This window comes from Oreochromis niloticus, linkage group LG4, assembly GCF_001858045.2.
Source record: "Oreochromis niloticus isolate F11D_XX linkage group LG4, O_niloticus_UMD_NMBU, whole genome shotgun sequence".
Classification (NCBI taxonomy): domain Eukaryota; kingdom Metazoa; phylum Chordata; class Actinopteri; order Cichliformes; family Cichlidae; genus Oreochromis; species Oreochromis niloticus.
The window spans coordinates 295,599-548,479 of record NC_031969.2 but is presented as its reverse complement, the minus strand read 5'-3'; the positions used below and the strand labels follow the sequence as shown (position 1 = coordinate 548,479).

Genomic DNA, 252,881 nt, shown 5'->3' with positions numbered 1-252,881 from the left:
AACGGGCCTGTGTAAAAGCGAGATGTCCTGGTCAGAATGATGTATCTCATTTATTTCTTTCATATAAACATATGCGCGAACACCTGCAGGCTTGGCACACCCACAAGTTATTAAAAGTGCTGGGAAATCTTAGTTTTGACTCATAGCACCCACCTTGGGTGCTTGGGTGTTAAGGGAGTGACCTCTGTTAGCAGCATAATATTCACTTTTATAAGGCAAAAAGTATTTGGAAATACTTTGAGGAACATAAGAGTTGTTGATGTTTACTTCATATTCTCCAGATCTCTGGCCAAGTGTCTGTAGGATGTGCAGGTTTGATCACTGGAGGCCCCAGCTGCTACAGGTTGTTTCAGTGACCTTAGTATTGGGGTCACGGCAAATCAGAGCCAGTTTCAGACAGCTGGATCTCTCTGTTCACTGCCTTTTCCTGCAGTGTATGTATCTGAAAATACAACCTGTCCTGTGTGCATGACTGGCTTTGTAGCTCTGGGTGGGGTGTGGCAGCTAGGACGGCTCTGGCTGAACCAGTCGGACTTGACACTGTGCTCCTCTGTGTAAATGCTGTGTTGTGTTTGTGCAACAGTGACAGTGTGACTGCAGGAATTCACATACAGAGTAAAGGCATTTCATGACAACATTCACTCTGTAGTTTTCACTTTGACTTTTTAATTCAACTCACTTTATTTATCACACTTTACAACCTCCATAAATAAAAACCTATAAACCATGGAGGTTTATAGGTTTTTATTTATGGACTGCAAAACCCTGATTCTTTTTTTCAGTCTGTTTGCTGCTGAGCTCAGGATCGCCGTCCTGTTGATGACGTAGGTTGGTCCAAGCTTTGGCTGTGGGACAGAATACTTTGGCATCATGGTCCACTCAGTTGCTGCTAGGTCTCCCAGGTCCTGTGGCTGCACCTCCTCCATCGTGGTGACAGGTGGTATTGGGTGTTTGATTATCTCCAATGTGGCACTGTGCATTAGAGACTAACAATTCCCCTTTGGTGTGGTCTGTTCAGAGCACATTGTTGCCAAAGTTTTGTGGTTTGTACATAGCAAAGATGATCCTGCTGCCATTTTTCAGAGAGAAGAGGGTTTTTCCTGGAAGCCAGCTGAAGCTAATATTATATTGCGCTACAATAAAGTTCTGGGAGTTAAAAGTGAAAGATTACAATAACTGAAAAGCTGAAAAAAGCTGAAGCAGCACTTTTCTTGGCCCCTAATAATAATACTCCTTAATAATGGAGCACCATGTGGGAGGTGTGCTCAGGTGTAGAGCAGGTGGGTCGATCCCTGTCTGCTCCAGTCTCCATGCCAAGTAACCGTGGGCAAGGTGCTAACCCCACGTTGCTCCCCGATGCATCCATCGTGGTATGAGTGTGTGTGAACGTGAGATAGGAAGCACTGGCATAGATGAAAGTGTTTGTGTGAATGAGGCATGTTGTGTAAAGTGCTTTGAGTGCTCAGAGTAGAAAAGTGATCGATAAGAGTCAGTACAATGTTGTCTTGCAGTAACTCGCCTCTAACTCGTATTATTTTACCTGGGATTATGGACAGTCTGAACACGGCCTTGTGAAGATCAGCTGAATGTAGTCCTGGCCTGTGTTAACACTGTCACTTTAGTCTTTTCCTATTTTGAAGCTTTGTAAGGAATCAAGACGAGTCATTCATCTCCTGTGCTGGAAATAAAAGCTGTTATCAGTAAAAATGAGTATGTGGTCCTAAACAAGTGTGTGTGTGTGTGTGTGTCCCTTTCATAAAAACAGCCAAATGTTTCTTGATGTAGCAAATAACCCACAGGTGTCAAAAATGACCCGACACACCTCCTCTCTCTCTCCCTCCAGCATCATTAACATCCCAGGGTCGAAGCCTGCGTGGACCAACCAAGCCAGGGATCATCACCTGTCTCCACCATCATTCCCACAACTGAACATCCTTAAAACAAAAGAACTCATAATAGACCCCACCCTCATAATCCGGTCCCACACCACCACACTCACAAACAGCTTCTTCCCCCCCACAGCCCACCGCTGCCCACCCATGAGTCTGAGCCATGGCCTCAGTAACCCTTATCATTCAGGCCACTCACACATGGACTCCTCAGACCAAGTCCTTTCAACCTGTTCTTCTACTGTGTGCCTTTCTCTTGTTTTGTATATAATCCTCATGTTTTGTACATACTCCTCGTGTTTTGTATATATTCCTCCTGCCTGTTATTTATTCCTGCTGTCTTACTATTTATAGTTTATCCCTGTACTGTGTAGTGGAGCACCCACAATTTCCTTGTACAGGTATAGTGACAATAAAGGGCTATTCTATACTATTCTCACAGCCTTTCTTTCTCTTTTCACATCACCTCCACTCATGTCACAGATGAAAGTAATCATAAAGTTACTAATCAGGTTCCATCCAGTATTTTCACAGGGCTAACACAGAGAGACCCGCCACCCTCGCTCCATAAATGACCCGACAATCGTCAAGTGCAAAGGCAGAGCCTTCATGCTACGAGGCAGTACTGCTAACACTGGGCCATTACATGTTTTCATTTGCTAGATGCAAAGTTATCATTTAAACCTTGCCTGGATTATTTATTTCTGCGTGTTCCATTGTCTTCCTTGCACTGTAGTTCCTTTTCAGTCGCTCAGTGCCAGGCGGATTACATATGTAACAAAAATGTATGACCTCATTCATGGCCATGGGTGTAATTTCATAATCATGTCACAGTCCGGCACTTTTTGTCGGTGGTTTTGATACTGAGGCGTGAACATTTTTAGTCCAGCAGATATTGCCCCACCCCTGGGTGGAGCCTGGACCACATTTCAGTCAGACCACCTGCACCTCACCATCCTCAGCAGCAGCCAGTACGTAAGGACTCAGTTTTGACCAGACTGTCCTCTCTGTGTTACTCCTGTGAGCCCAACTCACTGGCTCCCCACCCTCTGACAACTTCCTTTACACCTGCAGAAGGACTAACTAACTACTAACTAACCCGTCTGACACAAAGATGATCAAACACTGGTTTCATTGTGAACAGACATCCACCCTGTCACCACAGCATTCCTCTGCTGACAGGGTGAGAGTTAGTGACACTGACACTGAAACACGAACAGCATGTCAAGCTCTTCCTGCAACTATCCCTCTAGTGCAGAAGCACTCTGACAGCTGGGTGGGTCTCATTAATTTGTCCATTTCAAGCAACCTTCTGAGCATGTTTTATTGTAAACCAAGAAATAAGATGAACGACCCACACTTGGCTTTATTTCAGATGCTCCAATAAGGGTTTAATGAATAAAAACTTATCTTTGTAACACTTTCAGCAGCACATCACGCTTGCATAGCTTCTCTCAGAGTCTTCAGATGAAGACCAGCAGTTTTTAGGTTTCAGTCGTAGAGGGTTCCAAGTTGAAGATGGCAAATTTGACAAGAAGCATACTTATTTTGACCTTTTTCCTTCCTGTGTGTGAATTTAACCCCCAGTGTGAGACTGAAAAAGCTGAGTTCTACTGGGACTGCAGAGGTTTGCTAGATTTGCCATCATGTGAGTTCCTGTTCTTCCATAAAATGAGCCTTAGTTTAAAGGATGCTTTGACTGAAGGAGGCTCAAATTCTCAAAGATTCAAATCAATTTTATTTATGTAGCTCTAAATCACACCAATATTCACCTCAAGGTGCCTCATTGTAAGGTTAACCCTACAATACAGAGAAAGCACCAACAAGAGCAAGCACTTTGGCGACAGTGGGAAGGAAAAACTCCCTTTTAACAGGAAGAAACCTCCGGCAGAACCAGGCTCAGGGAGGGGGCGGGGCCATCTGCTGCGACCGGTCGGGCATGAAGGGAGGACAACAGGACTAGGACATGCTGTGGTGTTTAGGACATCTTGATAATTACAAATTACAGTAGTGCAGCCTCGAAGTAAATGAACTAGTTTTTTTGAGCTCACCGTGAGAGGATATTCCTCATTAGAGACATCGCACAAACATATTTGCCTAGTACACACATTGAAGGACATATGCTTGTCGACTCCAAGACACAGATTAAGAGTCGCACTGTAAAATAAGACTTTGGGAGTATGAATTGGATTCACAGTATCTTCAATCTTCCCTTCAGTTATTTAATTTTTCATTATTTTTTGCTCGCTTTATTTTGTTTCTTTTTTTTTTGTAACTTTCAGCTCATTTCAGTTTGATTTTATTCTTCCGGAAATGTTCAGTGTGTTTTGTTAAAGTTTCATTTAAAAAAACGCTTACAGTGTTAGTTTTCATGACTTTCATGACAGATTTCCTAGATGGAAAGTTTCCATTTTCACCACCATCCTCCAGTTCAGGGCTGAGTGTGAAGCAGCAGGAATGAGAATCAGTATGTCCAAGGCTACAGTCCTGCGTCTGTCATATCTCAAAGACCTCATAGTACCATATTATCTAAAACAGAGCCCTTCTCTCTCAGACTGCTGGTTTATTTGTGGTTCCTAGACACGGCAGAGCCTTCAGCTGTTAGTCCAGTCTCCTGTGGAACCAGTCTGTCCAGTTCATTTAAGGTTTTTTCTTTATCAGAATGTGAACTTCAGCATGTTTTTTTGCATATCTGTCAAACTGGCATGTTTTGGATCATCGTTGCACAAAGACAACCCAAATTAATGATGTCCTTCATTCAGGGACAGAAGCTATTTTCCACACCTCCTGTCCTGTGTGCAAAAAAGAATTCCTCCTATTTGTTAAATCATGAATTGTGTGTAATCAACCACATTTTTTGGAAAGCTGAGTTCAGTCACACCTAGGCCTGATTCCTGCCAGACCTGTTGAATCATGAAATCACTTAAATAGAACCTAAAAGGCTAAAAGATGTCTAAAAGCAGCACATCGTGCCACAATCTGAAGAAAAGCTGAGAAACAAAGTCACTGACATCTGTAAGCGTGGAAAGAATTACAAAGCCTCTTGTAAGGCTTTAAGACTCCAGGAAACCACAGGAGAGCCGTTATCCACACATGAAGAAAACTTGGAACAGTGGTGGACCCCTTCAGGGAAGTCTGAACTAACACAATGACTCCAAGAGTCCATCAATGATTCATCCAAGAGCTCATAAAAGAGCCCAAGAGTTCTGTAATAGTAATAGAGGCAAAGCTTTCAATTAACCACTCACTCTACCCTTCACCTGTGTTCATGAGCTCCTATAAAAGGAAATGAGATACACACGACTTAAATGATTTTCCTCGATGGGGTTTCTGGACTCAGTGTGAGGCTGAGGGTGAGTAGAGCTGCTGGTAACCCAGTGTTTCCAGGTTTATAGTATTGTTTAGTTTGCTTGTTCATCCTGGTTTCATCATTTGTATTTCTGGGTGTGAGTTCTCGTTCACTTTAGTCTGTTCTCATTTGTGCCTGCGTGGTCCATCGTGTATGTTTGGTCTCCGTGATCATTCCCCCGTGCTCCATGTTTCTCAGTTACTCTGGTCTCTTGCTGATGTCATGGCACACAGCAGCAGGTCTCCCCAGCCTTGGGAAGTGAAGTAAAAATGTAAATGTTCTCCAGGGTTTGAAACATAAATGATAGAGTAACAGTTCTGAAGTTGGGATGAAGTTAGCTTGCCTGTATAAGCACTGACACATGATGCATTGTGTTGTTATCAGCTGTGTTTTGTTAAGAAGCATCTGTGCAGCATTACACACCTTATTTCTGAGGTCTTGTCCTTTATTTCTGTCGTGGTTTGATTATGTTCACTGTACGTCCTTGAAAATGTCCTGTAGCTTTTCAGGTACTGCTAATGTATCCAAAGAGTTGCAGGATTCCAGCAGGGTGTAATCCTGACGCGGTATTCCATGACTGGAATGTCTGTCTAAGCTGCTGAACTGGGACAGCGGCATTGTGATCATATGCACAGGCATGAGTCAGGAGAGACGTATGACTGAGCACTGGGGAAACACTAAACTTCAGGGTGAGCTTAGCCCGCATGTATTTGCTTTGTTGCTAAAGGCTAGGTGAGGTAGGAGACAACACCCCCATGCCAGCAGGTTTTCAGCTACTTCAGGTTCCTGACTACTGAATCACCTGATTATCTGACCTTTGACCTTTGTGAGGAAGGAGAGAATAAAAAAGCTTCTTCTCTCATGTTCTACAGAACAGTCCACACAGTGTCCTCCATCCATCCTGACTTTCTGCTGCCACCTCAGGCAGGTGACAGATGTTTGTACAGTTCCTCATCTCAGGCCGGCTGGGAGATGCAGAGCAGTCTGCTGAGGACGAGAAGCTAGTTATTCAATCTTTACCACTTATTGAGAGAGCAGAAGTAAAAACTGAAGCTTTTTAAAATCTGTTTTAAAATATGGAGTCTCATTAAAAGTAATAGAAATGGCACATAAACACTGAAAGCACAAAGTAAATATACCAGCCGCCTGAGGGTCTCTGTTTCTGTCGCCAGCCTTCATTCGAGCTGCCCACAGGTCTCTGTTGCTGTCGTCGGCCACGCTGCCGGCTCCCAGAGCTGCTCGGCCTGTGCTGCCTCCTACGCCGCTGGCTTCAGACCCTGAGTCTTGTCCTGTGGCCGGGTACAGCTCCAGAACTGTTGCTCCTTGTTTCAGTTTGACCACAGAGTGTCATGATCCTGGGTTGTGACCCAGTGTTTTTGAGTTAGTGGACTTTCTAGTTTTGTTTATCATGAATTCTACAGTTGGTTAGTGTTTGTACGGTTTCTTGTAGTCGTTCCATTGGCATATTTAGTCTTTTTCTGTTATACACAGACATACAGTGGGATGCAAAAGTTTGGGCAACCTTGTTAATAGTCATTATTTTCCTGTATAAATCGTTGGTTGTTACAATAAAACATGTCAGTTAAATATATCATATAGGAGACACACACAGTGATATTTGAGAAGTGAAATGAAGTTTATTGGATTTACAGAAAGTGTGCAATAATTGTTTAAACAAAATCAGGCAGGTGCATAAATTTGGGCACTGTTGTCATTTTATTGATTCCAAAACCTTTAGAACTAATTATTGGAACTCAAATTGGCTTGGTAGGCTCAGTGACCCCTGACCTACATACACAGGTGAATCCAATAATGAGAAAGAGTATTTAAGGGGGTCAATTGTAAGTTTCCCTCCTCTTTTAATTTCCTCTGAAGAGTAGCAACATGGGGTCTCAAATCAACTCTCAAATGAGCTGAAGACAAAGATTGTTCACCATCATGGTTTAGGGGAAGGATACAGAAAGCTGTCTCAGAGATTTAAGCTGTCTGTTTCCACAGTTAGGAACATATTGAGAATATGGAAGACCACAGGCTCAGTTCAAGTTAAGGCTCGAAGTGGCAGACCAAGAAAAATCTTGGATAGACAGAAGCGACGAATGGTGAGAACAGTCAGAGTCAACCCACAGACCAGCACCAAAGACCTACAACATCATCTTGCAGTAGATGGAGTCACTGTGCATTGTTCAACCATTCGGCGCACTTTACACAAGGAGATGCTGTATGCGAGAGTGATGCAGAGGAAGCCTTTGCTCTGCCCACAGCACAAACAGAGCTGCTTGAGGTTTGCTAAAGCACATTTGGATAAGCCAGCTTCATTCTGGAATAAGGTGCTGTGGACTGATGAAACTAAAATTGAGTTATTTGGGCATAACAAGGGGCGTTATGCATGCAGGAAAAGAACACAGCGTTCCAAGAAAAACACCTGCTACCTACAGTAAAATATGGTGGTGGTTCCATCACGCTGTGGGGCTATGTGGCCAGTGCAGGGACTGGGAATCTCGTCAAAGTTGAGGGACACATGGATTCCACTCAGTATCAGCAGATTCTGGAGACCAATGTCCAGGAATCAGTGACAAAGCTGAAGCTGCCCCAGGGCTGGATCTTTCAACAAGACAACGACCCGAAACACTGCTCAAAATCCACGAAGGCATTCATGCAGAGGAACAAGTACAATGTTCTGGAACGGCCATCTCAGTCCCCAGACCTGAATATTAGTGAAAATCTGTGGTGTGAGTTAGAGAGAGCTGTCCATGCTCGGAGGCCATCAAACCTGAATGAAGTAGAGATGTTTTGTAAAGAGGAGTGGTCCAAAATACCTTCAACCACAATCCAGACTCTCATTGGAAGCTACAGGAAGCATTTAGAGGCTGTAATTTCTGCAAAAGGCGGATCTACTAAATATTGATTTCAATTCTTTTTTTGTGGTGCCCAAATTTATGCACCTGCCTGATTTTGTTTAAACAATTATTGCACACTTTCTGTAAATCCAATAAACTTCATTTCACTTCTCAAATATCACTGTGTGTGTCTCCTATATGATATATTTAACTGACATGTTTTATTGTAACAACCAACAATTTATACAGGAAAATAATGACTATTAACAAGGTTGCCCAAACTTTTGCATCCCACTGTACATCCTCCCTCAGTGCTCCCCGTCCACTTGTGTCTAGTGTCCTGTGTGTCCCTGTGAAGTCAGTCTCATGTTAATTTGAGACTGCCTCTCATGTTAATTTGACACCTCGACCGCCCGGGAACTTATGCCAGGATCCTGTTTGTGGACTTTAGTTCGGCTTTTAACACCATCGTGCCTGAACTTCTCTCTTCCAAACTCTCCCAGCTCAGCGTGTCTCCAGCTACCTGTCAGTGGATCACCAGCTTCCTGACAGACAGAAAGCAACAAGTGAGGCTGGGGGAGATCACCTCTGAAACTCGGACCCTCAGTATTGGTGCCCCTCAAGGATGTGTCCTCTCACCACTACTGTTCTCCCTCTACACTAATGACTGCACCTCCAAGAACTCGGCTGTTAAACTCCTAAAGTTTGCAGATGACACCACTGTCATTGGCCTCATTCAGGATGGTGATGAGTCTGCATACCGGCAGGAAGTTGAGCGGCTGGTACTCTGGTGCAGTCAGCACAATCTGGAGCTGAACACTCTTAAAACTGTAGAGATGACAGTGGACTTCAGGAGACATCCCCCAACTCTGCCCCCCTCATCATGTCAGACAGCCCTGTGTCGACTGTGAAGATCTTCAAGTTGCTGGGTACCACCATCTCCCAGGACCTGAAGTGGGAGACCAACATCAACTCCATCCTCAAAAAGACCCAGCAGAGGATGTACTTCCTGAGACAACTGGGGAAGTACAGTCTTCCACAGGAGCTGCTGACCCAGTTCTACACTGCAGTCATTGAGTCTGTCCTGTGCTCCTCCATCACAGTCTGGTATGGTGCAGCCACTAAACAGGACAGGAGCAGACTGCAGCGGACTGTACGGGCAGCAGAAAGGATCATCGGCGCCCCCCTGCCCTCCATCCAGGATCTGTACCTCTCAAGAACCAGGAAACGGGCAGGGAAAATCATCACAGACCCCTCACACCCTGGACACAGACTTTTTGATCTGCTGCCCTCTGGCAGATGGTACAGAAGCCTGCAGACCAGGACCACCCGACACAGGAACAGTTTCTTTCCCCTCGCCATCTCCCTTCTAAACAGTTGAACTGTCACACTGCTCCCACTGCCAGACTGCAACTGCACCTTATGTACATTTTGTAGTATTCATTCCACTTCATTTCATTTCTGTATTTTATGTACATAAGTTTAGTTATTTATAGTTGGTTTACACAGCTTTGTGTATGTATGTGTATGCATGTGTAATGTATATATAGACGTGTGTGTGTGTGTGTGTGTGTGTGTGTTTTACATTGCTGTGCTTGATAGCCACCATCTACCGGAACCAAATTCCTTGTATTTGTCTGCACATATACTTGGCCAATAAACACGATTCTGATTCTGATTCTGATTTGTTTCCTCAGTCATGTCTCTGTTTATTCCCTCTCTGTCTCGTGTTTGTTTTTCCTTATTTTCGTGTCTCCCTCTGTCGTTCTCTTCCTGTCCCTCAACCTCTCTCATCCCTCACTCTTGCTACTGTATATTACTGTACACTATTCTTATTGTATATATTGTATATCTTATATCTATTTCATGTGTTCCTCTGTCTCTCCTGCTGCTTTGAGCATGTACATGACAAAAGAATTTCCCTCGGGATAAATAAAGTTGTTCTTATTCTTATTATTCTTATTCTTGCTCTCTGTCTCTTGGCTTGGTCTGCCGAGTGTGCTTTTGTCTTCCCATGTAAAGTTGTGTGTCTGAGTCTCAGTGTCCTGTGTGCATCATGCTCAGTTTTGTGTCTGCTGTCTCATGTGTTAGATTATGTCCAGCCGTGTTCCCCTGGTGTTTCCTCTCTGCCCTGATTTCCTGTGTGTATATACTGTCCGCATTTCCTTCTGTGCCTTGTTATATTCTCTCTAAGTTCTGTTCGGTCTGTTTATTCAGTGCTTCTTGTTTTTGTCTGCAACTTTAGTTCTATAATATTCTGGAAGTTTAGCAACAAAGCTGCAGTGAGTTCAGCCCTGCATCTGTGTTTGTATTTTGGGTCCTATCCTGCTGCCTCACACAGCATAACCTGACACAGAGGATTCTAACACATACGTTTTGCATATATAAAGACATTTGGTTCAGTTCTGCTGACTATAGTGAGGAAAAAGAGGACAGTTAGTGTCCATGTACAGGAATAAATACAATTACATTTCTGTGACTAGTTTAAGTCATGAGCTCAAACTATGCTGCTACATAAAACTGAATGCTCTTCACCACTGCTGTAACAGACAGACGGGGACCAACAGAGGCCTGAGCATGACAAACCAAGATGACAAAGCATACATGGTTAACTCAAGTGAGATTTGAGGAAAAAGCAGAAACCTGATCCGCTGAATGATAAAACAGTTTATACTGCAGGCATGAGGAGGGAAAACATCCATGCCTTTGTCAGGCCCACATTCCCCAGAGAGGTGTGACACTTTCAGGTGTGTACGGCTGTCACATTCAGGAGGGTGGTGCTCTGCTGGAATGACAGGTATGTCACCCACAGAGTTTCAAATGCGTGGGTGAAGCCAGGTGTGGTGCCATGCAGTGGTGAGGTGTCTGAGGTGTCCTTTTAAAGAAGTGTAGACTGTGGTTTTATCATTTTGATAGTTTTTAATGGCTGTTTTATAAATTATTTGTTGTATATTTTATTGCTTATTTGCTTTTTTCATTATGACATCAGTGCTTTGCTGCGGTTGTCAAATAAATCAGTGGCAGTCAGAGGTAGATGGCTATCATGACGGAGCCAGCAGGTATAGGTAGGCATGGGCCCAACCCTGCATCTTTATCGAACATGAGTCCCGCTGTCTTCCTGTGGACCACCACATGGGTCCAGATAATTTCCTAATAAAGTTGGACTCACCACTTGTGTTACTGCAAATGAATGAATTCATTCCTAAAACAACTGAATAAACCACTGAATAAACCAGCGGATGTCGGTGAACCTGTGTCTTCTGGGAGCACCCTGGGGTCTAGGGTCCAGGCACCTGGATATTTCACCTGGGTGGACTTCCACCCTGCATGGATAACCAGGAGATTTTTTGAGTCAGGAACCTGTAAATTGAGGGTGTGGGTGTTTTTTTCAAACATACGTCACAACTCAGGTGTGGCAAATACAGACTGACTTTATTATGTGATAGAGACTGAGAACACAGTACAGTAGAAAAATGGTGATCAATTTGGAAAGTTTGGTAAATTTGTAGTACTCAGCAAGTAAAAGGCAAATGTTTTCTCTGTACTGATATCGATATTTCCACCACTGTCAAGGGGTTAGTTAGAAAAAACCCACAGTGACATTTGTTGTGGATATCAGTAAGTAAATAACCGAGTATAGGAACTGTCTGCCTGATGATTATGGTGTTACATTACTAACAGCAAAACAACTACACAGGTTTGGTTTCACATAATAATGATAAAGCAGAACATTTGAAAACAATCACAGTGTTTGCCTTCATGTAACACCTGCTTTGGCAGCTTTTCAATCTGAGCCCTGTAAATCCAGTAGAAGCTGGTCTTTCAGGACCTCTTATGGTCATTGTATTTTCTGTACTGAATGGTGCAGTTGTCGTGGTTCTGGATCATTTTGAGCCAATATTTTGAGTTTTGTGCCTTTTTTGTATTATGTTTTAATGTATATAATTATATATCTTAGGATTCAGTTAGTTCTGTGTTTGAGTTCGGTTTCCCTGTTTAGTTCTTGTCTGTTTAGCTTTTTGTTGTCTATGTCGTGTCCCCTGTGCTTAAGCTTCCCTTGTCCTTTGTGTTTCTTAGTCATGTCTTTGTCTCCTGTGTCCCCTCGACCCCTCTGTCAACCTCATGTTGTCACAGTCTACGTCTCACTGAGTTTCCTGTTTTATTTTGACAGTCTCATGTTCCATGTTCAGTGTGTTTAGTTCTGCTTCCCCGTGGCGTCATGTTGATTTGTGTCAGGTGTGTTCCCCATGTGTTTCCACTGCCCTTGTTTCCCTTCTGTGTATTTAAGTCCTCTGTCTCCCAATGTCAGGTTGTCTGTTTCCCATGACTTATGTTCCAGGAGTCTGCGTGTCTCAGGTCCAGGTTTCACAATCACATTCAAGGTGTTATCATATTTAATTTTAGTTTACCCACTTTAGGGTTTTGTTTAGTTCTGCCTTTGTACTTTGTTTTGTATTTTTTCTACCAGCATTGTTAGATTCCATCTCACCTCCACACAGTCTGCATCCACAGACCGTGACAGCACTACCAAAGTACCATCTACCTATCAAGTGTTATAAGAATAAGAAACCGGATTATGTATGTATACATATATATATATACATATATATATATATACATATACATATATATATAAAATTTTTAATTCAATAAGCACAAATCAGAGCTGGATATAAAAAGCAAACAAAAAACACTCGAAGGAGGAATGCTGCATGGGCTGGGTGAGATTTAGAGAAGAAGAAACTAAAGATGTTGCAATGGGAACACAAAAGCTGTAACACAAATGAGTTTTTAGACCAGCCGAGCATACACCAGTTAAGCAAACTTTTTATTAAATCATATGAGGAGTTACAAATGCATCAAAAATGAAATAAAAGTGCAAAAAGTAGGACCTCACCCTGGCCCGATACTCAAAGAGATGAAACCACACCCATCTGAAATTTCCCCTTGTGGGATTAATAAAGGTATATCAATCAATCTGAATTACAGAATGGGACACAGACAGAGAAACTCTGTGACACTTTCTGCTGCAGTACATGTCTTTGACACACACACACACAGGAGAGTGATGGGCGTGTGCAGCTACAGCTCATCAGGGACAGGAGTGTGCCACTTTTCAGGTTTAAGCAAACATGCTCACTTACACATCTATTCTTATTGTCACAGACACACTGAAGCACTTCAAAACTCTGCTCCACCCTTTGCTGCTTCGCATTATTTAAATAGTCTGATGGAAACCAGATGACTCCACCCTGCACTTAAAAATGTGGTCCTCTCTATAAACATTCCTCCTGACTCCATTAGTGTAATTATCAGCATCAGGTTAGCACATCAGACAACACAGCAACACAACTACAAATATGATGTTCACTGTGCTGAGAGTGTGACATCACCTCCCCTTGTGGTCTAGAGAAGGGACATTTACACATTAGCAAGGAAGCAAGTACAAGTACTAGACAGCCAGCCCTAGCGAGTCACCTCTCCGGTTATTCCTGCTCACACCGGTCACTTCCTCAGGCTTCAGCATGCACTGCTGACTGAGGTCTGAATCAAAGACTGTAGAAGGGAAGCAAGACCTGCAGTGCTTGCCTACTGAAATCTAAAGAGAGATATGGTAAATGGACTGGTTCTTATATTGCACTTTTCTACTCTACTGAGTGATACAACTATTTTTTTCTATATTTCTATATTTTTTCTAAATAGTCCAGTAAAAGTCGAAGTACTGATTCGACTTCTTTACTCGAGTGAAAGTGAAAAGTACTCTGAAATGTACTCAAAGTAAGAAAGTAAAACGTAAAAGTTCTCAGAAAAATAAACACTTAAGAAAAGTACAGATATCTTAAAATTTTACTGTACAATAACAAAGTATTTGTACTTCATCAGTTCCCACCTCTACACTTGCCCAAGGATACTTTGGCAGGCCAACTGAAGCAGCCAAGGATTGAACTGCCAACCTCCTGAGTTGCAGATGGCCTGCTTACCTCTCGAACTAAAGCTACCGCAGCTATCATTTTAAACATACAACAGTGAAAGTCTCTTTCCTTTCACCTCAAAGCTACACACCTATTTGCATCCATCTTTACTTTACTGCCATCTTGTGGCTGCAAGCAGTGCTTAAAAGTAAAGCTGCGTCTTTGTGAAGCTTATCAAGCTGAGTTTTGTTTGTAATCCTCTGGTCTCTGCCAGGAGGCTGATGTGAGACCACTGTGCACTGCATGACAAGCTGGCACTGGCTCTGTTTTCACAGCTCTGAGATCAGTTATTATCTGTGCTTTGTGTGGAAACAGGACTAGCATTAGTAAAGAAACAAGCTTCACTGTAGCCAAAGGTTACTTACTAGCCTTGGCCATCATGTGTGATGTAGAGGAGTGACAGTGCAGTGTAAAAACTTTGCAATTATTTGTTTAGTACATTAACAAAGAAAGCCTTGATGATGGGGAGGAGCACTCCTGCCATGTCTGTTGAATCAAACAGACAAAGGTGAGCAGGGAAGCCTGTAGCAGCACTTTCAGATTAGCATCTATCACAAATCACTCGGCTGACTGAATGTAAGCCACTGCCTTTAACCAGGGTTTTTGCTAATATACCACCTTCATTTTGAATTAATATTTTGAATCATCCACCTTCTTACAGTTAACCATGTCACACAGTGCTCAGCTTTATTTTGTTAATGTATCTCAATATGCTTTAAAAAAATGAAGAAAGAGGCCATTTGTGTCTGTGCTCCGCTTTCTGTCAGACTCACCACATACCAGCTCCCAGTCTGCTCTCAGTCAAAACACAAGTCTATATAGAATTTCTCATATTTCTTCACATTCTGTTGATAATGGCAGCTGTGTGTTTTTTTAACTGACTCTAAGAACCTCATGTAACTTTTAATAAGACAGTGTAATGAAGGAAACAGTTTGCTTACTTCTGCAAAAGTTGATTCTGTTCAGCGTTTTGTGGTAGTTGCAAGTGAGAGTAATTCTTCAGATTAGCAGTAGGTGGACCTCAGCTTCTGAATTTCAATTAAAGTCAAAAACACAAAAATCACAGGAGAGGAGCAAAGTTCTATGCCAGCTGTTTTATTGAACAGTGCAGCTCAGCAAAACAGAAGGAAAAGCAAAGCTCCCCCAGGGTGTTCGCTGTAAGCGCATGCAGATTGGGACCTACCCCAACGGACAGACAGCAGGAAAAAAGCCCAGAGGGCTTTCGCAGGTCCCCTTTTAAAGGTACCAGTAGTCCCACCTCCTGCTGCTGAGTAACTTTCCCACACACCCAAAAACAGCAGGTGCAGGGTCAAGTACGGGCCAGGGTTCGGCCAGGGCTCTGGCTGAGGGCCAGCCCAAAGGGGCACCCTTAGGTTAACCCTTTGCTTTGCCTTCTGACAATAGGTCACAACATGGTCAAAGGTCACACATTAGTACAGCAAATAGCATAGTTTTTGATAAACATGTGAATAATACTTGACCTAACTACATCAAATATATGGGTTAAATGCATTATAAACACTCCAGTGTAGGTTTATAGTATGTGTGTGTACATGACAGTGATTTCATTATGTTGTTTTCAGTATCTCTGTTACCATGTTAATACTTTTAAGAGATATGTTTCATGAATGTGCTGCTTGAAAAACGTTTATTGTGTGTGTGTGTGAGAAACACCCCGTGCCTAAAACTCTACGTGAAAGTTACCGTATATATGTTCAGTGCAGATAGACATATAGTGCATATAGTTATACAGGTATACATGTCATACAAAAATCCACCACAGTTTTCAGAGGGAGAAACGTTTCATCATCATCATCAGGTGACTTCTTCAGTCTCAGCTGACTGCAGGTTTCCTCAACCTTATAAACAGGACATTTGCATAATGACTGAAACCAGCCCAGTGAAGGAACAATGGGCTGGGAGGTCAGTTCCTTGGATCATTAATATGCAAATGCTCATGACCATTGATCAACAACCACTGATCAATGGCCATGAGTACCATTCACAGAGAGTTGGGGAATGGCTGCAATCACAGCATTGTAAGATGGTGACAGATGTACCCTTAGGCCCCCTCCTCGATTCAGAGATGGTCTTTCCCTTTTCACGTAAATGGCCTCCTTGACTCGGCGCTCAAACCAGCGTTCCTCCCTGTCCAGGATGTGTACATCCTCATCGTTGAAAGAGTGTCCACTGGCCTGTAGGTGTAAATAGACTGCGGAGTCCTGGCCTGATGAGGTGGCTCTCCTGTGTTGTGCCATCCGCTTCGCCAGAGGTTGTTTGGTTTCCCCGATGTATAAAATTGGGGAAACCTGCAGTCAGCTGAGACTGAAGAAGTCACTTGGATGAGTGACGAAACGTTTCTCCCACTGAAAACGTCCAGATAAGTCCAGATAAACAGAATCAACCTTTGGAGATTTACTTACCTGGATGATTGAGAATGCATCAAGACAGTTTGCTTACTTGCATTTCAGCCACTGTCCTATTGCTGTAAATCCTTTAGGTGTCACAACAACAGATCATCTGCCACAATCTCAGCCTATCCCAGCATCCTCCTCTATCACACCAGCCCTCTGAATGTCCTCCTTCTCTACATCCATGAGTCTTATCTGAGGTTTTCCTCTCTTCCTCCCACCTAGCAGCTCCATCTTCATCATCCTATGTCTGATATATCCCCTCTCCCTCCTCTGCACACATCCAAACAATCTCAGCCTCGCCATTCTAACTTTGCCTTTAAACATCTCAACCTGAGCTGTCCCTCTGATGGACTCATTTCTAATCCTATCTATCATGCTCACTCCTGCCTCTTACCTTCCCTTTCCTTCTTGCTGCTATCCTTCAGTCACAAATCACCCTGGATACCCATCTCCACCGACTCCACCCTGCCTGCATTCCCTTATTCACGTCTCTTGTGCACTGTCTGTTGCTTTGGTTTATGTCAGGCTTTTAAACTTATCCAAATTATTCACTACCTGTGCTCTTTGCTGGTACATCTGTCTCCCTCTCATGTATTCTGTCATGCTTCTACTGGCCTACGTTTCTCTTTCCCCATTTCCTCATGCAGCACCACAGTTCCTCCTTCGGTGAGATTTTAACTAGTTTTACTCACTGTTTAGAAGGGGTAAAGAAATCTGAGCTGGCAGCAATCACTTCAGAGTGTCGGGTCAGAACACTTGCAAATGTTCAGATGTGAGAAGAACAAACAGGCAGAGTCCAGGAATAAAGTTCTCATTCTTTGTATTGTTTGTGTGTGTGTGTGTGTGTGTGTGTGTGTGGTTACTACAAACAAAGCATAATGATACAAATCAATTAGAAATCAAATTACATAATAAACATAAAGATACAACTGAGGTGTACTCAAGCACAGTGTATAACTAAATAAACTGACATTATACTTCAGACTGGTTACATAAACTTAAAGTCAGACATTATGCATTAACACACCGCGTACAACTATGCACTGAAGGCAACTTTACATTGGTTTATCATCTGTTACACAGAGCACAGAATCAACAACACGATAACAATGAATCTCTCTGCTAGAAGCTAATTAGCAAACAAATCTGTTATGCTAGCGAACTGCCACTTGTACATAACGTCACTTGAACAGAAGCAGAAACTGCTGGTAAGTCATCAAATACACTCATGTCTGAACACCAACATAACTGAGTGAAGTAAAACATTAACTTACGGTCTTATGAACGCACACACTGTCCGTTGTTCGGCTGCCGTTTGTCTGTGAACTAAAGCTGCGGACATGCACACCCATGGTGCATTCAGGGGGCATAGGGAATCCCATACACAAACCTAACCCTTTTGTACAGCCGCTCCCAAATTTGGTGTACAAATTTGACCTTGATGGAATGTCCTCTGCACCTAAGCAGAATCCTGGGGTAGAACAGGTAACCTGATGAGCTGTGCCACTGGGCGAGTGTAAGTTCGGTCCTTTACTTGAACGACTGCAGCTCTGACACGATTATCAGCCCCTGGTAAGATAGTTTTCACGGTTCCTATTTGCCAGAGCGCTCGTGGGGTCTGCTGATCAACAATGAGAACCACAGATCCAACTGCAATGTTGTCTGTTTCCTTGTGCCATTTCTGCCGTGGTTGCAAGGTGGGCATAAAATGCCGTACGAAGTGCTTCCAGAATTGGTCAGCCAGGACTTGAGTGTGTCTCCACCTCTTACGACTGAGCAGCTCAGATTCTGGATAGAACACTTGGGGTAGAGAGCAATCTGGCCGCCCCATCAACAAAGAGTAGGGCGTGATGGGATCTGGGTCTGCGATGTCTGAAGAAACATAACCCAAAGGCCTGGAGTTGAGTATACTCTCCACCTCAAGCAGGACAGTCCTCAGCACTTCCTCTGACACTATCTGCGCTCCCAAAGTGGTGCGCAGAGCAGTTTTCACAGATCGCACCTCTCTCTCCCAAGACCCACCAAAGTGTGGAGCACTAGGGGGATTGAAACAGAATCGGATCTGTTCTGCCGCCAGTTGCTGTCTAAGATCTGGCGTGAGGGCAGTGAATGCTTCTTGTAGTTCCCTACTTGCACCTCGAAAGTTGGTACCCTGGTCTGAAAGGAGTTCAAACGGCTTCCCTCTACGGGCTATGAACCGTCTGAGTGACATCAAGAAGGAGTCAACATCCATGTTTACCAGCAAATCCAGGTGAACTGCTCGAGTAGTAAGACACTTGAAAAGGATGCCCCACCTCTTTTCTGTGCGCCGATCCACTTTAATGAGCATAGGGCCGAAGCAGTCCATTCCAGTCGAATAGAAAGCAGGTCGGAAGAGCCTCAAACTTGAGGGCAGCAAATCTCCCATTTTCGGGACTTCTGGTTGACCTCTCCACTTCTTGCATTCGGGACAGTAATGCTGATGTCTTCTGACTGCTTCTCTCCCCCTTAAGATCCAGTATTTCACGCGCAACTCAGCGAAAACACGTTCAGCTCCCAGGTGGTTGAGCTTATTGTCACATCGCTGGATTAGAAGCTTCGTAACTGGGTGAGCGGGCTCTAGAAGTACAGGGTGTAGTACCTCAGGGCTCAGGCCTTCGCATCTGTGGAGTCGACCTCCAACTCTAATCAAGTCAGAAATCTTGTCATACTCAGGAGCGAGGGTAATTAGCCTGCTACTGGATGGAATCAGCTTCTCTGATTTAAGTAATGTGAATTCTCTCGGGAAGCTCTCCACCTGAGAATGTCTAAGTAGGGCCAGCTCTGCCCTTCGAAAGTCATCAGCACCGGGGTGACTGGTGTCCGTAGCCACCCCGTGCATCAATTGAGCAGTGGCTTTCAGAAGTTCCTCATATGTGCTGAACTGTTTGACGTCAGGTATCGCTGGACTAGCGGATCCAGTAAGCAGACCACAGAACACTGGCTTCTTCAGCTCCTCCACTTCCTCCTTAGCTTCTCCCACTGGTGCTTGTGTCCAAAGGCTGGGTGGCAGCTGAAGAAATGGTGGCCCCCAGCTCCAGCGATTCTCACCAGCAAGCTGAGCCACAGTTTTCCCTCTCGTGATATCGTCTGCTGGATTGGTTCCTGAGTCAACATACCGCCAAGATGCTGCAGCAGAGAGTTCTTGTACCTCTGCAACTCTGGTTCCCACAAAGACTTTATATCTGCATGAATCTGAATGGAGCCAGTTAAGCACTGTAGTCAAGTCTGTCCAGAGCACCACATCTTGGATGTCAAGGGTCAGTTCTTTCTTCAGAACAGAAGCCAGCTGTGCTCCTGTAAGGGCTCCACACAACTCTAGCCTTGGAATTGAGAGTTGTTTCTTGGGTGCAACTCTCGACCAAGCCACCTGGACCTTTCCTCCCTCTTGGTCGGTGCGTAGATATGCCACAGACCCATAGGCACGCTCAGAGGCATCACAGAACACGTGAAGGCTTCGCTGGCTCTTACTACAATCCGAGTGTGGGTCAGTGTAGCATCTCGGCAGTGTTATCTGTGAGAGCTGGCCAAGTTCACTTTCCCACAAACGCCAGGCATGGAGCAGATTCTCAGGTAAGTGAGGATCATCCCATCCTCTTTTCTTGTCCCAGAGGTGTTGCACGATGACCTTTGCCCTGGTTTTATATGGAATAAGAAACCCGAGAGGATCATACTGCTGGGCGAGCAGCCGATAAATGTTGCGCATTGTTGGCTCTGAACTGACGCTCTGCTGATGCTTGTACCGGAGTGCATCAGTCTTACGGCGTGTTCACACCGAACGCGATAGACGCGAGCGAAAATGCCCCAAACGCCCCTAATTTGACGCGTGCACATTCGCACCTCGACGCGTGTCCAAGAAAAATCCATCGCGCCTCAAAATTGCATATTTTGACGCGCGTGAACCGGAAATGTGGGAGGAATGTGGGAGGAAGTTGTGCCAGACGGTATCTTTGCTAGATGGCAGCTGTCGAGCTAGCGCTTGAAGAGAGAGTCTCCCTTCTCTATTTCCTGTGGAGAGCAGAGCAGCGGCATTAAGGACGTCCCCGCCGTACCTGGGTCCGGTCCTCCAGAGGCGTGAGCAGTTTGGTGAGTTTCACCACTTGCTCCAGGAGCTGCGCCTGGATGACGGCCGGTTTCAGCGATATCACCGTCTTTCACTCGCCCAGTTTGAGGACCTGCTGTCCCGCGTCGGTCCCAGAATCGCCCGCCTAGACACCAGCTACAGGCGCTCAATCCCACCTGCAGAGCGCCTGTCCATCTGCCTGAGGTTAGTAAAAGTGTTTAATACGGTAGTCCTTTATTGATACCTGTGCTAATATATGCTAAACCATCCGTTTATACACTGCTAACATAGATGTGGTATGCTAACAGTGAATGCCGTCGGTGTTTACTGATAGCAAACTGTGGTACGGAGATGACTGTTTATAATATTTCTAGTGATACTCGACAGTTCTCATCAAGTCCCGATTTAATTCAATTTATGCTGTTATCAGTGTTTGCATTGATAGCATGGCTGTGGTGTCTATCAATGTATGCTCTCGGTGTTTGCTGATATCAAACTGTGGTATGAGGACCACTGTGGGTAATCTTTGTAGTGATACACACTCCTTTTTTTTTTCTTTAGACCTGGTTTAATTCTGGTATAGTTGAATATTTGTATATAATCCCCGCAGCTGTCAGACTCTATAACAGGGGTCAGCAGCCTTTCTTTAAACTGAGAGCTAGATAAAATTGTGAACAGTTTGGTTCATCTTTAGTTATTTGGTTCTATCTAGCATATTCTATCTTGATAAGTCTTATCACAGGTTAATTTTTCAAAAATATTAACAATGATTTAAGCAAGGAAAGGGCTACATGTCAACATACAACTCTTTATTTCTATTAATGTCTTACTTCATTCCTACCTGATTGACATGTCTAGGAATTATGAGTGATTGGCTCACTGTAGGGGTAAAAGTTGTTACCAATCAAATTATGATATTGGAAAGTTAAAACAAAACACAACTGACTGTTTTATATTATATCTAATATATGTTATGTAATTATCCTTATAATTACATAATGTTTTATGTAAGATTTATGTTTTGTAATTTAAATCTGACATCACAAAAGTATTTTGGAATTTGAATAATGTATTTTGTAACTGCAGTACACATAATACTAATTTTGAACAATTTTGTCCAGGTCCCTTGCCACCGGGGACTCCTTCAGGACCATCGCGTTCAGTTTCAGAGTCGGTGTGTCCACGGTGTGCCAGATCACCCCCCAGGTAGCGACGGCCATCTGGGACTGTCTAGTGGACGACTTCATGGCTGTGCCTTCACCTGGAGACTGGTGGTCCATCACAGAGGGATTCCAGGAGCGCTGGAACTTCCCTCTCTGCTGTGGAGCTCTGGATGGGAAGCACGTCCAGACAAAGGCACCCCATATATCATATAGGAGACACACACATTGATATACACTAAATATTTATTCCATTTCTTTTTTTGTGGTGCCCAAATTTATGCACCTGCTTGATTTTGTTTAAACAATTATTGCACACTTTTTGTAAATCCAGTAAACTTCTTTTCACTTCTCAAATATCACTGTGTGTGTCTCCTGTATGATATATTTAACTGACATTTTTTATTGTAACAACCAACAATTTATACAGGAAAATACTGGCTATTAACAAGGTTGCCCAAACTTTTGCATCCCACTGTATTAGTATATTCTGTCATTAGTATAATATGAAATAAATTCTACATGTGTCAAGTCGTGTGCCAACATTTGCTGTGTTGTAGAACTGAGACATTAGTCATTATAAAAATTTATTTGAAATAATATTAAAATTCTCAAACAGAAAAACATTAAACATAAATATATAAAATATAAGTATTTACAGAGAGACAGGAATAAAAAGGACCCAGCTGCTCTCCAGAGCAGGAACAAGGCTGAGGAGGAAATGTTCCATTGGAGACTGGCGTGGCCTCTTCAGGAACTCCAGGATGGCCAGCTCCACCGCCGATGGACCGTCCTGGGACCAGTCCCTCATCTGCCTCGGAGCTGTCCTCCTCTCTGGGCCTGTAAAACAGCACAAAACACAAAGAAATGAGAAGGCTGCTACTAGATTTTAATTTCAACATTGAAAAAAACAACAAAAAAACAACAACAGGATATGTCTGTGAAGGTTCTCACTCATCCAGGTCATCGTAGTCAAAGGAGTTTGCAAAGAAAAGCGTCTGGACTTCTTTAAGTTTAAGTTTCTTTAAGTAACAACAGGATATAATCAGATTGGTTGTAGATATTTAGTAAAGGTGATCACAAGGGAATCCCACTGAGTAAAAAGCTATCAGTGCGTGCTGTACATCTGATGCTACAATTACATACCTGTGGGTGCAGCAGCAGGAGCTCAGGGACTGGGGAGCAAGGAGAAGCAACAGGGGATGCTCTGCTGCAGAATCAGTTGGTTCTATCAAGACAATATTAAATGTTAACAGGTTGAATACAATAATCATAGAGAAAGTATATACAGTGGTCCCTCATTTATTGCAGCAGGGGTTGTCAGAATAACGAGCCCCTCGCCACGCACTCTATACACTTTTTTCCCCACACACATGAACATTAGTCACAGTTCTCACAAGCTGATTCTCAAAGTGCAAACCTTTGTAGATTGCAAAACGTAAAAGTATTATGCCGTGTTTTGTCTTCATCTGCCTGCCACTTTTGTGCGCCTTTTTCCCCTCGCGGTGCAGGTGTCTATTTCTGAATGAGGGTCATAGTTATGGGTGTTTTTGTGCTGTTTTATCTATTGGATGTGATGGTTATCAAAACAAAACATGATAAATTTGACAAGCGCAGGAGACACAGCACGGAGGAGGCTGCAGAATGCAATGCTGTGCAAAAAAAAAAAAATCAGTGAAAAAGCGAGGCAGTGACGGATGAGCGGGACCACTGTGTGCTGTTTATTAATAAACAAAATATATTCCTATATGACAACATGCATAAAAGCAGAACGGTATTTGTACATCAGTGGGAAAATAGCGGTGGCTTGCTAGCTTTTGTGCGGCTTCCTCAGGTCAGTGAAAAAGGTAAAAAGAGAAATGAATGAACTCACCAGGTTGCCCGATCTCTTCACATTTCTTCCTCCAAGCTCGGTCCTTTATATTCCTGTCTCGGTACACAAAGCAGCTGGTGTCGTACAGCTCCGGGTTGTTTGCTACGGCGTTGATTAGCCTTCCCTCCATTGAAGAATGAAGGGCTTTGGCTGGCTCTGCCCCTTTGACCTAGGTCACAGCCACGTCACCAGGCTCCTGATAGGTTGGCGCGGTGCGATTTGACGCTGGAGTTCAGATTTTTCCAACTCGAGCGGTAGAGGCGAAACACGCGTATGCACAAAATGCAACACAAAAACTCACGCGCGTGGTTTTTTTCGCGAGTCAAACGCGCCAGACGCGGTACACTGACGTGCGTTTCACGGGTTTTGGCGTTTTCGCGACGCGAATATATGGTTCCGAATTTTCACCGGACGCGCAGTCGCGTGTCATCGCGCTCTTTCCATTGACTTTACATGTAAACCTGACGCTCGGGCCGCCTCTATCGCGTTCGGTGTGAACACACCGTTACAGTGCCATACAAGCGCTAGAGTGCGCTCTTGAGGATCGGCTGACTCCTGGGAGAGCCAGAGAACGCTACCCTCTGACTGGGACTCAACTGGTAGGTGGCTGATGACCGTGTGGACATTGCTAGCCCATTGTCATAGTTCAAATCCACCCTCCAAGAGGAGAGACTGCAGGTGATCCACCAACTTCTTGGCTTGGCCTTCTGATGGGAGGCTCTGCAAACAGTTGTCAACATAGAAATTACGTTCTATGGACAGACGAGCATCAGTTTGTGCCACTGCTCTCTCTCTCTGTGATTATGAGGACACGTGCCTGCACGCTTGTGCTTAACGAGGGACGGATTTATGTTTTCTTCTCCAGACCTTTTTTTTTGTTTGCAACGCTTGGGTTGTATGAATGCTGGGCGTTGTTGTTGAGCCGCAGCCGTTCAGCCGGGCTTTTATATGGTTGTTGAAGAAGGCGTATTAAAGAACCACCGTGGATTACCAATACCAGCGTGGGTGTGTGTTCTTCCGACTAGCCTGCTAGGTGTTTTGCCGCCTCCTCTCAACCACGCAACACAACCCAACGTTACAACATGGTGTTGAAGTGCAAAGGTAGCGCAGCACGGACTGCATGTAGTCCCAAAGGGAAGCACCTGCCATCGGTAGATGGTGGGTTTTTCGTCTACCTCCATGTCTCGCCACAGGAAACAGAGAAAGCGTTTGTCCTCATCTAGCAGACGGACCTGATGGAACATCCCCTTTATGTCACTGCTGAAGGCGACTGGGTGTTCCCTGAACCTGAGAAGGACTCCCAACAGGCTAGCTCCCAGTGTAGGCCCTGGAAGAAGGCAGTCGTTCAGGCTCTGACCCTTGTAGGTGAAGGAACAGTTGAACACTATCCTGTCCTTCCCGTTGTGGTGCACCATGTGATGGGGGATAAACCACGAACAGTTACTCACTGCAGCCTCTTCTGGTGCAACAGCTGTGACGAAGCCAGCCTGCAGCAGTTTCTGGATTTCCCGAGAGTTTGCAGCCGCCTTCTGTGGTTCTCTGGCAAGTCGTTTCTCTGTACCACGAAGCTGGGCCAAAACTGCCTCTGGTGTAGCATGAAGAGGGGGAAGATTCTTCTTCCACAGTAGTGGGGTGGCGTAGCGGTTTACTCCATCAATTGTTACTCGAATTGTCCGTTCTTCAAGTCTCTGAATGGCTTCAGCGTCTTGTCGGGACCTGGTAATGAGCCGCTCACTCCGGTATGGCAAGATATCCATCTTCCAGAGTCTCTCAACATGGCTGAAGAGCTCAGCTTCTGATGAGGCCCCAGAGGTGAAGAGACACTGCTGTGGGGTTAGCTGCTGACATAGGAATCTTGATGGACCCTGTAAAGTCCATCCAAGTCGGGTGTGCACAGCTGCTGGTCCACCTGGAGGGCCTAGATGTACTGGCTCCACAGGAGTGAGAAGATGTGGATTATCCGACCCAATAAGCAGAAGGGGCTGTACTTCCTTTATGTCTGGCAGTGGCAGGTGCTTAAGGTGACGGTACCGCTCCTGTAATGCTCTTATTGGGTAACTATGGCGTGCTAGGCCAAGTTCCTTTGCTGTGAAGGCTCGGTGGATCTGGAAGAACTTGTTAGGCTGTGAGGCAGGAGAAATGGAGAATGACACAGCGGCACCATGGATGGTACAGCTATCTTGACGGACAGTGCGGAGTGCTAGGTCTTCAGCTTCCCCATGCAGCCCCAAGCGATCAGCTGCTTCATGCAGAAGTATGGTACGCTCTGAACCATCATCCAGTATAGCATAGGTTTCAACCATCTTGGTACTGCTCCTAATGATGACACGACTTAGCTTGAGTAGCACCTGACTGCTATTGGTTTGCCGGTCTACGTACAGTGTCTCAGAGGTGGAACTTACTAAGCATGTGCTTTCCTCTGGTGCACTGGTAGAATCAGAGGCTGTAGCATCTGGGCTGGTATTGACATCATGAAGAACTTCAAGATGTCGCCTCCCACATGGTTTACACTTGGCTTTGAGGTTACACTTAGCTGCTTGATGATCACGGGCGCATCGCCAGCACCTCTTATTCACCTTGATCCACTCTGTCTTCTGCTCCTTCAACAAGAGTTTGAAGTTACTGCACTGATTCAGGTAATGCTGCACCGTATTACAGAATGGGCAGTACTTCTTGGGCCTTTCTTGTGTCGTTGACATGTCACCTTCCGTCTTTCTCCTGGGCTCACTACCATGGAGAATGGTGGTAGCCTTCTGAAACTTATGCTCAGGACGTCTCTCCTTTTGTGAAACTTGCCTCTCCCTGTCGGAGTGGTCACAGTATTGGTCTCCAGTTACCTGGACACGCACCTCATACTCGAGCCATTCAGCCAGATCAAGCAGTGTTGGTATAGGAGTGTTGAGGGGATTGACAAATCTCTGGAAATTTGCTCTTAGGTCATATGTAGCTTAGCTAAGAGGCGAGATACATGTGAGCCACACCTCAACTCTGTCCGACCCTGTTCTCCCAACTGGTGTAACATGCCCACTAGCGCACGGACTTGGAGTGCAAAAGACTTGAAGGCTCTGATGTCACCACTCCTAATGTTGGGTCCATCCATCAGTTTGGTAATCCTTTTTAAGGCCAGATGTTGAGGTTGCCCATACATTTCTGTAAGTGCTCTCATGGTGTCAGCAAATGGGAATGGACTGTTACTGTATGAGTCAGCTACAAGTAGTGCATCTTCACACTTAAGGTGATCTGTCAAGATCTGGAACTTGAAGTGTTCAGGAGCATCAAGTGGAAGTATGTTATCTAGAGCTAACTTTAATCTTGCAAACTCACGTGGGTCCTCATGCACAAAGTCGGGGATCATTGGTTGAGGTCCACGATAAGTCTCTATTGGTTGGGCTCTGCTGAGAGAGAGCGGTGTCTGAGGGCACCCACCTGGTTGCAGACGATCGGGTGGACACTGTCGGCGGTCATCTGGGTAGTTACCACAGCGCCTGTACGGATGACTCGAATCCTGATACCCATATCCATAAGGAGAACGATAATGACTGTCAGGGCAGCTTGGGTGACCAGGGGTAGGATACCTGTCATCTTGTCTGTAGAATGGATCATCTTCATAGCAGGCCCCTAGCCTTGGCAATCTAGGAGAAGTGGCAGGCTGACTGTAGTTCCTGTGGCGACGAGCATACACCTCATCAACCCTTCTTTGGCCTGCATAATACAGTGACCGTCCCCTTGCTACTGAAGCTTGACGTGAAGGGGGCCTCTCACCTGGTGTCATTGGTGGAAGAAAATCTTGAGATTCAGGGCATGAGTCGACTGAAGGTGATGGTGACTGTGCGCTGCACTCCCTGTCAAGATCTGCTTCATTTAGACTGTGAGTGAGCTCCTCAATCAGGCCCTGCTGGCTGTCCTTTGGATGTTGAGACTCATCCCCAAATGGCACCTGTGGAGCACTTTCAGGCTGATGTGGGCTCTTCTGCCCTCTGATTGGCACCAGCTTACTAGTGGGGGCAGGTGTGGTTGATGTCACATCCTCACAAAGTCCAGACCGTGATGTGGCATGCTGTGGAGCTAGTACAGGTGAGCTAGAGATCAGTTCTGTCAGGCGTTGCACATCTAGTCGGAGCTGATTGTGTTCCTCTTTCATATGATGAATATATTGGAGAATTTCAGGATGAGTAGAATGCTTGCCCTGATCATCATGTGAGAGTCGGTTCTTAGCGAAGTCGTCCACTTCATAATTCTGGAGGTATGATGGCAGCTTGCTATGTCTGTGTGGGCGGTCAGACTCTCTGTATGGATATCGGTCTTCCATCCTGAACATATAAGGCTGAAGCAGTTGCTCTCATCCGGCTCGAAGGACCACATGTTTAGAAGGGGTAAAGAAATCTGAGCTGGCAGCAATCACTTCAGAGTGTCGGGTCAGAACACTTGCAAATGTTCAGATGTGAGAAGAACAAACAGGCAGAGTCCAGGAATAAAGTTGTCATTCTTTGTATTGTGTGTGTGTGTGTGGTTTCTGCAGACAAAGCATAATGATACAAATCAATTAGAAATCAAATTACATAATAAACATAAAGATACAACTGAGGTGTACTCAAGCACAGTGTATAACTAAATAAACTGACATTATACTTCAGACTGGTTACATAAACTTAAAGTCAGACATTATGCATTAACACACCGCGTACAACTATGCACTGAAGGCAACTTTACATTGGTTTATCATCTGTTACACAGAGCACAGAATCAACAACACGATAACAATGAATCTCTCTGCTAGAAGCTAATTAGCGAACAAATCTGTTATGCTAGCGAACTGCCACTTGTACATAACGTCACTTGAACAGAAGCAGAAACTGCTGGTAAGTCATCAAATACACTCATGGCTGAACACCAACATAACTGAGTGAAGTAAAACATTAACTTACGGTCTTATGAACGCACACACTGTCCGTTGTTCGGCTGCCGTTTGTCTGTGAACTAAAGCTGCGGACATGCACACCCATGGTGCATTCAGGGGGCATAGGGAATCCCATACACAAACCTAACCCTTTTGTACACTCACTGAAACACAGAGGTGATGCAGGGGGAGCTAGACTGGAGAGGTGAGTGAGTCTGGTGTCTTACTCGGCAGGTGAGCTCCTAGAGTGCTGAGCAAGTGAAATGATTCCAACCTTCTTTTTCCAGAGATCCACAAGAGACGGATGCAGGAGGACAGTCAGGTGAAAGTGGTGAATGGTGTGAACCTGAGAGGTGAAGCATGCAGCAACAAAACCAGAGCCCTGCCAGCATTCAGAGGATCTTGAGCTGCAGGTGAGTGAAATAATGGTAGGACGAGGTAACTAAAAGCACAAAGAAAATGAGGTAAGTACGAGACTTTAACGAGGAGCATGAACCAATGAGGCCTTTTACTAGTGATGTTACGTCTGACACTGAAGCCCGGAGGCCTGTGTAGAGTAAAGGGGTCCATACGTATTGTTCTTCCAGATCGGAGATGCAATTCCACTCACTCCGTCTGTCCTTTTGCATTTCTTGTCCTTGACACAATGCCTCATCATCTCTGTTCTCTTCATCAGTCCATTGAAGTCTGCTCCAATCACCACTGACCACTCCCCCTTAGAATATACAGGCTTGTGGCCCCTCCATGGCTGGGAATATCAGAAAAACACTTGGAATGAGCCTGGAACACACAGCGCAACACAACAAGGAACACATCCAAACAGAGGCTTTTAAGATACAGCATGACCTAAACAGGGAAATGAGACAAAAGCATTAATTGGGGAGCACTGAGGGAACAGAATAAAAATGCAACTCATACGAATAGGAAACTACATACAAAACTCAAACAATAAACTAGAGAACTTCTAGGAAAGTATAAAAATGCAAAGAATACAAACAACCTCATATATAAAAATTTTTTATATCCCCACAGCGCCAAATAACAACAGTCGCTTCAAGGCGCCTTATATTGTAAGGCAGATCCTACAATAATACATACAGAGAAAAACCCAACAATCATATGACCCCCTATGAGCAAGCATTTTGGCGACAGTGGGAAGGAAAAGCTCCCTTTTAACAGGAAGAAACCTCCGACAGAACCAGGCTCAGGGAGGGGCGGGGCCATCTGCTGTGATTGGTTGGGGTGAGAGAAGGAAGACAGGATAAAGACATGCTGTGGAAGAGAGACAGAGATTAATAACAGGTATGATTCAGTGCAGAGAGGTCTATTAACACATAGTGAGTGAAGAAGAAACACCCAGTGCATCATGGGAATCCCCCAGCAGCCTACACCTATTGCAGCATAACTAAAGAAGGATTCACGGTCACCTGCTCCAACCCTAACTACATGCTTTAGCAAAAAGGAAAGTTTTAAGCCTAATCTTAAAAGTAGAAAAGAGCTGAGGAGAGCGCCAGGCCCCGCCAAGCAGAAGCCGGGAGTGAGCCAGTACACACCCAAACACCCAGCCCTGGACACCGAGAACCATCAATGCACCAACGGGTAAGGGCATCAGCCAGTGGCAGAGAGTGGGTTCTGATTATTTAAGACCTTGTATGTGAGGAGCCGGATTTTGAATTCTGGATTTAACAGGAAGCCAATGAAGGGAAGCCAAAACAGGAGAAATCTGCTCTCTCTTTCTAGTCCCTGTCAGGACTCTCGCTGTAGCATTTTGGATCAGCTGAAGGCTTTTCAGCGAGTTTTTAGGACATCCTGATAATAAAGAATTACAGTAGTCCAGCCTGGAAGTAATAAATGCATGAACTAGTTTTTCAGCATCACTCTGAGACAGGATATTTCTAATTTTAGAGATGTTGCGCAAATGGAAGAAAGCAGTCTTACATATTTGTTTAATATGTGCGTTGAAGGACATGTCCTGGTCAAAAATGACTCCAAGGTTCCTCACAGTGTTACTGGAGGCCAAGGTAATGCCATCCAGAGTAAGAATCTGCTTAGATACCATATTTCTAAGATTTTCAGGGCCGAGTACAATAACCTCAGTTTGATCTGAATTAAGAAGCAGAAAGTTAGCGGCCATCCAGGTCTTTATGTCTCTAAGACACAGGTGTCGAAGTGCAGGCCTCGAGGGCCGGTGTCCTGCAGGTTTTAGATGTGTCCTTGATCCAGCACAGCTGATTCAAATGGCTAAATAACCTCCTCAATGTCTTGAAGTTCTCCAAAGGCCTGGTAATGAACTAATTATTTGATTCAGGTGTGTTGACCCAGGGTGAGATCTAAAACCTGCAGGACACCTGCCCTTGAGGCCTGGAGTTCGACAACCCCTGCTCTAAGACATTCCTGCAGTTTAACTAATTGGTGTGTGTTATCTGGCCTCATGAATAGACAGAGTTGGGTGTCATCAGCATAGCAGTGAAAATTTATGCTATGTCTTCTGATGATACTGCCTAAGGGAAGCATGTAGTGTAAATAGAATTGGTCCTAGCACTGAACCCTGTGGAACTCCAAAAAAGAAATATATCAATTTGCACCCCATATTTCTTTCAGTCCAAACTAAAAAGGAGCATGTTAACAGCTTCCTGTTTACAGACATGACTGCAAGAGACACATCAAGAAAATATCAAGGTGCCTTCTCAGGAAATACAAACTAGATATAGATATTTGTGTGTGTGTGTGTGTGTGTGTGTGTGAGAGAGAGAGAGAGAGGAAGAGAGCCCTAAAGCCCAACTAGCATGGGTAAATCCCTGCAGACAGGAAACTGCTGCTCTGTCAGTTCACAGCATTAAGCCATGCAGAGCCATTAGTGCTCACAGTCACAGTGTGTGTCCAAACCAGCAGCACACACACACACACACACACACACACACACACACATATCTCATGATGCATTCTCATCAATAGAAACTTCACTTGGCATTACTTGCATGAACTGAGCTGTGTTTCTGTTACCAAATACTCACACATTACTAATTACAACACAAAAAACAATCTGGTTAATTTTCCAAGATAACAAAATGTAAAAACAGAACAACAACAAATGCAGCTGGAGTCTTAATGCAAAAGACCAAGCAAGCAGATGAGCGCTATCAGTGGTTCTACCCTCAGTCCCCCTGCAGTCTAAAGGCCTACAGACCTACTCACCAACCAGCCATCAAACACAGGGTCACCAAACAAAGCAGCATCAACAATGAGGCACTCACTTTATAATGCATGCTGGGAGTAACTTGCTCTCACATGTTCAATCCTCATCAATACTGAGTTTCTGTGTCTTACTATTAATTTGTAAAATAAATGAGCTTTGTTAAATAAATTTGTAAAATTCATTTTGTAAGACTAGCTCAAGTTTTATTTGATGTTGCAGCTGATTGCACGAGGGCAGACCTGCAAATCTCTCTGCTCTTTTTCCAACTTTGGGGACAGACAGAAGGAAGAAATCTTGGAACCAAAGACAAAACGTCCCACACTTTTTAAAGAGGTATAAGCCAGCAGGTAGAATGGGAGCAGAGCAGGAGCAGCCTTATAATAACAAAGTACCAGTGATCAACTCTATGATATGACAAAGCAGACCATCCATACATCTTTTAATGGTAAATGGACTGAATGTAGTACTTTTCTACTCTGCAGGAGAACTCAAAGTGCTTTACACAACAAGCCTCACTCATACAAGCTTTTTTTGTATGCTCAAGTACTTTTAATCAAACAGTCACACTCCACTAGCTGCATCGGAGAGCAACTAGTGGAGCATGCATTGCCATGCAGAGTGAAGCATGCCAGGAATCGACCCTCCAACCTTCTGATTAGTAGATGACCTGCTCTACCTCCTCAACTACAGCCACCCCACCCTTCAAAGAATTTGTGCCTAAATATTAATCAGTCTCAAAGCCCTGAGCTGCAGTGATACATGACAGGCTCGGAGGTTTGGATTACACAGTGGAGAACATCTTCAGTGCAGTTAAGTGTAAATCACACAGATGCTCAAACAAAGATGAAAAACTTCATCCTTAATTTTCTGCACTGAGAGCTGCACGCTGATGCAGTCTCTCTGGGATTTTACTCACCATGGTGCTTGTTGCTTTTTGGACCCTTCATCAATGTTTCCTGTTTCTCACAATGTCTTATACTGCACTGGACATGTCTCCTGTTCTCACCTCGTACGAGTCTTTAACAAAGTAATGAAAATAATGCTGTCATTTGAACACTGTTTGCTCCAGGTCAGAGAGTTTGCTTCTAATTTACAGTAAATTCTCTGTAAAAATAACAACTTTGGAACAGTTATTAGGATAGTATGCAAATATAAAAATGGACAGTAGACACAAATATTTGATGGGCTGTCAGTTTAAGAGAGAAAATGACAGTAAAAGAAGAATTTAGAAAGATGTTGCAACTAACTGCACTTTGTGCCACAGGAACAAGAGGTAACCCAAAGTTACCTCTAAATCTGCACTGTCATGGTGGCGCTGTCACTTGGTGTTCGCTCGCTCTGCGGTAGAGTATCTCTTCCTGTTCCTGCTCAAACACAGTGGTGTTTCTGAGTAGCTTATCTGCTTAGCAATTTAATTAAAAACTTTTAAATACATTCTTTTTTTCATAGTGTAATCTTCACATGCTTCATTTGAAGCACACTTTCTGTGTACTCACTACCTAATTTATAGCCAAAGTATTCACTCACTGTGTCTCTACTGTTTCGCTAGCTTAGCTTAGCTCGTAGCCGACTCGTTAGCACCATGGCTACTTCACCTGTCCCTCCTGCACTTTCCTGCTCATTGTGTCAGATATTTAGTTACTCCTCGGCCTCCTTTAGCAGTAATGATACCTGTAACAAATGTAGCATATTTGCAGCTCTGGAGGCCAGGATTACTGAATTGGAGACTCGGCTTCGCACCCTTCATTCACCCGTAGCTAGCCAGGCCCATGTAGCTGGTGCAGCTGAAGATAGCGTAGGCCCTGCTAGCTGTTCCCCGGCAGACCACAAGCAGCTGGGGAAAGAGGGCGGCTGGGTGACGGTGAGGAGGAAGCATAGTCCTAAACAGAAGCCCCAGGTACACCACCAACCTGTTCATGTGTCTAACCGTTTTTCCCCACTCGGCGACACACCCGCCGGGGGTCAAACTCTGGTAATTGGCGATTCTGTTCTCAGACATGTGAAGCTAGAGACACCGGCAACCATAGTCAATTGTCTTCCAGGGGCCAGAGCAGGCGACATTGAAGGAAATTTAAAACTGCTGGCTAAGGGTAAACGTAAATACAGTAAGATCATAATTCACGTCGGCAGTAATGACACCCGGTTACGCCAATCGGAGGTCACTAAAATCAATATTGAATCGGTGTGTAACTTTGCCAAAACAATGTGGGACTCAGTAGTTTTCTCTGGTCCCCTCCCCAATCAGACCAGGAGTGACATGTTTAGCCGCATGTTCTCCTTAAATTGCTGGCTGTCTGAGTGGTGTCCCAGAAACGATGTGGGCTTCATAGATAATTGGCAAACCTTCTGGAGGAAACCTGGTCTTGTTAGGAGAGACGGCATCCATCCCACTTTGGATGGAGCAGCTCTCATTTCTAGAAATATGGACCAATTTATTAAACCCCCCAAAATATGACTATCCAGAGTTGGGACCAGGAAGCAGAGTTGCAGTCTTACACGCCTCTCTGCAGCTTCTCTCCTCCTGCTACCCCCCCAAAAACCCATCTCCACTGAGACTGTGTCAGCTCCCAAACAGACAAAAAACAAACTAAAAACCAGCAACAAACAACTTAAACATAAAAAATCACAAAGAAAGAACAATACAGTATCCACATCTGAACCAAAGAGTAAAACAGTGAAATGTGGATTATTAAATATTAGGTCTCTCTCCTCCAAGTCTCTGTTAGTACATGACTTAATAATTGATCAACAAATCGATTTACTCTGCCTTACAGAAACCTGGTTGCAGCCGGTTGAGTATGTTAGTTTAAATGAATCAACACCCCCGAGTCATTCTAACTACCAGAAACCTCGAAGCACAGGCCGAGGGGGCGGTGTGGCAGCAATTTTTCACACCAGCCTATTAATCAACCAAAGACCAAGACAGACTTTTAATTCATTTGAAAGCCTGATGCTTAGCCTCGTCCACCCCAGCTGTAAAACTCAGAAACCAGTCTTACTTGTTATCATCTATCGTCCACCTGGGCCTTACACAGAGTTTCTCTCTGATTTCTCAGACTTTTTATCTGATTTAGTGCTCAGCTCAGATAAAATAATTATTGTGGGTGATTTTAACATCCATGTAGATGCTAAAAATGACAGCCTCAACATGGCATTTAATCTGTTATTAGACTCAATTGGCTTCTCTCAAAATGTAAAAGAACCCACCCACCACTTTAATCACACTCTAGATCTTGTTTTAACATATGGCATAGAAACTGAACATTTAACAGTGTTTCCTGAAAACCCTCTGCTGTCTGATCATTTCCTGATAACATTTACATTTACAATAATTGATTACACAGCAGTGGAGAGTGGACTTTATCATAGTAGATGTCTTTCTGAAAGTGCTGTAACTAAGTTTAAGAATATAATCCACCCACTGTTATCATCTTCAATGCCCTGTACCAACATAGAGCAGAGCAGCTATCTGAACGCTACTCCAACAGAGGTCGATTATCTTGTTAATAATTTTACCTCCTCACTACGTACGACTCTGGATACTGTAGCTCCTGTGAAAACTAAGGCCTCAAATCAGAAGTACCTGACTCCGTGGTATAATTCTCAAACACGTAGCCTAAAGCAGATAACTCGTAAGCTGGAGAGGAAATGGCGTGTCACAAATTTAGAGGATCATCATTTAGCCTGGAGAAATAGTTTGCTGCTTTATAAGAAAGCCCTCCGCAAAGCCAGAACATCTTACTATTCGTCACTGATTGAAGAAAATAAGAACAACCCCAGGTTTCTCTTCAGCACTGTAGCCAGGCTGACAAACAGTCAGAGCTCTACTGAGCCAACAATCCCTTTAACGTTAACTAGTAATGACTTCATGAACTTCTTCACAAATAAAATTTTTATCATTAGAGAAAAAATTACCAATAATCATCCCACAGATGTAATATTATCTACAGCTACTTTTAGTACCATTGATGTTAAGTTAGACTCTTTTTCTCCAATTGATCTTTCTGAGTTAACTTCAATAATTACTTCCTCCAAACCATCAACGTGTCTTTTAGACCCCATTCCTACAAAACTGCTCAAAGAAGTCCTGCCATTAATTAATGCTTCGATCTTAAATATGATCAACCTATCTCTAATAATCAGCTATGTACCACAGGCCTTCAAGCTGGCTGTAGTTAAACCTTTACTTAAAAAGCATCTCTAGACCCAGCTGTCTTAGCTAATTATAGGCCAATCTCCAACCTTCCTTTCATATCAAACATCCTTGAAAGAGTAGTTGTCAAACAGCTAACAGATCATCTGCAGAGGAATGGCTTATTTGAAGAGTTTCAGTCAGGTTTCAGAGCTCATCACAGCACAGAAACAGCTTTAGTGAAGGTTACAAATGATCTTCTTATGGCCTCTGACAGTGGACTCATCTCTGTGCTTGTCCTGCTAGACCTTAGTGCAGCGTTTAGTGATGGTAAATTTGATTCTTTTTACTGAATCGAGTTTTAATGAGTCACTCACCAAAGTGAATCGGGTTTTTTGAGTCATTTGAGTCACTGAGTCAGTTGACCAGAGAGTGCAAAAAATGTACATTTTCACTCAAACTTAATTTGTTTCTCTTTTCATGTATATCCTACTGCTAAGATGAGTGATTCTAAAAGAAAACAACTATTTTATAGAGCAAAAAAGAGCAAACAAATTTCTAAAGGGAACATTTATTTTGTTTATTTTTATTTTATTAGTATTTTCCTTAAATGTGTCAAATATATATTTTCTCATCTAAATGTCCACTGAGCTGTGAGCCAGGGGGCGGTAATGCGCCTTAACATTGGTGGCCAACCAAGAAGAAGAAGAAGCTGTGAGCCAGGAGGGAGGGGGTGAGTGAGTCCTGAGTGATTGTTCGCTCTATGATTCAGCACAGGAGGGAGGGGGTGAGTAGCTCAAATATGGTGTTAGCATGTTAGCAGAGCGATGCTACTGTGAACCGAGGAGCTATTGTCTTGATGTGAGCTTCTACTCAGGGTTTTTTCTTCCAGTTGTCCTGATTCGAGATATTGAGAACCAAACCAAAATACCAGAGGCCCAGAAGGATGCAATCAAACAGATGAGTTTATTGAACACACGCGTGAGAAGAAGCACACAGCATCACATCTGCGGGGTTCTTCACCCAAAATACACAGAGAAAGGTTTTTATAACGTCGGGGTTTGACGCCCCCTCTTGCGTTCTATAACATATTTTTGTATTTCTAAGAACATCATTTGCATTTTGTACAGACAATAATCAATTTTTAGAACTAAATGCAGACACAGAAGTTCCTCTTTCTAGCATCTTCTTTCCAAATACGGCGATGACTTTGGGCCCTCCAGGTCCCCGTGGACGTGACATCCTCTCTGATACATCTTCAGTCATCTGTTACTAAGCAAACTCCTATGTAACAGGTTACAACAAGAAGCTGAATGCGTTCAGGCCTCTGCTCAGGCCTGTTCCTAGATTATATGTATTATATGTGTTTTGTAAGCGTGTATGCTGTTTTAACCTTAATGTAATGTGTGTATACAATGTGTGTATACGGCTGCTCCTGTAATACAAATGTCAACATATGATCATGACAACACCTGTAACACAAGTTTCAACGCAATGCCAACAGCTTCAACAAATGCTTTGATGAAATGATGATTAATGCAATGATAATGATGATGGTTATGAATAGTAGCAGCAAAATATTTCCCTCATCTTGACACAGTTCAGAGCAGAAATGTTTTTGTTAAGATACTGGATGTTGTGTTTTTCTCCACAATTTTAATTATAATCTAGATATATAACAGCAACAGGGATGAGTCAGTGAGTCAGTTGGGCTTGTGAATCATGATTCACGAGTCAGTAAAGTGATTCTCGAGTATTGAACGATTCGTTCGTGATTCGCGCATCACTAGCTGCGTTCGATACTGTTGACCATAATATCCTATTAGAGCGATTAGAACATGCTGTAGGTATTACAGGTACTGTGCTGCAGTGGTTTGTATCATATCTATCTAATAGACTCCAATTTGTGCATGTAAATGGAGAGTCCTCTTCACCCACTAAGGTCAATTATGGAGTTCCACAGGGTTCAGTGCTAGGACCAATGCTGTTTACATTATACATGCTTCCCTTAGGCAGCATCATAAGAAGACATAGCATAAAATTTCACTGCTATGCAGATGACACGCAGCTCTATCTGTCCATGAAGCCAGGTATCACAGACCAATTAGTTAAACTGCAGGAATGTCTTAAAGACATAAAGACCTGGATGGCCGCTAACTTTCTGCTTTTTACTTTAGATAAAACTGAGGTAGGGCTGCTCGATTATGGCAAAAATGATAATCACGATTATTTTCACTGAAATTGAGATCTCGATTATTTGACGATATTTATTTAACAATAACAATGTATTGAATAATGGCTTTAAAGATTGTCAAAAAATAATATAAAATAGTGTTTGCAATATAAAAAATAAATGAAAAATGTAAACATCTATGTTTAGTGAACTTCAAAATACTGCACAATATTTGATCCACGTCTGACTCCGTGAACCCATAATGTTTCCACCAATGTTCCCTCTAATTTTTCATGTGTCTGAGCGAACACACAAACTCCCTGAGCGATCCCTTGGACCACTGTGAGCGAGAGTTGTGCCATACGCTTGTGAAGTGGCTGTTTGGTCTCTCCAATGTAGAGGTCTGGGCATCTACATTGGAGAGACCAAACAGCCACTTCACAAGCGTATGGCACAACATAGAAGAGCCACCTCCACAGGACAAGACTCAGCAGTCCACCTGCATCTTAAGGATAAAGGTCACTCTTTCGAGGATGCCAATGTTCACATTTTGGACAGAGAGGACAGATGGTTTGAAAGAGGAGTGAAAGAGGCCATCTATGTCCACTGTGAGCGACCATCTTTGAACAGAGGCGGTGGTTTACGACACCAACTGTCTGCCATCTATAATCCAGTTTTGAGTTCCCTCCCCAGACGCCTTAACGCCCACTCACATCCTGGGCCATCTGACCTCAGGAATTCACATGACAAGGTGGGGCCAGGTTTCACAATGAGCTCACCCGAAACCCTGGCTGATTAGGTCCCACACCCACTTTCACACCTTGGCGCATGTGATTAGAGGATCACCAGGGGGTCCTTTGTCCCTCCTTGGGGGGGATACTCCCACTGGGTTAAATCTGGGACTCTCGGCCATTTGACCTTAGAACTGAAGAAGCTTCTCGGATGAGAGGTGAAACGTCTTCAAGCAACTCAAAGAAGTCCAGACGCTTTTCTTTCCAAACTCCTTTGACTTTCTTTCTTTTCTTTTTTTTCATAAAGCTCTGACTTGTATTATGAGTCTGTGGTCTGGGAGAGTCCTGTAACTCTCTGTCTGCAAAATACAGTAAATAATGACCAATGTTGGGCAATTAATTATATAGTTACTTCTTCAAAAAAGTAACTCAGTTTGGCAAACAACAAAGTGTTTTGCAGCTGTTTACCTAAAAATGCAGCCAAGGTGTTTTTAAATAAACATTTCAAACTATTTACAGAACAATCAGCTGTTCTGCATCAAATCTGATGCCACACAAATTATTTGTGCCACTCCAAAAATAATTTCTGTCCACTATGAGATAAAGGAGAACAACAGCCTGATACCTGCAGGCCTGACAACAGGAGATGTATCACTGCTGTAACACCTGTAACACTCAGCAGCCGCCTCATTGTTCTGACACACACAACAAAACTATTGACTACACTACACACTAACTACACACTAACTACACACTAACTACACACTAACTACACAAGATTTGCACTAAACGTCTCAAATCTCTCACATCTCAGAACACCGCCGTCACTCCTAAAACTTCCCCCCGTTTCTTAACAACTAGATGCCACGTTGCCATATCATTTTTTGATTGGTCGACACGGTACTTTTTTTGACCAATAGGGAAGGCTGGGGGGTTTTTTGGTTTTGTTTTTGCTCACAGGCTTTCGAGCGTTTTCCTTATAAAACGCCGTTTTTACCGTTTCTTCCCGCAGTAAATATAAACAACGATAGTATTCAGGAAGAAAACCAAACATTGCAGATATTTTTATCATAACTCTGGTTTTACGTGGCCGATCAACACAATTTAAAAACTGGTATAAAGTCCACACTTTTTCCGTCAACTGTTCCGTCTGTCCTGCTCACATCTCCAATGGTTGGACACGTTGTCATTAACGTGGCTTCACTGCACATCAGCCACGCCGCTTTGCTAGCTAAAACACCGGTGTCGGCACATAAGGACGCTGTCATAGCCTGTCAACGATGTTGACTGGCTGCGTATATACGAATGTGAATCGCATTATTGGCTGGACTATAGGATAAGGTGGCATCGTTCTAATCCCATACAGGAGCAGCCAGTCACTTACTGACTAACACTGCAAAACAGAATTGTTAAAGTATTAATTTTAATTTCAATTCAGGTTAGATTTTTTTTGTGCGCAACGCAGATTTTCTGTGCGCAGAGACCGTGCCAGCAGTGCGCAATTGCGCACGTGCGCAGCTTAGAGGGAACATTGGTTTCCACACCACTGAAGTCGTTTTACCTCTTTTCAACCAACGGCATTCTTTCTTCAGCAGCCATTATCCTCTCCTCTCCAAATAACTTCTGCTTAGCTTTCCAAGCTTCCCTCGGGTCCTCTTAATTGTTGTGACGTGTGTTCGAAACGCAGAGAGGTGCGCTCGATTTGCCACACAGAGCAGCGCGAGAGTAAAGCACGAGGGAGGTGCTAATAATTGGCTCAGTCATTTTTAATGATCGTTGAAAACCCAGATCGTAATCAAGATTAAAATTTGATTAATTGAGCAGCCTTAAACTGAGGTTATTGTACTCGGCCCTGAAAATCTTAGAAATATGGTATCTAAGCAGATTCTTACTCTGGATGGCATTACCTTGGCCTCCAGTAACACTGTGAGAAACCTTGGAGTCATTTTTGACCAGGACATGTCCTTCAACGCACATATTAAACAAATATGTAAGACTGCTTTCTTCCATTTGCGCAACATCTCTAAAATTAGAAATATCCTGTCTCAGAGTGATGCTGAAAAACTAGTTCATGCATTTATTACTTCCAGGCTGGACTACTGTAATTCATTATTATCAGGATGTCCTAAAAACTCACTGAAAAGCCTTCAGCTGATCCAAAATGCTGCAGCAAGAGTCCTGACAGGGACTAGAAAGAGAGAGCAGATTTCTCCTGTTTTGGCTTCCCTTCATTGGCTTCCTGTTAAATCCAGAATTCAAAATCCTGCTCCTCACATACAAGGTCTTAAATAATCAGGCCCCATCTTATCTTAATGACCTTGTAGTACCATATCACCCTATTAGAAACTGCAAAAACTAGGGTGGCACTTGGAGTGGCAAGTGCCACCCTAGTTTTGCATATGACAGTGTTGTTTATTAAAATAAGATAGCATTAACAGTTTGAGCATAGTTACAGTCAACAGTGAATATAAATGCTAAAACTGAATATACTGCATAGTGTTCCCCCCCTCCACCATTAACAAGCCCATAGCAGGACCGGCTTTTTTCTTGTTTTCAGTAGCAAGCGATGCTTATCATTATTCTAGTGGACACTCAATACTATAGACAGCTGCTGGGGCGGGGGTTTGAAAACGATGTGCCGGGAGTCCGCTGTTGAGTTTTGGACGAAATGCATTCTGGGATATATAGCTGTCCCAAGTCCACACCGATGCATGCTCGATAAAACGGGCGGATCGAGAACACATCCGGGACTTTTTCGCATTCTCGGCGTGATGCGTACTTCGAATTGGAACAGTACTTGGTCTCAGACTGATGACGTATCACGAGTACACGAGAACGCAAGTACGCACAAGTACGCATATTGATAAACGCCCCATGGGAATTTCGGATTTTACACAGGTGGTTGGATGTTACACTCTGGAAATGGAAGGAAGGTGAGTGTTATTAACCCTCTGTGGTCCATGGACACGCTGCACCTCCAAATCACATGACTATTTTAAGCTGACACAGCAACAAGCTGCAGCCACGCTGAGTTTCTATTTCAGCCCACTTTGAAAGTTCGGACTTCAAAGTATTTAAATTTTAATTACAGGCCAGTAACATGGTTTGACAGAAACAAGTTATCACTAAATTTGAAAAAAACTACATTTATGTTATTTGGAATTTGTAAAAAAGATGCCGGAGCAAAATTGTTAATAAATAATGTTGAAGTAGAGCAAGTTTCTCATACAAAATTTCTGGGTGTGATAATAGATAACAAAATGTGCTGGAAACCTCACATAAAGCATATACAAGCTAAACTGTCAAGAAGCATCTCTGTACTGAGTAAAGCTAAACATTTTTTGCCTTCCAAATCACTCCGGGTACTTTACTGTTCACTTATATCGCCATATTTGGAATACTGTGTGGAAATCTGGGGAAATACATACAAAACTTCACTTCAACCATTATGTAAAATTCAGAAAAAAGCAATCAGGATGATTACTAAAGCAGGATTTAGAGACCACACTAACATCATGTTCCTGAAATTAAAAATTCTGAAGTTTATGGATCTTATAAAATATAAAACCGCAAAAATTATGTACAAAGCCAGATACAATACGTTACCAGGAAATGTACAGAGGATGTTTTTTGACAGAGAAGGGGACTATGAATTGAGGGGAAAGTTAAATCTGAAGACTCTTAAAGCATGGACAAAGGTTAAAACCTTTTGTCTTACTATTTGTGGGGTACTGTGGACCTACAGCAATGTTCAGGCATTAGTCAGTTCATAAAGATGTTTCGAAAACTACTTTTGGAAGAATATGAAACTGATAAAGTTGATCACCCATTGTATATATAACTATGCTAAATTGTATCTAAATTATATCTATCACTGTAGCTGTGTTTATACATGTCCTCCTTGTTTATTGTGTGGGGTAAGTGATGATGGGAATTAGGGGTAACAATGAATGGTGGGATTCAATAGAATGTTGAGCATGGGGTAGGGATTAATAAGTATGTTATACTTCTTCCTACTCCATTTCAGACTTAATAATTGTCATTTCATGTAATTTAGACTCTGTTTTATTTTGTTTTCTTTTTTTTGTTGTATCTGAGCACATACGTGTGTGTATTTACATATATATTCGTATTTGTAAATGCAAGTATGTGTACTTGTGTATATATTGTTTTTTTTCTGTATATGTCTGAAATAAAGATACAATAATAATAATAATAATAATAAATCCAGAGTTATGATAATATATATAAGCCACGCTTTTTTCTAAATACTGTCGTCACGTTTTTGTGTGTGTGTGTTTTAAGCGTTTTCTAAGGACAGCGCGAAAACAGTAAAGAAAGGGAAAAAAGCCACCTGTTTCCTAACGGTGGAAAAATGCACCATGTGGACCAATTAAAAAAAAAAGTCAACACGTGGGATTTGGTTGTTTAGGAAGAGGGGAGAGTTTTGGGAGTGACGGTAACGGCAGCGAGACAGAGCGAGCGAGAGAGAGAGTTTTTAGATGTGGGAGATTTGTGACGTTTGTTGTGTTGTCTTGTGTAGTTGTTCTGTTGTGTAGTCGTTGTTTTGTTTTGTGTGTCAGTGAGGGCACTAATGAATGTCACAAAAGCACATTTGCAATGTAAACACTGTCACTAAGTAGAAAACCAGCGGAGTGATACACCTGCTGCTGTCAGGCCTGCAGGTTTGTCCCTGTGCTGTTCTCCTCTGTCTTTTGTTACTGGCACACATCATTTGTGGGGCATCTTATTGCGACACCTGATTGTTCTCTCATTTTAGTTTTAGTAATATTTTTAAATGGTTGTACAAAATGGAAAAAAAAAACGGCAGGTGTATTGGCTGCATTTATAGATAAATAGTTGTATATGTTTACAAAATGTACAATTTATATTTGCATTTCAAGTTATAAAAATTTCCTCAACATGTCTGTGTTTTTTTTACAGTAAAAAAAATACTACTAGGATTTTAAGTTCTTTATCTGATTTCAGATCAGTAATACTAATGCAGTATGTCAGTGAAAACAACAACTAAATTCAGTTGAGCTGAAAAGAATGATACCAAACAAGGCAAGAGGGAAGAAATAAAATGAAACAATTTGAGGGTGAAATACAAACGTAAACTCAAAAGGAGTCAAAATGTCCGGTTGTATTTCAGACCTCAGAGGGTTAATCCAACAAATCATGAAACATTAGGTGTAAATTTTTGTTCGTGACAGTGCAGATTTCTGACATTTTGTGTAATTTAAGCTGTAACAATGTGATTGTTTTCTAACCAAAAACAGTGAAACTTAAGTTAGACTTGTGTTTGTAGATGAACCGCCCCGTGTTGTGTAGCTTTCTAGGTTTTATACTTATTGGGCTACATGTTTATTTATACAGGCTATACAGTACATAAGATCAAAACTCACATGTTTTATGTAACTAAAGTGTTTAATTATGTGGGCTACAGACAATAATTAAGTTATAGACTATATTTATATGAAAAACGTGTATACTTACTGCATTTGAATCATTTTAACCATATGTAACCACCTGCATATGTGTTTGGGGGGGAAAAAAGGCTTTGATTTTGCCACCCCATTTGATTTCTTTGCCACCCTCATGCCACCCTAAGAAAATTTCTCTAGATCCGCCCCTGTCTGTAAGCAGGAATCCTTCACCCCTAAGGAGGGCTGAAGTTTAATGTCACGGTGTCACGTTTACTCCAGTCACACTGCAGTGGTCAGCTTTGGTCTTAAGAGTCCACAGAAGTTTGGGGGTAGTGGTCCTTTTCCTGAGAGCAGCAGTTTTCTTTGTTCTGTCCTCCCACCGGCATCATTCTGCTCATTTTTCTATTATTAGATACAGCTGATTGGAGCTAGAGACAAGTGGCTGGGCCACTTGTACTTAAGCACATCGAATGCTGCAGCTGCTACTGTAGCTCAGTGAGAATCAATATTTATGTGGAACTAAAGTACTGAAGCTGAACAGAATCTAGAGTTATGCTGAGATGAAGATGTGGTCTTGTGTGGAATGAGACTCCCAGCTGGAGGATGCTGTGAGGACGCTGTGAGGATGCTGCGTGTCTGTCACTGCTGCTGCGGCTCAGTCTTGGCCCGCGCTCTGCTCGTCAGCCTGGTCAGGAAGCAGAAGCTGAAGTGGAACTGCAGCACGTCGCACACTTTGGACCAGAAGTGTCCGGTGAGGCGCTGAAACAGGCGGTACTGAGCCAGGTGGTGATCCAGCAGCTTCAGGAGCACGAAGCCTGCACACGACAGCACGGCCAGCACGAGGTGTCTGCGCGTGCGCACATCTCCGTGCGTCCGCTGCACGCCAACTCCTTTGTACACCGCAAAGAGCACGTGACCTGCGAGCGCCGTGTCGAAGCCGCGTCGGTGTGCCATCGCCAGTCCGTAGCTGAGAACGGAGCCGAGCTCGAGCGCCGCCGCGTGCGACGCGCGCCATTCGGTCCGCCTCTCGATAAAGTCGATCCACACCGGCACCCACGCGAAGATCGGTAAAGTCAGCCACTGGTCGAGAACGGCTGGAGCGCGCCGCAGCATGGCCAGGCGCGTCCACTGTACGGGGCCGTAAAAGACGGCCATGAGGGCGAACACGTGCCTCATGTAGCGGGCGCGCTCCGACTCGCCGTCGTCCCCGCGCCACAGCAGCCAGTACAGACCCACGCACACGTAACCCACATTGACCACGCAGTTACACGGCATCGCCAAGAACGCGGGCAGACCGTCGACCCGCCTCTCCGCGTAGTGCTCGGAACTCAGCTCCACGTCAACGTCCGCGAACATACCGGTGTTCACCAGGCCGGCACACAGCAGGAAGCCCACGGACACGTGCACCACGGCCCGCCTCATCATCGCAGAACCTCCGCTCCAAGACTGGAACCAAAACTGTTTTTCCGCGTTTCAAAATCACGTGGTACAGAAACTGAAGGCTTGGATTGGCTGCCTTGATCTGGGCATGGGGACGGCAACCTCGAAACAGACATTTTAACACTGTCACGAGCTTCAGAAGCGCAGATGTTGCAAAACGCTGTTTCGAAGCGTGGGTCAAAACACCCAGGTTACGTGACCACGGTCAGACTAGGGTTAGCTTCCTGCTTCTTCTAGAGCCAGGCGCAAGGATTCACTGTTTATTATCCAGAGTCATTTGGAGCGGGCCTCATAGTACTGACAGCTTTGGAAAGAAAACGGTACTCTCACTATCAATTTTGATGTGGATTGTGGAGACTAAATAAACATTATATAAATATTTAAACAAGTATATTTAACCCCCAAATATATTCAAATGATTAATGTCATATATCTGAGAGAAAGCGAGACAGACAGAGACTGCTGGGTAATCTCCATTCACTTCTGTTAGCAGAGAGAGAGAGAGCCACACACTGTATTGTTTTTATTACAGCAAGAAATAAAGCCAATATACAAAATTTAAAAAAAAGAAAAAAAAGAGGTAAAGCAGACACCACCTGTAACACCACCTCTCCTTTGAACATCAAATGTTATTTGGTGCTCAAATAACACACACACTGTGCCACCATAAGGAAAATATGCATACTGCGAAAAGCTATAAAAATTCTCATTACACATGAGTTTTTTCCATTTCCTTTTTATTCCCACTGACGCTTCAAAAAACAAAGACACATATAGTCTTTTCATTTAAATATATATGTTTAAACTAATAAAAAATGAAGTCTTATTCCATGCCAGCTTCTAGCTTTGCTTGAAAAACTCCAAGAAAGCTTAAAAGTCAACCAAACACATGCAAAGTTTCACATCTTTGAGCAAAAAACAAAGATGAGTCCAAAAACAGCTGTAAAACTGTGTGGCTATTACAGTAAACCTTTCTCTGCATGCTTTACATTATACTTTGGTTTGTTGTGAACAACACAAATGTTAACAGAGATTCTTCTGAAGCATAGTGAGCAGCACACTGCTGTCTCTAACAGTCTTATCATCTTTCCTTGTTTGCACGACGATTTCTCCAAACACGTGATGATTGACAGAATGAAAGGGTTAAACTATGATGTCATTAAGATTCATTGTGTGTGTTTAGTTTTGATCTTCATGAATCCCAATGTGAGCGAGGGCTGCAGGTATTAACCCGTAATACCTGCAGCCTTAACACAAGTACCGGACTTAAACTTAGGTAAAGATGAATGGACAATAGGATAAAGAGTCCAAGTTTAGTAGCAATAGTTCATGTAAATACTGAGATCTGGAATCATGTGGTCAAACAGGAGCATTGTGACAAAGCTGGGATTGTGTGCTGGTCTCAGGAAAGTTTCAAAGTTTAAGTGGAATAGTGGTATATGCTTCATAGAAACAATAAACTTGGTGATGTAGAACATTTATGAAGATTTTTATTTTCAGTTCTAATTTGCTGCCAGTGTGTTTTAAATAGCAGGAACTGCAACTGCTAGAAGACAGACCAGGCTGATTTATCTTCAGAGAATATTCGGTCAATAAAATGTCTGGATACAAACCAGTTAGAGGGCACATGGAAAATCAGAGATAAACATTTAACTGTTAACCTCAGTACAGCAGTCCAGTTCAGCTTTCACAATTTGGTTTAAACTGGTTTAAACTTCTGCAGGAAGTGTCTGCAGAGTCTACAAGGCTCTGTCTGTGTAAAGTGACCGACACTGTTGTGATTTCTAACATTACTAAAGAAACTGTCATGGTCCTGAGTCTGGTGACTCAGTGTTTATGTTTTTGATTATTAATATTCTTTGTTTCAGTTAGTTTCTCGTCATACTTTGGTGATTTTTAGGTTTTAGGTTTTGTTCTATCCCTCCCGCATGTTCCATGTGTCACATCGAGTCAGTTATGTTCTTTCCTGGTCTCTATGTTCGAGCATCTCCTGTATCTCCCCAGTCAGTCGTGTCTCCATGTCACAGTTTGTTACTATTGTCTCTGTGCTCCATGTTCGCTCCGTCTTCCCTGTCAGCTGTGCCTCCTCGTCTCCGTGGCTGTCTTTTGTTTCCTGTTTTACTTTGATAGTCTCGTGTCCTGTGCTCAGTGTCTTGAGTTTTGCTTCCCCTTTGTGTTTCCCTCCTGTTTCCCATTCCCCCGTTACTCCCTGGTGTATTTAAGCCCCGTGTTTTCTTCTGTCCGTTGTTGCGTCGTATTCCACATGTGTCTCTCTGTGTGCCTTCGTGTTTTCCCGGTGTTTCCTTCATGTTTTAGTTTCTAGTTACAGCTTTTTTTTCCATGAGCCTGTTTTGGAGTTTTGTCTCAGCATAATAAAGCTGCCTTCTAAGTTCATCCCACTGCGTCTCATGAGTCCAGCATTTGGGTCCTTCATCCTGCCTGCCACAGCAAAACATGACAGAAGTGACCTGTTTTGCAAGCATGATTCTGAATAATATAGTAATAATAATAGTATGTACACTGACTGTGTTGTGGTGATGTGTGATTTGTGGCTCAGCTCCAGGGGAGGGGTGGAGCAGTAGGTTCAGATGTGGTGTCAGGAGAGGCTGACACACACAGCTGATTTCTATGGTCTGATCATGCCACCCCCTATTTGCTGGGATGCAGTCGCTAGAAGTCGCCAAAAAATGACATCATTGCCTACTTTGCATATTTGGCGACCCGAAATAGGCACTCTGGCAGAGTTACTTTTTGTGTGTGTGTCTTTTTAAGTAGTTTTAAACCTCGTGATCCACAAAAAGTAACAGTAAAAGAAGAACATTTTTAACCATAACGTTGTTAACAAACTACATTAACAATTAAAATGGACAAACCTCATCAGACAGCTTCAGTCGAAATCGGATGTACAAGATTGAGTTAAGGCTCTGCAAAGACATCCTATTTCTAAGTTTGCAATGATTGGAATGATGTATTTTAGTGCACTGATTTATTTTAGACAAAGAAAAGTATAAATTTACCCACCCTGAGCATGGAGCTAGCTGCTATGCATTGGGTGCAGGTGGTGGTGTATCAACGTCAGCTTGATTGGCTGCAGGACCAGGCTGAGCGTCAGATGACCATGCTGCTGGACCTGGGCGCTCAGTCTGGCTTTTCGCTGGGACTGCTGCCGCTCCCCCAGTCCTGGTGGTGACACTCCACCAGATGGAGGAGAGGAAGGACCCCCCAGGCCTTCCTGGAAGTTTTCAGGCCATTGCAGAGGTGTGCCAGTAGCTCAAGGAGGAGTCGGCTCTATGTTTGCTTTCATTGCTGTCTGAAGAGGCCCAGTTGGTGACTCTCAATTTCCCCACAGCAACAAGGGACAATTTCAAGGATGTGTGCCTATGCCAGGTGGCTCCACCCAAGTGGGTGGAGAATGCCCCTACAGAGGGAGAGGCTCAGCTGCTGGATCATCCTCAAACGTTCATGGAGGGGCTTCCAGGAGGCACAGTGAGGTGGGTCCACTACCACAGACTGACTGACCGACCTAGATGATGTGGCCGAAGACCATTTGTCGGTGCAGCTGAGCGTTGGTGGGGCAGCTACAGGAGGCTCCAGGGCACATCACCACTGCGGTTGCATTGAATAGTAACAGGTAAATGTAAGATGATTGACAGAATGTAAGAGGCGTAAGAGGCGATCCCCTTACGAGAGGCGATCCCCTTACGACGAGGAGTGAGAGGTAAGTGACGGAAGTGACGGACAAGGTAAGCGACTCATGTTGTAACTGACGTCAGACGCCGGAGATTTTGGCGGAAAATTAAAGCAAATGGTAGTTTAGATTTGAATAAATTCCTTTAAGCTTCAGTATTACCAAATACACTTATCAATTGTCTTATAACTAACAATATTTGTCTAAATAATCTCCAACACCCTGGAGAACAACGGGGAGAGTTTAGAGGCTCTCCAAGATTACATCGATCAGTGCTTTCAGGGTCTCGTGATGAAGAAGGCCCAGAGTGCAGCTTCCCCGGCCAAATCTGAGATGCCATCGTCGAAAAGACTTCGCCCGGCAGATTCCCCCGGCACAACATCACCAGCCGGCAAAGATATTGCCGACATACTGGAGTCAATCGACAAGCGATTGTCCAGCTTCGACGCAAGGCTGTCCTTGGTGGAGCTTCTTCACCGGGAATTTAAATGCTTGCGAGAATCCCTGGAGTTCAGCCAGCAGCAGGTGGAAATGCTCGCTGCTGAAAATGCCACGCTAAGGGAGTCGGTGAAATGTCTCACAGAAAATGTTACCCAGTTCAATAGAGAAAATAAAAAAATAAAAGAAACAGTTATTGATCTACAAGCTCGTAGCATGCGCGATAATCTGGTATTTTCTGGTATTCCAGAAGCCGCTGGAGAGGACGTGGAGACCACGGTAAAAAGCTTCATCAAAACCCACCTGAAGCTGCCGGAGGACACGGTGAAGAACATCGTCTTCGATAGGGTGCATCGCCTCGGCCCCATGCGGGCTGCGGCCGGGAGACCACGTCCTATCGTGGCCAAATTCGGCCACTTCAAACAAAAGGAACATGTGAAAAGCCGCGGCAGGGAATTAAAAGGAACGGACTTCAGCGTGAACGACCAGTTCCCCAAAGAGATCCTGGAACGACGCAGGGTCCTCTTCCCAATCCGACGCGGCTTCATCCAGAAGGGCTCCCGCGCTGTCATCGCTGTGGACCGGCTGTACGTGGACGGACAGCTCCACCGCGACCCCGACATCACTCCGTGGCTGTATTAACTTCACACCAGATAAGAATCCGCTACACCCTTTCCCCATCCACTCACACTAACTTGCATTAACATCTGTTTAACTTACCAGTATCAAATCGCATCTTAGGTGTGATATCATAGCAGAATTAACACCATCACTCTCCGTCAATGGTTTGATTGGAATGTTTCCAGGTTTTGTTTTGTTTTTCTTCTCGTTTTTTCTTCTCTCTTTTCCCCCTCTTGTTTTTATGCTGCTCACCCTTGTCCTTGGTTTCTTTCTTTCTTTCACTGCTTCGATCACCTGCTTCCACACTCATCCACAAACATCCTTTATTTCGACACATACGCACAGCACGATCACGCACAGTCATGCGCTCAACGGCAGCACATTTACATCAGTCAGACAGCGCACACAGACCTACAGGATACACACACTTAACCCAAGCATACTCATATTAGTAAATATGCAAACACATAGTCAGATTCAAGGAGCATCTCATCACACATTTTTTTCTCTCTCTCCTTCTCTTTATTTATGAACAAGTGATGCACTCTCTCCACCTGTCTAAGCGACACACACAGCATACACCCCTAGTTATACACAGACATCTATGGGTGCACTAAGATTCGTTACATGGAATGTAAATGGAGCTGGCTCCAGAGAAAAGAGGTTAAAAATATTTAACCAACTCAAAAAACTACAGGCAGATGTTGTCCTTTTACAAGAGACCCACAGACCTCTTAGAGGTTCGAATGAACTTAAAACACCTGAGTTTCCTAATGTGTTCTCAGCTTGATATAATTCTAGACAAAGGGGAGTAGCAATTTTAATCCATAAAAAAATTAATTTCACAGTACTCGATACAGTTATAGATCCAGAGGGCAGATTCTTAATCATTAAACTATCTATACTTGATAAAAAGCTATGTATTGTAAGTGTATATGGTCCAAATGTTGATGATCCCTCATTCTTTCACAGTTTTTTCAGTGCACTCTCTGAACACTTAGATGGCACACTTGTTCTTGGAGGCGACCTCAACCTTGGACTAAATGAAGAAATGGATAGGCTCAACACAGCAGGAACTCAGCGTAATTGGCAGTCCACAAATATAATCAAACAGTATATGAGCGACTTTGGTCTTTGCGATGCATGGCGCTCCCTTCACCCCAACAGTAAGGAATATTCTTTCTTCTCACATGTTCATCACTCCTACTCTCGTCTGGATTATTTTTTGGTCAGCAGCTCACTGCTGAGTGACATCTCAGACACTGAGATTCACCCTATAGCTGTCAGCGATCATGCTCCTATATCTTTAACACTAATGCACAAGAATAATACTACGCCAAGTAAAAACTGGAGATTTAATACATCACTGCTTAAAGATGAAGACTTTATTAAATATTTTAAAAAAGAGTGGACTTCATATTTAGACTATAATGACACTCCCGGAACATCAGCTTCTGTTTTATGGGAAGCAGGGAAAGCTGTGATGAGAGGTGAAATAATTTCTTTCTCATCACATAAAAAGAAAAAAGAAAACAAAAATATTCAGGAATTAGAAAAAACCATCAAATCACTAGAAGAAGCCTACGCGTCCCACCAAGATCAGGAAACACTGAACAAAATACGCAAAACAAAACTAGAATTAAATGAGATAACTAATAAAAAAACAAAATTCTTAGTACAAAGACTACGCTTACAAAATTATGAACATAGTAATAAATCCGGTCAATTTCTAGCAAACCAGCTAAAAATAAATAAAGAAAAAACAACTATATGTGCTGTTCAAGATTCATCTGGGAACACAGTATATGACCCGAAACAAATAAACAACATTTTCAGGGATTTCTATAAAACGTTGTATTCACCACAAATAAACCCATCTAAAAAGGAAATTGATCAGTTTTTAGACAACATAACTCTTCCAAAATTATTAGACTCTCTAGCAACGGCACTGGATTCGCCACTGACATCAGGTGAACTCCAGGAAGCCCTGATAAGTGTGCCCAATAATAAGGCTCCAGGTCCAGACGGCTTTCCTGCAGAATTCTACAAAGAATTCTGGACGATTCTAGCACCAGTTTTTTACAGAACGTTGTTGGAAATCAAAGAAAAGGGCAGACTTCCATCAAATATGAATTCTGCAAACATTAATCTCCTGCTAAAACCAGGCAAAGACCCTGTATATCCCTCAAGCTATCGTCCAATATCTCTTATAAATGTAGACCTCAAAATTATCTGCAAAGCTCTCTCGAAGAGACTAGAGAAAATAACCCCCCTCTTAATTCATCCTGACCAAACTGGTTTCATAAAAGGTAGGCACTCATCAACAAATACACGTAGATTACTTAATTTGATAGACTACTCATACAGTAAAAACCTTGAAACTACTATATTTTCTTTAGATGCAGAAAAAGCGTTTGACAGAGTTAACTGGAAATTTCTATTTGCAACTTTAAACAAATTTGGTTTTGGAACCTCTTTCATTAACTGGTTAAAAATATTATATAATTCCCCAACAGCTTGTGTCAGAACAAATGACCAGACATCCTCCAGCTTCTGTCTCCTGAGGGGCACCAGGCAGGGATGCCCACTCTCCCCTTCACTGTTTGCAATTGTTATCGGGGTGCAGGGGAGGCATCCCCCCCCTCTGTCCCCTTCTGGCTGCCTCTGCCTCAATTTTATCCCACACCTTAGACATTCACATTACTCACACTCTCATTACACATACATATAGGATCTTGGGGGTGGGCACGCCACACAGAATCCAAATTACCATCAGGGTGTACACCTCACCCCTGGCGTCGTTGCCCACCTCTCAATTTTAAATACACGTAGACATTGAGGGCTATCAGGAGGGGCTATGCGCTTACCTGCTGCTCTGGCAGGTAGCTCCATGCCCTCCTGGGTTTTAAATGCACCTTAGAACACACATGCATCAACACTACATATGAGCGGGTGGAGGGAGGTTTGGAGTCTTCACACACCCCCGTTCTCTGCGGCCTGCTGGAGCGGGGGGGCTAGGAGGAGGAGTTGGCCGTCCGACTGGGGTCTGGAATGTGGGGCCTCCCTGCTGCTGCGGAGTCGGGGCGGTCTGCTTCTCCCCACCGCAGGGAAAAGGGCAACACCACCTGGGTCTGGGTGCAGTTTCCCCCTCCAGGGGCAAGGGTACCCAGACCCGGTTCTTAGAGTACGCTTGGGGAGAGTGATTGTGTGTACAGCGTCTCTTTATGTCTGTCTCCACGTTGGGTGAGTGTGGAATAATTGCTTATGAGAGCATGAGGGTGGGAATGGATGTTTGTATCTGTGTGTGCCTGTATGTCTGTGTCTATATGTCAGGTTGGGTATCAGACGCCACCTCTCTGGGGACATCTCAGGCCCTCCAAGGTTTGGAGGCCTATCTCCCCCACCACTTCCCCTGCCGGTGGCGGACGCCCTCAGACATCGGTGCGTTGGTGGTTCTGTGTGTCCGGGGGTGGGCGCCCAGGTACACACTGGCTCACTCCTTGGCGGCTGCTTATCGGGGCCTGGAGCCTGGGGCTCACTCGGGCCACTTCGGAGGCGGGGTGCCCTCGGCCTCTCGGCCCGGAGCTCGGTCACTCAGGCACAGCTGGCTGCCGGCGGAGCTCACGGGCACGTCACTGCAACCCCCCTGGCTTCTGCTCCGCGGCTGCTGAGTGACCCCTCATCTGGGACTCTCCTCAGCTCTTTCTGGGATAGTGGCGCGGCTGCCCCTCTGTTGGTCTTCCTTGGTCTCTTGTGTTCTGGGGGCCTCTGGATGTCTAGAGTTTTGATCTCCTCCATACCTGCTTCATGCCCTGGAGGACGGGGCAGTGGCCCCCCCACACCCTCTAGCAGATCATTACATGAAGGAACCTTTAAAAAAAAAAAACAAGCACGTCCATGCTCACAGGTGTACACACAGGTGATCACACACACAAACTACACCCTTTTTGGCTCCTACCTCAAAGCACACTGTGCGCTGTCGATCTCACGTGCTGCACAATAATGTTTAATATTTAGTATTTACTGTCATATTCCCATATATCATTGTGATGATGTTTATTACTCTCGTTTTCTTCTGCTTGCTTTCTTCTTTCTTTCTCAACAGGTGATCCAGGTGATTGATATATGTATTTTTTGTCTGCTTATTCTGTTGGTTTTTGGTTTTTGCCCTTTTTCCCCGTCCCTCTTCCCCGCTGTTTTTCTTTCCCTCTTTCTTTCTCCCCTTTCCTTCCCCCAGTCAAGTCTGTCCCGTATTCAGCAAATGAAAATAAAATAAACAATAGGTGAATCAAATGGACCATTACGGCAAGGCTGGGATGGTCAATTTGGTAAAGTAAATCCGTTGGGCATCTTTCTTCGCCTTTAGACAATAATTCTGATGGCAAAAGAGCCAAACGGGACAGGTTAAAAAATAAATAAATAAATAAATAAATAAATAAATAAACTCTCTCTGTTTGCTGTTTTTATGCAGGTCTCGGTGGGTACAGGCACTGCACCCTGCTCACCCAGAGCCCCACGAGCATTGGGGCAAGAATGCTGTAGGTGCGGGCGATTAAAGAAACTGAGAGGAAGGTCCAAGCACAGCTAAAAATGAAATTCCTACATTGTGGATCAGAGAGCAAAGCTACACATGTTGGGAAAAATATCACGGGAGAATTTACTCCAGGCCTAGGAATGTCAGTAGCACCTGGGGTGGCTGTAGCTCAGGAAGTAGAGCAGGTCATTAGTGGTTAGTGGTTTGATCCCCAGTCTGCATGCCAAATAGCCAAGTATCCTCTCTGTTGCATCCATCAGAGTATGAATATGTGTGGATGTTAGGAAGCACTGAAAAGCATAGAAGAAAGTTCTGGTGTTAATGGATACATGTGGCATGTGGTATAAAGTGCTTTAGGTGCTTTGGGAGAATAGAAAAACGTGAAATAATCCATTTTAGTGATGGGAATTCCGGCTCTTTTTAGAGAACCGGCTCTTTCGGCTCCCAACCGGCTCTTCAGGTTGTTTTGTTGTTTTAAGTAATTTATTATTAACAATAATATAAAATTATGCACAAAAGGAATTACTAATGTAAAAAAAAAAAGTGGTTTTATTTATATATGTTTATATATAAATATATGCGGTGGCCCCCAGAGGCAAAGCACGAAACACATTTCTAGCATTAACTGAACTTCCAAAACAGAGCTACCTAGATCACTTAAATTACACAAATGAAAGCATATGTGTATTGTTTGTGTATTTATACACAAGCACTCATATATATTCAAATAATTTTAAAAAAATGTTCATTTACCTGTTACTACCACACACCAAATCCGGTCGTTGGTACTTCATGGCTTGTGTAGCCACTAGGTAACAAAAGCTCAACACTGTGCCGAGCATCCTGGAGCACCTCTGCTGTCTTTTGTACGCGCTTCGGACTTCGTACGTGTTTTGGAGTTTATACGTGCTTTGTCTCTATGGGGCCACCGTAAATACACTTTTATTTATTCACTCCACATAAAATGTAATAAATAAAACATATAATACAAAAACCAACTATTCACATTTCAACTTTTAACTATTTAAATTTCCAGCTTTTTCCTTTTAAACAAATTTAAAGTGAAACAACACAAAACACTGCAAACCACAACACAATTAAATATAAATTAAAATATGAAAACAAAAAGAAGATGCACATTCTCTGTCATATAGGCCTGCATGAATAAACTTTCTGAAACCTTTATCATCATCTGAAAATAGTTGTGGATGATTACTATACCTTTCTAATGTGATGTTGTTGTCCCTGGCTCTCTTTCTCTCTCTTTCCCTCCGTCTCTGTTCCTGTGCTACTGCGAGTGTAACTACCGCCCCTCCCCCCTCTGCCCAGCGCAAACCACAAGGCTCGTGTGCGGATTGAAGCGGAAAAAAGTGCGAGAGAGAGGGGAAAAAAAACCCACTTCAAAGGCCTACAGTTTGTATCAATTGTCACACTTCCATTCAACTTGTTCAGAGCCCCACCTACATTTTAGCACCTCATGAACTGTGTGGATATGCTGCTGTCTATCTGGATGACATCATCATCCATAGTGACACCTGGGCAGAGCATGTGCAGCTGGAGGCCATGGTCCTGGAGTCTCTGAGGCAGACGGGGCTCATGGCAAACCCGAAGAAGTGTGCGGTTGGATGCAGGGACGTATAGCGTCAGGGGTGCCACTTTGGATGTGGGCAGGTGGACCCTCATATGAAGAAAACAGCAGCCATTGCATCCGGTCCATCGGCTAAAACCAAAAACTTTGCAGCAGTTATGAGCCCCTTGATTGCCCTCAGCTGAAATGGTGCCCCAGATCTGGTCCAGTGGACAGAGCAGAGCCAGGTGGCATTCGTGCAGGTGAAGAAACTCCCTGTGGGGAACGCCCGGTGATATCTGGCCTTTTAAGTTCAAGGTGGTCCATAGGCCAGGGCTACAGATAGTCATGGCTGATTTCCTGTCCTGCTTGCGGGGGTGGGTAATAGTACCAGGCCTCAAGTACCTGATGGCAAGCCCCAGTTACATCTACTGCTTGACCCAGTGTTCTTGGCATTTGCAGGACTGTGACTTTACTATTATACATAAGGCAGGCATGCACAAAAGGGTGCCAGATGCTCTGTCTCGCAACCGTCTGCCTGCTCCTGAGGGTGCCCCTATGGAAATTCTGCCAGAACACGCTGTTAACTGAAGCATGAGTCTTCCTGCACTATCTCCAATTCTGTTGGTGGACCGAGTGCAGATCAGGCAGCTGCACTTGGATGTCCGGGCACAGGTCAGAGGCTCAGAGACCTGCAGTCGCCCCGTCTGAACTTGGATGACGATCCCTTGCACCTTTGTCCTAAGGCTGAAGCTTTATGCTTCTATGATTCTCCTGGGTAACCTGTGTAGTTACTATCATGACCACCCTACCACCTGTCACCTGGTAATCTCTAAAACCTTAGCCATAATGCAGTCTCACTTCTTCTGATCTAAGATTTCAGTGGATGTCAAGGGCTACGTCATGTCTTGCCAAGTTTGACAACTCATAAAGCCCAGTCACAGTAAGCCAGCGGGTATCCACAGGGTGGATTTACTTCCTCCCCCAGTTTGAGTAATGCCTACTTACTGGTGTTCGTGGACTATCACTAAGAGTGTTGAGGTATTTGCAGTTTGGGAGGTGACAACTCAAGTTAGTTAGTTACTAGTTAGTTAATCCTACAGAGGTTCACCATTCATCAATGAACTGTTTGAGTTTGTTCTCTCCATTCTTGGGTGAACCCAATGCCTCAGTACAGTGTATCATCCACAAACAAATGCGGCCAAAAAAGTGAAAACTAATCTCAAAACAGCCACAGAAGCTCAGGGAGGTCAACTACAGGTTAGCTAAGTTGACATGGGCAAAGACGCGAGAGTCTTCCATGTCGTGAACATTCAGCCCTTCTATTCCTGGGGCTCAGCGCCTTCTTTGGGATGGCAACCTCCAGTCAGTAAGGGCCCGGAGGAGATTGGAGTGGGGGCCCTCAACCCCCGTGGATAATGACAGAGATTTTCACTCCTTTGAGGATGTGCCTGTCTCCGATATTGGTTTCGTAATACTTGGTGTCTGCTCCTTTTTCATATATCTCAGTATGACATATGTGACAATAATCATTAGTGCAGTCTCTGCTCACCAAATAGTAAGTAAGTAAGTAAAGTTTATTAATATAGCACCTTTCACAGACATGTGTCACAAAGTGCTTTACAAGGTAAAAACACAATACAGTCATAAATACATCATAAAAACCCCGGTCTAATTAAAAGCTTTTTGAAATAAAAATGTCTTTAGCTGGTTTTTGAAGGTCTCCACTGAGTCCAAACCCCGTAGAAATAGGGGAAGTGCATTCCACAGTCTGGGTGCAACAGCTTGGAAAGATCGGTCCCCTCGGGTTTTAAAACGAGTGTGGGGGACCACTAAAAGATTTTGGTTTGATGACCTCAGGTTACGAGTGGAGGTATGTGTACGAATCAAATCGGCAATATGGGGAGGGGGGGGGGGGAGAGTTAAAACTAGAATTTTAAAATGGAACCTAAACCTGATTGGTAGCCAGTGCAGCGACTTTAAAACAGGGGTCATATGAGCTCCCTTGTTCCAGTGGGTCAGTAGCCTCACTGCAGAGTTTTGAACAACCTGTAGATGAGCTAGCCCTTTCTTGTTTAGACAAGTAAACAGGCTGTTACAGTAGTCAAGTCTTGTAGAGACAAAAGCATGTATTATCATCTCGAGTTCACTTGTTGAAACTTGGTCTAAACTTGGATCTAAGTTTAGAAATGTTCCTCAAGTGAAAAAAGCAGGTTCTTACTATCTGATTTAAATGTCCCTCCAAAGAAAAAGCTTCATCAAAAATAACACCCAGGTTTCTAAGGTTATGTTTCTGTGAGGAACCTAAGTCACCCATTTGCTGTTTAATATCACTTTGCACTGTCTGGTGCAATAATCAATGTTTCTGTTTTAGCCGGGTTTAGCTGTAAGCAATTATTGTTCAACCATTGTTTAATGTTGGTTAAACAGTCAATCAGATCGGAGAGCTTATGAGCTTCAATTCAATTCAATTCAATTCAATTTTATTTATATAGCGCCAAATCACAACAAAAGTCGCCTCAAGGCGCTTTATATTGTACAGTAGATAGCACAATAATAAATACAGAGAAAAACCCAACAATCATATGACCCCCTATGAGCAAGCACTTTGGCGACAGTGGGAAGGAAAAACTCCCTTTTAACAGGAAGAAACCTCCGGCAGAACCAGGCTCAGGGAGGGGCGGCCATCTGCTGCGACCGGTTGGGGTGAAAGAAGGAAAACAGGATGAAAGACATGCTGTGGAAGAGAGACAGAGATTAATAACAGATATGATTCGATGCAGAGAGGTCTATTAGCACATAGTGAGTGAGAAAGGTGACTGGAAGGGAAAAACTCAATGCATCATGGGAATCCCCGGCAGCCTACGTCTATTGCAGCATAACTAAGGGAGGATTCAGGGTCACCTGGTCCAGCCCTAACTATATGCTTTAGCAAAAAGGAAAGTTTTAAGCCTAATCTTGAAAGTAGAGATAGTGTCTGTCTCCCGAATCCAAACTGGAAGTTGGTTCCACAGAAGAGGGGCCTGAAAACTGAAGGCTCTGCCTCCCATTCTACTTTTAAATACTCTAGGAACAACAAGTAGGCCTGCAGTGCAAGAGCGAAGTGCTCTAATAGGGTGATATGGTACTACAAGGTCATTAAGATAAGATGGGGCCTGATTATTTAAGACCTTGTATGTGAGGAGCAGGATTTTGAAATCAATTCTGGATTTAACAGGAAGCCAATGAAGGGAAGCCAAAACAGGAGAAATATGCTCTCTCTTTCTAGTCCCTGTCAGTACTCTTGCTGCAGCATTTTGGATTAGCTGAAGGCTTCTCAGCGAGTTTTTAGGACTTCCTGATAATAGTGAATTACAGTAGTCCAGCCTGGAAGTAATAAATGCATGAACTAGTTTTTCAGCATCACTCTGAGACAGGATATTTCTAATTTTAGAGATGTTGCGCAAATGGAAGAAAGCAGTCTTACATATTTGTTTAATATGTGCATTGAAGGACATGTCCTGGTCAAAAATGACTCCAAGGTTTCTCACAGTGTTACTGGAGGCCAAGGTAATGCCATCCAGAGTAAGAATCTGCTTAGATACCATATTTCTAAGATTTTCAGGGCCGAGTACAATAACCTCAGTTTTATCTGAATTAAGAAGCAGAAAGTTAGCGGCCATCCAGGTCTTTATGTCTTTAAGACATTCCTGCAGTTTAACTAATTGGTGTGTGTTACCTGGCTTCATGGATAGATAGAGCTGCGTGTCATCTGCATAGCAGTGAAAATTTATGCTATGTCTTCTAATGATGTTGCCTAGGGGAAGCATGTATAATGTAAATAGAATTGGTCCTAGCACTGAACCCTGTGGAACACCATAATTGACCTTAGTGTGTGAAGAGGACTCTTCATTTACATGTACAAACTGGAGTCTATTAGATAGATATGATACAAACCACTGCAGTGCAGTACCTGTAATACCTACAGCATGTTCTAATCGCTCTAATAGGATATTATGGTCAACAGTATCGAACGCAGCACTGAGGTCTAGCAGGACAAGCACAGAGATGAGTCCACTGTCAGAGGCCATAAGAAGATCATTTGTAACCTTCACTAAAGCTGTTTCTGTGCTGTGATGAGCTCTGAAACCTGACTGAAGCTCTTCAAATAAGCCATTCCTCTGCAGATGATCTGTTAGCTGTTTGACAACTACTCTTTCAAGGATTTTTGATATGAAAGGAAGGTTGGAGATTGGCCTATAATTAGCTAAGACAGCTGGGTCTAGAGATGGCTTTTTAAGTAAAGGTTTAACTACAGCCAGCTTGAAGGCCTGTGGTACATAGCCGATTATTAGAGATAGGTTGATCATATTTAAGATCGAAGAATTAATTAATGGCAGGACTTCTTTGAGCAGTTTTGTAGGAATGGGGTCTAAAAGACACGTTGATGGTTTGGAGGAATTAATTATTGAAGTTAACTCAGAAAGATCAATTGGAGAAAAAGAGTCTAACTTAACATCGATGGTACTAAGAGTAGCTGTAGATAATATTACATCTGTGGGATGATTATTGGTAATTTTTTCTCTAATGATAAAAATTTTATTTGTGAAGAAGTTCATGAAGTCATTACTAGTTAACGTTAAAGGGATGGTTGGCTCAGTAGAGCTCTGACTTTTTGTCAGCCTGGCTACAGTGCTGAAGAGAAACCTGGGGTTGTTCTTATTTTCTTCAATCAGTGACGAACAGCAGGCTTAAAAGAATAATATAGCTGAATATCGTCAGCAAAAAGATGATAAGATACTTCAGGAAACTGCTGTATTATCTGGCTTAAAGGAAGAATGTATATTAAAAACAGAATAGGTCCCAGCACAGAGCCCTGAGGAACTCCACACAACAACTCTGTAGATTCCGACATGATCTGGTTTGTAGACACACTAAAACTTCTTTCAGATATATAAGATGAAAACCAGTCTAGAACAGAGCCAGACATCCCAACCAGGTCTCTCAGTCTGTTTATCAGGATGGTATGGTTGACTGTATCAAAGGCTGAGGTAAGGTCTAACAACACTGGACTGTGTATTCTCCGGAGTCTGCTGACATCATAATATCATTAGTGACTTTCAGTAGTGCTGTCTCAGTGGAATGCAATTTACGGAACCCAGATTGAAAACGGTCATGGATGTTATATTTCTCCAAGTATGCCGTAAGGTGGACAGCTACTGCCTTCTCAAGGAGTTTTGACATAAATGGGGGTTTGGAGATAGATGAAAAGCTTAGTGGGGACAATGTCTTGAGGGGGGACAATGAGGGGCTTGAGGATAGCTTCATTTTGTCCACCAGGGCTGCTATTTCATCATATGTTACAGTTGTAAAAGTCGACCAGGAGTACAAAGGGAGTGCCTGACTCGGAGAACAAGAAAGCTTTGGGGAGATTTTAGCATTGATTTCTTTAATCTTGTCAACAAAAAATCAGAGGAGTTTATTACTATCTACTTTAGAGTGTACATCTAAAGGTACCACATCTGGGGATACAATAGCAATGATTTTGTCAAAAAGAAACTTGGGATTTCTCTTGTTTTTTGATATGTGTCTAGAAAAATATTCTGATCTAACAGTTTTCACCGTGTCATTTAAGGAGAGCATGAGATCTCAAAGATGGAGCCTGTACTTCAAGTTTGGTTTTCTTCCATCGTCGTTCCGTTTTGCTGCATATTTTCCTTAAGTTTAAGATAGACTCATTTATCCAAGGGCATGTCTTCTTTTGTAAAGCTGAGCTTGTTTTAATAGGTGCCACTTGATCCAAGATGGATGTGCATTCCCTATTAGAGGACTGAATAAGAGCATTTACATCGTTTCCGGTAAAAAGTAGAGAACTGTCAAACATAATGGAGAACCTCTCAGCAGTAGTCTCAGTTATTATGCATCTATGAGTTTTTAACTTCACAGGCGTTTGTTTAGAGCTAAAATTGAGTTCAACAAAGATACAATTATGATCACTCAGATGTACATCCTCAGCAAACACATTGCCAATGTTGAGGCCCAAGGAAAAGACAAGGTCCAAGGTATGGCCTTTTAAATGGGTTGGACCAGAGACATGTTGGACAAAGTTAAAAGACACAGATATAGATAAAAGTTCAGCTGCAGAGTTAGATGAGGCATCATCAATATGAATGTTAAAATCCCCAAGAATTAAAACTTTCTCCAGCTTGATAATAGAAGATAAGAAGTCCATAAAATCCTTTAAGAACTCAGTAGCAGGGCCAGGAGGGCGATAGACTAAAACACAATTAAAGATGTTCGTAGAGCCCACCTTAATTGTTTGCGACTCAAAAGAAGAATAGTTTTCAGTTTGCATACCTCTGCAAGTGAAACTGTCCTTAAAGACGACAGCAAGTCCTCTACCACGGTGACCTAAACAGGGGACGCCCAAGTAGGAGCAGTCTGCAGGACGCAGTTCATTTAGGTGAATAAACTCGCCATCCCTCTGCCATGTTTCAGTGAGAAACAGAAAATCCAGGTTTTTCCCTGTGAAGAGCTCATTCAGAGAGAAGGATTTGTTTGTGTCACAGCTGGACCAGGACCAAAATGGAGGCCCCAGAGTCCCAAACAAAATGTTCACAAAAGACACAGGGGAGCAGAGTCCAAAACATAGTTCAGGTGGCCGGCCCGGGGCCTGATAGCACAAAAGGCCAGGATGAGACAGTTCAGGAGGCCGGCCGTGAAGAAGGCGGTGGCGGCAACAGAAGTCCGGAGGCCGGCCACGCGGGAGGCAGTGGCGGCGACAACCTCGTTCGGGAGGGTGTCCACGATGGCGATGATGACCAGCCAGCAGCCTAAAAAATGGCCGGTGATGTTGAGGCGCCAGACGCGGACCGGATGGCGGTGTGCCAGCAGCAGTACCAGGCGAGGATGAGGAGAAGGATGAGGCTGAAGCTGCATCTGAGGCTGAAGCTGATGCAGAGGCCAGGCCAGGCGAAGCAGAAGCTGATGCAGAAGTTGATGCAGAGGCCGGGCCAGGCGAGGCAGAGGCTGCTGCGGGCGAGGATGATGGGGCTGCTGCGGTCGAGGATGATGGGGCTCCTGCGGGCGAGGATGATGAGGCTGCTGCAGGCGAGGCAGATGGGGCTGCTGCAGGCGAGGATGATGACCCGGAGGCTGGACCAGACGAGGATGAAGACACGGAGGCTGGACCAGACGAGGATGATGACACGGAGACTGGACCAGACGAGGATGAAGACACGGAGACTGGACCAGACGAGGATGAAGACACGGAGGCTGGACCAGACGTGGATGATGTGGATGCCGAAACTGTAAGCGACGGCATGGAAGCTGCAGGTGGTGGCGCTGCAAGCGACAGCGTGGGAGCCGCAGGTGGTGGTGCTGCGGGCGATGGTGATGGCTGGACGCGCTCCGTGGACCCCCCAGCGGAAGCTGCAGGCGATGGTGATGGCTGGACGGGCTCCGCGGACCCCCAGCGGAAGCTGCAGGCGATGGTGATGGCTGGACGGGCTCCGCGGACCCCCCAGCGGAAGCTGCAGGCGATGGTGATGGCTGGACGGGCGTCGCGGACCCCCCAGCGAAAGCAGGAGGCTGGAGCGGATCGGCGGACCGCACAGCGGAAGCTGCAGGCGATGGTGATGGCTGGACGGGCTCCACGGACCCTCCAGCGGAAGCTGCAGGCGATGGTGATGGCTGGACGGGCTCCGCTGACCCCCAGCGAAAGCAGGAGGCTGGAGCGGATCGTTGGACCCCCCAGCGGAGGCAGGAGGCTGAAGCGGTTCCCCAGACCCCCCAGAGAAAACAGTCACAGAACCAGTTGGCACGGGGGCCTCTGGCACACACTGGGCAAAACCAGGAGGCACGGGGGCCTCTGGTACACATGAAACAAAACCAGCAGGCACGGGGACCTCTGGCACACATGAAACAAAACCAGCAGGCACGTGGGCCTCTGGCACACATGAGGAAAACTGCAGCTGCACAGAGCACTGACCCTGCTCAGGCAGTGACAGCCGGGTGCAGTCCTTAGCTGGCGTCTTGGCCTCCAGGGGTCCAGAGCTAGCTGAGGGTTGTAACCCAGCCTCTGGGGAGGCCGTGGAGCAAGTAACATGCTCAAAACTAGCCAGTACATGAGGAAATATTTCAATATTAATATGTTTGTCTCTCTGCTCAGAGTGAGCACTGGAAAAACAGTCCAAAATGAGCAGCGAAGGCACAGTCTCCACAGGCGGTCGCACAGAAGTCCCCGAATCCGGCTGTGGGGTGACGCGCAGGCGGCGCGATTGTCGCTTCCCCACTGCTGACGGCTCTGACGGGCCGGGCCAAACCTCTGGCGGGTCGGGCTGTAAAACCTCCGGCGGGTGAAGCTGAGGCGGCTGCTTTGGGGTGGTCGTAGTCCGCTGTTGCTGGGTGAAATCCGCTAATTCCCGAGCTTGCACCGCCTTCCGGCTCTTATGCAGATCGACGATTAAATCCGTAAATCCCCTGACCTGGCGGAGATAGGGATTTCCATTCAGGATAGCCTCAATGGCATTCATCCCCACAACCTTCTCCCTTGTGTTAGAGGTGTGGGTTACCCCGTCCAAGAGGTGTAGAACGCGTGTGAGATCGCTCTCCCCTGACAAAACTGCTGGATCCATCTTGTGGTCGTGTCGTACTGTCACGGCTGGGGCAGCAGTCGTGTGGTGGAAAGAATGAGGACCCAAGATGCAGACAGCAGTGGAGATGCGAGTGGAGATTTATTTACAGTGAAAATAACAAAGGTGAGGGCAGAACTGAACATAAACCTAAACTGGGAAAAACTAACAAACAAACCTGAAACACAAGGACAGCGGGAGATACACAGAGATGGCAGATGAGGAAGGGCAGAGAGACGCGGAGAAACACAGTGAATGAACACAGACGACGCGACAAGGAACACAGGCAGACACACACTATAAAAACACAGAGGGACACTGGGAAATCACACACAGGTGGGAGACACAGCTGGACCTGATTAACCTGACGAGACAGGGGAACACTAACACCAGGGACCAACAGAGGGAGCACCAACCCAGAAACCCAGTATCCAAACCCCAAAACACAAACCATCCCAAAACAGCCCACAAATAATAATAATAATAATAATAATAATAATAATAATAATAATAACATCAATAAATACACTAAACACAAAATCACTGAGCCACGGACTCAGGACCATGACAGTTTGCGATGGAGCGGGCGTTCAAGAGCGCAATCCGATTAAAAGCTGGCAGCGCAGGTTTCCCATCAGCTTGTCGGAGTGGAACTGACAGCAAACACCATGTCCGCATGCGTGGTCTCCAGCTGCGCCATGGAATCGGCGGGACCAACCACCAGTTTTGCGCTGCAGGATGTGAGGGTGCAGCGGTGGAGAGGTAATCGGCAAAATCCAGAGCATCAGATGGGCAGGATCCACGCTGTAGTGGCTGCGAGTACGTGTTTCCAACCAAATCCGGAAGGGTAACTGGCAGCAGAAACCAGGGACGCCTCCAGACGAGTCGGGAAATCTCCGATCTGTAGGCTCGTCTGATGTGTACCTGGATGCCAGCCCTACAGCCTCTTTTCCTCGATTTCTTCTTGGAATTGCTTAGGGCACGTTTCGTAGGTAGCAGGAAGTAATCCGGTGAGGTGGAAGAGCGCACAAATGGTGGGGGGAAAGTTTTTCTATAATTGTCCCAATCATCATAAAGACGTTCCATAGACTCTCTGATGTGGAGCAAGGAAGAACGGTCGTAAATCACAGCAGCATAGCTCCATATATTAAACGTTAGGGCTGATATAAAAGCATAAAATACAATACAACGCAGGCAGGTAGAAGTCAAGTCGAGCAAAGGCGCTATCTTCCTGTCACAGTCAGCTGATCGTCAGCTGATCGTCAGCTGAGTTTCTTGTATTGAAGCAGTAGAAATGCAAGAATGACATATGAATGGAGAATGTAGAGCCATGGAGACCTGACTATTGTTATGCCAAACAAAGGCTTAGTGTTCTCCCCATCTGCCCAGCCTCCTAGTTATCTGCTTAACCCTTGTATGGTGTTCGTATTTTTGTTACTCAGCCAGTGTTCATGGGTCTGGTGGACCCACTAGAGTTTTGGCTTTCCAATTAACACTATCAAACAATTTTATGTTAAATTACTCAACAGATGTTTACTTTATCCCAATTACGAGCCATGTGAACAGCAAACATGGTTAATTTTTTCCTTTTACCTTTGTTCAATCACATTTATGAATTAATGTGCTTCTCGTTTTTTGTCAATAAAATATTATAAAAAAAATAAAATCAGTTCTAATCAAGTGTACATATCCTTATACCATATTTTGCAGGTTTTGATGGTATATACTGCCTAAAGGGGCAACGGCCTCTAAATGGCATGGGTCTCACAGACCCGAACACCATACAAGGGTTAACTTCCAGGCTTCACCCAGCTAGGAATGGGTTACAATTGGAATGTTCTCAAAACAACTTCATATCATTCATGAGAGATATGTTTGGCCTATATTTGAGAGGTTATAGGCCAACAAATCAATTATAACAGTTTAAATTCCCGCATTCACTTTTTGACACAACACTGGTGTTTAAGCTTGTACTTGTGTTTGTGGAGGTACTGAAACAGTATTATTTTATGCATAAGTTTGCATGTATAGCATATTTTATTTGACATTACTGTACTTCAGATTATTTATTTATTTTGTATTTGAGAAAATGTTTTATTTAAACAATTACATTTTAAGATGGTGTGTAACTACAATGAAATGGTTTCATTTTTGACAGATGCTGTATGCAGTTAAACTATTAAAACACTGCAATTTCTAAAATGCAAACCACTGAGCAGTTCATTTTGAAAGGCCTGTGTTTTTTCTATTTTGAATATTTATTATCGCTATATATGGGTTTATGTTAGCCAAGGTGTATGGCAGCTTTACGTCATCTGCAATAACTTTACGGCAGTAGGCTGTTTAGCGGTGAGAGTATGTAGCCGTTTTCAGGGTTGTTGTGTTTTGATGGATGAGTGCTCAGTGCACGCTCAATAAAGCAACGTTAAAACAAAAATTAGTGCTCGATCGTTCTACAGTTATTGCTTATTAATAAGTAAAAAGTATTTTTTTACAGTTATTCGAATAATCGGTGGAAAAATTGGTAGAATACTTGATTACTAAAAAAATTGATAGCTTCAGCCCTAATTTCCAGGATATTTTCATTTTCTTTGATATTGTAAAAGAGACACTGCTCTAACTTTAAAACATGAATAAATTATTGAACCAAATAGTATGCTGCATATCTAAACCCACGCAATAATTCAGCTTTATATCCATAACACTTTCTTATGGACTGCCTTTGTTAAGGCTTTCTAAAAGTAATAAAGTTTTCAACGCTCATGTATTATGTGCGTAATTTGACTGCTGTGAGCTGGTCCAGTCAGCTAGCCTACCTACCTACTTTATAGCCTACTTCTCCCGTCAGCGGCGACCCGACAACTTTTCCTAAGCAGCGTCACTGCTGCAGGGGTCGAACCCACTCACAGATGCAGGACAGCAGTCAGACAGACGGGCTGCAGTCAGTCAGCAGGAAAAGCCCCACCTGTCCACACCACTAATGTGAGGGGGTGAGTGCTGACACAGCCCCACAGTCAGCGCACGGACCGCAGGCTCACACTGAGGAGAGCATGTCTCTGCTGAAGGAGCGCGGCAGGGAGCTCGAGCGCTTCGACGGACTGTCGCTCATTTACTGGTACGTGAAGAAGCGCGTGTGCGCCCGGCACGGACTAGAGAGTGTACGCAGAGTACGGTAGGAGACGCGCACGCCTACGCTGCGTTCAATCTCACACTCGAACGAACGCATCATTAAAATGCGAAGACTCGAGCGACAGTTATGTCCTGTGTTCATACAACATTACTGATCGGGCACGTGACTTTAAGGTGAAGCTAAATTTCCAACAGTAAATTCCAGAAAAGTTTGAGGTCAGAGTCACAGACTTGTCAGGGACAGAGGTAAGAAAAGCTGTTGTTTTCAGAATAACATACAATCACGACGGTCCTCTTCATAGATGCTTCTCATTAAATGGAGATTTTTTTCTTGAAATAATCATAAATTACTTTAGAAGCATGATTTGATTCGGTCCTCCAGTCAAGCGTTGGTGGTGTGACCAGGTAGAGCCATAAGAGATGCTTCCTTGAAAAAGTCCCCACATTTTACCCTTCCTCGCATATATTTGTGATTTAATAATCCCAGAGAATAGTCATCTGTTATCTCTTATTAATTTAAGCCTCTCAGAGCATTTCCTGAATAGCTTTAATAAGCAGCTGAAATAAACAGGTAAACAGCCAAAGCAGACACTAACAACATGTACACTGTGTGAAATATGAGAGCATGTATGAGGTGACAGTGACTGTTTGTTTTATTTTCTTTGTCAGATGCAGTGTCATATTGGACTACACTGATACAACATTCCAAATAAAAAGGACCTTTAGCATTTTCCCGAGTTTTCCAAAGGAAAGCAGATAAATATATCTCTCTGGTCCTGTTTGTGGAGGACGTGGTGCAGTTTGGAGAGGAACGGTTCATTTTGTGCTTGTGTTATGTCCCGAGGGAAGGAGTCAGTCAGCTAAATGTAGTTGCTGAGTGGACATTGAAGCTGGATCAGCTGGAACGGTTAAATGCAAGCTGAAGGGAGGTGATAGAACGCTGCTGTGGGCCCCCCACTCTGGATGACACCCATCTTTAGCTAGTTGTTTCTTCAAAACAGAGCCTCCCTCGAGTTTCGCTCATGATTCTCTCCTCTCAGAAGTTGCCTGAGCTCTGGGACTACTTTCTGATTTATGTCTCAGGAGCACTAGAGTTTAACCCAGACAGCGAAGACATAGACTTGGGACTGTTTCCTCTCAGGATGAACCCCACCATTAAGACCAGGTAGGTGACGCTCAGAGGAAGTATTCACAGAAGCAGAGTCATGTGCAGAGAAAACGCGTCTTCACATTGCTCCCACGACAGAGTTCAGTCAGTCTGGGTTGCTTGGAAATTAACTAATGTTAAAAGGAAACAACTGATGATTTAAATCATCATAATAATATAAATCTCCAGGAATATTCTGTGAAAATTAAGTTGTTGTTTTTTTAGATATTACAAGTGTCTGAAAATTGTGTATTTTGGTACAACTGTCACTGAGCAGCTGGTTAGTGCTGAACCTTTTGTCTTCAGCTGGCATCCACACAAAGACGGCAACCTTAAAGTACTTTAGCATGCACTGACACTGCACGTGTAGTTTTGGTGAGCACTGTTTTCATCATTCTTGAAATGGCTATGTAGCTGGTCCTGTGATTCCTGTGATTATGTGACAGTAATCATCAGTGTAGTGTCTCCTTTGTGTGAACAAGTTTCATTTCTCGCACTGAAGCTGTAGAAATGCAAGAAGGACATTGCTGTGACTGACGGCAGCTCTGGCTTTATTTGAAACAAACCTCTCTACCTGCTTGGTTATCACAGACATGAGAGTGCTTATAAGTTGGTTGTGCATGAGTATACATACATTTGGTCAAAGGGTCGACTCTGTTTATGAAGTTATGAAGTAAGAAGAACATCATTTACATCGGTTGTTATCCTTCAGGACTCCAAGACATCAGCAGTCTGCTGTCATTATGGCTGCTGTCTTTGTGACGTAACTGCTGTTACCAGCAGGTTCAGTCATGCAGGCAAAAGTGCTTTTGCCTGCTGGAGTGCTGAAGTGCTTGTGGAGAGTAATCTGATTACCTATCAGCATTGGTGCTTTATTTAAATTCCAATTGTATTCTGTTACTGTTTGAAGCCTCTGTCTTGTTAACAGTAGCACAGCGTAAATCACAATTGCAGCTCCTGGAAACAGAATGTTAAGACAGATGGTACACTGCTGAGCACAAAACTAATATTTGATACTTTTTCTCTTGGCACATAAACCATCCGGCTGGTATTGTTCAGATATCATGATGTCTGCCTCACTGATATAATGCGAGGGGGCTTTTACTTGTAGCTACAGCAGGTTTGTATTGTTATCCTTTTTTTTTCAGGTGACTGAAAACCTTTTTTTCAGTAGTTAAAAAAAAAGTCTTTGAGTCCCATTAAAGTCCCCCAACACAGAACTAGGCAGATGTAGGTGTGATTTTTAAGGTAGTTTCATTTTTAATAGTCTGGTTATTAGAAAAAGCAGCTGAAACTTGTGGAAAGAGGAGATGGACTTAAAAAATCCATGGATGCACTGGAAAATGTACAGTATTTAATTAGGGCATGTTGCATGATGAATCAGATGCAGAGATGAAAAGAGTATTTTGGTGATAACCATGGTGAAAGCACATCCAATATTAGATATTACAAGATAAAAATAAATGTCTCACTGCTTAGTGACAAGTGCATGTCTCTCTCTCTCTCATTTCTTCATTCGTCGTTGTTTGGGGGAACTGTTACATGGGCTGAGCTGTGTCACCAGACAGTATCCATGTATCACAGTTGTGTACTGTGAGTTTAGACCTTAACTTCCAGTTTGGATTCAGAAGACAGGCACCCTCTTTACTTTTAAAACTTTCCTTTTTGATTAAGCATATAGTTAGGGCTGAATCACGTGACCTTGAATCCTCCCTTAGCTACACTGCAATGGGTCTAGGGTTCTGCGGGTTTCCCATGATGCACTGAGTGTATCTTATTCACTCACCTATTTTACTCACTATCTGTTTACACATCTCTCTAACTTTAATAATTAGTTATTATAAATCTCTGGCTCTTTTCCACAGTGTGTCTTTGTCCTGTTCTCCCCTAACCCCCAGTGAGTTGCGGCGGATGGCTGCTCCTCCCTGAGCCTGGCTCTGTCTGAGGTTTCTTGCTGTAATTTCAGAACTGCATTATTTCTTTGATTCAACAAGGTGCTGGAAACATTCTTCAGAGAATTTGGTCCACATTGATAGTTGATGATGATGATCATACATTTGCTGTAGTTCCACTACATGTCAACGCCATGTGAGTACAGTGAACATTGTCATGTTCCAGAAACCAGTTTGAGATGATATGAGCTTTGTAACGTGGTGTGTTATCCTGCTGGAAGCAGCCATCAGAAGATGATACACTGTACCATAAAAGGATGGACACTGTCAGCAGCAACACACAGGTTGGCCTGTGGAATGTAAACAGTTGCTACTACGGGGGACAAAGTGTGCCAAGAAAATGCTTTAAGTATACCATATACCATATTATATTATATACCATATTATACCATATTTGCATCAATGAGCAGATGAATGAGTGTACCTAAAGATAAAATTAGATGAGAAGGTGGAGAATAATTTATCAGCTTATGCTAGCATGCTTGGTTAGCAAGTGTAGTGGTAACATTACACACTTGTGAAACTTCAGGGCATTTCTATCCAGTAAGGGTCCCTAGGCTAGACCCCCCACCCCCACCCCTTCCCGATGCTAAACAAGGGGGAAGGGGGGATGCTGAGTATCGTCGATACCCAGCATCCAGACTGATGGCAAAACAACTAGGAGCTTAGTATTCCAATATTCCCAGAATGATTCACAGCTACTGGCTAAAGAAGCTTTTCCAGTATAAATATTTATTGCACTTATTAACTGCACATCAACTTCATAACAGTTGAGACTGAACATAAAAACAATAAATGAACATAAAAACAATAAATGTCTCACATTTTGTCGTTGCCGCAAAATGTTGTACTGCTTGTACAACACACTCAGACAGAAACTGGTTCACCCGAAAGACAAAACTCCAAAACACAGACTGAACAACGTGGTGTATGCTGTACAGTGCAGCGAGGAATGCCCAGACCTCTACATTGGAGAGACCAAACAGCCATTTCACAAGCGCATGGCACAACATAGAAGAGCCACCTCCACAGGACAAGACTCAGCAGTCCATCTGCATCTTAAGGATAAAGGTCACTCTTTCGAGGATGCCAATGTTCACATTTTGGACAGAGAGGACAGATGGTTTGAAAGAGGAGTGAAAGAGGCCATCTATGTCCACTGTGAGCGACCAACTTTGAACAGAGGCGGTGGTTTACGACACCAACTGTCTGCCATCTATAATCCAGTTTTGAGTTCCCTCCCCAGACGCCTTAACACCCACTCACATCCTGGGCCATCTGACCTCAGGAAGTCACATGACAAGGTGAATTCACAATGAGCTCACCCGAAACCCTGGCTGATTAGGTCCCACACCCGCTTTCACACCTTGGCTCATGTGATTAGAGGATCACCAGGGGGTCCTTTGTCCCTCTTTGGGGGGATACTCCCACTGGGTTTAAATCTGGGACTCTCGGCCATTTGACCTTAGAACTGAAGAAGCTTCTCGGATGAGAGGTGAAACGTCTTCAAGCAACTTAAAGAAGTCCAGACGCTTTTCTTTGCAAACTCCTTTGAGTACTGCTTGTAATTCCGTCTCCACCGTTGCTCGACACTGCGTGTATAGAGCAGGTAGTGCAACATTTGAAAAATAGTTGCGGGACGGCACTGTGTAGCGTTTGTCTAGGGTGTTGATCATTTTCCTAAATCCCTCGTTTTGCACAGTGTTGATGGGAGCCATATCTTTAGCCAGGTGATAAGTGATAGCCTCCGTAATTTCTTTGTGCCTGCGGGAGTTCGACGTGTACAGGGAAGCGCTGTATAAGGTTCCCGTTATTGATGTTTGGGTGGTTGACCGGGACGGATTTTCTCCTGTCACTTTCTTGGCCTTTACAGCTTCGTCATCTCTCACGTGCTCTCCGTCGCTTTTTCTCTGCCAGCTGGCTTCGATATCACGTGGTATAAGGCTCCGCCCTTGTCATTTGTTTAGCAGGAAGAGTGAGCGCTTGTTTTCATGCAGATTATGTTCCGGATCAAAATACGGTACAATCGTCATCTTTTTTTTTTTCTTCTTTTTTTAAAAAAAAATCGTTGTCTTTTGGAAATGAGATCGCACATAAGTATGAATTGAGATCGCGATTTTCTAACGATTAATTGTGCAGCCCTACTAATCAGACAGTCCTGATCCTCAAGGATCCCCAGAAGAGACCGGTCCCATCCAAATACCAGCCAATAACCTGCCTCAGTTCCACATAGAAGCTCCTGTCAGACATCGTAGCAGCTAAGATGAACAGGCACATGGTTCAATACGTGAGCAGGGCACAGAAAGGAATAGGCAGAAAAGAAAAGAAAAGGAAGGGGAGAAACACCAGCTACTGGTATACAGAGCAGTCGCTTGAGACTGTAAGACTAGACTGACCAACCTGTGCATCATCTGGATTGGCTACAAGAAAGCCTGTGACTCAGTGTGCCACACATGGATCCTGGAATGCCTAGAACTGTACAAGACCCTTCATCAGTAGTTCAATGGGAACAACACTGGAGGCCGAATTCTAACCTATAGCACAAGTCACCATCAGGTGTGAGATCTACCAAAAAGGTTTTCTGTGCCAACAAGATCTGGGCTATCAATACTTATGCCCTGCCCGTGATCGGGTACCCTGCTGGGATAAAAAGCTGGCCAAAGAAGGAGATAGAAGCCACTGACATCAAGACAAGGAAGCTCCTTACCCTGCATAGAGGGTTTCACCCCAAATCCATCTGTATGCTAAGCAAAAGGAAGGAGGCAGAGGACTTGTGAGTGTCAGAACCACAGTCCAGGATGAGATAATATATCCATGAGTGCATCAGGAAGATGGCCACAACCGACCGCGTGCTTACTGAATACCTCAGGCAGCAGAAATCCGAAACCTGACAAAGAAGAGGAGCCAGGAGAAGAACCATCATGGAAGGACAGGCACCTGCAGATAGAGGAAGTGGCTGACATCCAGAAATCCTCCCATTGGCTGGAAAAGCTGGACTGAAAGGCACATCTGTGATCCATAGAGGCTGGAGTCTACCACACAAGGCAAGACCCCAGGTGCATTCTAGAGATGTAAAGATGCCCCTGAGACAATTTATAACTGCACATAACAGCAGGGTGCAAGAAGCTAGTAGGCAGGACATACATGGAACCAACACACATAAACCAAGTGGACGGCACAGTATACAGAAACGTGTGCTGAGTGTGGCCTGGAAGTCCCAAGGTCAAAATGGGAGACCCCCCCTAGGGTCGTCAAGAATGACCGAGGTAAGATCCTGTGGGACTTCCAGATACAGACGGACAAACTGGTGATGGCTAACCAACCGGACATGGTAGTGGAGGACAAGCAAAGGAAGATGGGTATAGTGATAGATGTAGCTATACTGAGTGGTAGCAAAATTGGGAAGAAGGAACATGAGAAGCTCGAGAAATACGAAGGGCTCAGAGAAGAACTTGAGAGGATGTGGAGGATGAAGGCAAGAGTAGTCCTAGTGGTAATTGGAGCCCTCAGTACAGTGACCCCCAAGCTGGATGAGTGGCTCTAACAGATCCCAGGAACAACATCCCAGATCTCTGTACAGAAGAAGTCCCAGGAACAGTAAAGATGCTGCGCCGAATCCTCAAGTTCCTAGGCCTCTGGTAGAGGACCCAAGCTTGAAGGATAAAGACTGCCTGCAGGGATGAGAGAGGAAATTTTAAAAATACATAAAAGATAAAAAGTAAGAAAAAACAAGTTACAGAAAGTCTTAAGAAACTATACAAACTATAAGTGCAAAACTGAGTAGTGCAATGTGCATATGACTTGATTGATATAACAGTAAGCGATTTGACAGTGTTCATCAGAGTGACAGTTTAGGAGAAGAAACAGGCTGCTAGTAATAAAGTATGCAATGATACAATTTTGTATTGGTTCTTTGCTAAGTTTTCTGGTTTGTGTGGATACAACATTGGTTCAAGTGTTGAGTTAGGTGATTAGGCTTTGTTAAGTGGTTCAGAAAACACAAAATGGTTAGGTACAAGGACTGAAAAAAAAAAAACAACACAATGTCCAAAGACATGCTGTGGAAGAGAGACAGAGATTAATAACAAGTGTGATTCAATGCAGAGAGGTCTATTAACACATAGTGAGTGAAGAAGAAACACCCAATGCATCATGGGAATCCTCAGCAGCCTGCACCTATTGCAGCATAACTAAGGGAGGATTCAGGGTCACCTGGTCCAGCCCTAACTATATGCTTTAGCAAAAAGGAAAGTTTGAAGCCTAATCTTGAAAGTAGAGATAGTGTCTGTCTCCTGAATCCAAACTGGAAGCTGGTTCCACAGAAGAGGGGCCTGAAAACTGAAGGCTCTGCCTCCCATTCTACTTTTAAATACTCTAGGAACAACGAGTAGGCCTGCAGAGCGAGAGCGAAGTGCTCTAATAGGGTGATATGGCACTACAAGGTCATTAAGATAAGATGGGCCTGATTATTTAAGACCTTGTATGTGAGGAGCAGGATTTTGAATTCTGGATTTAACAGGAAGCCAATGAAGGGAAGCCAAAACAGGAGAAATCTGCTCTCTCTTTCTAGTCCCTGTCAGGACTCTTGCTGCAGCATTTTGGATCAGCTGAAGGCTTTTCAGGGAGTTTTTAGGACATCCTGATAATAATGAATTACAGTAGTCCAGCCTGGAAGTAATAAATGCATGAACTAGTTTTTCAGCATCACTCTGAGACAGGATATTTCTAATTTTAGAGATGTTGCGCAAATGGAAGAAAGCAGTCTTACATATTTGTTTAATATCCTGGTCAAAAATGACTCCAAGGTTCCTCACAGTGTTACTGGAGGCCAAGGTAATGCCATAAGAAAATCATTTGTAACCTTCACTAAAGCTGTTTCTGTGCTGTGCTGAGCTCTGAAACCTGACTGAAACTCTTCAAATAAGCCATTCCTCTGCAGATGATCTGTTAGCTATTTGACAACTACTCTTTCAAGGATGTTTGATATGAAAGGAAGGTTGGAGATTGGCCTATAATTAGCTAAGACAGCTGGGTCTAGAGATGCTTTTTGAGTAAAGGTTTAACTACAGCCACCTTGAAGGCCTGTGGTACATAGCTGATTATTAGAGATAGGTTGATCATATTTAAGATCGAAGCATTAATTAATGGCAGGACTTCTTTGAGCAGTTTTGTAGGAATGGGGTCTAAAAGACACGTTGATGGTTTGGAGGAAGTAATTATTGAAGTTAACTCAGAAAGATCAATTGGAGAAAAAGAGTCTAACTTAACATCAATGGTACTAAAAGTAGCTGTAGATAACATTACATCTGTGAGAACTACAAACAGCTGGAGAACTACTGAAGTTAACTCAGAAAAAATACAAAAAGTCTGGCTTTTTGGAAGGAAAATATAAAGAAGAAAGGGGTGGCGCAAGATATTGAATATAATCTATTAAAAAAGGGGGGGGATAACTCCTTTCTTCAGAAGGAGTTATTTGAACATTAAGTTGTCTCATTTTAGAAAAGCTGTTGGTTAACCTTTTTATACAGTTCTGTGTTGTTTGTTTGACCTGATGTCCTTCACCCTATTTTCACTGTGAGTTTGACCCCAGGCTGTGACAGGTGTGACTGGATGCACTTTGACAGGTTTCGCAACTCATGTCCTGTGGAATTCAGGCCTCTGGTGGCAGCAGACATCACTTTGCTGTGACAAAGGAAAACAACATGCTCTCCTTTAGTCACCTGGCCTTATCATCTTTGTCTGACACACTGGTAAGATGTGTCCTTCATTTACTGTTGTGTCAAGGTCATTATATTGAACACAGCATGGCAGCTCATAACTGTGTTGGAGCTTCAAGTCTGTTTTTGGTGTCATGGAGGTGGCTCTCTTTTTACAGGGGAAATCACCTTGATAACTTAGCTCAGTGGTTCCCAAACTTTTTTTGCCAGGCCGTTGCGGTTTATTTCACACCTCAAACATTTAGTAAACAATTAAGCAAATACAAGTAAACGGAAATAAATTACAGGTAGTAATAAAATACACTACTAACTCTTTTACGCTACGTCCACACCTACACGGGTATTTTTGAAAACGCAGCTGTTTCTATGCGTTTGGGTTTTTCGTCAACACGTAAACGGCGTTGCGATTCACCGAAAACGGAGATTATTTAAAACTCCTTTTTTGCGTTTACGTGTGGACGAGGATTACAGAGTTCGTCACGCAACGTCAAAGGTATGTGCCTCTTTTCACATCACGCTGTGCGCCACGTTATTGTTTACATGAGATGAATTGCAGAATGGCAGATAGAGACAAAATACTGTTACTGTTAATCTGACTATCTGCAGGTTTTACACGCTTACATATACACACGCAGTTACTGTCCCTGCATTTAGAAAGGCAGAGGCGTCACGGTGTGATTATTTTATAGTTGCTTTTTTTTCCTGTGTAATAATATTCAACATTGCTGTCAATACATTTTTCAAAAAATGCCTCTCTGTGCAAAATGGGTTTAAACACATAAACAGCTGTGGGATACTGTTTGTCCGTGATTTGAACCGGGGGAACAAATTACGGCAGGATCAGCCTGATATTATTTGTATCCCGCTGTAACTTTACTGCATAAAGAGCTAACATGTCCAAAATGTCAGGAGTAGTTAGTTATTACAAGAAGTGTTTGTCAACTAAAAATCAAGAATGTGGGATCCTGTTTGTCCGTGATTTGGAAAGCCCAGCGCTGCTCCCGACGCAGGGAAACTAATTCTGCAGGGGAGACCTACCTTGGCACTTGTGCAGGTGAAGCCAAAGGGAAGATATGCTTCACCATATTTTCCTGTCTTTGGCTTGGAAGGAAGTTGGTTTGGAAACATATTTGGCGATGCTTCATCTCCTGCTTTGCGTTTATGTGGGAGCCCCGTCAAAAACCTGTCCACAGTGTCCAAGCGCTCTTTTTTTTTTTTTTTTCTTTTCATACCGCGCCCCCCTGCAATGGCTCTGCGCCCCCCCTAGGGGGCGGGCCCCACACTTTGGGAACCTCTGACTTAGCTGAACACATAACCTGGTAGCCGCAAGTTATGCTCAGAGCTTTGCCTAAAAAGCACTACTTCTTTTATTTACAGTGTGCTTTAAGTGCGACATAGCACCTCTCCTGCATAATTGCCATTTATATATGGAAACTGTTGAGTGGTACCTCCCTAAAAGATAAGACAGATATCTATAAGTGCAGACATGTACACACACTCACACACACACACACGTACACACTAAATATACATATGTACACATATACATACACATATACCTGCACATGTCCATATGCATTGAAGGTGCATTATGCATGAAGTGGTGACCGTGGATAGGTGTCCACAATGTCCAGTGACTTATGACATCGTGATTGAGAGGTTATAGAGTCTAACCCCTGAATGAAGCCTAGCTGTGAAGTTACAGCAGCACAAACTGTAAGTCTAGATTGCTATTGGACTTTGTGCTGCTATGTGCAGCTGCACTGAGTTGTTAAATATTTATTGTATTGCTCTGTCCTCTTGTGATGATTACACGGCCACAGCATTGCTTTCTTTTCTTAACTGCAGTAAGTGTTGCTTTTTATAATAGATTCCCATAACCTGCTCCTTTGATAATGTGTCTGATTGGAGTAGATGGTGCTCAGGTCACTGATTTTGTGAGGAAGAGAAATTAGATGCAAATCAAATGCCCTCTTTTATGTGAGCATACTCAGAGCAGGAAGTAGGAAACCTGGGACGCAAAGGAACTAACATTAGAACAAGACAGAGAGGGGAACACTGAGGTTTGTAGAAACAACAGGGAATCACAATGAAATCAAAGCAGCTATGAAAGTCAAGAAGACTAAAACTCCTAATATAGAACTCAAGAGAAGAATACAAAAATCCAAACTTTAGGCACAAGTATGGGCAGAAATCTGTGCCATCAGAAACTGAATTTGAATAAGTTAAATTTGAATTTGAATTGCTCAGATTGAATCTGAATTGTAACTTGAATAAATGCTTTTGAAAACTGAATTTGAATTAGTCTAATTTGAAATTGAATTTATGGTTTGAAAATGATCATCACTAAATTGAAATTGAATTTTATATATTGAAAATGAATTCATTTGCTTTAAAACTGCATTTTATCCTTTAAAAATTCAGCTCTCGAATAATTTCAGTTTCACTCTCACCATTCAGTTTCAGTTCTACAATTCAGTTTTTTGGAACTTACATCCGGTTCCGGTTCAAGAGTAAACGAGCGCAGATTAATAGAACTACGTTTTACTAGCGGACCAAAAGTGTTACTGACGGGAATCTACAGCGTCTTGAGCTGAATTAAGACTTCAGAAGTCATTCGTCATGTCGAATGACCAGCGGATAAACTCTCAGGTTGGTAATAAATGTATTACATGTATAAGAACAAGCGTCATGTTAACAATTGATAGCCGTACAGTAACTTTGATGCTTATTATAGCTGTTAGCTAAAAACGCTCATTTAGCCTAGTTTGCCCTGGATTCAGCTTTGACAAACAAATATGATCGACTGTTTCTAGTAGAATTCCAAAGTTGTCATCTTGTACCCTGTCAGAGCCCTGTATGCTTGCAGAGACCCCTACAGTAGGGAAACATGCAAAACAGTGTCCAAACCTTTGTATTTGAGCTTTATTTATGTCTTACACAGCATCCCAACTCTTTAGCTAACTTAATAACTTTAGCTAAAGTGAATAGTTAGTCTAATTCATTAGTGGAGCGTTACTGGATCACCTCTTTGAAGTAATATAATATGATATACAACTATCACTGAAACAGCAAACTTTGTAAATAAACAACACTTCTCATTCTCTAAACGTTTGGCCACAGCTGTAGATTACACTATCAGTGCTTGTTCACTCTTGACAATAATTACATTTCTAAATTCTCTTTGTGCATTTACAGGTAAACAATATCTAATATTTTATCTAAATGACTGCTTTGTCTTTGAAAAGGTGAAGAGCCTGAGGCCGGTGACAGTCCAGTTCTACTCCAAGTACATCCTTACAGTGGCTCACAGGACAAGGCTACATTCCTGTCCTGCCAGAAGAGAAGAGAAACTTCAGAGTCTTCATGCAGTTCAACCACACCTGTATGACAGGGGTCTCAAACTCCAGTCCTCGAGGGCCGGTGTCATGCAACTTTTCCATGTGTACCTGGTGCAACACACCTGAATACAATTAGTAGGTCATTAGCAAGAGTATAGAACTTGACTGCATGCTGAGGTGGCAACCCCTAACCCAGGGGTCGGCAACCTGTGGCTCTGGAGCCACATGCGGCTCTTTAGTCCTTATACTGCGGCTCCGCCTGGTTTGGGCAAATAAATTAGAAGTATTTAGCTGAAGTGTATTTTATTTATGTTAGTTCTTTTTAACTCGTAGTTCTAAATTGGAAGATTATTGTGATATTGAAATATAAAAATAAAATTATATTCTATTATTTTTTCATCGCTCAAAAATAAGAGTCACACTCGCGGAAGCCGGTATACCCGCCGAAACGCCGTGCATTTATCGAGACTTTCAACCCCAGGTAGGCCAATTATGGATCTTCGGATCCACATTATGTCAGCAGCTGTTCTCCACCGTGAACTATGTTAAAGACAAACACCGCTCACGCCTGACAGATGACAGCTTACAGTCCTGCGTAAACTGACTTCGTATAGCCCCGATTTGTGGACTCGGTGCGCAGAGGTTCAGGAGCAGAAGTCCCATTGTAAACAAATCACGGCAGACCCGACGATGTTTCCATGAGCATGCTTTTGAGCATCTCTTTATTGAGCACTTTTCACACACGGTTGCTGTACGCATACAGCCGGCTGTAGCTTTTCAGCTCACAGCCCAACATACACCACCAACAACACAAAAGCACAGATAGCGCAAACGTAAAGGCAGCGAGGCGTGATTGCGGGTGTCGCTCAGGTGCGTCCGCCTCCCCTGCAGCGGCGCTGCAAACCACACCCTGCCGCATGCATTAACCAGGTAAAATACATATTTAGGCAGAATTTTGCAAATATCTATTTTTCATTTTTCAGCAGCATAGTGCTTTTTTCCAATTATTTTTTAAGAGTCAGGTCAAGGCTCCAACAGCCCAAAGGCGATATAAGGGTGGCGGCTGACAACAGTTTTTGTTTGCTACATGGATCATTTTAGTTCAGGTGGGTGTCTTTGCTTTTGTTATATTTCTTTAAGAGTTCAAAATGTGTTGATTACATAAATATAATTTAATTTTCTCTGTAGCACTTCATGGATTTCATAAGCAGCACACCTTAGTTGTTCACACAAAGCATAAAGATAAAAAAACAATATATACAGTGTTATCTTCATTTTAGATGTCAAAAAGTATTTGCGGCTCCCAGTGTTTTCTTTTGCGTGGAAACCGGGTCCAAGTGGCTCTTTGGGTGTAAAAGGTTGCAGACCCCTGCCCTAACCCTACCTACTCAAGTAAATTTAAGTAAATATATGTATTTGGAAACATATACTTCTAAAATACTTTTTTTGCACCATGTTCATTCACTCATGAGCTGCTGTAACGTGAATCAAATGGCTGAATTGCCAACTCAGCATGCATTCAAGTTCTATAGTCTTTCTAATGACCTACTAGGTGTGTTGCAACAGGGACACATGGAAAAGTTGCAGGACAGCGGCCCTCGAGGACTGGAGTTTGAGACCCCTGCCGTATGGTGTTCATGCAGTTTTCTACCCCACAGTTACAGCATGTCTGACTGCCTGTTCAGCATATGCAAAAATATATGAGTTTAAGCATGTGATGACAAAGGCCTTCCATTATGGTGTTTGTCATCACATGTCACAGACATCTGGATGATCATTTGGAATAAACTAAAAACTAAAAACTTGTTACTTCATCTTTTATCTTTATTATTATTATTGTTCTTATTTTACATTTTACAAGAGGGATCAATGGCAAGGCGTAGAGATCCAGTATCTTCAGTCTTCAGTGGACACTCCATTTCTGGCACAAAACACCTGTAAAAGATGGTCGATTTAGGAGGTGACCCGACAACTTCAGTCTGTCAAACATAGCAATGGAGCAGTGTGTTTAAAAAAAACAACTAATTAAGCATGCACTCAGTACCCTAAGAATTATTATGATAGTTAAACACAGTGATAGTCACATATCATATCACTTCAAACAGAGGTGATCCAGTAATGCTGCACTAATGAATTAGACTAACTATTCACTTTAGCTAAAGTTATTAAGTTAGCTAAAGAGTTGGGATGCTGTGTAAGACATAAATAAAGCTCAAATACAAAGGTTTGGACACTGTTTTGCATGTTTCCCTACTGTAGGGGTCTCTGCAAGCATACAGGGCTCTGACAGGGTACAAGATGACAACTTTGGAATCCTACTAGAAACAGTCGATCATATTTGTTTGTCAAAGCTGAATCCAGGGCAAACTAGGCTAAATTAGCGTTTTTAGCTAACAGCTACAATAAGCATAAAAGTTACTGTACGGCTATCATTTGTTAACATGACGCTTGTTCTTATACATGTAATACATTTATTACCAACCTGAGAGTTTATCCGCTGGTCATTCGACATGACGAATGACTTCTGAAGTCTTAATTCAGCTCAAGACGCTGTAGATTCCCGTCAGTAACACTTTCGGTCCGCTAGTAAAACGTAGTTCTATTAATCTGCGCTCGTTTACTCTTGAACCGGAACCGGATGTAAGTTCCAAAAAACTGAATTGTAGAACTGAAACTGAATGGTGAGAGTGAAACTGAAATTATTCGAGAGCTGAATTTTTAAAGGATAAAATGCAGTTTTAAAGCAAATGAATTCATTTTCAATATATAAAATTCAATTTCAATTTAGTGATGATCATTTTCAAACCATAAATTCAATTTCAAATTAGACTAATTCAAATTCAGTTTTCAAAAGCATTTATTCAAGTTACAATTCAGATTCAATCTGAGCAATTCAAATTCAAATTTAACTTATTCAAATTCAGTTTCTGATGGCACAGATTTCTGCCCATACACAAGGAACAACGAAAAAACCCAAACTCAAATATCTTAACTAAGAATCCAGAACTCAAGTTAGCTTAACTTTTCTCCATTTAGTGTGATCTGCATTGAGGTTATTATGGTTTTTATTTCTACTTTATTGTGACTTTTTGCTTTCTCTTTAGTTTAGTTTTAGAGCAACACCCATCAATTTCCAGCCTCCATAGTCCAGCAGGTCAGCCTCCCATATCTGTAGTTATGAATCCATGCATTTCATTCATATACAACACACACAGCAGCACATGCAAGCAGCCATACACACTCAAAGCCAGACATCAACCTCTTGTTAGCGTGTCATTCTCTGTGAGTGAAGGCACAACGTAAAATATCATGAAACATTAATAATGACAAACCTGATGAGACATAATCACCCTCACAGAGCTGAACATGATTTTGGGCTTCTTGGAAGCAAAACACACATGGACAATAACTGAAAGCACATCATGTTATGTGAAGGCTGATGTGCAGGCAGGAGTGGGGGTAAGGAGGACCCAATGTGCAGACACTTGGAGGCAAACATTAACTCAAAAAACTCTGCTATATTGCTGGATGGTAGAAAACAGAATGCTAACTGAACTGAGAACATAAACTCAGCAGCAAACCAGCTGACAGGCAAAACACACAGCATGGTAGACGGTAGATCACGACACAGAAAAAGGACAACACAGGGCTTAAATACACAGAGGGAGCAATCAATGAATGAGAGACAGGAGGGAAACACAGCTGGGACAAATCAGGGCTAACGAGACAAGGGAAGCAAAACCAGATACATTAACATGAGACATGGACTTTCAAAGTAAAAACAGGAAACATAACACGGAGACGCGGACTTGACAAGGGGATACAGCTGACAGGGGAGACAGAGCAACTAAGGAACACAGAGACATAAACCATAAGACAGAGAACTTTAACAAAGAAACCAAAAGACTAGAAATGATAAATAATATCAAAATCAAAGTTCAATAATAATGAAAACTTAAAACTCTGGGTCGACGATCCAGGTCTCCTAACACATTATTCCAGGGTGAACTAAGGTCAAGCCCAAAAAATCCAACCAATATTTCAAGGAAAGTGCTGCCTAGCCCTACTTGAAAAATCAAATCATAGGAAGGCAGGAGACTAAAACTCCTAGTCTCCTGCCTCCTAGTCTCCAGTCTCCCACTGTAGTCAGTAACCATCACAGTGGGAGACATCCAAGAAAGGGTCTCCAGTATGAAGAGTTGGACAGCACCAGGCCCCAACATGGTTCATAGCATCTGGGAGTACAAATAAACCAGCTGCTAGTTGATGAGAGACACCAAGAATGGCTAACCGAAGGACCCCCAGAAGGGACCGGTCCCATCCAACTACCGACCAATAATCTCCCTCAGTACCACACAGAAGCTCCTGTCAGGCATCATAGCAGCTAAGATGAACAGGCACATGGTTCAATACATGAGCGGGACACAGACCAGCCGCCTGAGACTGCAACACCAGACTGACCAACCTTTGCACTGCCTGGATTGACTACAAGAAGGCCTATGAGTCAGCGCCCCACACCTCGAGTCTGGAATGCATAAACTGTACAAGATCAACGGGACCCTAAGAGCCTTCATCAGGAACTTAATGGCGGTGTGGCGTACAACACTAGAGGCCAACTTCAAGCCCATAGGTCAAGTCACCATCAAGTGCGGGATCCACCAAGGAGATGCTCTGTCCCCACTGCTGTTCTGCATAGGCTTGAACCCCCTCAGTGAGATCATTGACAAGACCTGCTCTGGATACCGACTACGGAACAGAACAGTTGTCAGCCACCTCCTGTACATGGATGACATCAAGCTGTATGCCAAGAGTGAACGAGACATCGATTCACTGATCCACACTATCAGGATATACAGCAATGACATCAGGATGTCATTCGGGCTGGAGAAGTGTAGTCAGATGGTAACAAAGAGAGGGAAGGTAGTCAGAACTGAGGGGATTGAACTACTAGAAGGCAACATTCAATTTTCAATTCAATTCAATTCAATTTTATTCATATAGCGCCAAATCACAACAAAAGTCACCTCAAGGCGCTTTATATTGTACAGTAGATAGCACAATAATTGCACATTGCAGACATAGAGGACGGCTACAAGTACCTGGGGATTCCACAGGCAAATGGAAACCACGAAGAGGTCGCTAGGAAAGCTGCAACCACTAAATACCTGCAGCGGGTCAGGCTAAGGAGTCAGCTGAACATTAAGACCAGGATCCGGGCTATCAACACCTACGCCCTGCCCGTGATCAGGTACCCTGCCAGGGTAATAAGCTGGCCAAAGGAGGAGATAGAAGCCACTGACATCAAGACAAGGAAGCTCCTTACCATGCATGGAGGGTTTCACCCCAAGTCAAGCATCCTGAGGCTGTACGCTAAGTGGAAGGAAGGAGGCCGGGGACTGGTGAGTGTCAGTACCACAGTCCAGGATGAGACAATGAACATCCACGAGTACATCAGGAAGATGGCCTCAATCGACCGCGTGCTCAGTGAATTCCTCAGGCAGCAGAAACCCAAGAAAGAGGAGGAACCATCATGGAAGGACAGGCCCCTGCACGGTATGTACCACCAGCAGATACAGGAAGTGACTGACATCCAGAAATCCTACTAATGGCTGGACAAAGCTGGACTGTAAGACAGCACAGAGGCACTAATCATGGCAGCACAGGAACAAGCTCTGAGCACAAGATCCATAGAGGCTGGGGTCTATCACACCAGGCAAGATCCCAGGTGCAGGCTGTGTAAAGATGCCCCTGAGACAATCCAGCACATAACTGCAGGGTGTAAGATGCTAGCAGGCAGGGCATACATTGAACGCCATAACCAAGTGGCCGGCGTAGTGTACAGGAACATCTGTGCTGAGCATTAATTACCAAAAAGGGGGGGGGGGTTGCTTTTCCCCGCTCCAAAGCAATGACTGTAGAAAATATGTGTAGTTTGTTTTTTTCGTTTATTAATAGAGTCCACATTATTATCAACAGCTACATTCACCCTGGGGGAAAACTAGTGTGGGAGAACATCAGGACTAAGCTGGGTTTTCTGGGTCCAGAGGTTTAGAGAAACTTTTTCCTTTTATTTCATTACAGCTGTCCAGTGTCAGATGTTTTATTAACCAACTGAGAGAGGCGTCATTTTAGAAACACCAGGAAGACTGAAGCTCATCGCATTGATCAAGCAGGACTCATGATCTTCACCAGCAGCTCCCTCACAGGGAAATCTTCAGCACTCCTCCGTAGGCTCGATCCAGGAGATGGATAAACCCAGCATTTCTTGAACACTGTGATGGAGACCTTTGGTTTGTGTAATGTTATAAATACTCAGATACTCCCCAGAGGCTCCAGACTTTTACATAAAAATATTATATTCAGTCCTGTAGAAAGTTATATATTTAAAAATATATGATCCTCTCTGGTTACTCTGGTATGAATAACTCTGAATCACTTTATGGTAAATAACACATTATGTGTAAAAAAACTGTGAAAAAATTCCTGATGACAAGTTTGTAGTTCAACATACAAGTGACGACCTTTGACCTTCATCAGGTTTTATTTAATTGTGTCAGAGAAAATCAAATGTGCTCTTCATGCAGCTGAGTACATTCAGTTTTTAAAACAGAAGCTCTGCAGGTCTGAGATCAGCAGCTTTGTCAAACAACAAACTGTTAATGCCGATATATAGTGACACAGTTACATGGGTGATTAATCCTTTTGACTTTTAGTCTTTAACTTTATCAATAAAACAGCTGCAGCTTTCACTGACACCATATCATGTTGTACTTTAACCTTTGTACTGTTTTCATCAGTTAATTTTGGAGTTACGACAAAGAGTGAAGATATATGATGATCTGTCTGCTGTCACTGGGTGGTGCTGAGGTCTGAATCTGAGGGTGGCTCCTGTAATCACAAAGAGAGCAGAATCATCTCAAACTGGGAAATATCAAATGTGAAAAAAAGCTGAACCTTCCCTGTCATCACACACTTCAGGATCTGAAGTTCTAACTTTTATATTTTTTCAGTTCTACAGTTCTGCTCTCTGCAATGTTGCATGAAGATCAGGGATGGTACCCCTGGACTGGCAGACTGGGGTGGTGGTCCCCATTTTTAAGAAGGGGCACCGGAGGGTGTTTTTCAACTACAGGGGGATCACACTCCTCAGACTCCCTGGGAAAGTCTATGCCAGAGTGCTGGAAAGGAGAGGCCGTCTGTTAGTCGGAGCTCAGATACAGGAGGAACAATGGTTTTCGTCCTGGTCGTGGAACACTTGACCATCTCTTTATCCTCTCAAGGATACTTGAGGGCGCATAGGAGTTTGCCCATCAAGTCTACGTGTGTTTTTCGGACTTGGAGAAGGCATTCAACCGTGTCCCTCGGGGTGTGCCTTGGGAGGTGCTGCGGGAGTATGGGGTGTCTGGCCCATTGCTACGGGCCATTCGATCATTATACAACTGTTGCAAGAGCTTGGTCCACATATGATGGGCTCCGCCAGGGCTCTGTTCATAATTTTTATGGAAAGAATTTCTAGGCATGGCAAAGTGGTGGAAGCCTTTCACTTAGGTGGTCTCAGAATCTCAACTCTGCTTTCACAGATGATGTGGTTCAGTTGGCTTCATTGGGTGATGGCCTCCAGCTCGCACTGGAACGGTTCGCAGCCGAGTGTGAAGCGGCGGGAATGAGGATCAGCACCTCCAAATCTGAGGCCATGGTTCTCAGACGGATATGGTGGAGTGCCCACTCTGTGTCAGGGACGAGTTCCTGCCCCAAGTGGAAGAGTGTAAGTATCACGGGGTCTTGTTCATGAGTGACGGGAGAAGGGAGCTGGAGATCGACAGATGGATTGGTGCTGTGGCTGCAGTGATGTGGATGCTGTACCGGTCTGTTGTGGTGAAGAGAGGTGAGCGTAAAAGTGAAGCTCTCTATTTACTGGTCGATCTACGTTCCTACCCTCACTGATGGTCACAAGCTGTGGGTAGTGACCGAAAGAACGAGATCACGGATACAAGCGGCGGAAATGAGCTTCCTCTGAAGGGTGGCTGGCCTCTCCCTTAGAGATAGGGTGAGAAGTTCGGCCATCCGGGAGGGGCTCAGAGTAGAGCCGCTGCTCCTCCACATTGAAAGGAGCCAGTTGAGGTGGTTCGGGCATCTGACAAGGATGCCTCCTGGGTACCTCCTGGGTGAGGTGTCCGGGCATGTCGGGAGGTGGCTGGGGAGAGGGAGGTCTGGGCTTCTCTGCTTAGGCTGCTGCCCCCACGACCCGGCCCCAGATAAGCGGAAGAAAATGGATGGGTCTGCGACCCAGTGTTTTGTGGTTGTGGATTAATTTATATTCCTTGATTATTGTTAATAATGGATTGGATTTATATAGCGCTTTTCAAGGCACCCAAAGCGCTTTACAATGCCATTATTCATTCACGCTCACATTCATACGCTGGTGGAGGCAAGCTACTGTTGTAGCCACAGCTGCCCTGGGGCAGACTGACAGAGGCGAGGCTGCCATATCGCGCCATCGGCCCCTCTGGCCAACACCAGTAGGCGGTAGGGTAAAGTGTCTTGCCCAAGGACACAGTTTATTCATGATTTTGAATCTCATTATTGTTTTCTGCTTATGTTATATTCTTGTTCTTACAATTTAGGTTGCTGTTACTTTGTCTTCCCCATGTTCCACGTTGTAACATGGGTTGCACTCAGTGGTTGAGAGGAAGCAGTAGAAACACTTAACAGGACAGTCAAAAAAACTCACGACCACACTGGTACTGGGAATTCCACAGTGCTTGTCCTTTAATGCACACTCTCTCCATCAACCTTACAAGGCCCAGTTGAATGGCTGCTGCTTTCTCATACATGAAGCACAGTGTTCCTACAACCCGTAATGTTGCTGTTAATTAGAGAGGTAAAAGATGTAAGTTCCTTCTCAGTCCATTTGTTCACGTGCAACCTCTGTCAGTTGTGTCTCAATGCCTAGTCTGCGTCTTTGTGCTCGTGTTTCCTGTTTTGCTTTGACAGTCCCTTGTCTCATGTCTAGTAAAACTAGTATCTAGTTTTGCTTCCCCTTGTCCTATTATGTCTGATTAGTCCCAGACTTGTTTCCCTCCTGTTTCCCTTTCCCTTGTTACTCCCTTGTGTATTTAAGCCCTGTGTTTTCCTTTTCTCTTTGTTGTGTTGTACCATCACCACTCCCATGTGCTGTGTGTTTCCTCTGTGTTCCTCATCATCCTCGCACCCAGTTTCTAGCTTCCCAGTTTCTAGTTTCCTAGTGTCTTAGTTCCTCGTCATTAGTTTCTAGTTTTCCGCTTTATAAAATTTTTTTAGTATGTTTTTGCCACAGCGCAATAAAGCTGCCTTTTTGAGTTCATCCTTTCGTGTCTGCGAGTCCTGCATTTGGGTCCTACATCCTGCCTGCCACACAGTGTGACATGACAGCGTTCCTGTCGCATACAAATGACATGACGGGTGGCCACATTGCTGTAATGACCCCACGCACATTAGGTGGTACTTGATGGTAATGGAAAACGAGTCGAGTGAAGTCGTACCACTTCGAGTCGTGTCAAGCTGATCCGAGTTGGTACTAATGGACCTCATAGTACCCTATCACCCTGATAGAGCACTTTGCACTTTCTTCTTCACTCACCTTTTTTTCACTCATTATGTTTTTAAACACTACTCTGCATTTAATCATTGGTTATAGTTAATCTCTGGCTCTATTCCACGGTGTGTCTTTTGTCCTAGCTGCCTCTCCTCTCTCCTAATCAGTCATGGCAGATTGCTGGGCCTCATTGAGTCTGGTTCTGCTGGAGGTTCCTTCCTGTTAAAAGGGAGTTTTTTCTTCCCACCATCACTAACATGCTTGCTCATAGGGGCTCATATGATTGTGTAGGTTTTCTCTGTTTTCTCTTGATCATTGTAGGGTCTTTACCTTACAATATAAAACTCCTTGAGGCAAGTGTGGTTGGGATTTGATTCTATAAAAGTAAAATTGAATTGAATATGTTTCCATATTCTCCTGTTGACTGATGGCTATGTATAATGAAAAACCAGCATGTCTTCTTATTGCTGTTGCGGACACATGTGCATGTGCAGTACAGACATGGTGTACAGGTGTCCCACTTTATGTGGGACTGGAAACATTTTAATCTCTTGTCCCCCTGCCACACATTGAGATAGCGTACCAGATATCACCTAGAACAAGATGGCGCCTGTGTTTGGCTGTGCCGCTGCCTTCGTCCGAGTGTTTGTTTATTTTATATGCTATGCAAGTGTTTTTGTTACAGTTTTTTCTGGTGTCACCTCCCTTCGGATTTATGATCGTCATGCGTTACTAGCGATCAAATCTGCAATGAATAACTTTCAGAGTCAACGAAATGAGGCTGTTTTCCTACCGCCGTTAGAGCACGACGCAGCACCCGGTCTACCTCCACTCTTGCCGGTTAGCTCATTTTTGCTTCAGAGGCCTCGTCGGAGAAAGCGGGGGAAGCGAGCCGGCCTTCACGTCCTGCTCCGTCGTCTCCGGAAAGAGATGGACCTTCGGGGGCTCTATTCCTGGGTTGCTACCGGTGAGATTCGGCTGAAACTTGTCGGAACCGGATCAATCCCCACAACCCACTATGTGTACCACCCAGGCTGTCATCTGAAAGCTTGGAAACCCAAGCCTCACCGCGGCAGGAACCCTGTTTTGCTGCGCCGTTTGGCGCATAGCGCGGACTCTTTCCTTGGAAACTCTACCCCTGTCCTGGTGAGTCGCAGCCTTAAATGGATGTTAATTAATGCCCGCTCAATCGCCAATAAGTCTTATATTTTAAATGACTTGTTCTGCTCTGAGAAGCTTGACTTCATGTTTATCTCTGAGACGTGGCAACGTGAGAATGAAGTCTCACATCTTTTAGAGCTGTGTCCCGCTGACTGCTCATTTCTCTGTGCACCTCGGATATCTGGACGAGGAGGTGGAACAGCTGTAATTTTTAAAAAGACTTTTTTATGCCAGATGATTTCTTCAAGCTGCTACAACTCTTTTGAGATGCTTATGATAAAAATTGGAAGAGAACAGCCCATATACGGCATTTTAATTTATCGTCCACCTGGGTCTGCTGCGTCTTTTTTGTCAGACCTACAAGACCTTTTAACTTCCACCATTAAAATGGGCAAGGTCATCATTGTTGGAGATTTCAACATTCATGTGGATGACTCAACAAACAGTACCACTAAGGAGTTCCTGAGCATTATGGACTCTTTCAACTTTGTTCAGCATGTAGCAGGGCCTACTCATAGGGCTGGGCACACTTTGGACTTGGTCTTCACCTGTGGTGTTTCCCTTGACCACATGAACTTAAATGAAGTTGTTTTTAGCGACCATAAGTCAGTCTTTTTTACTGTATCTGTTAATTCAGAGTCCCATCCTCAAGGTTCTATTAGGCGCAGGCGCTTTATTGACGACTCTACAATTTCTGAGTTTTCCTCTCTTTTTAACTTTAAAAGTTCTTCTAATGAGGTTGAGCTTTTAACTAATTCTTTTAATGAACACTGTCTTGCCATTTTAAATCAGGTTGCTCCTTTCAAAAGCAGTTATTGCTCTCTTAATTCCCGCACACCGTGGTTAAATAATCAGACTCGTGGTCTTCGACGCTCCTATCGAAAAGCAGAGCGCCTGTGGAAGTCCACTGGTCTGACTGTCCATCGTGAGCACTTTAAAGAACTACTTTACCTATATGATGAGTCAGTCAAAGAGGCCAGATCCTCTTACTTCAATAATCTTATAAATCGTCATAAAAATAATTCAAGAATTCTATTTGATACCATCAACAGTATTGTTTCTCCTCCAACCCAGCATGCTCTGCTGCTTTCTGATGAAGATTGTAATACTTTCCTTAATTACTTTGTAAATAAGGTGATGGACTTGAAATCCAAAATTTCCTCAAGTGCCTCCCCTGATGAAGACACCCCTTGCTGTCTTGGATCATTTACCTCCTTTTCTCCAATCACACTAAATGACTTAATTATAGTTTTAGGTAAAATGAAATCCTCTTCATGCTCTGTGGATATATTACCTCACTCTGTCCTGTCTGGGTCTATCGCCAGCATTGGTCCCACTTTACTATCCATCATCAACAGTTCACTGAGGCAAGGCTGTGTTCCATCTTATTTTAAACATGCTGAGGTAACTCCTCTGCTAAAAAAACAGAACCTTGATCCTAGCTCTGCTAGTAATTACCGACCTATTTCAAAATTGCCATTTTTAAGTAAATTACTTGAAAAAATTGTTGAAAATCAGTTCAGGTCTCTATTATGTAAATTACACATCCTTGACCCTTTTCAGTCTGGCTTTCAAAAGCAGCACTCTACAGAGACCGCTCTCCTAAGAGTCTATAATGATCTATTAATGGCATCTGACGCAGGGAATTGTTCTGTGATCATCTTGCTTGATCTTAGTGCAGCCTTTGACACCATTGATCACAAAATCCTACTTAACAGGCTGAAGGTTCTGGCTGGTGTATCTGGCTCTGCCCTAGACTGGTTTTCTTCCTACTTATCAGACAGGACCTTTTCTGTTAGGACTGATAGGTTCACCTCTGACATTGCTGCCCTGACCTGTGGTGTCCCACAGGGTTCAGTTTTAGGTCCATTACTATTTTCTTTTTATATGCTTCCTTTAGCTGGTATCATTCAATCTTTTAGCGACCTGTCTTATCATTTCTATGCTGATGACATTCAGCTCCATATGTCCTTTAAGCCTCATCAGCTGGATAGGCTGTCCACCCTAGTCCAGTGCTTAACCCAGGTTTCTGATTGGCTTTCAAGCAACTATCTTGTTCTAAATACTAACAAAACCGAGACCATGATCATAGCTCCTCCTGAGCTACATTCTAGAATCAGTCAGGTTCTTGCCTCCTTCTGTCCATCTGTCAAGTCAAATATTCGAAATCTCGGAGTAATATTTGACTCTTCTCTGGGCCTCGACTCTCATGTAAAATCTTTGTCTCGTTCCTGTTTCTATCATTTAAGAAACATCTCTAAACTGCGACATATGGTTTCCTCAGCTGAACTGCAAAAACTAATTCATGCATTTGTGTCATCACGCTTAGATTATTGTAATTCCCTGTTTACTAGCTTGGATAAATCATCTCTCTCTCGCCTTCAGGCAATACAAAACGCAGCAGCCAGACTACTAACTCGTTCTACCAAACGTGTTCACATCACTCCCATCTTATATTCTTTACATTGGCTCCCAATAGAGTTTAGAATTCGCTTTAAAATTCTTGTTTTAACATATAGAGCACTAAATGGCCCCAGATTATTTATCCAAGCTTCTTATAAAATACACTGCTGCTCGTCATCTCCGCTCACAGACTCAGAGTCTCTTAGTTGTTCCCCGTACACGACTGAAGACAAAAGGGGACAGAGCCTTTCAGTCTGTTGCACCAAGGCTGTGGAACAGTTTACCACTACAGTTACGTTTGCTTGACTCTGTGGATTGTTTTAAAAAACAGTTAAAAACTTTTCTGTTTAAACAAGCCTTTTGTTGATCTCTTCATATTTTATATTTTTTACATTATTTACATTTGATCTTTTATATTGTGTACATTGTCTATCGATTTTATTGTTTATTTTAATATTTATGTACAGCGCTTTGTGATTGTCTATCTGCGAAAAGCGCTTAATAAATAAAGTTTACTTACTTACTTACTATTTGATGAGCATTAATAACACGTCCTCCACACATAGTTTGGTCTACACGGTGCATTTACTTTTAAACAATATGTGGATGAATATTGCAGAAAGAGTCACTGAGAGCTGTTTGGTGAAATGCCTCAAGGTTCTCTTAGCGCCACGTTGTACGTGTTGTGACAGCGGGCATGCATGCCACTCAACTCAACTCACACCACTCAACTGTACAAACATATACATCAGTAATGGTATCCTTCCACACTTTCATCTTCCAGAAAATGCAGTGCAGCTCCCTTTCTCTAGGGGGCAGCCTTGTAACTGGAAATACTTGAGAAGGATCAACCATCTTTTTAGTTTTCCTTGTCTCTTTCTGTCACTTTCTGTTACATACACTCGTGCTGTCTCTCTCACTCTCAGTCTCTTATACACATACACACACATACACACATGCACATGCCATCATGATAACAAAAGATTTACAAATATGTGTGGAGGAGCACGGGTGCGTATGTCTCGCAGTGATTGGGTCCAGCCTGTTTGATTTCTCAGTGTGGATTGGATAATCTCCTAATCTGATAATGACCCACTGTGGGGATTTAGTGATTAAAGTTCCGAGGCAAATGGTCGTTGCCATGGCAAAAGAAGAAAATAAATCTCTGTGTGATGAAAATGTTTGAATTCTCAAAATGGATTCTCTTTTAATTCACTTTTCTATTGTCAGATGTTTTAGCTTCAGGGCTGAGGGCCAAACTTTTTGGAGGACAAAGTGTTGGATTTCTTTCTTTTTATAGAAGCTCATGTTTTCATTTTCAGTATGTTTGTGATGGTCTCTCTCTAGAGTTCCAGTTTTCTTTACTCAAACACTGTTTCACCTTTGTCTGTTTGCAGTCTGGCTCTTTTCCTTGTGAGTGTTCACAGTGTTTCTGTACAGCTGCATGACAGATGCTCTTCATAGCCTCTTGGTTAACTCCATTATTACAGGCAAATAAAGGCCTCTAAGGCCTCTCCCTGCTCACTTGCACCTCCTTGAAGGACTTCCTCATTAAGCATCCAGAATCAGTTTAACCCCCATGCTTAACAGAGGCTGAAAACTGCGTGCTGAATGCCAGGACCGATTTTCTTTCAGGCCTGGATAAAACTGCTGTGGTCAGGCTAATCTCAGGAGGACATGCACAATTATAACAGTTATCATCATCCTTGATTGCTGCACATAACAAGGGAGACACTTCCAGTTCTTGGAAAAGTTCCTCCAAGAACAACAGGCACTTTTGGACCTCTTGTTTACAGCCTGCAGGAATCTCTTTTAATACTTTAACTCACCAGCAGTTAACAGACAGACTCTTTAATGGAAGAGAAAAGAATGCTGGCATGTCAAAAATGCAAAAATTATGAATCAAAGGTATAAAAGTTTGCTTTAAATTTTTTTTTCAAATAATGTAATGAAAAAAAGCCCAGGATCTCAACATTAAACTCACCAAACAGACAAAAACCATTTGCAGCCTGCTGCTTTTAGTCCAGTGGCTCAAAGCACCCTGAAGTTCTTCAAAGCATCTTTGAAAGATGCTTTGAAGAACTGCTAAGCTGCTCTAGGTATTAGTTTAAAACATGCCGGATTTCATGTGTTATGCAATTCAGCTGCTGATGAAAGTGAACAAGTCACCCAAATTAAAGTCTCATTTAGGTGGATTACCCAAAACATTCCTTTGCCATTTGAGAAATATGCAAAGAAAAAAAAAACCCAAATCAATGAAACATGGATATGAGAGGAAAGGAGATACTGATGAATGTAAGACTTAAACTCCAGAGCAGGCAAGTCAAAGATGGGGACAAAAACCAACTGCATGTTTTTATAGACACAAGCTGCAGTTCCCCTTATCTTCCAAACTGGAGGCAGGGCTGGGGTGCTGTGCTGCACTCCATACGTTGGTGCGTGTTATCGATCAGCGTCAGGACAGCTCAAACTCACCATGGGGGCCATCTTCATGGATGCTTTTAGAAAGTTTACTGTGAAAACATCTGAGTGCTGGGCAGTGGGAGCTCCAGCTGTCCATAGTCTTCCCGCTGTGGGTTCCTAAACACTGGCCTTGTCTAGACACTGGCAGGATTTCTGTCTTGGAATTCTGTTCTGATTTCATGGGTAAGTAGCCATGGAGAGCTTTGATGCTTCTGTTGTTTTTGAGTTTGGGTTCCTATTTGGATTTTATTTTTGTACTATCACCTATCGTCGTTCCCTGTCTCGTATATGTGCTGTGTTTGCTTCTTCGGTGATCATTTCAGGTGTTACTTTCAAGGTTGACTTTTTGTTGTTTCTCATTATGCTTGAACTTTTTGTCATTTTCCTCCTTGATGATTGTTATGATTGTCTAATTACTACTTATGTGTATCTAATGTCTGTAGTTGGGTCCTTGGTCCTTGGTTCCTTGGTTCAGGTTTCCGTTGTTTGTGGTCCTCTCTCGTACTTTGTGTGTTAGTTGGAAGCTTCTCTGTTTCTTTTTGTTTCATTTTAGATTGTGCTTCTTCCAGGTTAAAGCTCTTTACTCATCATGGCCTCATGGCCTGGATTTGGTGCCGCCTCTCGTCTAACTACATGACAATGCAACTTCCTCCGTGTGCTGATGATTAGTCCCATGTAAGGGCTTGGCCATCCATGATTTTTTTCCTCTTCCTTTCAGCGGTACAATGAGCTACAGTAAGTTATCAGGGTTGAGCTGCTGTTGTCTTCCATCATTTATTCTGTCCTGGAGCTATTATTTCAACGACAAAACAACCGTTATTAAGGTGGAATTTAGATTCAAAGGCAACAAATAGAATCCAAAATGCCACGGCTTATGCAAAGCAGCCATGAGTCGGGATAATAGCCATGAACACAGACACTCTGAGCCTAAAGTGACTTTAAATACACAGGAGGTAAGAAGGGAAGTGGAGATACCTGGGGAACTACAGACAGCTAAAGTCAGTCAGCACGATGACAGACAGGAAATAAAACACCAGACAAAGTAAGACAGGAAGCTGAACTGCACACAGGTGAACAGGCTATGTGATATCTTATCTCACTTTAAACAGATATGATGATAAATAGAATTCAAATAACTACTTCTGTCAAGCTTAAAGGTTCCTTGTTACTTCTAGGAGAGATGTGGGGATGTGGGCTTTACATATTTATTCGTGTGCTGCAGCATTACACAACATGATATAGAGACATACATAATAAACTAAAATCTTAATTCTGACCAGTCAAAATCTTCAAGTGTTACAGAAGAACACAAACACAATGGAACCAAAGACATTAGATAATTAATACAAAATAAAATCTCAAAAAACACTCTATCATTTCTTTTCTGTAGACTCACACTGTGTTCATTTGTTGGGAAACGACCGCACAAAGAGACAGAACAGTGTGTGCGTATGTCCTCAGTACTGTCAAATGTAAACAAAGGAGAGCACACATCGCTCACATACTCACTCAGCTGCTCATGCTCCCAGGCAAAAAAGAAATAAAACAAATAATGTGAAAAGCAACAAGAAGTGCAGTGATGTCTCAGCTCATTTATGGCTCAGATGTGCAACTTTACAACTAATGGGATGTTTTAGTGAAGTATGCAGTGTGTTTACACCAGTGTTTCCCAGCCGTTTGGAGCCACGGTCCATATTTCACTTTAGAAAAATCCCACGGCACACCACCAAACAGAAATGTCACCAAAAGCATACTGATAAGTCTTCCACCAGATATAGCAGAACTGGCTCAGTTTGTCCCCAGTTTACCTTTGTTGCTTCCTTCTAACCACTACTCATGCTCGGGCCTTCACCTGGGTCAGAGTTTTCTCCAGGACCAGGTCAGACTGAACACTTTTTCTTTTCAAATATTTATCTGTTGCTATTACACACTGCATCGTCTCACTCACAGCATGACTATTATGTTATTTCTTCCTCGTCTTCTTCTGTTTTACTGCCAGTCAGCAACCCATTTTATTAGAGCAGGTAGTTGTACTGCCCTCTAGTGGTAGAGAATGTCATTGTTCTGCCCGTTACTCACGCCGCTCGCTTAGAGTACCAATCAGGTGGAACCAGATAATGTTCCACAGCACACCTGATCATTTCTCACAGTCAGGGGCAGATCTAGAGAAATTTTCTTAGGGTGGCAAAGAAATCAAATGGGGTGGCAAAATCAAGGCCTTTTTTTTTCAAACACATACGCAGGTGGTTACATATGGTTAAAATAATTCAAATGCAGTAAATATACATGTTTTTCATATAAATATAGTCTATAACTTAATTATTGTCTGTAGCCCACATAATTAAACACTTTAGTTGCATAAAACATGTGAGTTTTGATTTTATCTACAGTACAGCCTATATAATAAATAAATATGTAGCCCAATGAGTATGTAGAAAGCTACACAACATGGGGCGGTTCATTTACAAACACAGGACTAACTTAAGTTTCACACTGTTTTTTTTCACAAAATGTCAGAAATCTGCACTGTCATGAACAAAAATTTAAACCTAATTTTTCATGATTTGTTGGATGAACCCACTGAGGTCTGAAATACAACCGGACATTTTGACTCCTTTTGAGTTTACGTTTGTATTTCACCCTCAAATTGTTTCAATGTATTTTTTCCCCTTGCCTTGTTTGGTATCATTCTTTTCAGCTCAACCTCATGTGTCTGAATTTAGTTGTTTTTTCACTGACATACTGCATTAATATTACTGATCTGAAATCACACAACGTACTTAAATTCCTAGTAGTATTTTTTTTACCGTAACCCCCCCCCCCCCCCCCCCCCCCACACACACATGTTGAGTAAATTATTTTTATAACATGAAATGCAAATATAAATTGTACATTTTCAAAAGTGAAGCACACATTTTGTAAACATATACAACTATTTATCTATAAATGCAGCCAATACACCTGGCAGGGTTTCTTTTGTACAACCATTTAAAAATATTACTAAAACTAAAATGAGAGAACAATCAGGTTTCGCAATAAGATGCCCCACAAATGATGTGTGCCAGTAACAAAAGACAGAGGAGAGCAGCACAGGGAGAAACCTGCAGGCCTGACAGCAGCAGGTGTATCACTCCGCTGGTTTTCTACTTAGTGACAGTGTTTACATTACAAATGTGCTTTTGTGACATTCATTAGTGCCCTCACTGACACACAAAACAAAACAACGACTACACAACACAACACACTAATGATACACTCCACGCTGAACATCACAAATCTCCCACATCTAAAAACTCTCTCTCTCACTCGCTCGCTCTCTCACTCGCTGCCGTTACCCTCACTCCCAAAACTTTCCCCTCTTCCTAAACAACCAAATCCCACGTGACTTTTTTTTTAAAAAATGGTACAATTTCCCATCGATAGGAAAGAGGTGGCTTTTTTCTTTCTTTACTGTTTTCTTGCTGTCCTTAGAAAACGCTTAAAAAAATTAAAAAACACACAAAAAAACCATGACGACAGTATTTAAAGAAAAGCAAGGCTTATGTATATTTTTTATCATAACTCTGGATTTATTGGCCCGCATTTACAGTTTAAAAGCCAATGTATTCCCAGTGCTTGGGAACTGTATGCAGCGTGGACAGCCGAGTTAGTGATGAGGGTCTGTTTGTGTTTTGTGGAAAGTGTCTGGGACTGTGAAGCCTTGCCTGGTGCAGGCTCTAAAGGATGAGATGCTTCACATTTGGAGACAAATCTCAGGTTGGCTACCACTGCAGTCAAGTATTAGCCAAGCTTACATCTGTGCTCCCAAATCCTGTCTCTGGAGTCAGTACAAGACCTCAGGGTTTGGTAAGGGCCTGGAAAGACTCCAGTTTCTTTAATCCCAACAGCTGAAAAACATCACAAACCTTGTCCTGGCTTTAGACAACTCACTGGTTTAATGGTTTTGAACTGTTTTTACTATATCTCTGCTGTCACTGTAATAATGGTATATTTTATTGAACTGAAAAACTGAAAGATTGAACAGTAAGGTTCTTTTTTGTTTTAATAACAATATCTTTAACTAGGTCTTGTAAACCTGAGTGTGTAATCACACGTGAGTCCACGTGATAGTCAGACTGGGCTAGGATCAGTTTTTGAAAAGCTTAAAAGATGAATTTACCAGCACGGACTGAATTCATGAATCCAGCGTGTAGTCGGAACAGAATTCAGAGAGCGTCAGGGTCTATCAGCATCAATAACCACACTGCTGTCCTTTTAAAGAATATGATGTGGATCCACACCAGATTAATCTGCTCGTCAACTGGTTTCATTAAATTTAGCTTGTTTATGTCATTTTGTTCATGGACAGATAGAATCTTTTATTAGTGCATGAGTATCGTTCAATATAACAGCCTAATATAAGCTGACTGGTTTAAATCTTAGTCACCTGAACTGAAATGCACTGAGTATACACTTCTGCATTTTCATTCATTTTGAGTAGTCTCTGAAACTGATCTCTGAGGAAGCCTGGCTAGTCCCCATACTGCAGCAGTAATAAGGATAACTGTGTCTAAGTTACAGACCCGAGTTCATTTTTCAGACTTGCCAGGCTGGCTCTCTCTGGGCTCCTGTTTGCCCCACTGAGCACAGCTATTTACTGTGTCTAAATGAACCCATGCAGGCGATATCTCCGCACAGCCAAGCCTCAAACATGGATGTGAAACTCCAATTCATATCTTGGCTCTTTATCCCATCAGTGACATCCGATTCACAAAAAACAAAAACAGATTTAAAACCTAAAAATCAGAGTGTTAAATAAGACTACAGAGGTCAGTGGGGACATTCAACTAACATAGCAGTTTAGTGCTGGTAATGGTAACATCAGTGATAGGATTTATGCTTCAAACATCATTAATGTGTTATTTATGCTGAACACGCCTGGGTGTCTTTTGTTTATCTGTTGGTATTTTTATCAATTTGTGTTTAGCCTAACATGGCAAAAACGTCTCCCAAAACAATCTATGTTGCACAGACTAAAAGTTTAAATGTACTTTCCAGGAAACATGCAGGTTGTATATCAAAAATACTGAGGAACCAACTGCAGACATGACGGCAGGCTCCAAGAACACAAGAACAAGCTTTTGTTAGAAAGTTAAAGTCCAAAAACACACAGACCGTAGAATAGAAACTGTTCAACAGAGGCAAACAGGACTATACACACAGAGTAAATGCTAATGGTAATTAGATACAGGTGTACACAATCAACACAACCACAGGCAGGAAGTAAAGCTAAATGCAAGAAACAGAAAAAGGAAGTAATGTTAACTAAAGGAAGAAGCTCAGAGACTGATGTAAAGTTAGGAACTAATAAACGTTAGTATGCACAGTAACTAGAACTCAGTGAGTTAAGAAGAAAATGTAAAGAAGCAGGAATGAAAGAGAAAACACGTAAAGATAATTAGGGCAGCTTTAGTGTGAAGTAATAGCAATACACATTTAAAAAGTTTTAACAGATTGAAGCAAAGCAGACTGCAGTCTGTTTCACACACAAAGCAAGAAATAAACCCACTGAGATGTAACAACTCTGTGTGTGTCATACAGTCTGATCTGTGCTTGGAGTATTTGAACAGCCTTCTTGCAGAGGCCTATATTTAGCACGTGCTTGTGCCATATGGATTTGTGTGCATAAGCTTATCATGTCTTCATCAATATCATCTCTCCATATCTGCTTGGCAGCTGCGGTGCATCATGATTGGAAATATGCAGAGTATATGTTAACAACCACAAGCTAACATCCAGGCTTTTGCACCACAGCACAGACATGCTTCAAAGGCTCAAAGTGCCTCTAGGATTTGCCAGGTAGGTTTTCAGCTGTTTTCGTGGCTCAGGCTGAAGCTGCTCACAAATATCTCAGCACCCGGTGCTCCAGGAAACGTTCCTACGAATTTTTCTGTTATTTATCGTTTGTGTCAAAGATTTCTTCTGCTTGGACCTCCTGCAGCCTCAGGCCCGTGTCACTCAGCAACTTTATTTGGGGGCAGCACTTCATAATACAGCTCACAGATAATGGTGTAATTACTGACCAGTCACCATGATTTCTTTATTCGTTTAGGGGGGTAACTTTCAGCAACTAAAATTACCATATGAGAAAGAATGTTTATGTATTTTTGAATTATTAAGTGGCTTTGGACATTGGTAAATGACACTGTAAGGATCTACATGTAATGATAATTTCAGGGAATTTTAGAGGCAAGAACCTTAAAAAATATACTTAGTGTGTTTTTTCTATTCAAACCTCCACTTGTACTGTACCTACCAGTAAGGATATTTTACTGATAGAAAATTACACCTCAAATCTAGAACAGTTACACACCAAATTCAATCAAAAAGAAACCACAGAGTGTATACTGGAACGCTCCCCCATTTATGAATGTAGTGTAATGTAACAGTGAATCCAAACACAGGCAGGTTCAGCAGGTTTCACCTGTGTCATGTTGCTGGGTGGAATCAGTGTGGGATTGCTCGGCTGTATGCACATTTCTTTTGCTTTGATCACTTTGAACAAACAGCTCAGTTACAGTGATCAGTGTTGTATCTTTAAGCGTTGTCGCCTCCATTTGATTGATTGATTTTGTCTTTGCATTAAATTCATTTTAGGGATCACGGATGAGGCTGTCTCTAACCAAAAACCCTTCCTAGCAGCACTGAGCTGAGACAGCACTGTGGTAACTTTTCTTTTTCTTTCTCGCATTTTTGTAACATCAGCTGATCAAAATACAGCCAAAATGAAGAATCGTTGTTTGAGTAGTGAAGATGACAGCACGGAAGGTCTGAATGACAAAAGATGAAGGCAGAGTAATGGATGTCATCTGGGGATTAAATTGCAGTTTCTAAATGGAGAGTAGGGCACTTGTGCATTAATGTGTTTAAAGGCTCGTAAGCCCCTCCCTCTCTTTGGCTCAACAACTTGTTAGCGCAATGGCCAATATCGTCTTAAAAGAAGCTGTGGTTGATACAAATGGAAGTGTGGGTAGAATCTATGGAAAGACTAATGTTCAAGCGTAACGTGGCCAAACACAATTAAACACGTTACCATAAAAGTAGCACAAACATCCACAGAGAGGGGAAAAGCCAGATTCCGTTGAATGGAGCTGTTCCCCGCAACAAAAATAAAGCCGCTGCACGGCCACAGCAAGAGAAAATGACAAGTGGGGAGAGAAATGTGTGAGAAACAAACCACCGAATCATTTCCAGCCTCAGAGGGGGTTTTTTTTTTTCATTTTCCACCGACTTTAGTTATGTAAGAGATTAACCGTGTGGCTGAAGGTGGAGATGTTTGGAGCGCACAGGCTGCTTCGCTGGAATTAGTGCCTGTGCACCGTCATGTGGCTGCTGGCTGAAGGCTGAACGCTGCGACCGAGCCTCCGCCTGTCTCACCGGAGAACCGGGCTCCATGTCAACATGCCAACGTTTTCAGTCATGTACAAAGGAGCTGTGATCATCAGCAGGTAAAAGCGAGCGGTTGTGTGTGCAGGTGGAGGTTAGTCTGTGTGACAGCAGCGGTGGAGTGACACGATGCTGACAGCTGAACTCTGTAAACACGGAGACGCGTTTACTAACCATAGCCCTGTCCCGTGGAAACCAAACACACCGCGTGTCTTCTCGGGCTTTATCTGGTAACCGTGACGCTGACTGTCCGTCTGTAACACAGGCGCATGTTTCTGCTTCGTGTCTCAGGCAGAGCCGTGCTTCATGCTCTTCTCTCAGGCTTATCGATATGTTCTAGTTTTCCGGGTGAGATGATGCAGTGATCTTTCTTGCATGTGCTACAAACGGATGAGCTCCACACCGGAGACCAGGTGCTGTCCCAAGTTTACTGTGAAAAGACTCTATGAGGCACTTTGTCAGCTCTCATGAACATGTTGGGAGCATTAGCGGGTTCCATTGTGGACATTTAATATTGAATCTGTGCTTTTATTGTGTGTGGCTCTTTGATTTTGTCCTTAAATGTTGCTGATTTGTTGATATGTTTTACCAAAGTTGGAACATTTACTGACAGACTTTTGGAAGCTTGTCTCATCGACTTTTTATCCGTTAGGGTGAATGATGCAGTCGGCAGTGTGGAGCTGCTTCAGGGAATTGTGCAGTTATGTTTACAGTATGTTTCTCATGCCACAAGTTATACTTCATCGATGTGTGTCTAACAACACAACCACTGAGGTTTTTGAATGGCACCAAGCTTCAGCGAGTGTATTCGTGACTCCTGTCATGCCCATAGACTGTATGAACCTGGATTCAGGGGTTAGTAGCTGTAGTTGCAAAAAGACTGTAAGTCCTGTAGTGTTACATGGGTAAACGGGCATCTGCTGTCACCTCTGGAAACACACAAGGCATTAACCAATGAGCAGGTGGTTTCATAGCTGGATCCACCCCTCACTGCCATATCCAGGTTGGAAACAAAGCGGTCGGTGATTCACATTGGCCTCATCCATCCGTTATGTTGTCTGTGGTCATGCCCATCAGGTTAACTTTTGCCACTGTATTGGTCTGAATGTGATATAACTCAGTGCACTCAATTTTTTTTTTTTTATGACAATTACTCAGCAAACGGTACCTGTAGACCTGAGGGTTAAACTGGGACTGGGGAAAGGGGGGAACCTTTGTAGCTCTTCAGTGGCAGGAAATGACTGATCAGCTGACCTGTGCTGGTTTTGAGGTTTAATGCTTTTTGTGGATTTTACCAGCTGGATTCTAAAATATATATGGAGATGTTACGTGAACCATCGTGGCTGCTTTCCAACTCCTGGCCAATGTGACCTTTGTACAACCACAATTCCAAAAAAGTTGGGATGTGGTGTAAAAACACATTTTATTCACAATAGAACATAGAGAAAGCATCAAATGTTTAAACTGAAACATTTTACTACAGTCCCGATCAAAAGTTTAAGACCACTTGAAAGTGTTGTTTTCAATAAACTGCATGATCAAAAAATATTTTGCCTCACTCCCATTTCTTCTTGTTGCATGTTGAAGCTCTACTTGGAACCTTGTTAAGATCCAACCATGCAAAATAGGATTTTTTGCCATTTTTCAAGTGGTCTTAAACTTTTGATCAGGACTGTATTTCATGAAAATGGCATCAACATCTTTCAAAAAAATTGGGTCAGGGCAACAAAAACTAAGTAAGTGGTACTGAAAAGAAACAGCTGGAGTAACATTTAGCAGCTAATTAGGTTAACTAGTAAGTAACACAGCTGGGTATGAAAAGAGTGTCGTGGAGAGGCAGAGGCTGATGAAAAAACTGCCAACAAACTGTGGTGCAGTTTCACAATTTTCTTTCGTTTTCTTTTTTTTTGTTTGCGATCTTTGGTCCTTCAAGCAGCATTGCATTAAAAACAGGCACAATTGTGTGGTGGAAATCGATGCATGGGCTCAGAAACACTTCCTGTGTGGGACCACAACTCGCCGTACTGTCCACACATGCAGGTTAAAGTTCCACCCTGCAAAGAAGAAGCCATATGTGAATATGATCAATGATTCTCTGGACCGAAGCTCATTTAAAATGGTCTGTAGCAAAGAGGAAAACCGATCTCTGGTCCGAGGAATACAAATCCAAAATTCTTTTTGGAAAATGTGGATGTAGCATTTTCAGTAGGATAAACGTTTCGTCACTCATTCAAGTGCAGGTTTCCCCAACCTTATAAACAGTATATTTGCATAAAAACTGAAACTAGCACCACTGAACAACGGGCTGTGAGGTCAGTTTCTTGATCATTAATATGCAAATTGTCATGACCATTGATCGAAAACAACCCAATGCAGTAAAATGAATCCAAACCACAAAAATACAAAGAACAACAGTGAATTCAGGTGTTCTAGTGTGAGACTTTCTATATCCATCCTTAACAGATGATGTTAAAATGTCCAGCTCCATGCTGAATGTTGCGTCTTTGTGTTATCAGCCAATGAGCTGGGCTATCAGAATATCATCTAAAGAATTTGAAGCTTGAAGACTGTTATTCTGTACACAGAGCTGCATTCTGCTGCGACATTCATAAAGCCCGGAGTTCAGAGTTTCCTCAGCCTCATTGTTTTTACTGGCAGCAGTGGTGAACCCTCTGCAGCTAAAATGTTGATAGTCCTTTTTTTTTCATTTGGGTGTAGACAGGAAGGGAACTGCAAACTAAAATAAAGTGCTAAAAAGACATCGTTCCAGATACCAAAAATGGTTTGTTCATTTGCAGTATTCTGCATTGTCTTTTGTAGTGTCTAATGAGGGAAGCAAAGGGATGCTTTGCAAGTGTTAGATGAGGATTAGTAATGAAGAAAAAAGGGGAAAGCTGCAGTGTGCAGTCCTCTTGTGCGGCATTATTGCATAAGATGAACAACATGTGTGCCAGCTCTATCTCTCAGAGATTATTGCTCACTGTGTGAGATCTTACCAAGATGCTTTTGAGTTACCCAATGCTGCCGTCTCATTTCTGCTTCCTCTGCTACTGTCACAGCTGTATTTGGTCTTGTCTTCAAACAGCAGTGTGAGGAAAAATACACCTTTGTGTTCATATTTTGAGAAAGATTTTTGACAGTAATGTATATACATAATGTATAGAAGACTCTCATTTGCACAACCAAGTATCTGCAGCACACACTCAAGACACACTCCTTGACTTGTGTGGTGACAAAGTCTCAGGCCTAGTCAGGATAAGCTATCTGAGGTTAAGTTCCCAACACTATAGTGCTCCTATGGATTCTGACTGTGTAGCTGTGCAGCCTGTGAAAGAAAATAGTTGGATTTTGGGTTTTTTTTCCCTATTTCGTCATCTTTTTCTTCCTCACTCTCCTTCCCTTCCCTGCTTCCCGCTTCCTTTTTATCCATTCACCTCTAACAGGACACTAATGGGTCCATACGGAGTCGACCGAGCTGTTCATTCCATGGAGTTTACAGACTGTGAGAATGGCCTAGGTAAGTCTTTTCTTACTTCTGTCCCCACAAGTAACACACCTCAACACTCGACTATTCTCCTTTGTGCTTGCAGAGGTCATATGTGTTGCTGCTTGTAGTTATTGCTCTGGCTCTTTAACTTCAATAAGATGCTCAACTTAAGCTCCTGCAAACCAAAGTTCTTTCATTTTTTCACTTGCACTTGTCTGACTGCTTACACAGCTCAAGTTTATTCAGTGAGGGAGACATTCAAATAGTGATTACTCAAAAAGTAGCTAGTACTCTGTAATGTAACGTAGTTAATAAAAAATGTCCATGAAATGACATTGACTTTAGTGATCCATTAGTTTGTGTACAATGCAAACTTTCCACAAGACATTAAAGGAAAAGAACGATTTTGGAAGTTCCATACATTGCAAACAAAAACTTACCAACACCTAGACCATTTGGACAAGAACAGGAAGACAACCAAACCAAAGACAGGATAAGTGGGTGGAAAGGAACCTCAGTGAACCTGAAAGAATGTGCTAGCCAAAGCCAATTTGGCATTTCTCCACAACAGCTGCAAATAGTGGATCTTTTCACAGTCTTGGAAACAGTGAGGATTAACAAATTAACACAACCTGAATTCCTCCGTCTAACCTCACAGTACAATAAGAGAAGGCCAACACATCCCTGAGTGAAGACCAAAACATCACCATATTACCAACTGACAAGGGGACATGCACTGTTGTTCTAAACTCAACTGATTATTACACCAAGATTCATACACTCCTCAGTGACAACAACCTATGTAGCCTTAACGTGAGACCCCACAAACAACTACAAAAAGAAAGTCACCAACTGTCTACAACAACTCCAAAGGAAAAGACAAGGATTGGCCTCCATACCACCGTTTGTACCCAGGGCATGCTATGGCCTGTACATATGGACTTCCAAAGATCCACAAAGAAGTTGGATCCAGATGAAACCATCGTGTCCTCTAATGTGGTCTCCCTTTTCACTTGTACAACCGAGGCAGTGGAAACTGTCAGTAAACAGCTACAGCAAGACCGCGCCATAGAAAACAGAATCAGCTTCACCCTGCCTTACCACCACATACAACCAGGGTTTCTACATCAAAATATGGATGTGCCATGGGCTCCCCAGTGTCACCCATTGTAGCCAACCTTTATAAGGAGGAAGTGGAAAGTAAAGTTTTTGGTTCTTTCAGAGGAACAGCACCTAAAGACCGGCACAGATGTGGATGACACCTGGGTCAAAATCAAAACCCAAGAAGTAGAAGAATAATAGTTTGCCATTTCTGGACTGTGCTGTGTTGAGGAGAATGGAAACCTCAACACTGAAGTTTAGCAGAAGCCCACACAGACAGGCTAGTACCTACTCTTTGACTCCAAACATCTCGTGGAACACAAACTTGGAGTAATCAGGACCCTGCAACACTGGGCAGAAGAGAAAGGAAAGGAACACACATGTATAGAAAGTTCTTAAAACATGTGGTTATCCCAACAGAACTGTCATCAAATCAGCAAAGATGCACAGGAAAGAAGGTCAGACACTAGCTAGGGAGAAACTGAATGACAAGCAGAACAACATTGTCATCCCTTGTGTAGCAGGTTTATCAGAGGAGAAGCTTCTCCAAGCTTGACATCCACTTCAGACTCGGCCTCGTGAGTAAAGCTTGTGATCTAGAGCTTTCTGCAAGTGTGTCAACATAACCTGAGTTCTGAGAGAAACTGTTCACCTCACAGGACGTAGTGGTCTGACACTTTATACCCAATAGTTGAACAAATACATACAAGCTGAGATGAAGCCATGAATTTACAGAATACAGTTCTTTACACCAAGTCTAAATCATCTACATAGCCTTATTCAATCATCCTCCACTAACCACTGGCGATGGAGCATGATAATGAGTAAATAAAATAATATTACTCTGCGTTTTAAAGGGATTTGCAGAGTAGGTACATATCACTGTGTTTGCCAACCAGGGGAAGTAGGTCAAAGCCATAACCTACTTAACTGAGTGGGGTTAAGAATACAGGAGCTGCTGTTGTTTTTATCCTCCACTTCCACTATCTACTATCCACTATCACTGTGCTGCTGCAACTTGTGCCTAAGCAAGAAAAACAGCTCGTGTCCACGAATGCAACTACTGTCAAGCTGCCAAACATCACAGTGAAGCAAAACTGCTTTATATAGATATATTTATGTCCATATTTATATGTCCACACATATATATTTATGTGGTTGTATAAATCTCCTCAGAACAGAACTGTATTACTCTATTATTGCTGACATGTCCAAGATGATGCCTTACATGATTTGGTGTTTAGTAACTTTTGCAGAAGCTGATGGCATAAAGAACTTGTGCACTGTCAAGGCAACTTGTGATTTGGCAGTATATAAATAAAACTGCATATGTTTAAGTTCTGAACATAAAGTTTACAATTATTCTTGAAATGTTACATTTAAAGAAGTAATAAATATTAAATAACAGAATTCAGAGAGTCAGAGTACATAGGGCAGCTCTGTTTTCTCATTTGACGAATAAAAAAAAAAAAATGCACACAATTTGTGTGCATTTTTTATGCATTTGTAAAATGCATATATGTATGCTATACAATATATATTTGGCTAGGAAAATGAGAAATGGGTCCAGTGATTTACTGAAACCTGCAAAGAGACATGCATCCAGAGAATCTGAAAGTGAATATTTGGTGTGAACACCTTTATTCTTCTTCACAGCCTGAACCGTCAGAGGCAGCTGACTGACTGAGCATGCTGACTCTGTCATTTCTTTAAGTATCCTTCAGGAAAAGTTCTCCAGGCTTCTTGATGGATAATCAAAGCTCTTCTTTGGATGTTCTCTTAAGATAACCCTTAACCCTAAGATAACCCTAAGATAACCCTTCAATAATGTTGAGGTCTGGTCCATAACCATCAGTCATGGACTGGCCACTGTGGATTTTTTTTTCTATCCAGTTATGCTTTTGGCATAACAGTGATTTTAAGGAATTGGTTGTGCTGTATTTATACATATGTGTAAGTGTCATGAAGGTTTTTTGACTTACTGGAAAGCCAAAAAGTCTGAAGAATGAAGATGCGTAAAAGCCAACCTGTGTCTCAATATGTGCACGCAGGTGAGAAGCAAAGCAGCTAATGCCCATCCAACCTGAGCACATGCAGGTGTACACAGTGTTCTGATACATATATTAAAGTCTTAAGGCTTCCTTAGTGTACACATGTAGCTTTCAGCAGGGGGAAGGGCTGCTGTAGCATACATTCGCACATGGAGGACAGCACGTTTGAATCTCTGTGTTAGTGCAGCTGAAAGCTGTACAGCATGAGCCTGTGGGCAGGGGACAGTGTTTGTAGTGAAAATCGTGTCCGTCACAGTTCATTTTGTTGACATGTTGGCAGAATCTGCAGCTTGTGCTTTAAAGAAGACTGTTTTCAAAAATCACTCTCACTACTCAACAGAGACTTTATATTTCACATTCTTGTGTTATCTGGGGGATAAGAAACCATTTTAAGAACCTTTGTAATCACACTGAATAACCCCACATTTTATTTAGATCTGAAAGTATTGGAACATTCAGTTCTTGTGTAAGAAATATGCCCTTGACTCATTATGAACGGGAAGTAATGATTCGGAAAGTAAATGCAAAGCTGAATAAGAACAAGGGGTGTAAGTCTTTCATATTTGCTCCAGCTGCATGTTTTTCTTATCTGATGATAGATGAGGGGAGGAGACTGCTTTGAGGTTTAAAAGAACAAGAAACTGTTTTCCTCAGAGAAGAGTACAAAAGGATGGGAGGAGTGAAACTGTTCCAACAGGCGATAATTAACTTGAGCCCTTCACTCCAGACCCAATTAGTTGTACCACTCTGTGTTGGCTCCAGCAGGCCAGTGGAAGCCTTAAGCTAAAGAAGCCCTGATTTCAGGGTTAACTCTACTGTATTCTCTGTGGAGTGCAGTGATGAAAGATCCACGTGCAGCAGTCAGATGGGCTGTTAGAGCTGTAGAAGCTGTGTGTGTAAAGTGTGCATAAAACGCATGAACTTGGAATAAATCTGTCCACTGACTTTAGTTATAGTTACTGTTGTTTAAATTATTTAAATTATTTAAATTTAATTGGTAGTGCCAAGATTGTTACAATTGTTTTTATTCATTTTCTATCCATATTGGAGTTTTTCTCCTTTGCATAGTAAAGATCGGGTCAGCAAGCAAACAGTAAACTTTCAGCTTTGATTCAACAGGTTAGCTCTGTTGTTGGTTAGCAAGATTACATGAATAACCCTCTGAAGGTCTATTAGAAGCAGTACTTGAATGCAGCACTATGGACAATCCCTACTGCAACCATCACTGAGACTAATCAGCTGATCTGATCAGTATGATTCATGCCTACTGGCTGAAGAAGCTGGCTGCACACAATGAGGCTGCTAATGGATGAAATGCACCCAGAATGGCTAACTGAAGGCCAGACGGTCCTGATCCCTAAGGATCCCCAGAAGCGACTGGTCCCATCCAAATGACAGGGTTCATAGCGTCTGGCAGTACAAATAAACCAGCTGCTAGTCGATGAGAGACACCCAGAATGGCTAACCGAAGGTCCCCCAGAAGGGACTGGTCCCATCCAACTACCAGCCAATAACCTGCCTCAGTACCACATAGAAGCACCTGTCAGGCATCAACACCTATGCCCTGCCCATGATCAGGTACCCTGCTGGGATAATAAGTTGGCCAAAGGAGAAGATAGAAGCCACTGACATCAAGACAAGGAAGCTCCTTACCCGGCATGGAGGGTTTCATCCTAGGTGAAGCATCCTGAGATGCTAAGTGGAAGGAAGAAGGCCGGGGACTAGTAAACGTCAGTACCACAGTCCAGGATGAGACAACGAACATCCACGAGTACATCAGGAAGATGGTCATAGCTGACCGCATGCTCAGTGAATTCCTCAGGCAGCAGAAGGCACAGAGGCACTAGTAGTGGCAGCACAGGAACAAGCTCTGAGCACAAGATCCAAAGAGGCTGTGGTCTATCATACCAGGCAAGACCCAGGTGCAAGCTGTGTAAAGGCAATCCAGCACATAACAGCAGGGTGCAAGATGCCAGCAGGCAGGGCATACATGGATCGCCATAACCAAGTGGCCGGTGTAGTATACAGAAACATCTGTGATGATATGGCCTGGAAGTCTTGAGGTCACATTCCCCTAGGGCAGTCAAGAATGACTAAGCTAAGATCCTGTGGGACTTCTAGATACACATGGACAAACTGGTGATGGCTAACAAACTATACATAGTGGTGGACAACCAGAGGAAGATGGCCGTAGTAATAGATGTAGCTATACCAGCAACATCAGAAAGAAGGAACACAAGAAGTGCAGTCTAGAAGAAGAAGTACCAACGGCTGACAAAAGAACTCGAAAACTTGAGAAGACGTAAAGGTAACAGAAGAATTTGAAGGTAACAGTGTTTCCAGTGGTAACTGGAGCAGTAACTCCCAAGCTAGGCAAGTGGCTCCAGCAGATCCCAGGAACAACATCCAAAATCTCTGTTCAGAAGAGTACAGTCCTAGGAACAGCAAAATACCGAGCAGGACCCTCAAGCTCCCAGGCCCACAGGGGGCATTTCTTCTCTTTGAATTGCTTCTTACTGTGGAAATGGTGTGACACAGTGACATAGTGGTGCAGTGGCATAGCTTAGTGGTTGCAATGCACAGCTTTCAGAGACAGAAAAACAGTCTAAATGCACAGAGTCTGGCTGGTTTTCCTTCAGAAATTCAATTCAGTTTTATTTATATAATGCCTAATCACCAGAGCAGTCACATCAAGAAGCCCGTCAGTCAAATGAACCCCTTTGAGCTGTAAGAAATGTAACCAGGTCATAGTTGGAAGAAATCTGACAACAGTGTGCCAGGAGACATGAACCTCTGTCTGTTGTGCTTGAGCAGTTTTTTGCAGGTATTTTGCAGATGTTGCAGGTTAACCCAGAAAATTAGAGTGTTCACTTTGAGGCATTGTTTCCAGGCAGTGACTCCACTGCCATCTCAAGATGACAGTCATTTTTTACAAGGCACAAAGTGGTTGGAAAGCAAAAGATCATTAAAGAAACAGTGGAAAACCCATTAAAGTACTCTCTCTCTCTCTCTCTCTCTCTCTCTCTCTCTCTCTCTCTCTCTCTCTCTCTCTCTCTCTCTCTCTCTCCCCCCCCCCAACAGGAATTAAAGTGATAGGTGGAGTGAAAGAGCTAACTGGAGAGGAGTTTGGAGTCTACGTCAAACGAATTTTGCCAGGTGGCCTTGCTTCAACTGATGGTAAGACAAGTTTGACTTGAAATCCAGAAACCTTTGGTCAGGGTGTGCTAGAACAGCACAGTCTCCCATTTGAATTTGGACCAGCTACTTTGACCCCCACGCAGAAGACAATAATTCTAGAACAAAGGTAGTAAAAGTTTCTATTTCAGCCTCTGAATTGGGACTATAAGAAAAAGAGAAAATACTTGTGGGACTGTAAATGTTCAGTCATTCTCCAACATCTCTGTTGGAGAATGACTGAACAGTTATAGGTTCTATGTGAAGCAATATTACTAACTGGGTCATTCTTGAATATTTCCCAGAAAGTTCAAAAGAGGTGGAGAGGACTATAAAAGGCCTATAAAAAAGCCACATAACAGAAGGAAAGGAGCTACATGATGCTCTGGTCCGTCAGTACTACTCATGCACTACAGCAGTTATTTGTAGACATTTCCATTCTCTCCACCGATATTTCACAGCAACACCTTGAACATGTCGCCTGGGAGCAAGCATGCAGTCTGCAGCGGTGCTGGTGTTATTTTATGTGTACAAATGCTTTGTTTGTGCGTCTACTACATAATGTCCAAATTTAGTGAGTCCTTGTGCTTAATTTTCCCATTGATGAAGAATGAATGACTCCAAAAGCCAAAGAATAGAAATGAATGTTGACAGTGGTCTGACTGAAGACCTTTGCAGTGAGAACAAGTATTTTTGGAGCACATCTCCTGTGAGTATTAAAACATGAATAATATACAGCACAAGATTGTCTTGGCCTACTTTTTGTGTACCGTACCATGAATGATGGATATAGGGCAAAGAGAGAAGTGTCTGTAAAAACTGTTGTAACTTAAACTGTAGTCAGAAGAGCTGAGTTCACAGTTCACACCCCCACTCATCACTAAGATTTTCATGTCAATTCCAAGTGACTTCACAGTAAAATCTGGAAGATGTTGCTGTTTAAATGGTAAATGGACTGGTTCTTATATAGCGCTTTTGTACTCTCACTGAGCACTCAAAGTGCTTTATACAACTCTACAAAACCTTAAGCTCAGCATCAAAAGGATGGTCTTTAATCCCAGTGGAACTCTACAGTCTTCTTGTTCCCATTTACCCTGCAAGGATATTTGGCATGCAGACTAGGGGGGAGCCAGGGATTGAACCACCAACCTTTGGATCAGTAGTAGTCCTGTTCTACCTCCTGAGCTACAGCCACCCCCCATGGGGGGTAAATTTGAAAGAGAAAATTTGGTGTGAGCACCTTTATTCTTCAGCACAGCCTAAACTCTCTGAGGTAGCTTTCTGTCATTTCTTTCAGCAGTCTTCAATAGTTCCCCAGGCTTCTTGAAGGACATTCAAAGCTCTTCTTTGAATGTTTCTGCCTTTAGTTCTGTTTTTTGTCAAGATGATCCCACACTGCTTCAATAATGTCTGGGCTTTGGGGAGGCCAATCCATGACCAAAACAAAACTTTGAAAGTCCCTCATATAATGGAACAAGGACTCACTCTGAGAGTGAAAACCTCAGCCAAGCACCGCACACTCTGGGCAATATTTCCTTCGTTCCTAAGTGAACAATATTGTATTTTGTTTTCTATGTTCTTTTTAAACATACTCTAAGGAGTTTGTAGTAGAGTAAAAATCAGATAACTCTAACAAAACTGAGGTTTCCTTTGATTACACAAACGTGATATATTAATGGACAATTGGTACTGATTTAGAAATAACTGAACATGAACAACTTGAGCTTATTATATAAGAATAGAATAGAATAATCCTTTAATTGTCCCACAAGGGGAAATTTGGTTGTATCAGCAGCAAAAAAACACACATATACAAAAAGAACAGGACACAGAACAGAAAACAGAGTTTTTACATATTTCCATCATGGACAACAGTTACCAGAGCAGAATACAGTACAGTTGTTAAAATTAGCGTACATATAGTGTGCAAACAGAGCAGGATACTGAAAGATGTTTAAATAGTTAAGAATATTTAGAATAATTAGAAAAGTGCAGATTGTGTGTTGTACCTGTGCATTAAAAAGTAGACATGTAACTTCCAATAAGTTAGTGTATATATAGGCTGAGAAAAAGTAATGTGCAGTTATAACAGTAGAAGTTGTTACAGTGCTGATGTAAACATCTGTGATTGTTGGGAGCAGCTCTGATTGTACAGTCTGACAGCTGCAGGGAGGAAGGACCTGCGGAAACGCTCCTTCATGAATCGAGGATGCAGCAGTCTGTCACTGAAGGAGCTCTGCAGTTCAGCAACATTTCCATGCATGGGGTGGGAGACTCTGTCCATCAGAGATGTTATTTTGGCCAGAGTCCTTCTGTCTCCCACCACCTGCACTGGGTCCAGGGTGCATCCCAGAACAGAGCTGGCCTTCCTGATGAGTTTATCCAACCTCTTCCTCTCAGCTGCTGATAAACTGCTGCTCCAACATACAACACTGTAAAAAATGACAGATGCCACCACAGAGTCATAGAAGGTCTTTAAAAGCGCTCCCTGGACTCCAAATGACCTCAGCCGCCTCAGCAGGTAGAGTCTGCTCTGACCCTTCCTGTAAAGAGCATCAGTGTTGTGGCTCCAGTCCAGTTTATTATTCAGGTGAACACCCAGGTACCTATAAGAGTCCACTATCTCAATGTCCACTCCCTGGATGTTCACTGGTGTCAGTGTGGTGGGTCTGCGTCTCCGGAAGTCCACCACCAACTCCTTGGTTTCCCCGGCGTTGATCAGCAGGTGGTTCTGCTGACACCAGTCAACAAAGTCCAGAGTCCACTGTCTGTACTCTGAGTCGTCCTCACCTGTGATGAGGCCGACTATGGCAGAGTCGTCAGAGAACTTCTGTAGGTGGCAGCGTGGGGAGTTGATGGAGAAGTCTGCAGTGTAGAGGGTGAAGAGGAACGGTGCCAGCACAGTTCCCTGCGGGAACTATATTATACTGCCTTATATTTCAAACTAACCAGGCAGCTCATTCTCTTGACAGTAGTTTCTTTAAACACATATCACATTTTGGGATCAACTGAAAGAAAGAAAAGTCCAAAACGAACCACTGCAGTCCAGCTGATGCCCCCCACCCCCCCTCTGGAGTTTGGACTTTGATGTAATCTGTGTTTAACCTTTCACAGGAAACCTGATGCCAGGGGACCAGATCTTGGAGGTGAATGGAGACAGCCTAGTAGGTGTCACAAGTGAAAGGTAATCTGCTAAAGTTACTGCTCTCATGTTAACAGTAGTGATGAAGACAATCTGTGTAAATGTGTTTGCATGTCTTTCACAGAGCTGTGGATATCTTGAGAGCAGCCTCTGCAACCAATCACATGCGACTTCTTGTAGCCAGAGATGAGGAAGCAAAGTAAGCAGATGTCTGTCTACAGTCCTGTGTGTTAATGTTTCTCTGCAGACTATAAAAATGAGCTTGTATGTGGGAGACTACATTGACTTGCATCCACAGTCGAAATCTATTTTTTGGCCCTAAACAGCAGTGCTGCCCCCTGAATGCTGTTCAAAAAGGAGTACTGTCTTGGTTTACTGTAGGTCCTGCTTTTGAAGAGGGCCCAAAGGTCCATCAAGAATCCGTTTTTATACTGTCAACAATCCCTTGAAAATCCACCTTGTGGACAGGGGTGTCACTAGGGGTGGGTTTAAAAAAATCAATATACCTGATTTTAGTTTGAATAATGCATTCATTAAATCCTGAATCGATTTTTAATTATGTATGTATTTTGCCAGAAATCCAGAAGCTCAGAAAACTATTTCAACAATCACCAAACAGCTAAAACAGCAAATGAGAGCAGGTAAACAAATTCCCCACCAAGATGTAAACACAGAGCGTGGATCCCCCGTTCTGCTCACAGATTCTGATGCTGCAGGTTTCGTTACTCTCCGACCAAAATTGACTGAACCAGCAGCAACAGAAGATCAAACTACGCTTCACGTTTGAAAACCATCGTCATGAATTTTTTATGTGACAGTTTTACAACTGTTTTATCCAGTTGTAAAACTCTCAGCTGTGTCTGTAATCAAACCTCTGTAACTTTGCTCTGCTTCACTTCAGCAGCATCAGGTCATGTTCAGATGCTGATTCATGGTTTTCTTCAGTTTTTGTTCTACTGCAGAATATTTTTAAGGTTATCTGCTGTAAAAACCCAGGACAGGAAAGTCGCCTTCATGTTTTTCTCCCATCCAAGTACTAACCAAGCCCAACGCTGTTTAGCTTCTGAGATCACGGCCATAGCACCCTGAGATCGCCCGATCTCGTCTGATCTCAGCATGCCTTCATGTTTCCTGTGTTTTATCCTCAGTTACTTTGACACAAAGGCATCTACTGTGATGCTCACACCTCTGATGAAGTCTCACAGTGTCAGCTTTATTTTTATACATAGATATAAAATATGGATATGTTCTGATAAATGATCAGAATTATAATATTTCTGACTCTAAACTGAATCGAATCAGGACCTTGTGAGTCAGAATTGAATCAGTTATAGAAATCAGTGATGATACCCAGCCCCACAGCATCTAGATACAAACTCAACCACCGCCAAATGACACCAAATGAATCTGGTAAACTTTAGAGTTTTTTAGATTTACAGATTTTTGTTGGGTGGGTTTATATGTAAAGAAGCTTGTTCTAGACGTCGTCTTAACAACCTGCCAGCGTTGTCTGTTTACTGTGCTTTGTCAGAGTTATGGTTACATTTGAGATACATGTGGTCCAAAAAGGCGTTCATCTTGGGCTCAATGTGGACCAGATCTAATGGACTAAAAACAGTTTTCGATGACGTTGAACTAAAAGAATTGCGGGCACTCCAGTCGCAGCCTGAACAGCAGTATTTTCTTATTGTGTTTGTTTGTTTGTTTGTTCTTGTTTTTGGTTTTGTTTTGTTGGGGGTGAGAAGCAAACTAGCACCAAAAAAAGATGCATCCATTTTCATTCCTTTTGTTCCACACACCAGCTCCACTCAAACAACTCGTGAATAACAAGCTCAAAATGAGTGGAACACATGATGCCTGAACTGTGCTGACAGCACCATACTAGCATTACTCCTGGCTGGTAGTATTAGTGTTGAACCAGCTTTCTAATCTGACTATGGCCAGTCTGAGTGAAAACAAGGTCAGTGCCAGCTGTCAGCATTGGCCTTGTCTTCCCTTCAAATCCACTGCACACAACGTGATCCGTGACAAAGGTAGTAGAGGATTTGCATATTTAAACAGTGAGACTTTAGCACACTAGTGTCAGCCATGAGCTTTACTTAAAAATGCAATATTCTGCGTGTTCAGTGAAGACAGCGTGACAGTCGGGATTTATACCTCGGCTGTTGGAGAAGATACGTGTCAGACTGAAGTCAGTTACATACAGGGTGGATATGTAGAATTACAATGTTGTGTGTAGTTTAAGCGTACCTATTTCTCTGAGGCCTGGCTGTGTCAGCAGTGAGGCTGCCTGAGCCACTCTATCCTCCCTTCTCCATCTCTTTGTGTTCTGCGCAGAGGATGTGACAGCAGAGTCGGGAGGGGGAGAGCTTAACGGAGACGATGCTTTGGATGACATGATGAGCATTGTATGTTAATCTGCACTGTGTGCTTTAACTACCCTGCAGCCCAGAGGAGCTGGCGGGGCAGACAGCAGTGGTGCTGGGGACTGGGAGTGGGGATTATTCGTCTCTATCTTTATATCTGCCTGCACCCCCACCCCAACACAAAGACAAGCCAGAAGGGTCCCAGCATGTGCTGTTTGCTTACCAGCAGCAAATTACAGTTAAAAGAAAAACCCACTTACTGATAAGTTAAGCTTTTTCATCTGCAGCATTGTGCTTTGTGAGAAGCACTCTGCAAACATGTTTGCATGTTTTAGTGAAACAGAACAGACGGCAACACGAGCTAACCCAAAGTTCAGTTCAATTCAATCCATGGCTTTGAAATCACAACAGTCAGCTGAAGGTGACTGAGCCTAAATCTGTCTCTCTCTCTCACACACACACACACACACACACACACACACACACACACACACACGCATACACATGCATGCACACACACGCACACACACACGCACATATGCATGCACACACACACACGCGCACATGCATGCACACACACACACGCGCACATGCATGCACACACACACACACACACATGCATGCACGCACACACACACACACACATGCATGCACACACACACACGCACATGCATGCATGCACACACACACACACACACACATGCATGCACGCACACACCCACGTACGTGCGCACACGCACGCACACACACACACGCACACACGCATGCGCGGATGGTGAATGTTGCTAAACAGGCACAGGCGTGTCATGGTGCTATATCAGACCCTAAATGCCCCAAAAGCTGTTTCTATGGAGGAAAGAGGGAGTCAGCACTGACAGCACATATCTGCTCATCCTTCAGTGTAAAACCTTTAACCCAATCGTCTGTTGCTGCTGATAATAGCAGATGTGAGGTGTGTTTTTATTTTTATTTTTTCTTTCCAAGCTCAGTTTGTGTCTTTATTTTTCCACAGCCAATGTGACTGCTTATCATAATCTGCTTAGAAATGCCAAATTTAAATCAGCGTCCACAGGGACTATCATACTGTGGTGTTGTAAGATCCTTGTTTGTGGCCTGTCTCATGAAACAAGGATTTTCATTTTGAACTGTGAAAAAGCTGCGTCACTGTTTTCATTTATTTTAAATGTTTAAACTGAGAAAATGTTGAAGTTGATGGCAGCAACGTGTGTGAAAAACACTGGAAAAGCTCATGTTTCCCACTGTGTAGCATCCCTGCTTCCATAATCGTCTGTGAGCTAAGGAGAGCAGCTGCTGGACTTTTTTGTCCCGCTCCTGCCTGATAGAGGACTCTCAGCAGTCCCAGCTCTTCTTTTTGTCTTTTTCATTTCATAAAGCTCTAAATGTTCTCAGGTGCTGAAAGGTCTGGACTGCAGGGAGGCCAGTTCAGAAGCAATCCTCTTCTAATATCTGCACTATTCAAATATGAAGGCCTTCATTTTGATTTCAGTTAATTACAATGTTTTTCACACCTAGTTTTAGTTCTTTAGTTTAGTTGTGGTTAACTAATATAACCGTGACGCATCATTAAAGAAATCTTATTCTAAAATTGTTTTATACACAATGATGCTACTGACCTGTTACCACTGCTGTTTCTCTTCAGTTGTCCAGCGTTTCGTGACCCTGACCTAACTTTGTTAAAATGTGTTGTTGCCTTCAAATTTAACATGTGCTCATATTATTCATGAAATATAAAAACTGTACTCAGTGTAAACATTTGATATGTTGATATTTGGATAAAATATGTATTGATGAAGCCTAGAAATAGTCACATTCTGTTTTACATTTACATTTTACACAGTGTCCTGATGTTTTAGGATTTGGGGTAATGAAATGAGCAGACCTTTGTAAACTTACGGTCATCTATAAACTATGTTCCACTTCTAAAATGTATTCATTGATAAAGAAGGGCTGCAAAAAGTACTCAGCAGAATGGTTGCGTGCCATTCATTCCGATGTGTTGTGATTTTCCTGGAGTATATGACTTAAAAGAGCATATATGTACCTGTATCACTTCCCAAAGCAAAGCTGTCCAGATCTACACAAATCATTACAACATCATTGGCTTTAATGTGTAACATGCAGTCATCCTGTCATGTCTCAACATCTGTTTCTCTTGAAAAGGAGGGAATTTGCTGATCTGCTAGAGAAATATGGATCTAATGGCAGCACCGGATCAACACGGAACTCTCCGATCCAGCAAGGTAGGGACGTTTCTGCTTAGCTCTGCTTGGTGATTTCCACTTTCATTTTAATTTCTTCCTAATAAAAAGCTGTTGCTGTATTTACATTAGAACAAAGTGTTTTTGTCATGCACGTGACACAGTACTGCTGTAATAATGTGTTTGCATGTAGAGAAACATGTTTTTGTCTGCTCCTCTGCTTTGGATGAGGAAACATGGTGTAGTCTTTCAGTAGATCAAACTGCCTTCAGGGCTTCCTGACAGAGAAGAAACAGTTTTTTTCTGTTATGTCTCTGTCAGGAAGCTCAGCCATCACGTAACAATAATCAATAGACTGAGAAGTCACTTTCTCATGGACTTTTTTCATTAAGGCCATTTGTTTCCATGGTGTGACAGTAGCCCATAAGAAAGGTTAAGCTTAAAGGTTTACTGTTAGTCAGGCTCCCTAGGAACACTGTCCTCTGTTTGTGCCGGGGGACCGATCCTTGGGGCGGACTGATTTTTACCACAGCATGTTTTGGGGTTTAAAAGCCACAGAGATACATCTTTTAGAGAAAATCAACTGTTGCAATACTCCTGAGACATAGGGGTTCACTAAGGGTTTTTGCATAGACAGCAGTTGTCCTTCTTCCCTCTTTAGGAACCTTCCCAGCTTTGACAAAAGTCCAGCTGGGATAACCACATTTACTCAGGGCCTTCTTGATGTGCTGTTCTTCTGCCTCCCTGGCCGCTGTGTCTGTGGGGATGGTGTTCGCTCTGTGTCGTAGCATCCGTATGTGTAGGTTTCCGGTACACATCAGCTTTTAGATGTCCCCCATTACTGATGGAAATCTCACAGTCTAAGAAGGCTAACCTGCCACTTTTCATATCCTCCTGGTGAATTTGATGTGTTTGTCCACCGACTTAATGTGATCCGTGAAATGTGGAACGTCCTGAGATTTGATTTTCACCCAGGTGTCATCCACATACCTGAAGCAATGACTTGATGGTGTTTGGTGATTGTGGTTTGGGTTAACATGCAGCTTTTCAACAGTGTTGACCGTTTCTTAGGGAGCCTGGCTAGCAGCAAGCCTTGAAGCCTAACTTTTCCCACGGGGCTAGAGTCACAGCATGGAAACAGTGGAAAATGGCCTTAAAGTCCATGACAAAGTGACGTCTCAGTCTATTGATTATGTCATTATTATTTTATTATTATTTGGTAATATTTTCTTGATCAGTTTGTGGTTAAAAAGTATACTTTCAGGTATTCTTCAAACTGTTGTCCACTTTCTAAAGCATAGACCAACATGACCTTTAACATTTAAGATCAAAAATAGAAAACAACCGTTCTATTTTAGTCAGAGTACTCTGCCCATGGGCAGGAAGGAGTAAGTCGACCTTAAAATGCCTTATGACAAGTGCACATTTACCAACATCTGTTTGACTTGGAGAGGAGGCAGCCAGCTGCTGCCGAGCTGTTAAACAGAGCTCCAGCATGTGAGCAGTGCTGCTGATACATCAGGCTTCAGCTCCAGAATAAGGAGAGACGGCACTATAATGTGGTTTGCATTAGAAGACTACGTTAAGAATTGTTAGTATGGATGGTTCACAGGAATATACTGCAAGAGCCTGAAAGTCTCTCTAGAGACACGAGAACAGCGAGAAAAAGACCCTCACTAACAGCAGTGATGAGCTGCTCCATGCTGTTGGCTTTGCTGCTGTAGGCTGCATGGACCACTCCTCGCTTGGTGTAAAAACACTGGTTTATGAAGAGAAATTTGATTGTGATGTGTCTGGTGTGCTAATGTAAACAGTCAGGCCTCGCTGATGCTAAAAAATTGCATTGAGGTCTTTAAGCTAGGGTGCAAGTACAACCCAGAGGAAAAATAACGTTCTAAAAAAGAGAACATTATGTTATATGTGTAGTATGAGACCAGTTTGCTCGTGTTAAACATTTATAGGAATTAAGTGCGACTCAAGTAGAAATAATGTTTTAAAAGGAAAAAATGCCAAATGGGGCCATTTAATGAACTCATACTTTGAGACAACTTTTAATTAGATTAATTAAAAAAGAGCAAACTGGTTAAGAAGTGATCCTGATTTTTGCAGAGAAAATTGTGAGAGTAGAGAGCAGGTGGAAGAGAGCCTTAAGAGGTGGAGGTATGCTCTGGAGACTGGACTAATGAAAGTCTGTACAAGCCAGACAGAAACTGGAGTATGAGACAGAGACGGGTGGAAAGGTCAGCATGAAGGTGCAAAGGTAGTGAGTTTAAATACTGGGATCAAACATCCAAAGCAACAGACAGTGTGGAGTGGGTGGAAGTGAGTTCAGGGGTTTGGGATGGTTTTGGAAACGTGCAGTGGAGGGAGAGTGGATATATTGGACAAAGGATGCTGAAGCTGGAGCTGCTAGGCAGGAGGAAAAGAGGAAGACCTCAGAGACTCATGCATGTAGTGAAGGAGGATATCCAGAGGGCCGGTGCGACAGAGGAGGATGCTGGGATAATGGTGAGATAAGAATAAGAATAAGAACAACTTTATTTATCCCGAGGGAAATTCTTTTGTCATGTACATGCTCAAAGCAGCAGGAGAGACAGAGGAACAGATGAAATAGATATAAGATATACAATATATACAATAAGAATAGTGCACAGTAATATACAGTAGGATTGTGCAAGACATAGTATCGGATAACTCTAACGAAGTAATATACATAACTATATCCTGGTGAATAAATACGTAGGTGGTTTAGCTCACGCCACTCGACAAAGCTGTCCACTACACTCCTGTACTCCTCCTCCTGTCCATCCCTGATACAGCCCACGATGGCAGAGTCATCAGAGAATTTCTGCAGATGGCATGACTGAGACTTGTACCTGAAGTCAGATGTGTAGAGGGTGAAGAGGAAGGGTGATAGGACCGTCCCCTGCGGCGCCCCCGTGCTGCTCAGGATGTTATCTGAGCGGCAGCTCTTCAGTCGGACATGCTGTGGTCGACTTGTTAAATAGTCCGTAATCCAACCTACCAGTGGGGCGTCCACCTGCATTTCCGTGAGCTTATTCCCCAGCAGTGATAGTCTGATCGTGTTAAAAGCACTAGAGAAGTCAAAGAACATGACCCTCACAGTGCTCCCAACAATGTCCAGGTGAGAATAAGCCTGGTCCAGCAGGTAGATGATGGCATCCTCCACACCGATACGAGGTTGATAAGCAAACTGCAGGGGGTCCAGCCAGGGCTCCACCAGCAGACACAGATGTTTCAGGATGAGTTTCTCCAGCGTCTTCATGACATGTGAGGTCAGAGCCACTGGCCTGTAGTCACCGAGGGTCGACGGGTTGATCTTTTTAGGGACAGGAACCAGGCAGGATTGCTTCCAGAGTGATGGGACTCTCTGCATCTCCAGGCTCATGTTGAAGATCCGTTGTAGAACTCCAGACAGCTGGGAAGCACAGCACCTGAGGGCCCTGGGACTGTCACCATCAGGACCAGCAGCTTTGCCGGAGTGGAGTCTGCCCAATTCTTTTTTGATGTCATCTGCTGAGAGGGACAGAGTGAGACAGTCTGAGGGGGCAGGAGAGGGGGGAGGCGAAAGGAGAAGATGGGAAGAGCTGGGTGTGGAGACAGGAGACGCAGGGCAGTCGAACCTATTGAAGTGTAGATTTAGGTTGTTAGCACTTTCGACGTCCCCATCCATCCCAACACCTCTCTTTTGTCTCAGGCCAGTGATGGCCCGCATTCCCTTCCACACATCCCCGGTGTTGTTTTCCTGCAGTCTGTTTTCCAGCCTCCTTCTGTAGGACTCTTTACCCTCTGCAATCTTGGCTTTCAGCTCTTTCTGCACCAGTTTCAGCTGATCTCTGTCACCGTTTCTGAAAGCTCTTTTTTTCTTGTTCAGGGTTGCTTTGATGTCTTTGGTAACCCAGGGCTTATTGTTGGGGAAGCACAGAATGGTTTTTTGGGGACCACAGTGTCCACACAGAAGTTGATGTAGTCTGTAACACAGCCTGTTAGATTGTCAATATTGTCCTGATGAGAATCACAAAGAACATCCCAGTCAGTTGACTTGAAGCATCCCTGCAGAGTCTCTTCCGACTCCCTTGTCCATGTTGTGACCGTTTTTGTGGCTGCAGGTTGTCTCTGAACGGCAGGTCTGTAAAGGGGCTGGAGGTAGACCAGGTTGTGATCAGCCCTGCCCAGACGAGGGAGAGGGCTGGAGGTGTATGACTCAGCAGCATTGGCATAAAACAGGTCCAGTGTTTTATTGTCTCTTGTTTTGCAGTCCACATACTGCTTGAATGTAGGTAGAACAGTGGAGAGGTTCATGTGGTTAAAATCGCCCGTTATAGCCACAAACGCAGAGGGACTACGATTTAGTAGGTCCGCTGTCGCAGAGCTGATGACGTCATACGCCTGCGCCGCGTTGGCATCAGGGGTGATGTAAACAATGACGATAATGGCGAGGGTAAACTCACGCGGTAGATAATATGGTCGAAGACCGACTGCTAACAGTTCGATGTGTTTGTTACACACAGCCATCCTCACCTTAACATGACTGGGGGAACACCAGCGGTTGTTAACATACAAAGCGAGTCCTCCTCCCCTCTTCTTCTCGCTGCTGCCTGGGTCCCTGTCCGCTCTCACACACGTAAATCCGTTTATATCCACCACCTGGTCCGGGATGTTTTTGTGCAGCCATGTCTCCGTGAAACACATAACACTGCATTCTCGGAAAACTTTCTCTGTCCTTGTTAGCGTCGCGATCTCCTCCATCTTATTAACCAGCTATCTGACATTGCCAGTCACCACAGACGGGAGAGCAGGACGAAATCTTTTCCTCCTCAGTCTTCGCATTTTCCCCGTTCTGCAGCCGCGGTAGTTCCTCTTGATCACTGCAGGGATCTCATGCTGAACACCGGCATGGCTATGCTGTCTTAGTCCCAGCAGCTGGTCCCGGCTATAGACAAAGGGGCATCGTGGCGTCGCGGTCATCTCAGTAGTTTTACACGGAGTTTCGTATCCAAACACGGATAAAAACTTCTCGACTACACAAGAAGTATAAACTAAAAAACTGACTAAGTAGACAAAAAGAAATAAATAAGAGGAAAAGAAAGAAAGGGGAAAGTAATTTTCAGCTGCAGAGAGCATGCTAGACAAGCTGCCATCCGAGACGGCGCCGGCGCTGGAAATATGAGATGGAGGCAGATGATCTGCTGTGTGCTAAAGGGAGCAGCTGAAAGGAGTCTGGATTGCTAACTGCCCTTTCCTAAAATAACTGTAATCTGGGGTATTTCTCTCATCTAATTTTTTGTTTGTTTGTTTTTCAAATCCAAAGGAGGTCGCTACCTGGATAGCACATCATCCGGTTCCTCGTCACGCTCCCAGAGTCCTTTGCTGTTGAGCCCAGCAGGCTCTCAGAGCATGTACAACAACAGTGGGCCCATGCTGCGCTCCCTCAGGTAAGAGTTCATATTTAATACAGGCTCATTATCAACCCGACCATCAAGAAAGTGTTGGAGCTAAAAGAATAAGTTCTGGTTGGTTAGGTTGGGATGAACAAAGTGGTTGAAAGTGAACCACTTTTCATTAAGGGAAAATGTCAGCAGGGCTAATGTAATTAATGTCAGAACATCATAATAATGAAACAAGAAAATAAAAAGAAAATCTTATTTGAGTTTTGGGAAGCTGCAGGACTTTTTCCAGATTGTTTAGGCTCCAGTCACACCAGGAAAGCTGTGACTGGAGACAGAAATGGCAAAACTCTTCCACAGATCATGACAGAGCTGCTGCAGGAGGGCAGCCTTGGTTTATGTAGGAATAAACCCAGAATATAACCAGCTGATCTGAGAAGCTCCCACTGCACAGAGACACGTTGCAGATGAATAGCACTTATCTGTGATTATTTGCCAGTCTGTCTGAGACTGATCACAGACAGTGGGCCTCCTATCAGGAGGTGATTAAAACTGGTCATCCTGCCTCTCTGTGGGAGGTTACCATCCATAACTCATGCTCCAATATTGTACCTCTGACTAACATCAGACTGTTCACTTCCTGTTTCAGACCAGTAGGAAACATTGTTTATTTTAACCATTTGTTTATTATTGAAACCAGTGTGGCTAAAACAAAGCTGTACCAGCACATTGTCACATCTTAGAAGGAGTCTAAGAAGAATTTGTAAGTAAAGTTTATTTATTAAGTGCTTTTCATGAACAGGCAGTCACAAAGGTTGTGATGTTAGTTAACAAAATCGACAGTATAGACAATACAAAAGGTTAAATGTAAATAAAAATGTAAAATTAAAAAAAGTGTCCCTTTTCTTCCGTAGTTTGTGTTTTGTCCTTGTGTCTCTATGTTCTTTTTTTTATTGGTATCAGACTTACAGATGAACACCTTCATTCACCTTTTCCCTCTGAACCTCCACCATCGCCCTTCCCTGATTCCCCCACCCAACATCCACACAAACTGTTGCCTACAAACAATTAGACTGTGTTGTACGCTGTTGTGTATATGTAACATAATGTCATATGTAATGGGAGCACTGTGAATTTTGAGTTCCTGTGTATGATGAGTACATATGGTTTTTGACAACAAAGCTTTGACTCTGATGCGTGCAGTGCTCTAACTGCCATGTTGGACACATGTTGTGGTATTCTTTGGATCATGTTCTCCTTTCTGTCCTTTCAAACATTGTGATCAGAGTTCATCCTGGTTTCATCTGTCCAAAGATATTGTTTTTCCATTTCTAGAGTAAAGCCTTGTTTCTGTCAAAGTCTAATCTGGCCTCCAGTTCTGAGTGTAACCTGTGGTTTGCACCTTGTTGTATTTCATTCATTCATCTCTTGATTGTACACTGTTGCCAATGATACATCTAAATCCTTGAACTATGTTAAGCTGTTTTTCTTAACCATGGAACTACTTCTGCCATTATCCACTTTTTAATCCTGCGATCAGCCTTTATTGTGTTATTTGCATCATTTCCCTGTGTTTGTGTCCAAAGGCATATACGTTAGGTTAATGTCATTCTAAATTGGCTATAGGTGTGGACTCAAGCTAAATTAAAAACCCTCCGAGTTGCCAGTAACACTGGACACCACAATTTTAGTCCAGTGTCTTCCACCCAGCTTAGAGAAGCAGGTCCTGTAAATTGAAGTGAACTACAGGCCCCTTTTCCTAACTTCCAAAATTGATTATCCATGTCTTTGTGTTCTTAGTCATCCAGGTGAAGGGGTGATTCAGCTTATTTCAATAGCACGATCCGGCAGTTTAGGCATCACCATTGGAGGAGGCTCCAACAGGCCTGACGGCCCTGCAGTCTTCATCCAGGAAGTCCTGTCAGGAGGAGACTGTCACCGGGTAAGAAAAGAGGACAGCAGCCTCAAATAAACCCTAAAGTGCACATACTTACCGAGAGGCAAAGATGAGCGGTGTGATGAAGTGGAAGACATCCCATCATGGAGCAAAGCCTTTGCTTATTTAAATCCCAGTTTGTGTTACATGTTTGATGGCTGCTGAAGCTAAAGGTCTCATCACCTTTCTGTTTACACAAACTGCAGAACAAGACGTACAAACTACACTTACAGCTAACAAATCTCATGCAGTGAGACTTTGTCATCATCTTTGTCAACATTCAGTTTTACCATGCAAACTCAGAGCTCACTCCTTGATCTCTGAGTGGAAGGCCATGAGATAACTGGATAAAGCATGAGGAGAGAGAAAGAGGAGAAATAAAGCACCGTTTAGTCTCCTTTTCCTCGCTCTTCCTCTCTCCTCATGCTTTATCCATAAGAATAAGAAAGAAGAAATCGAGGCATGCATATGCAGACCTGCACTATGGTATCAGATTAGTGCAAAATACATGCACTATGTATGGTCCCAGATAGTTAGATAGATAGATAGATAGATAGATATTCATTCATATATTCATATTCCTGCCTGGGGCGTCTGTAATTCCTGCCTGGGGCGTCTGTATCCAGTAGGGGTCCTAAGGCTAGACCCCCTATGCTAAAGCGAGCCTACCGCAGACATTAGCGAGACAGATAAATATGAAGGCATGCCGGCTCGGACGTCGCCTGGATCAACAAGGTCCGCGTCAGGTGTTGAGGAACCAGGGCACCCTGACGACAAGTGGGCTACTGGAACAAGAAGGCATCGGTGGGCAAGAGATGAAAACAGGGCGTTGTTGGAATGCTACTACGCAAGTAACCCTGGCGGAAGGGGCTACATGAATAGGATGAGGGACCTATGGATTCTTTGATACCCAACATCCACAATGACGGCGAAACAACTAGTAGCTCAGTGTTCCAACATTCGAAAGAAGGGACTGCTGTCACAGCTAGAGATTGACGAGGTACAACATAAATGCTACGGCAAGGAGGAGTCAGGACGCCAGGTCAGGGGGGAGATATCATCACCCCCACCCGAGATTGGGTACATAGCCCCAAGTGCAATAGGAGAAGGATCGTTGAGTGCGAGAGGAACTGACCTGAAAGATAGGATCATGGCCAAGCTTGAAACCTGGATCCCCCGTAGCCGGTTACCAAGATTACGTGAAGTACCCTCAGAAGGTCTGCTAGATGATGTTAATGCAGCACTACGGACGATACCTACAACCACGATTACCGACACTAACAAGCTGATCTACACTACGGCAGCAGTGATCAGTGAGATGCTTGGCTACAAGTTGAACAGCCACAAGGGGCAGTACCCTCCATGGAGAAGGAAGCTAGAGGGCAAGATCAAAGTAGCACGGAGGGAGGTTAGCCAACTAACGGAGTTGCAGAAAGGTGCGACAAAGAAGGTGCATAAGAAATACAGCAAGCTGTCCATACCTGAGGCCTTGGAAACTGCCAAGAAACGACTCACAGCCTTGGCCAGCCGCTTGAGGAGGTACACCAGAGAGATAGAAGGCAGGAGAATAAACCAGCTGTTCTCCACAGAACCAGCAAAGGTGTACTCTCAGTGGCAAGGGAACAATAAGAGAACAGCACCACCAAGGCTGGAGACGGAGCAATACTGGAAGAGCATATGGGAGAAGGACGCAACCCATAATGGCAATGCTCAGTGGCTAGTGTATCTGAGGGCAGACCATAGCGACCTCCCTGAACAGGGTCCTGTAACCATCACAGTGGCAGATATCCAAGAAAGGGTCTCCAGTATGAAGAGTTGGACAGCACCAGGGCCCGACATGGTTCACGCCTACTGGCTGAAGAAGCTGACTGCACTCCACGAGCGTCTGGCAGGACAAATGAACCAGCTGCTAGTTAACGAGAGACACCCGGAATGGCTAACCGAAGGTCAGACGGTCCTGATCCCCAAGGACCCCAAGAAGGGACCGGTCCCATCCAACTAACAACCAATAACCTGCCTCAGTACTACATGGAAGCTCCTGTCAGGCATCATATCGGCTAAGATGAACAGGCACATGGGTCAATACATGAGCGGGGCACAGAAAGGGATTGGCAAGAATACCAGAGGCGCAAAACACCAGCTACTGGTAGACCGAACAGTCAGCCGAGACTGCAAGACCAGACTGACCAACCTGTGCACTGCCTGGATTGATTACAAGAAGGCCTATGACTCAATGCCCCACAGCTGGATACTGGAATGCCCAGAATTGTACAAGATCAACAGGACCGTAAGAGCCTTCATCAGGAACTCAATGGGGATGTGGCGTAAAACACTAGAGGCCAACTCCAAGCCCATAGCACAAGTCACCATCAAGTGCGGGATCTACCAAGGAGATGCTCTGTCCCCACTGCTGTTCTGCATAGGCCTGAACCCCCTCAGTGAGATCATTAACAAGACTGGCTACGGATACCGACTACGGAACGGAGCAGTTGTCAGCCACCTCCTGTACATGGATGACATCAAGCTGTATGCCAAGAGTGAACGAGACATCGATTCACTGATCCACACTACCAGGCTATACAGCAATGACATCGGGATGTCATTCGGGCTGGAGAAGTGTAGTCAGATGGTAACAAAGAGAGGGAAGGTAGTCAGAACTGAGGGGATTGAACTACCAGAAGGCAACATTGCAGACATAGAGGACAGTTACAAGTACCTGGGGATCCCGCAGGCGAATGGGAACCATGAAGAGGCCGCTAGAAAAGCTGCAACCACCAAGTACCTGCAGAGGGTCAGGCAAGTCCTGAGGAGTCAGCTGAACGGTAAGAACAAGAGCCGGGCTGTCAACACCTACGCCCTGCCCGTGATCAGGTACCCTGCTGGGGTAATAGGCTGGCCAAAGGAGAAGATAGAAGCCACTGACATAAAGACAAGAAAGCTCCTTACCATGCATGGAGGGTTTCACCCCAAGTCCACCACCCTGAGGCTGTATGCTAAGCGGAAGGAAGGGGGCCGGGGACTGGTGAGTGTCAGCACCACAGTCCAGGATGAGACAACGAACATCCAAGAATACATTGGGAAGATGGCCCCAACTGACCGAGTGCTCAGTGAATACCTCAGGCAGCAGAAACCCAAGAAAGAGGAGGGAGACGAGGAACCATCATGGAAGGACAGGCCCCTGCACGGTATGTACCACCGGCAGATAGAGGAGGTGGCTGATATCCAGAAATCCTACCAGTGGCTGGACCAAGCTGGACTGAAAGACAGCACAGAGGCACTAATCATGGCAGCACAAGAACAAGCTCTGAGTACAAGATCCATAGAGGCTGGGGTCTATCACACCAGGCAAGACCCCAGGTGCAGACTGTGTAAAGATGCCCCAGAGACAATCCAGCACATAACAGCAGGGTGCAAGATGCTAGCAGGCAGGGCATACATGGAACGCCATAACCAAGTGGCCGGCATAGTGTACAGGAACATCTGTGCCGAGTAGAACCTGGAAGTCCCGAGGTCAAAATGGGAGATGCCCCCAAGGGTGATGGAGAATGACCGAGCTAAGATCCTGTGGGACTTCCAGATACAGACGGACAAAATGGTGGTGGCTAACCAACCTAGACATAGTGGTGGTAGACAAACAGGAGAAGACGGCTGTAGTGATCGATGTAGCGGTTCCGAATGACAGCAATATCAGGAAGAAGGAACACGAGAAGCTGGAGAAATACCAAGGGCTCAGAGAAGAGCTCAAGAGGATGTGGAGGGTGAAGGTAACGGTGGTCCCCGTGGTAATCGCAGCACTAGGTGCGGTGACTCCCAAGCTAGGCGAGTGGCTCCAGCAGATCCCGGGAACAACATCGGAGATCTCTGTCCAGAAGAGCGCAGTCCTGGGAACAGCTAAGATACTGCGCAGGACCCTCAAGCTCCCAGGCGCCTAGCTTGGGGGTCACTGCTCCTCCATTACCTTCACCCTCCACATCTTCTCAAGCTCTTCTCAGAGCGCTTGGTACTTGTCCAGCTTCTTGTGTTCCTTCGTCCTGATGTTGCTGACTTTCGGTATCCTATGTCTAGGTTGATTAGCCATCACCAGTTTGTCCATCTGTATCTGGAAGTCCCGCAGGATCTTAGCCCCTTGGGGGCGTCTCCCATTTTGACCTTGGGACTTCCAGGCCATACTCGGCACAGAAGTTTGTGTATACTATGCCGGCCACTTGGTTATGGCGTTCCATGTATGCCCTGCCTACTAGCATCTTGCACCCTGCTGTTATGTGCTGGATTGTCTCTGGGGCATCTTTACACAGCCTGCACCTGGGGTCTTGCCTGGTGTGATAGACCCCAGCCTCTATGGATCTTGTGTAAAGATGCCCCTGAGACAATCCAGCACATTAGTCCCTCTGTGCTGTCTTTCAGACCAGCTTGGTCCAGCCACTGGTCGGACTTCTGGATGTCAGAAAATTCTTCTATCTGCCAGTGGTACATACCATACAGGGGCCTGTCCTTCCATGATGGTTCCTCCTCTTTCTTGGGTTTCTGCTGCCTGAGGTATTCACTGAGCACGTCGTCGGTTGGGGCCATCGTCCTGATGTATTCGTGGATGTTTGTTGTCTCATCCTGGACCGTGGTGCTGACACTCACCAGTCCCCGGCCCCCTTCCTTCCCCTTAGCGTACAGCCTCAGGGTGCTGGACTTAGGGTGAAACCCTCCATGCATGGTCAGGAGCCTTCCTGGTCTTGATGTCAGTGGCTTCTATCTTCTCCTTTGGCCAACTTATTATCCCAGCAGGGTACCTGATCACGGGCAGGGCATAGGTGTTGATAGCCCGGCTCTTGTTCTTACCGTTCAGCTGACTCCTCAGGACTTGCCTGACCCTCTGCAGGTACTTGGTGGTTGCAGCTTTCCTCATGCCACTGTTCCCTCCTGCCTGAAAGCCTCCACCATCATTCCCATCCCCAAAACACTGGTAGACAGCCTCAGTGACTACAGACCTTCACTTCTGTAGTCATGAAGTCTTTTGAGCGGATAGTGTCTCAGCCAATCAGAGACTGTACCCCCTCCCTTGACCCCCATCAGTTTGCTTGCTGAGCAAATTGGTCCATAGAGGATGTCGTTCCCATCACCCTTCACAGAGCGCTGAGCCATCTGGAGAACAGCAAGCACTACATGGGGATGGTCTTCGTGGACTACAGCTCAGCATTCAACACCAAAATACCAGACATCCTCACCACCAAACTGATCCAAACTGATATGGAGTTCCACAAGGTTCAGTGCTAGGACCAGTTCTTTTTCTGAATTTCAGGAGCAGGACCATATTTCTTACTCTGGATGGCATTACCTTGGCCTCCAGTAACACTGTGAGGAACCTTGGAGTCATTTTTGACCAGGACATGTCCTTCAATGGACATATTAAACAAATATGTAGAACTGCTTTCTTCCATTTGTGCAACATCTCTAAAATTAGAAATATCCTGTCTCAGATTTGCTTCCAGGCTGGACTACTGTAATTCATTATTATCAGGATGTCCTAAAAACTCCCTGAAAAGCCTTCAGTTCTAAAATGCTGCAGCAAGAGTCCTGACAGGGACTAGAAAGAGAGAGCAGATTTCTCCTGTTTTGGCTTCCCTTCATTGGCTCCCTGTTAAATCCAGAATTCAAAATCCTGCTCCTCACATACAAGGTCTTAAATAATCAGGCCCCATCATATCTTAATGACCTTGTAGTACCATATCGCCCTATTAGAGCACTTCACTCTCACACTGCAGGCTTACTTGTTGTTCCTAGAGTATTTAAAAGTAGAATGGGAGGGAGAGCCTTCAGTTTTCAGGCCCCTCTCCTGTGGAACCAGCTTCCAGTTTGGGAGTTTCGGGAGACAGACACTATCTCTACTTTCAAGATTAGTCTTCAAACTTTCCTTTTTGCTAAAGCATATAGTTAGGGCTGGACCAGGTGACCCTGAATCCTCCCTTAGTTATGCTGCAATAGGTGTAGGCTGCTGGGGGATTCCCATGATGTATTTTTCCTTCTCTCGTCCTTTCTCTCTCATCACCTGTTTATACACCTTCTGCATTTTATCAATAGTTATGATTCATATCTGGCTCTCTCCTCTCCCCTAACTGGTCACCGCCCCCTCCCTGAGCCTGGTTCTGCTGGAGGTTTCTTCCTGTTAAAAGGGAGTTCTTCCTTCACACCGTTGCCAAAGTACTTGCTCATTAGGGGGTCATATGATTGTTGGAATTTTCTTTGATTTGTCTGAATTATTGATCCTGCCTTACAGTGTAAAGCACCTTGAGTCAACTGTTGTTGTGATTTGGTCCTATATAAATAAAATTGAATTGGATTGAACTGAAATACATGTTGCAGTTATGTTCCTGCGGTTGAAAAGAGCTGATAACGACTAGACTTGGATAAGTACTTTGATTCTTAGAAGTGGCCCTGTCAGTTTGCAGGTTTGTACTTTTAAATAAGAAGAAACAGGGTTTGTGTGTTTGTAGCCTCCTGCTCAGTGGGAATAAAACTGTCTCTTTGTTGTGCAGGATGGACGGCTGAGACCGGGAGATCAGCTCATTGCCATTAACAAGGAGTCCTTGATTGGTGTGACACATGAAGAGGCCAAAAGCATGCTCAACAAAGTGAAATTCAGGTGAGTGGTGTTCATGTTAGAAATGAATGTACCAAAGTAAGTCTATTGTGGAACAATGAGCAGGTGCTACAGTATAAGCAGGGTGATTCTAATGTTCCGTGTGTTTTTGGACATTGACATGATATTTTTTTTAAATTTTTACTGTTTTCCAACACATATTAAGTTAGAGTCAGATAATTAATGTGGGCTTAAAGGTCATAGTTTCAGTTTCAAGAGATACCTAACAAAAGTACTGCAGAGACCACTGTTGCGAGTTCAAATATTGAGGATGAGCACAAAAACAACAATGGTCCAGAAGAGTTGGTCAAACAATGATTTTTACTGAACACACGCGTGGGGAGATGAACACTGCACACACCAGCATTGATCTCCGCCCAAGACTACACAAGCAGTTGTTTTATAACATCAGGGTATTAGAACGCCCCCTCATGCGTCAAGAAGGTACAATACAATACATGTTGACGACTTTTGACACATTTAAAAAGAACATTCTCTCCGCCTCGAGGCCAGGTGCTTCCTGTTAATCTTCTAACTCTCACTTATCTCCTGGAACAAACTGCCCCTTATGCAGACATAATTTTGCAGCTACAAGGTTTTGCAAATTATTATTTGAACTCTTACCTAAACATGAGTCTAACTACTGTTTGTGTGTGTGTGTGTGTGTGTGTGTGTGTGTGTGTGTGTGTGTGTGTGTGTGTCTCGACCTCAAACGCACTCTGCCTCACCCCGCCGACAACCTTACAGACAGAGGCCACTCTCATGTGTGTAATAACCTAAATGAAACTATATATGTAATATGTTGAATAAATGTTTTAATCAAATGCCACTACTCAAAGCTTAATAAAAAGGATATAAATGAATAAAAGATAATAATGAATAACGTGGTATATGTGTTTTGTAGGCGTGTAGGCAATCTTTCACAGCCCTAAGTCACTTACACAATAGATTGTCTGGACATAGCACCAAACAAAGCTCACGACCCTCAATTAACTGACTGAGCTTTAACTCTTTAAATAAGCACAAAATGCAAGGTGTGTAGAAAATGATTATGACTGCACCTGTAATAAAGATTAATATGTGATTATGATAACACCTGTAATACAAGTTTTAACGTAAGGCCAACAGCTTCAATAAATGCTTTGATGAAATGATAATTAATGTAATGGTAATGATGATGGTTATGAATAGTAGCAGTAAAATATTTGTCTAAACTCCACACCACTAAAACAGAGCTATTCCTATACACAGGGTTGGACAGCTGACAGATGCAGGCAGGATAGATTTTTCAAAGCTTCCTCATAAAGAAATAAGATCCAAGGTCTGGAACTGACTCCAAGTGTCACACTTGGAGTCAGAAACACAGAGCATAAAGTCAAAAGACATCTCAGTACAATAGAATAGAATAGAATAGAATAGAATGGCCCTTTATTGTCATTGTACATATACAATGAAACAATGGGAAACCAGGCGGACAGTGGGAGTGCATGATTCAGTATTTTGGTAGATTCTGTGCAAAATAACAAAAATTCATTTGTGAGACTGAGATTATAAGAAGGGATGGAAATCCCTCCCTTTTACATGGAAATCCATGTAAAAGGCTTTTTTTTTTTTTTTTGCAAGAGAGGTGGCCTTTTACATCAAGCAGCTAGATAACAACACTGCAGGACATAGACATCACAAACTTCACAAACCAGTGACCAGAATAGCAAGGCCAGATTAGACTTAAGAAAAAGGATGGTGGATACTATCATGAGTATAAGTGTAAAACTTTGTCTGTAAAAGAGATAAAGCAGTGTGATGGCATGGATATGCACTGTCTCCAGTTCATTGGGTTACATGTTGATCATTAAAATCAGTTCAAACTGAGAAAAGCTCATATCACTCTCTTAGGATTAACAGTTTTTCTTGTAACAGTTTAAGCTAATAACTTATAATACTTAAATAAGTAAAGTTTTGCAGAAGTTTACCTTCATACTGTGGAAACATTATCTTCTACAGCATCTTCGATGCCACAGGAGCTAGTCACATGAAATTTCCTGGGTTGGAAAAACCAACCTGATAGAAGCTTAAAGACTGCAACCAAATGATTTTTACACAAACTGCCATAGACCCACCTGTAAATACAGGGTCAAAGCTGATACTACACTTTAAGCCCATGTTAATCAAAGTTGAATGTGTTTTTGTAAACAGGTAAACAAAATGTTCCACATATATGGACCACACGTTGTGTGCCATCACAGGTCACATGCTTATGTCTGTGTTTGTCTCCAGCCAAGATACTGCTGTGGACATAGCCTTCATCCCAGGGAAAGGACTTTTTCCAAGCAGCTCGTCTCTGCACAATGGGGTCCAGCGAGCCTCGGGCAACAGCTACAACTCTGGACGCTTAAAAGTCCACATCCGTTCACCCGAGGTCAGCTCCACCACATACACTGATCCTACAGGTCATTCATAGAAGAAGTGGCCTGTTGTTATTCTCACAGCAAACCAGAAATTGCAGAAGCTGCAGGATTTCCATGTAAAATAAAAATCTGAGTTGTATCTTATGTACCTGTATCAGCACACCGACTGCAGGATAAAAGAGACAAACTGACCGAGCTCTGGGAAACCGAGTTATTGTTGCTATTTATCTTCATTCAGAAACACAAAAAACACCAGGTGTTAAATGTGTCAGCTGGCTGAGTCGATTATGTTGTTTCAAAAATTGAAGGTGAAGACTACATTTATTCTTTGAGCTAAAGTCTCAAATTGTTACTAATGTCATCAAAAAAAATACTAAAAGATCAACCAAATAACTTTGAATAGACCGATGTACTTTGGTATAACTGAGGAATAAACACAGTCCACTAAACACACTGATAAATGAACGGTTACTGACTAAAGAGTAGTCGTACCTTCACAGTATAGCATGTTACATAAGGTGGGTCAACATCAGAGTGATTTTCTGAAGTGAAACTGTAGTCAGTTCAAACTCACTGACATGTAAAATGTAAAAATAGCTGAGTTGAATTAAATAATTTTGATTTTTAAAGGAAGCTGGAAGAATTTCATTTCTTTACTTTCTCATTTATAGAGTTTGGTCTTAAGTTACCACAGAGAACTTAGAGCTGTTGTCTTTAAAGTCAATATAGAGACAGCCAGGGTTACAGCTACCGATTCATCGGGACTGAAGCTAGACCATTGCATCATCTAGCTTCAGTCCCTGTTCTGCTGCTACCAGCTACTAAATCTAATAAGGGAAAGACCATCTCTGAATGGAGGAGGGGGCCTAAGGGTACATCTGTCACCATCCTACAATGCTGTGATTACAGCCATTCCCCAACTCTCTGTGAATGGGACTTTGGACATTGATCAGTGGTTGTTGATCAATGGTCATGAGAATTTGCATAATTATGATTATCATTATTCCTTCATAATTATGAAGGAACTGACCTCCCAGCCCATTGTTTCTTCAGTGGGCTGGTTTCAGTCATTATGCAAATGTACTGTTTATAAGATTGAAACCTGCAGTCAGCTGAGACTGAAGAAGTCACCTGATGAGTGACGAAACGTTTCTCCCACTGAAAATGTCCAGATGAACAGAATCAACTTTTGGGACAGTGTTCTTGTTAATGAATACATTCAAATGACTTTGTTATCATTTTAGCTACAGTAATAAACTCAGTGGTCATCAGTATTGGAATTCTATGTAACTGTTTTCTTTGTGTGTATGGTGTAGATCTGTACAGAGGAGCCAGCCCCACCGTCCTCACCTTCTCCTGACATCTGTCCTCCAGATGTTCATGTTTCAGGTGAGACCTCTGTGTTTGCACTCAGACTGCAGTGCTGCCCCCCCCCCCCCCCCCACACACACCCATATTTTGTTTTCAAACTTCATTGCAGTTTATTTTACACCTCAAACGTTTAGTAAACAATTAAACAAATAAAAGTAAACCGAATAAATTACAGGCCGCAATAAAATAAACTACTAACTCTTTTACGCTACGTCCACACCTACACGGTTATTTTTAAAAACGCAGCTGTTTCTATGCGTTTGGGCCTTTCGCCCACACGTTAACGGCGTTTTGGGTCACTGAAAACAGAGAGTTTTAAAACTCCTGTCAGGTTGGAGATTTTCAAAAACTCTTTGCGTTTACGTGTGGACGAGGAAAACGGAGATTTAGTCACGCAACAAAAAAGGTATGCACCTTTTTTCACATGACGCTGTGCGTCACGTTATTGTTTACATGAGATGAATTTCTACAATGAGACAAAGTACTGTTAATCTGACTGTCTGCAGTTTTTACATGCTTACATACACACACACACAGTTACTGTCCCTCCGTTTAGAAAAGCAGAGGCGTCACGGTGTCATTATTTTACATGTAGTTGTTTTTTTTCCTGTGTAATAATATTCAACATTGCTATCAATACATTTAAAAAAAAAAGCCTCTCTGTGCAAAATGCACGCCCCCCACTTTGGGAACCTCTGGTATATTCTATATGAATAAGAGCTCCGTTGTTCAACAGAAACTCTGGAAATAAAAAACTCTGCTACACTGAAAACAAATGTTTGGCTAATGTTTAGTAAAAACTGCAGGAACAAGGAAAAAATGCACAGTGTGAAAAAGTATCGAGAGGACAGAAAAACAGATAAATGTCATCAGGAAGCTGTTACCATGGGTTACACACATACTGTAATGTAAGGGGGCACTGGAGGCCATGCATGCACACTGAGCACAAGCCAGCACCAACACTATGAGGGTTTTTTCTTTGTCATTGATTTGACTCATATGCACAGTGGGTCAGTGGTTAGTACTGCTAGGTCACAGCGGGGGGTTCCTGATTCTATTCAGTTCAGTTTTATCTGTACAAAGACCTGCGTCCTTACAACATTGTGGAAAACGAGGGCTTTTCTTACATGATCAAGACGCTGGAACCCAGGTTTTTTTCGCAGACACAGCCGTACCCAATCTCTACATAGACATGAAGCGGAAAGTTGAGGAAAGTTTGAGCACAGCAGAAAGGGTTGCTTTAACTTGCGACGCATGGACCTCGCGGGCTGTGGATTCATATGTGACTACAGGGAGTGCAGAATTATTAGGCAAGTTGTATTTTTGAGGAATAATTTTATTATTGAACAACAACCATGTTCTCAATGAACCCAAAAAACTCATTAATATCAAAGCTGAATGTTTTTGGAAGTAGTTTTTAGTTTTAGCTATTTTAGGGGGATATCTGTGTGTGCAGGTGACTATTACTGTGCATAATTATTAGGCAACTTAACAAAAAACAAATATATACCCATTTCATTATTTATTTTTACCAGTGAAACCAATATAACATCTCCACATTCACAAATATACATTTCTGACATTCAAAAACAAAACCAAAGCAAATCAGCGACCAATATAGCCACCTTTCTTTGCAAGGACACTCAAAAGCCTGCCATCCATGGATTCTGTCAGTGTTTTGATCTGTTCACCATCAACATTGCGTGCAGCAGCAACCACAGCCTCCCAGACACTGTTCAGAGAGGTGCACTGTTTTCCCTCCTTGTAAATCTCACATTTGATGATGGACCACAGGTTCTCAATGGGGTTCAGATCAGGTGAACAAGGAGGCCATGTCATTAGTTTTTCTCTTGTTCAGTGGTGGTCGTCTTTCAGCCTTTCTTACCTTGGCCATGTCTCTGAGTATTGCACACCTTGTGCTTTTGGGCACTCCAGTGATGTTGCAGCTCTGAAATATGGCCAAACTGGTGGCAAGTGGCATCTTGGCAGCTGCACGCTTGACTTTTCTCAGTTCATGGGCAGTTATTTTGCGCCTTGGTTTTTCCACACGCTTCTTGCAACCCTGTTGACTATTTTGAATGAAACGCTTGATTGTTCGATGATCACGCTTCAGAAGCTTTGCAATTTTAAGACTGCTGCATCCCTCTGCAAGATATCTCACTATTTTTGACTTTTCTGAGCCTGTCAAGTCCTTCTTTTGACCCATTTTGCCAAAGGAAAGGAAGTTGCCTAATAATTATGCACACCTGATATAGGGTGTTGATGTCATTAGACCACACCCCTTCTCATTACAGAGATGCACATCACCTAATATGCTTAATTGGTAGTAGGCTTTCGAGCCTATACAGCTTGGAGTAAGACAACATGCATGAAGAGGATGATGTGGACAAAATACTCATTTGCCTAATAATTCTGCACTCCCTGTATAGCACCAAATCAAATCATCAAAGAGTCGCCTCAAACTGCTTTAATACAGAGAAAACCCCAACAAGAGGAAGCACTTTGGTGACAGCGAGAAGGACAAACTTGATTTTAAAAGGAAAAAACCTTCAGCTGACCAGGCTCAGGGAGGGGGGGGCATGTGGCTGTGAGGATGATGACAGGACAAAGACACGCTGTGGAAGAGAGCCAGAAATTAACATCAACTAATGATTCAGTAGACAGTTTGTGAAAATGGTGACTGAAGAAGAAACACTCAGTGCAGCAGTCTACACCTATTAACTAAGGGAGGATTCAGGGTCACCTGGTCCAGCCCTAACTATATGCTTTAGCAAAAAGGAAAGTTTTAAGCCTAATCTTGAAAGTAGAGATAGTGTCTGTCTCCTGAATCCAAACTGGAAGCTGGTTCCACAGAAGAGGGGCCTGAAAACTGAAGGCTCTGCCTCCCATTCTACTTTTAAGTACTCTAGGAACAACAAGTATCATTATTATTAGTGCACTTCACAGTCACCACAGTTCAGCTGAACATCTGTCTCAGTGCTGAAGTAAAGTCAGAGAAGTGGAGACTCGATCTCAGATCAGTGAGGCTGTTCTGATGCATGCGGTGGCTCAGCATGTCACATAGAAACGTTTAAATAACACAAATAAGAGCATTCTTTAAGGCAGTGGACTTATTCACAGTTCATATTCATTTCAACATATTTTTGGCTCACATTATGTCTGCCATACAGCACGAGTGTTTGTAAAGCACACATCATGACTTACGTTTGCTGTTATCATCTTTATTTTTGGTGCAACAAACACCCCTCAGTAGAACAGCAGCAGCAAAAGGAGACTGAAAATGATCTGAAGCAGTCCAGTTGTCGTCATACTGAAGGACAGCTTCAGACCCGCAGCTGTAGTGTCACAGCGCTGCCCGTGGCTCTCGGCTGAAAGCCACTGGACAGCCTTTCCCAATCCAATTGGCTGGGATTACCCAGCCAAGGTTATTTCCTAGGTACTCTAATCATTTCACTCCCTGCCAGCCTCTAAGCCAGTTGCTAGCTGTGACAGATGTCAGCACTTTGTAGGGAGGTGAGCACACACACACAGAGATTTTTTATATTACAAAATATAATATTCCAGAATTATGATCCAGGTTAAACATGATACACTGTGACAACATTTCAGATAAATACTCCTCTTAGTTAATCTACAAAAATGACTCCACACTATGAAGGCAATGTTTGGACCTTGTCTGTGCATCTCAAAAAACCTGAATGACTTTCACATATTTCATATTTATTACGTATAAAGTGAAATATTACAAGCCAAGAGTTTGTATGATTATGGCTTATTTCTCATTAAAATCAGATTTTCAGTAGATCTATCTCAAATTCTTATTTAGATGATCCAATATATGCTCATTTTTTTTAGATTTTTCACTAAACTGATCGATCGTAACATGTGCACATGAGTGAGTTTAAAGTCAGAAGAGCAGAGCAGCCATACAAATCTGGGACAGAAAAACGCATCAAATTAATATGGGACAATGGCTGTCTGCTCCCTCCCCTCTCGTCTACATAATCATCCACTTTTCTTCAGTTCCTCTCTTTTTAATCATCTGCTTTTCCCTGTACCACCACACACAATCACAAAGACCTGCTTTAAACCAGCAATCCACCGACATCAGGGTGTCTATTCAACTCTGATATGACAGATTATACGATGATATTTCTCCTGCTGTTCCTCACTCCTGAGACCTTAATTACACTCTCAGTTTTCTGTTAAGAGGCCAGTCTTTCCTTGTTCAATGTACTGCATATCTGTGTATATATACACAGTCTGCTAAAGAAAGGATTAATTAATACAACTCAAACTTCTGGTTTCTTTCTTTCTATTTAACCAAAGTCAGTCCTGATTTTCTTTTCTTCATTTGCTTTCTCCAGGTTCGACCAGCCAGAGATCCCCGACAGGAGCGAAACCTAAGATAACCCTGGACCCTTACATTCGCCTCAAATCAGACAAATTAGACTTGGTGAGTGCTGACCCGCTCAGGCAGGCTTCTTTACACCTATGCTACCTGATACACAGTTAAGTCAAAACATTATGGGCACAGATTATGTGAGAGCGATGACACATGCCGAAGCATATATGGTTGAAAGGTGTATTTTGTTGGAGAAGTCAGAACCTGGGTCGAGGTTTGTGGGTGATCCTGGTCGACAGTGTTGAATACCTACCAGCAGGTATGTGAGAAACAAACTAGGAAGTGATGTCAGCTTCCTGGAAAATTACCTTACAGGTCTGATACAGGGCTGAGATGCTTAGCTTTGCATGCAGGATGTGGTGGACCCAGGTCGTTTTGGTCATGTAAGTGATCGGCTGTTAGAGATGCACTCTGTCGTTTTATGTGGCCTGCCACTTGTGCCTGAGTTGCCATCTATTCCAATTGTTCCCCTTTGTGTAATACCACTAACAGCTGATTGTGGGATATTTAGTAGTGAGGAAATGATTGCAGAAAGCATCCTATCATGGAAGCACACTGGGATTCACTGAGCTCCTGAGAGTGACCCATGATTGTACACACCTATGGCCATGGAAGTGATTGGAACACCTGGATTAGAGATGGACCGATCCGATATTACGTATCGGTATCGGTCCAATACTGACGTAAATTACTGGATCGGATATCGGAGGGAAATAAAAAATGTAATCTGATCCATTAAATATCAAAAAAGCACCTCAAAAAACTTGCAACACGGCGTAACTCGGCTCATAACCGTAGCACGTTGGAGCAGTATGCGTCACGTGATAGAGCGGCTGTGTGTATTTGTAGCCTCGCTACCAAACCAGCATTTCATCTCTGAGGAAGTTATATCCCAGAGAGAAGTAAAGCAAGTGTGTAAGTTCATCTCTGAATGTTTGTAAAGCGTTCCCATGTTAAGCTTAACAACCAACATATGGAGCGACTGCCTCTTCTTGCTGCTACTTCAATCATGAAACTGATCAATGATCAGCTGATCGGCTTTTCTGTGGCGAGTCCGTCTCTCTTCTTTGTTTTTGGCCCACTTTGCACCAGAAAGAGGAAACCAGCGGCGGAACAACAGCAGCACGTTTAAGCTTGATAAGCTGTTGTTAGAATGTATTTAATATTACTTTCTACACCAGGATCCTTTTCTACGCAGCTGACGGCTGGTAACTGTGCAGGGGCGGATCTAGCAAAGTGCAGCCAGGGGGCCCGATAGGGCATGAACAGGGAAAAGGGGGCACAAAGACATACTTTTCTTTCTTATTCTCATTTAAAATGTCTAGCTTTTAATAAATAATTATCTGAATCTTACACCCAAAGTTTTAATCTGATGTAAAATGTATAGAAGTCCATTACTGTATATAGTAACTGTTAAGTCTAATATACCCTAGTACAGCGGTCCCCAACCCCCGGGCCTCGGACCGGTACCGGTCCGTGAGTCTTTTGGTACCGGGCCGCGAGAGTTGAGGCTCAGGTGTGAAATGTGTGGTTTTCAGGGTTTTTATCGGTTTTCAGCGTTATTCTGTTATCGTTTTTATTGTTAACTCGGTTTTCCTGGGTCTTTTCACGTGTGTTATGAATAAATCTTTTTTTTGGTACCGGTACTAGTTTTATTTTGTTGTATTTATCCGCGACACCTTAAAGGCCGGTCCGTGAAAATATTGTCGGGCATAAACCGGTCCGTGGCGCAAAAAAGGTTGGGGACCGCTGCCCTAGTAAGCTATAGTACTTTTTCCTTTGGGAAGGTACCATCTGTGCAGTCTGCAATTCTGTTGAAGAAAGATGTTGAATCTATTTAATTATTCTTGAAAAATAATTTATTTCTGTGCATTTTTTTTCACCCTGCATCAAATTAAAGTTGATTACGTCGATTAAGCATCATGAGGTGGAGGGTGGGGGGTGGTTCCCTTTTTTTTTTTTTTTTTTTTTTTTTTTTTTTTTTTTTTTGCTGGGAGTTTGCAACCCTATGAGTTAGGTTGTTTAATATTTCTGCTGAGTACTCTTTAAAATACCAGAATAGGGAGGATGGAGCAGGTTTAAGTTTATTAGATTGATCAGTGTTGCTGAACTATGAAATATTTTGGGTGCAGTGTATTTTTTACATACAGGTATAACAGAATAGCTTTAGTGTTGTTGTTTTTTTTTTAACTTGAGTATGAACTTATACAAAAAGCAGCAAGATATGAAAAAAAACGGTTTTATTGATTAAAAAACACTATATCGGATTCATATCGGTATCGGCAGATATCCAAATTTATGATATCGGTATCGGACATAAAAAAGTGGTATCGTGCCATCTCTAACCTGGATAATGGATGATTTGGATGTGTTAGTGTATACTAATGTCCCCCACTTGTCCCCTGGGTGCTCTTTCTCCTTCATGCTCGGGCCCTCTACCAAAGGCCTGAGTCTGAGTATCTTTGCCATTCCTGGACCTGCGCTCCTCTCTGCAGAGATGTCGTTCCTGGGATCTGCTGGAGCCACTCGCTTAGTTTAAGAGTCACTGCTCCAAGTGCTCCGATTACCACAGGGACCGCTGTTTACCACGGCCTCACCTTCCACATCTTCTGTAGTTCCTCTCTCAGTGAACTTCTAGTGTTCCTGATTTTGGTATTGCTCAGTATCGCTCCCTACCACTCTGCACCTTTCTGTATGTTATTTTGCCTTTTCACTGCTTCTTCCTGCAGCGCACTCATCACTTAGAAACTAATAGAAACTGGCCTGAACCCAGATTTTACTTCGGATTGGACCCACAGTATCCCAGTACTCCCAGCCAATCATCTTTATTCATCCAATTACTAATCTCCCTCTTACAGGCCTGCCGTGCCTTCTCCATTGCATGTGGTTTATTTTCACCCTGTCAGCAGACTCTGTCCCTTCAGCTCTACGTCTCTCTGATGCCAGTTTCTATTTTGCTCTTTGTACAGTTGTTACTGTTATTTAGCTTTGATTTTAATGTTGCCAACATTTTGCTTGGGCATGTTGATCCAGGGGTTAGAGACATAATGAGTTTAAATATGGGCAACATTCTCTCGTGTTGTTGGCTCCACTGCAAAGGAAAAAGAACAGGGAGAAATGTCAAAGTACAAAAAACAAAGGAATTACACACCTGCGTATGCGTTGAACAGAGCACAGTGTCTGCTTTATGACTACAGTGAATTTGCTAATTAAAGAACTCTATAAGAGATTTATGAAAAACACATTACTCAAAGTGTGTGTAGGCAGTTTTGTACTGTCTTCTACTGCATCCTGTCTCTGGTACTCCAGCTCAGGTGTATCAGTATGTCTCATAGACAAGCTTCCTCTTTGCACATGCTTTGTGAAGTAACTTTAGGCTAATATTTGTAATTAAATATAATTTTACTATATTTAGAACAAACTGTGATATGCATAGTGCAGTTTGATGACAGCACTGCTTGTCTTCATGTTCCTCTGTCTCTCCTAGGCCTTGTCCTTCCTTGGTTTGGATGTCACAGAAGAGAAGAAGAAGAAGCTGCGACAGAGTCTGACCACAGACCCACAAGGCTCCGTGGCCTATGGAGGTGACGTGATACAAGCAGCACACATATTTGTAGTTGTGTCAGCCGTTAGGTGGAAGATCTGTGCTGAGGTCCTGTCAAATCACAGGCTTCATGTGACAGCACCATGTTTCTTATTGGTTGTGTCACATTGTGTAACCGTGTGTGTGTGTGTGTGTGTACCTGTTTAGACATCTTTATGGGGACCCAAATCCCAGTCCCCACAAGTTTGAAGGCAGACTTGAAATGTGGTTTTAGTGTCAGGGTTACATTTGGGCTAGGTTTAGGGTCAGGGTCAGGCATTCATTTTTGATGGTTAGGGTAAGCAGCTAGCATTATGTCAATGAGATGTCCCCACAAGGACATGAATACAAACACATGTGTATTGTGACCCTGATTGTTTGGTCTTCCTTGTTTTTCTGTTAAAAAAATGAATCCCATCTGTTTTGGTGTGATGGCTCAGACTTTGTGGAGGCAACCCGCAACATCTTCCAGGAGAACCTGGAGGAGCTGGGCTTGGAGACAGGTCCCTTCACATTCTCCTACCATGAAGCAGCTAGTCTGATGGATACATCAGCCTTCCACTCACCTGTAAGCAGCTCTCACAACCTCTCATATACACAAAACAGCTGGCTGTTACACTGCAGTTCATTAACCTAATATTTTAATATTTCCACCCAGAAATAAAGGGCTAACTGTGTGCGTGTGTGTGTGCAGACATATGAATCCGAGTGCAGCTACAGCAGTGAGGAGATGGAGCAGTTTCAGACTGAGGTGAAGCAGCTGCAGACGCAGATGAAACAGCTCAAGGTGAAAACACACCTTTGTTTTTCCCTCTTTGGTTAGTGTACTGTCTTGTTTAGTATCTGTCCTGTGGTCTTTACTAAGAATGAAGTCCAACACAGTCAGGCTAATTTGCCTTAGCTCATCATCAGTCAGAGATGATGAGTATCATGATGATGGTCAGGAACTTTCTCACGCTCTGAGCACACTCACATAAAACAGGGCTTTTGACCTGTCATGTGACTTTCTTGTCATAAAACGATCCCCATGAGTGGCACCTACACGTGTCACCATGTATCGATAAAATGGTGACAAAATGATTCAAATGTAACAGTGAAATGTATCACTGTTGTAAGTTAGACCACAGACGAATGCTGCATTGTTCTGGTGGTTTTCTGGCACAGAGCAGTAACAAACATTTTAACTCCAGTGGTTTCATGGCTGAGTGCGCTCTCAGTGCTGCTGTTTATTATGGCTGCACATTATAGCTGTCAAACCTTAGATCACAATCACTATACTTTATTCATCCAAAGCTGCTCCAAGACAAGAAGAACAATTCAATTCAATTTTCAATTCAATTTTATTTATAAAGCGCCAAATCACAACAAAAGTCGCCTCAAGGCGCTTTATAGGTACAGAGAAAAACCCAACAATCATATGACCCCCTATGAGCAAGCACTTTGGCGACAGTGGGAAGGAAAAACTCCCTTTTAACAGGAAGAAACCTCCAGCAGAACCAGGCTCAGGGAGGGGCGGGGCCATCTGCTGTGATTGGTTGGGGTGAGAGAAGGAAGACAGGATAAAGACATGCTGTGGAAGAGAGACAGAGATTAATAACAGATATGATTCGATGCAGAGAGGTCTATTAACACATAGAGAGTGAGGAAGGTGACTGGAAAGGAAAAACTCAATGCATCATGGGAATTCCCGGCAGCCTACGTCTATTGCAGCATAACTAAGGGAGGATTCAGGGTCACCTGGTCCAGCCCTAACTATATGCTTTAGCAAAAAGGAAAGTTTGAAGCCTAATCTTGAAAGTAGAGATAGTGTCTGTCTCCTGAATCCAAACTGGAAGCTGGTTCCACAGAAGAGGGGCCTGAAAACTGAAGGCTCTGCCTCCCATTCTACTTTTAAATACTCTAGGAACAACAAGTAGGCCTGCAGTGTGAGAGCGAAGTGCTCTAATAGGGTGATATGGTACTACAAGGTCATTAAGATAAGATGGGGCCTGATTATTTAAGACCTTGTATGTGAGGAGCAGGATTTTGAATTCAATTCTGGATTTAACAGGAAGCCAATGAAGGGAAGCCAATACAGGAGAAATCTGCTCTCTCTTTCTAGTCCCTGTCAGGTCTCTTGCTGCAGCATTTTGGATCAGCTGAAGGCTTTTCAGTGAGTTTTTAGGACATCCTGATAATAAAGAATTACAGTAGTCCAGCCTGGAAGTAATAAATGCATGAACTAGTTTTTCAGCATCACTCTGAGACAGGATATTTCTAACTTTAGAGATGTTGCGCAAATGGAAGAAAGCAGTCTTACATATTTGTTTAATATGTGCGTTGAAGGACATGTCCTGGTCAAATATGACTCCAAGGTTCCTCACAGTGTTACTGGAGGCCAAGGTAATGCCATCCAGAGTAAGAATCTGCTTAGATACCATATTTCTAAGATTTTCAGGGCCGAGTACAATAACCTCAGTTTTATCTGAATTAAGAAGCAGAAAGTTAGCGGCCATCCAGGTCTTTATGTCTTTAAGACATTCCTGCAGTTTAACTAATTGGTGTGTGTTACCTGGCTTCATGGATAGATAGAGCTGCGTGTCATCTGCATAGCAGTGAAAATGCAAGCTTGTATAATGTAACTGAATTGGCACTAGCATTACAGCTGCATTAGTCACAGAGTTAGAACGATGGAGAAAATGGTTTTTATTCTGAGCTGATAATAAATGAGTGACATGACTGTCGTTGTTCTTATATACTGACGACTGTAAAAACACTCAGGTTAACTGTTTCTAGTGTTTCTAAAAATCTGCAGTTGAATTCACTGCGTGCTCTGACAGCCACTTTGGAGAATAAGCAGGATGGGCGGAGTCAGAGAACAGTTCAGGAAGCACGAGTTTTCCTCGTCTCAGAGTTAACTCGGCTTTGCTAAACCTGCTTCCTTCAACAGTTCCCAGAAATATGGTCAAATTTCTACAATTTAATAGGCACATTTCCACTCTTAGTCTCAGTCATCTCTTTGTATCATAGACCAGGGCTGGTGCTAGATGTTTTAGTGGTATTTCTTTGGCTACCACGTGAAGTAGTGAGAATACTTTTTGCAGTTTAAAACTAAACACAAAGAATCCTGTTTCCACACTTAGCTAGCAAACACACACTCAGTGGGAAAACCACAGACGAAGCCTAAACAAGTCACATCCTCACCAAGATTTAGCTGCTTTTTCTTTGCCGTGCACCTCACAGTCATGTGTCTGTCCTCTGAATGGAAAGGTGGAGTCTTTAACAGTCATCCAGGAAGCTGCCACTTCATCTGCTGCCTCTCTTGGCAGGTGATGCTGAAGGACATGGAACACAGCAAGAAAACCCTCGAGGAGGAGTTGCAGAAGACCTCAGAGGTCAGAGGCCAGCCTGCAGCCTGTGTGGAGACACACAGTGTCTCAAGTTACATCTTTATAACTGTGGGCGATGGGGTCGAAGTTGAATGGAAATTATTTTTGTAGTGAAACTAAACAAACTGAGTGTCCTGATAATGTCGGCTGTTTTCAGTTGATGAATGAATAGAAATGGTGTGGTTGTGCAGCTTCTCGATAGGGCATGTCGTAGGACAGTTTAAGGTATGAGAACCAAGAATGTAAAGATTTCTCAGCTGGTAAAATAAATTGCTAATAACATATTCATATGATCGTCTTGTTGTATTTAGCGATGTAAAGTACGTCTCACTGGCATCTGAATCATCTAAAAACATGGACAAAGACTAAAGGCAGTGAGTGAATCCTTCTGTCATTTCTCCTAGAAAGCCTGTCTGACTGTAGAGGAGAACACTCGCCTGAAGAGTCGTCTGCAGGCGGCCGAGGCCGAGGCGGTGCATCGGCAGGCCGGCAGTGCTGAGCAGGACTATGAAGAAGTCATCCAGCTGCTGGAGGCTGAGATCAGAGACCTGAAGAGCCAGCTGGCCACCAAGAAGCAAAGACGGGGAGCAGAGTCCATGCAGGTACAATGATGTTAGAGTCGTGGCCCACAGCCTTGATCAGGGCCACCGACAGGAGAGCAAGAAAACCTCATCTCAGCCTTGAAATTTAGGGAAACATCTGTCTGAACATCTGTCTGTATTTTTAAAGCATCTTCACAGTACTCTACATCTTACACAGCCAATATGTTCAGGCATCAGGTCAAAGGTCATTGTACTGTATAGTGATACATGATGCACTCATGCACCCAAACAGTTGTCTACATGACACACTTACACAGGCTGAGTGTGTTGGTGTGTGTTTGTCAGGAGGAGGTGGGCGAGCTGAAGAGGAGGCTGACGACTATCGACTGCCAGCTGAAGAAGTCCGAGCTGAGCAGGAAACATCTGGAGATCTCCAACAAGAAACTGCTAGGCTTTGCTCAGGTACCGCTCTGACTGGTGTTCCTTTGGATGCACACAGAACTGTGAACAGGCAGAGACCAGGCACCTGCAGTCACAGAGTCCACTCTGTATACCAGAGTATTGTATCGGTCTCACAGCTAAACCTCGGTCCAAACTGGGACAGGACAGTGATCCGAAGCTGTTAACACTGCTTCCTATTCTGCAGTGCGATGGCAATGTTGTTTCGCACAACACACACTCAATTCGGCCCTAAGTATTAAAATGAAAATACAAATTCTGCAGAATGTTAAATGAATCTGTATGTGGGAAATATAATCTTATACTGATTGATAAAAACTCAGTAATCAAAGCTGAAGACCGTGTATCTCTAAAATAACTTTTAACAGGTTCAGGAAAAAGAGCATAAAAATCTATGAATAAAAACTGAAACACAGCTGAATGAAAGGCTTGAGCGCTGTGTGACCTGGTTAACTGTCAGCATCTACAAAGAGATTCAATATTGTTGAAAAGTGAAGGTGGCGTATCAGCAAAACAGCTGGTCAAACTGGGCGTGTCTGGTCCACCGAGTTATCTCTCATGGATGCTGATCTGGAGCTGCTAACTGTCTCCTCCTGTTGGATTAAACCAGCCAGGAGCTGACGTCCCCTTTCCATCAAAGCCTTTCTTTGCTAATCTGCTAAAGGTGTTGTTAAAAATCACACATTAGAGGGAAGATGATCAATAACTGAGTTTCCACACATAACTGCAGAATAGTCTCAGACGTCTGTTCCTCTGATTGTTTGTCAAACAAACACACAGAGCATGTTAGCTTCCATCATAACAAGGATGGAGTTTGTGCCGTCTTTCCCTTTAGTTGCGGTTAATCAACAAGAGAGTGATGGACTTGCCATCTGTTTATATTTCATGGTCTTCCCTGCAGACACCTTCACACAGACAGACTGAAAGTCGTTTGGAAAAAATGCTGTTAGTAACTGAGTGCCAATGAAGAAATGATGTCGTCATTCAAAAACAGTTCAGTATACATTACTACACCCCCCCCCCCCAGGGTAACACTGAAGTGTAAATGTCAGAGAAAAACACATTATGACAACCATGTCAGCCACTATACATGTGAGGAATTCATGGTTTATTTTGCAGTTTACACAGTATTTAAGAGAACGGGTACAATTATTAGATAAAGTAGGACATTGCATAGAGCTGTACATAACTGTTGCATAATTTGGCCGAAGGCTTGAACGTTTCCTTCCGTGCTGTGCGACAGATGAAGCGGAGGCTGCGTATGCAGCTCTGAGACTTCAAGCTCTGTTCTTAAAATGTAGTGACAGGAAAATAACCTGATGGAGTCAGTCTGCCCCCCAGTGATGGAAGGATGTGCTACAGCTCTGTCCACAGCCATAAACCAGCTGCTGTACAAGCTGTTCCACCAACACCTGTCCTCCTGGAATTGGCTATGGGTGGATGTTTCCAACACTGATTCTGTTCTGACCTGATATCCTGATATCCATCAGTGCAGTCAGTGATGGTGGAAGGTGGGATGTGCAGGCACCAATCAGACACGGGTGCGCACGAAGTCATCAGAAACCAGTTTGAAAAACACAACGAGGGGAAGCTGCAGCCTGTGGCTGATAACACCAATATCGGATGAGGTCCAAGAATCTGGCTCTTCTCTCTGGTTTGCTTCATCCTGACAGCACAGAGAGACCCAGTGTGTGTTACTGCTGCCAGCGCTTGGCCTTACAGCTGTCACATTATCTCTCTTTACAGAACGTCCACAAAGTGCTGACCACGCCCAGCCTATTTGGAGAAGGGGGGTAAGAGAGCGTGACCTTCACCTCACGAGTTCCTTACAGCTTTGCAGTCGAGTTCCTGCTCTAATTGTCCTTCTGCTTGTGTGTCTGTCTATATCAGGAGTAACAGGTCGTCTCCTGCCACGGAAAGCCCCGACATCCCATCACCAATTCCTGACCCTGCCTTCCAGCTGGCTGTGGAAGCCAAAGAGCTGGTGGAGGGGGTGTGTACTCTCACAACTGATAAAGGTACAGAGCTCACTAACCCAGAATAAAAAGCCTGAACACTGTGTTTATACACTACGTGGAAACAGCATGTTTGGAAGGAAGGACAAAGGTTCGAACTGCAAACAAGACAATAAACACTTTCAGATAACGTGATGAAATCGGTGTTTATAAAATCCAATAAATTAGGGGTTTTTGCTACAACTTAAGAATTGATGAATTAATTATGAGCCATCCTTTAGCAAGAACTCTGCTATAAATGGCATCAGTATAAAATATATATACAAAGTCTTTAGTGCCAGCCAAATTACTCCAAACTCTTCACCTCATACTGTATAACAGACGTGGATGTAACCTGCAGCCTCAAGGCAGCGATATATTAAAGCAGTGAGTGTACAACCACTGCTGTCCATCGTTCTGCAGCAGATCTGAAGTGGAGCAATGAAACATCGATAATATCTCATCCTTACTCATTAGGCCGATCCGATAAAGTTCCTTTTTCACAAAGGTAGAGAAAGCAGGGTTCCAGGATATAAAGGGGGCAGTGGTGACGATGATTAACAGCTGTTTCTTTAGAAGGTGAAACTGTTCTGGCTTCATGTTCAGTTGTTCAGCTCTGTTTCTTTTTGAATACAGCTAAGATTGAAATCCAAGCTGTGACCACATCAACACACAGATAAGTTACTTTGTGTGTAAGCAAGTTTTCAAAAACATGGCTTTGAGGCTTATCTGTGACAGAAGCATCGCAGTCAAAGGGAAGGTAGTGAAGCAACAGCTTGTGATTCAGACCTGCAGTGACAGTGTGAGCCACTAGCTGCTGACCTTACTGCTCACAGCTGAACCAACGACCTGGTATTTTCCCTGCCTCTATTTGTGTTTGCAATACTTTATCCAAAGGGTTGTCTTTCCCCCTCGCAGCAGGCACCACTGCTTCCTATACTGCTATAGACTCAAGTCTTTCTGTCCAACTCTTCTACAGAACTGGTGAGTGCAGATGCAGCATCCGCTCCAGATGTCAGTCCTCATCATGTGTGAACAGCACCAAGCCAAAGAGGACTGAGTCCAGACCTGGGCCGGACAGGAGAGGCCCAACGAGCAGCTGACCTCGCCATGCACTTCACCACAGTCCGCAGCAAACACAACACCATTCTACGACAGGACACGACGACACCACTTTGTTAAACCCTCACTGGGACAGACTGACCACGTTTTAATGCCAAAGCCTGTTTGTGCACATGAAATTAGCGTGCTCTCTCCAATTACTCCACATGCTCCCCACAGGGCTCAGCATGGGATCAGTCTCATCCTGTCAGTAGCACATCACATGTACAGAAGTCTCTGTGAGAAGTGCTCTGACTAACATCTGCTGGAATTCTCTCCTGTGTTACTCTTTCAGCAGGTGGTACAGGTGGAGCTGCATGACCAAGTCCTCCACACACTCCCATCAATGCTGTAGACCTTGTTAATACTCTTGCCAACCTCTTTTCTATCCTGACAAACACAAACTCATCTCCACTCCGTGAAAGAAGGACTGGTTACTTGGAAAGCTGATGTGTACAGCGTGTCCCCCTGTGTCAGAACCTCCATGACAAATTTGCTCGTTTGCTCTGACACAACATCTGCCATGCTTCCTACCCTCGCGCCCTTACTCACACTGTCATGGAAGACAAGATATGAAGGTTTGAAGGTGCAGCGCGGATCATCTCATCTAAATGCCTGGTTCATGTTGATGTGTCTCCTGCATTCAGGAGTGGTGTACCTGTTGCCGTAGCTCCAGCTGTGTTAAACTGTGTTTGGTATTCCGTGTAGGCAGACCTCAGTCTTAGGCTACATGTTGAACATAGATTTGATTTCTACAGACATCTGCAACTGCAGTGACAATGATGACATGTCCTTTACTTCAACCAGATTGCATCTTTGGTGTGGCCTCATTCTTTCTGTTACTGTTTTATATTAAAGGAATAACTGATGACCGAACTGGTGTCGAGTTCAACGTTTGTTCAGGATCCAACCAACAGTGGTGCTCACAGGGGGCAGTTTTACCACAACTGCTTCCCACAGAAGCCCCTCAAAGAGCAAGAAACAAGAGCTGCTCACAGTTTGTGCACCAGGGTGTTCAGGAAGTGGATACTGACTAATGACGTGACGTTCCAGGGTCATGTAAATTGTGACTGCAAATGAGGGGCTGTCTACTGATTGATCTCAGGTTCCTCCAGCAGGCATTTCTAAATACATTGATGAGTTACCCCTGGTAAGATAAACTAAACACAAACGTACAGTACTGTGCAAAAGTTATAAGCAGGTGAGGGAAAAATGCTGTAAATAAAGAATGCTTTCAGTGTGAATCATTTACTTTCATCAATCAACAAAATACAGTGAATGAACAAAAGAGAAATCACACCAGTGTTTGGTGGGACCACCCTCTGCCTTCTTCTAGGTCCACTTGCACACAGTTTTTGAAGGAACTCGGCTGGTAGGATGTTCCAGACATCTCGGAGAACTAAGCACAGGTCTTCTTTTGCACAGTACTGTATGTGTGGATGTTAAGTTAAAAGTACTTGAGCATAGGGAAAAGGTGCTGAATGAATGAGGCTAGTAGTAAAAAAGTACTCAGAGAAGTCAAACTGAGTGGAAAGGGAGTCCATTTAAACACTCACAGGAAGTCACTGTGGGGCATTTAAACAGCACCAGAGACATGGGAAGAAATTCAACACAGAAACGTGAGGCAATGACCCAGTGTGTGTAGTTTTGCTTCTGCACACCATCACAGTGGATTTCACACCAAATAAGATGCGACTGAAAGTAACTCTTTAGTTTACACTGTTGCCCATTGTAAAAATAACCAGGACAGGTCCCCACATTATTCCATGACAACCTGAGCCCCATAAAAACAGTGAGTGCTCATGTCCATATCACTGATTCAGTGATACAATTGGCTGTATCAGGGTGTTGTCCTTCAGAAGAGCCCACTGCCATCACTATAGAAATCTTCCATCTAGGGGTGTTGCTGGGATCAATATTAGGGCCTTAACCATGAAATCTTTGGACTGTTTACTGAAGTTGTTTATTATTGTTATACTAAAGGATTAACTCAAGAACAGTGCATAGAGAGCTTCGTGGAATAGGTTTCCATTGCCAAGCTGCTGCATCCAAGACTTACATCACCCAGGGTACTGCAAAGTGTCAGATACAGCGCTGTAAAGCACCACACCACTGCATTATACAGCAGTGCAGACGTGTTCTCTGCAGTGAACAGTCTGGGTCTGGTGGTTGCCAGTAGACTGTGCTTATCAGACTGCATTGTGCCAACTGTTGACTTTGGTGAATGGGGAATTCTGCTGTGGTGTTGTTTTTCAGGAGTGGGCTCGCCCCCTTAGTTCCAGTGAAAGGAACTCTTCAGTGCACCAAGACATTTTGGACAATTTCATGCTCAAAATTTGTGGGAACAGTTTGGGAATTGCTCCTTCCTGCTTCAACATAACTACGCACAAGTGCACACAGCAAAGTCCATAAACAGGGGTGCACATAAGTGGTCCGCAGGGGCGCATGCGCTGTCAAAATAAAAGACGCGCACCAGGTAAGAAGTTGCAACGCACGTTTGCGTACATAAGATTTTCTGGAGGAGGACAGACATTTGTTTAGAACTCTTAAAGATGTTGAAGAAGCTCCTTTAAGCAATTACTTTGGTGTTCCTCCACCTCCAAAGAAATGTCAGAAGGAGTCCGAACCGCAAAAGAACCGCGTATTCTCGGAAAAGTGGTTGCAGGAGGTGAGCTGGCTTCAAACAAATGATGAACGCACAGAGATGGTTCGCAGAATATGCCGTGAAAATCCCACTCTAGCGGACAAAAACAGTGCTTTTTATATGTACCCAAACGCGCGCTGCAACTTCTTATCTGGTGCGCGTCTTTTATTTTGACAGAGCATGCGCACCTGCGGACCACTTATGTGCACCCCTGTCCATAAAGACATCAATGAGCAAGTTTGGTGTGGGAGGACATGACCGGCTCTCACAGAGTCCTGAACGAACACCTTTGGGATCTTGTAGAGCTAACTAGGCCTTCTCATCTAACATCTGACCTCACAAATGGGCTTCTGGAAAAAAGATCAGAAATTCACATAAACATACTCCTAAATCTTGTGGAAAATCTTCCGATAAGAGTTGAAGCTGGTATAGCTGCAAAGGTTGGGCCAACGTCCTGTTAAACCCTGAGGATTAAGGATGTCACTCAGGTTTGTGTGTGTGAAGGAAGACAAGCAAACACTTTGGCATTATAGTGTACATGCAAACACAGTATAGAAGGCACAATCAGACTTTGTACAATTTCAGTGAATTTGAAAGTGAATATTGGCTGAGAGCACCTTTGTTCTTCAGCACAGCCTGAACTCTCTGAGGCAGCTTTGTCATTCAAGTATCTTCAGGAACAGTTCTCCAGACTTCTCAAAGAACATTCAAAGCTCTTCTTTGGATGTTTCTGCCTTTAGTTCTGTTCTCTATCGAGATGATCCCAGACTGCTTCAATAGTGTTGAGGTTTGGGCTCTAAGGAGGCCAATCCATGACTGATATTGTTCTATCCAGGTAAGCATTTACTGCACTGCCAGTGTGTCTGGGATCATTGCCATCCTGAAATTCATTCATTTTGGACAAGATCTCCAACACCCAAACCCTGACAACTCACTGCTGTACCTCTCTCATTACCGCCTCATACTGACAATGATTTGAAACGGGATAAAGACTCGGGTGGCACGGTGGTTAGCACTGTTGCCTTACAGTAAGAAGGTCCTGAGTTCAACTCCACCACCATCAGGCCAGGGTTTGTCCGTGTGGAACGGGATGGGCATGGGTTCTCTCTGGCTTCCTCCCACAGTCCAAAGACTGGGTTAGGTTAACTGAAAACATTAACTTGCCCAAAACTCTGGAGAGCTTCTGGTAAAGACAGCTACAAAGAAAGTCTGCCTCCTAGAAGCAAAGTATAAAGAAACGAGGTGTGGCTCAAGACTTTTGCACAGTATTGTAGTTGAACATGTGAACATCAGATTGCAGAAATTCAACTTATTAATGAAATTTTAATAACATAAAGCTAAACAGTCACCAGAGGTCCCTCTGGTGCAGGTACAGGCGGGTCTTTCTCGTTAAAACAGTGAACGTGTTCGCAGCTGTTCTGCTGCTGAAGCGCTCAGATCGGCCTGCTCCCACACAGCTGCTGGAGTCCCGCTGAATGCAGGTTATCGGCTCGGAGCTGTGGGGGACAGGTGTGTTTGAGATGTGAGCACCTGCCCTGTAATGGACTTTCACGGTCATATCAAAAAGCCTCTAACGACGCTCCTGTACATTTGAGCTTTGTGCTGATGTGCAGTGAGCCATCGCCCAGACGCGACTAGTGGAGCCAAACCCGTCTGTAGCTCTATTTTCGTTAGAGCCCACGGCATCGCGGAGACAAGCCAATATGGCGGCGTTAAACCAGAGGGGGCAGTAACGCAACTTAGAGGCATACGAGGCACCCTAAAGAAGAAATTGTTCCGGACACGTGGTGCAAAGTGGGTGTGTCCATTGCGCTGATGTAAACACAAAATACGCCTCACAGCTCGACGGATAATCGTGGTGGACTGAGCTGCTGAGGTTAACCCAGAAAGAGTCGTCGGCGGTGCGGAAAACCCTCCGTGTGCGTCGCGTCTAATATGCTCTAAAGCACCGAGGGAGGCGCCATGGATTTCTACATCAACCTGAAGGTGAATTTCAGGGGAAATTCCAAGAATTTCCTGCTGTCGGGATCCGAGACCAAGAGCTGGGAGTCGATGGAGGCCATGGTAAGCAGAGACGAGCAGCAGGCCTGCTGTCAGACACGACGCCACACGCATGGCGCTCACGCAGCACACGGAGGGATGGGGGTTCAGGGGGCCCACAGGTGCTGTCAGAGACACGGGCAAACGTTTCCACCTCCGTCTGAGAGGTGCCGCGAGGCGCTGTGTGCTCACGGAGAGGATTACTCCAGCCTGAGCCGTCACGGTGAGCGGCCCAGCCCAGCAGGTGTGACGGTGACAGTGTGCGGGAAGTACCGGGAGTGCGTCACGTCGTGCAGACCTGTGTCCCAGCCCGCTTCGTGACGGGCCGCACTCATTTTAGGCAGCTTCACATGCGGGCCGTGATCCCTGCTTAGACACTAGGCTGTTCAGGACGTGCTGGTCCCTCCGGGTGAGCCACACTGTTGTGTATGTCAGAGTGAAACGCGCCGAATAACGGAGAAATCACTGTGTGACCTTTAAGGCTCTGCGTGGGTCACAGTGGGCATCGGGGAGGTAAAGGCAACGAGTCAGACAGGCCTGTACACATTCCTGCGTTTTCTGCCCAGGTGGTTTAATGTCAACACACCAGCAACAGCGTAGCCAATTCACTGACATGCGCAGTGGCACACTCCGACTGCAGGCAGTAAAAAGACGAAACAACCACAAAGACATTTAAAGATACTCAAATCCATGAGAAAAACAGCACCACGCAGCAGGGATGCAGCGGTTTGTGTATTTGTCCTCACTGCGAGGACGACACTGGCAGACTGACTTTATATCGCTGCATTTCCACTGAGCGAGCTCGTGTATTTACACAGTAACAGATCCAAGGAAAATAACCTGGAGACGTGTTGGGGCTGCTTGGTGTGGAGGAGAGCCTGGCTGATTGTTTTATATCTGATATCACTTATTGATTTAATTCACACAGATATCTCTAATGTTTGTCATGTGTAGGACTTGATCTACTCATCTGCACTCTGCTTGTTGTTTGTTGTCGTCCAAGCACGTGTGACATCATCATAACAAGGTCAAAGGGCGTTTCTCCTGTCTCGCCTTTTTAAGTTTCCATTTACTGACTGCCATACCTCGATGTGTGGTGTAGTAACTATAGGACAACATAGATTTGAACGACAGAGCTCAGCTCATTACTGTGTTAAATGTGTACCAGAGTCTGACACGCACCTCCTCAGGAATATAGCTACACACTGGAAGGATGCAGATATCCAGAGCTGCAGTATTAACTGTGCAGAGTAAAGAGGAGCCCTGAGCAAGCGCCCTGTTATATATGACTGGGCCTGGAAATGCAGTAAGTCAGGAACAAGAAGGTGAAACACAGGCTTGGAGCCCTGCACGGTTGGCTTTACCTGGAGCACATCATTGGTGTGAGTGCTGCTGAGTCACAGACGTTTGGCTGCTGAGACGGTTGCAAAAGGTTTAGCATTTACAGTTTTCATTTGATGCCAATCTGTGAAACAATATGAGCTTATATGTGTTTGTGTCAAAGGTTAATTGTGCTGCTCACAGCATGTAAAAAGCTAGCAGGAGTATAAATGCAGGCCGTCCATGTGGCTGAGGGGTCATCCTCCTGATGGTTAACATACAGGAACAACTCCTCTCTCAGTCCTTCAGCAGCTGAAGCACTCCTCACACACAGTTGTGATGTCATCCTGAATTTGTTCACTCTGTGCCTGATGTGTAAAGTATGCGCTTCATTTTTTTGTTTTGCTCTAACACCACAATAACAGTTATGTCAAGAGAGAAGACTTTTGTTACAGTGTAAGCATAGTCCGAGATCTCCGTCCTGATGGGATGAAACCTCCAACAGGATCAGGCTCAGTGGGGGACAGCCACGGTCAGCAGGTTAGGGGTGGGTGGGTGTGGGTGAAACACAAACTGCAGGAGATAAATCCATAAGTGTTTGGACAGTTTTGTTTCTGTACACTAAAGGTGGATTTCTAATGAAACCCCCTGAGATGTGACTGAAGTGCAGACACTCGGTGTCAGTGCACAGAGCTCAGCTACAGTGTTACATTAACTGAATCAAGCCGGGAAACACCATCTGGTGACGTTCGTGGGCTTGAGCATTGATCGAGCCGTGATTGGTTGAGTGCCAAATATTAAAAAACAGTGCTTCTATGTAAAACTGTTTTAGTGTGTTACCTTTCACCCTGTAGGACCGTCTGTAAGAATGGCTTTGAACCAGAAGTAAGCAGCAGTCCTCTGTGGGGTGTGTGGTACTGTCAGCTCTGTAGGATATAATGGGCTCCGATCATTCAGTGTGGGGAAGCTAATATGACTCTTTCGGGTCTCTGTTGCTACTCTCACTGCAGTGTTCTGGGTCAGTTGATTTCCAGAACAGCCTAATTACAGAAAAGAATCATAATCGTCGGGTCCTGAAGTAATAAAAAGTTTTGAGTAGTTGTCTTGATGCATGCTCAATCGTCCAGGTGAGGAAATCCCAAAAGGTTGGTTCTGTTTTCAGTGGGAGAAACGTTTCATCAGCTGACTGCAGGTTTCCAATCTTATAAACAGTACATTTGCATAATGACTGACACCAGCACCACTAAAGGAACAATGGGCTGTGGGGTCAGTTTATGATCATTAATATGCAAACTGTCATGATCATTGATCATTGATCAGTGCCACGAGCTCCGTTCACAGAGAGTTGGGGACACGGAAACGCAGCGTCCAGATGAACAGGATCAGCTTTTAGGGGTTTGAGTCGTTGGTCAGACTTCAGTGTTGCCGCAGACCAGGCTCTCAGAGCTATTGTGTAGTAAGACACTTTTGAGACTTACAGTGAAGAAGTAAATAAGAGTTGACTTTGGATGTGACAACATCTGTCTGTGTGTTACAGGTCAAGCGCTCCTTTGGCCTGTGCAGCCTGCAGCTGACCTACTTTGATGAGGAGAACGAGGAGGTAAGAGACTGTGCTCCTCCTCTGAGGAGTGCCATACAAAGTGAGATTAGTGAGTAGGTACAGCTAACCTACAGCCAGGTACTGATGCAGTAAGAGTGTCGTAGCCTAAATGACTGTGGTAAGTTGTGCCTTGTTCACATTCTGGCCAGGATTCACTAACAAGTGAGCAGCCTGTATAAAGGAGTGGTCCTTTAATTCCATTAATTCCTCCATGTAACGCATTCTTATCACATATTTACATCATCGTCTTCTCCTTTTCTTCCTACAGGTGTCCATTAACAGCCAAGGTAAGTACACCTGGGCAGTCACATGATGCTACACAGTAAACAAAGTCCAAATAAAAGTGCACTCATGTTAACGTTGGTCATTTCTGCTTTTGTTCCAGCTGAGTATGAGGAGGCTCTGAAGGTAAGCTCAGTCACGGTTAAAGATCCAAGAAGTTTATTGTCATGTACGCTGCAAAACACAGACTGTTACGCAGAGCAATGAAACGCTTACTCTGCAGGTTCCCTTCACACGACTAGAAGAAAGTAATAATAGTAAAACAGTAAAGCAGTGCTTTGTAAATCCTGCAGCTCATATGTGGGTGTAAACACAGTAGCTGCAACACTGTCACAGTGCTAACTTATACAGAGCATGCAATATTAGGGTGTATATGTAGAGATATGTACAAAAAATGACAAATTTACAGTTATGGATAAACAGTTGGACATGGTCAGTGATTGAGTAGCCGATGGCCTGTGGATAGAAACTGTTAGTCTGGTTGTCCTTGCTTTCACACTCCTGTAGCGTCTTTACAGTAAAGACATCCTGTGGAGTGTTTGCTGGTGTCTTGGAGTGCACTGTGTTAGCAGCACCTGTTACTATACTTTTGTTTACTTTGCAACATCAGCTACGATGCATAGCTTTGCCAGTTAACCATTAAACGCTCACATCCAGCTCCAGCACAGATCCCTGACTTGTGTATAGCAGAGATGCACTGTACCGTCACACTGTCCTTCTGTGCAACAGTCAGTTTATTGGCACACTGTTGGTGCTACCTCCACTGGGTTACAGTTAGCCCAAGTAAACGCTTTAAGGAATATTTCTGCAGCTTTTATTAACAGATTGCTAAAAAATATCTTTTTACACACAGTCCCTCATTTCATGGGCATTTGTGGATTATTCCTTTGTTATTTCTTCCTAAATGAAGCTGAAGAAAAAGGTCTGGTTTTGATTCCCAGTGTGGGATTTGCATCTCGATTACGATGCTGTGAACAGCTTTGAAATGTGACTGTGGAAGCTTTCCAAATCCAGAAAGTAAATAATAATCTAATGGTGTTTATCTTCTTTCATGGTTTGTGCAGTTACATTTGACCCATGAAGATAAGGACTTCCTTATGAGATGTTCCATCTCCCAAGATCTAGTTTAAAGAGGCGGAGACAGGATCATCTGTCGCCCAGCTCACATAGTATCGCTGTGTTTACTGCTCTTCTTAAGTGAAGCATTTGTGTTGTCAGTGAAAAATCTAGCTAAACGGTGAAACTGACGGTGTGTTTATTTTCCAGAGTGCAATGAGGCAGGGGAACCGTCTGCACATGAATGTGTACGAGACTCGAGGCCAGCCGACGAGGGTTGCCACCACCAAGGCCGGCGGAGCAGAGCCCAAGAGGGGCTTCAGACCCCCACAGCACTGCCCTTCGCTTGCTCAGGTGGTCAGTCGCAAGGTCCAGGCTGCAGTGCCAGAACAGGGCATGGTAAGACCCCAGCACACAGGCTTCATTCTTACTGCATTCATCCACTGCTGTGTACCGACTTAGATGTTTGAGTGTTAGCCCACAAGTTTGTATGCACATAGATAATGTTCTTTTGTTGCTCAGGTGATCATGAAAGAAGTAAAAGGGACCAAAGAAGAAGACAAGACCCCCCCAGCCTGGTTCACCTCCTACATGGAGAAGGTAAGAGCAGCCTGATGAGTATCATAGCAGTAACTACGCTAAACGACTGACGACTAAAGTGCTCGTTACTGCATTCAGTTTAAGGACCAGGTAGTTCGTGAAGCAGTGGAAAAGATCTGTCGGGAGTTTTCAGGACAGTGCTGCATCCACAAACCCCTGGGAGGGGGAGGAGGAGCAGCAGGAGGAGCAGGTGGAGCTGGTGGAGGTAGAGTGGAAGCCGTAGGAGGAGCAGAGACCCAGCAGGTTCCCGAGGTGTCCTCTTCCACTCTGCCTGGAGCTCCGTCCTCCTCAACTCCTCCCTGCTCGTCCTGTAGGGGGCAGACTACTGGAGGAGGCTATCAGTGCAGGTATGTGTTGTTGAGTGAGTTCTGTCTTTGGATTCTGCTTGTTGATTTGTCTTTGTTGGTGAAAGACGCTGTCCTGGTGTTGCAGTAGGCCTCGGATTAACTCTAACACTTGTCAGTGTACAAATGAATAAGCTGAAAAACGAACAAAACGTTGTTACCAAGTGAACATCTACCTGTCAATGTTGGCCTCGCTGCTGTAAAGGAAGAGTCTTTGGAGGATGTTGGTGCTCCATTCTAACTTCAGCTCTGCACACAAACTGCTGCAATGACCGATCGTTGCAGTTTGATGATGCAGTTCCTTATATTCTCCTTGCATGCCTTGACTGGCAAATGACAGCACCGTGTTGAGCTGACAGTTATCTCTGCAGATTGTGAAACTGAGTGCGTGCTCTTCATCACGGTGTCAGTTTTTAGATAGTCTCACGTTTCCTCTCATCCCTCTTGGCTGTTTCACTCCACAGCGTGTGCACCTCTTGTACTCTGTGCGAGCCCTGCAGCTTCTCTCACGATCCCAGTCACAATCTGGTGAGAGCCAGGACTCCCCTGTCCATCCCGGAGCACGGATCACCGGCCCCAGACCACAGCAGGTGTGACACAGCTACTGGACTTTAACACGTGTTCATATTTACCAAAAAGCACAAACTAGCTTTGTATTATTAGCTTTACGGAGTAAATATTTAACAAAAAGGTGCATGTTTTGTTTTAAAGATATGTGGTATGAGTGTGAGCTGATGCAGGGCTGTCTGGATCCAGTATAAAATATTTCTGCCCTACACCTGGCTGTAGACATTCCCATATTGCTGATGTTACTTCATCTCGATCCATTGTTGTTTAGGTTCTACAGGCGGGGGGATCGCAGTTTCCGAAAGGCAGAGAAGCAGCGGCTGAAAGCAGAGAAACGCCTGCTGAAAGCTGAGGTGAAAGAAATCCGGAAGCAGCTGAGGATGGAGAGGCGGGCATACAGTGGAGCTCGTCCCATCGAGACGGAAGCTCCTCCCCCGTCCTCCTGCAGCCTCGAGCCACACAGCACAACAGCCCAGAGTAGGTTCCAACCAAGTTAGGCTGCAGGACGCACTTCATTTATCTCAGTGTAGATCTTACCACTGTGACACTTGATCTCCTCGTGTCTAATTCCAGAGTAGCTCCAGAAACAAAGTCTGTCTTTATTTAAACGTCAGCACCTGCTCACACAGTCGAGTCACAGGGAGGCGCTATCAGCTCGTCAGGGCTGGGTGTGCAGGAAATGCATTTCAGTAACCTCTGTGACCCTGAAACAGCTTTTTCCCACCTACTACGGCTTCCTCCCAAAGTTGAAACACAGTTTGGTCTGAACGGTGATGCTAAATTGGCTATAGTGCAATGAAGTGTACAGATTATGGGAAAATACAGCAGCAGTTAGACTGCAGCAGTCAGTAAGATGGTCCATTGTAACCACTGCTCTGGACTGGATGGGAGCTGAATGAAGATATGAATGAATTTAAAGTGAGACGTGATGAAGAGTTAGAATAAAGGGATTTTCCTCTTGTTGCCCAGGCGTCCAAAGCGCCCCTGTCCCCTGGTGGTTCCTGCCATGACGGCAGCGTTTTTGGATGAAAACCTTCCTGACGGAACGCGCCTGCGTCCTGGGACCAAGTTTATCAAGTACTGGAAGATGAGGAACACTGGGACTCTCAGCTGGAGTGCTGACACTAAGGTAAAGTCTCAAACAGCGTTCTGTCATTAAAAGCCGTGGATTCTCCTGACAGGCACCTACACCAGAACGAGACCTGCTCGCGTCTCAGAGCCGTGAATATAATGGAATAGGTTAAACTCTTCTATATGTGTGTGTAGCACAGATGTGTCCTGACAGTGGTGCTGGACAAAAGGCCAGAGTGACACAAAAATATTATCTGACCCAACATTAGATGTACTTTTTACATTTTGGGGGAAGTGTAACTGTTGGTTGGGTTACCATAGAAACAGCTATACTCATGACCCCAGGTGATGAGCGTCACTGACCTGCGTGATTACCCAGCCAGCTGGGCAGATTCAGAACTTGACATGTCATCACTGACTAGCACAACGTTCATGCTGCCCGTCACATCTTATGTGTTTCAGGTTAATCCATGGGCTCAGACACAGTGATTAGTTTGTGCTTTGCTTTTGGTTTAAATGCCTACAAAGGCTTAGTTTAGCTGTACTTTGTGTAAACAAACAGCAACCCTGTTTCACTATGACTCAACAAATACTTCCTTAATAGTGTTAATAGTGTCACTTTAAAGTGTAAAACCTTATTTAAACATTTTTTCCATCAAGTTTAGCAGCAAAGTACTGACATTTACGGACCGCAGGGCGTGGCTTTGGTTGTTGTATAAATTGATCTTTGACCTCAACACCTGTCGGAGGTTTTGGTCCACTGTGTGCTAACTCCCACTAAGGAACCATTATATTATGTCTTGTTTGGTTCCTGCAGCTGAAATTTATGTGGGGAAACCTGGCAGTGGGATCTGGAGACCGCTGGAGAGAAGTGTCAGTTCCCTTCCTGCAGCCAGGACAGGTGAGTGTGAGACATCCCAGAGCTGTGGAAAATATCCTTGTGAAGCACTGAAACAAGTGTGTGTGTCTGTGTGTGTGTAGGTGGGCATAGTGAGCGTAGCGCTGTGTGCTCCCACTGTGGAGGGCTCCTACACATCTCACTGGCGTCTGGCCCACGCTGGGGAGCAGTTTGGACCGAGAGTGTGGTGCAGCATCGTGGTCGACCCTCTGGCTCCAGCGCCCATGATGGCTGATGGGATCCTGGTTTCACCCTGTGTCACACCGCAGGTAGAACAATAACCTTTATTGTTCATTTATTCAAAGTCTTTAACGTCTTTAAGACATTCCTGCAGTTTAACTAATCGGTGTGAATTTTTGAGATGGTTACGTTACGTTTGGTTCGTAAATTTCATACAAAACAAATTGAAGTTTAGACGGTTTAAAAATTGAATAAATTTCTGGATGTGCAAATTCACTAAGACCAACACACAAACGACATTGATGTGAATGTTTGCCTGCAGGGCAAGAACCCAGTAGCCAAGGATGGGAAAGCATGTGCAGCTTCCAGGGAACAGCCGTTATTGTCGGTGGACCAAGAAGAGTACTACATCCCGTCTGTAGACCTGCTCACTGCACAGGTAACCTGCTGGGACGCTCCTCCCCCATCCTAGCAGCTGAACTTCAGTATGCTAACATCACGTTACCTGGGGCCATTACTGTATGTATACTTCAGCTGACATGAATCTTACTTGTTTATTCAAATGTCCATGAATGTGCAGTGAAGCATCTGTTTTTACAGATCGTAGCACAACCAAAATAATTGCAACTGTGTAAACTTGTTGCCTTTGAGGACGGGGACTGGTCCACACTGGCAGTCAGAGATGACATGGAGTCAGTCTGCTGCTCTGTCTTTGATAGTCATCTGTTTATGACACAGGCTGAGATTAACTGTGACAAACGAGCAAAGACTGTAAATCTGTTTCCAGAGTCCACTGTAGGGATTTTGTGCAAGTATTGAGCCATCCTCATTTATTTCTTTATTTTTTCCAAGGATGCAGATTTTTGCAGAGCTTTTTAGTAGATACACCTACAGTCTGAGTCTGAGTGACAGCTTGGGGTTAGTATTGTTAGCCTGTGCAGGCAGGGATTGAACCACCGAGCTTCTAATTAGTAGGTGACCTGCTCTACCACCAACCCCTGTTTGCTTTTGTAATTTCCTGTGCAAGCCTGTGGGAGGGGCTTTTCAATCTGTCCTCCAAAAACCCAGCGTCACGTAGCTTAACTGTGGGCCAAATGCTGATTGGCTGACAGCTGGAATGGTTTGTGAAACACAAGCTTTGTATGTTACAGCTTTGCTTGGTAAGGAGAGGCTGAGGTCTGCCAGATTACACAGGAACTGGACTGAAAATCGGTGGCAACAAGGTCTGATGAGCCCAGTTTTATTTGGTTCAAATTCTCATCAGCGTTTACAGAGGAGGTGCGGCAGGGAGGTGCGGCAGGGAGGTGCGGCAGGGAGGTGCGGCAGAAGTGTGTGGAGCCATCAGAGCGTGGAGCCATCAGAGCCATCATTCAGCTTCAAATTCACTGAAGTTATGCAAAGTCTCATTTTCCCAGTAAAATATAAAGAAATGGGGTGTGGCCTGTGACTCTTGCACACTGCGGTACTACCGGATGGCACTTTAACGGCAAAGTGACACACGCACTCAACAACCCAGCACTTATGTAGCAATATAACCACAGCAGAACCAGTTGAGTCCTCTGTTAATAAGAGATGTGTTACAAATGAGTTGCAACGTCATCATCTTCATTTATAAACTGGGAGGTCTGAGTTGGATTGTACTGGTTTGGAGACAGGTCAGGTGACCTATAGACTAGCCTTGTAATTTGTTACCTGTTGTTCATTTGTCAGGATCTTCTGTCTTTTGAGCTGTTGGATATCAACATCGTCCAAGAGTTGGAGAGCGCCCCCACCAACACGCCTGCTGGTAAGAAGAGAACAGCATACACCTGTTAGCCAGAACACTCGGTCCTGGTTAAGAGACACGCGTCTGCACTAAAAGCACGTCAGCTATATGAACAATGAAACAGTAAGATAAAATATTAATCTGTTGCACCACAAATACTTGAACATGCAAAAAAAACCCAAGACCAGCAGATTTCTTTGGGACACGGCGAGCACAGCGTCCTCTGAGCTAAAGAGCAGTGGCAGCATCGGCCCGACACACTGACGGAGGCCGTCTGTGACTCATAGAGAATGTTTCTTTGACCTCATTGCTTGATTAGCATTAGGTGCTGTGACCCTGATCGAGTAGGGAAGCTGCAGACTTTGGTTAGACACACCGCTTTCTGTGGCTTTGTCAGTTTGTGCTAAACTGGTGTGTCTGCAGCCCACAGCTGGTTTCAAAACCAGTGCAAATGTTACACTTTTGAAAAAACTGCCATTCTGTCTTTATTCCAGCAGGCGGCTTTAAATGGTTTCCACACGCTGTATCCTTCTTATTCATATCTGAAACTGGACCCAGCTGCTAACTGTAAGAGCTGTCTGTGTTTCTCCTCCAGACATGACACCCTGCATGTCCCCTCTGTCTCAAGATGGCCCTCTGCTGGACAAGGGCAGCCCCTCCTTGGGTCTGATTCAGGAAGAGACTGAAGTCATCAATAGCATCATGGGTAATGGAGTCCCAATCCTCCTCAGTGTTCTCTCAGTTTGTTCTGTTGAAAAGCTTGGAACGTAAACTACAAGTACTCCTTAAAGTACTCCTTAAAGAAGCCACACCTGACTGACTTGATTCAGGTTCCTTAAAAAACCCTCTTTGGCTTCCCAGCATGCAGTGGGGTGAAGGTTTTCTTCTAAAACTGTCCAGCTGTTCACAGCCGTTAGTTCTCTGATTGAATGTGTAGATCAGCAGCTGTCCTCCTGATACAGCTGTGTGTGGAGAAATGTGCACAGCTGTCTTGTTCAAAAATGAAATGGGCGTGTCTTGACATTTGTTGTCTCGCTGCTGGTCCTCAGATGTCCCCCATGGGGTAGGACCTGGAGCTGAAGGGGGCGGAGTCCCAGCTCAGGAGGAAGGGGAGGATGACATCAGTGGTACTCAGTTTGTTTGTGAGACTGTGATTCGCTCGATGACCCTGGAGGAGGCCCCTGATCACATACCTCTGAGAGGATCCTGCCCAGGAACAGGAAAAGGTCAGTGACACGCCCTCGGCGCCAGCTCGTCCTTTTAAATGAATGATCATTTGTGTTTGGCTGAAATGTCCCCGTTTCTATGTTCATATACAATCTGTTCTGACTTGAACGTCTGCAGCGTGATCTGCATGTGAACGTGCTGCCGCAGGTGTTTCACTGTGGTCCTTGTGTTTGCTTTCAGTGGTACGTCCAGCTGCTCATGGCGGCTCCTCCTCGCTGTCCTGTGTGAGTAAAACGGTGAAAATGGAGGAGAGTCCCGACAACTGCTCTAGCAACTCCAAGACTCCCATCAAACCCCTCGCTGGTCTCAAGGCGCCCATCCCTTCCCCACTGAAAGCCTCCCTGCCCACTCCAACGTCTGTGACCCTGAACGTGCCGCCTGGCCCGAGCTCAGCACCGGGCCCGCTCCACGCTTCAGCCGGGACCGCCACGCTGCCAGAACACACCGCCACAGGTGATAGTTTTAAGTTGATATCTTGACTCAAAGAGTTGTTTGCACCAATGGGGAGGTCATTGTTGAGTGTCAGTGGAATGAATGAGCGTTGAGCATTTGCAGACTTATGTAAAGTAGAGGCGGCGTCTAATTTCAATGAAAGTGTCACCGTATGACTGGACTGGATTCAAGGATCTAATAGTGAGGTGTGATGGCAGCCGTGGTTTGTACAGGAGCAGACTTGAAGCCCTGGGTTGCAGCTTATGGTCAGCTCAGTGTTTGGGAGGACCTCTAGCATCAGCAGGAGGAACGCTACTAAAACCCCAGGCAGCTGTGCTAACAGGGCAGCCAGCTGACATGTGACAGCACAGTTGAGTCTGTGTGGAACTCCTTTACCACAAACATAGGAGAACTTTGTCGAGGGAACAGCTGTTTATTCTTTAAATGGAAGGTCCGCAAGATTTCAAGCACAACAGAAATGTCAGCTAATTCCAACACTTTGTATGACTGGGGCCTGATATTTAAGACCTTATATGTGAGGAGCAGGATTTTAAATTCTGGATTTAACAGGGAGCCAGTATTTTACAACAAATCCGACAAACCGGCTCACACAGGTTAAGTCATTCCATTTGAATCCAAAGTGCTCCCACACTGCAGCCGTTGTGTTGGGCTTTGAATCAATTCCATCTCTATTTTTCCAAATCTCAAGTAGGATTTCTCTGGCTTGCTACTCCTCACGGGGCTGTCACACACCTGACATAAGAGTTCACTCCTTACGCTAAGGAAACGGGGGGGGGGGTCAGTCGAGAAATCAGACAGAAACTCTGTGTAAGGCCCAGGTGGACGATCACAAATAAGACTGGTTTTACAGCTGGGCTGGACGAGGCTAAGCATCAGGCTTTCAAATGAATTAACAGTCTGTCTGGGTCTTTGGTTGATTGATAGGCTGGTGTGAAAAATTGCTGCCACAAATAGAAAGACTCAGGGGTGTCGATTCATTTAAACTAATGGATTTGTTGATCAATTATTAAGTCGTGTACTAACAGAGATTATTATGTTAGTTTAAATGAATCAACAACCAGTCGCAGCAGATGGCCCCGCCCCTCCCTGAGCCTGGTTCTGCCGGAGGTTTCTTCCTGTTAAAAGGGAGTTTTTCCTTCCCACTGTCACCAAAGTGCTTGCTCATAGAGGGTTATATGATTGTTGGGTTTTTCTCTGTATGCATTATTGTAGGGTCTACCTTACACTATAAAGCGCCTCGAGGCGACTGTTGGCGCTATATAAATAAAATTGAATTGAATTGGACTTGGAGGAGAGATACCTAATGTTTAATAATCCACATTTCACAGTGTTACTCTTTGGTGCTGGATGCTGTATTGTTCTTTCTTTGTGATTTTTATTTTTATTTTTTTATGTTTAAGTTGTTTTTGCTGGTTTTTAGTTTGTTTTTAGTCTGTCTGGGAGCTGACACAGTCTCTGGATAGTCACATTTTGGGGGGTTTAATAAATTTGGCCAGATTTCTAGAAATCAGATGTTTTTTCTCCTGCTTCAAGTCTAAACTAGGCTTAAGCTAGTTTATGTGTTAAAACTAAAACAAAGGGAACTGCACACCTCTCTGAAAGCCTACACTGATGTGCACCTTTCTAAAAATCCAGCTACGTATCAGGTTCACACACTTCACACCATCAGGTCCTCCTTTATGATTCTAGTTACTTCTTGTTATTATTGTGCGATCTACTGTACAATATAAAGCGTCTTGAGGCGACTTTTGTTGTGATTTGGCGCTATATAAATAAAATTGAATTGAATTGAATTGAAATTCTTGTGCCGCCATGGCTAAAGGTGAAGCTTGAAGCTCTGGGTCATGAGTGGGAGTGAAGCATGGGTCCCAGCATGTGTGTGACGTACAGCAGCCAGTCACACCCAGTGTTTGCTTCCTTGGTCTCATCACAGGTGAAGCTGAAGAATCGCACATGGAGAGCATCTGTGTGGAGTCCAGAGTGAGGGAGAAGCAAGAAGAGGAGGAGAAGAGAGGTGTAATGAGGAGTCGCTCCTCCTCCACATCCTCTGAGGATTACATCATCATCCTGCCCGATTGCTTTGACACCAGTCGGCCCCTGGGAGAGTCCATGTACAGGTATGAGCCGTGGCTTTGGAGTGTCTGCAAGAACCATCGCGTGTGGGACAATAATGGGTGCTTTCACTTTTTCTTTGTTCTTTGTCCTGTTGCAGCTCTGCTCTGTCCCAGCCTGGAGACGTCCAAGCCAAGACCGCCACAGACCCAGATACCCCTTCAGCTGAGCGTCGGGACAGTGCCGCAAGAGAGAGGGAGGCGGACGAGGTGGATGAAGCGGCTCCAGGAATGGAGCTGTCAGGAGCCAGCAGTGCCAACGATATGCTGTGTACATCCCAGACGCTGGACGATGAGCCGCTGACTCCTGAAGTTGTGACACCGCCTAAAGCCGTCGTCACGTCACAGTAAGCATGAGAAAGTTTCCTCAGAAATGCTCCTCTGTGCCTCAGACTGACCGCTCCACTGCTGCACCGCATCTGTACGACTGTAGCATCATCTACAGCCTTCATCAGGCAAAGGAGATCACTAATGCTTCACTTCCTGCTTATATACAAATAATCAAGCGTTTACACACTCCGCATTACACAGCTACACCAGCTACATCAGTGCAGTTTAAACATTTATTCAGGTTCATAAAATAGTTACCAAAATATGTTAGATGGTGTGCCGTATCATGTAAAACATTTTTCCTTCATTTAAACAAGATTCAAATACAGCGAGCCGAGTCGTAAAGCTAACGAAGCTAATGAAGCTAATGAAGTGGCACAGGTATTGTTGTCGTGGGGACACAGTTTGTCTGACGGACAGTAAATGACTGACACTAACATGTTTGTGTTGAACAGCCCAGAGAGCAGCGCAGAGAGAGAGGAGGAGGATGCCGGCACTGAGGAAGGAGCGCAGGGCTCAGAACTGTACCAGACTGGGGACGGTAGGCTCCTTACAGCATCTCACTGTCACTTCATTCACAGTACCACACTGATGAACTCCACGGTGATCGCATCTGTCTGTCTTGCAGAAGCAGCTCCTGAGCACGCTCAGACGGATACTGAAGCTACTGACACAGAGAAGAGCGACCCTGGGGACCCCAGGTTTCTCTCTCACTCACTCTCTCACTCTCTCTCTCTCTCTCTCTCTCTCTCTCACACACACTCACTCACTCACACACACACACACACACACACACACACACACACACACACACACACACACACACACACACACACACACAATGAAGCTATCATGTTTTTATTAGTCCATCCATCTGTTGGCTAGGTTTGATTTATCGTGCAGAGCCGACATGAGGCCCCTGAAGCATTTTCTTTCTGTTTGTTTTTCAACTTCCTGTATCTGTCCTTCAGTATCAAGCATGCACACCACTCATACTACAAATCTCAGATATCAGAGTCCCACCGTCATTCAATCACTTTGAATGTAGCTTCTGATGGAAACGGCCAAACACTGGCTTCCAGGAGACGGGAGGCAGATTATCTGCTCGCTGATTGAATGATGAAGCTGATTGAATTGCAGTGCTGTTCAAAGTATGACTGTGTAGGCAGAGTCCTCACAGGTCAGCCTGCAGCTCAGGTTAGGGTCAGCTCAGATGCACATACGTAGAGGAGTCGTCTCACCTTGGCTCTGTGCTTAGAGCCTGACCCCGAGCACTGATAACAGTGTATGAAGAGAGGTGTTCACCCGTTGTTGTGCTTCAATCCCAGCTGCCAACTAAAACAGAAGCAGAATAATGTCGTGGCCTCCCGAGTAAAATGATGAGCACTAACAGTTTGGATGGAGCATAAAGTCCAAGCATGCTTTTTGGTTTCTGTTTGCTGCTGTAACTTTTCCCCTTGCAGACAGCTTATTAATAAATTCACATCCATGAATAGTAAACACTGATAAGAGAGAACAAAAGGATTAACTCTCCAAATGTTTGCTCTCCTCAGGCAACAAGGCCTCACCGGCGGCCTGGTGAAAGGAGCTCTGTCAGTAGCTGCCTCTGCCTACAAAGCCCTGTTCACCGGACAAGGCCCCACACAGGTGACACATCTAGCAGCTTTTTTCTCCCATATTCACATTTGTGTTATTTGGAGTTTCCAGGCTATTTTCCAGTGTTGAGTAAATGTGACATCTCCTAGTCACAGCCCAGGTTTGAACTCTTTTCTCTCTGCATGATAGTAATGCAACACATAGGCGACACAGTTGTGGGCCTACACTTACATTAAGTGCAAAGGTACTTGCACTACCTTGGAAAGGCTTTTAAGCTGGGCTGCGTCCCTAATCCAGGAGAGCAGGAGCCAGCTGCTAAAGGTGCTCCCTGATCAGACAGGTGCTCCCGACACTCGATCAGTTCCTGACGAGGGGACGCCACACAGTGGGAATCGTGACATGTTGCTGCTGCAATCGCTGCATTCTGGTTTTATTTACATTCTAGACAGCATGTTGTCAGTGGTCAGACCTTCAAACACTTCAGACTCATTCAGGCCTGTGCAGTAATCAGTAGCTGGCTCGCTCGACTGATCCGATCTTGTTTCCACCCAGCCTCCAGTGGATGCATCCACCCAGGACACCATGATGGCCGTGCTGGTGGAGATGGGCTTTGCAGACCGCCCGCTGAACCAGCGTCTGCTAAAGAAACACAACTACAGCCTGCTGGACGTGGTCAATGAGCTCGTTCAGATGACCGACAATGACTGGTACTCTACACGCTACTGATGACGAGAAGGCCAAACTCTTCCTCCTTCTTTTCAGCTCTCCACTAATTTGCCCTTTTGGACCGAGGACTATACTATGACCTTGTAAGGGACATTCCAGCCGACCCTGGATCCTCCAGCGGACCATCACCCACCCACTGTCTGTAGTTTTAGTACTTTCAGCGTAGCTCTTGATAGTCGCAGGTTTTCTTTGCATATCTGTCTAAGAAAGGTGAAAACAGGCATTCTAGGTCTTCAAATGTGCATCACATGCTAACATCATGGAGTTTAACTAAGTGTGAAGCGTAAAAGCATTCGCTTCCATCAAACCTGAGCTAAAGTTGTGTTGGCTGCAGAAACTCCACAGTTGCTTTACCTGTTCCTGTTGGTTGCAGGTATCCCAAAAAGCTACAAACGGCACCCTCACGCTTTTCCTTTGCTCAAGTCCACAGCAGCAGACTCTCAGAGGTCGCCTACCGAACCCCCTCGCTCAGAACATCTTTGGGCAAAAAGAAAATGCAGCTTCGTGCTGATGGTTCTGCTGAGGCATCAAGTCATCTCATCTCCTCAGAGTCTTGTTCGCCTCGTCGAGTTGGCTCCATCACACCAGCTGGTGATGCATGTTTCTGCGTGTTGTGGTGAAAACTGTAACAACCAGCTTGACTGGTAGTGAGCTAATGCTGTTTGTGTCACAAAGCTATTTGTTTGCAGATTTCCTTTCATTAGAAATCACTGACCTGTGTCCCAGAGCCACGCTCACACAGCTCGTCTGCACAGTGTCAGCTTCAGGTTTGCTTCTTTCTCTGTTTTATTTGACCAGCCATTCCAACAGCTACTGATAACTTTATTACTGGGCTGTAAATAGTCAAACTGACTGTAGGTAACCAGAACTGGTCAGGTGATGTAGTGTGTGTGAGGCTTTACTGTATAAGAAATCTGATCCTTTGGTGTTTTCAGAGCTCCGGCTGGAGGAGCAGGACTGCTCCGACACATTCATGTTGATGTGACTTGTGATGATGAATGCAATGAAGTACTTTGATGTTTAAATTGCTGTGCTATTCAAAACACACATTCCTCCTTTTTTTGTCTTTTTTTGAGTCAGTTTCCCAGAACTCACATATGTGCTCAGAGCAGATCATCCACAACAAACCACTGAAATCTGAGTAACGCTCCTTCATGGTGGGAAAGACGAGTGTGTGATGAGCTTTTTGCAGCGTGCCGTTTTGGTTGCACATTACCTTTGTCCTGTAACTTTAGTCCATCATTGAAACTAAAGGGATTTTCTCATATACATTTAATACAACATGTATGCATAACCTGTAAAAAAAAACAATTCCACTCAGTGTAGCTGAAACTTTGAGTCAGACTGTTAGCTCGTCGTGAGTCCGTGGTGGTGAGGAGACTACACTGTCCCACTGCATGATGGTTAACTAGCTAATGAACCAGGTTTGTCTATGAGAAGCACAGTTTACCCAGAACTGCTGTGGAAACACCACGTTCCTCTGAATAGAGCTATCGTAGCTAAACTTAATGAGCAGCAGCGTAAATTCTTCCTTTCCTGTCACACATTCCCTCTCTGTGCTTGTCATGTTTCCCCACTCACCCACCTGACCATGCTTCATTGTTTCTACTGTTTTGATGGGAGAGTGCAGTCCTGCTGGGGTCAGCTTTGTGGCTTTAGATGAAGTTCATTATCAGCTTGGCTGCTTTGTTGAGTTCAGATGTTTGCTGGGCACAGTGCTTTCAGTTCTCCCATCAGATGAATGATTTAAGAGTGGATTTGCACCTGTTCACTCTCACTCAGAGCTTACATTGTTCTTGGAGAAGATGTGACATGCTTGCCTGTTTGGTTTGTGGAGAGGCGCTCATTAGGATCAGCTGAGGGGCCCAGGTGATGGTTGGAAATGGATTTTCCTCCATCACTAGAGAAAGTTCAACAGAGGTATGCGGGCCATGAGTGGCTCGTTGCTGATACTGCAGGCTAACGTAATGCAAATATTATTCTCTGCTGAACGCTGTGAATCCCAGACACACGTGGCTACTCCGTAAGTTGACTTTGATGGGGCTTTGTCAGGTGTGCACAGTAAGGTCATTGCTCTTGTCTGCTCTTTCCTTTTGCTCCTAGCTGGACCCTGAGCTGACCTCATTAGTTAAAGTTGTGGGCTCAGTTTAAGTTCTGCTTTGACTGCTTGAAGGCTGTTTGGAAGTTTGACGCCGTGTCTTTAGGCGTGCTAGTTAAAGCTGTTCTGCAGTTTTAGTCTCATTCTTTGTAATAAAGGACGTTGTTTTGTTGGTGTGGGTGTGAAGGGAAAACCCTTTCATAAAAGATTGGGATACACTGCGTGCTACTACACTTTATGCCGTTACACATCCACGTGACCTCACGCCACGTCACATGGTACCCTGTCTGTGTCGGTTTGCACTGGTGTTTGGTTCATGGGAAGGATATGCAACATGTGTCTGTGCGGTCCAACAGGAAAGCAACCGTGTGGGTGGAGCCTGAGGGAGACGTGCAGGTCACATGCTGGGCGGTGGAAACCATTTAAAGAACAGCATGAGCTCTGTGTTTGTTATAACTTCTGTCCTTTCTGCAGCTGCCTGAAGGACCAGCCACAGGTCCAGCCAGTATAGCCCCCACACTGGGCCGCACGTTTTTGACCCCGCCCCCTGGTGACAGTAGCCATGAACTTAAAGATGACATCTCTGCTACATTATCACAAATCTTCACAGATAAACAGTCTGATAGGAAACAATATTGTCCAATAACCTTAAAGGAACTTCCAGGTAAAGACAGACGAGTCAGCTGTGTTATGGAGGTCCTTGTATGGGCGACTGAATCATCAGAAGGCCAGAGAAGTGCATTTTGAGCTGTTAGCTTTCCCACAGTGGAGAAAAGCTTTTTGAAGGCTGCAGATTTCTGCACAGAGATCAGTGCTGTCCTGTAGGGTGATGGGATCTGCCAAACACAGCTCCACCTCACACGGATGCTTTGATTTTTAAAAAGCAAGTGGCATTCATCAGTGACACATTATTTCTTTATATTAGCATTTCATAAATCATGCTGTTGGGTTTCACCATCTTGGATAGGTAATTAATTTGGAAGGTAAGAATAAAAGTGTCCTGAAACAGGTTCAGTGTGGACTGTCTCAAATGAAGGCCACATGTGTGCTGTGTGTCATCATGTGTGCCAGAAGCTCCGGTTGGATGAAACATGTTGAAATTAGGGAACATGTATTTATGGAGGAAGAAAAACGGGGGATGGCTCGAGCTTTTTTCTGTGTTGCACTTTATGAATATTGTATGATGTACAAATCAATATGTCTCTGATTAAATACGTTACACCCACCTGAGGTTTCTGCTTCGTTTGCTTGTCAGAAGCATCACATGGAACTAAAAAGGTCACGTTTGTGACGTGTCACCTTTAAATAGAAGCAACAAAATGCTAAATGGATGTCATCATATATGTTTCACAGCAATCATCTTCACAGTGTCAAAGATGGGACTGTTGAGCGTCTTTGAGAAAGTGTCTTGTAACATTGTACCTCCTTTTTAAACAGGAAGTGACCTCTGACAGAGGCGGGTTCAAGGACAGCAGTGGTTTAGGTCGAGGAGGAGAGAAAAAGAGTAACTGAGGAGAATTTGGATCTCACATCCTTCACCTTATAAACACAGTGGTTGAGAAATAAATGAGTCCTCATCAGAGGCTGTCACAGCACGATTAGGTGGAGGACAAACAGTGCTGCTATTAGCATCAAATACTAATCTGGGATTATTCTGATTATGATTTTTGAGATTGCTGAAATAAGATCTTGACTTTCACTGCCTCATAAAAGTGGAAAAATTCTCTATGGACAGCCAAACCCTTAGTCTTCTACAGACGATTATTGAACCAGAAGCAGCAGAGAGCAACCTGATCTCTAAAGGCAAGGCCGTGCTCACTGAAAGCATTTACTCAGCATTATCATCAGGTAGGCTAAATAATGAAAAAGAGTGTGTCCTGCAGTGAGAGTAGTGCCACTGTTGTGAAGGAAGGAAGGCTCAGGGTTTAAATAATCAGCATCATGGGCTCATCCGATCAGAATGAGAATAAGCAGTCATCTAATCATTCACAGGGTTAAACAAACCCATGATGCGAATGAATCATTGACATGAATTAAAGTCCCTGACTGTGATGAGCCTACCTGACATAATAGTCAAAGATGCACAAAGCTGAGGTGGATTTAATCAAATACTATAACAGGGCTGAACTTTTCCAATTTTAGGAATAATCCTCTTCATTAGGCATAAAAATATCTTTTTTATGGAGCCACATGGTGCACACAAATGTTGTGAAAACTGGGAGATTTTGTTCTTACGCTGCCACGTTTCACTGATAAACAGAACAAGTCATTTCAAATAAACAAATTGTTCACAATAGACACTAAAACGGACTCAGTGTGGGCACGCCCACTGGGGCCTGAGTGGGATGGGTGTAAATGGTAAGTGGACTGCACTTTTATCTATGACTAAGCAATTTCTTTCAGAACACGACACACTGTGATGGATGCACTGGAGGCAGGTATGGGTTCAGAGCCTTTGGCACACAGACTGGAGGAGCCACAGACCACTGACCAACCCCACCACCTGAGAAATAGTGTGGGTTCCACCCTGCCCATACGTATCCACTGTGGGCAAGCGTGGGCCAGTAAACGTGTGTGAAGGAAATGATGGCACAGAACGTTTTCATCACATTGTCAGAAAGTGACTGAAAAACTTTAAAGTGGATTTTACTGCTGAAGAACTCAACGACTGAATCAGACCATATTCTGTTTACTGACAGAGTCAGAGATATTTAACAGGATCTGTTTGTGGCTGTGTTTGCGTGGATGAATGACTTGATAATGTAGTGATTTACACATGTATGCAACAAATTAAAGATCCCCAGCTTACAGCTGAGAGGAGACACAGATCCCTCGGAGCTGTGTCAGAAAAGGAAACCTGTGGCAACCAATGTTCCACGGGCGATCGTGGCTCAAGAGTTGGGAGTTCGCCTTGTAATCGGAAGGTTACCGGTTCGAGCCCCGGCTCGGACAGTCTCGGTCGTTGTGTCCTTGGGCAAGACACTTCACCCGTTGCCTACTGGTGGTGGTCAGAGGGCCCGGTGGCGCCAGTGTCCGGCAGCCTCGCCTCTGTCAGTGCGCCCCAGGGTGGCTGTGGCTACAATGTAGCTTGCCATCACCAGTGTGTGAATAGGACTGGATATGTAACAGCGCTTTGGGGTCCTTAGGGACCAGAAAAGCGCTATATAAATACAGGCCATTTACCATCTAAGCTGCGCACTGTTGGCACGGTCTCTGCGCAGAGAAAATCTGCGTTGCGCACACAAAAAAAATTCTAACCTAAATTGAAATTAAAGTAAATATGTGCCGACACCGGTGTTTTAGCTGGCAAAGCGGCGTGGCTGATGTGCAGTGAAGCCACATTAATGACAACGTGTCCAACCATTGGAGATGTGAGCAGGACAGACGGAACAACTGACGGAAAAAGTGTGGACTTTATACCAGTTTTTAAATTGTGTTGATCGGCCACGTAAAACCAGAGTTATGATAAAAATATCTACAATGTTTGGTTTTCTTCCTGAATACTGTCGTTGTTTATATTTACTGCGGGAAGAAACGGTAAAAACGGCGTTTTATAAGGAAAACGCTCGAAAGCCTGTGAGCAAAAACAAAACCAAAAAACCCCCAGCCTTCCCTATTGGTCGAAAAAAGTACCGTGTCGACCAATCAAAAAATGATATGGCAACGTGGCATCTAGTTGTTAAGAAACGGGGGGAAGTTTTAGGAGTGACGGCGGTGTTCTGAGATGTGAGAGATTTGAGACGTTTAGCGCAAATCTTGTGTAGTTAGTGTGTAGTTAGTGTGTAGTTAGTGTGTAGTTAGTGTGTAGTTAGTGTGTAGTGTAGTCAATAGTTTTGTTGTGTGTGTCAGAACAATGAGGCGGCTGCTGAATGTTACAGGTGTTACAGCAGTGATACATCTCCTGCTGTCAGGCCTGCAGGTATCAGGCTGTTGTTCTCCTTTATCTCATAGTGGACAGAAATTAGTTTTTGGAGTGGCACAAATAATTTGTGTGGCATCAGATTTGATGCAGAACAGCTGATTGTTCTGTAAATAGTTTGAAATGTTTATTTAAAAACGCCTTGGCTGCATTTTTAGGTAAACAGCTGCAAAACACTTTGTTGTTTGCCAAACTGAGTAACTTTTTTGAAGAAGTAACTATATAATTAATTGCCCAACATTGGTCATTATATCCTGTATTTTGCAGACAGAGTTACAGACTCTCTCCCAGACCACAGACTCATAATACAAGTCAGAGCTTTATTTAAAAAAAAGAAAAGAAAGAAAGTTGTGTTTTCCAAATTGGAGTTCAAGTTATTTTTACTTCCAATAGTGTTAACATCCTACACAGGTCAGGAACAGGATTTTTTTTTTTAAATTTCATTGTAAGTGGGCTAAAGCAGTTAATTAAAAGTAGTCTAACAGAAATGTAAATGCTGTAATTTGATTATTTTAATAAACCATGTAACTTGGATGGATTAGATGCTGGCGTGACCACAGTGCACACGTCTGATGTCGCTCACAGTGGTCCAAGGGACGCTCAGGGAGTTTGTGTGTTCGCTCAGACACATGAAAAAGTAGAGGGAACATTGGTGGCAACCCAATCTGAATAAGGGAGCATCCAAAATCCCAGCTCAACCCTGTAGAAAATGTATTTACAGTGCTTAAAAGCCGGATTTACAGCACGAAACCAACCAGCTGAAATGGACTTTGCCAGTTCTGCCAAAGGAAGTACAGCCAGAATCGTACTGACACATTTATTATGGCCCAGTGATCATAGTAAGTTTAACTAACAGCGTCCAGTGAGGAAGACATGGACACGAGAAGCCAAAGGTGAACAGTAGTGACTAATGTCAGACTGACGAAGAGCACTTCCTCTGACAGATTCAGCTGCCAGTGAAAATACAGGAAGTGAACTGTTGGTTATATTCCGCTCCGGACTGTGGTCCCTCTGTCACACAGGAATTTCCCAGCTTCTGGGATAAGTGAGAACCGTAAGAGGAACACGGGATAACAGGCTACATAACAAGTGCAGCCAGCTGCCACAGGAAGTGTTTACGTGCGCAGGGTCAGCGGCGTGATCAACCATTAGCCAACCGAGGCTCGGTGCAGCAGGAATGAGCATACAGACACGGGCTGCTTCTTAACAGAGACCCACGGCGGCCAGGTAAGTCCCGAGCCCGGTGCTGTCACGGGTAAGTCCCGAGCCCGGTGCTGTCACGGGTAAGTCCCGAGCCCGGTGCTGTCACACGCAGGAGGTGTAGAAACTGGGAAAGGCGGCGGGCTGCTGTTTGTGTGTTAGCTAGCATACCTGTGCTGTGGCTGTGCTTCCTGTCGCGTTCACACTCGTTCCAAGTGTTACTTTGTTCAAATATTAAGCATAAACACGTTTTCAAGGAGCGCTTATAGACGGTTCGAGACACACGTTCAAACCTGTTACAGCAACGTTTTAATGAACATTACTGCGTGGATTTAAACACGTCTGTGTCACCCTGAGGATACAGTGCTGTAATACTTTGTTCACTGAGCTTTGAGTGGCCCAGCGAAACTACTAATGACGGACGCAGTCACACATTCACGTGATCCACTCCCACATCTTTTTTCAGGCCTCGAGCCTTTCGGGCCCGGCACATCCAGATCACCGGACCCATCTTCCACAACATGAATAGTTTTTCCTTATAATTCAGAAAATGGCTTGAAACTGTTGGATTTAAAATGCGCAGGCCAGCTACTACAGGAGTGTCAGAGATGAGGACGTGTTTTTTTCCATCGCTCCTGATTTGTTCTGGAAAATCTGCCAGCTGTACCCAACACACCCAGGACATGATCAAATCTTCAAATCAGAGTACTACAGGGTTATATATGTATACACAGTACTGTGCAAAAGGTTTTAGGCAGGTGAGGGGAAATGCTTTCAGTGTGAATCATTTACTTTCATCAATCAACAAAATACAGTGAATAAACAAAAGAGAAATCATATCAGTGTTTGGTGGGACCACCCTTTGCCTTCTTCTAGGTGCACGTGCACACAGTTTTTGAAGGAACTCGGCTGGTAGGATGTTCCAGACATCTCGGAGAACTAACCATGGATCTCCTGTGGGTGTAGGCTTCCTCACATCCTTCTGTCTCTTCATGTAATCCCAGGCACACTCAGTGATGTTGAGATCAGGGCTCTGTGGGGGCCGGACCATCACTTCAGTACTTCTTGTTCTTCTTTACCCTGAAGATATTTCTTCATGACGTTGGCTGTGTGTCTGGGCTCGTTGTCCTGCTGCAGAATACATTTGGGGTCAATAAACAATCATTTATATTTCTGAAAGCTTTCTTTGTTTACAGCATGTTTTCACACCTGCCTAAAACTTTTGCACAGTACTGTGTGTGTGTGTGTGTGTGTGTGTCTGTGTGTGTGTTACTGTTTTTTGTTTGTTTTTGTTTTTTTTAATCTTTTGTTCCTTTAGGTATGGGAGCTGTTCCAAGCCAATGTGAGGGTGTCACCGAGGACTGTCTCCAGCCCAGCGGGGCGGGACAGGAAGATTACAACCAGCCTATCATTGAGAAGGACAGCATTAAGAGGACCAGCTTGAGCAGGAGATGCAGCTCAGCAGACACTGTTCACTGTCCCACCTGTCAGGGCACCGGGCGTATACCCAGAGGTAGTGAACCAACACACACACACACGCACACACGCATGTCTGGTTTGCTATCCTCGTGGGGACCTCCCATTGACATAATCCTTACCCTAGCCATCAACAATGAATGCCTGACCCTGACGCTAAACCTAAGCTTAACCCAACTGTAACCCTGACACTGAAACCACATGTTGAGTGTGAAAAATGCCTTCAACCCTGGATTTTGGTCGCCACCAGTATAGTAAGAACCCGTATACACAGGCACACACACACACACACACACACACGCACACACTCACACACACTCCTGCTTTCTTATAACTATTAGACTTTTTTTTTTTTAATATATATATTTATTGAGATTTTTTGATATAAGAAAAAACAAACAAACAAAACAAACGAAAAAACAACAGACAACACAACAGCAAGGGCTAAAACACACAAATAAGACAAAAGTTTACACTGCAACAACGAAAATATTGCTTCAACACTGGCAATAAACAAAAATAAAACGCTAAGGTGGAAGGCTAAGTTATTGGTGATCGATCAAATAGGACTTTGTTTTAATACATGATCTAAAAATGGTTGCCACACATCAAAGAAATTACTAAGTTTGTCTGCTAATATATACCTAATTCTCTCCATATGTAGTAGAGCAGTCAGTTCTGTGAGCCACATTTTGAATTGAGGTACAATATCCGTCTTCCAAAGAGTCAAAATAATTTTTTTAGCAATTACCATTCCGAACAAAACTGTGGTTTGTGCAGCAGAGCTAAGGTGTAAAAGGGAAGAGGAAGATCCAAACAATGCAATTATTGGGTCCGGCTCTAATGTGCAATTATAGAATAACTATTAGACTTTATTAAAAGTCTCTGAGTTGATGAACTCTGACATGACAAACTCTTTTCAACAGTAATGCACACCGCGTGTTTCAATGGGAACCTCACAGCCGCCTTTATTTTAGGGCCGGGTGATGAATCTGATGTTAATTTCACTTGTGAAGCTGACAGTTGGCCTGCAGCCTTTCCCCACTGTCACAGGGTGAGAAGCACCCCGGCCCTAGTCAGCGGTGTACCACAAGGCTGACACAGACATGACCAGTCAGTTTGCTTTGATGACCCAACAACGTTACATCTTCCTCACTTTCTTTCTAAGAAACTTGTTCCAACTGTGTTACAGGTCAGGAAAGCAAGCTGGTTGCTGTCATTCCCTGTACTGACCAGAGGCTGAGACCCAGACACACGTAAGACTGCTGCTGATACTTGTTGTATTATGCATTTCTGTTTCTCATGTTTTGTCCTCACTCAGGAAGCTGTATGTTGCCTTGTCTGTTGGGCTGTGCCTCCTGGTCAGCATCCTGGTGTTGTTCTTCCTGTTTCCACGCTCCGTGCTTCTGTCTCCAGTAGCTGTCAAGTCATCCTCTGTTTACTTCACTCACGACGGCGTGCAGATTAACATCACGGTGAGAAGAGCGGGCCGGGCTGTGATGAATGGAGCAGTCAGGCTGTGGAAGGAAGGACGGGATGATCGCTCTTTGCTTTCTTTTGTAGAACGTGTTGAACATCACTAATAACAACTTTGCAGCGGTGCAGGCCTACAACCTGACAGTCCAGGCGCTCAACTTTGGCACGGTGCTGGGAACGGTGTCCATTAAGAACGTCGTGTCTGTCAAACCTCTGTCCATGAAAACGGTGAGATGTGATGCAGTCACCACAGCTGTGAGAGAAAGGAGCACACACCTGTCCTTTTATGTAGATGTGGAGTGAGACAGGATAAGAATAGAAAAGCAGACACATAAATGAGAGCGTGTTTGTATTCTCACTGTTTTTGTCCCTGTTTCCTGCCCTGGTCCGATGATTTCTGCTGTGGCATTAGCTCAGCAGCTTTTATATTTGAATGAAATGTTCAAATTGGTTGTTATGTATTGCTGATTGTTGTTCCATTGATACCTGCTGTGTGAGGACTGTAGTATTTTATATTGTTGGTGCAGACGCTATTCCAGATTTGACTGTCTGTGTGGATGTTGAAGTCTTTCTGCCATTTGTTGGTTGGAGTGTGAGGTGCATTGTCAGTAGAGGATATTAGTGTATTTAGAGGGTTTTTGGTGACTTTGCAGTTTTATTGGTGCTGTCTTGCAGTGATGGTCGTGCCAGCTGAGTGTTGTGGATACTTTGCTTTGGTGGAGTGTTTGAGTTGGTTATGTTGGAGAAACTGTTTCCTGTCAATGAGCTGTTGAAATGATTGTGATCAAACATGTGACGGAGGTGTGTGATGTGTTTTTCTATTTGCAGTGAAGTCGGGGTGAGTCCGTGTGGGTGTTTGAGTTTTAGGTGCAAATATAGTGTTTTTTTTATTTTATTGATCTACACCAAGCTGTCGCTATTAAAGCAGTTGTCATGTGTGACTGTATTAGTGTTGAATGCTAAATCAATTAATTAATTAATATGTCTTTACAATCAGATTGTTCGATGTCCAGTCATGGATGGTGATGGACGAGTGTATCCATTTGATGAGGTGTTGTAGTTGGTTGGCTGAGAAGTAGAGGTGGAGATGTGGTGTTTCTAGGCCTCCTTGAAGTTTTGACTGGTGCAATGTTGTTAGTTGTATTTAATGTTGTTATTGTGTCCAGAGTGGTGAAAAAAGCAGCTGTGGGTTGAACAGGGATCATTGTGAATAAGTAATGGATCTGCATGGTGTCAATACGTCCTGTAATCGAAAGTTGTTTTGTCATCTTTTATTGTTTTCAATAGAGTGAAATTAAGGTGGAACAGCTCTGACAGTTTGTTGGATCTTGCCAGTAGTAGGTGGTAGTATGTCATGTATAAGAAGGGGTATAGCCTAGAGGTGGGAATCACCATACACCCCACGATACGATATTATCACAATACGTAACTCACGATACGATATTATTGCGATTTTTTTTTTTTTGTTTGTTTTTTTTTGTTTGCGATATTCTGAGTATTGCAATACGATGATTGATTTATCACATATTTTTTCTACTGCAGATTTTGTCCATAAAGGTAAACTTTATCAATATTCATTTTATCTAATAATAAAGTCTCACACTCAAGTCTTTCTCTCATGTCAGTCAGTTTTATTGCTGACAAACTGAACGGTTTGTATTACAGTCTAGTCCAACTTAACTGAACGTAACTATCTGGTACAATTATAGCTTAAAACAAAATATAATTTTACATTAAATAAAAAAGTTTTAAATTTAAATAAAATAAAACACGTCTTAAATTAAAATAAGTAAACTGTCCTGTTTGTTGCTGCCCTAAAAAGTTAAACACATTTGGATAGTGAAGCAATGTCAGCATTCTTGCTCAGAAAAAGGAGCTGATCCACATGCTCTGAAGTCAGAGTGCTCCGTTTTGCTGTGACCATGTCTCCAGCGGTTGAGAAGACTCTTTCAGCTGAGACACTAGTACCTGGGATACAAAGGTATCTTTTTGCCAGTGTGGCCAGGAAAGGATAGACTTCCTCATGGGATTTCCACCAGCTTAGTGGGTCTTCTGTGAGTGCCAGTGGCGTGACCTCCTGGTATCTTTTCACCTCCTCCTCAGCTGTGGCAGATAATGATTTTGGTGGGGCTCCAACATCACCATAAGTCTGACCAAGCAAGTCTGTTAACCCACAAGACTTCCTCATCTTGGCTGGTATGAGAGAGGGTCTGGGATTTTGTTCAGTCTCGTCAGGTTTCTCATGATGTTCATGGGCTTCTGGCTCACAGATGGGCTGCTGCCTCTTTTCTTCCTGTAGAAAACCCACACACATACAGAGGGAGGGAGAAAATAAATATTTTATATCTTTTAGTATGCAGTAATATGTTAGCAAATTATTTGTTAAATAGAATATTACCAATATTACAAAAATATCACCGATCTACTAATATTGTAAGTAAGTTATTTAAATTATAACACCAGAATGTTTGCTTACCTGAAGGGTTATAGCCTCAGCAACCACTCTGACATAGGTTTCCTGTCTTTCCTCCAGTGATAGGAACGGCAGGGTTTTAAAGCGTGGGTCGAGAGCTGATGCTGTGTAGAGGGTGTTCCTCTCGACTGTGCTGGCATATCTCTTCTTAAGATCTTGACTGATACTTTGCTAGATGTTTCTGACCAGCGCTGTGTCACCAATGTTGTCTTGGATGTCGTGCAACAGCTGTGCTAGCAGCGGTGCTACGAGAGACCGAGTAGGATTCTTTTCCTCAGACATCACAGTAGTCGCGACTTGCATTGACTTCAAGGCCCGGACAATTTCTTCAGTGTTCCCAATATCCGTCTCATTTAGAGTAAAGATATCTCTGCTACTCTTTCTGACTTCGGGAGACAGCAGCGCTGCACAAATCGCAGGTTGTTGTTCAAGGAAACGCTGGAGCATGTCATAAGCACTGTTCCATCTCGTGCAGACGTCGGTCTTGAGCTTGTGAGTCGGGAGCTGTAACATTTTCTGTTTTTGCTCCAGAGCGTGGTTTGCCACTGTGCTTCTATTGAAAAACCCAATTATGCGCCGCACTCTCCCCAAGACTCTGGCTACTGCAGGCAGGTTTAAGGCTGGTTGTGATGCCAGATTGAGCGTATGGGCGAAACACTTCACATGCAAGTATCCCGCTAGCTGAGTGGCAACTGTCATATTAGAAGCATTGTCGGTGACAACCACCAGATTTTTGTCAGCAATCCCCCATTCCTGTGCTGCATTTTGCAGGAGATTTGCAATGTTCGCTCCGGTGTGACTCTCATGTAATGTTCGAGTTTGGAGAACGTAAGACAGCAGTCGCCAGTCCGCTGTGAGATAATGAGCTGTTGTACAGGGAGTGCAGAATTATTAGACAAATGAGTATTTTGTCCACATCATCCTCTTCATGCATGTTGTCTCACTCAAAGCTGTATAGGCTCGAAAGCCTACTACCAATTAAGCATATTAGGTGATGTGCATCTCTGTAATGAGAAGGGGTGTGGTCTAATGACATCAACACCCTATATCAGGTGTGCATAATTATTAGGCAACTTCCTTTCCTTTGGCAAAATGGGTCAAAAGAAGGACTTGACAGGCTCAGAAAAGTCAAAAATAGTGAGATATCTTGCAGAGGGATGCAGCAGTCTTAAAATTGCAAAGCTTCTGAAGCGTGATCATCGAACAATCAAGCGTTTCATTCAAAATAGTCAACAGGGTCGCGAGAAGTGTGTGGAAAAACCAAGGCGCAAAATAACTGCCCATGAACTGAGAAAAGTCAAGCGTGCAGCTGCCAAGATGCCACTTGCCACCAGTTTGGCCATATTTCAGAGCTGCAACATCACTGGAGTGCCCAAAAGCACAAGGTGTGCAATACTCAGAGACATGGCCAAGGTAAGAAAGGCTGAAAGACGACCACCACTGAACAAGAGAAAAACTAATGACATGGCCTCCTTGTTCACCTGATCTGAACCCCATTGAGAACCTGTGGTCCATCATCAAATGTGAGATTTACAAGGAGGGAAAACAGTACACCTCTCTGAACAGTGTCTGGGAGGCTGTGGTTGCTGCTGCACGCAATGTTGATGGTGAACAGATCAAAACACTGACAGAATCCATGGATGGCAGGCTTTTGAGTGTCCTTGCAAAGAAAGGTGGCTATATTGGTCGCTGATTTGTTTTTGTTTTGTTTTTGAATGTCAGAAATGTATATTTGTGAATGTGGAGATGTTATATTGGTTTCACTGGTAAAAATAAATAATTGAAATGGGTATATATTTGTTTTTTGTTAAGTTGCCTAATAATTATGCACAGTAATAGTCACCTGCACACACAGATATCCCCCTAAAATAGCTCAAACTAAAAACAAACTAAAAACTACTTCCAAAAACTTTCAGCTTTGATATTAATGAGTTTTTTGGGTTCATTGAGAACATGGTTGTTGTTCAATAATAAAATTATTCCTCAAAAATACAACTTGCCTAATAATTCTGCACTCCCTGTAGTCACATATGAATCCACAGCCCGCGAGGTCCATGCGTCGCAAGTTAAAGCAACCCTTTCTGCTGTGCTCAAACTTTCCTCAACTTTACGCTTCATGTCTATGTAGAGATTGGGTACGGCTGTGTCTGCGAAAAAAACCTGGGTTCCAGCGTCTTGATCATGTAAGAAAAGCCCTCGTTTTCCACAATGTTGTAAGGACGCAGGTCTTTGCAGATGAAGTACGTGATAGATTGTGTTATTTTCTTAGCTCGCTCTGAATTGGGAGATAGCTTTGCTAAGCTAAGAGTGTCCAGCGTTGGTTGATTTTTTTTTTTTTTTTTTTTTCAGCTGAGCTGATTTAGAGCTAGCTTTGCCGTCCGTGGTTAATGCTATTTTTGGATGGTGCCGTGTAAGATGGGCCCTCATGTTCGTAGTATTTCCAGAGTACTTTATTTTCATACGACACACCTTGCAAATCCCGTGTGTCATATCCATCTCATTGGTCCCATCCTTGTTAAAAAATCCAAAGTACGTCCAGACGTTTGATTTAAACGCAGATGGCGCTTTCCTGATCTCTTTCTCTTCCTCCATCTTTGTTTGAAAAATTTTCCCATGTGCTGACCTAACCTCTGCTGACCTCACTAGAGAAAAAGCTCAACCGCACCATCTGGTGGACTGGAAGTTTTTGGAACAAAATATCGATGTCTGCTGTCCCTGTATCGATACATTATTAGCAAACAAAATATCGCGATACTACGCAGTATCGATTTTTTCCCCCCACCCCTAGTATCTCCATTTATTGTTAGAGTGGTGGATTTATCCCAATTTATTTTATAATCAGAGATTTTGGAGACTGGATTAATGATGTAGTTTAGTTCTTTAACTGATTAGTTGGGATTTTGTAGGACAGGACTACATCGTCTGCATATAAACTGATTTTCTGTGTTACATTATTGGTGTGAATGCCGATGATGTTAACGTTCAGATTGCTGCTTATAGTGGTTCAATGAAAAGTGCAAATATAAGGGTGAGAGTGGGCATGCTTGTCTTGCGCCTCTGTGAATTTGTTGAGATTAAGTTGTTTGTTATAACTGCTGCTTTTGGTGTATCGTAGAGTGCTTGATCCATCGGATAAACGACGGCCCAAAGCCGTGTTTTTTCCAGTGTTTTCAGGAGAAATGTCCAGTTTAGATGGTCAGAGGCTTTTTCTGCTTCCAGTGAGCGGATCGTTGCTATGGTTACTTTGGTGCGACTGATGTATGAGGCTGAAAGTCTACGTGTATTATTTGAAGGATGTCTGCCTTTAATGAATCCTTCAGTGCAGGCTGTTAGAGCATTGCTGATTGTTACGATTTCTGTCTTAATAAAGGAAATATGTCTGTAACTGCAGCAGTGAATAGGGTCTTTGTTTGTTTTGAGCTGTATTCTTGTGATATGGAACAAACTGGTTATTTTTAATTTCATCTGCCATTGTAACAAAAAGTGCTTACAGTAATTTGCAGAAATGTTTGTAACATATCGGGGGGATATCCATCTAACCCAGAACAGATTTTCACATATCCCAGTCACCGATGAGAGCTTGTTTTGGTTTGTTCATGAAACAGAAACATTTCATTTGTCCAGAGGGGTATTTCCTCACATGGATCTGATTTGTCTGTTATTTTACAGTATTTTTGTGATTTTTTTTTTTTTTTTTTGTTAAGGAAGATCACTGTTGTTGAGACATTGTTCAACAAGTATCACAGGAAGTGAGGAATGACTCTGCATCTCTCTTTCTTCGCAGTACTCCTTCATGATACCCATCCAGCTGACAGACCCTGGTTTGAGGTGAGCCTAAATGGGATGAATTTATGGTCAGAGTGATTTAGTTACTGCGGGGTCAGAGGTCACTGAATCATACCTATTCTAACCCGTTTGCTGTCTAACAGCAGATGTGTGACACCAAGTATCCAAGTCTGAGTCTTTCTCTGTAGACTTAAATCTGACGTGTATTCGTCAGTCCGGTGTTTGAAGGTTACACTTTACGCAGGTAATGTAGAAAGCTGGTGAACATTGTTCAAAGTATTGGTTTGCATTGTGAAGTGATCATCCAGCTCTGCTTTGTGTTACGCTCTTATTTAGCAGCTGGTACACACTTTGTCCCACTGACGGAGCAGTGATGGGGTTTCTCTTCTGTGTCTAAAACAGTTTGTGAAATCAATCGTCTCATTCCTGTTTCTGCTGTCTTCCCTCTGCAGTAACTACTGTAAGAAAGAGTCATTGCCTGTCCATATTCTATATGTGAACCTACAGTAAGTATGACATCATCCTGTTTTTGTTTCAGCAGGCTCTTAGTCCTCTTGAGTTTGTGCAGGAAATACAGTAAAGACGTTTTGAAGCTAGATGTTAACAAGCTTACATTAACAGTGTGATTTAGTAGGTCTTTGCTCCTGGCTGTTTTAATTGATTCTACATTATTTGAAATCTGAAAATTTTAAGCATAAAGAGATTCAGAGAAGCTGTTTGATCCGATCACAGCTGAGGTATGAACATGTCCTGACTGTAGCCAGCTACCTGTATATACAAGGCTGTATATGGCAACAGCAGCCAGATCAGATGGTCCTGAAGGAGCAGCGAGTCTGCTTTGGTCTTCATGAATGCTTGTTGGTACTTGTGTGTGACAATGAAATATGTAGGCCATCCTTCCTCCTCCTCCGCTCCCAGCAGGGGGTGGGTGAGTGACAAGTGTCTTCAAACTCGGGCTAACACACAGCTATGAAGGCCTGCAGTTTCCAGCTTGTTGATTTTCATGGTGATCTCTCTGCAGGATATCACTGACAGTCTTCTGCCTGGCCCGCTATGAGCAGCTGTCCCTGGAGACGTATGAGTACATCGACTGTGGAGCAAACAACACCGTACCACACAGCATACAAGCCGCATCGACCTGATGGAGGGACGGATAACAAATGCTGTGCACGTGTCTGGGAAGTAGAGTAATGTGCTTTGTAATATTTAGAGCAGGATGCTGTCTCGGCTGGATGTTGAATGAAGAGGACCAGAAAAGCAGTGTGAAGATTAACAGCTGCTTTGGTTTTGAATTAAACTGACTCTGCTGTGTTTGCCTGGGCTGGAGAGGAAGGAGAAACGGTGCTGTGGGCCAGACCAGTGGACTAAGGTATCCCGTTCACATGGTCTCACTGTGATGTGCTGGAAGTCATGTGGTAACCATGTGACCCTACAGCACCTACAGGATGGCACCCACTGTGGTCCAGCATGTGCTGCCCCCTCTGTAAGCTGGAATGATATAAATCATTAGATGGCATGGTGTGTCTGCTAATCATCTTCAAATAAAGCTCATTATTTGTCTTTTTGAGAGCTTATTCACCAAACTTACTGCAAAAGACATGAGCAAGTATTCCAAGTATTCTCCACTTGGGACAAAGCCAGCTGTAACAAGGAATGAAACGGCAGCATTGTGGCTTTAAAACAGTCAAATCAGCTCCTGCTAGTTGAAGTTTGTTAGTCAGCCCAGTGTTAAACATCGACAGCTGCTGTGAGAGATGGTCAGAGGTGGCAGACGTACAGACATCCTGGACTAAAGTGTCCATACGGATACTCGCGTTAACAAAAGTGAGAAAGTACAGGCTCTGAAAAGTACTCAGAGTAAATCCTTGAATGTTTAATGAACCTTGTGCTATATTAATGTAATATTAAAATAAAAGTAGTAGATGGGAATACAAACTTTATTTCAGTCTAAATGTTAATTCTACTCAGCTTGAATCAGTTAAATGGAGCATGAGCAGAATAAAAAGAAGGAATCCTTCAGCTCTGTTTTCTACTGCGTACATTGTAGAGGGTGACTTTGCCTCTAAACAGGAAAAAGAGCACAGTCAGGGTTTAGCAAGTGGGGGAACATTAAAGTCAGATGTTGTGACTGATTGTGAATCACAACTCTGTTATCTCTATCGAGAGCTTCAGTGATCAGCTGATCGAGGGTACAGCTGCTCACGGCTCTTTGTGGATGTACAGAATGAATTCAACAAGATGTCAGCTGATGTTTTATGAATTGTCTGGGCTGATTTCTGTCCTCTACACTGACAGCATACTATTTATACTGTCTTATAGACACTATACAGGTGGTATGAAGGTGAATGAATCTCAGCATCATCAGCTAAAAATCCAGAGCATTCTCATTCCCAACATGTAACATACTGACGATTTGTCACATAGTGTTGGTATGTTAACTGTCGGGATGAGAACGTGTTGTAATATGAATCTCTGCCACACTTGATGTAACCTAACTCTGACCATGAGCAGCACAGCCACTGAGCAACACTGCAGCACACTGTTGTTTACTTTAAATCCACCACAGTACAGCAAACTAACCTGTTTATCCTGCACTGACCTGCAGAGGATTATCATGCAGCCTCTAACACTGAGACAAACTGCAAACACATAGTTGTTGTGTTTGTTGAACTGATAGAAACATTGAATTTCAAATGACCTGTCCCTTAAAAAATACTGCTCCATGTATGTTCACTCCTGGCTAGGCAGATGCTGAAATACTGCAGCTGCAGTTTAGCACACCTGCAGTCGATCTGGTGCTGTGCAGAAAAACAAATATATAAAAACACTGGCCCACTTTAATCCTGGACTATGGCACACGGTTTGCCTCTTTCATCTCATTTTGTGGCATCCTCTGGTGATTAATACATGAACACGACTGCCTTTCGCGTGTTGCTGTTGAGGCTCAAATCAGTTTGATGTTTGAAGGTGTGATGAAATAGCTCCACTTAAAATTAAAAGTATGTCTGTTTTGTAAATGTAAGGAGTGGAAAGTACAGATTTCTTTGATAACATAAGGAGTAAAAGTAAAACTTTGTCAGGAAAAAAATACTCGAGTAAAGTACAGATACCTGAAAATTCTACTTAAGTACAGTAACAAAGTATGTGTTACGTCCCCTGCTGGATAGAAGGCGAAACTGGAAAATGTGTGAAGGACTGGAGACACTAGAGAGTCGGCACAGAAAAGCCTAAACAAAGAGCAAAGTTAAGGTGGGAGGACAAATTTACACAAGAAGGCAGCTTCTTAATAAGCTGTGTCTGCATTGTTATTGTTATATTTTCTCATGATTTTATGTCTATGTGTGCATTTGTGTTTCATGCCATAAATTTCTCTCTCCTCCCTTTGCAAAGCACACAGCTGCTGTGTCTGAACAGTGCTGTTCGAATAAATCTGGCTTGACTGTGATCACAGTAATAATGACCCTGATCTCTCCTTTTTGTGGTCAGTGTGTTACACATGCATTGTCACACAGCCACACCTGTTTGTGTGTTTGAGCATGTGTATGTGAGAGAGAGAGAGCGAGCGAGAGAGCGAGCACTGAAGCTTCATAAGTGTTTTGCTCCCTTTGCTGTACAGTGTGAATATGTGTCATACTGTCTGAGGGTCCTTTTGTAACTCCAATAACAGACACACCGAGTCATTTTCATTTATTATCTCATAGAGGCAGAAACTTCCACACATGCATAGCAGAGGCTTTCCTCTTCCTCACCACTGCTGGGTGTACTGGAGAGACTGGAAGATAAATGGATAATAGATCAATATTTATAATAGATGGGCCGTTACTAAGACGACCGATCCGATAAACAGAATGAAAATGAGTCATTGCCAGTCTACAGTGAGAGGCCAAGCCTTATCACAGGAATTCAATGATACCTACTGAGAATCTGTTGGGAATCTTGGGGTTGTGATGGTCATCCATCTTCAGGTCACCTTCACAGTGATGCTGACTTCCAGCTACAAACAGCGCATGGAAAACTTTACCTCTCTTGTTTACCTCTCATCCCATGAAGCTGCCCCTCCCTAAGCCTGGTTGTTGTTATGCACTGGTGCCATATGAAAAAAATAAACTGAACTGGACTGAAACACAGCACCGGGCTCTGAATTTGATGTGCTGTCCCTGGGGGGTTGAACTGGGCTTGTTGAGAGCTCTACACACAAAGAAACAAGGTCAGATCGCAAGGAGCAGGAGACCTAATTACCACCTTAAGACCGATCCCACTCATCACTAATGTGAGTGACATGCACAAGAGCCAAATCAAACAAACTAAATGGACAGAGCGGTTACACTCATATTTAAGGTGTGTTCACTAAATCATAACATTGATTTGTTCTGTGTGTAACCTGTAGCTGTGGAGGTTGGGGTAGGTGGGGCTGATGCTGTAGGGACAGTTAACCTGCTGGAAAATGATATGTGTGCTTCTATCTGACCACACGGCTAACTTGCTGCTGCTGTCCTTAGAATGGTCTCAGCCAAACAAATGGCTGACGAGAGAGAGAGTCACGAGAGAGCGAATGAGGCAGTGAATGATGAATCCTTTGTTGTCCACAGCAGTACATCAGTGGGTGCTGATATGTGAGACAGTGTAGAGCAGTCTGTGTGGCCTGGCATCAATCATTCAGATGCCAGATAATTCAATTCAGTTCAGTTTTATTGATATAGCACCAAATCACAACAACAGTCACCTCAAGGCGCTTTATAATGTAAGGTAGACCCTACAATAATAGATACAGAGAAAAACCCAACAATCATATGACCCCCTATGAGCAAGCACTTTGGAAAAACTCCCTTTTAACTGCTTCCACAGAAGAGGGGCCTGAAAACTGAAGGCTCTGCCTCCCATTCTACTTTTAAATACTCTAGGAACAACAAGTAGGCCTGCAGAGCGAGAGTGAAGTGCTCTAATAGGGTGATATGGTACTACAAGGTCATTAAGATAAGATGGGGCCTGATTATTTAAGACCTTGTATGTGAGGAGCAGGATTTTGAATTCTGGATTTAACAGGAAGCCAATGAAGGGAAGCCAAAACAGGAGAAATCTGCTCTCTCTTTCTAGTCCCTGTCAGGACTCTTGCTGCAGCATTTTGGATTAACTGAAGGCTTTTCAGTGAGTTTTTAGGACATCCTGATAATAATGAATTACAGTAGTCCAGCCTGGAAGTAATAAATGCATGAACTAGAGTAAGAATCTGGTTAGACAAGCACAGAGATGAGTCCACTGTCAGAGGCCATAAGAAGATCATTTGTAACCTTCACTAAAGCTGTTTCTGTGCTGTGCTGAGCTCTGAAACCTGACTGAAACTCTTCAAATAAGCCATTCCTCTGCAGATGATCTGTTAGCTGTTTGACAACTACTCTTTCAAGGATGTTTGATATGAAAGGAAGGTTGGAGATTGGCCTATAATTAGCTAAGACTGCTGGGTCTAGAGATGCTTTTTGAGTAAAGGTTTAACTACAGCCACCTTGAAGGCCTGTGGTACATAGCCGATTATTAGAGATAGGTTGATCATATTTAAGATCGAAGAATTAATTAATGGCAGGACTTCTTTGAGCAGTTTTGTAGGAATGGGGTCTAAAAGACACGTTGATGGTTTGGAGGAATTAATTATTGAAGTTAACTCAGAAAGATCAATTGGAGAAAAAGAGTCTAACTTAACATCAATGGTACTAAAAGTAGCTGTAGATAATATTACATCTGTGGGATGATTATTGGTAATTTTGTCTCTAATGATAAAAATTTTATTTGTGAAGAAGTTCATGAAGTCATTACTGGTTAACGTTAAAGGGATTGTTGGCTCAGTAGAGCTCTGACTGTTTGTCAGCCTGGCTACAGTGCTGAAGAGAAACCTGGGGCTGTTCTTATTTTCTTCAATCAGTGACGAATAGTAAGATGTTCTGGCTTTGCGGAGGGCTTTCTTATAAAGCAGCAAACTATTTCTCCAGGCTAAATGATGATCCTCTAAATTTGTGACACGCCATTTCCTCTCCAGCTTACGAGTTATCTGCTTTAGGCTACGTGTTTGAGAATTATACCACGGAGTCAGGGACTTTGGATTTGAGGCCTTAGTTTTCACAGGAGCTACAGTATCCAGAGTCGTACGTAGTGAGGAGGTAAAATTATTAACAAGATAATCGACCTCTGTTGGAGTAGCGTTCAGATAGCTGCTCTGCTCTATGTTGGTACAGGGCATTGAAGATGATAACAGTGGGTGGATTATATTCTTAAACTTAGTTACAGCACTTTCAGAAAGACATCTACTGTGATAAAGTCTACTCTCCACTGCTGTGTAATCAATTATTGTAAATGTAAATGTTATCAGGAAATGATCAGACAGCAGAGGGTTTTCAGGAAACACTGTTAAATATTCAGTTTCTATGCCATATGTTAAAACAAGATCTAGAGTGTGATTAAAGTGGTGGGTGGGTTCTTTTACATTTTGAGAGAAGCCAATTGAGTCTAATAACCATCATGGTTCTGGGTTATTTGACTCAGCTTTTGAGTTGATAGTGTTTTTTTCTTTGTGTTATAATGTTTTAGTTTTCTATTATTTAGTACTGAGTTAAACTTGGTTATGGCTGCTATGTTTAGTTATATTTCTGTTTCCATGTTGTCTTGTCAAAGTCTCGTCTCCCTTTCCTGTTTACATGTTTTCCTCCCTGTGTTTTGTTCCATGAGCACTAAATCAGACAAAAGCTCAGAGTAAGGATTAGGATTACAGATGATAACAAATAAAACTGTTCTTTCAGTTTTCCAGCTTGGCTGGACAAGGCTAAGCATCAGGTTTTCAAATTAATTAAAACTCGATCTGGGTGTTTGGGTGATCAATAAGTGGAAGTGGATAATATGGAGGATTGCTGCCCCCCTGGGCTGTACTTCGAGGATTCTGATAGTTACTAATGAGAATGCTGCAGATGCTGAAGGCCTATCTGCTGTCTGCTCTCAGTATTTGGTCACAACAAAATGGACTATAACAAAAAGCTGTTTGGTGTTGTTTGATCTCTCTGAGGGGCCACGTGACTCCTTGTGGCTCTTGCACAAAGCCTGGTCCTACCTCGCTGTTCTTGTGTTGCATTTGATTTGGCTGCATTGGTGTCAGAACAGCTTCTCATGTGCACGAACTGTAAAGAGAAAGATGTACACAATCAATAACCAACTCTGAACTCATCTGCAGTTTAAAGAATATGTCACAGTTTGAGGAAAGTCTGCCTTCAGTCCTAAGATCATCAGAACAATGTGTTACAGGCAAAGTAATGGATGAGCCAGAGAGTTGGAGAAATGATTTGAAGTTCTTTAACTTCCAACTAGAAGTGTGATAGCTTCTGACTTGAAGTCTTGACAAACTTGGATTGGATCAATCAGCAGGACAAAGTATTAGAAGCACTGTATGAAAGAACCACATGTCTTTCACCTGTTGTGGTGAAAGACATGCAGTTAGTGGGTTTAGGTTCATTGGTGATTGTGAGTGTGAATGGTCGTCTGTCTCTGTGCCTCTCGTTCTGTGGCAGCTGGGAAAGGCTGCAGCCCTCCTGTGACCCCGATGATAAGTGGAAGAGGATGGATGGTTTGTGATAGGATTTAATTACAGTTTCCCAAGTGCATAGAACCTGGAGACGTTGCCATATAATAAAAGTGTTCAGATTCTGATTACACTTGATGTCATTTCATATTTAAAAACACTGAAAGCGTCATAAATGAACATTTACGTAGGGTTCCTTATTAGAAAGCAGGATAGCTGCTTGCTCACCGGCTGCTTGTCTCGGGCCATCCTGCGGTCCAGAGCAGTCTGCCGCCGCCTGGCCTCCCAGTGCATAGCTGACATCTCGAGTGAGTCTGGGCTACGGAGAAGTAGACACTGTAAACCTCTGTGGTGTGTCTGCACTGAAGGTCACTTTGGGAAGTACATAAAAAGAGAAAATGGGGTAAATGTAGTGATGAAGGTGTGAAGTTTGGAGGACATGGGAAGTTCAGTTGCCATGGAAACCATTTCCCTTATTATCTTCATTTAAGCATGATGTTACATGACATCAAAGCCAGGATGCAGATCGCTTTGGAAATGGAGAGATGGTCAGTGATTGTAATGGAAGGGAATTCCAGAAGCAAGGAGCAGAGCATCAGAAGCCTCTTCACCTCATGGATGGAGAGAGGAAGAAGACCTGACCCATGGGTGCATCGTGTATGCTGTACAGTGAGCTGGGTCTGCTGCTCATCTGAACCCATCTGTCCACTCACACCTCACCACCCTCTCATGACTTCCTCTCTTGGCAGCATCTCATCTGCTTCCTCTGATCCACAAAGACACAGTGAAGCTACGTCTGTCCTCCTCCATCCTGCTCCATCAGCACTATCAAGCATCGTCACGTCTGCAGTGCTTTTCTTCAACAACTCTTTCTGGTACTTTCATGGTTTGTCTCTTCAGCTTTAGCCCTCAGTGGTTACTACAGCTCTCAGCTTTGTTATGGATAATGAGCACCAGTACACTCAGACATCCTCTCACACACCAAGATTGTGTCAACCAACCCCCATGTCCACTTCTCCTTGACACCCCCACACCTCCACAGGTATGTCATCTGGACCAACCATCTCTCTACTCTTTATCATCCTCACATTCTTTCATTTTCACGATCACCCACTTCACGATTCAAATTGACTCGAGCAACATGTGCTGGTGCTGGGGGAGGATTGGATTACAAACACTGTGCTTTATCTCACAGCAGCTACATGATACAGCACCCAACCACTGCCACCATCTACTCTGATTACTGAGCTGGGTCCTGTCTCACCTGCTCTCAGTGTGAGCCCTGTAGGCTTAAAATGAACACAACATTTAAATGATACCACACGAACATTTATTCACACTGTTAGAGTTTGAAGCTATGCAAAAATATCATGTTACACATAGGATATGGGATTCAGACTGGACACCCAGAGTTTGGATCATGTTTCCACACTCTCTTAATGAATGAAGACATGATTTATTTGAACTATATTTTCTTCCTGGACTTTTAGCTGTTAAAGATTGTGTGTGCGTGACTAAATATCAGCACAGACAGTTACTGTGGTCTTAATGGCTGGAGGAGAGGCTGCTGGTGACATTCTACAGAGCCACCATAGAGAGCATCCTAACGTACGGCATAACAACATGGTATGCAGGGTGCTCAGCTGCAGACAGGAAAGTACTGCAGAGGGTCATCAACACAGCCCAGAAGATCACTGGCTGCTCTCTGCCCAGCCTGGAGGTCATTGCAAACTCTCGGTACCTCAGCAGAGCTGGCAATATCATCAAGGACCATTCTCACCCCAGCAATCAACTGTTTGAACTATTACCGTCAGGCCGACGGTACAGGTCACATAAAACCAGGACAAACAGATTCAGGGATAGCTTCTTTCCCAGAGCTATCACCGTAGTAAATAAGCACAAAAACAATTGAACCTGCTTAGCCATACCATACTGTCACTGTCATTATATTATGCTGCTATTCATACTGTCATTATATTAATGCTGCTATCCTGTATATATTGTACTTACTATTGTTTGAGTACTTACGATTGTTTTATTGCACCTTTTATATTTTACATTTATATTTATTATTGTATTTTGCACCAAGGGAGTGGCACTCCAATTTCGTTGTACCCTGTACAATGACAATAAAGGCTATTCTATTCTATTCTATTCTATTCTAATGAGCAAATGAGAGTTTTACTCACCTGACTTGTACCTGGAGATAAGGAAGCTGTACAGGCTGGGCTGAGCACTGCTGAAGTGTCAGTGTCACTCTGACCTCGATAAGGAGAGCCTCCAGGCAACATAACGCTGGGCTGCTTTGTTACAGAGGAACAGGGAGGCAGGGGAGTGTGGGTAAATCTGCTGCCTCCACCCTCCGTGGTTCACTAACAATGGTCCCAGCTTGACATGGCTGTGTGCTGTTAAGCTTCTGTGTTCATTTTAAATACACTAACTTTCACTGAAGGTCTTACATTCTGATTTAAAAGAGGCTAGTTAGGAGACCTGGATAAGAAGAAGTCCTTGTTAGGTGAGGCTGGGGGTCACAGACCTTTGAACTCTGCTGTTTATGTCACAAAATGTTAAATGTAGCAGACAGGAAGTGAACAAGGTCAGTCAGAGGAGTTTGTTACCGAAGAGTTTGCCATGAAAGGTAAATGTGGACAGGCTAAGGTGTTGTTTAGGGGAATCATACTGAGAAAACGGGAAACATTTCATCTAAGACCGAATACTTGTAGACATCTCACTTACAGTGTGAAATACAGACCTTTACAACATGTAAAAAGCTGAACTCTGATTCTAAACTGACCATGGATGTGAGCCACATGAAGTGATTTAAATGCACAGAATAAAAGTGTTAATGATTAAAATGTGTCGCTTAAACTAACGAGCAAACACTGAGGCACAGAAAGGAGCGGTCTGAGTGAAGCGCATCACCATGTGTGTGATTGGAAACGAACATTGGACAAGCATTTCCAGTCACACATTCAGAGAGAGTGTCAGTGGACAGTGTGGTGCATGGATCCAGAATGAACTCTGAAAGGTTTCTGCACTAATTCTTCATATTTTTACTTTCATTTTCACGTGTTAATCCAGACATCGCACACCACACCAGAAAAAGTGAGCTTTCTTTTCCAGTTCTTTCTATACAAGTTGGATGTTGGATGTTACATCTGTCACATGTCTGGTGATGCTGAACTGGCCACAGAGACCACGACTCAGCAGAGATGAAGGCTGTGAGATCAGGTTTTGCAGTGTTGTTGTGGGCCCAATGGTGGAAATACCATGATAAGTAACTAAAAATGAAAGTGGAACTTGGCAACCAACAGAACCCTAACACTGGTTATTTTATACCCAGAAAACAAGTGAATTTCCATTGCTGGACGGCCAGCTGAGTCAGGTGGTTGGCAGTAGTGAACAGAAACATCATCTCTCAGCTGCTCTGAAGGACAGAATCAGAGGAGAGTGATCAACATCAAAGCCTGTGAGCAAAGCGATCTGAGCTTTTAGAGAAATTTACAGAGAATAAACCCAGGAGAGGAGGGAGTCTAAGATCCTGCAGTGACCTGAGCCCGGCCCTGAGAGAATATATTTTTTTATTCTCGTTTGTTAAAATCACTGTCTGTTCATTCAAGTCTATAAAAGCTTTCAGAGTAGTTTTAGTTTGCTGTTGTTGGCTCTTGGTTGATGCATAGTGACATAACACAGGTCAACTCATCCACCTTAATTAAACTGAGACCACAGGTGGCAAAAGTACAGACATTCTGTACTTAATAGAAGCACAGATACAGTTCCGATCAAAAGTTTAAGACCATTTGAAAAATGGCAAAAAATCCTATTTTGCATGTTTGGATCTTAACAAGGTTCCAAGTAGAGCTTCAACATGCAACAAGAAGAAATGGGAGTGAGACAAAACATTTTTTTGATCATGCAGTTTATTGAAAACAACAAACTGAAACAGGCTGTTTTATACCTGATCAAAAGTTTAGGACCACATGCCTTTAAAAGGCCAAATCTGTGCAAAAATGTGGATTCATTGTCCTTTTCTGTCAGGTAGTCACACTGTCATGACGTTCTGATGGCAAAGGCAAAAAACGTTCCCTTTTTGAACGTGGTTGGGTTGTTGAACTGCATAAGCAGGGTCTCTCACAGCACCATCGCTGCTGAGGTGGGACGCAGTGAGACGGTCCTTCGGAATTTCTTAAATGTTCCTGTGGGTTATGGAACAAAAAAGTCAAGTGGAAGACGCAAAACAATTTCACCTCCACAGTGGAGGGGACGCCATAATGGTCTGGGGTGCTTTTTCCTTCAGTGGAACAATGGAGCTTCAGGAGGTGCAGGGGTGTCAAACAGCTGCTGGCTGAGTCCAGATGTTGCAGAGAGCACCCCTCATGACTGAGCGCCCTCGTCTGTGTGGTAACCACTGGGTTTATCAACAGGACAACGCTACAGTACACAATGTTGCAGGACAGGAGACTTCTTCCAGGAGAATAACATCATTCTGTTGCACCAGCCTGCGTGCTTCCCTGATCTAAATCCAACTGAGAACCTTTGGGGATGGATGGCAAAGGAAGTTGTCATGAATCGCTGTGTGCAGGCAAGAGATTGGACCCAAAATGCAGGACTCACAACACTCAGGAATGAACTCAAAACAAAACTTTATTTACGAACTCAAGGAAAAGATAGAAAACTAAACTAGACTGGGAAAATGTAAACTAAACTTCACAGACAGGCACACAAGGAATCACACAGCATGAGGGACGACGCGACACAGAGGAACAGAGGGAGATTCTGACATAAATACACAGAAGGTAATGAGGGACGTGGGAACACACGGGGAGCACAGCTGAGGACAGTTACACATGACAAGACAGAGAGGACATGGAATTGAAAATACTGACCCAAGACACGGACCTTAAACGTAACACAGGAAGGACACAGAGACGCAGACAGGAGGGGAGAGAGCACGGGGAGAGCACAGACATAACAGGCTGGGGAAACACGATAAACATGATGGAATAAAACACAAGAGAAATAAGGCACAAGAGTTCACAATTAAATAAACACAGACACACACAGGCAGACAGAGGCAGAGACACAAGGGGAAAGCTAACCAACTACACTGAACAGACAACCTCAGGATCTTAAGAATACAAATGAACTTAATACAGAATGTCAATGTCAGAAGTCCCGGGACCATGACAGAGGTTTACAGAAATGGACAACAGATCCAGACAGTAGATGTCCTTCGTGCGGCCGTCTGCACCACTTGGAGAAATGTTCCCACTCACCTCATGGAAACACGTACATAAAGCATACCGCAACGAATTTTTGAAGTGATCAACAATAACGGTGGAGCTGCTCATTACTGAGTTCATGTTTGGAACTTTGATTTCTGTTTTGGGGGGTTTACGGGTTTTTTGGAGGTGTGGTCCTAAACTTTGATCAGCTGTGAAACAGCCTGTTTCAGTTTAAGTGTTGTTTTCAATAAATTGCATGATCAAAAAAATGTTTTGCCTCACTCCCATTTCTTCTTGTTGCATGTTGAAGCTCTACTTGGAACCTCGTTAAGATCCAAACATGCAAAATAGCATTTTTTTTTTTTTTTTTTACATTTTTCTAGTGGTCACGTGGACTGTACTAGTGTTAAAAAACACTCCAGTAAAAGTTAAAGCAGTGGTTCAACTTAGTTACTCAAGTAAAAGTAAAAAAGTACAGACTCTGAAATGTGCTCAGAGTAAGAAAGTAAGAGTAGCTCTTTGGAGGATGTTTCTGTCAGCTGTTTTTGTTCAAAGCTAATGGAGCCTTGTGCTATTTTATGTAATAATAAAATATTAGAAAATGGGAATACAAACTTTGGTCTAATTGATTTTCTTATGCCTGCATAGTTGGTATGAAGGTTGAATTTAGTCGATGAATCTCAGCATCATCAGGTAAAATTTATATGAATGTCTGCTTCACTTGATGTAATCTAACTGTGACCACAGCCACTGTGTATCAGTCACACACTGTTCTTTACTTTAAATCCATCACAGTGCAGCAAACTAACCTGTTTGTCCTGCGCTGACCTGCAGAGGATTTTCATGCAGTCTTAACGCAGTTAGTCTATCTCAGTTTGTTTGGCAGCATGTTTCTGTCACATGTACAGAACCAAGATCTGATTGCACCTGCAGTCCTTCTGCTATTGTGGGAAAAAAGTGGGGCCACTTTAAACCCTGACTATGGCACATGGCACATCTCCTGGTGATTATTACACAGACACGCCTCACTGTTTAGGCTCAAATCAGTTGGATGTTGTTGTTGCACTTGTACATTAATTGGCTTGTTTTGCACTTTGCAGTTGTGCTGCTTCTCATCCTGGCCAGGACATCCTTGTAAAAGACGTTTTCTAATCTCAATGGAGATTTTCTTCATTGTTAAATAAAGATTAAAGAAAGAATGTTTGAAGGCTTGTAGTGACGTCAGATAATAAATCCAAAGTCGTTAAAGCAAAAGTAACAGGCCGTTTATTATTGTAAGGAGAAGAAAGCACAGAGTACAGTTTATAAATGTAGGGAGTAACAGTAAAAAGTTTTCATTTAAAAAACTACTCAAAGTACAGATACCTGAAAATTCTACTTAAGCACAGTAACAAAGTGTACAAATACTTCGTTACTTCATATTTACACCTCTGCTTGAGGCCCGTTTGTCTGTGATATTTTATAGTCTGTGGTAAATGGTGCCGACTCCTCCTCAGCTAAAGCCCACAATGGGTAGAAGAAGCATTTTAGTTATATTTGACAGAGGACACTGACGATGACCCCACAGAGGACTCGTGGGTGCAGTGCAGAGGGCTGGTGTGACAGAGGAGGATGCTGTGGGCGGATGAGCCGCTGTAGCGACTCCTAAAGGAGCAGCAGGAGCAGCCGAAGAAGAAGAAGCAGGGCTCCTCCATCCCTCCTCCCTCCGGTGAAACGTCAGCAGCGGGATTGCGGTGTTTTTCCGGCGCTCCTCTCTTGCTTCAGTCTTCGCCGGTTCAGGATCGAGCCGGTCACGTCTTCGCGGAGCGGCCTTGAAACGAAGCTACGAAGATTCCTTGTGAGCGGACTTGTCCCAGGATGACTGCGCTGTCTGCGGGAACAGGCGTGGAAGGACTGGCAGGTGAGACGTTCATCATTTTCCACCAACAGAAGCGCGCTGGCTGACCCGAGAGCTGCGCCAACAGCCGCCGGGAGCGCAGTGTTCCTGCTCAGCATGTATGAAGCCTGGCTGCTTAGTCCTGCTCTGGGATTCGGGCTCCTCCTCGTTTTCTAGAAACAAAGGCTTGTGTGACTGTGATCTGTGGTGTGGAATGTGCGAGTCTTATTGGGAAGTCATAGCTGACACTAGTTTGTGCTTTGATCTAATTGTAGTTAGTTTGATTCTGTTGTCGTTACTTTGTCTGTAGTACTGCTTCACAGGGCTAACTGTGAGACACGCGCTACTAAGTGCGCAGAAACCAGAACAGGTAGTGCAGGATTCCTCCGCTCTCGGTTTCTCTTCCCGAGCCTGGTTTTTCCAGCTCTGTTTTGGGCACAGCTGGAAAAGACTGGAAATAGAAACTCCACCGGTGTTGCTGAAGGTGCTCACAAAGGCAGGGCCATTTGTTAAAACGCTGACTCGAGTTTTCGTCTGTCTGTTCTTTTGTCTTCAGGTCCTCAGTGACTGCAGCCAGACAGCCTGCCCTCCCCTCCGTAACCTTTGAAGTGAGGCCAGGGTGTGAAGTATTTTCCAACCACGTAAACTCTTCAAACACCTTCAGACCCCCCTGACACACACTTGTGTTCTCGCTGCCAAGGATGCAGAAAGCAAGTTGACCCTGGACACAAGTGAAAAGCAGAATAGTAACAAGCCAGAGGAGATAACCAGATCTGCTTTATTCATTAAGAGCTCCCACTGCATCACAGGACACAAACATGGGGAACCAGCTAACAGGCACGGCCCCTAACAGCCCGTTCCTCCCCAGCTTTCAGTCACTGCATGTGGTTGTGATTGGTTTGGACTCTGCAGGGAAGACCTCCCTGCTCTACAGACTCAAGCTGAGGGAGTTTGTTGAGACCAGCCCCACCAAGGGATTCAACATGGAAAAGATTAAAGTGCAAATCGGACAATCCAAAGCCAACACCACCACATTCCAAGTGTGGGATGTTGGTGGTCAGGAAAAGCTGAGGCCCCTCTGGAAGTCGTACACTCGGAGGATGGACGGGCTGGTGTTCGTGGTGGACGCAGCGGAGATGGAGCGCATGGAAGAGGCCAAGGTGGAGCTCCACCGGATCACCCGGTCAGCTGAAAATCAGGGGATTCCTGTGCTGGTTCTGGCAAACAAACAAGACCTGGATGGAGCGCTGTCGTCTACAGAGGTAATTATCAAACACGAGTGGCCGGCATTATTGCTCTGGCCACAGCATCTACTTCTTGTTCTTTTTTTAGCTTTGTGGCTGTGGTTGGAGGTCGGTAAAATGCTTTAAACTGCACAGAATAATGCTCCGTGTTAAAGGGTGGTTAAATGTGGTCAGTGAGAAAAAACAGCACTATATAAACATCATATGAATATACCCTAAAAACTTCCATTTAAACATTAGTGACACACAGACTTGGATGGCCACTCGGGTACACTGAAAAGTTGTTCGCTGCTAAACAGCAACAGCTGGCTCTGGTTCTTGTTGCGGTGCTCTTCAGTATCATTTAGGGTTCTGCTGCTGGGGGGGGAGGTCACTGTCCTCGGCTGGTGGAGAGCTGCACTGTAGAGCAGGGACCGTAGGCAGTGTCGGGCCAAGTCACTGGGTGAGGGAGTACTACTCAGTGCTGGAGCAGCAGCTGATTATTTATTCGTATTGTTATGGCCCGGCCTAGGGGAAACACAAGAAAGATAGGAACGTCCAATCCTGCCAACAACTGAATATTATATTTATCTTTAGAGAAAGGAAACGTCGGGGTGGGTGATAAAGCCTCTGACCTGTCTCTAACACCCCTGCAGCTACCAGGTCAATCAACAAAGGTCTATTTACAGTATATACAATAACAGCGAGTCTAGCTCATCTAGCCACAGAAACATCATCACACACAGTACTCAGCTTAACATGAAGTAAAGGGCTAAACATATTTGTAGGCAGGAAGTAGGCAGGGCCATGGCAGTCTTGACGTGTCCCAGTTTATAGCCAGCCCCATTCAGTCTTCCAGCGGTCAGCCTCCACCTGGAACTTGCATAAGCAAAAACAGGAGAGAAAAAGAACAACACCACCCTCAGGCTGGAGGAGCAAAAACAGCACGCTAAATGATGACGTGGGTCATAACGGTTTGTGTTTTCAGCCTTACTGAGCCCCCAGAGGACGCACATACAGTGTGATGTATTATTAAAAGAATAAATTAGAATGGATGTGCACATTTGAGGCTGCCAGCACAAACACAGTGTCACTGTGTGGGAGCCACTGAGTGGGCTGGAGCAACAGGTTTGCATTAACACAAGTTCAGTATGATGTGGGTGCATCATGTGCATGAAGTCCCAGTCACAAAGAGAGAGGCTGCGTCAGTTCTGTGGATGAACATATTATTTTCTTTGCCCTACACCTGAGCCAGCAGTGATGGCAACAGCACAGAGCTGCTGATGGTGTCAAACATGAAGCGACAGTCCCGTCAGTGCTGTCGCTGCAGGGTGACCTCCGTAAACAGCAAACTGCAGCATCAGCATTTGTCAGCAGCACAACTTTAGAGTGAAAAAATGTTGTTTTTGTTGGTCTGTCCTTTTGTTTATAGGATTGTGTGGTTTGTTTAGCCTCATCACTCTTGCAGAAACACGCATACGTCATCCTTTAGGACAAGGGTGTCAAACTCAATTGCACAGGGGGCCAAAACTCAAGGCACACTTAAGGGCACGGGCCAAACAAGATATACATTTATCGAACACCCTTAAACAATGATTTTTAAACATAAATATGAATAAAAACAGACAGGAATATTATTCCAAAAGAAATAAACTTTAACTTTAAATATTTTGCTCTTCATAAAAATATATATCCTGTCAAAATTATGCAAGTTAGAAATATGAACATGCTGCCAAAAACCCCAGAAAAAATAAATGAAAGCAAACACAAGGTTGGAGCCGCATGTAGACTTGGCTGGGGCATTGCTACAGGAATGGAGTGAATAAACTGTGCAGTGTCGTGCTTTGCCTTGAATGTACCATTACACTGCAGCTCCATCTGAATCTGCACAGGTGCAGTTTCCACGGAAATTGGTTGCGAAGCAGCTCGAAATTCTCTTTTTGTGCTTCAGAGTCACCAAAGCGCCGCGCGTGCGCAGTGCGCTCAGTTTATCAGCAAAGTGTGCTGACTTGGTTCAACATTACTTGGCAACAGGGAAAGTGAGGCAGGTTGCACTGGTCAGCAATCGTATTTCTCCTCAGGCTCACATTTGCCAAAATCTGCGTTTTGTCTGGACACAAGACGTCGCACAGCTTCATCATCTTGCAGTGGGCTTCAGCGTGCCGGGCTGATTTGGCTGTCTCCTCTGCTACAATAAAATTTGCTTTCACAACAGCTTCACTTTGTGATTTAACAGTTTACCAGCAATGTAAACTGCTGGTAAACAGGTTACCAGCAGTTTACGTTTGTAAACAAATATTCAGCCTCCCACCGGCGCTGAAAGGCTCTGCTTTCAGAATCAACTTTTCTCTTTGCCATTGTGAGAGGCTAGCTTCGCAATAACAGAAGTTTGACTTGATTGACACGGGAATGTTCCCAGGTAGCCTAACGTTCAGCAAGGAGGCTGCAGCGCTGCACTATGGGATCTGTTGTTTGTGTGTTATTAGCACCTCATATCGCCGGGCCATGCATAACAATAATAATAAATCTATATAAAATGATCTCACGGGCCGGATATAAATGTACGCTGGGCCGGATGTGGCCCGCGGGCCTTGAGTTTGACACACGTGCTTTAGGACCTGCTTCTGAAAGCGACTGTCACGCTCAGAGTTTGTAGCTTATTGGTTCATATGAGCCGAGCTGTGTGACGCGGTTGGGACTGACCTCACTTTTTCTCGTTTCAGGTGGAAAAGGTGCTGGGCCTCCACGAGCTGAGCTCCTCCACACTGCACCACACAGAGGGCTGCTCAGCACTGAATGGTCAGGGTCTGCAGCCCGGCCTGGAGAAACTCTATGAGATGATCGTGAAGAGGAAGAAGATGCTCCGACAAAGCAAGAAGAAAAGATGACGGAAATAAAGGGGTGCAGGTCAATTTGTGAGCACTTGTGTCTGTGACTCTCGGGGAACTTGGTAAACGGGGGAAACCAGAAAGAAGCTGGTCAGTCCTGTAGATCAGGTGGAGTGTTTCCAACCAAGACTGTTCCTGGAGACATTTGGACCTTTGAGACTGCTTCTCATTGTCTTTAACTCTCAGAGGACCACAGAGCTCTGCAGAGGGAGTGACCGCGTCGCTGACAAACACTCTAACGTTGAAGGATGTTCGGTTACTGGTGCAGACAGCCTGTTCCTCTGTGTTACACCCGATCACCTAAATCTTCACCCTGCCTCAGACTGAGCAACACTTCTGTGCACCCACAGAAACTTCCTGTGTTTGAATCTGCCCGAAATTATCACTGTCACTCTCACCGGGCTTTGCTCCGCACAGTTGGATGTTTCAGCGTTTTTAAGTTCAGGCAAGTGTTTTTACAATGGCTTCATACTGTTCATACTGTAAAATATGAATAAACTGAGCAACGTTAGCATTGTTTCCCTGAGAACAGTCATTATTTTATTCATGTTCTGTCCCAGCTGCCACAGAAGCAGGGTACACCTGGACGGGTCACCAGCCTGTTGCAGGGGTTAGAGACAGACACACCTGTGGGTCACCTGTTCACCCAACCCCACTAACCTCAGCCTCAGAGGAAGCTAGAGTATCCATGCAGACGCGGGAGTCTGCTGATGTTGTTAGCCTAACCCTGACGCATGTCTGCATCTCCTCAGTGAATATTAAGATATTTATTTAATGCCATATTAATTTAATTATGTTCTTTTTTTGTCTTGTAATTATTTAAATCAGGCTCATGGTTTACTGAAGTCTTTCCCAGCTGTCACGCCCTGTAGCTCCACATGTATAAACCCAGTCCTCCTAAAGTTGTTGTGTAAAATGAGATACATGAAAACACCAACGCGATGCGCACACAGCAGAGGTGTAGTGCCATTTTTGAGCGTTACAGTACTACAGATTAAACACGTGTGATTTGGTGCTCTATAAATAAAGCTGAGTTGAACTGAATCCTAATAAAAGTTGTGTTTTACGATTCTACTGGCAGCCTTCTGGAATTCACACAGTGAAGCTTCATCACACAGGAATGTGAAACACACCCACATAGCTGTCTAAATACCAAACACTCATTCCTGTTTAACACCATTATTCTGGATCTGATTTCAAGACCAGTGAATACATACAAGCATGTCTGAATGGAAGCCAGTGACTCGCCATATATACTGTGCATGTCTTTGGACTGTGGGATGACCACGAGTTATTATCAGTACTGATGGATTACTAAAAATAGTCCACACAGATATTCCAAAGTGGAAAGGGATTCTTCAGCCATCCTACGAGGAGTTTAGACAAAGCTTAACCCCCCCCCCCCCCCCCCCCCGTGGTATTTAAATCCCTGGCCAAAACCTGCTGTGCCCACCCAATCAGCTCCCCAGTCAATGCAATTATCCTGATTGGAGGCCCCCCCCGCTGCATCTCAGTTGTCGGAGCAAAAAGTCTATAGCATGATTCCCTGTACACACGCATACATGAAGTATGCGTGTGTACAGGGAATCTATGACTTCAGATGTGTCTTGCAAAGTTAGTCCACAGGTTGAAAAAGGACATGCTGTTCAAAGAAATCACCTGAGTTTACAAGCTCTTCTTGAATGTGAAACATGAGGAGGATGTGCTACTAATCAAACTGCATGCCTATGGTGAGTCAGCTTATCTTACAAGGCTGCTCACACCTTCTTTGGCATCTCTATTGAACAAATCAAGTGAGCTGCTGCCTGGGTATCAAATAATGGATTTAGTTTGTAGCTGGCACAGGGGCCCGGTCGTTTCCTGGTTCAAACCTTATCTGCTGTGTGCAGTTTGCATGTCCTCCTTTGCCTGCGTGGGTTTCCTCCATGTGCTCCAACTTCCCAAAGTGAACGTTAATTTCAAATAAAATTCACGTTGGCTTATCTGGAGGTTTTGTTAGCTGAACGCATGTACACAAGATGTCTCTTTTTGTACATATGACAGAAACTGGTACACCAGCACTCCCATTCTATGGTTTATATTCCCTGCTGCGAGCTGTCTGTGTACACAGTCATAGCAGGAAGAGGAGCTCCACTGACGTAAAAGTGCTCGTGCACACCCAGCCATCAGGTGTCACAAACAGGCTCGTCTAGATACCTGGCACATTCCCTGCAGGCAATGCAACCATGACAAACACTGCAGCTGCACTAGTGTTACTACTGCTTCACGGGCATGTAGACAAGTGAAAACCTGAAGAATTGGATACGTTAAAGCCTGAGGATCACAGCATCAGGTTTCTTTGCATTCAGACAATAACAAATGAACACACACAAAAACGCTGCCATCTATATGCAAGAGCCAACTCAGCTGTCCGTCTGCATCTAAAGGTCAAAGGTCACTCTTTGAGGATGCCAGCGTTCACATTTTGGACAGAGAAAACAGATGGTTTGAAAGAGGAGTGAAAGCAGCGTCTATGTCCACTGTGAGCGACCGTCCTTGAACAGAGGGCGGGGCCTTAACGCCCACTCACATCCTGGGCCATTTGACCTCAGGAAATCATATGATAGGGTGGGGCTAGGTTTAATTATGGGTTCACACGAAACCTTGGCTGATTGTGACCTACACCCGTTTTCACACCTTGGCCGTGTGATGAGGTAATAAATTAGGCTTGTGTGAGGATCAACAGGGGGTCCATGACCCCCTTGGGGGACACTCCTATAGGGGTTAAAAAAATCTGGGACTCTCCTCCATTTGACCTTAGAAATGAAGAAGCTTCTCGGATGAAACGTCTTCAAGAAACTTAAAGAAGTCCAGACACTTTTCTTTCCGAGCTCCTTAGACTACGATGAGCTGGATCACTGAGAACCTTCACAGATCTATATGACGCTAAAACTTTAGAACCTACCAATACCTACACTCTTCCACGAGTGGGGTCAAAAATGACCCCAAATAGAAACAATGCATTTTGCTATAAACTCGGTTGCTATTCTTCAAAATCTTTAAAACAAAGGTTTGTAATATTTTCATATTTGAGGTATTCCTCATAAAACATGTTTGTGACATGAGGCCCTTTGCATTTTTATTTATTTTTTCATTAATTTTAAGAAATTGCAGTTTTTGTATCACTTGTATCACTTTTGTATGCTTGCTCTGCATATACTGCAGAAGCTGGGCCTTCCCTCTGAAAGGCACAAGTTGTTCATCCACTGTAACACAATCACTGAGGATGAATTTCTGCCTGCAGTTGACCAGGAACAGGCCCCATATGTAGCAGAAAGCTGCCATGTGGTTTGTTTTTAGTCGGTAGGCTCTGGTCCTCTTGTCATCAAAGTGCAAGAAACGTCGAATATCTTTAAATCTTTGAATTGACATAGTGGCCTGGTACAATGGGTTATGCAGAGGACTCCCAAAAAACACACCGACTGGTACATTCCAGTTCTTCTACCTTCCTGCAAGAATGGTCAATCAAATGAAGGCCAGGAGCTCATGTTCGATTACATTTTTCCACTCTTTTCCCCTGTCTGTGGCGACTCTTCGTGCCTCCATGTTTGTGCATGTCAGAACCTCTTCTATTAAATTATCAGACATGAACATCTTCCATACATTTACTGGGGAGACAGTACTAAACCCAGGTGCAAGTCCTGGCCGACTAATTCAGAATATTGTGGCTAGAGCAGTAAGAGGGGCTCATTCTGTTAGACTCAATATCCATTTCCTCTTCAGAGGACTCATCAGAGGACTCCTCTGTATCTGACTGGCCTTGTTCAGTGGGGGGGACAATAGTCTGGGTCCTCTATATCTGAGATGTCAGATTCTGAGTCAATGCCTCCGATGGGCTCTTCATCCCATCCGTCCTGGATCATTTGTAGGGCAAGATCCACAGGGATCCTAGCTGGCCTCATAGCAGCCATGTTACCTTAAATATTAAAAAAAAAAAACATCAGAAAGGACAATGTTTGAAATGCACAGGAAACTATAAACAGGGGTGCACATAAATGGTCCGCAGGTGCGCATTTGCTGTCAAAATAAAAGACGCATACCAGATAAGAAGTTGGAACGCTCATTTGCGTACATTAGATGTTCCTGAGGAGGACAGACATTTGTTCAGAACTCTTAAAAATGTTGAAGCAGCAAGCTCCGTAAGCAATTACTTTGGTGTTCCTCCACCGCAAAAGAAGCGCATATTCTCTGAATTTCTGGGAATACTTTTATTTTGACAGCAAATGCACACCTGCGGACCACTTATGTGCAGCCCTGACTATAAATCATGTATGTTATTGTGTAAAAATTAATTCTTGATCCATCAGAAGTGTAAGTGGGTCAGTCAGAGTTGCTAAGAATGAAAGTTTCATCGAAGATTCCACAGGAACTGCTTGGGGTCATTTTTGACCCCACTTGTGGAAGAGTGGGGTAGTGATACAAAAACTGCATTTTTTTTAAATTAATGAAAAAATGAATAAAAATGCAAATGGCCTCATGTTACAAACATATTTTATGAGGAATACCTGGAATATGAATATATTACAACTTTGCATTTTAAAGTTTTTGAAGAAATCCCCACGTGTGCATCTAAGGGTTAAGTTGCAAACTGTGTGGTGCTGCTCAGACTTCAATCACATGCTTGGTTCGTGTGCAGTTGCTCCTTTAACCACAGTAATGGGGTTGCTCAAGTCTTGGCATTTCCAAAAAAGTAGACTGTTATTGGTCAGAAACAGAGAACATGTTCACCATGAGTTAGAGACGTGCCTGTGTGATGAAAGCCATCATCAGGGGAGCACTCATACCCACATAGCAACAGGAAGTTGCGCCTCCATTTAACACTTGCAACTCAAGTAACTTATTGTACTACATGTGAGCCTGGGTCATTGTTGTTTTAAGAAACAGATGCCTAAAAGTGCTTTACAGTCAGTGGTTTGAAGCAGGGCACCTGTGGTTCAGGTGGTACCACAGGGGGGGGGGTTGCCTACTAATCTGACGATATAAAAGCACTGTGTGTGTGTGTGTGTGTGTGAGAGAGAGATTGGTTATTGAGACTTGTTGTCAAGTAAATGCTTCAAGTGCTCAAATCGAGGAGAGAGACAGTATAAAAGTACCAGTCCATTTAACCATTTAAAACCACTGCTCATCCTTTGCACACTGGGTGGAAGAGTCTGCAGAGTAGTTCTGTGAGAGCTGACTCTCTGCTTACCAGCTGTCCAGGAAAAGATGGTCGGGATTATGCTCAGTCAATATTTCTCATGTGGGAACCAGCTGTTCACGACTCTGGGTGATGATGTAATGACAAAAACAGTAGAGCTGAACTGAATTTGATCTTTATATGTATGTTTGTGTATTTGGGGGGGAAAATGAGTCAGATGGACAAAACAAAGGCCTCCAATGTTGCATTTATGAGAAAACACAGATAAAAACCTTTGTGCACAAGTGTTGTGTGGTGTGGCTCAGTGATGTTGGCGAACAGGTATTAAATTATGCATGTGGGTGTGTGTTAGCAACAGATGGCCCAGTGAGTTCAGTCAGTTTATGAAACAGGAAGAGTTTGTCCCAAATTTTAATATAATTTCGATCAGATCTCTAATCCCTAAACCTAACCAAGGAAAATGGCAGATTAGCCTGGGTAAAAGAACAAAAGTTGAGGCACACAACGATGTGTGCTGCTGGTAGAGTTTCTGGGCTGCTTTTCCTCAAAACAGCCATCCCCCGAGATTTTCTCCATTTAAAGCAATGCATTATCAGGGACTGTAACATCTAGTCCTTTTACTGAATCACAATTGTTGAAGAAGCTGCTTAAACAAATCTAAACTATGAATCTACACATTCCTGTTGTGAGAAAATAAATTGGTAACAAAGTAAATGATTCATATTTTAAATTTAGCAGCCTGTGTTTACCTTGATGCACACTGTTGGTAATAAGTGAACCATATTCCTGTCACGTCAGCCTTGTTAAACAATGGAGTTTTGACTGACTTTAAAAAGTATCAAAAGATTAATTTTTCAGGAGAAAAATGCTCCAAAATATGCCACAAAGTTGTCTTTGACTATAAGCTGTGTTACATGATCTTACATCCACTAACCCCCAACTAAACCCAGCTGTAGAGTAAGCATGTCTGGTGTGGGCTGTGGTTCACACTGTCAAACATGTGCACATTTTATCCAGGAAACAGGAAGTGCTGTTAACATGTTGATGTTAGACACCACAGGTAGCTTCTCTGTCTGGAGTTTGTATGTTCTTCCTCCGCCTGCATGGGTTTCCTCTGCTCCAGCTCCTTACACAGTCCAAAGATAAGCATTAGTGATTAACCTAGACTGGCCATATGTGTAAGTAAGATAAAGTGCCGAATAGAATAAAGCCCTGTATGGTTAAGTGTGGCTTAAAGTCTGAAGTGCTTTCAGTGGTCAGTTGGACTAGAAATGTGCTCTATAAATACCAGTTCATATGTTAAGCCACACAGCGGTCCTGCTCCAAACCTATGAAACCCGTACTGCAGCACTGTTACACTGGAAATGCTTATTTACCTGAGCCATATCTTCTACGACACACTTATTAGTTTTGACAGAGGGAAAGTATGAAGCAGCTATCTGTTCATTTTGGTTCAAGGGCTTCAGGCTGCAGCATTTTATTCTGAGAGGGTGAGTTGCACATCATCTTTGCATGAAGGCCCAGAATCTGAACATTTATAATGAGTGCTATGAAATGGTGGCTTCATATATCAAATACTTTTCATAATATATATATATGTATTCTTAAAAAAAAGCTTTGGAGTAACACGTGTGATATTTGCACAGTAAGGTTTTTGTAATTTGGTTTTTTTTTTAATGTGTGCTCAAATATGGGACTTTGCAGGACTGCTGGATGTTTTTTTAAACTATTTCGATACTCAGCCGTCTTTTGATGTATCTATACAAATTACAGTTTGATTTATTTTGATAGTAAGAAACACCAGTGAACATCTTAGGGTTTTCTTTTATTAGTGTTTGAGATAGTCATGTTCAAACACAAATATCTCAAAAAACATATTTTTTTGAAAAATTGTCGTTTGACCCATTTTTCGAGGCTGTACCAATCTATCGTCATATATGAAATACTTCAAATATCAAATATTTAAAGTTAAAATTTAACACCACTGGGAACATACATACATATATGTATATGTATGTGCGTGTATGTATGTATTTATATATGTATACATACATACACAAGGGAGGGGTGGAGAGAATTTGTGGTCCCTGCCGGGACAGACCTATCTAAGCTGATTATACTGTCTCTGCACTGAGCTATAATTTAAGAGCAGCAGTATGTCAGCAGGCTAACATTTATTTATAGCCGTTCCTTGATTGTGCGCACACACAGAGTCTTTGCTTTTAACTGGTAATGAACTCGTGTAATAGTTTTCCATCTTTTACTTTAAATTCAATTCAATTTTATTTATATAGCGCCAAATCACAACAAAAGTCGCCTCAAGGCGCTTTATATTGTAAAGTAGATCGCACAATAATAGATACAGAGAAAAAACCCAACAATCATATGACCCCCTATGAGCAAGCACTTTGGCGACAGTGGGAAGGAAAAACTCCCTTTTAACAGGAAGAAACCTCCGGCAGAACCAGGCTCAGGGAGGGGCGGGGCCATCTGCTGCGACCGGTTGGGGTGAGAGAAGGAAGACAGGATAAAGACATGCTGTGGAAGAGAGACAGAGATTAATAACAGATATGATTCGATGCAGAGAGGTCTATTAACACATAGTGAGTGAGAAAGGTGACTGGAAAGGAAAAACTCAATGCATCATGGGAATCCCCGGCAGCCTACGTCTATTGCAGCATAACTAAGGGAGGATTCAGGGTCACCTGGTCCAGCCCTAACTATATGCTTTAGCAAAAAGGAAAGTTTGAAGCCTAATCTTGAAAGTAGAGATAGTGTCTGTCTCCTGAATCCAAACTGGAAGCTGGTTCCACAGAAGAGGGGCCTGAAAACTGAAGGCTCTGCCTCCCATTCTACTTTTAAATACTCTAGGAACAACAAGTAGGCCTGCAGTGTGAGAGCGAAGTGCTCTAATAGGGTGATATGGTACTACAAGGTCATTAAGATAAGATGGGGCCTGATTATTTAAGACCTTGTATGTGAGGAGCAGGATTTTGAATTCAATTCTGGATTTAACAGGAAGCCAATGAAGGGAAGCCAAAACAGGAGAAATCTGCTCTCTCTTTCTAGTCCCTGTCAGGACTCTTGCTGCAGCATTTTGGATTAACTGAAGGCTTTTCAGGGAGGTTTTAGGACAACCTGATAATAACGAATTGCAATTTCTAAAATGCAAACAAATGAGCCGTTCATTAAAGTATTAAAGCATTTCTTATCCAATTACTGTATTAATAGATGGTATAATCAACAGAATACTCAATTACTAAAATAATCCATCACTGCAGCCCTAGAGATGGTTATAGAAATAATTAAATTGAAGATTTGGCTTAATATAAACAAATTCTGATTATATTTGAATAAAAATGATGCTATTTGGAAATATCAGATCAAATACACATCTAAAGATTCAAATAAATTGAGTTGATATTGAGTAAATGAGGTGACTCATACAGAGGAACATGATGAATTTCAGTGAATGTCTCTGTTTAGTAAGTTACTACTTTGTGCTTGTTCAGACATTACAATTAACATTCCCAGACTTGAGGTATTTGACTTTGATGTCAGGAAATAAAGTTATGCAGTTGCAAAAACAAGAATGGAAAGGTGATGTAGATGAGATAGCTGTGAAAGTATGAAGATGTGTAGGCGAGAATGCAGAGAATCTTGGAGAGTGAGAGGATGCCTGAGGAATGCAGTAGTGTACTGCTACCAATTTTCAAGAACAAGTGTGATGTGCGGAGTTGTAGTAGCACAGACCGATTAATCTGAAGATTCATAACATGAAGATATAGGAGAGAGTTGTTGAAGCTAGGTTAAGAATAAAAGTGACAATCGGCAAGCAGCGGTTTGACTTTGTGCTGAGAGTATTACTGTTGTGATATTTACCTTGAGAACGTTGATAGAGAAGTATAGAAAAGGTCAGAAGGAGCTTTACTGTGTTTGTGTCTGTGGTGCAGGACATGTATGAGGATGACAAAGTGGTGAGGTATGCGGTGGGAGTGACAGATGGGTCCAAGGTAGGAGTGGGATTACATCAGGGATGGCTCATATTTGCAGTGGTGATGGATTAATCCATGAAGTCGTGCAGGAGTCTCTGTGGACTACGATGACTGCAGGCCACATTGTGATTTGTGATCTAGTGAGAGCAGGGAGCAGTTGGAAGAGAGCCTGGAGAGGTGGAGGTATGCTCTGGAGAGAAGAGCAATGAAATTTAGTATGAGCAAGTAAGGATATGTGTGTGAATGCGAAGGTGACAGGTTTAAAAGTCAACATGCAAGATATGAAGGCAGACGACTTCAAATTTCAAAGGTCCAAAGCAACAGACGGTGCACAAAAATAGGTGAAGAAGAGAGTGCAGGCAGGGTGGATGAATGCTAGGGGTGATTTGTGATACGATAGCAACAAGAGTGAAAGAGAAAGTTTACAAGATGGTTGTGAAACTTGCTGTGATGTATGGTTGAGACTGACACTGACAAGAGGCTGAGTTTTTCATTGGGAGTGAGCAGGATTAAAAAGTACATCAGAGGGACAGCTCAGGTTTGAGGCTTAGAGATAAATGTTAGAGAGGTAAGGCTGAGATGATTAGGACATGTGTAGAGGAGGGATAGTGGCAAACAAAGACAAAAGATGTTAAAGAAGTAGCTGCCATCTTCAAGGAAGATTCATGGATGTAGGACATGCAGATGGTTGGTGTGAGGCAGGATGTTAGAGACAGAAGTAAATCATTTGTTGTGGTGACCCCACAAGCAGCCACACAGGAAGAAGAGCTAAAACCACAAAACCTAAACAAGGACTAGACTGATCAAGACACGATTTTTCTGGTGGCTGGTGGTTTAGCAGTTTGGGACGCATGCATCAAGACTGGTGGTGAACCATGCATGAGTTTTCTGAATGATATGACAAGTTTAATCAACTAAATGCGTGAGAAGATGCAATAATTTATTAATCTTCCAACAATGTTGTGTCAGATTAAAAATAAGCAAACGTGGTGCTTCCTGCAAAACAGAGACACAAAGCTATGATGTCAAAAAGGAAAAGAAATTCTAAGACTGCATCATGATTTCAGTTTCCAAAAGGTTTGCCTGTCTTTTAGTCCATGTTTATTCCAGCTAATTTAGACTAGTATTATAAAGACAGATATGGTGACTTTATTTAATCAGTCCAACCGCTGTATCACTTTACTTCACTATAAGTTCCTCTTGTAATTGTAATGCCTCTTTATACCACAAGATGGTATAGTCAGCCAATGTAACATCCAGTCTGCCCATAGTCTAACATTAGCAGTGCATATTTTTCTTTCATACAGTCCATGATTGTGACCTCTTATCCACCATCCTGACAGACAAACAGTGAAGGCAGCATCTGTTGGTTTTATACTTTTATTCTTTGGTCTAAGTACTCTGAGTCATTATAAAAAACAGCTAAAATGTGCAAATGAACACAAAAGTGGTTTTTAATAACAAGCCAAACAGCATTTTCTTCATACTACTCTCTCTAGCCTATTTCTGAACTATGCGTCTTGTTGGTGTTGTAGATGCACGTTAGCTACTTTCTGAGACAGAAATAAATGTTTGTGAGACAGCACAATGCTGCTACCAGAATGAACCTTCTGTTAAGATTCATACTTAATGCAGAGGAAATCAAAACCCCACACTAGCTAGTTGCAGAAGAGCTGTGCAAACCAAGGGCTGAAATATCACATTCAAATAGCAAAGATTTGTCAAGATCAGTTTATCATATATCTTTATATCTGCAGTTCACTGAACAGTGAAAATAGACTGACAAATTATAATTGTGTAAAGCCACATACCTCTGTGACAAGGCCACAGTGAAAATGAAAGTCTTATTATTAATAACAAAAACAGAGCTGAGGAAATTCTTGGGGCTGGGTCAGTACTACCAGAGGTTCATGCTAAACTTTGCTCAGCTGACTGGCCCCCTGGCCAATGCGACCTGAATGGGTGTCTCAGATCAGATCCATAGCTTGTTTTTTTTGTTGTGCACAGCTGAGATTCTTGGTCTTTCTTTGGCCAGCTTTTCCCATCCTGTGTCATATTTGTATATGCAATACTGGTCCATTTTCCCAATTCCAAAACCAGGTCCACTGTTTTCCATTTAACTTCCTTAACTGGACTCTTATGACCCGTATGAGTTCAAAATCAAGTGAACAGTTTCCACTGCCCGGGATAGGAGGGTGTCTGAGGGCGGGGATCTGGTGACCTTAGTCCATGGCACAGCCAGAAAAAGGGACACGGACCCATCCTCCTGCAGGCCCACCACCCACAAGAGGCGCTGTGGGGTTCGGGTGCAATGTATACCAGGTGACGGCTAGGAGCGGAGGCCCCAGCGCACTGATCCCCTGCTACCTAAACGAGCAATTGGGACATGGAATGTCACCTCTTTGGTGGGTAAGGAACCTAAGTTAGTGTATGAGGCTTAGAGGTACCGGCTATATATACTGTCGAGCTCACCTCAACGCACAGTTTGGGCTCTGGAACCAGTCTCCTGGAGAGGGGCTGGACTCTGTTTAAGTCTGGAGTTGCCCTTGGTGGGAGGTGGCGGGCTTGCGTGGGTATCCTAGTATCCCTTTGGTTTGCTCCGTATATGTTGGGGTTTCTTCCGGTGGAGGGGAGGGTTTGTTCCCTGTGCCTTTGGGAATGGGTCCTGACTGTAGTCTACGCTTATGCGCCGAATGACAGTTCGGCCTTCTTGGAGTCCCTGGGCAGGGTGCGCGAGGGTGCTCTACCTGGGGACACTGTTGTCCTACTGGGAGACTTCAATGCTCACATGGGCAACGACACCAAGACCTGAAGGGGACGACTTCCTGCCCAAAGTGGAGGACTTTAAGTATCTTGGGGTCTTGTTCACGAGTGACGGGAGAATGAAGCACGGAATCGACAGGCGGTAGAGCAGGTCATCTCTTGATCAGAAGGTTGGTGGTTTGATTCCTGGCTTCTCCTAGTCTGCACGCCAAATATCCTTGGGCAAGATACCAACCCCAAGTTGCTCTCCGATGCATTCATTGGAGTATGAATGTGTGTGTGAATGTTAGGTAGAAAGCACTGAGAAAAATGTGCTTGTGCGAATGTGAATGGGCTTTTGAAAATGGGTGAACGCACAAGTTGTATAAAGCGCTTTGAGTGCTCAAGATTGAGTAGAAAAGCGCTATATAAGAACCAGTCCATTTACCATTTACCCCCTGCAGTTTCTGAGACAGGTAGTATGTAATAAAAGGAATAGTCCTAGTGGTCCTAGTATGGAGCCCTGGTGAACTCCTATGGATACTGGGAGAAACAAGGAAGAAGACACAGGAAAGTGGGCAGACTGTTTAATTTGAAAACCAACCTACAGCATTCAAAGATAAACTGCACAATAAACTAATATTGTTTAGTCTGTTTACCAAAATAGCATGGTCAACTGTGTCAAAAAACTAAATCAAGGAAAAGAGCATCACAGTATTTTCTGCAGTCCACTGCATCAATAATGTCATTCACTACTTTAACAGCAGCATGTGCTGTGCTGGTTTTCAAATCTAAGCATTAAATAAAGGTATGTTTTGTATGCTGAGTTAAAAGCTTTTATCTGGAATTCTTTCATACTGTGTTTTGCTAATAGTTTGCAAAATAATTAAGCCAGATTCCTGTCAGAAAAACCAGAGAGGGTAGCATATATCTGTCCTGTCTTCCTCCCCTCTTCCCCAACCAGCTGAAGCAGATGGCTGTCCCTCTCAGCCTCATTCTACCGGAGATTTCTTCCTGTTAAAAGGGAGTTTTTCCTTCCCACTGTTGCCAAAGCACTTACTCATTAGAGGTTATCATACTGTTCCAAAAATGTTGGGTTTTGTCCAACTATTAGGGCAGGCCTATAATGGAGGTCTGAAGAGGCTCCTTGAGCTTCAGTCCTCCAGCTGTTTATGACATGATGTCTAACTCACTGGATCAGCACTTCTAGAACAAGAAGTCGGGAATGAAATAAAGGAACTTTCTAAAAATCACTGAATCCAGACACAGCCTGGCCCGGATGATTTATGCCATTGTTTTTTTCACAAGGTGGATGCAAATGTTGATAATAATGTAGATTCTAGGTCCTGTTGTTAAATGAAAAGAACAAATTTTTTTCCTCCTATGAAATATTCTTCTGCTGCGTTTTTAAATACATGTTATCAGACCAGGGCTGCCCTTTATCATTGCTTATGTTCATAGACAGAATATCTACACGTAGCAAGGTGGTCGAGGATCTCCAATTTGGTCAAGTACCCCTGAGTGCAGTATGCGGTTTGAGGCAGGGCAAAATATGAATGAGTCAGGACCATGTGACTCATTTCTGGGTGCCATCTTGTGGTAGAGGTTTTGCAGTACATTCAGAAAAATCAATACTGCAAAATTACCTATAGAGAAGCCTAAAATTACGGTGGCCCTGAGAGGCCAAACGGACTGCAACTTAAGAAAACACCAGCAATAAGAAAAACGCTGCAAAAGCACACAAAACACAATGGAAATAGGACAAAACGGAAGTGTTTCTGGGGAGACTATAACCTGACGGACCAGTTGCAGGAACCAAAATAAGCTCCAGACCCCACGTGACTACCAGTTGTCAGGTGGCCAGTTTGGCAGCAACATGAGCAGCACCACTGTAAGCGGCACTGCAACTTTCAAGCCATCGGAGTATTCATCTCACTTCAATTCGCATGACATCGAGCTGTATATCAAAAAACTAAATAGGTTAAATATTACCGACCTGTATAATGCTCCCAGCGTGCTTTTCAAAAGTATTTCAGCGGAAGAAGACGGCCCAGATCCATGCTGTTCGGACATATATAACTCCTACTCGGGGGACTCTTTAAAAGCTCATGTAGCAGGATGAATATTATATGTTCTGGTTGATCCCACTTTTAGTCATTAGTATAAATAGTAGCGGCCATCTGTGGCTGGTATGTGTTGATTCTGTGCAATGCATACATTATTTTATTATTTTCTATTCTCTATTTCTATTATTTTTATTATTTTCTATTCTACGTTGACAGAAGTGCTGCTGCTTTGCCTTTCCCCGTCTGTTTCCGTTTGCAAGGTTTCTTTTTCTCTGCTGCTGCCAGCCTCTTAGGAGTGGACTGTTTTATCATTGAACCACGTCTCTGTATTGAGTATAACGAACCTAAGTGCCTTCTTGGTGATTAGTATCATCTTGATCCAGTATTCTCTGGGTGAAATTCCCAGGGTGGCATTGTCTGTTAAATTGTGAAGAGTATTTATTCCATCCCCACCTCCTGCTGCCACACTAACAAAAGCCTGGAGGGTCACAAATGGACTCAATCTGGCTTTGTAACAAAAATTAATCAGTGGAATCTTCAAGCAAAAAAAATTCTGCATCATCACTGGAATTATCCCAGGCGGTGTAACGTTAGCATTGTTAGCGTGGTCCGCATTGTCATTTGTTTACATTAGCTTCACTAAAACGCGTCTGGCTGTCAGTAGCTATTTTGTGTTTTTGATGTAGTGGGTAGTAGTGAGAAAAACAGGTTGTCTTGGGAGCACACTGTAACTGCACAGCTGGTCTTGGTGAGAGCTGCTCACATGTGTCAGCTGTGTTGCACATGGCAGCATACCAGTGGGAAAAAAGAAGAGATAGCTGTTACATCTAAGAAGTGCAAGTGGGTCATCCCAAGTGAGGAGTCTTTAAAGAAAGTGGAGTATGAGCAATGCAAGTACATCATTTTTAACAATTCTAAAGAAAATAAAAAAGAGAAATCTGCAAAAGATCATCCTGTCCTCCCAGCTTTCCCACCTCTGACTGCTGCTGAGCAAGACCGACTGTATCAGAACCTCTCCCAATGCCGCACACAAGAGGGAAGATCATCAAACCTAAGTTAAAATTCTAAATTGATGCTATTTTTGTTATTAATATAATTCAGTGTTTTATATTGCACCTTACCACTGAAGCAAGTGGCTAGTTTGTAGATTTTTGTTCACTGACAAAGGCAATAAAACTTTTTTCTGATTTTGATTCTGATCTGCATCTGTCAATCAGGAATATGAAACGTGGTTAGTGGAAATCATTTGAGATGGATGTGAAGATCAAAAAATAGTGAGCCCAGGTGACATCGGCCATTCTCTTACTCTGATATTTGTAGGACAAGTAAGAAAGCTTTCCCTTCAAAAGTCAAGTCACAATAAGCAAACAAAAAGTGAGAGTTAACAATGTGTATTTGTTGGTTGAGCACATCAGTCACATCATTTGCATTTACATCACTGGAAGGGCACCACAGATTCAGATACATTTGTAAGCGCACAACATACACCCACAATCTTGTCAAGATAGTTCACATCATTTTCTCTATGTCTGTGAAAGTTATGAGCACAGTGCTTTGCAAGATCGTGTACTTTTGACTGAGTACTCCTATTACTCTTTTATATGTATCCTGAGAGAAGCTAGACATCTGGTGTTCTCCAAATCAACAGGATCCAACTGTTTCTTTCCACGAGTAAATGCTGGGAATCTTTAATTCTGCTTGGCATCTCTGAATGGACTCTTTAACCAGGAAACCCCTGTCTGCTAAAACTACATCACCTGGGAGCAAATGAGATAAAAAATTACTTTGTTCTGTAATAAAGTTATCACTTGTGCAACCTCCCCATCCTAGGAGATGAAACAAATAGAACCGCGAGGTCAAATTGCAATTAAATATCTTACTGTGTGATGTGACTTGTACGAGGAGTAACACTGAGCACTGGCTAGCAATCTACTTGGTTTCTCTAGAAATATTTCTAAACAATCTTTGATGCAAACAGTCTTCTCAAAGCTGCTGTTCCAAAATGCATATAGCAAAGATTGTCTTAGGGATTCTCTGTCAGGCCACAACACTAGACTTTGTACCAGTCTACAATGCATCACACTGGTACAGTGTTTGAAAAGCTTTGAAACAGTGGCTGAGTCAATTTTGAAATAAAAAGCCAAAATGTCAAAGGACAAGTTCATTCTAAGCTTCATTAACGTTAACATGTACTGCTGAAAACATGTTAAACAATATTTAAGTTTGAGAAAAACAGCCACAAAATGAAAAACTGTCATGAGAATTGTATATGTTGGTAAACCCGTAAGAATATCAACCCCGTGTCGGGAGTGCTGGAATGTTATGCTGCTATTATTTGCTGCTATTTTTATAATCATCATTACCATTTCATTATTAATAGTGATGTTGCATGCAGATGCATTCAGATGTTCAAACATATTGGTATTATATTAGTCTTTATTACAGGTCCAAGAAGAACCACTTTAAACTTTAACGTTAACTAGTAATGACTTCATGAACTTTTTCACAAATAAAATTTTTATCATTAGAGAAAAAATTACCAATAATCATCCCACAGATGTAATATTATCTACAGCTACTTTTAGTACCATCGATGTTAAGTTAAACTCTTTTTCTCCAATTGATCTTTCTGAGTTAACTTCAATAATTACTTCCTCCAAACCATCAACGTGTCTTTTAGACCCCATTCCTACAAAACTGCTCAAAGAAGTCCTGCCATTAATTAATTCTTCGATCTTAAATATGATCAACCTATCTCTAATAATCGGCTATGTACCACAGGCCTTCAAGGTGGCTGTAGTTAAACCTTTACTTAAAAAGCCATCTCTAGACCCAGCTGTCTTAGCTAATTATAGGCCAATCTCCAACCTTCCTTTCATATCAAACATCCTTGAAAGAGTAGTTGTCAAACAGCTAACAGATCATCTGCAGAGGAATGGCTTATTTGAAGAGTTTCAGTCAGGTTTCAGAGCTCATCACAGCACAGAAACAGCTTTAGTGAAGGTTACAAATGATCTTCTTATGGCCTCTGACAGTGGACTCATCTCTGTGCTTGTCCTGCTAGACCTTAGTGCTGCGTTCGATACTGTTGACCATAATATCCTATTAGAGCGATTAGAACATGCTGTAGGTATTACAGGTACTGCACTGCAGTGGTTTGTATCATATCTATCTAATAGACTCCAGTTTGTACATGTAAATGGAGAGTCCTCTTCAGACACTAAGGTCAATTATGGTGTTCCACAGGGTTCAGTGCTAGGACCAATTCTGTTTACATTATACATGCTTCCCTTAGGCAGCATCATTAGAAGACATAGCATACATTTTCACTGCTATGCAGATGACACGCAGCTCTATCTATCCATGAAGCCAGGTAACACACACCAATTAGTTAAACTGCAGGAATGTCTTAAAGACATAAAGACCTGGATGGCCGCTAACTTTCTGCTTCTTAATTCAGATAAAACTGAGGTTATTGTACTCGGCCCTGAAAATCTTAGAAATATGGTATCTAAGCAGATTCTTACTCTGGATGGCATTACCTTGGCCTCCAGTAACACTGTGAGGAACCTTGGAGTCATTTTTGACCAGGACATGTCCTTCAACGCACATATTAAACAAATATGTAAGACTGCTTTCTTCCATTTGCGCAACATCTCTAAAATTAGAAATATCCTGTCTCAGAGTGACGCTGAAAAACTAGTTCATGCATTTATTACTTCCAGGCTGGACTACTGTAATTCTTTATTATCAGGATGTCCTAAAAACTCACTGAAAAGCCTTCAGCTGATCCAAAATGCTGCAGCAAGAGTACTGACAGGGACTAGAAAGAGAGAGCATATTTCTCCTGTTTTGGCTTCCCTTCATTGGCTTCCTGTTAAATCCAGAATTGAATTCAAAATCCTGCTCCTCACATACAAGGTCTTAAATAATCAGGCCCCATCTTATCTTAATGACCTTTTAGTACCATATCACCCTATTAGAGCACTTCGCTCTCGCTCTGCAGGCTTACTTGTTGTTCCTAGAGTATTTAAAAGTAGAATGGGAGGCAGAGCCTTCAGTTTTCAGGCCCCTCTTCTGTGGAACCAGCTTCCAGTTTGGATTCGGGAGACAGACACTATCTCTACTTTTAAGATTAGGCTTAAAACTTTCCTTTTTGCTAAAGCATATAGTTAGGGCTGGACCAGGTGACCCTGAATCCTCCCTTAGTTAGCTGCAATAGACGTAGGCTGCCGGGGATTCCCATGATGCATTGAGTTTTCCTTTCCAGTCACCTTTCTCACTCACTATGTGTTAATAGACCTCTCTGCATCGAATCATATCTGTTATTAATCTCTGTCTCTCTTCCACAGCATGTCTTTATCCTGTTTTTCTTCTTTCACCCCAACCGGTCGCAGCAGATGGCCTTGCCCCTCCCTGAGCCTGGTTCTGCCGGAGGTTTCTTCCTGTTAAAAGGGAGTTTTTCCTTCCCACTGTCGCCAAAGTGCTTGCTCATAGGGGGTCATATGATTGTTGGGTTTTTCTCTGTATTTATTATTGTGCTATCTACTGTACAATATAAAGCGCCTTGAGGCGACTTTTGTTGTGATTTGGCGCTATATAAATAAAATTGAATTGAATTGAATTGAATTGAATTGAAACTGTGGAGTTGAATCTATAATTTTAAATGTTTTTCAATGCTCCTATATAATAATCTTAAATGTTTCTGTGTAGACTGCAGGGACAGGAAATACACTCTGTGCCAAAATGAGACAGGAAACACTTCTGCAAGGCTTGCAGAAGTGAAACTGAAAGCCGAGTCTGAGTGTAAGCCAAGAGCAGGGGGTTTTATTATGCATTTATCTTTGATTATGCTTCAAGTAGTTGTATTAGATTGAAACATTTGTTTTATACATTTTACATATAAGTCAAGATAGGCACACACAGGATGGCCTTAGCCTGGTTGCTTAAGCTGAGGTCAATTAAGGTGCAGCGTGTATGTACAGACATACACACATACACACACATAGTTTCAGTTGTGTACGTGCTGGCCTTCTGTCTGGTGGAAAGGTTACGAGGTTTAGCTGATGAAGTGAAGGGTGAAATAAAGGGCAGCAGAAGCTGACACACATACACATACATATTAGATAGACTCATTTATATAGGTAAGAGTTTAATTATGTTTTGCTTGCGATTGCAAAGTGGGGGTGCGTACGTGTTAGTCTGTTCCAGGAAGTACACCAGATATCCCAGAGATAAGCGACAGCGAAGACAAGCTGGGGGAAGCACCTGGGGTCAAGCCGAAGAAGATGTTCTTTTAAAACTATGTCAAAGTTAACTGAACGTTTGTGGTTTTGCATTGACGTATGCTGGATTGTGTCGGAGAGGGGGGGGGGGGGAGCAGTATCACCCCCAACCCTTTAAAGCCTTTGTCTGACTATTGTAAAGTAGTTCGACGCTGAAATCTGCACAGCGTTCGGACTCCGCACGTGTGTACATTAAAATGTCGTCTAATTGCACCCGGCTGGATCTGTGGTTATTTTTGGATTCCTCCTCAATATCTGAACCTTAACACCCGTTATCATCATCATGGAAGCTCATTTCATTCAGTCCAGTGTTATTCGTTTTTTTCTTTCAGCAACACATTTTCAGTCCCCAGAGCTTGACATTCTTGCTCAAGAGATTGGAGGCGTTTACCACATGTTTCAGTGCTACATAATAGAACATTCTCATGGAGAACAGGCTGGACATCATTTCCAGGTTCTTCATTGGTGGAGTCCTTCAAATGCTGTGAGATGGGAGTTTGGTCTGCAGTAGGATTCTTGCTGTTATCTTGGGGATAATCGCTTGTTTGACTGGTGAAAACACGAAAGAAGTATATTAAGAGAGGTGTTAAGATATAAACCGCATTTTTGTCAATCATTCTATTCCTGCAGTATACTATTACAGTACATGATACCACTCCTAGCTTGTACTAAACTTAGAACCAATTGTGCAGAAACGTTTTGGTTTATAATTTTTACCAAGTAGGATAAAGTGGGGTTGAACAGATCAAAAAGATCTTTTATATACATTAATTTAAGTATGATAGTCAGAGTAAGAGACCAAATCAACATGCAACAGAAAAACAAGTAGGTCTAACATATATTACAACAGTTCGCTAGAGAAAGACTTTGATATATTCACCTTGGAGGGATGTCTTCTGCAGATAGCTTTATTTGCTCTATGCGTTGTAGCTTTGCTTTCTGTCTTCTGTTGAACACATCCAGTCTCATTTTTCTTCTCCTCTTCTCTGGAGATGGAACGTAGTTGAAAATAGATGGAATAAAGTCTGGACTCAATGGATTATTGCTCATTCTGCCTACAAAATAAACATAAACATTTCAGTATTTCTACTTTAGAGCTTGCTAACTTAGAAAGCACGACAGAAAGCCCATGATGCGTGCAACTATGTGGTTTTGCACTCATCAGAAACCACAATGATAGTCTACTAAATGATATGGAGGGTCCCATCTTTCAGTCTTTTTTGCTTACTCCTGGATCTTTTAATGGCGCTAATCAATTTAGCTCGCCTTCCCACATCTTTGGGAATGCGGTAAAACAACGTACCTTTCATTCTTCCTCGTCTATTTGTACAACCTGGGGCGCAACATTTATCAACCATGGTTAGCCTCCTTCACCACAGCAGTCAGCCGATTGCTGCCAAAATGGCAACGCCTAGGGGTCACCTGTGTGACGTCATCTGTGACGTCATCTCCCGGAGCTCTGGGAGATACTTAAAAGAAAACGAGGATTCAATGTCACTGTATCTCTTGCTTTTTTTTCTTTTATTTATTTTTTATTCCTTTTTCTTCTTTCCCCTTTTAATCAAAATTAAAAGGGGAAAGATATCTTACCTGTTTAATTTGACACACTCTTCCATTGTATTATAATTTTGCAGTACATTGTCTCCTCCATGTATTATATTTGTTGTTACTATTCCTCTTGAAATAAAGATGGAGAAAAAAAAATAGCAGAGGATCTGTCGCTACCCGACCGAAAACCCGATCGGTACCACGCATGCACAAATCTTACGTCACTTCCTCTCTTTGCCTACATTGCGACAGTTAATGTATTTGAATGAGACGGTTAGCGCCCATTTAGCTCCTAGCATTTCTCGACAACTCTGCCTCTTTTTCCACTGCCCGGGACATTTAAACAATGGATACCTCCACATACAAACAAATTCATGCTTTTCTCCTCAACGGAGAGCGTCCCCCGATTGAATGACACCACTGTAAAATAGGAAGAATGGTGCCTAATTACAGACTTAATAATACAGACTTAGTCATGTGTCACGTGAAGATTCATCAGCCAGATTAAGTGTTTACTGACAATTGACAGTGATAGCGGACATCATCATCACTATTCCAATCAATCCTCTCCACACAGACAAGCATAAACACACTCGACTATCACTAAATCAAATTTAACGCATATAGAAACATGATTTGTAATGACGCTAGTTCAGTTTACAATAGGGCTCACTCGCTCAGTCAGCAAGTGGCGGTATCCTCGTACACTGAGGAGTAAATTGCCATTAAATGAAACAGGAGAAGAAGAGAACATCTGCACATGCGCGGTACGGATCGGGTAGACCTGATTTGTACGGTCCCAACTTTGCACATGCGCAGTAAGGATCGGGGAGTCCTGATCCGTAACTATCTTTTTTCCCGTTTCTGTCTACATTATATTGAAATGTTTTACTACTGTGAACATTTTAAGAGATACTTATTATTGTTAACATCTTAACAGATACTCTGACCCATAACTATCGTAAAATGCTTCAAGCGGAAGTAGTGGCCTTTCGCACTTGCGTGGTACCGATCGGGTTTCCGGTATGGATCTTCTGCCTAGTATAAGGATATAAATGGTGATAAAGATAAGGATAATAAAGAATAACCTGGTATAAATGTGTTGTAAGCGTGCATGCAATTCCTTCCACAGCTCTTAGTCAACATCACAGTAGATTGGCTGATCATAACGCCAGCCAAAAGCTTTTGACCCTCAATTAGCAGACCATGAGCCACGACTCTTTAAAAGCACAGAATGCAAATGTGTATAAAATGAACATAAAATGATTATAGCCATTCCTTTAACAAGGGTTACAAATTGCCAGTATGTTTGCTCTTCTTAATATAGTCTAAAGCTATACTTGGTTAATACAATATGTATGCTGCTGGTTATATGATAACAAAAACATTTTCCTTAACCCCACAGCGTTTCGTTCTTCTCAACCCTCTTCTCAATGTCCATAATCTTATCACTTATATCCTTTAGCTCCGTACGAACTGTTCCTACCATTTCTTCTATGGCGTCGCTTCTGGTGTTGATCAGATTGATCAGGATGTTGACCGCATCAGCTTTCAGGGAGTCGCCATCAGACTGACTGGTAGATAATGTTGTTTTTTTTAGCCACTGGAGGCTTGGAAGGTGTTACTGGTAGTGGTGGAAATTCTTCTTCATCCAACTCCTGACAATCCATTTCTTTCATGTAGTTATGGTCGCTAGCTAGCATGCTAGTTGCATGTGGTTTGTTCGAGTTACTCAGCATTTTCTGAGCAGATTTTGACATGTTGTTGTTATTAAATTTGGTTTCAGATTTAGCAGGTTTAATATGCTGATCTTCAAAAAAGTCTTGGAAGCTAGAAAGTTGTTAAATAGGTGCTAAAAATCTGCTTTGTTATAGTCTAGTGCTGAGAGCTCGAAAAAATTCCTCCTCTTCACGCCGCCATCTTGCCGGCCCCCTGACGCCTACCATGTTTTGGGTTCCTGCAACTGGTCCGTCAGGTTATTGTCTCCCCAGAAACACTTCCGTTGTGTTTTTTCCTATTTCCGTTGTGTTTTGTGTGCTTTTGCAGCGTTTTTCTTATTGCTGGTGTTTTCTTAAGTTACAGTCGGTTTGGCCTCTCAGGGCCACTGTACAAAATCCCATTCACTAATTACAAATTAACACTAAGGACAAATTTCTAAATATACCTGCTATTTTAATTTTTTAGAATCCATAATTTTGTCCATGACACCTAACTTCTTTTAATGTCAAACACCATAGAATAGTTGAAGAAAGGACAACGAATCAACACACTTCAGTCTATATTTTGTTCATTTTAATGGTGACACTATTGTTTCTTTTGCAGTTCTCCAGTTCAACACCTGGTTCAGCTTTTCAGCTGCTCAGTACACACACACACGCCTTTCTGGGCTTCACTATATAAGGGAGAAAACCTCATTAGTTTAATAGCGTGCACCTATCCCTCCAGCCTCCCTGGCAATGCCCCTTGAGCTCACTGCACAACCCTTCCCTGCAGTTGAGCCAGGGACCACACCTCTGCTACACACCCCCACCGCCCGACTGAGGCACTCTGTCAGTTTCCGGTTGATGTAGAGATCGGGCTGGTTGTGACTCTTCTATCACCCCCATTTTCAGCATTTTACCCAATTCCCTCTAAACAATTTGCCTTTTATGTTCAGGAAGTCTCAAGGGCTGTGAATGCACCGTCGTTGAGGTGAGGAATCTGCGTGCCCCCTCCCCTGACTGATCGGGCGACCTCATGGTCAACATCCCCCACTCGCTGGGCCCTTGCCACTTGGTGAGTAGCTTTGAGCTAGAAGTTAAGAGTAATACAAGCACTGTGTCTCCCGGTGAAAACTGGCTCAGTCTAACCCCTCTGTCATACAGGTATTGCTGACACTGCTGAGCAAATTCTCCCATGATAACCTTCCTAAAGTGTGGAGCTTTGCTTGGAGGTTCAGCACGTACTGAATCTCATTCTTTGCGGGGCTTGGACCTTCCTCCCAATTTTCTTTAATTAGGTGAGCACCCCATGCAGTTTCCTGCCAAACAGCAGATCAAAGGGAGAAAATCCTGTGGAGGCCTGGGGCACCTCCCGCACTGCAAATAACAAATAGCAAATAGGGTCTAAGTGATCCCAATTGCGCTCATCCTCGCGAATGAACTTCCGAATCATGGACTTTAAAGTTTTATTTATATTATTAGTTTTAAGTTTTGGGTTTGGAGCCTATCCCAGCTGTCTTAGGGCGAGAGGCGGGGTACACCCTGGACAGGTCGCCAGTCTGTCACAGGGCTCATTCAAATACATACAGAGGAGAAACTTTTTCAAACAAACAAAATGTTACTTCCATACTGATCTATCATAAATTTTGTGAAATAGCACATTAAAACAAAATAAAAAGTCTTACTTATCTCCATAACTAAGTTCAACACCTGTTGCATAAGTGCAACGCTGCACACCACCATCTCTCACCTGGAAGTGCAGGGCCGTTACGCCAGGCTGCTCTTTGTTGACTTTAGCTCTGCTTTCAATACGATACTCCCGGACAGACTAATAGTTAAACTGCTGGAAATCGGACGTCCTTCTACTACCTGCTGCTGGATCAGAGACTTCCTCTCAGACTGTGTACAGAGAGTTAGAGTGGGGCCTCATCTTTTCCTCAGCCCTCAGCCTCAACACCGGCTCTCCACAAGGCTGTGTACTGAGTCCCCTACTGTACACTCTGTACACACATGACTGTGTTAAGTGTGTGTGTGTGTGTGTGTGTGTGTGTGTGTGTGTGTGTGGTGGGGGGTATGTATCCATGATTGTTTATGTTAATGAGAGTGTGGGGAGTGAGTTGGAGGGCAGGGTGGGGTGGGCTGCTTTTAACCATGTAAAGCACTTTGTGCTACATTGCTGTATGAAAAGTGCTTTATAAATAATGTCACGGTCTGCCATGCAGACCGTGGGGACGAGGAAAGTAGGACCCAAAACGCGGGACTCTTCGATGCCACAGTGCACTTTATTTACAGTGACCAGACAGGTAAGTCCAACAATAAACTCAAAGGTGCAATATTCCAATGGTGCTCGTCTCCTGCTCCCAGTGCGTCCCGTGCTGTAGCTCCCTTAGTGCGTGTGCTCCCCAACTCGCTTCTCCGCTCGGCTATCCTGGAGGAAGACAGAGAGTCCACAATTAGCCACACGCTAGCCGACAAACACGCTCACGCTGCTCGCACGGACTATACCAGTTCGGAGTAATAATCCCACGTCGACTGTCGCCGCGAGTCCAGGTTAAATACCTCTCTCCAGCAGGGAGGGATGATTACCAACAGCTAGTCAGGTAATCAGCTGCAGGTGGGCCGGTAACAGTGAAGAGGGACTCCCAATGACGACAGTCGCCAGGACACGCCCCTCCCACGGCGTGCACTTCTGTGAACAGCCCGAGGACCAGGGAGAGAGAGAGGGAGAAGCAAACCCACACGCAAACACACACTACACATTCAACTGTGGACCGAACAGTAGACGACACAGCCCCTAAATAATAATAATAATAATAATAATAATAATAATAATAATAACAATAATAACAACAACAACAACAACAACAGTCCATAACGGCTCACGGACCCCCGAGTCCTCCAGAGCCGGGTCCGTGACAAATAAAGACTGATTGATTGATTGATTGATTGATTAGTACCCACCCAGACAACGCAGTCATCAAGTTTGCAGATGATACCACCGTGGTGGGGCTCATCTCTGGGGGAGATGAGACGGCGTACAGAGCTGAAGTTCAGAGGCTGTCAGATTGGTGTATAGATAACAACCTGGACCTCAATACCACCAAGATAAAAGAACTGGTAGTTGATTTCAGAAGGAGGAAGTCTGAGCTGCAGCCTATCAGCATCAACGGGGAGTGTGTGGAAAGGGTCTCCAGTTTCAAGTTTCTGGGTGTGCACATAGACACAGACCTCCAATGGAGCTCTAACATCTCTCTGGTTTTAAAGAAGGCCTAACAGCGTCTCCACTTTCTGAGAATCCTCAGTAAAATGGACCTGAAGAAGGAGCTGCTGACCGTCTTCTACCACTGCTCCATTGAAATTGTGCTGACATATTGCATCGGTGTGTGGTTCTCCAGCTGCACCACAGCACACAGAAAGGCACTCCAGAGGGTCATCGATATGGCCCAAAAAAATCATTGGACATCCTCCTCCCTCCCTGAAGGACCTGTACAGCACTCGCTGTCTCCTGAGGGCGTGCAGCATCCTACGGGACTGTACACACCCAGGACACCGGGTGTTTAAACTGCTGCCGTCTGGCAGGAGGTTCAGGCTGCTGAGGTCCCGAACAAATAGACTCAAGGACAGCTTTTACAACAGGGCAACAGCCCTGATCACTGCAAACAGCTGACCTGACTGGCTACCTACCTGGACTTTTTGGGGGGGGAGGTAACAACGGTAAAAACAGTAACAATAATAATATTAATATTTATAACAAGGTGCAATAATAATTAATGTGCAATAATAACAGTGTGCAATACAAATACACTTATTCTTCTTTTTTATTACTAAGTTAATATACTGTGTTGTGTTGTTTGTGTTGTGTTGTGATGTGTTGTATTGTGTCGTGTTGTGTTATATGTTGTGCTGACGTAGGACAGTTTTCCAATTTCATTGTACTATTGTACTATGTATGACTGTGCAATGACAATAAAGAGTTATCTTATCTTATCTTGCCTGCTGTAAAATGAACTTTGTGTTCTACTTTCTCACCTTGTTTTTCTTCTTCTTCAAAAGTAATAAATGAAGGAGCAACTGGGTAGAATCACCCATGTTTGCACTGAGCACCTCCCCGAATTGCACACTGAAGTCAAGGGCTTCTCAGTTTGGTGGCATCAGGATTTCATCTTTGCTTTATGCGGATGATGTGGTTCTATTGGTTTTATTGCTTGGTTACCTCCACCTTCCACTGGATTGGTTTGTGGCCGAGTGTGAAGTGGTGGGAATGAGAATCAACATCTCCAGTGGTAGGTGAGAGTTTAAGTCACTACTACACAGACTCTGGCTTCAAAACTGCAAGAATGCTGCCTCCATAAGGAGGGCATTTTTGTACAAGGGGTAGAAGTGGCTCCGTGGCTGCTGGGTGACCCCCTCATCTGGGGCTCTCCTCAGCTATTCCCAGGAGGGTGGCACGGTTGCCCCCCGATGGTCCCCCTTGGGTCCTCGTATTCTGGGGCCTCTGGATGTCTGGGGCCTGGATCTCCTCCATACCTGCTTCATGCCCTGGGGGACGGGGCCATGGCTCCCCACACTCCCAAGCAGATCGTTACATGGAGAAACCTTTTGAATACAAGCGTGCCGATCCACACAGGTGTGCACACAGGTGTTCACAGACACAAACTACACCTTTCTTGGCTGCTACCTCAAAGCACATTTTGTGCTCTCAATCTTGCGTACTGCACAATAACATGTAATATTTAGTATCTACTGTTATCTACTGTTAGCTAGTTTATTGTGATGATGTTGTATTTATTATGTTGCTCTTTTTTTGTTTGTTTTCTCTTCTGTTTTTTTTCTCTCGACAGGTGATCCAGGTGTTTTTTTCTTTTTTGTTTGTTTGTTTGTTTTTTTGCTTTTCTTTCTTTTTTTCTTCCCCCCTTTCTCACTATTTCTTCTCCCCTCTATTGTTTCTTTCTCCCTGTCCTATCCCCCAGTCATGTGTGTCCCGTCTGTAACAACTGAAAATAAAATAAAATAAATACATAATTATAATAAAGGTCAATCAAATGGACCAATATGGCAAGGCCATGATGATCCACTTGGTAAAGTAAATCCGCTAGGCATCTTTTTTGGCCTTCAGACAACAATTCTGATGGCTAAAGATCCAAACGGGACAGACAATCAAAAAAAATAATGAGTCAGAGATCTTACCTCTTGCTGTCTGTTTGCCTTATGAGAATCTGAAAACTAGTTCTGTGTTGCACATAAATTAAGTTAAGCAAAGAAAGCCAGGTTACTTTTTTTAAGGTTCTAATAAATGGTTATTGTCTCAAAACACACGTACAGCACTAGTAAGTTATTGGTTTTGATGCCACACAGCATAGTTCTCATTAAATTGTGATTACACTCTGAGTCTAAAAATAAACTTCAGACTTAGTGTTATTATTCATGCCATAGCATCTTATTAAAATCTAGTCCACACACAGCTACAAGCTAAATTTCATTTATTCTTAATTGTCCACAGCCATAAAAAATAAGTATTTCCTCCAGGATAAAGAGGAAATGAGAAGCAAATAGATTGAACTCTAAGACTCATTATTTGGCTTTCAAAACTTTTTTTTAAACAGTAGTTTACCTATCAGTTTGTATTCCCATACACATCTTATGAGGATGTAATATTACTTTTTTATTTATGCTCATTTTCTTTATGTAGTTATAGATTAATACATCAAATCATTTGCCTAAAAGAGAAATGTGTTGGTGGACCACATGTTGACAGAACAGCACTGGAGTGCTGAACAATATTCTACCAAAAAGATATTCCCTCACGGACGAATATAGAGAGCACTGTTTACCATGTCTGTCCACAGTCTCCAATAGGCTTCAGTTGGTTTATGATCTGGCAAGCATAAAGGCAACAGCATATGGTTGCCATTATTTTCATACTCGTGCCATCTATAGGAGAAAAGTCATCCTGGAGGTGGCCAAAAGACAAAACAAAAGAGAAAAAGACATTAGTGTACAATATTCATACTATAATACAACTGCTCAGAATATCACCAAGGTAGCATTTCTCTTATTTAGTTGTGAACACTGTTTGTTAACACAGACAAATGCAAAATTACAGTTTGGCAGAAAATGGACCCAAGACGAAAGACTTATAGGCAGATGCAGTAAATAAATAATTGACCTTTTATTAGGTTAAGTGTTTTCATCCAAAAAATAAAATCCAATGCAGGAAACCATTGAAAGTCTAAAACCTCCAGAAAAAAGGAAGGCTGAACACCTTCTTAGGCAATGAAGAGAGATAAATACACTCAGACATAATTGGAGAAATGGAAACAAGAGGGGAACAAGAAACAGCTGACATTGGTAAACAACAGACAGAAAGTAAAACAAAACAAAACACAATAGACACCACCTAATAATGTAAAAAAGAAAATACCAAGAAAGGGCCAGCGCCCAGTTGCAGTGCTAGCATTACTGACTACAGAGCAGTGGTATTCTGTCAGGACAAGCAACACAAGCAGAACTTGCTTTGGCAAATCTAAAAATAGACATAAATGTAAATATAAATACAGTAAAGTCATCTCTCCTTTCTAAATTCAGTGTTGCAATAGAGCTCCTTGTCTGTTGCATCCATCCTTTACCCTACTGCCATCTTGTGGCCACAGTCGGCCATTGTCACTAAAAGGTCCACTTGTTACATCCTCATAGGAAACTGTAGGAGGCTGCATTTTGTGTGTGTGTCTGTCTCCCATTAACACTGTAGCTGTTAAAATTACAGCACACCACTGCCACATAGTTAAATATATGAAAGCATATTTGTTAAGATTAAGATCAATGAAATTTAAAGACCTCATAAAAAGCTTTTACCTCCTGTTGAGAAAGGTGGGACTGAAACAGAGTGAAGTACTCCCCAACTTTCTTCCCATTACAACTGAGAGAGGAAAAAAGACCTCAGAAATGATTATTGTATAGAATACAGATCATCTGTTAATATCTGTCCATTATAGTTGGTTCTCAAAACAACTACAAAAATACACAAAGACATAAAAGTATTAATAACAATTTGTAGAATCCTCTGGTCACAACCAGTGTAAACCACCTTTCTGATGGAGATTCAATTCAATTTTATTTATACAGCAACAAATCACAACAACAGTCGCCTCAAGGTGCTTTATATTGTAAGGTAGACCCTACAATAATACACACAGAGAAAAACCCAACAATCATATGACCCCCTATGAGCAAGCACTTTGGCGACAGTGGGAAGGAAAAACTCTGTCATGGTTAGCTGTGCGTCAGGCAGGATGTAGACCCAAATACAGGACTCAACACACACAGGGATAAACTCAAAAAGGCAGCTATATTGCTGTGAACGTTTGAGCGATGAAAATACAAAACATAGACTAAATGAGAAACCAAAACTAGGAAGCTAGGAAAACAATAAAGAGATAAACTAGGAGCTGGGGAACACAGGAGAGACACACAGCCACATGAGCCATGATGCGACAACGGACAGAGGAAAACACAGGGCTTAAATACAGAATACACAAGGAAGCAGGAAGCAAAAACAAACAAAAAGAAAAAGAGTCCACAACAGGGAAAAACACAGTTCTGGGGGTCGCCTGCATGGGAGGTGGCAGTGACACCTTCTTTATTTTCAACTGGTTAGCTAGAAATTATGTTTTTTAAAATGAATAATTTAATCTCATTTTAGTTGTGTTTAACGTATTTTGTTCAGTATTTCCTATTTCTAGGAGGACACATAAGCTTCTTCCAAGGATTTGATGGTTTCTTCTAATTCTTGAATGTTTTCACTTTTCTTTTAATGTGATGAAAAAGAAATGACTGTACCTCTCATCACAGCTTTCGATGCTTCCCAGAGAACAGATGCTGATGTTTCAGCCAGGTTATTATAGTCTAAATATAAAACCCTCTCTTTTAAAAATATTGAATAATTTAATCTTCATCTTAAAGCAATGATGTATTTTTTATTCAAAATATTTTTATTGAGTATTTCATGGATATAGTTACAAAGAAAAAGGAAGACGGAAAACACAAACTTTTTACAATGAATAAAAAACAGAACTTCTCATGGTGGAACATTGTTTTCCTCTCTTATATTAACCAAACAAGCAACAAGAAGAAGGAAAAAAACAAACAAACAAAAAAAACAAGAACAAAAAAACAAAAAAGAGAAAAAAACAAAAAGAGAAAAAAACAAAAAAGCAAAACAAAAACGAAAACAACCCACCCCCCAACAAAATAACAAAAGCCACAACCCGGGAGGGATTATGATATTAACCAACCCTTTCCATAAGAACCACACAGAAGTTGGCTACAACATCACTGAGCTTCACATTCCCGTTAACACAGACAGACATCAGACCACTATGGAGAAGCAAATCCATTAGTCAGCTGGAACATCCTTAAGTTGAAGTTTAGAGAGGTTTTCCAGAAAGAGACCCCAAATTGTATCAAATGTGCTCTTTTGGTTCTGGATGGAGTGGTGGATCTTTTCCAGACTGAGACACAACATGAGATCAGCAACCCACCAAACATGGGAGGGCGGGGCAGCAGCCTTCCACCTCATCAAAATGGCACGTCTAGCCAGGAGGGAACCAAAAGACAGCACCCTATGCTTTGCTCTGGGAATATACTTATCAACCTCTCCCGCTGTGCCAAAGAGAGCAAGTAGGGGGTTGAGAGCTAGTTTCAGGCTGGTAGCCTTGTTCAAAGTCCAGAAAACCTCTTCCCAAAAATTTGCCAGGGCAGGGCAGGTCCAAAACATGTGGGTTAGATTGGCATCATCAGACCCGCACCTGTTACAGCGAGAGTCTAAACTGGGATAAAGCTTAGCTAATTTGGATTTACATAAGTGGGCCCTGTGGACTACTTTGAATTGACAGGGAATGACGGGCGCAGAGTGATGTAGAATTTACCAGAGAGAGGACTGAGTCCCAGACGTCATCTGACATCGATACACCCAACTCCTTCTCCCATGTGGACTTGAGGCCCACAACGGGAGCTGGGGTTACACTGCACAGTTTATTATAGATGCGAGACATTACAGCTTTGCCTGACAGTTGCAAATTAAGGAGCTCGTCCATTAAGTTAGCAACTGGAACTTCTGGAAAATTGGAGAGGTGGGATTGCAAAAAATGTCTGAGTTGTAAATATCTAAAAAAGTGAGTTTTGGGAAGACTGTAGTTTTCTGACAGCTGAGCAAATGATGCTAGTTTATTGTGTATAATAATAATGTATACTTTATTGATCCCCGTGGAGAAACTCTTCTCTGCATTTAATCCACTCACTCAGTGAAGCAGTGGGCAGCCACCAGCACGGCGCAGTGTGTGGGGACGGTACCTTGCTCAGGGGTACCTCAGGGTAGCCGAACCCCCGACTTTCCAATCATGGGGCAACCGCTTTACCTACTGAGCTATCCCTGCCCCTTATAAAGAGATCTTTAAAGTAAATAATACCTGCTCTAAACCAGACCTGGAACAAGTCCAAAGTTGGGAGGAGGAATAGGTGGTTTGAAAGGATGGGGCTTTGAAGTGAGAAATTATTAAGATTGAAATGTCTCCTGAACTGCGCCCACACCCTGAGGGAGTGCTGAATTATCGGATTAGATGTAAAGTTGTCAATGGATAAAGGTAGAGAAGAACCCAGAAAGGAGGCCAGAGAAATATCCTGAGTTGAGTCTAATTCCATTGCCAGCCAGCTGGTGGGGCCCAAACCCTCCCCAGACTGTAACCAGTGGGTCAGGGACCGAATATTGGCAGCCCAATAGTAAAAGCGGAAGTTGGGGAGTGCCAGACCCCCTTCAATCTTAGGTTTCTGTAAATGCACCTTAGCTCCTCGAGGTCGTTTACCCTTCCAAATATAAGAGGAGATTATAGACTCTAGAGTGGTAAAGAAAGACTTGGGGATGAAGACTGGTAAAGATTGAAATAAGTATAAGAATTTAGGAAGGATATTCATTTTAATTGAATTAATTCATCTGACCAGAGTTATGTTCAGGGGTGACCACTGTTGAAGGCTTTGTTTGACATTCTTCAATGGTGTAAAAAAGTTGGCTTTGAGAAGTTGTTTATACTTTCTTGTAATTGTAATACCCAGGTAGGTGAACTGCTCTTTGACCACTTTAAAGGGGAAACCCGACAAATCTATTGGAAACGCTTCTTCATTTAATAGACAAAGTTCGCTCTTGGACAGATTTAATTTATAACCACAGACTTGACTGAAACGCGTGAGTAGAGACAATATAGACGGTAGGGAAGTATTTGGATTTGAAATAAAAAGCAATAAATCGTCAGCATAGAGAGAGACTTTGTGTTCAGTTTGACCTCTTTGTATGCCCTAGACAAGTTTACTGCTTCGAAAAAGCATTGCTAAGGGTTCAATAGCTAGATCAAGTAACAACAGACTGAGCCCTGACGTGTGCCTTGTTTAAGTTGGAATGGTTTTGATTTCTGGCTATTAGTGCAAACAGACGCAACAGGGGACAAGTATAGGTACTTGATCCCTGAGATGAAGTTGGGACCGAACCCAAATCTTTCCAGCACGGCAAATAAATAGTTCCATTCTACACGGTCAAATGCTTATTCTGCATCAAGGGAAAGAACACATTCTGGAGTGTCCTTGGACGGCGTGTGCAGGATATTAAGAAGGCGTCGGATGTTGAAAAAGGGGTGGTGCCCTTTAACAAAGCCAGACTGATCTTCAGATATGACTGCTGGCAGGACCCTTTCCAACCTGTGGGCCAGCGCTTTAGCTAGGCTCTTAAAGTCAACGTTGAAAAGCGAAATTGGCTTGTATGACGCACACTCAGTTGGATCTTTCCCCTTTTTTGCAATTAAAGTTATGGAAGCGTCGTACCAGGAGGTTGGCAAACCTTCTGGAGGAAACCTGGTCTTGTTAGGAGAGACGGCATCCATCCCACTTTGGATGGAGCAGCTCTCATTTCTAGAAATATGGACCAATTTATTAAACCCCCCAAAATATGACTATCCAGAGTTGGGACCAGGAAGCAGAGTTGCAGTCTTACACGCCTCTCTGCAGCTTCTCTCCTCCTGCTACCCCCCCAAAAACCCATCTCCATTGAGACTGTGTCAGCTCCCAAACAGACAAAAAACAAACTAAAAACCAGCAACAAACAACTTAAACATAAAAAATCCCAAAGAAAGAACAATACAGTATCCACATCTGAACCAAAGAGTAAAACAGTGAAATGTGGAATATTAAATATTAGGTCTCTCTCCTCCAAGTCTCTGTTAGTAAATGACTTAATAATTGATCAACAAATCGATTTACTCTGCCTTACAGAAACCTGGTTTCAGCCAGATAATTATGTTAGTTTAAATGAATCAACACCCCCGAGTCATTCTAACTACCAGAAACTTCGAAGCACAGGCCGAGGGGGCGGTGTGGCAGCAATTTTTCACACCAGCCTATTAATCAACCAAAGACCCAGACAGACTTTTAATTCATTTGAAAGCCTGATGCTTAGCCTCGTCCACCCCAGCTGTAAAACTCAGAAACCAGTCTTACTTGTTATCATCTATCGTCCACCTGGGCCTTACACAGAGTTTCTCTCTGATTTCTCAGACTTTTTATCTGATTTAGTGCTCAGCTCAGATAAAATAATTATTGTGGGTGATTTTAACATCCATGTAGATGCTAAAAATGACAGCCTCAACATGGCATTTAATCTGTTATTAGACTCAATTGGCTTCTCTCAAACTGTAAAAGAACCCACCCACCACTTAAATCACACTCTAGATCTTGTTTTAACATATGGCATAGAAACTGAACATTTAACAGTGTTTCCTGAAAACCCTCTGCTGTCTGATCATTTCCTGATAACATTTACATTTACAATAATTGATTACACAGCAGTGGAGAGTAGACTTTATCACAGTAGATGTCTTTCTGAAAGTGCTGTAACTAAGTTTAAGAATATAATCCACCCACTGTTATCATCTTCAATGCCCTGTACCAACATAGAGCAGAGCAGCTATCTGAACGCTACCCCAACAGCACTGTAGCCAGGCTGAAAAACAGTCAGAGCTCTACTGAGCCAACAATCCCTTTAATGTTAACCAGTAATGACTTCATGAACTTCTTCACAAATAAAATTTTTATCATTAGAGAAAAAATTACCAATAATCATCCCACAGATGTAATAATATCTACAGCTACTCTTAGTACCATTGATGTTAAGTTAGACACTTTTTTCCAATTGATCTTTCTCAGTTAACTTCAATAATTACTTCCTCCAAACCATCACCGTGTCTTTTAGACCCCATTCCTACAAAACTGCTCAAAGAAGTCCTGCCATTAATTAATGCTTCAATCTTAAATATGATCAACCTATCTCTAATAATCGGCTATGTACCACAGGCCTTCAAGGTGGCTGTAGTTAAACCTTTACTCAAAAAGCCATCTCTAGACCCAGCTGTCTTAGCTAATTATAGGCCAATCTCCAACCTTCCTTTCATATCAAAAATCCTTGAAAGAGTAGTTGTCAATCATCTAACAGATCATCAGGCCCCTCCTCTGTGGAACCAGCTTCCAGTTTGGATTCGGGAGACAGACACTATCTCTACTTTCAAGATTAGGCTTAAAACTTTCCTTTTTGCTAAAGCATATAGTTAGGGCTGGACCAGGTGACCCTGAATCCTCCCTTAGTTATGCTGCAATAGACGTAGGCTGCCGGGGATTCCCATGATGCATTGAGTTTTTCCTTTCCAGTCACCTTTCTCACTCACTATGTGTTAATAGACCTCTCTGCATCGAATCATATCTGTTATTAATCGCTGTCTCTCTTCCACAGCATGTCTTTATCCTGTCTTCCTTCTCTCACCCCAACCAATCACAGCAGATGGCCCCGCCCCTCCCTGAGCTTGGTTCTGCCGGAGGTTTCTTCCTGTTAAAAGGGAGTTTTTCCTTCCCACTGTCGCCAAAGTGCTTGCTCATAGGGGGTCATATGATTGTTGGGTTTTTCTCTGTACCTATTTTGTGCGATCTACTGTACAATATAAAGCACCTTGAGGCGACTTTTGTTGTGATTTGGCGCTATATAAATAAAATTGAATTGAATTGAATTGAGGTTGGCAGTTTGCCCTGTGTGAATGCTTCAGAACCGAGTGGAGTAGATGTATGAGCTGTGGGGCAAATAATTTGAAAAATTCCGAATACCGAAAAGCCTTCTGGGCCAGGGGATTTCCCTGACTGTAGAGAGAAAATTGCAGCGTCAATCTCTTCTTTGGAAAATGGCGCATCCAAGATCTCTCTTTGGGTGTCTGCCAGTGAGGAAAGTCCAAGCTTTTAAGAAAATTTGTGATTAGTGAGTGGTCGGTAGGAGATTCAGAGGAATAAAGCTTCATATAATATTCCCTGAATGCATCATTGATTTTGGCATGATCAGTAACGAGCCCATCATCTGAGGTAATGGCAGTTATACACTGACGTGGCTTTACATCCCTTATTTGGTCAGCTAGGAGTTTGCCCGATTTCTCTCCATGCACAAAGAATGTACTCTTTAACAGTTGCCTCTCCACGGCATGAGTTGAAAGAAGTCCAAATTTGGTTTGGAGTTCAATACGTTTCTTGTAAACCTCGGGGTCTTTATTGTGTGCATAGTGATGGTCTAAGTCTTTTATTTTATCGGCTAATTTTTGGCTTTCTTTTAAGTTCACCCTTTTCATATTAGCTGTATATGAAATAATCTGTCCTTGGAGATAGGCCTTCATTGAATCCCAAACTAAAAGGCTAGAAATATTTGGGGAAAGATTGGTGTCTAAAAAGAGTTTAATTTGGTTATTTATAAATTCCAGAAAGGTATTCTCAGATAGTAGTGTGGGTTTAAAACGCCAACTCCTGTCTGTTCTAGGTCGGGCATAGACAGAGTCAGAATTAAAGGGGCATGGTCTGATATAACTATGGCACGGTATTCACAGGCACTTGCAATACTAGTCAAGTAGTTATCTAAGAAAAAGTAGTCTATCCATTAGAGTGCGCCGTAGAGGGATGTGGGTATGTATCTAGCTGGTGGTTTAAAAAAAAAGTTAGGAAAGTAAAGTTTGAAAAAGGAATTGAGCGGAGCCGAGCGACGATGTGACTACTCCATGCGGCGGCTTACCGGAAGTCCAAAACAATGATGTATTAAATCTCCAGTCTTTACTCGGTGAAATGATCTTCTTATTAGAATTAAAGATATAGTAGCATGATTGCTGACAACTATAGGGTGAATCTCCGTATCTGAGATGTCACTAAGCAGTGAGCTGCTGACTAGGAGATAATCCAGACAAGAGTAGGAGTAATGGACATATGAAAAAAAAATAAATATTCCTATACAGTTGGGGTGAAGGGAACGCCATGCATGCATCCGTAATTGCTCATGTACTGTTTAATTATATCTGTGGACTGCCAAATGCGCTGAGTTTTTGTTTTTAGAGAAGATTTTTATATTATAGCAAAAACAAGTCATCAGAGTAAATGGGTAAAAAGTTGGGGGAGACACTGCAGCTTAGGCTTGGGTCTCCCTTCTTTGGCACTTGGTCTGGCTCCCGTTCATCTTACATTCCACTCCAGTCGAATATCTTCTCCCTGTGAAGCAAGAAAAACAAATCTTCTGGTTTTGGACGGATGCAGCGTTTTCTTTAAAAACTCTATAGTATCCTGGAAAAAAAATGTAATAAAAGATAGGATGTAACTGTGTGATATACAAAAATGAAGTGAGTGTGCAATATTAAATAAAAAGGTATATGTATTATATAAGACAGTGAGGTAGATTCCCAACAACGCACAATTAATTTGACACCTATGACGGCTAGATATAGTCGGGCTCACCTCTACGCATGGCTTGGGCTCTGGAACCAGTCTCCTGGAGAGGGGCTGGACTCTGTCTCAGTCTGGAGTTGCCCCTGGTGAGAGGCGGCGGGCTGGGGTGGGTATTCTAATATCCCCTCGGCTTGCTGCCGGTACGTTGGGGTTTTTCCCGGTGGATGAGAGGGTTTGTTCCCTGTGCCTTAGGGTCGGGGAACGGGTCCTGACTGTCATCTGCGCTTATGCGCCGAGTGGCAGTTCAGAGTACCCAGCCTTTTTAGAGTCCCTGGGGGGGGGGGGTGCTGGAAGGTGCCCCACCTGGAGACTCTGTTGTCCTGCTGGGAGACTTCAATGCTCACGTGGGTAACAACAGCGAGACCTGGAGGGGCGTGATTGGGAGGAACGGCCTCCCTGATCTGAATCCGAGGGTGTTTTGTTATTGGACTTCTGTGCAAATCACAGTTTGGCCATAACGAACACCTTGTTCGAACATAAGAGTGTCCATAAGTGCACGTGGCACCAGGACGCTCTAGGCCGCAGGTCGATGATCGATTTTGTAATCGTATCACCAGACCTGCGACCATATGTTCTGGACACTCGGGTAAAGGGAGGGGCTGAGCTGTCAACTGATCACCACCTGGTGGTGAGTTGGATCAGGTGGCGGGGGAGGACGCTGGACAGACCCGGTGCACCTAAACGCGTAGTGAGGGTGTGCTGGGAACATCTAGCAGAGGCCCCAGTCCGCGAGATCTTCAATGCACACCTCCGGCAGAGCTTCAACAGCATTCCGAGGGAGACTGGGGACATTGAGTCCGAATGGACCATGTTCAGCGTCTCCATTGCCGAAGCTGCTGCATTGAGCTGCGGCCGCAGGGTGGTTGGTGCCTGCCGTGGTGGTAATCCCCGAACCAAATGGTGGACACCAGAGGTGAAGGGAGCCACCGAGCTGAAGAAGGAGTCCTATCGGACTTGGTTAGCCTGTGGGACTCCGGAGGCAGCCGACAGGTATCGACAGGCCAAGCGGAATGTGGCTCGGGCAGTGGCTGAAGCAAAAACTCGGGTGTGGGAGGAGTTCGGAGAGGCCATGGAAAAAGACTTTCGGACTGCCTCGAAGAGATTCTGGCAAACCTTCAGGCGTCTCAGGAGGGGAAAGCGGTGCTCTACCTGCACTGTGTATAGTGCTGGCGGAGCGCTGCTGACGTCGACTGAGAAAATTGTCAGGCGGTGGAAGGAATACTTCGAGGACCTCCTTAATCCCACTGACACGTCTTCCGAGGAGGAAGCAGAGTCTGGGGATGAGGGGAATGACCCGCCAATTTCCGGGGGCGAGGTCACTGAGGCAGTTAAACAACTCCTTGGTGGCAGAGCCCCTGGTGTTGATGAGGTCCGCCCCGAGTTCCTGAAGGCTCTGGATGTTGTAGGGCTGTCCTGGTTGACACGCCTCTACAATGTTGTGTGGAGATCAGGGGCAGTACCCCTGGACTGGCAGACCGGGGTGGTGGTCCCCATCTTTAAGAGGGGAGACCGGAGGGTGTGTTCCAACTACAGGGGGATCACACTCCTCAGCCTCCCTGGGAAAGTCTATGCCAGGGTGCTGGAAAGGAGCGTTCATCCGTTAGTTGAACCTCGGATACAGGAGGAACAATGCGGTTTTCGTCCTGGTCGCGGAACACTGGACCAGCTCTTTATCCTCTCAAGGATACTTGAGGGTGCATGGGAGTTTGCCCAACCAGTCTATATGTGTTTTGTGGACTTGGAGAAGGCATTCGACCGTGTCCCTCGGGGTGTCCTGTGGGAGGTGTTGCGGGAGTATGGGGTGTCTGGCCCATTGCTACGGGCCATTCGATCCCTATACAACCGTTGCAAGAGTTTGGTTCGCATTGCCGGCAATAAGTCGGACTCGTTCCCGGTGGGTGATGGGCTCCGCCAGGGCTGCCCTTTGTCACCGGTTCTGTTCATAATTTTTATGGACAGGATTTCTAGGCGCAGCCAAGTGGCGGAGGGCTTTCACTTCGGTGGCCTCAGAATCTCATCTCTGCTTTTTGCGGATGATGTGGTTCTGTTGGCTTCATCAGGTGAGGGCCTCCAGCTCGCACTGGAACGGTTCGCAGCCGAGTGTGAAGCAGCGGGAATGAGGATCAGCACCTCCAAATCTGAGGCCATGGTTCTCAGCCGGAAAAGGGTGGAGTGCCCACTCCGGGTCGGGGATGAGTTCCTGCCCCAAGTGGAGGAGTTCAAGTATCTCAGGGTCTTGTTCGCGAGTGATGGGAGAAGGGAGCCGGAGATCGACAGACGGATTGGTGCTGCGGCTGCAGTGATGCGGACGCTGCACCGGTCTGTCGTGGTGAAGAGGGAGCTGAGTGTAAAAGCGAAGCTCTCAATTTACCGGTCGATCTACGTCCCTACCCTCACCTATGGCCACGAGCTGTGGGTAGTGACCGAAAGAGCGAGATCGCGGATACAAGCGGCAGAAATGAGCTTCCTCCGAAGGGTGGCTGGCCTCTCCCTTAGAGATAGGGTGAGAAGTTCGGCCATCCGGGAGGGGCTCAGAGTAGAGCCGCTGCTCCTCCACATCGAAAGGAGCCAGTTGAGGTGGTTCGGGCATCTGACAAGGATGCCTCCTGGGTGCCTCCTGGGTGAGGTGTTCCGGGCATGTCCCACCGGGAGGAGGCCCGGGGCAGACCCAGGACACGCTGGAGAGATTATATCTCTCGGCTGGCCTGGGAACGCCTTGGTGTTCCCCCGGATAAGCTGGAGGAGGTGGCTGGGGAGAGGGAGGTCTGGGCTTCTCTGCTTAGGCTGCTGCCCCCGCGACCCGGCCTCGGATAAAGCGGATGAAGATGGATGGATGGATGGATGGATAAACACAGTTTGACCTCTAGTCTTCTTCCCCATGGAGCATACAGCTCCTTGTGGCTGTTCATCTTGTAGCATCTCACCAGTCATCTCACTGACCACTGCTGCTGCAGTGCAGATCAGCTGGTTAGTTTTGGCAGTGGTTGCAGTGGGCATTGTCTGTAGCACTGCATTCACATCATCTAGTAGATAGTTAATGAGTCTTGGTAACCAGCTACAGAGCCTTGGTACCCAGTCGAGCCGTTCTATCTTTCAAATGTCGGAACACTGAGCTACTCGTTGTTTTACCGTCAATCTGGATGCTGGGAAGATTCCATAGGTCCCTCATCTTACTCATTGTCAAGAGAATATTGTATATATGTGATCAGCTGCATGAAATGTATCCTTTCATTATTTGTGTTTAAGCAGATTTCTACATGACTTTTCACCTCTAACTTGTGTGATGAACTTATGCAGCTACTAACCGCTTCCTGTTTCTTAAGAACATTTAGATGTAGAGAAAAGCTCAGCTCTTTTACGAGTAGAGAAGGGAAAAACCCGCTGCTCTGAGTGACGTTGTTACCTTGACACACACACACACACACACACACAAACACACACACACACACAGAATAAATAAAGAACGCAGACAGTGATGAGACGCAGATCCTGCGTCTATGGCTGCCCTCGCGAGTTAAAGAAAATCTGCAGTGTTTGTGTTTTCTAACTCAGATGTCTCAGCTGAACAAAGAACGGCAGGGTGATTTAAAGAAATCCCCTGTCATTTAAATTGGTCCTTCGAGCTTAGCGATGGAAACAACAGACACGTTTCTGTGACTCCAATAAGGTCTGAGTACTGTATCCTGATGTCGTGATAAACCAGAACCGAAGTCTGTCGACAGCCCTCTTTAGGAAGAGGAAAAGCCCTGGAACGATTCGGGTCCAGGCCGGGCCTGGTCCACGACGCTGGGATCCAGTAAGATGACCTGACAACCAGCAAAAGACGACTGAGGGTGAGAAAACACTTTGGTTTTAAGCCGCCGGAAGGGTTTAGAAGAATGCGCAAAATAGGTTAGAAGTAGTCGGAATTACTTTGTGAAATGCGCAAAATAGGTTTGTTGTAGCCGGAATTACTTCATGATACGCGTACAAGATGTTAGAAGTAGCCGCAATTACTTCATAAAACACGTGAAATAGGTTGAGTTCGCCGGAAGGAACTAAATTTAGGCTGGGTTTAGAGGTAGCCGCAATTACTTCGTAATAAATTATATTTAGACTGGTTTCAGAAGTAGCCGAAAATACTTCGTGACAAATCAGCGCGCAAATGTCTATCTGTGTGTATGTATGTGTGTTTTGGAAGTAAGTTGATTTTACAGCACAATAAGCTGCTGAACTACTTCCATTGTTTTTTAATTGTTTTCCTTGTGTACCCTGCAAAAGCCCAAGTACTGGTGACAAAGGGGAAAGGTTCGGTTCAGTCTCATAAAACTGACACCGCCCTGTGACTAGCACAGGGTAGAAGGGTGTGTCAGCAACCACCCCCGAGTCTAGTACCAGAGAAAGCTTTGCAGTTCTGTGATAATGGGGAATCAGCCTACAAAACTCACTGCTGATGAACAGTGGCTAGAAAAGAAATGTCCAGGCGCCGGACAAATTAGTGCTTGTAGATGGAGAAATCCTAAGAAAACAAAATGTCCCACTTGGGAAGGAAAATGTAGCCCATCAGCATTAACACAACTGAAGGAAGCTGTTTTGAAAGAAATAGCAGAAACAAAAAACTTAAAAAAGAAAGGAAAACGCTCGCAAGAATCAAAATATTTCCAGGCCTGGAAAGAAGAAGCAGCTAGGCGAGAGGAAAACAAAAAGAAAAAACAAGAGAAAAAAGATAAAAAGTCAGAAAAACAGAACTTAACCACCAGTTTAGTAAAACCAGAAGACGAGACACTGTGCAGTGCTCGCAATATGCGTATTAATCCACCACCATATGCACCGCCACCACCCACTTCTGCAGCCACAGCTGCAGCACCACTTACTATACACTCACCCATATCAGGAAGAACTAGGTCACACACACATCATCATCCTTATGCAAAAGCACAGACAATGCTAAACGAACTTTCACTCAAAAATAGCCCACAAGAAGAGATAGGTCGTGATCCCACTGGGACCGACCTCTGGGGAGACACAGTCGACCCGCCAGCCACTGGTATCTACCCAATGGTAGCAGTAGCTAACCCCAGATTTGGCCAGATTTGACTACACGCCCCTCCAGGTCTAATAATAGGGCCAGAAGGACAAGAAGAGCAAGATGACCGCCCAAACATACATATTTTTCGTCCGTGGTCACAAAAAGACAGACAAAATGTCCTGAAAGACGTTCCTCCACTGAATGAAGGTTTTATACCATGGAGGGATGCTGTAGATGGTATTTAAACAGTCATGAAATGCTTCAAGTAGTGCAAGATTTATTAGGATTGAAGATAGGAACAGTTAGAGGAGATTATACCGGCTCAAACGCCGGGGGTGTAGCATACGCACCAGGAAGCACCGACCTAATCAATGCCCTAGCAAATTTATATGAGAGAATTAGAGTACGGTTGGCCCCAAGGGCTGACTATGGAAAAATAGGA

At 43.5% G+C, this 252,881-nt stretch overlaps 5 protein-coding genes and 2 long non-coding RNA genes across 15 annotated transcripts; 4 read left to right on the top strand and 3 right to left on the bottom strand.

The window, feature by feature from the left end:
- Positions 1–44,472: 44,472 nt before the first annotated feature.
- On the bottom strand, positions 44,473–47,239 carry tmem187 (transmembrane protein 187). Its single transcript, XM_005462861.4, has one exon. The coding sequence runs from the start codon at positions 45,556–45,558 to the stop codon at positions 44,773–44,775; it is 786 nt and encodes a 261-aa protein (XP_005462918.1). The 5' UTR covers positions 45,559–47,239; the 3' UTR covers positions 44,473–44,772.
- Positions 47,240–101,615: 54,376 nt separating this feature from the next.
- Positions 101,616–154,961, top strand: si:dkeyp-72e1.9 (syntaxin-binding protein 4). Of its 7 annotated transcripts, none has more exons than XM_019358384.1 (21): positions 101,616–101,758; positions 106,789–106,862; positions 113,066–113,161; positions 116,273–116,342; positions 116,425–116,499; positions 120,848–120,927; positions 126,218–126,341; positions 128,094–128,235; positions 134,754–134,860; positions 137,132–137,273; positions 138,579–138,651; positions 143,001–143,089; positions 146,526–146,622; positions 147,062–147,189; positions 147,316–147,408; positions 149,930–149,995; positions 150,394–150,591; positions 150,877–150,993; positions 152,737–152,783; positions 152,881–153,008; positions 153,964–154,961. In XM_019358384.1, exons 1-21 carry the CDS (start codon positions 101,721–101,723, stop codon positions 154,017–154,019), a joined length of 2,040 nt encoding a protein of 679 aa, XP_019213929.1. In that variant the 5' UTR covers positions 101,616–101,720; the 3' UTR covers positions 154,020–154,961. The 7 variants fall into 7 exon arrangements, with proteins under 7 accessions (XP_019213929.1, XP_025762452.1, XP_019213928.1 ...); XM_025906667.1 differs by lacking the exon at positions 101,616–101,758 and adding an exon at positions 102,557–102,624; XM_019358383.2 differs by lacking the exon at positions 101,616–101,758 and adding an exon at positions 102,885–103,407.
- A 3,562-nt stretch (positions 154,962–158,523) lies between these two features.
- On the top strand, positions 158,524–178,218 carry nbr1b (NBR1 autophagy cargo receptor b). The gene is given in 24 exon segments (XM_005462854.4): positions 158,524–158,793; positions 161,627–161,689; positions 161,958–161,976; positions 162,075–162,097; positions 163,238–163,426; positions 163,550–163,627; positions 163,706–163,974; positions 164,436–164,561; positions 164,810–164,934; positions 164,937–165,015; positions 165,508–165,667; positions 166,427–166,510; positions 166,591–166,776; positions 167,010–167,126; positions 168,398–168,473; positions 169,048–169,158; positions 169,502–169,678; positions 169,860–170,132; positions 172,066–172,249; positions 172,345–172,590; positions 173,029–173,114; positions 173,202–173,274; positions 174,127–174,220; positions 174,722–178,218. Coding segments are annotated over 24 exon segments (3,114 nt in total). The 5' UTR covers positions 158,524–158,691; the 3' UTR covers positions 174,896–178,218.
- Positions 178,219–181,866: 3,648 nt separating this feature from the next.
- Positions 181,867–192,887, top strand: LOC100702945 (transmembrane protein 106B). Of its 3 annotated transcripts, none has more exons than XM_003457936.5 (8): positions 181,867–182,139; positions 183,431–183,625; positions 184,781–184,844; positions 184,910–185,063; positions 185,152–185,292; positions 191,322–191,365; positions 191,776–191,829; positions 192,345–192,887. In XM_003457936.5, exons 2-8 carry the CDS (start codon positions 183,433–183,435, stop codon positions 192,463–192,465), a joined length of 771 nt encoding a protein of 256 aa, XP_003457984.1. In that variant the 5' UTR covers positions 181,867–182,139; positions 183,431–183,432; the 3' UTR covers positions 192,466–192,887. The 3 variants fall into 3 exon arrangements, with proteins under 3 accessions (XP_003457984.1, XP_025762451.1, XP_025762450.1); XM_025906665.1 differs by lacking the exon at positions 181,867–182,139 and adding an exon at positions 182,175–182,817; XM_025906666.1 differs by lacking the exons at positions 181,867–182,139; positions 191,776–191,829 and adding an exon at positions 182,167–182,817.
- On the bottom strand, positions 186,988–188,531 carry LOC112846733 (uncharacterized). The gene is made up of 2 exons (XR_003219857.1): positions 187,541–188,531; positions 186,988–187,357 (listed from the first exon to the last, which is right to left on the bottom strand). It is a non-coding gene; the product is annotated as an uncharacterized LOC112846733 (long non-coding RNA).
- Positions 192,888–205,769: 12,882 nt separating the features above from the next.
- Positions 205,770–211,134, top strand: LOC100700869 (ADP-ribosylation factor-like protein 4D). Its single transcript, XM_003457928.5, has 3 exons — positions 205,770–206,003; positions 206,536–207,241; positions 209,926–211,134. Exons 2-3 carry the CDS (start codon positions 206,798–206,800, stop codon positions 210,088–210,090), a joined length of 609 nt encoding a protein of 202 aa, XP_003457976.1. The 5' UTR covers positions 205,770–206,003; positions 206,536–206,797; the 3' UTR covers positions 210,091–211,134.
- Positions 211,135–234,804: 23,670 nt separating this feature from the next.
- On the bottom strand, positions 234,805–235,513 carry LOC109201819 (uncharacterized). Its single transcript, XR_002061747.1, has 2 exons — positions 235,108–235,513; positions 234,805–235,030 (listed from the first exon to the last, which is right to left on the bottom strand). It is a non-coding gene; the product is annotated as an uncharacterized LOC109201819 (long non-coding RNA).
- Between the last annotated feature and the right edge of the window lie 17,368 nt (positions 235,514–252,881).

What these genes read in the sequence shown, in the direction of transcription:
- LOC100702945 (XM_025906665.1), top strand. Translation starts at nt 182,688, where the DNA reads ATGCGCAGGCCAGCTACTACAGGAGTGTCAGAGATGAGGACGTGTTTT. An exon ending in GCGTGCAGATTAACATCACG is followed by an intron (nt 185,064 to 185,151) that starts GTGAGAAGAGCG and finishes TTTCTTTTGTAG; the next exon opens with AACGTGTTGAACATCACTAA. An exon ending in CTGACAGACCCTGGTTTGAG is followed by an intron (nt 191,366 to 191,775) that starts GTGAGCCTAAAT and finishes TTCCCTCTGCAG; the next exon opens with TAACTACTGTAAGAAAGAGT.
- tmem187 (XM_005462861.4), bottom strand. Translation starts at nt 45,558, where the DNA reads ATGATGAGGCGGGCCGTGGTGCACGTGTCCGTGGGCTTCCTGCTGTGT.
- LOC100700869 (XM_003457928.5), top strand. Translation starts at nt 206,798, where the DNA reads ATGGGGAACCAGCTAACAGGCACGGCCCCTAACAGCCCGTTCCTCCCC. An exon ending in GAGCGCTGTCGTCTACAGAG is followed by an intron (nt 207,242 to 209,925) that starts GTAATTATCAAA and finishes TTCTCGTTTCAG; the next exon opens with GTGGAAAAGGTGCTGGGCCT.
- si:dkeyp-72e1.9 (XM_019358381.2), top strand. Translation starts at nt 103,475, where the DNA reads ATGCTGACAGCTGAACTCTGTAAACACGGAGACGCGTTTACTAACCAT. An exon ending in TGGCCTTGCTTCAACTGATG is followed by an intron (nt 113,162 to 116,272) that starts GTAAGACAAGTT and finishes AACCTTTCACAG; the next exon opens with GAAACCTGATGCCAGGGGAC. An exon ending in AGCCTATTTGGAGAAGGGGG is followed by an intron (nt 152,784 to 152,880) that starts GTAAGAGAGCGT and finishes TGTCTATATCAG; the next exon opens with GAGTAACAGGTCGTCTCCTG.